The 234031-nt window shown below is 37.7% G+C and overlaps 9 protein-coding genes, 2 non-coding genes and 1 pseudogene across 21 annotated transcripts; 5 read left to right on the top strand and 7 right to left on the bottom strand.

Moving 5' to 3' along the window:
* The first annotated feature begins 1200 nt into the window (after window positions 1-1200).
* LOC139944582 (uncharacterized) lies at window positions 1201-22852 on the top strand. 2 transcript variants are annotated; one of them, XM_071941634.1, is made up of 19 exons: window positions 1201-1310; window positions 1731-1862; window positions 4642-4728; window positions 6073-6324; window positions 7537-7869; window positions 8136-8399; window positions 10277-10414; window positions 10580-10735; window positions 11474-11569; window positions 12459-12500; window positions 12855-12950; window positions 13781-13822; window positions 14608-14919; window positions 15503-15796; window positions 16393-16683; window positions 17360-17668; window positions 19089-19385; window positions 19935-20155; window positions 21221-22852. In XM_071941634.1, exons 1-19 carry the CDS (start codon window positions 1241-1243, stop codon window positions 21242-21244), a joined length of 3456 nt encoding a protein of 1151 aa, XP_071797735.1. In that variant the 5' UTR covers window positions 1201-1240; the 3' UTR covers window positions 21245-22852. The 2 variants fall into 2 exon arrangements, with proteins under 2 accessions (XP_071797735.1, XP_071797734.1); XM_071941633.1 differs by having other exon boundaries at window positions 1212-1310; window positions 1728-1862.
* A 78-nt stretch (window positions 22853-22930) lies between these two features.
* On the bottom strand, window positions 22931-24677 carry LOC139944583 (lectin BRA-3-like; annotated as a pseudogene).
* Window positions 24678-25379: 702 nt separating this feature from the next.
* LOC139943636 (uncharacterized) lies at window positions 25380-35524 on the top strand. The gene is made up of 10 exons (XM_071940352.1): window positions 25380-25762; window positions 26417-26557; window positions 27396-27492; window positions 28472-28615; window positions 29239-29370; window positions 29893-30015; window positions 30670-30819; window positions 31688-31835; window positions 32267-32397; window positions 33466-35524. Exons 1-10 carry the CDS (start codon window positions 25607-25609, stop codon window positions 33945-33947), a joined length of 1704 nt encoding a protein of 567 aa, XP_071796453.1. The 5' UTR covers window positions 25380-25606; the 3' UTR covers window positions 33948-35524.
* On the bottom strand, window positions 34139-72872 carry LOC139943635 (eukaryotic elongation factor 2 kinase-like). 5 transcript variants are annotated; one of them, XM_071940348.1, is made up of 14 exons: window positions 72554-72872; window positions 65164-65687; window positions 63731-63768; window positions 62565-62739; window positions 56479-56628; window positions 54287-54347; window positions 51528-51727; window positions 50851-51171; window positions 49856-49876; window positions 44750-44872; window positions 43882-44070; window positions 42932-43059; window positions 41671-41849; window positions 34139-39783 (listed from the first exon to the last, which is right to left on the bottom strand). In XM_071940348.1, exons 2-14 carry the CDS (start codon window positions 65500-65502, stop codon window positions 39650-39652), a joined length of 2058 nt encoding a protein of 685 aa, XP_071796449.1. In that variant the 5' UTR covers window positions 65503-65687; window positions 72554-72872; the 3' UTR covers window positions 34139-39649. The 5 variants fall into 5 exon arrangements, with proteins under 5 accessions (XP_071796449.1, XP_071796447.1, XP_071796451.1 ...); XM_071940346.1 differs by having other exon boundaries at window positions 72569-72872; XM_071940350.1 differs by having other exon boundaries at window positions 42932-43056; window positions 72569-72872.
* Window positions 72873-73229: 357 nt separating this feature from the next.
* Trnal-uag (transfer RNA leucine (anticodon UAG)) lies at window positions 73230-73311 on the top strand. Its single transcript has one exon. It is a non-coding gene; the product is annotated as a tRNA-Leu (tRNA).
* A 466-nt stretch (window positions 73312-73777) lies between these two features.
* On the bottom strand, window positions 73778-82720 carry LOC139944477 (transmembrane protein 180-like). Of its 3 annotated transcripts, XR_011786966.1 has the most exons (6): window positions 82564-82720; window positions 80707-81655; window positions 79745-79899; window positions 77971-78054; window positions 76072-77657; window positions 73778-74826 (listed from the first exon to the last, which is right to left on the bottom strand). XR_011786966.1 is itself a non-coding variant. In XM_071941501.1 (5 exons), the coding sequence occupies exons 2-5, from the start codon at window positions 81589-81591 to the stop codon at window positions 77363-77365; spliced, it is 1419 nt and encodes a 472-aa protein (XP_071797602.1). In that variant the 5' UTR covers window positions 81592-81655; window positions 82564-82720; the 3' UTR covers window positions 73778-77362. The 3 variants fall into 3 exon arrangements, 2 of the variants coding, with proteins under 2 accessions (XP_071797602.1, XP_071797603.1); XM_071941501.1 differs by having other exon boundaries at window positions 73778-77657; XM_071941502.1 differs by having other exon boundaries at window positions 73778-77657; window positions 82440-82573.
* Window positions 82721-86998: 4278 nt separating this feature from the next.
* Window positions 86999-106275, bottom strand: LOC139944505 (retinol dehydrogenase 8-like). Of its 2 annotated transcripts, none has more exons than XM_071941540.1 (5): window positions 105993-106275; window positions 97717-97885; window positions 96086-96265; window positions 89438-89534; window positions 86999-88977 (listed from the first exon to the last, which is right to left on the bottom strand). In XM_071941540.1, exons 2-5 carry the CDS (start codon window positions 97871-97873, stop codon window positions 88671-88673), a joined length of 741 nt encoding a protein of 246 aa, XP_071797641.1. In that variant the 5' UTR covers window positions 97874-97885; window positions 105993-106275; the 3' UTR covers window positions 86999-88670. The 2 variants fall into 2 exon arrangements, with proteins under 2 accessions (XP_071797641.1, XP_071797640.1); XM_071941539.1 differs by lacking the exon at window positions 105993-106275 and adding an exon at window positions 100046-100234.
* A 4035-nt stretch (window positions 106276-110310) lies between these two features.
* On the bottom strand, window positions 110311-125063 carry LOC139944196 (TGF-beta-activated kinase 1 and MAP3K7-binding protein 1-like). Its single transcript, XM_071941163.1, has 6 exons — window positions 124861-125063; window positions 120868-121004; window positions 120350-120590; window positions 118905-119043; window positions 116479-116701; window positions 110311-115063 (listed from the first exon to the last, which is right to left on the bottom strand). Exons 1-6 carry the CDS (start codon window positions 124924-124926, stop codon window positions 114238-114240), a joined length of 1632 nt encoding a protein of 543 aa, XP_071797264.1. The 5' UTR covers window positions 124927-125063; the 3' UTR covers window positions 110311-114237.
* A 157-nt stretch (window positions 125064-125220) lies between these two features.
* LOC139944525 (LYR motif-containing protein 1-like) lies at window positions 125221-131236 on the top strand. Of its 3 annotated transcripts, none has more exons than XM_071941568.1 (5): window positions 125221-125390; window positions 127013-127213; window positions 127738-127798; window positions 128434-128465; window positions 129187-131236. In XM_071941568.1, exons 2-5 carry the CDS (start codon window positions 127061-127063, stop codon window positions 129298-129300), a joined length of 360 nt encoding a protein of 119 aa, XP_071797669.1. In that variant the 5' UTR covers window positions 125221-125390; window positions 127013-127060; the 3' UTR covers window positions 129301-131236. The 3 variants fall into 3 exon arrangements, with proteins under 3 accessions (XP_071797669.1, XP_071797670.1, XP_071797671.1); XM_071941569.1 differs by having other exon boundaries at window positions 125376-125465; XM_071941570.1 differs by lacking the exon at window positions 125221-125390 and adding an exon at window positions 126547-126567.
* Window positions 131237-132007: 771 nt separating this feature from the next.
* Window positions 132008-199681, top strand: LOC139943972 (dynein axonemal heavy chain 3-like). The gene is made up of 69 exons (XM_071940890.1): window positions 132008-132166; window positions 133107-133178; window positions 133836-133937; window positions 135019-135238; window positions 138224-138323; window positions 139215-139332; window positions 141157-141346; window positions 141743-141938; window positions 142289-142414; window positions 142645-142840; window positions 143486-143665; window positions 144651-144787; window positions 145608-145892; window positions 146888-147072; window positions 147439-147629; window positions 150828-151059; window positions 151538-151749; window positions 152214-152305; window positions 152773-152887; window positions 153294-153410; window positions 153995-154174; window positions 154652-154788; window positions 155323-155524; window positions 155708-155914; window positions 156269-156383; window positions 157110-157308; window positions 157952-158060; window positions 159613-159903; window positions 160475-160768; window positions 164907-165059; window positions 165776-165998; window positions 166576-166706; window positions 167406-167652; window positions 168322-168464; window positions 169315-169476; window positions 170024-170149; window positions 170721-170878; window positions 171778-171858; window positions 172661-172844; window positions 173876-174061; window positions 174604-174836; window positions 175445-175558; window positions 176510-176733; window positions 176874-176998; window positions 177704-177889; window positions 178372-178539; window positions 179028-179164; window positions 179622-179907; window positions 180309-180476; window positions 181254-181471; window positions 182162-182273; window positions 182589-182945; window positions 183765-183966; window positions 184619-184821; window positions 185665-185769; window positions 186551-186817; window positions 188094-188255; window positions 189515-189675; window positions 190358-190515; window positions 190733-191302; window positions 191624-191730; window positions 192152-192295; window positions 192718-192881; window positions 193190-193343; window positions 194621-194749; window positions 196211-196476; window positions 196985-197073; window positions 197667-197788; window positions 198053-199681. The coding sequence occupies exons 2-69, from the start codon at window positions 133164-133166 to the stop codon at window positions 198347-198349; spliced, it is 12165 nt and encodes a 4054-aa protein (XP_071796991.1). The 5' UTR covers window positions 132008-132166; window positions 133107-133163; the 3' UTR covers window positions 198350-199681.
* Trnan-guu (transfer RNA asparagine (anticodon GUU)) lies at window positions 187784-187856 on the bottom strand. The gene has a single exon. It is a non-coding gene; the product is annotated as a tRNA-Asn (tRNA).
* LOC139943973 (beta-1,3-N-acetylglucosaminyltransferase radical fringe-like) lies at window positions 199563-232780 on the bottom strand. The gene is made up of 10 exons (XM_071940892.1): window positions 231656-232780; window positions 227589-227637; window positions 227259-227301; window positions 226044-226103; window positions 225277-225427; window positions 224150-224271; window positions 211072-211142; window positions 210024-210124; window positions 209003-209091; window positions 199563-207389 (listed from the first exon to the last, which is right to left on the bottom strand). Exons 1-10 carry the CDS (start codon window positions 232127-232129, stop codon window positions 207332-207334), a joined length of 1218 nt encoding a protein of 405 aa, XP_071796993.1. The 5' UTR covers window positions 232130-232780; the 3' UTR covers window positions 199563-207331.
* Between the last annotated feature and the right edge of the window lie 1251 nt (window positions 232781-234031).

Below are 234031 nucleotides of genomic sequence, written 5' to 3'. Positions count from 1 at the left end.
CAAATTTAAAACTGATGAGAAACGTTACTGTCAGATACCTTTGTATTCCAATTACGGATTATTCTTCCCGCCTGGGAATAACGTCTGGATTTTCGGAAATATAAAAAATAATGCTTTTACGCTAGATTTTTACGGGTTAGTTCTGCTGTATATAGACTTACATTAATACATGATTAAAACAATAGAACGGTTCCCGAAAACAAAAGGTGTGCAATCCCTTTAAACCCACTGACAGTCAAAAAAGATGGCTTTTCCATTAAAAGGTCAAACCGGTGCCAATGTTTATCTTTACCCTGAAATGACCTTGACAAAATATTGTGTTTAATTTGTGTAAAGAGGCGCACATCATTTCCTGGTTGAGATGCATGGGTAAATGTTTTGTCCCCGATTAACTTTATTGTTTTGTAAACAATTTATTGTTAATTTAGCTCTTTATTATTTATTTATAACTTTTACTTTTGTTAACTAAACTTATGGTTATGATAAAATAAAAACCTTGAAATGACTTGAAAGCCACTGGGTACTGTTGATAATTACTCAAAATAAGTGAAAGTAAACAACATCATGAGAAACGGCTTCTTCTGAATTTTTGAGACAGAGGTAATTTCTCACTCAGATATTCAAATACTTCAGACCTTTTTACGCATCTGAAAGCACACAAATTTGTGCAAACACATTGTGAGAAACGGCTGTTCCTCTGAAGTAACCTAATTTTTGAGACAGAGGTAATTTCTCACCCAAATATTACCATACTTAAGGCTTTTTTATGCATTTGAAAGCACACAAATTTGTGCAACAATGGTGTTTTTTCCCCATTACATATTCTCTTAGCAACTTTGATGACCAATTGAGTCCAAATTTTCGTAGGTTTGTTGTTCTATGCATATGTATACACCAAGTGAGATCGTCATTTGACATTTAAGAAATTACACATTAACACAAGGCAAAGTGAGATTACAAACAAGGTGTCCAGTGCCTTTAAAACTATGACTCGACAAACACTTCTTCAAGGTCCCAGTAATTTTGGGAAACCGTTGTTGATCCGTGCCCAGGGTAGTAAGGTCACATCGGAGTCCCGCTTGTTTGTTTTGTTTACAATCAAAAGTCTTTAATACGTCAAATATATATTTATGATAGTCGTCTACAAACAGGCACATCACGTGACATTATAATAAACCATGTGATTCAAACAGCCCTCATTTTAGTAGGAAAGTTGGAGAGTGCGAGAGTTGGATCGAAAATGTCTGTGGGACACAACTTTGTTGGCTGTCGGCTCTTTATTTCTGCGTTCATACTCTGTTTTCTTCTCGGTAAGTGTTTGTTAACTTCTGGCAAATTGCATCAAAATATGCAAAGTTCATTATAGAGAAAACAACCGTTGACATCTTACTCCAATTTCTTTCAAAAGCAGCTATATTTCAAAAGAAAAACCTAACATTCTCATTAATTTTGACCAAGTCTGCTAATTTGTACATGATACAACGAAAACCTTTTTTGTTTCACAAAAAAACTCTGTCAAAGTAGTACTTTGTATCACAGTCTGATGCGACACCCAAAATGTGAAGAACTGAAGCAAACTCACGGCTCACAAACAAATTGTGCATGGTTCCCTTTTTTTAAGTGCGTTACCAACATGGTGTTTTGAGTGTAAAAATGATTAGATTTCAGAAGTGACTGTCGGTAAAGCTCTTTTGTTGAATGTATCTATTGACTCATACAATTCATAGCAGGCCTTTGCAGGCAAACAGCCGCTCTCAATGTGATTGGTAAAAATGCTTTCCAGTCTTCAACTTCGTGGACAAAGACAGCCAATAAAGCTGTAGACGGGATCACACCTTATAGAGTGTCGTGCTCCTCAACGGGTGAGTACATTGATGTAAAGGAACATTAAAGATGTTTTTGTTTTGCTAACAAAACAGATGCTGGCGGTGTTAGCACTTCATGAAATCCACCATAGACATTAACTGACAAACCTGTTGAAGTTTGAGATCGATTGGACATCTGGGTCACGAGGAAACAGTGCAAAACTGATAACACGTTATTTTAGCACGACATGTATTTAAAAAAAAAAAAAAAAAAAAAAAAATGAATAAAACGCTCACTGGGCGATCAACTCCAAACGGGAAACTAGTTTTATTCATTTCTCATCATAATATATATGAAATTACAGACAGAAATACTTTAAGGGATGTTTTCTTCTCTCATCGACATTACACCGTGTAAGTTTTTTTTTTTACCAACTCTGTAATGTTACTTATCATAATATATATGAAATTACAGACAAAAATATTTTAAGGGATGTTTTCTTCTATCATCGTCATTATACCGTGTAAGTTTTTAAATTTTTGTTTACCAATTCTGTAATGTTCCTTAAAAGGCACTGGGCGCTATTGGTAATTACTATAGCAATAATTGTAAGCATAAAAAAAACCTACTTGGTAAGGAGTAATGGAGAGTTGTTGATAGTATAACACATTGTGAGAAACGGCTCCCCCTAAAGTAACGTAGTTTTTGAGAGAGAGAAAAAAGAAATTGTCCATTCAAGAGTTCAGGCTTTGAGCCCTTCTTATGCATCGGAAAGCACACGTTTATTAATTGTACAATAGTTTTTTTTTTCATAGTCCTCTTGCAACTTCGAAGTCAATTGGGTAACTTTTTTTCTCGGATTTTTCATTTTATGCATATGTTGGGATACACCAAGTGAGAAGACTGGTATTTCACATTACATACTCTGACTGAGTGCCACTTCCATGCACAATTTCCCTTAATTTTCCCAATCTACCCCTTGTTTAATGCTTAAAACGATCTCTATACACGATGACATCACAAGAGCGTTGGTTACGTTTTCTAACAAATGCTAAACTTAAACATTGTTCACTTATTCATATCAAGTAAAAAAATAAAATTAAAAAAACATTCGCGGGCTCTATTTATTATTTGCCACTTTTGTTGGTTAGCAGTTTTTTCTTTGCATTTTGAGATAAAATAATAATTAATAGCCTCTTGAGTTTGTGTTCCCGAGCCATAAAACTGTGCATAACTGCAAGATACAGAAAATGTATTGTTTTTTTAGTGTGTTTTTTTTAATGCCAAGAAAACTACAGGCCGGAATCAGCAAAAGACAAAATCAATTCATCTGCTCAGAACTAGGAGCAATCCAAATGCTATTCTTTATCCCCGGTGCAAATTTAGCATCTATTAAATCAATGCGGTAACCGCTGCTAAAATGTTAGTATTCTAAACTGCCTCTTTCAATATCGGTGGTCTTGTTTGGTAAACACACTGCTCTAGATTGGCAAAGGTCGTGGGCTCTAACCTCACAGGAGTAACTTTTGCCTGTGATTTTGTTCACAGAACTCGGGAAAGTACCAAGTCTAAAGTGTACTTTTTATGTTGCACGACATCGTACCGTTCAGAAATGATTTTTTTGTTAACGCAGAATTCAGTAATTAGGTAAAGTGGAGGTGAAGGTCAAAGATATAAAAATGATTGCGTCTCTCCTATTACTAGACTTGTGGACAAGTCGCTAAAATGTCTGTCGCATTGATAGCGCTTTAAATCTCTCTGTGATTGCCGCGACACTGGCAGTATTCTCGCGAGACTGCTGGCCCCGCGAAACAACTGCTCTCACGACTACGGTTCTACTGTTGGGAGTAGAAGTCGGCAACCAACAGCTTCGCGCGAGAGCACTCAGATCTCACGAGAGCAGTATTCAATCGCGGAAACCTGAATCACGCCGCCACCACGTCTCGACTTTCTCACACCGCGACAGAACACTTAACGACTTGTCCACAAATATACTCTGTTACGGACCTGAAAACTACGCATGCCGAATAAAACTGCTTCGAAATGTTGTCATCCGAAATGAAGGAAGTGGGCTCTTGGCTTGGCGCTTGACCTTAGCAAACTCAACATCCTGCTTCCTTACCAAAAAAACAGCTAGCATAAACAGAGATTCAAAACAAATAGATTTCGTGAAGAGTCACTCAATGGCATATTGAGGACACAATAATAAATCTATTTTCTTTACTGGTTGAATGAACAAATCTGCTTCTTGAACCGGTAACTTCGTTGACCACAACCCAATTTCATATAGAAGAAGTCAAAGTTTGTTATTTTGTCTATCAGCCCTCCACCTGGTCATAAAATCTATCCTCTATCAGATCGTGAAATTCACCAAAAATATTCCTAGCACCGGTACCAATAATTGTTCACATAATTATATTATTCGTGGGGATCGTAAGATAAAGTTTGAAAAATTACTCATTAGGGACACAAGAGGTTCTGCATGCACTGCAATTGGCTGCCTCCAAGTTGTCTGCAAAAAAAAAGGCTAGTGGGACAATGCACTGAGATTGTCAGATATCACCACAGTGATTTGTATTGTGGTATAACTATGCAATGGGAAGTTTTTAAGAAAGAGATTTATCTTTCAAATACTAAAATACTTCAGCTGAAGCTGTTTATTATAAACAAAGTAATGCAACAAGGGTCTTATTTATTTCTCTTGGAACTTTGATGACCGATTGGGTCAAAATTTTCACAGGTTTGTTATTATATAACCCTTCTCGTTAATGTTTTAACCCCCCCCCCCCGGGTTACGGGCCTGGGTTAATCTGTGTGTTTTGATCTCATTCTTAGCGTTGGAAGTCCATCCATGGTGGCGGATGGATCTATCAGGAAGTTTATGTATAGGAGAAATCACCATAGCAAACGTTGGGCCAGATGGTAAGAACATTTCCTTTGAACATGACACAAAAGCAAAACCCTTCTTCTTGACACACTTTCAAAACGGCGTGACCTTCATTTTGAGAAAATAACGACTACAGGTTTTTGTCTGTCACTACGCCGGTGTTTGTCTTCCCAAATACTGAGTATGAACATTCAATTACGATTCTAAATGTTTTCAGAGCTATATGCCAAGTGTCATAAGCCATTTGGTGATGTTGTTAACGCTTTGTGTAACATGTTTATATAAACCAAAACAAAACGAGTGCCCTCGTATTGAGTACACAACATTTAAAAAAGGATAAACCGAGGTCTGCGTGCGTCAAATAGCTATTAGGGAGGTTTGTATAAAAAAGGATGCATGTTACACGCAAATAATATGGAACGTGAACGTGAGACACTTAGAGCTATATTAGACACATAGAGCTATATTGACCCCATGCACCAATGGGTGCGTTCGTTTAGCTTCCCTGGGTCGACCCCGGTGTGTGGAGTATTTTTTTTCTAGGACGAACGTGTGCAGATAATTACCCACGTTCGTCATGGAAAAGAAAACCGCGACACACCGGGGTAGACCAAGGGGAGCTTAACGAACGCACCCTATGACTTAATCACATGATAACACTTGCTTGCGCCATATTGGAAGTCTGGTTCCCTGTGTGTTGTGCACATATGTAAGCGACGCGGATGAAGCTTCACAAGCACCGTACCTTTGCATGTAATTTGACTCTCAAAATGGCAGACCGTGGCAGAGAGAAAGTCGTGTGTGACGTCTGCGCAGGGACCAATACTTTGACGCCAGGTGGCAGGATACAATGATAAACCATACGATGATATATACGTCGATGTTGGATATCATTTTGCATATTATATTTTCTGTGCAAGGAGCTCCTGTTCTGATTTACATAACCAAGGGAAAATTTACCTCGGATATCTGCTGCCAACTAGCGTTCAAAAATCTCTTTCATTATAATTTCAATTATTTAGGGCTCGTCATCAAATGGTGCAGTTTACGAATGCGTCTAAGTTCCGCACAGTGTTTATTGACAATATTAAACAGAGCATAGAGTTATTGAATATGGAGCCTAAGTAGAAGGAAATGACCCTTAAATGCACTGGACACACAGATGCAACCATGGTGGGTTTTTGTTCAGAGTGCAAATTCGATTACCAATTGAGTTCAAAAGTTCACACGTTTAATACTTAATGGGTTCACCAAGTGAGCATACTGGTCCTTGACAAAGTCAAATGCTTTTAAGGAAAGTTACCTCATAATATATCTGCTGCCACCTAGCGTCCCATAGTCTGCTTTACTAAATATTATGTTTCAAAAACTGTTTCAAGTCACTCGCCTGATCGGAGCTGTCGTGCGGGTTGGCGAGAGCTCAATTTTGACTGACAACAGCGTGTGTGGGATAGTGACCGAATCTCTGGCTCAACCACGTGAATGGTTGATGATGACCTGCGAGCCACCTCTCCAAGGTCGATTCATTAGTGTCGATATCGATCACGAAGAATCGGGATCGCCAGTTGGGCTGAAGATCTGTGAAGTGTTTGTGACAGAATCGTTCTCTACCGAATGCCCAAATGTACAAGGTAGGTTATAAATATCCACTTACGTAACTCTCTTTTGCCTTCGCTCGTCCCCAGCGCCTTGCTTTAACCAAAGGCGCTGGGATGGGCAAACGTATCAGGCACTGTCATTGGTTTAATAATGCGCAGTCCCATCATGCATCACACTCACACTGCGCCATATTTCTATGCACTGCATACGTGACGTACTTCCTGAACAAGAATCTGTACAAGCGATTAGCCCATCCCAGCGGTCCTGGATAGACTGGCCGCTGGGGCCGAGCGAAAAATAGGTACGCGCCCAATCATTAGGCGTGGAATGAGGTGCAGGCTGGTCTAGCAACAGCGACCAAGTTTGAACCCTAGATAGACCAGCCTGCAACTCATTCAACAGTTAGCGCTTGCGCAAGCAATGGGTATTTGTGAAAAGGTCAGTGATACCGTTTGTGAAAAGGTCTATGAAAACTTACCTTGTAAAGTCTGCTGCCACCTAGCGTTTTAAAGTCTCCAATTAGTCTGACCTCTACAATTAAGCCGTACTGTATGCGTATTTCATACCATTTTGTTTGTTTCAGCTTATTGGGAAGCGATTTCCTTCTTGTGTTTGAAGGCTATCATTGTAAGCAAAAAAGTGTTGATTTTCCTTCAAATACAAACTATTAAAAGGTCAAAACCACTGTGGAGATTGATAGCAGCCTCTTTTGAATGATCCACCTACAGTCCTAAGCACATTAATTTCCCAGAGGGGGGAGGGGTACAGACTATCCGGCGACAGAATTCCTTGGGACACCGCCATAGTTGTTTAAAGAAACATGTTGCCTTGGATCGGTCGAGTTGGTCTTTGAAAAGGGTTTCTAACCGATTGTTATAAAATGCATATGAATCGAGAGATATTGTTAGAACATAATGATCCACACAAGTTAGTAACACTCGAAATTGCGTGGTTTTCCTTTTACCTCGTCGACAAACACAGTCGGCCATTTATTGGAGTCAAGTTTTTGACTCCCATAAATGGCTGACCGTGTTAGTTCGTAAAGTAAAAGGAAAACCACGCAATTTCGAGGCAAATTTGTGTGCATTTGTGTCCATATGCATTTTATAACAAACGGTTACAAACGCTTTTCAAAGACCAACTCGTCCGATCCAAGGCAACGTGTTCCTTTAATAACTGTTTCATGATTATTTTCTTCATCCCTGATGCTATAAATCCGCCAACTATTTCAACTTCTCACTCAGTTAACAAGACATCCTACCCGGATACAACGTGTTACGCATCATCACCTCTGATAGACCCCGCCGGTGATAATGACTTCTTCATCGGTGCTTACATGGGCAGCCGAGATGCCTCAGCTGACATCTCCTTCGGGAGGAAGTCTGCAACGGGCCACCCAGACAACCCAGGTCTGCCTCTGGGCGCCCATCAGGTGAACCACCCCTCTGGGGATACGTCAGCCACACTATTCTACTTGCCCCAAATTGGGGGCAATACTCGGATAGGTGCCTTCTACTGCCAAGCGGATTTGGACGATGTAGTAACTCAGATAACAACGATCGTCTTGCATAAGAATGGTATGAAACACCTTTCACAACCTCGTCTAATACACTATCATTTTTAAACAAGTCACACCACTAAAAAAGGGCGCAATTTTCACACTCCATTCTTACGTTAGAAAATAATTTTCTTTTCCTAAACTTCCCTAATATACAAGACAAATAATCACCACAAACGTTATGTTTTGGTGATCTTAGGAATTGTGGAGCTGCTCGCCGCCAAAAACTAACGTAATCATTGCAAACAAGATGATTACAAAAAATTTAACTTTTCTTCCCCGCAGAAAATGAAGTTCACATCCGACCGTTGACGTTGACAAAGACCGTGAATGCTGGCGAGTCAGTCACCCTAGAAATGCGGAGTGTGAACCCACCGACTTCTGACCTCAGATGGAGGCACAACGGTGGACTATTTATTGACAGGTCGCAAGGCGGTCTGACACATATCATCTCAAATGCTTGTGTAAGCGATGCCGGAGTGTACGAGTGCCATGTTAACACGTATCGTCCACTTCAACTTCACGGTATTATGAGACTAATAGTGAGAGGTAAGTGTTACTTGTTTGTGCAACAAGGATGTTTTTTCTTCTTTTATTGTTATCTTGCAACTTCGATTAACAATTTTATGGAGTCCAAATTTTCACAGGTTTGTTAATTTAACCATAATTAGGTTGAGATACACCACCAAGTGAGAATATTGTCTTTGACAATTACAAAAGGTTTCCAATGCCTTTAAGTTTTATGTGGGTGATTTTTTAAATATTATATCACATCATATCAACGGCCATTTGTTTCACGAATATTAAATTAGCGAGTGCTTTCTTCCAGTGTTAATTGAGTGTGATAATCATTTAGTGTTTTCAGAAATTAAGCTATTTTGTTGTACTGATAATTGGCCAGTATAGGCTACACACATGTGGCCAGTATAGATTGCACTTCTGCCGGCCAATATAGCTACAACTAGCTGGCCAGTATAGGCTATACACTTGTGGCCAGTATAGATTGCACTTCTGCTGGCCAATATAGCTACAACTAGCTGGCCAGTATAGGCTATACACTTGTGGCCAGTATAGATCGCACTTCTGCTGGCCAATATAGCTACAACTAGCTGGCCAGTATAGGCTACACACTTGTGGCCAGTATAGATTGCACTTCTGCCGGCCAATATAGCTACAACTAGCTGGCCAGTATAGGCTATACACACATGTGGCCAGTATAGATTGCACTTCTGCCGGCCAATATAGCTACAACTAGCTGGCCAGTATAGGCTATACACTTGTGGCCAGTATAGATTGCACTTCTGCTGGCCAATATAGCTACAACTAGCTGGCCAGTATAGGCTACACACATGTGGCCAGTATAGATTGCACTTCTGCGGCCAATATAGCTACAACTAGCTGGCCAGTGTAGGCTACACACATGTGGCCAGTATAGATTGCACTTCTGCGGCCAATATAGCTACAACTAGCTGGCCAGTATAGGCTACACACTTGTGGCCAGTATAGATTGCACTTCTGCTGGCCAGTATAGATTGCACTTCTGCTGGTCAGTATAGATTGCACTTCTGCCGGTCAGTAGACTGTACTTCGCTGGCCAGTATTTGCCGGCCAGTAGATTGAGGTTAATAGCGGAGGTGCGCCATTGGATGGCGCACAATCGTCAACAATTCAGCTGTGGTGCCCCTACGACCATCAACAATGTTAAAGTATACAAGTACAGGGTTTAAGTTCTGCTACCATTCAGTGCACTGTAAATCTGTAGGCTTGTATGTTGTATAATTGCTGTGGTTTCAACCATTTGTACATAATCTGCCTTGTCATTTTGTCAAGTAATCTTTATATTTTTAAATTATTGTATATTGTATATTTCTCTTAAAGGCAGTGGACACTATTGGTAATTACTCAAAATAATTATAAGCGTAAAACCTTTCTTGGTGACGCGTAATGGGGAGAGGTTGACGGTATCAAACATTGTGGGAAACGGCTCCCTCTGAAGTGCCATAGTTTTCGAGAAAGAATTAATTTTCCACGAATTTGATTTCGAGACCTCAAGTTTAGAACTTGAGGTCTCGAAATCAACCATCTAAACGCACACAACTTCGTGTGACAAGGGTGTTTTTTTCTTTCATTATTATCTCGCAAGCTCGTTGACCGATTGAGCTCAAATTTTCACAGGTTTGCTATTTTATGCACATGTAGAGATACACCAACTGTGAAGGCTAGTCTTTGACAAAAACCAATAGTGTCCACTGCCTTTAATATTTTTATTTGGAGCTGGTTTGCTATTGTAATTGCCTGCAAAGGATGATTAAAGTTTTTTGAATTGAATTGAAATGAATGCCTGGTAAGTTGCCTACATCTCTAACAAAACCAATCCAAGCATATACTATTCATAGCAATCCAACGAACGTCAATTCTCTTTGCAGCATGTCCATCTGGAAGGTGGGGGACGGACTATAGCTGCTCTTTCATATGTCCAATTTGCTACAATGGCGGCATTTGCCATGATAAATATGGACAATGCATTTGTGCGCCAGGATTTAAAGGCAACCACTGCGAAGAAGGTAAGCCAATATTTTGTTGAAGTTTTTGACAAAGATTCAAGCGTCATTCGATCATTCGATAACCAATTAATCGATAAGTTCCGCTCTTAAGTGTAGTTTTCAATGCACTTGCTTTATACTGTTTTAAGCATGGATTTAATTATTTGTTTAAACTCTTGTCAAAAGTTCTTGGACGTGATGTCTTTGCTCAAGATGGCAGCCATTACTGCAAGGGTTCAAGAGATCCCCATGGTAACGGTTGCCGAGGAAAACTTTTCTGCCTGCCTGATCCGTATGGATGCTCGTGTGCAGCAGGTTACAAAGGACTTGACTGTATGCAAGGTGAGTCCTTTAAAGGGGCAACGACAAAAAATATAATTATATAATTATAAAGAGAGATTGCGCTCAACTGCTTTTAAAATCACTAAAACAAAAATCATTGAAACAAAAGCAGATACAGGTACTTGCAAAAACAATACCCATATATACAATAAAAACAGGGAGGCAGGGACCACAATTTAAGAACCCAAAACCCAATACCAATGGACTTGAAGGCAGTGGACACTATTGGTAATTGTCAAAATCCAATCTTCTCATTTGGTGTATCTAAACATGTACATAAATTAACAAACCTGTGAAAAATTGAGCTCAATTGGTCGTCGGAGTTGCGAGATAACTATGAAGAAAAAAAAACACCCTTGTCACACGAAGTTGTGTACTTTCAGATGCTTGATTTCGATACCTCAAGTTCTAAACTTGAGGTCTCGAAATTAAATTCGCGGAAACTTGAGGTCTCGAAATCAAATTCGCGGAAAATTACCTCTTTATCGAAAACAACATCACTTCAGAGGGAGCCGTTTCTCACAAGGTTTTATACTATCAACCTCTCCCTATTACTACTTACCAATTAAGGTTTAATGCTAACAATTATTTTGAGTTATTACCAATAGTGTCCACTGCCTTTAAACCCACTAAATCCTAAATCTAAATCCTAAACTCTAAATCCAAAATAAAACTTGTACCAAAGACCATCTCTCCAAACCATGAAGCAGGAATTTAAAAAGTAATCATTATTTTCAGAATGTGAAGAAGGGACCTACGGAGCCGACTGCAAACAAACATGTCACTGCGCCACCAACGTCACATGTTCCAAGGATACAGGGGAGTGTCAGGGAGGTATGTTGTTGTTGTTGTTGATTTGTTTAAATATTATTTTATTTTTTATGTCATTTAAATTTTCGTCAAGTGAAAGCCTAGCTTGTTGTTAATTTGTGTCCATTTTGTGTATTGTCGCAAAGGCTGGTTCATACAAGCTTTGAATCGTCTGCTCAAAACTATAAGGTGTTAATGGCATTGAAATAATCAAACGGTCATTTTTTAATAAATGAAAACTACAAGTAAGCAAAAAATAGTAAAAATAATAATAATTTAAAAACGAACGTTTTTTTTTGCCAAACAGAAATAAATCAACAAACCCCATTTACAAAGTAGTAAAAAAAAGCTCATATAAATTGCATTCAAGGACCTTATATTTCCGAGCAGACGAAATAGATTACTTGCAAATAACCGAAGACATATCGTTGGGTGAGAGTGTTGTGCACGTTTCCATGGTTTGATTTTAGCGATGGAAAACAAATTATCATACGCGCGTCTTGATTCGAATTGACTAAAAAGTTTTAATAGTATTACTTTTTTACGAGTGTGTTTTTTGGTGGAGACCAACGTCTGACGCTGTATCTGTTGACTTTGAAAAAAAATGTATTTTTTTTAAAAATACAAATCTAAAGTGGCTGTGCTGAAATTGGTCGGCAGTGAACGTTTTTTTTTGTCTCGAGATATTTTTGCAGATCCTATATGGGTAGCAGTTTTTTTTATATAGTTTTGTTGCACTTTTATACTCTTATTGACATTAGGGAGTCTTGTTATGTTATTAACCACGTTATATGAGTCATTTGGAAGAAATGAAAAGTATATTCATTGAATTTAATTTAGTATAGTAAGAGAAATGTTTGATATTCTTTGAACCAAGAGTAAACTCACTGTCCTATTTTGTTTTGTTTTTTAGATTGTGCTTTCTCATATTTTGGAGTGAACTGTCAACAAACAGGTAAAATTTAAATCCACTGAAATAAAACCAACCATTATCACAATAATTAGCATAATTAGCACAATTAGCATAATTTGTTCAACTTATAGAATGTTTTGGAAAGTATAAAGTGAACTAGTGTTCATAAACATAAACAAATATTAATCGAATATCCCATTTCTAGTCGCATTTTTTTTTTATAGTTTAAACCGTCCAGCATTCATTCACTTTCACAGAACTCGGGAAAGTACTAAATTTACAATGCTAACTCACATGGTATAATATTGTTAAAACCAAACTGAATATTCTTTATCTCCGATGCAAATTCATATAGTTCATGTATTATTCAAATTTATTGCGATCTCTTGATTTCAGCTTGTCCAGTGGGGAGGTTTGGTGTTAACTGCCAGCAATCATGCCATTGTGCTTCAAGCACTACCTGTCATCAAGACTCGGGAGAGTGCGATGGACGTGAGTAACAATTATTATTAGTGTCAATGTCAATGCCGATTAAAGGTACGGGATACTATTGGTAATTACTCAAAATAGTGTTTAGCATCAAAAAACTTACTTGTCTGCGCAAAACTATAGGGTCATTGACGGGGTTTTCAAAAACGTCATGATCAAAAGGTCCTTATACAGGTTTTCTCGGTCAATTTCGGAAAATGAGCAGCCAATTTTACCACCAGCTTATTCTATTTGGCACGAAATTGAATGCTACTGAAAAGGGTCATTCGATTTCGTTTTAAGACTAGTCAAATGTACTTTTACGTTACTCGATTTAACAAAATAATCATTCATTTTAACAACTCATCAAAGCAGCATTCAAATTCACAGACGCTTCTTGAGGCGTGTGTGCCACGAAAAAGAATGACGATACGCTAAATTGAACAGAGTGCTAAATGAATTTGACTCGACTGAAAACGAAATTGTATGGCTGAATTCTGAATTTGAAACGCAGTAACAAATGCAGAGGCAAAACAGCTTTAATTCGAACGCATGATAATGAAATTGACTGCTCATTTGCTGAATTTGACCGAGATAACCTATAAAAAAAATTAAAAAAACAGTCAAACAAGATTGTTGCTTCTTGCCAAAAAATACTTTGATGATCACTCTTGATCAATAAACCCTATTAGCTTCAAAATATGCAAAAGCAGTTCTACAAAAATAATACCAATTGCACTGAAGACCTAGACCTCATAGTTCTGAGACGATCTCAAAGTAATTCATGTAGACCACTGCGTTGTTATTAAACACATGTTTTTGTTTTCTCCCTCGTTTTTCTTCAAATTATATAGCCTGTGCGGCAACTTACTTTGGACCTGGCTGTCAACAGACAGGTAAATCAAGGGACAAAAGTGTAAACTTATCAATAAAACAACATTAACAGCAACAAACTATTTACATTGATGTATTTATTTATCTATCAATGTCTTGTAAATTTATTTTAAAAACTTTCGTTTTGGCTTGCTGTGGCCCACCCAAGAAATATGCATTGCATTTATATACCAGTAAATGTTTGTAAACGGCTCTTTCTAAACGTATACAGTGCTTAACACACATCGGTGTCAGGGTAAAAACACAAACAGTGTTCTTCATCCCAATGCATATCTAATTTGCTATAAGTACAATTGATTGGAAGCCATTCAGTTCAGTGAGTGTTGATCTGTCAGCTAAGGGACATAAAAAGCATTTTTTATTTATCAACAATAATATGGAATACAATCTACTGACGATGACTAAAGCAAGCGTTGAGACCAATATTAAAAACTCACTCCGTAGTGCAGTTTATGAGGACCATATAAGCTAAAGTAGTAGTCCCAGCCGATTTTCTACCTTCCGCCCGGGAAGTAGTTGAAAAGCTGGACAGTTTTTTTCTTCAGAATATTGAAGTCTCCTAAAAAATTCCGAAAAATCTACTCCGCGGTAGTAGAATATATAGCAAGACAGTTCTCTAAGTGAACGACCTTTACTTGGCAAGTAGACACACACGGCGTTACCGCAAACCACTTGTATATATAATGGATATGGAATCTCATTCAATTCATTCAAACTTACATTTATTTCCATACTTCATGAAAACAGTACAAACAATTTTCCCTTTTCTGTAATTTTTTTAAACAAGATTTCAACGGCGTGAGAGAACTTGTTTTGCATGCGACTGATAACCCAGACGAATTGTTCATCATGTGGAGTAGAGATAGCTCGTCCTTCTACACCATTGCGTATGAGTTGACCAATAGAGGGCAGTGTGAACCAATCGACTCACCAACGCGAGTCTTGGTCCCTGACGTCATCAATGGAGATACCACGTCATTCACGCTGAGTGGTTTGGAACCGGCTTCATTGTACAGAGTGTATGTTCAGTCACACTATGGTGTTGTCAGTATTTTACCAACAGAGGCATTTACAACTGCTTCAACAATCCAAAGATCAGGTAACTCAGAAATCAACAGAATTTTGAACTTCAAATGTTTATCTTTTTAAAAGGAGCAAACACGTGTGCAATCCCGATTGACCAATGAGCATGACCCTACAGCAATGACGTCATGGTCAAGTTTTGTAAGGCATTTCAAAATAAGCCTGTCGGAATACTGTTAATGCCCCCTTTTGGTTTGCTCCCCATATCCATTACATTAGATGGTCACTCATTCAATTTTCATTTCATTATTTTTCGTGTTACCAGTTCTTTACTGTCTTTGACTTAAATAATTGTACTTAATTTGTATTATTAGTCTCTGTCTTTCACCAAAGATGGAAATAGTGTTGATTGAATCATGGATGAAAAATGTATTTGAATTGAATTTAATTGAATTGAATTGACGGCCTGCTGAAAAAACCCATTCGATATTATAGAAATTAACTAAACATAAAGCTTGCGGTCGACACCGGCTCTTTTAAAGAGCTAACACTTGCAAGCTTCCTATTTAATTATAAGTTAATTCTTATTCTTACACACCATGCAAAACCTGAACGATCACCACTTCATTGATAACGACTTCTCACAACTTATTTTTCAGATCCTTTACGAGTTGAGGGTTTAACAGTCACCGTGACACCGGAAGGTTTTACCGTGAGCTGGCAACCAGTGCAATGTGCCGATGAGTATTGCTTAATAGACGACCTCATTAAGATAGGAGAATGTGACACTGCGATACAGCCACGAGAGGGCGTTCACCCCTTGGTAACCAACGAAACATCAGTGACGTTACATCCTGTGGAAGCCTTCTCTACATACAGGGTCGGCGTTCTTGCTATGATTGGCGATTACAACGGGTCAGAGGCCACCGTTGACGTCATTTCATCTTCGGCAGGTGTGAACGAAACGATATATTTTAGGCACAAAACAAATACACTGCAAAAACTGGGGTATTAAAGTTGACTCCACGGGTGCTGTCACATGTTATCGAAGAGAGAATCAAGATTAACATTAGGCTATGGTGTTAAAATAACACCCGGTGTAAATTCTTATCTTTTTGGTATCTACAAGATAAACATCCTTGGTGTCAACTTAACACCCCCAGTTTTACGGTGTACAAACCAGAGTCTCATTTCTTGTACTCATGCACCATTCCACTTGTTACAATTTAGACAAGTTTTAAAATGTTGCAGTACATGCAGACAGAACTGAATATTGATACATTCAAATAGTTTAACTTTGCATGATAAATGTCCGCAAATGAGTCTTTGATTTCTACTTCAACATCACTGTACCTACCCAAAGGTTTACTGTTGAACAGAGAGTGAGCAGAATCATACAAACTTGGCTATTTATACCACTCGGTACGTAATACAAAATGCCAATGCATTCACACCTGTCGTGCGAAAACGAATAGAAATTGTTTATTCAAAATAGTGTGTTTTCCAAGATAAAAGTCCGTAAACGCGTCTTGCATTTCTACTTCAACAGCACCAGACCCACCCGAAGGTTTGTCTATAGCCTCATCTACCGCAGACACGCTCCTATTTACATGGAACGATCTTCAATGCGTGGAGTATCGTGGAGTGTTTGAAGGGTACAGGTACAACATGCATGACGCAGCCACAAACGACATCGTAGCGTCAGGTACAACATTGGTGTCAGAAGTGGGATTCGCCGGGCTTGCTCCCTGTCACGTCTACTCGATGAAAGTTGCTGCGATTTCTTCCGGGGTACAAGGCCCTTATTCCGAACCGTTGGTTATGATGACGGGTGGGAAAGGTATTATTCGTAGGTTTGCATCTGTATTCAATTCACATATATCTTTATTTGTAACTCTGCAGATCGAGTTATAATTGTTGTGAACCGGCGGGATTCGAATCGGTGTCCTATATACGGAAGACAAGCGAATATTTCATAACGCCAAACCCGGCAACCCTTTTACGCCAATCTTTTTTCCGATCCTTTTTCTTTCTCTTTTATAAGTGTGTCCGCCGTCCCGTGGTGGTCCGAGAACTAAAGTCCCTCCAAGCCTCCCTGTCCAAAATTATTGTCGTGAACTCATGCATGTATAACCTTTCGGTGCACGAATGTCGTCAGTCCATCTGGCTTTTGGTCTTCCTCTTCCAGCGGTAACACGTCCTTCCAAGCACTGCTTCTCAAGATTTTCCCCGTCTCTCCTTGTAATATACCAAAAGTAGAACAGAGAAGGTAGTGCTTTCTGCTCCAAACTAACAGCCTGTCTTCTGATGGATGATACCAAAGTATACACCCGCATGGACTGTAAAGGGGGTAACCCTGTTTCAGCCCTAGGAGTATGTGGCAACGGCCCCTGGAAAAATACGTATATTGTAGCCCACACCTTGAAGTGGCCTTTAGACCTTGTGTGTCAGGTGACTTGCATAAAAATGGGACTTAATAATATTAATTTTTCGCTGTTGTATCTTTTATTTTCTAGCACCAGGTCCTGTCTCAGATATAAAGGTCCTCGATTCATCCTCCAACGGATTTACCATATCGTGGCAACCGCCTCTACCAAACGGTTGTGAGGTTAATGAATACGAAATCCAATATGTCACTAACACCCGGAACATCTGCGGGACGGACGCTGAGGAACAACCCGGACACTCAAGCGTTTCGTCGGCTAGAAACTCGACTGTTTTAACCGGCCTGCTAGCTGGTACTCAGTACCAGGTGTACGTAACGGCAACTAATTCAGCTGGTAGTGGGCCACAGCTGGCGGTAATCTTCTCCACTGAGGATTCAGGTGAGTGTTCATTAAATAGACTGTGCAAGTCTCGCGCGCACCGGAGCGAGAAAACACGACAACTGAAGAACTTTTTTTTTTTTTATGAATCAAATCTTTGCTTTAATGTTTTCTTAATGCCGAATCTGAACAACAAAAATACCCATAAGAGCTTGTTTAAATTAGTTTTAGCTTTTTAAACAAATACACAATTATCGGTTAAAGTCTATGTATAGACAAAAGTAAAACTCTGGGACAAGGATGTTTGTTTGATCTTAAATGTTTTGAAACCCCTTTTGTAAATCTACGCCCGAATGTGAAACTACTGAAAGCTGGTTTATACGCGGACGCACGATGGTCGCAAGGGCATTAGATAAACGCGTGACGCATTTTAAAGAGGAAGCCGACGCCTAAGCGACCAATGAAAAGGCTTTCCACCCCGCGCGGCCAAAACAAGCGTCTGCGTAAGTTTCGTGATCGGAGATGGGCACAAATTCTTAACTTTTTACAAGTAACCTGACCTGAGGTCAAGTTCAAATATCGGTTTTTCCTCGTTATTATGTTGCCTTTATTTTTACTTTTATATATGTTGTTAATTAGTATTACATTTTTAACAACATATGTCATTTTTATGGTCATAAACTATATTAAACTAAAGCAATGGACGAAACAAAATCTCCCCAACGTAAAACTCCATAAGGTTGGGACCACAATGATCCCGGAAGTTCAAATCTGCGCGAGACTTGCACAGTCTATTATCTCAAGTGTTTTCGAAGGAAAACATCAAATCTCAAATCAAATCTCAAGTCATGTAAACATCAAATCTCAAATCAAGTTAAGTCTCAAATCATGTTAACATTAAATCTCAAATCAAATCTCAAGTCATGCTAACATGGAATCTCAAGTCAAACCTCAAGTCATGTTAAACATCGAATCTCAAATCAAATCTCAAGTCATGTTAACATCAAATCTCAAATCAAGTCTTACATCATGTTAACATCAAATCTCAAATCAAGTCTCATATCATGTTAACATCAAATATCAAATCAACTCTCAAATCATGTTAACATCAAGTCTCAAATCATGTTAACATCAAATCTCAAATCATGTTAACATCAAACTTTAAATCATGTTAACATCGAATCTCAAATCCAATCTCAAATCATGTTAACATCAAATCTCGTAGTTCATTAGGCGACAAGTCTTTTTGCATAGCCAGCCCCAGGGAGCGGAATAAACTCCATGTTCACATAAGAGATTCTCCTTCCATATACAGAAATTAAAAAAACTTCTTAAAAACCTTCCTCTTTTTATTTTATATCCGTCTAGCTTCTGTTTGGGTTCTAGGTTTCTCGCAAGTCGACCAATCTTTGTAGAGAAAATCTCTTCCTTCATTTTTATAACCTCTGGTAAACTGATTTATGTTTGCTGTCTCAATCAGCTCCAACCGCTCCACCTGAGGATGTTGCCATCTTCTTAACGAGTCAGAGTATTGGGTTCTCCTGGAGTGAACCTCCGTGTAGACATCGTGGAGGACTCATCTCCAAGTACACCTACAGGCTGACTTACAATGACAGCAGCCAACAGGAGATCCTGACGTCATCACAAGAAACAACCAATGAATGGACACTATTAGGAGACCTGCTGCCTGACACGAACTACTGCTTCCGAATTGCAGCTTGGACGAGTGCCGGGAAAGGGCCAGAAAGTACATGCATTCGCGCCAAAACAGACAAAGGTATGAGAAGACATGTAAAAAATACTGTAACTTTCTCTTTAACACGTTCGTAAACAGGTACTTTTACGAATGTGTAACAGGAGCAGTCCAGTGGGAATACTTGAATAGAAACTTTCTATTGGAAGGGGGAGAAAGCACAGTCAGAAAAAGTTTTGAGTAAATAAGGGCAAACGTGGGAAGTGTACAATAACGCACATTGTTTTACTAGCACCAGCACATATTTTGTATCTACACCTTTTTTGGCACATCCATTGAGTTAATTGTTTGCGATTGGCACCTTGAGTTCTTGCTGCAGCGGCTGATAGGTCATTGGCCACCAGCCTTCTTTCTAGTTTAGTCTTCAAGGCTGTAAGAAGGAGCAACCCACTGAAGGCTGGAGACATGATGTAAACCAAACACGAGCACCCGATTTTGACCGAAGACATACTAGCTGTATATAGGATGTATTACCAAAAACAAACACCCGATTTTTTCAACCAGAAAAAGCGTTTATTTCTATTATGTCATGTGTTCTTATTATCATAGTCATCTTTGCTTGTCTTTGCGCAGTAGTGACCCCACCGTCAATTAATGATACCAGACCCATCACTGGACAATTTGTCTCTGCGGTTCCTGCTAGCTTCCCTGCAGCTGCAGTTGTCATTGCACTCGTCTGTCTCGTCCTGGTCATCGTCGTTGTCATCGCTGTCGTGAGGTTTAAGAGGAACGCATCTTTAATGAGTCGAGGTCAAGTTTTGTGGCACGCCAGAGAAGACGGACCGGATACTATGGTTCGTAAACACAATTCTTGTTAAACCTCATGTTATTCAGGCACTGACACTTTGGTGGTTACTCAAAACAATTGTTAACAATGTAAGCAGAAAAAGTTAATTGGTTACGAGCAATGGAGAGCTGTTGAAACTACAAAACAATGCGAGAATCGGCTGTGCGGTACCTAAATGTAGCCCGAGCCCTAAATGTAGCCCCAAACATGTACCTAAATGTAGCCCGGACCTAAATGTAGCCCCAAACATGTACCTAAATGTAGCCCGGACCTAAATGTAGCCCCAAACATGTACCTAAATGTAGCCCGAGCCCTAAATGTAGCCCCAAACATGTACCTAAATGTAGCCCGGCCCTAAATGTAGCCCCAAACATTCACCTAAATGTAGCCCGGACCTAAATGTAGCCCCAAACATGTACCTAAATGTAGCCCGGACCTAAATGTAGCCCCAAACATGTACCTAAATGTAACCCGAACGTAAATGTAGCCCCAAACATGTACCGTGCCGCACAATCGGCTCTCTCTGAAGTAACTCCTTTTGAAACAGAGGCAATTTCTAACTCAATTATCAAAAAAAGACTTTAGATGGCGCCTTTGTATGCATCTGAAAGAACACAAAGTTGTGCAACAAGGTTTTTTCCCTTTTCATTATTCTCTTGCAACTTCGATGACCAATTATTGAGAACCAATTTTCACAGAGTTGTAATATTTAATGCCTATGTTGGGGAACCAACTGAGAATACTGGTCTTACCAAAGGTGTTCAGTCTTTTGTTTTGGGGAGTTCATGAATATTTGTTACATTGAATTTAATTTAATCGGGTTTTGACGATGCCTATAACAGGCCAAAATGTGGGCCCACTGATGAAGCACTAAAAATATCCTAGCACAATGTTGTTTTAACCAGAATAAGATTACCAGCAGCATTAGCAAGTCACATGTACCATTTGTGACTGGTATCCTGCTCATACCTGCTTAGCAGACAATTTTTAAGCGATGTTTTCTGCCTAATGAATTTGGGCCCTGGTCAGCAGAAAAATATATTGATTTGTCTTACTGTTTTTTTTCTTTCAGATCCTGTCAGATGTCAACTCCTAAGTAAACATCATATATTTAGAGCGTTATCATCCGGCCACCACCATGCTCCCTGTATCCACTAACAGTAATGGATCCCATGTACAAAAAGGAACCAGACTAATTTTTCCTTCCAGCCTCGAATTGGTTACATTTATTTGAATGGGAGAAAATTAAGAAGGCTGCATCATGATAATTGTCTCTTGAATCCAGTAATGCAATTAGCCTGAAATGTATATTAATACTAACGTGTACAGAAGTTAGTTTTATAGTAAGCTAATACTGTTAGGAGTATACAATTAAAAGAAATCTAACCGAATTTGTTGTTACCTGTAAAATTTTGAGCTCATTTGGTCGTCGAAGTTGCGTCCAGATGCTTGATTTCTAGACCTCAAACTACTCAACTACTCCACTTTAGCGGGAGCCGTTTCTTACAATGTTTAATACCATCAACCTCTCCCCATTGATTGTTATCAAGTAAGGTTTTATGCTAATAAATATTTTCAGTAATTACCAATAGTGTCCACTGCCTTTAAAGCCATTGGACCCTTTCAGTAAAAAAAAAAAAAAAAGTTCACAGATTTACAAATAACTTACAGAAGGTAGTGGTGAAAGACTTCTCTTGTAATATTATTTCATGAAATGCTTTACTTTTTGAGAAAACAGTAGAACAATATAAATTCTCGATAGCGAGAATTACGGATTTATTTTTAACACATGTCATGACACGGCGAAACGCGCCGATACAAGGGTGGGTTTTCCCGTTATTTTCTCCCGACTCCGATGACCGATTGAGCCTAAATTTTCACAGGTTTGTTATTTGATATAGAAGTTGTGATACACGAAGTGTGGGCCTTGGACAATACTGTTTACCGAAAGGGTCCAACGGCTTTAAGCACTTCGAGGCCTATACAGCATAAAGTGATCGCTTCACGTGAAGCATTCCCGGCTGAGATGTTGAGACCTTCCATCTTATACAAACTTAAACACAGAGTCGCACTATAGGCTTTTAAAGTAACTATTCAGTATTTACTTCAAGTCTTTTATGATAACCTTCGCACAAATTAAAGAAGAAAACACATTTCATGTATTTATTTTATTTTATTTTAATCAGCATCCGAACAGCGCAAGCGCAAGTAACAGGATTGATAATAATATTCAAGAAACAGTAATGTAGGGTAAAGCCTAACTTTATATAAAACCCCAAATAAAGGACATTTTGTTCATATTTTTTTTTGCGTATAAGTACCCTGTCTCCCTTATCAAATGTATTGCCAAACAGTGGATTCCTGATCAAGATGTTGGTCTTTGAGACGTATATAGGAAACCGTATAACGTTTCTAATAAACTCATTTTTTTTTTGGGGGGGGATTTTTTTATTTTATATAACCGTAGTACTAGAAGCCTACTTCGAAGTGAAAGGTTTCTCAAAATGTGTTATACTATCCAAAGAATGCTGTGTACTTATTACTACGTAAGTTTTTATAGCCACTGTTAAGAGTCAGAAACTAAGAGTCATTTGCAAACGTATCACAGTCGCTTTAGATCAACCATCCGATAGAACAGCGTTTTTGAGTATCCTTCAAAACCAGAATTCGCCAATATTAACTTCATTCAGCACCAACAATTATAAGTGTAAATCACTTCATCAATGTTTTTATCGTTATGTCTGTGTGTCCTTTATGTCTCCTTCGTTTTCTACTGACCCTTGTTGCTTTATGGACAAACCATCTGCCCTCCAGCTTGCTTAGGCAGATTGAAACAGTGACATCGGGGGTGTGATCGGCAAGCCTTCCCGCATGATCCGACGCCTTCACCCATGAACTCCTCCATGGTGTGGTGTAGCAGGCACTGAGGATTGAGGCGGCCACCACTGCAAACAGGGAGCTCGCATATAGCAAAGAAGAGTTTTTCACATTTGCGATCGTCCCATTGACCATTGTATTTGTTGACTTGGGCTCCGCAGTCTTCACCACCATAATCATTTGGCTCTTTCTCCGCCCAATTCTCGTAGACGTTGATATCACCCGGTAACGGACAGTGCTGCCAGTTTCCCTCCTCCTCGATGTCATTGCAACCAATCCAAAGATGGTCTGTTGATGTCAGATCAGGTTCTTTTAGGAATAGTTCCCACATGTAATCGTGTTTCGATTTTGAGTTTGGGATGGCCAGGTTTGCTCGTGACTCGGCACAAGTGCGATTTGCTTGGTACCAATCCATTCTTGTCCTTTATAATGAAGTAACATGACTCGCCGTATCGGTGCCAATCAGGAGGGCAGATTTCAGCCACTAGACGACCACAGTAAACGCCAAGAACAAGACTTAGCGCTTGACTTATACGCATCTTGTAGATTCCTCAAAATGCTTGCAACTGATTCGAAAGGAGAAAAGATCTGAATATTTGAACTGTTTTCAGACCCTAACCGTCACCAGACGACGATTGAATTAACGGCAGACAGTCTCATCCAAAATCCAGAACAGAGAGTAAATTTAAAATCTACTTGTCTCGTAATCTTCTAAAGATGATTGAGTTGAAGAACTTCGTAAAACAGATGGATATATTTCAAGATTTGAAATAATCCCCAAACTCCTGTTGGCAGAAGGCTAGTGTTTAAACATCTACCTGACTTGGCTCTTTCCAGTGGTTATTATTATGGTGTTGTTGTCGACCCAAGTGCTAACCAATAATTGATTGATCGGAAGGGCGTTCTTTTAAAATTAATATTATTAAACGCGTGACCGAGTACCCATGGCAAGGCAAAATGATCAATTACCCGTAGTTATAGTTACAACGCAGAACCACATCGTGATATTAAGTTATTATCACAATAGTTTCCATGCCAACACTGTAAACTACCGAGGCGAAATCAATAAATTAGTTGGGCCTAAAGGTCATAGCTAGTCCTATAATTACAACAGCCCCTTGTACACGATTCCAGGGTCAGTAAGTAAAAACACAAACCAAGACAAAATTATCGGTTACAAATACTTTCGAACCAAGCACAACAACTCGATTAAAATCAATGTATCTCCTTAGGCGAAGAAGCAGTTTAAACAATAAACAAGTTTAGAAACCTTAGAAAAATAAACAAAAATAAACAAACAAGCAATATGAATATTAAGTAAATTAAATAAGAATGAAAACTGCTATGTTACTTTTGATCAGCTTACAAGCCATCTTCATTTAATTTAATTTATTTTATGCTCACGCAGAAGCCAAAACTCGCCACATAGCGCTGCTTAGCGGCCGATTTTGTGCTTACTGTGCAATTTCTATTTCAAAGCGCTGCTAACCGTTGGCACTCGAAAAGGCATGCTAACCTTCCGGTGCTTACCGCACGAAAATAAATGACGTCACAACGCAAATCCACGGTAAACACGTTATATGGCCGCCCAATTTTTCTGCTTACCTGTGAAATACGCTTAGGCTTAAGTATTTTTTTCTGCTACAGCAAGCACGCAAATTTGCTTACCATTAAGCAGCGCTATGAAATTGGGCCCAGTACGCTTGCCGTAAGAACAAAATTCCCTGCTCCCGTAAGCGCCGATTCTGTGCTAAGCATAGCCATGAAATTGGGCCCTAGTTGTTTATTTCAAGTTGGTCCTATTTGGTTTGGAAGAGGGGATCGAGACCCGCCCAATTTCATAGAGCTGCTTAACGGTAAGCAAATGTTCGTGCATTCCTGTAGAAGAAAAATGTGCCAAGGTGCTAGCGTAGAGAAAAATTGGACGGCCATATTGCGCGTTTACCATGGATTTGCATTGTGACGTCAATTTAGCATGCCTTTTCGTGTACTTGCTATGAAATGGAAATCGCACAGTAAGCACAAAATTGGCTGCTAAGCAACGAGTCGGTTTGGGAAGTGAATGTCATGCGTATTGCAACTGTCAGACCATTGATCTCCAGTATAATGGAGATCAATGTGTCAAACCCATTCAAATGCGGGATTTTTTGTCTCCTACACGCGTTCAAACAATTTACGTCCGAAGACGCGCGAGACTTGGAGGAAAAACGGGCACGACCCGATTATTGCGTCACAAAATGTCGCAGACGTGACGTTACTGTACTTCGCTAAGGAGTCGTTACCAAGCTGCGCGTTTGTTGCGCGTTATGAAACGCTGCGCCATCGTCAACGCTTACAATTTAACATACATTCTTTAGTTACATGACAACGATAACAAACGTTAGCAAGAAGTCGAGCGAGGAAACATTTTCTGGGCGGCATTTGGTCTACACTTATTTTTTATAGGGGGGTGGGTAGTTTATTCAACAACCAAGTGAACTTGATTGTTTTCCACAACATCAAAACAAGTTCAGTGTTTCAAACTGAATAAAAAACAAAGTTCCATAGGATTTGTTCAGTTACGTTTACTTTGGCAATCAAAATGGCGAACGACCGTATCTTCTACACTGATGAGTCTCTTCATCTGAAGAGGAAAGGAAATGGTGTCTGGATGCCAGAGAAAGGAAAATCCGTTTGGGATTCTCTCCGTCTGGATCTTGTGGATAAAGGGATCATTGGAGAGGGACCTTACTCACAGGTAAGTCGACTACAATGTAATTTAAAGACAGTACTTTTCCACGAATTTGATTTCGAGACCACAGATTTAGAATTTGAGGTCTCGAAATCAACCATCTAAAAGCACACAACTTCGTGTGACAAGAGTTTTTTCTTTTCTTTCATAATATTGTCTCGCAACTTCGACGACCAATTGAGCTCAAGTTTTCACAGGTTTGTTATTTTATGCATATCTTGAGATACACGAAGTGAGAAGACTGGTCTTTGACAATTACCAATAGTGTCCGTGGTCTTTACAGGACCACTCATACAACATTGGTTTTGCTAACTAAACAGTTGCTGGCAATGTAAGCACCTAATCCATCATACACATTACCTGACAAAACATGTAAAAGTTTGAGATCAATCGGTCATAAAAACCGATTACACCTTTTGCATGATATGGATTTGAAGAAAAAAAAGAATAGAACGCTTACTGAGCGATAAACTGTAAATGGTAAATTGGTTTTATTTATTTCTCATCAAATATGACATTTCAGCCAGAAATATTTCAAGGGATGTTTTGTACTACTACCATCCTTAGACCGTGTAAGTTTTATGTAAATCTGTGATCTTAGAGTAGAATAGTTATTTTCTCACTAATTCTAGTATAATGTTCCTTTAAAATGGATAACAGGTGAAGAAAGTATACTCCCGGAAACTCAACAAACTTTTCGCGTTTAAGAAAATCTCCAAACTGCGAGCACCTCGGGAGGTAGTGGATACTTTCTTGCCGAGAGAAGTGACAATCATGCAGCAGCTGGCCCACGAACGACTGGTAAGTTTCATTTTCGGCGGGAAAATGGAAAACCATCTAGTTAATCATTATTCGAGGCTGGGGCAGATTTCACAAACAATACAAATCATCGCATGACATTTGTCAGTATTGCCACAGTGATTTGTATTATGACATCACACTTTACTTTAGCAACTACGATCTGTGAAATCTTTGTGAAATCGGCCCTGAATTCCGTTGCAAACCAAAGGGTCGCATTACAGGGAGTCCAACATGGGACCCAGTTTTTATAATGTTTATATTTCAAGTACCTTGGAACCTCATTAGACAGTAACTTTCATTGGAATTAGAAATACAAAACAGATTTACAATGTATAACAATTAGCTTTCAAACTGCTTTACTTTCTACGCAATATTGTGGACAGTTGATCGTGTTATTCAACCCGTTGCTACTTTTCTGGTCTGGTCTAATACGATATAGTCTAAATAAGAAAAACTAAGGCTGTGGCAGCAGGGTTATATGGGCCAAAAATTAAGGAGCTGCTAAGCACAGACATTTCCTTAGCATGAAATGTTTGCCTTGATAAAAGCAGGATTACCAACCAAATTTCCACGCGATTTTTGTGATTTATAAGCAAACAACAGCTGAATACCAGTAACAAGCAATACGCAACAAGTGAAAATTTGGTTGGTTTGCTGTTTTTATCATGAAGAAATTTCATGCCAATCATCTTTTTGTGCTTAGCAGCTCTATGAAATTGGGCCCTTGTTAAGTGTTCAAGAAATGGAATGTATATTTGATCAAGCTTTATTAGGAAAACTTACTTACAAATTTCCTATGTAGATTTTGACAAAATGACTTTATTATTGACCTTTCTAGATTGATATGGAGTCAGTGTTGGTGACTGACCACTACACCTTTATCCTGATGGAGTTTATGCCGCGTGGAGACCTGACAGGATACATCAACAGACGAGGTTAGAACCTGGGGCCCAAATTCATAGAGCTGCTTAAGCAGAAAAAGTAGCTAAGCACAACAAAAGTATGCTGACCAGAATGAGGTGACCAGCCACACTACCATCATGTCACGTGTACAATTTGTGACTGGTATCCTGCCCATTTCTGCTTAGCAGAAAATAGTTGAGCAATATTTTCTGCTTGAGTATAGCTCTATGAGTCAGCCCTTTCATAGAGCTGCTTAGCCGATTTTGCGCTTACAGCTTACCTGAGTACGCGCACACTGGCTCGGACGAGCAATGCAATATCAAAATATTTTAAGAACCCTCTAAAGCCTTGATCAAGGCTATAAACAATGGTGCAAACTTTTGTAGTGTTATGTGGTTAGAAGTGTACGAACATGAATGTAATTGGTACACGGGTAACCTTTGCGAAAAGGATTTTCTAAAAAGGTTCAAGAGTGCTTTTTCTAAATCACACTTGCGATGCTGACTTTTGTAGTGTTTTGTGACGTTAGAAGTATCTTATGAACCTTATTGCTGACATTATGTACACGGGTCACCTCTAAGAAGAGGAGTCACTGATGCCGTTTTTTAATCACTATGGAAGCCGACTTCTGTAGTGTAGAAGTATCATAAAAATGCTTGCTGACATTTGAACGCAGGTCACCTTTGCGAGGAGGAGTCTCTGATGCTGTTTTTTTAATCACACCAATAATTTATATGGTGGTTTGTGGTGTAGAAGTATCATAACGAACATGCTTGCTGACATGTGCAGGTCACCTTTGCGAGGAGTCTCTGATGATACAGACCTTTCTAGTGTTTTGTGCTTTTGTAGTGTTTTGTGGCATAGAAGTATCATATGAACATGCATTCTGACATGTGCACGCATGTCACCTCTGCATATGAAGAGTCTCTGATGCTGTTTCTTAATCACACTTTTGTAGTGTTTTATGGTGTAGAAGTATCGATGATCATGCTTGTTGACATTTGTACGCAGGTCACCTTTGCGAGGAAGAGGCACGGATGTTGTTCCACCAGCTTCTGGATGCAGTCAGTTACTTACACGCAGTAGACGTTGTACATCGAGATATCAAATGCGATAACATCATGCTGGACGATCAGTATAACATCAAACTTGGAGGTATTCATTTTCAATTTCAAGTAACATTTATTTTAAAGGCACTGCCGTTGATTTTACTAAACTCGTTCTAACTTAGAGTTAACCTTATTAGGACTTAGGACGAGTTCAGTTCCGCAGCCAAAGACGTAAGGCGCATTGAACCCATCCTAAGATAGGACAGGTTACTCGTCCTCCTAACTCGAGATAGGATTAATCCTAGCGTTTCGTGAAATCGGCTGATTGACACCTTTGGTAAAGTGTCAAGACCAGTATCCTCACTTGGTGTATCCCAACATATGCATAAAATTACAAACCTGTGAAAATTTGAGCTCATCAATTGGTCATCGAAATTGCAAGGGAATAATGAAAGAAAAAATATCTTTGTTGCACAACTTTTCGTGCTTTTAAATGCATATTGACGGCTTCAGATGGAAGTCTTTTATTATTTGAGTGAGCAAAATTACTTCTTTCTCAAATACTACGTTACTCCAGAGGTAGCCGTTTCTCACAATGTTTAAACTATCTTAACAGCTCGCCATTGTTCGTTACCAATTACCAAGTACGTGTTTATGCTAACAATCATTTTGAGTTATTACCAATAGTCTCCAGTGCCTTTGAAATAAGTAATTTGTTCATCCGTACAGATTTTGGTTTTGCTGCGATGTGTGAGAGTGGGGAGAAACTGAAGGAGTACTGCGGATCGTACGCCTACACTGCGCCTGAGATTCTAGCCGGGGAACCCTACGATGGCAAGAAAGCTGATGTATGGAGTATGGGTAAGAGTCAGTTAAGAATTCTCATATAGCTGCCGACAAAAAGAAATAGCTATTAAAAAAGGACATTGGAGTAATTATGCTCACTAGAATAAGATACCATGTAAGATACCACCCGGGTCACATGTATAACATGTACCTTGTAGAAAACGTAGTAGTAGAAACCTTGTAGTTTTCATGCAGAAATTTGGTAAGCATAATTCTCAGTAATTTTCTTTTTTCACCAACATAATGTTGCTAAATGGGATTCGAACCCATGACCTGCCTCTAGCTACCAGGCAATATCGGTGGTGTAGTTGGTAAGACCTTGCTCTAGAATCAAGCAAAGGTCGTGGGTTCGAATCCCTCCCGGGGAAGCACCAAGTAATACAGTGTTGTAACACACATCGGTGTACATTATGGATAAAACCAAAACTAATATTCGCTATGATTGAAGTAAATTTCCATCTGTCATAGCTCTCTGCTTTAGTAGCTCTATGGAATTGGACCCAGTACTAAATTACCCCTGACTGTTTTTCTTTCCAGGTGTTGTGTTGTATGCTATGTTGTGTGGCCGGCTACCATACCACGATGAAACGCTGGACATCCTCATGGAAAACATTAACAACCCACACGAAAAGTTACTCTTCCACAAGAAAGTTTCCAGAGGTAGGCTGTATTCAGAAACGATCTAAGTATTCAAATAACATGTTTAGTTTTGATGACACTGTGACTTCTGTCGATAACGAAATGAAACACGGGCAAAATCAAGTGTAATTCGAATTGGCTCATAACTAGCGAACAAAACACCAATAGTTGAGAACACTTTCACGAAATTGGAGCAACAAAATACATCAGTACAAGACGACCAGATTCAAGATTTTATTTCTATCAATAACATTCAATATTTTACTTGGTTTGCACAAATGTTATCATTAAACATAAATCTTTAAAAACAAACTTAAAGAGCGCATTTCAGGTCTTGGAGAACTCTTTAATTAGTGCACTTTACAAACAATGAATAATACGACAATACAACTGTAATCTACAAATAAACTTATCAATTGATGATATAAAAAGATTAAGCAAACAGATAGAATTCGAGTTTTATTTTAAAGAGATCTGGGGCCAATTTCACAAATAACAGGACTAGTCTTATAAATAGGAGATATTAAAAACTTATAGCGAAGTTAGGACGAGTAACTTGTCCTTACTCGAGATAAGACTAGGTACTTTTAGTTTTTTTGTCTAGCTCAAAAACATTGCCGAAAAAATTTGCTTTAGGTATACGTCGTGATGGATCTTCATTTTTCTTCTTTTCAGATTGCCGACATTTCGTACGTTGCATGTTGACTGCTGATCCTCTGTCCAGAGCAAGCATCAATAAACTGAAGCGAATGAACTGGTTGAATAAACCCATCGATATGTCGACAGCTGACTACAAGACTCCCCAGTCCTCTTTCGAATCTATGGGTAAATAATATACCCTCTTAGAATGAGAGACTTTTCGGGACACTATAATGTATTCTCATTTTCCCTGTTCTTGGTTGCCATTCCATTCATTTCTATTCCTTGCTGTTCTTGTCCATACTGTTCCTTCATAAGATCTTATGTCATCCCTCCATCTTCTTCTTCTTTTCCTCTTCTACTTTTCCCTGTACTTGGTCATCTCTATTCCTTGCTGTTCTTGTCCATACTGTTCCTTCATAAGATCTTATGTCATCTCCTCATCTTCTTCTCTGTCACCTCTTTTCCTGTCCCTGTCCTTGGTTGCCATTCCATTCATTTCTATTCCTTGCTGTTCTTGTCCCTACTGTTCCTTCATAAGATCTTATGTCATCTCCTCATCTTCTTCTTTGTCTGCCTCTTCTCCTTTTCCCTGTCCTTGGTTGCCATTCCATTCATTTCTATTCCTTGCTGTTCTTGTCCCTACTGTTCCTTCATAAGATCTTATGTCATCTCCTCATCTTCTTCTTTGTCTGCCTCTTCTCCTTTTCGCTGTCCTTGGTTGCCATTCCATTCATCTCTATTCTTAGCTGTTTTTGTCCATACTGTTCCTGTATAAGATCTTATGTCATCCCTCCATCTTCTTCTTTGTCTGCTTCTTCTCCTTTTCCCTGTCCCTGGGGGGTTCCAATCCATTTGTTTTACTGTCCTTTCTGTGGTCTGCTGCACTTCGGGTTGTGTGTCCAGCCCATCACCATTTAGCCTGTTTTACTAAATTCCTTATGATGTATGTAACTCCTGCTCGTTATTTCTATACATGTGACCCTTGCAGCACAACAATCCTAACATTTAGTTGGTGGTAAACCTCAAATAACTAATTTCTGTTCTGTTCTAGAACCAACCCCTGGCGGCAGGCCTCGACGCGCCTCTCTCGACATGAGTATGGAACATGGATTCTCAGAAAGCCAAAGAGAGATAGTGAACGAAAAACAGCGCCCTCATACTGTCACCGACGTACTCCGTGCAATTGCTGTCCGACGAGCGTAAGTTCCACTTTAAGACATTCATCACTTTCTTTACACTGCAGTTTATTACATCTGTCAAAGATAAATCAGGAGGAAAGTTGTCCTACTTTAAGTTTTTGAGGCTCGCCAAAGGACCGAGCAAGAGGTGATAAGGACAAGTGACGCCGCCGCAGCCCCGCCCATAGCCAGGAAAAAAAAAAAAAAAAAAAAAAACTTGACACACTATAATTGACAGTCGGCTTTAAAGCCGTGTCTGAACTGGCGGCTACAGCTAGGGCTACGGCTAGATGTCCGAGTCAATCATGCGTTGAGGTATAGGGCGCCCTTAGCAACAGCTGTAGCCTTAGCTGTAGACGCCAATTCAGATACAGCCTGTCCATTTGAATAAACAAGGAATAAACCTTCATAAAATTTACCTCATAAGCATATACTGGTTTCTTGATCCAAAGTTTTGGCGAGAGTGCGACCGATATCCACAAGCATGTTGGACTCAAACCAGGGACTCATCTTAAGGCAAACGATGTTGGTTTGACGGGACCGGCTGGTCGCAGGATCAGCATTCAGCTCAGTCATCAAAACTGTAAGTCCATCTTGGTATTAGATGATCTTATATTTCAAACTACACCCACAAAATAAACCTTTAAACAAAAGCAATCGAGTAATGTTATTGTCCATTCTTCCTCCATGGTCCAAATTAAGTGTGTGCAAACTGCTAACTTAAAATCCAACCAGCTCACATAAGACCAGATTTCGACATTTATAGGCATTATTTATTTACATTACACGTCTAACAATCGCCAATAAATTATGGTGAGAGGACCCAAAATTAGGAAAACTCACGCATTCAGGTAGGGCATGTAAACCCAATTCTCATAATAGTACCCGGGGGATTATAACGGGGGTCCTAGAGGTGGAACGGCGAGAAAATAATACAATTTTGAGCCAACCCGACCGTCGTGAAAACAACAATGCAACCGATACAATGCACAAGATCTCAATTTTGTAATTTTGTCTAAATATGAGCTTGCCATTCTTGGCTAGCAGTGGCTCCATTTGGCATGATACGACCTAAACACTACCAACACTCAACATAGGCCCCTTTCGAAACCATGGTTTAGAAAGAACACACGAGTCTTCCTTGTGAGGTTTATATTTGGTGGGAGGAGCCTTAAAGGAACACGTTGCCTTGGATCGGACGAGTTGGTCTATAAAAAAAGCGTTTGAAACCGTTTGTTATGAAATGTATATGGTTGGAAAGATGTTTTAAAAGTAGAATATAATGATCCACACAAGTATTACTCAAAATTGCACGGTTTTCATTTTACGTCGCGAATTAACACGGTCGGCCATTTATGGGAGTCAACCTTTTGACTCCCATAAATGGCCGACCGTGTTAGTCGACGAGGTAAAACAAAAACCACGCAATTTTCAGGCATATTTGTGTAGATCTTGTATTCTACTTTTACAACATCTTTCTAACCATATCAATTTTATAGCAAACGGTTACAAACGCTTTTCAAAGACCAACTCGACCGATCCAAGGCAACGTGTTCCTTTAAGTCTAAGCCCAAGCTCATCCCCTAGTTTCGAAAAGGGCCATAGCTCCATCACTGTGACTATAATCAGAACTTTCTGTTCCATCCCCCAGTACCAATATTTACAGGTATGATGTCACAACCAGTTTCAGCAGCCAAGCAGCAGTCCGCTGGTCGTAACGCCTGCCGTGCCAGCCTCATGCCCGACCGTAAAGACAGTCTCTCAATGCTCACATCAGCAGCGCGTCGTGGCAGCCTCAAGCGCGGCTCGCTGGCTAATTTCCAAGGCACCCTCCGAGCGAGTGGTTCCCAAATCATGATGTCCAATCACGATCTGATGGCATCGGCCATCAGTCTCAATCAGAACAAGATAGACAAGGAGCTCCACGACATGCATTTTTACATGGGGTCCAAAGTGGCCAAAGCTGCCGGGTCCAAGCGCCACAAGTCAGCCGAGTGTACCCGCCGGAATTCGGTCTTCACCGAGGACATCCAACTGCGGACAAACGATCCGAACGCACTGAGTGCGGCTGAGCAACAAACCGTCAATATGTTCAGGTCAAAGTGTGAGAAAATTATATATATGGTTGCTTAAAGCAACTGTTGTAATCAAAACTGAATTATCTTAGAATGAAATATTCTCGGAAGAAACTCTTCGCGATCACACCCAAACCAGGGATTATAGGCCTACTCCAAAAGCAACCCGGCACGTATTACTAGAATTTGCCAATGCATGGGCAGTCAATACAGAACTACTACAATAAAAGATCGATTGCAACAAGAAAGTCTTTTTAATGATTTCGGATTTTTAATTATTTTGCAATATTACATGCCAAAAGGAAGTAATGAACATTTTAAGCTAAAAGCACAAAAGGTACACAAAGTGCAAAAAACATTAACTTCCAAAAGTCTGAATAATCAATTTGTCGCCAATAACACGGTCTGTCACAGTTCATGCATCTACAATCTTTATACAAAACATCATAATCATGCGGCCATCTTTGTTGGGTTTCCTGCTCACACAGTGATAGTGATAGTTCCTATTGTCACAATTTAAAGATACTACTTTTCCCGTATAGTCATAGACTGTGTCTGAATTGGCGGCTAAATCTGCGGCTATGGCTACGGCTACGGCTAGATGTCCGAGTCATCATGTGTTGTAGTATAGAACTTCATCAGAAACACCATAAGCAACAGTCGTAGCCATTGTCTAGCCGCCAATTCGGATGTGGCCTTTGTTTGGTAAAATTAATTGGAAGAATTGCAAACCCCTAAAAAAAAAAAGAGGGGAAAAAAATGGAACACTTTCAAATAAGATGCATAATAGGAAAAAGTGACAGACCTTATGATTTTTACTAAACAATTTCCATTGAAAATATCAGCTTATCAGTCAATTAAATTATTTCAAAAAAAAAAAATTCATTATTATTTTTTTCCACAAAGGCAACCGGATCGAGAAATGAAATAGTAAGAATAATAAACAAAATGCACCGATGGGTTTGTTTTAAAAAATAAAAGTTTTAAAAGAATATCATTTTTTGTTTAAAGGTAGTCAATATTATTTATTAAACTGTTACTTTGTACAAAATATATCTGCGGAATAATGACAATGAATAAACCAGAACAAAATGCTGAAATAAAGTATGTTTGGACAATAAACAATAATTGAAAACTAATTGAATCTCTCCACCGCCCTTTTCTTTCATCTCATTTTCTCAGTTTGCAAACTTAGCAGTTTGTTTGATGAACATGTACACTTATTACTTTATATCTGTGATTGTTTAAAATTAACTAAAGACTTGGCAACGTAATGTACAAGAGAGACACGTTATTATTAATTATTAATTTTCATATAGACCGATCCAAGACACGCAAAACTGCCATGGCAGCGCCACCATTGCTGGGCCGCTGGCAGCGCAATGTGCTGTAAACGATATGGACAAATCCTTATCTTTAGAACCTTTTTAAACCAAGTGTCTTCCTCCTTGATTTAGACACTTTCCCTGACAGGACAGCATGACATAATGATGTATAGAAATCTTACCATAAATATGTACAACCAAACATATCCTGAAATGGGCGCATAAAATAGGCGAGTTAAGTTTGATAGACACGTTAACTGCCATGCAGGGTTTTAAATGTGTTATTCGACAGAATAAGTTTCTGTTTTTTTTTTTTTGTTTTTTTTTATTTTTTATATATTTTTTATTAAGTTATTTCTACATATTTGTCATGCTTTTCTGTCAGGAAAAGTGTATAAATCATGAGTAAGACAACTTGCATAAAAAGTAATGAGACAATAGGTTTTTCATGTCTTTGTGTACACAACAAAAATTGCTTCCAGCGACTCAGCAATGACGGGGCAGCCGTGGCAGCTAGCGCAGCGCGTATGGATCGGTCTATGAGCAGCAAATCCTGCAGCCCAAAGAGTATGTATAAAATAAATGATTTCGGGCACAGCCTAGGGTAATTATACAGCAGTTTAGCACACAGTTTTACTGATAATATACAACAAAATAGAGCAACATTGTTACATGTTTCAGTAATGCCCATAATCTACCCACATGAGTTTCACAAACTTTAGAAATAATAGAAAGGCTAAAACCTGGTTCATACTTCCTGCGAATGCGAAGCGAATTTTGGTGGACGCTCCATTTTCTCACTAAGCATTCTCAGTTAGTATGAACCGCGCTGAAGAAAGAGTTTCACCAATTTTGTTAGTTCTACATCTGCACTTGACCTGATACACAACAACAAACACACCTCAAGGCGCCTCATATGCACGTCTATACCCTTTCCATCATTATGAGAGTCAATACCTCTGTGTATATTTTGCCTCCGAAAATGCCCGACAGGATTGTGAAATATACGTCAATACAATGGAGGTACTAATTGCATAAGAATTCAAAACTGATGCACCCCAACAAACAAACAAACAAACAAACAAACAAACAAACAAACAAACAAACAAACAAACAAACAAAAAACCAAACACCCCAACAAACAAACTAGCAGACACACAAAAGTAAAACAAACAACTTGTAAAAGAAAATCAGTAAGAACCCAACTATCAATTAAATGTCAGCGAACAACTTCATGATATTTGAATATTTACATATTTTAAAAGAAGTTCTTTACCACATTTGCAACTTGGCATATTTTTCCTTAGTGTATAACTAATGGAATACGCACTAATATCCTTTTACAGAACAATTTCAATTAGAGCATGTCAAAGCTTCTAACATAAAATCATGCATCAAGCTCACACTAATACTAATTGAAAATAACAAGAGAAAATAACCACAATTCTCAAAGAAAATAGGTACAAGGTGAATATGGCATTTTTTTTACCCCAAAAGGAATGATGAAGTACAGAATATAAACAAAACTTAAATTGCTGACAACTAAATGTTACCACAGAAGAGCAGCATTTACAGTGTGTTTTAATTGATAGGTATTAACATTCATGTTAAACCGACATGCAACTTTGTAATTTTAAAACAAGTGCAACATAACTTTGTAGTGCTATCACTTTGAAAAGAACTATTATAGAAGGGAAAAACAAACAAAAAAACAACAACAGAGAAATCTGCTGTCTTCGTCAAAACTGTTTATCTGTTTATCAATAATGAAACATAAAATTAAAATTCACAACGAGATGCTTATTCCTTCAATAGCAAATGAAAACAATGAACCACAAAATACCTTGTTTTAAATCTTTTAGATTATATTATTATAATATAATAATATAATATTATAATATAATAATATAATATTATAATATAATATTATAATATAATATTATAATATTATAATATAATATTATAATATAATATTATAATATTATAATATAATAATATAGTGTAAGAAAAACAATTATTATTATATAATAATTGTTTTTCTTACAACACAATCTTGGATTGGGAAGTATACCAACAAGTGAGAGTTACTTGGTTTAAACGGAAATATGGCACAGTAAATTGAACAAAAACCTCCATGCTCTTTACAAAAGACGAAATTACTTGTTTTATCCTAAAAGTGATTCTAACAAAAGTATTCACAATATGTACAAATATCCATGAGTGAAGTAATCCAGTGAATTTTAGGCACAAAAGATCCCTCGGAATAAGGCCAACTGAAAATAAGGAATTGGTTTATAACTGTCCTTTGTAGAAAGAAAGAAAGATTTATTAGTAGTGTTAACCTTTATGAGAAGTTTCATGTATTAACAGCCATATAGACCTTATGCATTGACTTGATTTAGCTACCACTTTAGTGGTAAAACGACGACCATTCAGAACTAATGGAAACGCAGTCAAACCCTTATTCAAAGGTTTCAGAACTTGAGTTCACTGTCGAAGACCGCTTTAACCACAACATGGGGGAATAGAATAGGAGAACAAGTTTGGCAAATGTGATGGGCACACACAGATTTGGCAAATGGGTAAATGAGGTAGGGCGAATGAGTGCTAATCAACCATTGGCAGTGGGTGCACAGTTTTGGCCACTGGGTGCACAGTTTTGGCCACTGGGTGTGCAGTTTTGGCCACTACATGTAGGTGTGCAGTTTTGGCCACTACATGTAGGTGTGCAGTTTTGGCCACTAGGTGTGCAGTTTTGGCCACTGGGTGTGCAGTTTTGGCCACTGGGTGTGCAGTTTTGGCCACTGGGTGTGCAGTTTTGGCCACTACATGTAGGTGTGCAGTTTTGGCCACTAGGTGTGCAGTTTTGGCCACTAGGTGTGCAGTTTTGGCCACTAGGTGTGCAGTTTTGGCCACTAGGTTTGCAGTTTTGGACAATGGTGCAGAGGTTGGGTCAATGGGTGCACAGGTTTGGGCTCGTTTGGACACCCTAGTCCAGTAACGTCCCATGCATAAGGTCTGCTTAAATTACAATCATAAATTTCCCTTTCAACAATTGTTGAAACGGGCAGCAAGTAACTTAAATGTCAATTTCTATTAAGAATAAAGGAGGTAGTGAGGCAGGTTTATTTCTTATATTATTATTGAATTGAAAAAGAATTAATCATGCAAAAATATACACCTGATATTGAGTACTAACGTGACTGGGTACGGTCCTTTAACAATGAGTAACACATGATATACATGTGTGTTTAACTCTACACTCCCAGTAGTCTTAACAATAATAGAGAGTACATGTAACTCAGGCATGCAACTGCCCATTGAAAAAAAAAGAGGAAAATTTTCAAAGGCACAACGCAAGTGCGGAGCGAGGCAGCCGAAACGCCACAGGACACGAGACCCACAATGGTACCCTAGAAAATGTTGAGGTTTATTATGCTCTTAGGTGCATTTTTAGCATGTACTATGCTTATTTTACATGATTGTAGTTGTACACTGTTAATGCAAGGCATATATTAGGCTAAATAAAATAAAAATGAGAAAGAAAAAAAACGAAAAAAAAAACCAAAAAATATTTTTTTTTTTTTTTCACGTAAAAAAACCCCTCCCAAAACGTGGAATTCCGCGGAAACGCGGAAGAGTTGCATGCCGGTAACTACTCTACCATCCACAAATACAAGATTAGTTAAGATTTGTTTGTCTTTTCTTCAATACCCTTCCTCTTTTTATGTCACCTTTACTTGTTTGTAGTAAATGTGACGCTCCATGCCAAAACAAGATATTCCTGAAAAAGAAACAAACCTGGGTTGATTTGCTCATGGAATAGATGGGACTGTAATGTAAGTTTTTCTTAAAATCAACAATATTTAAGGCGTAACATCACAGTGATATCAGGTTGATGTTTTGATTGTCTTCACATTATAGACCTTGCATTGGTGGCCATGGCTGAGGTCAAACAATGGAAACACGTAGGTGTGTACACGCCGCCCACAACTCCCAGCCAATGGTATAATGTAGGTCTTCACTGACCTCAGTTAGGCGCTGTTTGGGCTTGTGATAACCATCAGAAGTGTCTATTTTGGCATGGAGGGAGCGTTACACGTGGAATGCAAATGAGAATGTGATATCTTGATAAGTAACCTGTTTTGTATAAGCAAAATGTTCTTGTTTTTGTTCATCAAATGATTTGGTCTGACCCAAATGACCACACCATAGTTTACACCCTGTAAAACTTTGATTGCTTAAGTTTGCTTTGTACAGTGTACATGTTGTATACAATGAAACAAGTATAACACTCCTCAAAATGCATAAAGTACTTGTTGGCTAGTCTACTTTTGACTTTCGCTGAGTCATGTTCTTCTTCCATTTCTCCATAGCATTCCTAAGCAAGCATGAAGTACTTGTTGGCTAGTCTACCTTTTACTGAGAGTGTAACTTATGCTGAGTCATCTTCTTCTTCATCTTCTTCCATTTCTCCATAGCACTCCTCAGCTAGCATGTAGTACTTGTTGGCTAGTCTACCTTTCAGAGCCTCCATGGCTGCTTCGGCCGCCTCATTGTACAAATCGCCTATGAAGAAATAAATCATTTCCAAAAGCTATTCAATTTGGAAAAAAACGGATAGTGTCATAATGATTTCAAGCTATTAAATCAATTGTTTAACTTGTCATTGTTTAGGCCTATACTTTCATTGTAATTATTAATTTGTGGTAGTAAAACGTAGGGAATTTATTAAGTGTCTAGGCCTGAAGAAAAAACATGTGGAAAGAAGGCAGTGAAGAAATGCTTGATGAGTGAGGCAATTTCAGAAGGGGGAAACACATTAACTGAAGTAAGGATTGAAACAGTCTAAAATATGCCTGGTCTAGGTGGGATTTGAACCAGGGTCAACAGAGAGAGATTGAAACAAAAACATCAGTTCAAATTAAGTTAAAGCGATCCACACAAAGAAAAATGAACACAATCTATAATTTAGGTTCTGGTCTAAGGTTGCATTCGAACCAGGGTCCCAATGAGATTGAAACAAAAACACATATCAAATAAAGCAAAACCCACAAAGAAAAGGTTACCATGGTCAAATATTAACAAAGGCCAAAAGAACAGGCACACTCTGTGAACTGGGCTGTCCATTCCACATGGAAGCATGTTTGTGTAACATAGTTCAGTACTTCATATTAATAATAATAACCTGTTTTATATAGCGCTTTTCACACCCGAAGGGCTTCTAAAAGCGCTTCCAACATTATTACCCCTGGTCACCGGGCCTTAATTAATTCCTTAAACCATCTCAGTTCCCTGGGGAATATGTACAGCCTTGTGTAACAAATAAGCGCTACTCGGCTAAATCACAAGAACCATCTCTGCCCTCACAGGTACCCATTTACACCTGGGTGGAGAGAAGCAATTATAGTTAAAGTATCTTGCTCAGGGACACAAGTGTCGCGACCGGGATTCGAACCCACACTCTGCTGAACAAAAGCACCAGAGCTTGAGTTCAGTGCTCTTATCCGCTCCGCCATGACACCATACAGTCGTACTGATATTTAATTTTATGTATCTAGTGAAGTACATATAGGCTTTTCAAAGAGTTGTAAACCCCATGTTCCCTAGGCCTTTAGCTTTCCTAAAACATTTTAACTCCTTAGGAGTATGCAGCAGCACAACAAAATTGGTGCACAGGTTGCTAATCTTTTATAACACTAAACACATACAATAATAATAAGTTATCTTACAAAATAGCATTCAAGTCGGCTTAAAAAGATGCCAAATGCACTTCACAAACAAACAATTTTAAAAAGTAAGGCCAAACACAATTTATAATATACAAATGTACAGAAAAGTAGTAACCAGGAACAGTGGTCATTCCGAAAACTCACTGATCTCCCAAGAATGCACTGAATATACAAGAATAAAAGGTTACAAAGAAAAACATAACAGTCATTTAAAAAACACTGGATCATTACACTCATAAAAATTACAGACATGCAATTAAAATAGGACAAATCAAAGTATAAGGGAAGAAAATACACATTCATGAAAAAAAAATAAAAAAAAAAGTAGAGAAGAAAACCACAATTGAAAAATACAAATTAAACAACGTCAGTGGAAAATCTACTGAGCTTGGCCCAATTTCATGCTCATGTCATTCATAGCTTGAGCCCGGTTCATACTTCATGTGAATGCGAAGCGAAATTTGACGTGAATATGTCGTCACAACCCTCCTTTCGCAGCGATTTTCGCAAGTGAGTTGGGCAGAGTTGAACTGCTGCGAATTATTTGTTGCGAATTTGTGACGTCAAGATTCGCTTCACATTCGCATTCGCAGGAAGTACGAACCGGGTTTACTGTGCACAAAGCGAATTTTTGTGCTTGCTGTGTAAGGGAAGAAGTGGAGTAGGCACGCGCACAAGCCAAAATTCACAAGCAAGAAAAACAATGAGCAGGTGAGGCACTCACCCGCTTTCTGGGAGTTCTTGTCCAATCCATGTCCTCCCGTTCTATACATATCAGCTTGTTTGACCAATAGCATGTAGTTTGGATCCTCATTCAAGCAATCAAATTCTCCGTCTTCATCCTCATTGGACATTGAAATAGCAGACTGACACCAATGTACAGCCTCAGTCCACATTATCTCCCTGCAAGTACAAATCACATGATCGGAATAATTAGGACAGTTAGTAATAAAAACATTGTTGGAATGATAAGGCACAATTACATTGACCATAACAGAGGGAAATGCTTTGGGTTGTTCGATTCCTTATTTTTTAAAACAAGCATCATCTAATAATAATAATAATATCAGCAAAGTCTCATATAGGGCACATATCTACCAAACAAGGTACTCAAGGCGCTTAGTATATACATTACACACAAAGATTAGTTATTAAAGTTATGAATTCTGAGACCCAATTACCATGATACAGCAGCCACAGCCCGGAACACCGGGGCGACCCCTTCTCTTTTTCAATAAGTGCACTGGGTTCTTTTACATGCATTACAAAACACATGGGCCCAACGGCTTTACGTCCCATCCGAGAGGGCGAAGCAATGGTTAAGAGTCTTGCTTAAGGACACAAGTGTCACGGCTGGGGATTCGAACCCACACTCTGCTGATCAGAAACACCAGAGTTTGAATTTGGTGCTCTAAAGCGCTCGGCCACGACACTTTCAAAATCTAGTTAAGTGTAGGGGCCTAAGAAGACTACAGCAAGCTATAGGAAACTTGTCTGCTTGAATCTGAGAAAGGATTGATGTATAAATCGGTTCTCAAAAAATTGAGGGTTGTGTCCGTTCGTGAATGATGTGACCAGAGATGCAGTTAGTACCGTCTATCCCGTCTGGAAATGTGTATGGATTTTAAGTTTGTATAAGAATACCGTGACAGTTTGTTGCTGTTTTCTGAGGAAGTAAACACTAAACATTTTTTCATTTTTTTTTTATGATTCTGACTATTTTTATCCGTACAAATCAATTTATGATTCTTTTCTTTCTAGCGCTGACAGGTCACTTAATCACTTCAGAAATATAGTTGTACAATGAAGAATAATGATCGCACGACCACACAGTTTTCAGAATAAGAAAGGGGACTCTTTGGGTGCTATGTAACCTGCTTGGTGTTGCCAAAATTGCACAAACATTTACATGTAATGTGTGCATGATCAATTTATCACAAAAATAAATGGTGCATGAAAGGGTTTCAAAGAGTTGCTGAAGTTACCTGTTGGTTCCAAGGTTCAATCCTGTCTGAAAAGCATTGGCCAAGTAAATCATAGCTGCTCTATCACCAGCCTCAGCTGCCTGCTCCATTAAATCCAATCCGTCGTTAATATTCTCTTCATTTTCCTGCTTTCAAATTAAGAACAGTGTTTGTGTTAGGCCTGGTTCATAATTCCTGAGAATGCAAAGTGAACTTTGACGCTGTTTTCGCAGCGAATTAAAAAACTTCAGGCTCTTTAAAGGATTCGGGTATTTTTTCAAAATGTCACAGATTTACATTAAACTACAGGGTTTGAAGATAATGATAGAAGAAAGCTTCCCTTCAAATATTACTTATTTACTGTAGGTGCAGTATCTTTTGAGAAATGAGCAAAACTCGACTCAGTGAGATGAAAATTATTTTAGCATGTAAAAACATAAACCAGTTATGATATTATACCCTGTTTAATACCTGTTTAAATGCTAAAAAAACGAGACGAAAATTATTTTGTGACATTGTTTTTTTCTCATTTCTCAAAAACTACTGCACCTCAGTACGTAACATTTAAAGGGAAGCTTTCTGCTATCAATATCTTCAAACTGTGTAAGTTTAATGGAAATCTGTTAATATTGTGTTTAGTGTTAGAAAAAAAGTACATAGACCCTTTAAACTCTTTTAGGCCTCTGAAAGCACACAAATCTGTGCTAACAATGGTGTCCTTTCTTTCATTATTCTCTTGCAAATGCGCTGACCAATTCACACGATTGAGCCCAAATTTTCACAGGTTTGTTATTTTATGCATATATGTTGAGATACACCAAGTGAGAATACTGGTCTTTGACAATTACAAAATATGTCCAGTAGCTTTAAGAACCACAGGTATCTAAAAAAAAAAAACCATGAGATTTAACAACACGGTGTCACCAATTTGCTTTACGCTGTTATGAGCATCTATTTGCTTGCCTACTTACATCCATGGTGACATTCTCAAGAACTGCATGAGGCAAGTTGAGATAAATCTTAGCCAGTGCCAAGATGGCCTCCATGGTCCCACAATGAGACGCCTGCTCCAGATGATAAAAGGCTGCCCTCATGTTATGATCGTCAGGGTTTTCAACAAAGCGGCCAATGTCGTGGTACTTGGCAAGATCCAAATGCACCTTGGGGAGAAAATAATATGCATTTCATTAATTTCATTTGGTCATAATAAATACTTTCTTTAGAAAATAATAGTAAAATGGCATTTATAAAACGCACTTTCCTGTAAATCATTCAAAGGCGCAGGTTTAGAAGAACTTAAGGAAAAATCATACACTTGCCTGCTTCCAATTTTTTTGGTGATTTTTTATATCTTAAAAAAGACAATCTATTTTGAAATGAACTTTTTATATGTCAAACAATCAAACGGTTCCAAAAACCACAGACTTCGCCTTTAAAGGCACTTTACACAATTGGTAAATTACTCAAACTTGTTGTTAGCAAAAATGTTACTTGGTATTGAGCAATGGGGAGCTGTTGATGGTATAAAACATTGAGAGATACAGCACCCTCTGAAGTGACATAGTTTTTGAGAAAGAAGTAAAATCGCACTCAAATAATAAAACACTTCAGCTGAAGCCTTTGAAGCCTCCTGAAAGCACACAAAGTTGTGCAACAAGGGTGTTTTGATCTTTCCTTATTCTCTTGCAACTTTGATGACCAGTTGGGCCCAAATTTTCAAAGATTTGTTATTTTATGTTGGTAACACCAAGTGAAAATACTAAGTTTGACAACTAAACGTGTCCAGTGCCTTTTCGCAACGCTTACAAGATTGCTTGAAGCTAATAAATAAGATGTTACCTGTCCCAGTACTGATCCTCCCATCTTTCTCTTCATGTCCAATCTCTCCCTCATAGCTACTTCAATATTCACTGAGGATGCCTTGTGTGTCTTATTCATCATCATGGCCTGCCGTTCCTCTTCCTAAAGAGAAAGAAAACGTCGAAAGAAAAACAAAACTATCATTTGCTAATACTTTGTGACAGGAATTTCAATCAAGTGCAACATTCTTGATAAACCATAGGGTGCGTTCAATTAGCTTCCCGGGGTCGACCCTGGTGTGCTCATCCGAGTGGCGTATGTTTTTTTTCCAGGACGAACGAGGGCAAATAATTACCCTACATTCGTCCTGGAAAAGTTGCGTATACTTTGTGACAGGAATTTCCACAAGTACAACATGCTTGATAAACCATAGATTCGGCCTCTACAGATGAAGAAATGTATTGAAGCTATAGATGGATTGCACATGATGTCATTGATCACCATCTTTGATTGTAACACTGGAAACATGCACGCGTGTTTGTGCTGCGCACGAATCTCAGGCAATGAGAGCTCTTCACGCATGCACGTTGCATCAATGATGGCAGTCAATGCAAAGAATTTCAGCAGAGCTTTTAAAAAAACTTTCCCCCCTACACCCTCCTACTCTCTGGTAATAGTCAATTGACAAACCATTTGAATCCATTCAACTGCAAAGGTCTGATGCAAGCTGTCAGTTTATTAAGGTATCAGTGGATGGTATTGAATGGTCAGACAGTAGGAGGGTTGACTGTGTACTGTGTAGATGTATTCACCACATGATATCATATTGCAGGCTGGCATAGTTCACAAAAATAGTTCATCTATCATTCCAAACTGTATAGTGGGTGATATTGAATGGTCAGACAGTAGGAGGGTTGACTGTGTACTGTGTAGATGTATTCACCACATGATATCATATTGCAGGCTGGCATAGTTCACAAAAATAGTTCATCTATCATTCCAAACTGTATAGTGGGTGATATTGAATGGTCAGACAGTAGGAGGGTTGACTGTGTACTGTGTAGATGCATTCACCACATGATATCATATTGCAGGCTGGCATAGTTCACAAAAATAGTTCATCTATCATTCCAAACTGTATAGTGGGTGATATTGAATGGTCATACAGTTAGGAGGGTTGACTGTGTACTGTATACATTGTAGATGTATAATTCACCACACAGTATCATATATCAGACTGGTATAGTTTAAAAGTTAGGAAGGATCACAAATAATTAGCGGATCTACCCCCAACACATTTCTAGATTCATGAGATTAAAGTGACTGAATGCAATTGCAAATCTTTGATCAAATCCTAATTATGATAGTTTAACATCAAACTTATAAATATCAGTTATTTACACACCGCACAGCTTTTCAAATATGCATGCCATTGTTACATCATTTCATTATTTAATCACATTTGAAAATCTTTGATTTCCTATTTTAGGTTTTTTCAGGAGAGGTCAAGTAAACGTAGGGTCATAGATTAGTTTTTGTTGAAATAATGCTGATTTTAGGTAAACTTATCAAGAAAGATAGTGACACTATAACAGCCAAACAGTAATATTTGTCATAATATTTACATGTAACATTAACCAATCTATGACTATCAATTATAACAGTAATACACAGCACACAGTTTGTTTTCAATATGAATGCATTTTTCACAATCTTTTCATTATTAAGCCAAATCTGCAATTTCCCTTGTGCTGTTGTTGAGGAGTAAGCATATCTTAAAGGAACTAAGATAATATAATTGTTTATGAAGCTGACAAGGGGATAGAAACTTAAAGGTGATGTGTGGTTGTGACTGCACATTTAATACAATATGTACACATGACTATTCTAAACGTGCATAAGATGTGGTAAATAAACAAAGCAAAGAGATGTCCACTTGTATAGAAAGTTTCTATATATGTGACTAACATCAACAAACCTGAATACTCCAAATCAAAATTTCTTAGACAATAGAAATACAATAATAAAACCAATGAAAACAAAAATACTTTGGACTCTACCTCAATGAAAATCTCCCTTCCACCTACACAGGGCTGCAATTTGGCGTAAAATTCTAGAAAACTAATTGTAAAGGGTTTGAAGCCCAAAATGTTTTTTACTGGACAAGAATTTATTTTACACGACCAGAATCTTCATAATTAATAGAATTTTCTATAACCACACTCAAGTCAACATTTTAAAATCATTTGTTCTTGTTAAAGATATCACAAAGTGAGGTATTATAATTAAATTAAAAAAAATAGAATTGTTACGCCATGAATTCACTGGCCCGAGGCAGGGGCCTGCGGAGAAGTCCAGTATACACATTTGAGCCCCAATTGCCTAGATGAGCTGCAGTTCCTTAAGAATCACTGTAAGAAGGAACAGTGTTTTTGTGGATTTTCTAAGTTTTTCTACGTAACTACATTTTTTCTACAACAGCCACTTATTTATAGGAAAGAACAGAGAGTTGCATTTTTGTTCCTCAAATTTTTCATCTAAATCTGCCTATCCACTTCACTAGCTAATTTCATGACTGATGCAAACAACTATCGCTGAATTTATGACGATTTTTTATAAAATAGTTTCTACATGTGTGTGAGCTTACGGCAGTGCCCTTGTGGGGTCTTTTACACAACAGAACAGTTGACCACACAAGGGAATTCTTTAGAAAAGGGAATAATAGATCAACAAAAGCAGGACCCCACAATACAGATTGTGTGCAGTGTGCAGAGTAAAGGAACATCCACTGAGGGTATATAACACAGAGCAGGTGTCCATTTCACAAAGAGTTTAGACTAAAGTCTAATCTTGAGTTAGGACAAGTTACTCGTCCTGACTTAGGACTAGCTATAAGTTTTTGTTATCTTCTAGGTAGGACTAGTCCTAACTCTTTGTGAAATTGACCCCAGATGTGCTACACACATGTTCAATTCCATATGGAGACCCCAAAAAAAACCCAGAAAAGAGAACACAAAAGGTCTCCATATGGGAATTCTAAAGACCGGGATGCTCCACGAGTCTATGGGAGGTTCTTAACTACAACGACAAAGGAAAGAACAAAAGACGTTTCTGTCAGTTGGCTTGTTGGTACGTGGAGCTGTTCCCACTTTTTGGAGACATACATTTACAGCACAGGTAATTTGGGTGGGAGAGCACTTTGTAAGAACTATTTTTGTTTCTATTTAGAACTAGTGTGAAAACAGGTGTACATGTACATCTAAAACTCTACAACTTTGATAAAAGTATCTAGTCTACTTGCAATTATTCTATTTATTCAAAAACCGTTGAAACATGTCCATGTATCAAAATACAAGCAGAACAACAATCTTAACCAATCAATTTTTGCATTTGCCCCCAATGGCCTAGCCTGATGGTAGCCTGTACATGTAGACATTGCGGCCTTACACTTTCATATTGTACTACAGTGTTGCCTGGATATCAGGGTCCATTTCTGGGGCGAAAATTTTTCAAAGCTTCATAACGTAAATCTTAACTGCAAGAAACCACTAATTTTCCACAGATTCACATTCCATGGCAGCATATATTTTTCTGCGGTGGGTTTTGATCGTCATACATTCTTCACAAATCCGTAATTTTCATGAAATAATGCAGCTCCCAACGTTAAGAAATTCAAATTTTTGTTCGTACTCTCACAGTCTGCTGTGTGTACGCAAGACGCACAACGCGCAAATCTTGCGTTGCGTTTGCGTGTTAAACGCTGTGCAGTCAAGATACGGTGAGCCAGAATTCATGCGTCTTGCATCTTGCGTCTTGCACGCAAATGTATACGCGTACGCACGGCAGCAGACAACACTGTGAGAAAACGATCAAAACGGGAATTTTTTTAACGTTGGGAGCTGCATTATTTCACAAAAATGACGGATTTGTGAAGAGTATATGACGACCAAAACCCAACGCAGAAAAATGTATGCCGCCATGGAATGTGAATCTGTTGAAATTAGTGGCTTGTTGCAGGTAAGATTTGAGTTACATGTATGAAGCTTTGAAAATTTTCCGCCCCAGAAACGGGCCTTAATAGTTAGGACTCTGTATCTTTGTACAGAGAAAGAGTCCTTTATAGAGCTACCTCATACATGTAGCTTGTACATGGGAATACCCTAGCCCTGGCAGCCTTACACTTTCGTTTTGTACTACAGTGACGTCCTGGACATCAGGGTACATTTCTGGGGCGGAAAATTTTCACAGCTTCATAACTCAAATCTTACCTGCAAGAAAGCACCAATTTCAACAGATTCACATTCCATGGCAGCATATGTTTTTCTGCGGTGGGTTTTGATCGTCATATATTCTTCACAAATCCATAATTTTTATGAAATAATGCAGCTCCCAACGTTAAGGAATTCCCATTTTTGTTCGTACTCTCACAGTCTGCCGTGTGTACGCAAGACGCACGACGCGCAAATTTTGAATTGTGTTGTTAACGCATTGCAGTCAAGATACGGTGAGCAAGAATTCATGCGTCTAAGCTTGCATCATGCGTCTTGCACGCGAATGTATACGCGTACGCACGACAACAGACAACACTGTGAGAAAACGATCAAAACGGGAACTTTTTAACGTTGGAAGCTGCATTATTTCACAAAAATGACGGATTTGTGAGGAAAATATGAGGACCAAAACCCACCGCAGAAAAATGTATGCCGCCATGGAATGTGAATCTGTTGAAATTAGTGGATTGTTGCAGGTAAGATTTAAGTTATGAAGCTGTGAAATTTTTCCGCCCCAGAAACGGTCCTCAATAGTTAGGACTCTGTTCCTGTGTACAGAGAAAGAGTCCTATATAGGGCTAGGGAATACCCCATACACTTTGTAAGGGCACCTTTTAGCAAAGCTCAAGATTTTTTTGAGGATTAGTAACCAAGCAAGTTCAACCTAGTAGTTTAATGGTTATATTGATTAATTCCCCCAAAACCAACCAAAATAACATTTTGTAACAACAGCAAAACCCCCGATGCAAAAAAAGCGCCCCCTAAATGACTTTAGAATAGTTATAAAAAAGAAGAACAAGTAACAGAACATCAGGATGTCAGAAATTGGTGACAAATATTAAGTGTTAAGTAGATAGCACCATGTGTAACTTACTTTGGTTGAAGACCCTGTCTCCTAATGACCCAAATGAAAGACAACATTAAAAAGTGATTACTTTAAGACCTTGAAACTTAGGTATCAAGATTTGTCGCTTGAATTCAGATAGTATTTAAAATTCTCAGAGCAAAGAATTTGGGGCATATTTGTTTCTAAAACAGTTTACTGATCATGGGTATGAGGTTAATGGGCACAAGAATTATGGTGGCAAATGGGTACAGGGTTTGGTAAATGGGTACAGGTTTTCTGGTAAACTGGTAAATGGGTACAATGGGTACAGGGTTTATGGTAAATGGGTACAGGGTTTATGGTAAATGGGTACAGGGTGTATGGTAAATGGGTACAGGTTTTCTGGTAAACTGGTAAATGGGTACACATGGTATAGCATACATGTACATGTAGGGTTTTACGGTAACTGGATACAGGGTTTATAGTAGGTGGGTACAGGGTTTCTGGTAAATGGGTACATAGTTTTTGGTTAATGGGTAGACATAGGTAATGTTGAATGGGTAAGTATAGGTTATGGTAAATGGGTAGAGGGTTTGTGGTAGATGGATACGGGATTTATGGTTAATAGGTACAGGGTTTATGGTAAATGGGTACAGGGTTTATGGTAAATGGGTACAGGGTTTATAGTAAATGGGTACAGGGTTTATGGTAAATGGGTACAGGGTTTATGGTAAATGGGTAAATATAGGTCACAGTTAATGGGAAATTATAGGTTATAGTAAATGGTACAAGACTCGTTAGATAGGGTACAGTGTAAGGTAAATAAGGGTGCAGGATTTATGGTATATGAGCATTGTTTACAGTAAATGTGGACATGGTTAATGGTAGATGGGTGCGTAGGGTTTATGGTAAATGGGTACAGGTTTATGGTAAATGGGTACATAGTTTTTGATAAACCCAAGTTTATGGTGTATGGGCACGGAGGTTTATGGGATTCTTAGGGCAGGGTTTGGGCCAATATACAATGAAGATTCCTGACTTACCCTGGTCATAGTATCGCTATCAGACTCACTCCGAACCCTCGATGAATCCCCTTCAGAGTCGTAACGACGACGACGCGACGGAAAGAAGTGATCTCTCAGAAACATATTATCCTTAGGTGACATGCTGACATCTTCAGGAGATGATGCGATCTCGTGAGACACCGAAGGAGTAATATCTGGTGATAAGGACTCGGCAGAACACTCAGAGATTGACCTCTCCAAGATGACATACTTGGTCACGTCCAAGGGAGAGATGGATGGGCGGTGACGAGGACGTAAGACGTTGTTCTCGGTTCCTCGCACGTGTGTAGAAGATCTCCGCTGGAAGATAGAAACACGTCAAGTCACTTAAACACCAATAGGGATCATATCAATTGTTTACACTTTTCACACAAAGCTCAATGGAGGTGGCCCCAATTTCATAAAGCTGTTAAGTATAAAATACTGCTTGGTGGCAAATTTCTTTACTAAGCAAAAAACGAGTGTGGCACCGGTTGTAATGATGTAGACTTTATGGAATTTTGGCTGGTAACCAGTTTCTGTTAAGCAGGATATTTCTGCACAGTCTGCAGCCAGCAGCTTCGCATGAGAGCAATGATCTCGCAAGAGCAGTGTTCGCTCGCAGAGACCTGAACCATTACGCCATTAACGGCATGTCCACAAGTCTATCAACTTACCTGTCTGATAACCAGACTCTCATGATCAGCTATCTCACTGGGATGAAGGTCAAACGGAGTGAGACTGAGCCCATGGCAGATCTCATTACAGGCGTGTGAAGAAAAGAACAGTGCCATGCCACGAGTCCCAAGATTGCCTTCATTGTACTCTGTGCCAGTAGCTGTGTGGATCTGCGGATCTGTGTACAAGTCTCCAACACCTGGAGAAAACAAATCAAGAGGATTGTTATTGAGGAATGTTTACTTCTACTGTAAATATTTCATCTTTTTGTAATATAAAACAATATGAGTACGTCTGTATTCTACGCAAAACTTAAATAATAAGGAATAATAATAGTACAACGTTTTGTATAGCGCCTCTTAATTAATATTTTTATCTGTCTGTGTATTGTTATACAAATTTGAGTGTTTTTGTCTTTACTTTTAAATCAAGGCCAGTTTTAATTTCCCCAGTATTTTATCTTATCTTATCTTACCACAGGCCAGCCTCTAAGCGCTTTACTATGTTTAACAAGAAAGTTGAAGATACGGACCAGAGTACTGGCAGGGACAACATGCATTAGGATCAGTCCGAGTTTGGATTTGAACCAGTGTCCTCCGAGGTGAACCATACCAGTAAGACAACTTGACTCCCTTTATGATAACCTCCATGACCTTGAAATTGTAAAATCAATAAAAACATATTTCCCTTGATAGTTTCCTTGTCATTGATACTATGTACAGCTAGTACATTGTACATACATATACATATATGAATACAGTATTTTCCTTCCAATTAGGCGCTTTAACTAGTTTGTCTTTGGTGCACGCTTAAACCGTTTACAGTATGGGTCATCCATGGTTTGCCCCATGGACATCAGCAGGGTCGAAGATGCATTATTCCTCAGTAAATTTCATCATAACTAGACAGCGAAGCTGCCATGGCGAGCTGCTGATCGCCAGATAGAACCAATGACTGACAGAAAAACCAATCATTTGATCAACTGATGGTCACAGGGGTGGAGACAGTGACAAGTATGAAGTTAAGACCATTTAAGGTTTTCATCTTTTCATATTATCTACATGTATGCAGCAATATTTGATTGAAGTTTTAAATCTGTACATCATTGCAATAAAGAGTGATGACCATTTAAAGGGAAACGTTGCCTTTTCCAGAAGAATAGTTTCAAGTCAGTACATCGTTGCAATAAGAAGTTATGACCATTTAAGGTTTTCATTGTTTCAGCTCATTCAACTGGAACCATTGATGCACTCTTTGAATTTTATCTTTTCATATGTATCTATACGACAGAAGCAATGTATTAAGTTTCAAGTCAGTACATCGTTGCAATAAGAAGTTTTGACCATTTAAGGTTTTCATTGTTTCAGCTCATTCAACTGGAACCATTGATGCACTCTTTGAATTTTATCTTTTCATATATGTATCTATACGACAGAAGCAATATTTGACTTAAGTTTCAAGTCAGTACATCATTGCAATCAGGAGTTATGATCATTTTATGTTTTTCATTGTTTCAGCTCATTCAACTGGAACCAGTGACAGAGAGATTGATCTTTATTTAAACAAATTATTTCAAAACTTTAAGATTTAAGTTTGAGTTTGTTTCTTTAAAATCCAGATGTCAATGTTTGACTTTGAGCCTGAAAAAAAAACTTTAACATTTTCTTATTCCAAAAACTTCAACATTATTGGAAAACATAGCTAAAAACTACAAAAAATGACTGACAAGTATATATAACAATCTCGCTTGGGCTTGTACATACCAAAAACAACTCAACTCAAAGACTGAAACTTAAACCAAAAAACATTTCCACTGAGTGCGAACGGCCGGCCGGACGGACGGACGGACGGACGGACGGACAAAATCGGTATTACATAGGCTCGCATACTGCTAAAGCAGCTCGCCAAAAACTAAACAATGTGTTAAGTGCTGATTTATTTACACACATGAAAACACATTGGATTACCCTGGACGAAAGAAAGGCTTATTTTACAGTAAAAATGTAAGATTTCACACAGTGATCATCAATTCCACCTTCAAGCAGCACCAGATAAGGTGCACCATTAGATAACAGCAGTGATGTTTTGGTACCTTTGAATTTTAGGATTAAAAAATAGACGTTTCTTATACGCAAGAAAACACAGAAACTACAAAGAATTAGTTTTGTCAAAAACATGTACACCAAAGTCAGAATTATAACATTCATTGTTTTGTTTAAGGGGAGACTTCAAAAATCAATGGCCATAAACACTCACTGGGTAAGAAGCTCTGCGGCTGTTCATAAAAGTATTTGACACTTTGAGAAAGAATTCCGTTCAAAGGAATGTGGTTTTAGAGAGAGGGATTCAACAATGTTTCAATCTCAGAAATGCTTCTGCACGAAACATTTCTCAGATTGTGTATTGTAATTATGGATTATTCCTCCATCGCGGAGATTATTCGCTCCAGTTTTTCACTGATATCTCAAAACCGCTACCACCCTTTGAAATGATATTTTCACAGGTTAGTTTTATTGTATACATTAAGGGTTAAAACAATCGAACGGTTCCATGGTATATTTTCCCTTTACTTTACAATGTACCTGATAGACATCATAAATATCAGCTTTCAATTTGGAACTCAATATAACCTTTGAAATCTAGATCCCAGGGTATCTAGTGTATCTTGGCACCAGGGCTTGCTCGGGCCGAAGGTGGAGTTTTTGTTTTTGTTGTTGTTTTGAATTTGATATAGCAAGATGTAGGTCGGTACACTCACCTTGAATGTCAACGACGATCAACTTATGCCCAGACCTCTCAAAAGTGAAGTGACTGAAAGCCTGTTATGGTAAATCAAGTTAGACATTAACCACATCTACACATCAATCAACATAGCATCTGGCTTGTCCGATAACATTGGACTTTGCATTTGCAGCCAGTTAAATGTGGTAGTCATAATTACAGCGACTGCCTACACTGCTAACCTGTAAGTCTAGGTACACTTCATTGCGAGTAAACATGAAAAGCCTTTTTGCGATATGGCGGACACAATGCTACAACACTACAAGGTTTTGGTAAATTTGTGCGTATTGACCATAGAAATAGAACGTGTGTTATTCGGTGAAGGGCACATTTTGTTAGGCGACGCGGCATTTACACGTAAACCTATTGACCACCTTGTTCATGGTGAGCGTGGCATCAGTCGCCGCGTATGATGCGCGTATCACATCTGCCATACCTCAAAAAGGCTTATACAAGTTTGCCTAGACTAAAAAAAACATAAACAAGAACTAAATAATCATATATTGAAGTATTGTGCACACAGAATTATTTATTGGCCTGATGTTTTGACACTAGCAGAGTTAGCATTGAAGGCTAAATGGCAACAAAAAACAAACCAACCGCTTCCCTGGACCCCCTGTCTGCCTGTCTCCTTATTCATTATTTTAACCCTGGCTTATTACGTGTGCTTTCTGAGGCTCTCTCTATTTATTTCCACTTCACTGCTTCTGTTACACATATATATGTTCATGTTTTTTGTGTTGTCATTTAGCCTTCAAGAAAGACTCTCCTACATGTAGGTTCCAGCAGCCGATTTCACGAAACTTTACGCAACTGCGTAAGTCCACTTGGGCACTGTTTATGGCGCAACTTACGCCATAACGTTGCGCAAGTGGACTTACACGCAGTTGCGTAAAGTTTCGTGAAATCGGCTGCTTGTCATTAACTATTTTTTGCATTTTTTATGCAATAGGTCCTTTTAGCTGGTAAGCAGTTTGCAATCAGCTAATTCAATTTTCTTATGTATTGTGTGCAGATGAAATGCAAAACTGCCAAGTTATAAACGCACTGGTTCAAAGCAACGGTACGTAGGAATAACAAACTAAAATGTAAGGTATTGTAAGGTAAAACAAAAACTAATTATTTTGGTTTCCCCCCCCCCAAAATTGATATAAGCTCAGTATGCTACAAGTTTTCCGAGTCTTGTATGGTAGCAGAGCAATGCTCAAAACCACTACAGAAAAAAATCTGTGCACCAATTAGTAGTGAAAGTCAAGGTCTTTCGTCGACCTTTACAAGCCGGTCGATGCCTAGATATCGCACACGCTGTCCGCCCTCCGCTTTAATTGTGACTTAGGTATTATTAATGATGACATAAAACAGTTACCATGTTAGCAGTAAGACAAGAACAACTAATAATAATAACAATAGTGGCTTCTTTTATAGCGCGCATGTCCGTCACTCAGTGACGCTCCTGGCGCTGTTACATACAGTATTTCCTGCAAGATGTGGGACAATGTTTGAATTATGAGACCTTTACACATGTACTGGATCAAATGACAAGACAAACTCATTCTAAAATGACCAGGTTTGAATCAAAGTATTATAGACCTAACCACTGTGACTCGAAAGCCTTAAACTGGGAAAAGAATCCTAACAAACAAATCTTAATACCATTTAGTGGAAGGACAGGGGAAGGTATGTTTACCAGTGTCAGGAGGCCCAAGCATTTTGGCCTGGATAGAAGGATGATCATAGAGGAAGGAAATTACCTGGATGTGCTTGGACTTAAAAGCTTACATGCTTATTAGGCCCTCTTAACTGGAAAACTGCTACATTGGTGATATGGGCTATATATATTGAAATTGATGGTCGGACCAGTGTTTCTCAAGTCATTATTTTTGGAGTCGGGTAGGGAGTTCCAGCTAATTGATTCATGAATTCCGAACTGAGAAGGTATTTTGTCATCAGATGCATTTTGACATGGAATTTTGCTAATCTTGTCATTTGAATCCAATAGTTTTTGCCTTTCTGCGCCTTGAACACCCAGCAGGGTGGATATTTGTATTACTATTATTTTATAATTTTCTTCTTTGAGTGGCCTCATGTAATAGGTGATACATCCAGGGTGAAAAATTGCTTGTAGATCACCTTGTCGTTTTAGAAACGTCATGATGTTTTTTTACTCACCTGTGGTGTCAGTCTGGTTTTCTCGTCACTCACATAGCCAGAGTTGGAGTTGTATTTGATATAATGTCCTTCAATGAAGTTCTCAAGATGGAAGACAGGAGCCCCCGGGCGATTCTTAAACTCCAATACACACATCTGGACTATATCAACCTGAGAGAGAACAAACACAAAAAGACGACTTTATAATGAGTGTCCGGCTGAGCGTCTAGTGCACCAGACTCAAGTTCTGGATAAGGTTTCCGGTCCCTGTGTCATGGCCAAGAGGATAAGAGCTCTGAACTCAAGATCTGGGCCCAATTTCATAGCGCTGCTTAATGGTAAGCAAATTTTCGTGCTTACTGTAGCAGAAAAATTTGCAAAGGTGCAAGTGTATTTCACAGGTAAAAAAATGACGCACAATATGGCCGCCCAATTTTTCTGCTAACCTGAGGTTAGCAGAAAAATTGGGCGGCCATATTGTGCATCTTTTTTTTTCGTGCAGTAAGCACCAGAAGGTTAGCATGCCTTTACGAGTGCTTACGGTTAGCAGCGCTATGAAATGGAAATCGCACAGTAAGCACAAAAGAGGCCGCGAAGCAGCGCTTTGAAATTGAGCTCTGGTGTTTCTGCTCAGCAGAGTGTGGGTTCAATTCCAGTCACGACATTTGCGTCCCTGTTGAGCAAGACACTTAACTATAATTGCTTCTCTCCACCCAGGGGTAAATGGGTACCTGTGAGGGCAAAGATGGTTCTTGTGATTTATTTAGTTTAGCAGCTCAACTTGCACAGGCTGTACACTCCCCAGGGAGCTGAGATGGTTTAAGGAATGAATTAAATGTCCCAGTGACCAGGGGTAAAAATGTTGAAAGTGCTTTGAGACGCCCCTATGGTGTGAAAAGCGCTATTTTAACACTCAATCCAGAAAGATGAATTGAGATCCGCCATTTTTACGACGATGGGTCTGATCGATGGTTCAGTCATGGCACTTGTGTCCTTGAGCAAGACACTTGATCATAAATGCATTGTCCTTCTGATGGGATGTTAAGCACGTGTTTCGTAAATGAACTGCAGCACAATTATCGTTAAGAGAAGGGTTTGACCCCCCTCTGGTTCGGGCATGGTTGGTTGTTTGTGTTGCATCACTCTGTATAAAAGCCTTACAAGGTGCTATAGTATACAAATAATGAATGTTTATGAGTGCAATGGTGCGAATATGTTCATGAGTTGAAAGATGGAATGTTCTATTCAACGAGGCCGAGCCGAGTTGAATAGAATATTCCATCTTTCAACGAACTAAAATATTCTCACTATTGCACGAATGAAAAACATTCATTAATTGTTTTATATAACATCCAAGTAGATCTTTTTTTCATTTTGATTGGAGGATACAAATTTAAGTTAACACTACTGCATTTACCAAAGGCGCGCACGCAGTGATGTTTTATACTCACCGTGCAATAGTACTTTATGGATGGAACGAAAAATGCACGGTGAGTGACGTAGCGTACAATAGTACTTTTATTTGCCAACACGTGACGGACAATCCTCCAATAAATTGGCAAGGATCTGCTTGGGTGTTATAATAACAAATGGATCGCATCAAACACAAAATAGCCCCAGTACCGTGTAAATTAACAAGTGCTTTGAGACCCCACCACCCAAATAACTAAATGCTATAACAACATAGTGTTTATAAATATAATTTCAGACATTGATAATCATATTAATAATACATGTTTAATCAATGTCGGAAATTTTTGTTTGACTACATAAAAAAACACAGTGTATAAACAATAACTAAAATGTACTGTAAGGAAAAAAAACAGCATTGAAGTAAGAAAAACAAAATCTATACATATGCTGGAAAAAGAAATAAAATGCATTTAGTAAACAAAAAATAAAAAAAATTCTTTAAAGGGTTGTGTTACACATGATTCAGATTGCATTATCTTTAACGATTTAAGCAAATTCATAATTTTCCTGAGAAAATGAAGATCCAACTGCCACATAAATCAAAATGAATAACGGCCAAAACTCAAAATTAATATGTGTGATATTATTTCAGAATGCACTTAAAGTCTATTTAAGTTGGAAATTGGCCGTAAATGATGCGGGCTTCAAATTATTTTACTGATTTATAAACAGAAACATAATACCCACTTCCCACCCACTCGTTAGGTCCTATATTAAAATTAAAACCTCATTGAATTGGATCCTTATTACATTGTAGTAGGGTGTCAAGGAGCTGGCTGTGTACAACACAAAGTGAGGCACCCAACAATGGGACATGACAGTTTAATTGAACACAAGGGAGGTTGCATCTCCACCTGTAAATGTCATATGCAAGCAAGTGTGCATCCATCCCTGGATTATACTCAGCAGTGTACCTGGGAAACACTGACCTGGGCCCAATTTCATAAAGCTGTTTAAAAGCAGCAAATACTGCTTGACCAATGTCTTTCATGGGCAAAATTTGAGTGGGATACCAGGCACAAAAATGTAAACTTAATGTAATTTTAGCTGCATGGTTACCTTTTAATATGTTGAGCAAAACGCTTTTGTGCTTTGGAAGTTTTTGTGCTTACAGGCTTTATGGAATTGAGCCCAGGTGTCCATAAGCCGATTTCCCGCTTTCACTGACCTTATTGTAGAATTTTGTTTTTGACAATAGATTGTCTGTTAGGTACAAACGTAGGATCTAAATTAATGAGTAAACAAACATATCTGTAGAATGGAGGGGAATTTTGTATAAGGATTAAAAAAAAAAAAAGAATTGTTTCATATATCAGTACAAAATTGTGTTTGACAATAAGCTGCTAATAAAAAACATGCAGGAATAGGATTAGTGAAAAAAATACCCATTCAATTAAAATGAATTGAGCCCAGGTGTCCATAAGCCGATTTCCCGCTTTCACTGACCTTATTGTAGAATTTTGTTTTTGACAATAGATTGTCTGTTAGGTACAAACGTAGGATCTAAATTAATGAGTAAACAAACATATCTGTAGAATGGAGGGGAATTTTGTATAAGGATTAAAAAAAAAAAAAAAAATTGTTTCATATATCAGTACAAAATTGTGTTTGACAATAAGCTGCTAATAAAAAACATGCAGGAATAGGATGAGTGAAAAAAATACCCATTCAATTAAAAGGGATTTTTCATTTTGAAAAATGAACCGTGAACAGAAGCTCGATGCAAGAAGGTTGAGAAGAAATAAATAGTTTGCTAATTAGGTAATATACTGTAGAATGATTGTGTACATGAATGGATTTTGACAATAGAAAACAAGAATAACACTAACAGTAACAACAACAACAACAACAACAACAACAACAACAACAACAACAACAACAACAACAACAACAACATCAACAACAGCAAAAGCAACAGCAGGAACAACAATAACAACCACAACAGTGACAACAAAACAAACGAAAAACATACATGTAAAAGCTGATCAATGCTACAAGGTTGTTATTAAATGTACTACTGAAAATAGCATGAAACTTACTTTGTTCAAAATTGGTTGGAAATTGTGCATACTTTTATAGGATTAACATTTTGTGAAATGATCTCAGGTATTACAAAAAGATCAGGTAGTATTATTTTTTTTAAATATTATTTTATTGATTTTTTTAAATTTTAATTTTTGTTATTCTATTATATGTAACTGTTTTCAATTTTTAAAAATACATTATACACACTTTGTTTTCCTATTCGTTTTTACAAAAATAAGTTAAATTGCATTATGTAGTAGATTTTAATTTCATGCACTGACACTTTTCAATCAAATCATTAATCAGAAAAGCCAGGGTATTTACAGACTTTCCAAATCACCTTTCCAATTCACAGCATATATATCTCTCTTTGTTCTTGTGAGTGTTGATATGACAGGTAAATAAATCTGACCTGCGCTTGATGTTATTAAGTTAAAGGCACCGGACATTATTGATAATTACTCAGAATAATTGTTAGCATAAAAATTTGCTTGGTAACAAGCAATGGAGAGCTGTCGATAGTATAAAGCATTGTGGGAAACGGCTCCCTCTAAAGTACATGTAGTGTAGTTTTTGAGAAAGCGTGTACTATGTATATGTAATTTCTGACTCAAATATTGAAAGACTTCAGGCATCTGAAAGCAAATAATTGTTTGTGCAACAAAGGTTCTCTTTCAATATTTTCTTGCAACTGATGACCAGTCAAGTCAAAATTTTCACAAATTTGCTATTTCATGCATGTTGGGATACAGCAAGTGAGAGAGTACTGGTCTTTGACAACTACCAAACGTGTCCAGTGCCTTCAAGTTTAGTAAAGGAAGTAAGTTTTGAAACACAATGGTTTGTTTTGGCCTACATTAGACAGGAAACACATTAAAGTGTACACCACATCAACTGTCATGCTAGCAGATTTGAACGGCTGTAACTTTGAACTACACAAAACCACCCAATTTGGGCTTCAACATGTGAATTGACATTTGGCTTATAAATTGAAAATGATTTATTTCGATAAGATATGCGTTTTTCCATTTGTTTTTGATGGATATTTGAGGGTGGTTAAAAATTAACATCAAATAAATAAACTCAAATGATTTTCAGTTCAAGCCATGTTCATTCAAATGTTGAAACAGTTTTAGGTGGTTTGGTTTCAGTTACTTTTCAACAAGTTACAACTACATGTATTGGACAAACAGCTAATGTGACGGATGCAAAGTGGTGTCCTTGTGTTTCCTGTTTGTCTTCAGGGCCGACAACTGAACCAAACATCACTGCACATGCTACAGGATGATTTCTCTGGTGGGCACATTTAGTAAAAATTAAAAACCGTTATTTCCACTTAGTGTATTCCAACATATGCACAATATTAACAAATCTGTGAAAATTTGTGCTCAATTGGTCATTGAAGTTGCAAGAAAATAAATAAAGAAAAAACACCCTTGTTGCACACATTTGTGTGCTTTCAGATGCCTTGGAAAGGCTTCCGACCTGAAGTCTTTCTCTGATCCAACTATTTTAGTGAGAAGATGCCTCTTTCTCAGAAACTACGTTACTTCAGAGGGAGTCAGTCCTCACAATGTTTTATACTACCAACAGCTCCCCGTTGCCTGTTACCAATAAGCTTGGGCGATATCGATTTATTTTATTCACGATATATCGCCGACAATATATCGCGATATTCGATATAATCGCGATTAATTAAATTTGACATCATCAGTCTTCAAACTCCAAGTGAAAGTTGTAGAAGAGACAGTCATAGCATAAGAGAGGTGTTCTAATGACCTATTCCTCTGGTTTTACTCCAAACCTATGGGGTGCAAGATGTCTCAGCTAGCAAATACATCGCGATATTTAATCGATATCGCGATATATCCGGATTATCGCGATTATTGCGATATATCGCGATATATCGATATTTCGATTAAAACCAAATCCATCCGATATCGAAATCGTTTCCAAATTAATATCGCGATATTCGATAATATCGTGATATCGCCCAAGCTTAGTTACCAAGTACATGTAAGTTTTAAAAATAAGTTAACGCTTTGAGTAATTACCAACAATGTCCAGTGTAAGCTAGGGCGATATCGATTTATTTTATTCACGATATATTGCCGACAATATATCGCGATATTCGATATAATCGCTATTAATTAAATTTGACATCATGAGTCTTCAAACTCCAAGTGAAAGTTGTAGAAGAGACAGTCATAGCATAAGAGAGGTGTTCTAATGACCTATTCCTCTGGTTTTACTCCAAACCTATGGGGTGCAAGATGTCTCAGCTAGCAAATACATCGCGATATTTAATCGATATCGCGATATATCCGGATTATCGCGATTATTGCAATATATCGCGATATATCGCGATATATCGATATTTTGATTAAAACCAAATCCATCCGATATCGAAATCGTTTCCAAATTAATATCGCGATATTCGATAATATCGTGATATCGCCCAAGCTTAGTCCAGTGCCTTTAAAAAAAAGCATGAAAATTCCTTTAGTTGTTGTGTGCATAAAAGAAGGACATAACAAAAAAGTTCAGGAAAAAGATTGAGACTTAAAAGCATTTAATGTGCAAAATACAGTTTGAAGTTCCGTACATACCTTTTTGGGAGGATTGTGTCTGCTGAATTCCTCTCCCCATATCTTGGCATCCATCTGCAGGCGGACATCTTGGAAATAGATCTCACGATCCACCGTCTCCATGTAAGACTTGACAACGAAGTTAGGAGCATATTTCCAGTCAGTGCGATGTCTGCCATAGTGAGACATCTTCTTCCTGCAAAAAGAGAGACATAAACAAAGTCAAAATCAAGCCTGGAATTTTATCTTTGAGAGAGCAAGGCCATTTCAAAGCCATTTTGGGGTATGGTGGACACAGTTCATGGCACTATTAGGTTCATGGGTAAAATTGTCTGTAGACACCAGAACCAAACAGTGCACTCCTATAGTGTCCACCATATCTCAAAAAGGCAAATTTTTATTAATTTTCAAATTGAGCACTTCCATTGGAAAATCTTTAGAACGGGGTCCATGACCAATGACAAGACAATGGCAACAGAGAGGCATGACATCCCTGGCCTTCATGTCATTCCAGGCCTGCAAAATATATCAAATTTGTGCATTTTCATTTTCTGCCAATCCAAAGAAATGTAGACATTAAGTATATTCACACCTTAGCTTCATCAGACTTGCAACCATGCACCTTTTCTTTCTTAGTGAAGAGGGCATTCCAGGCATATTTTTTTACTAGTTTGTCATAACTTTTCTGAAGCTCAGAGCTTGTAATCCCTGCCAAATTTGTTATTTATGACAATGGGTGCTTTCAAACGCCCATGGTGGTCATAAAGCCTTAAACAATATGTAATGGATCAATATTTCTCTCATGACATACTCTGACTGTACTGTGTGCAAAATTCCATGCCTGTATCATCAAAGACACAACTCCCTCAAATATTTCCCCCATCTGCCTCGCTTTTTAGAAAATAACCAACGTATACAATTATTTACAGAATAGGTAAAAACAAATATATAAAATGTTCCCTTTAAAAAAGTCAAATGATAAAAATAATAACATACATGTACAGTAAAATAAGTACCCAGCTTCAAAACTCATTTGAAAACTTATTTTTGTGCTTAGATCTTTGTAACTCGTTGTATAGGCCCACTTGCTTCTGCATCTCTCTTGTGCCAGGAGTGTCTTTTAGACAGACATGGCGCATTATAAATGGCCACTATTTTTGCTATTATTAAGAAGTCAGAATACTTACAAACGGAAACATTCTCGCATGGCTCCACGAGCAAAGGACTGAAACAAAAAATTGAAGCACCAACAGTCACAAATATTGCAAAACTACATTTTCTGTCCAGTGATCCACATTGCTAAAATAAATGCATCAGTTACGAACTGAAAACTTACAAGTACAATTATTTATTAAACATAAGGAAATTTCACTCTAGTAAATGGTCCTGGGCCCAATTTCATAAAGGCTGTCAGCACAAAAACTTGCTAAGCACAGAAAAGTATTGCTTAACAGAAACAACATTACAATAAGTTGACATTGTTGTGACTGGTGCCCCACTCAATGTTTGCTAGCAAATAAAATTATCGAGCAGTGTTTTTTGCTTTTTGTAACAGCTTATCAAATTGGGCGCTGAACCACAACCCAGTCTCACCCCAGGATTTTTAAAAACTGGGGCATTCTATTTCTAAACTCAAAACTTTTGCATTTTAGCCTTTCAAACCCGATCAATCAAGACAAAGTTCAACAACTGTTTTTCACTCTTCAGTGTTTATCTTGAATTTGAAAAGCCCTACTCTGCAATCTGGGGCATTCTATCTAAATGATATGATTTTTGTGAAGTTGGTCTGAAGTCCTTCTCCCCACCCCAACCCAATTCGCGCGTAGGCCTATTGGCCTAACAAGCTAGCTTGTGCATAGAAAGATCTAATGTAGTGCATTAAAAATTATTGGAATAAAATGCTTTCAGAAAATTATCATCTCCAACTTGTTCCCATGTTCTCCTAGTGTCCATAACACCTGCTCATATCCCCCACTCAAGTAAATGGTAACTCAACCCCCGCATGTTTGTTATGATTTTATACATTAGTCCATGGATTTGTTTTTTTCACTTTGCAGAGTAAAGTATCAATGGAAGTCAGACAGAACTTTGGATTTTAAAGGATTTGTGGAATATTGAGGTTTAGGGAAGATTCAGGCACTGAAACCAAAATAATAGGAAAATAAATTTTGTCTGGAAAAAATTACAACTTTTCATCAGCCAGCAAATGCATACAGACAGCAGTACAAACACATTCTCTCATAATTAATACTTAAAGAGTTAATTGGGAGTGGCCCAGTCATTGGTTAAAAATAGAAAATGTTACTACTGCACACAAGCAAAAAATAATAATGGCCTGACGTTTTGACCCTAGCATGGTGCTATCAGAATTAGGTCTCATAATTCAAACATAGTCCCACATCTTGCAGGAAATACTGTATGTTACAGCGCCAGGAGCGTCACTGAGTGACGGACATGTGCGCTATTAGAAGCCACAATTATTATTATTATTATTTCTCTGAAGGCTATATGAAAAGACAACAACCATGAACAGGTGACTACATACGTACGTGTAGCCAGAATACTAAGTACTTCACATAGGCCTAACCCACAAGAGTTTAAAAAGTTGACATTCTCTCACCTCTTTTGCCATCTTGACTTTGACATTATCAATCACCCACTTGTTTGTACCAGCGCTGTACCGATGACGAACGGCGGTCTCAGTCAGGTAGTTCTCAAGATGGAACTCCAGCCAGGGATCTTTCACAGATTGCGCCTTTTTGATGGCATGCTTCCACTTCTTCCTCAGCGGGGGCGTTCTCTTCGTCTTCAACTCCTCCTGCTTAGAGGGAGGTTGCAACTCCCCACCCAGAAGGTAATCATCCACCAACGAGACCAGATGCATTTCTTCGTCATCTTCTGAGTTGTGTACTTCCTCGTTGAGGTTAAGGTTGAGGATTGGTGCAATGATCTCAGACATGCTGGAAAGGTTTGTTTATATACATACGAGCACATAGACATTCATAGATGCAAAGGACGTGTTGATCATTGCTCGGTGTTTACTGTAAGGTCTAGGTAAGTTCACGTTTTAAACCTGACAGCGTACCCTCGCTAGTGTACTGAATGAACCCTGTGAACTTGAAGTCGTTGACTGGTCTTAATCACCTGAAATGACAAAGTAAAACAGTTCATTTTACTAAAATGTTATCAGTGTTTTCTTAATCATGTTTTCTATCAGAAAATTTGATCAATGAACAGTTAAAGACACTGGACACTATTGGTAATTGTAAAAGACTAGCCTTCACAGCTGGTGTATCTCAACATATATACATAAAATAACAAACCTGTGAAAATTTGAGATCAATCGATCGTCGTAGTTCCGAGATAATAATGAAAGATAATGGAACACCCTTGTCACAGGAAGTTGTGTGCTTTCAGATGCTTGATTTCGAGACCTCAAATTCTAAATCTGAGGTCTCAAAATCAAATTTGCGGAAGACTACTTCTTTCTTAAAAACTACATTACTTCAGAGGGAGCCGTTTCTAACAATATTTTATACTATCAACCTCTTCCCATTACTTGTTACTAAGAAGGTTTTATGCTAATAATTATTTTGAGTAATTACCAATAGTGTCCACTGCCTTTAAGGAAACTTCAATTTGGTTTCAGAGCAGTTTGGGTGATTTACTTTAATTTCTGTAGAATTACTAATGTTTCTTGCTCAGAAAACAGAAAAAGCTGTCACAGTGTTTTAAAAAGTAAAACAAATAACAGCTTTTTGTCAAGGAAAGATGGGCTGTGTTGGGAGCGGAACCAGTGATTCAAGCGGGGTACAATTTTAAGGAAGAGACAATGGGCAAATGACTTTAGATACCGGCCTTAAATTAACCCACAGCACCCATGGCAATTGCAGTGGTGCCCTGTGCTTTTGCTGTGGTTCCCTTTGCAGTTTTTTTATATCACACAAATTTACACTTTCCACAGTAGTGCCCCTTTCCAGAGGAAAAAAGGTTGTGCCCCTATCCTTATCCGGATAGGGTCTGTGTTGGTTCGGTAAAATTTCAACACGGATACAAACAGCTTCGCTTTCACACTACATGTAGCTCTGCAGGAAATCAGCTTTTTGGTTACACGTGTAACTTTCAATCCGGATATTGTGGGGCCGTTTCACCGTCCTGCAAAATCTTACACGGATCGAAGCAGGACGCGGCTACTTTTTATCCACGCAGCGCCTTTTGTACACGCTGGACAACTGTAGTGTGCCTAATACTATCTATGTAGTGTGCGCGGATGGCGTCACGCACACTCAACACGGATCGAAAATTAACCCGGAGGTGCTCACACTACGGCTTTCCATCCGTGTTGGAATCTTCGACACGGATAGAGATTTATCAACCCACCTCCCGGGCAGGGTTGGTTTCGACACGGATAATGCGCCATATCCGGATCGACAGCGTGTTGAATGAAAAGTGTAGTGTGAAAAGGTCAGTGAACATTATCCGGATCGTATCCGTGTCCAACACAGAGATTTTTTGTAATGTGAAAAGGCCTATAAACAAGTCATAAAGATGAATATATATCGCCAAATTTGTCAATCCTACAGACTGAAACATCCATGGATCACTGGCTAGAAGCACCCAACAAACAAAGTTGCCATTATCCGATTACATTTTTTAAGAGTAAAATAACACAGTGTACAAAGCACATAAACTACACTGAAGTACTGTATCATAACTGTATGCAATTGCAAACCAGTGTGGAAGGGCTATAAGGGACAGGGGCAACGAAGAGCAGGGGCTATGAGAAGCAATGGCCATGGTAGGGGCTGGGCCCAGACAACCCCACTAACACAACGCTTGTGCCCTGTAATAAAAATGCTCTCATGAACAACAATGTACAGATATTAATCATGTGATATACAGCTCGCCTATTCTGCAGACTTCCAGATGGGTTGTTACCAACTGCATTAATGCACTGATACGTGTAGCTCTTATAAATGCCACCTGACTCATCTATTGTGTACATTATTAATGTTCTACACATTGATTGCAAAAAAATTAAAAATTCTCCCATACAGATTATATTAGCATTTATGAGGATGTCTTTTGCCAATTTTAGTAATCTCAACAAAAGAATTCAAGTCACTTGACCTTAACACTACCGTCCATGCTTTGGATGGACCCCTTGGTGATTGTTCCTTTTTATTGTCTGGCCAGAAAAAGGTGAAATGATACAAAGGTTATGGCATATCAGACACGGCAACATCATGCCTGATACCTGTACCATACTTCACCTGGATGGAGACAAATGGCTTGCTGCCATTTTAAGAGTTTGTGAATGATCTTCCCATCAAGGGAACTCGGCAAACTCCCGCAAGGGATATAAACACCAAGCTGTAAACAGCCAATCTCTCTCACAAACATTGGTTTAACTTATATGATTTCAACACAAAACCTAATTTTCCCCCACTTAGGTGCCCTTGACAAAGGAAACATGCTCGTCACAACAAAAAACTACACACCACCCACGCCAGTGATACCAGTACAAATTTAAAGTACATTAGGGAGGTGCCTAGTTGCTGCAGTTTGTACTGCAGCTAGTAATTAGCCACCACATCTTTCTTTGTTTACATCGACTGTCATAACATAAATTGAATCCCATACAAACCTAAATCCTCACGTACAAATTGAGCAACCAGTCAGTAAAAACCTACTTTTATACCAACGGGGCGTTCCCAACAGCAGAATCCTTGCAAATGGAGAGTTTTGCTATTTGTATACCACACCATATGGAGTCTTTGTTACCACAGCCAGCCAGCACCAGCACATGTGTGCTGTAACTTTCCACCCAGACAGGATCACTGTGTAATGAATGTACTACTAGACTATGCAGTATCAACACAAACACACACAGTGGCATGGCCCAGTTGCTACATTGTCCTGGATTGACCTACCGTCACTGATTGACCCTGACTGACCTTAAACTACTATACCTGGAGTCTATCCATGTGTAATTGATGAATTGAGCCAATCAGTGAGTGCTGACTGGAGCTGTGGTTGGCCAATAACCCTACCAAGTCGGCCATGAACCTATGAACCCAATGTGTAGTTCTTATCAACTGGATTATATTTGTGCGATATATGTGCATATAAGGAATTTCAAATCCCATCATGTAGACCTATTGAGCTTTACTGTACCAATGGTTCATGTACAATGTAGGATACACAGCAATCCGTAACCTGTACAATGAATGTATGATAAACTTCCATAGTTGGTAAACACTCTAGCTTCTACGATAATCCCTTCTTACCAACCGGATTATATCGAGTGCAATGTGCATAATATTAAAAAGGAATTTCAAACACTATAACACTGTACCCTTAGACCCTATTCACAATGCCCAGGGCATAGTATGTATACACACGCCTCTCCTGTCCGCCATTTTGTGTGTCAAAACGTGCACAAAAGGATGGTACACACACATGTTTACGCACTCCGAACAATGCACATCAGCCATTTTTGACTTATTGAAGAGTCCATTCCTTTGTGCACGTTTTGATACACAAAATAGCAGACAGGAGATGTGCATGATGAACGCGCTAAACATTGTGAAAAGGATGAATTGCAATACGCGTGATTAACTGCCATCTTTGATGTATTAACGATGGGAAAGTGCACGCGTTTTCCCTGGTTAATACATCAATGGCGTCCGATGACTCGTATTGCAATCCATCCATGATCTATCCTAGTCCTACCTCCATGTTGTAGGCAAGTTACAAACACAGTGCTTATGAATGTATAACCACATATCCATTAGTCGGTAAACACTCCATAATCACCACCCCCCCAACTCTAACCTTAAAGGGTTTATTTATGGCACATGTTTTTAACAAACACTACAAATACTCAGTATAGGCCTCCGCCTACACATTATATTCATTATTTCCTACAGGATTGTACAAAACCTTCACCATGCATAATGTGCAAACAAACAGCCGAAGACACTAAGGCACAAGGTCACCATGTACATGTATGAAAAAAGAAAACAACTTGTTTGCCGTTCCTTCCACTTTCTACCTTTAAATCCTGACAAGCACACTTGTAAACAAAACTTAAAATCCAGAGTGCCGTTTAACCTACAGTATGAGTCAGTGCATGGAGTAGTCATCTTTTTGACAAACATCAACTTGATTGCATTGAATGGTCTTGACATGTTTTGCTTCCAAAAATTTATTCTATAATTGGGCTCGTTAAAATTATTGTTTATCACAATTCACAATCTCTTTGTGTGTAGTATCATGATTAAAAAGTAGGCCCAAATCAACTTATTAAAAACACATTTAATACTATATCATGGCTTGAGTTTGGAGTGAAATTCAACAAGATCTCAGCAGGTCTTGTAATTACACAAACAAAGGCTGCCCTTCCAGAAAACTTTTAAAATTCACCTTATTTTCGCACAGTTTTAAAAGGCGTTCTGTCATTTTTGTTGTGCCGTATTTTTAAGTTGCTTTAGAGGTGGATTATAACGGCTGCTTTAAAAGTCTTATTGTACGTGATGGATTAAGATGTCTGTGGTTGTAATAATGTACAGGCCTGGAATTACACTGATGCCCTTCCAACTGGCCGTGATGCCCCTCGAAAAAACACCATTTTCACGACCAAAACTGCCGTGCCCTTTTTTCCCGTTGGCCGTCGTGTTATTTTTTTACCCAAGCCCAAGGTTTTATTATTGACACAAACATTTGTTTTCGGCCGACTACTTTACGGCCGACATCCCAACAATATTTATAGCAGTCATGGTATTCAACGTTACAAGCGCAACGGAGATTCCACTCCTGAGTCATCGCACACGTAGTGCTAACCTGCATCGCATATAATCCACATGCTCGTTTATCTGACATCCTGATTTCACAAGGAACCAGTCTTAGAACACAATCCATTGATCGACAGAGGGCGCTGTTGTTAAAATGCCCATATATGGTATCTTCCGTTTGTGAATGGACGAAATATTGTTGGTGAATGAAATGACTCTTGAAAGTGTTTACGAAGGAATTTGCCAAAATAAAGACGCAAAAAGAGCGTTTGGAGGAAGATGTAAAATAAATCATTTGGTTTCTTTATGAATTTAGATGATTTATCAATATCTTGAATAACATACATTTATATCATTTATCAATATCTTATTCGTAAAAAAAACTGTTCCATTGGGTTAACCACCCGTAGGGAAACCTCTAGCCCATTTTTTTATTTACTTGTTTAATAAGGCTCATGACCCTTTCGATAACTTACTGGCCTTCGCGCCTTCTTTATTTTAAAACTTTTGGCCTTGGTGCCCTTTCTACTGGCCTTGGTGCCCTTCAAAATTTGCCTACATGTATATCCAAGCCCAAAGTGGCCTTGCTTTAAAAAAATTCTAATTCCAGGCCTAAATGTATTCCAGTCTTTAACTGCTTTAAGGTACGAATGAGTATAAGCCCAGAATATTGGCTGCAAATAGTAGGCCGCCAGTGATCAGTGCAAGAAAGTGTTTAATCAGAAGTTAGTGCACTACGTGGGATCGGAACACGCTAATTTAAATTTTCTTTTCACAAAATATTTACACCAAAGGAGAAAATTCAACAATTTTAACTAAAGCGAACTTTGAGTTCCAACTACAAGGAACATTTGAGTAAAAGTTCAGACTCCCGAGTTAGGTAGAGATATTTTTAACAGCTTCTTGACCTTTATACGTTGCCTGCAACGGAGGAGTCCAACCTGGGCTAGGACCAGTTGAAGGAAGTCATTGAAGATGTGGTGTGGTGTGCAAATTTTAATGTCCATCGAGTTTTAGTTTATGTTCACGTACTTAATATAAACAAGTGAAGATAGTTAGGGCATCGATTGATATATCACATCATTATTTTTTTCCCGATTCAAAGAAAAAGGCATAATACCGTGAACACTGGTACGAAACAGGTCAACTCGTACCCAAGTCAACTCGTACCCAAGTCAATTCGTACCCAAATTATTATACCCAAGTCAACTCGTACCCAAGTCAACTCGTACCCAAGTCAACTCGTACCCAGGTCAACTCGTACCCAAGTCAACTCGTACCGTATAACGTACGTTGTATGCCGATACGGAGAATCCGTGCGGCGTGATTTTATAAGCGACGGGAAATAAAATTGATGTTCTACTCACTTTTATTAAAAACAATACCTTCTCACGAATTTCATTTTAAATAATGCTAGATGTTCAGCTCTCTTCTGCCTTTTTTTTCTTTTTTTCGGTGTTTGGTGCTTATAAAGACATGTGAGACATAAACAGGGTTAATTTTTTTTTTTAAGGTTCAGGTTCTTCTCTTTTTTGCAAACTCATTCAATATAAAAACATACAATGTATAGTACGCAAATGTTCTGTGTTTTTCTTGTTAAAGGGTTCCCATTAGAAAATTTCATGATAAAAATTCATTCAATTCCATCATCTGCGTATGTTATGATTATCTTTTTTATATGTATCTGCAACATGACAAAAGAAATCATTACAACAATGAATAAAAAATGTATGATTTACATAACAAAAATTAAATAAACCACAATATTTATCTGTACGAGTTGAAACTCCAAAATTTTGTAAAAATTTATTTGGGTACGAGTTGACTCGGGTACGAGTTGACTCGGGTACGAGTTGACTCGGGTACGAGTTGACTCGGGTACGAGTTGACTCGGGTACGAGTTGACTCGGGTACGAGTTGACTCGGGTACGAGTTGACTCGGGTACGAGTTGACTCGGGTACGAGATGACTCGGGTACGAGTTGACTCGGGTACGAGTTGACTCGGGTACGAGTTGACTCGGGTACGAGATGACCCGAATTCCACTGGTAGTAAGAGGAAGATAAAACTCTTTTATTTTATGTTTTACATGTAGTCTTAGTTTCTAGAAGTAGCTTATCTAATCCGAACTAGAACTATGGTATGAGGTTCGTCATGTGGAGACGATGGCGGAACGAACCTCATACTTGTTCATAGTTCCTAGGAGTAGGCTTACCTATGGTTTACCTACCTTCTTCGTCTTGGCCTTTTCGTACAGACAGACGTCCGTGTCTCCTCACTCCAGAGTCCAGGCACGTCGTCTGTTAACTAAAGTCGTTTTATTATCTTGATTTGCCTCCTTCTAAGTTCTATTTTAGGACGGTCTTTGATTGACTTGAGGTATGATGACCAATGAAGTTTCTCGTCTGCACCTGCACGAGAAGTTTGAGAAAACACACGAAGTTGTCCTATGTTTGTCGTCCACCACAAGGAATAATGCATCAAAATGACATCACTCTTTATTTGTGGCTGGCTCTGGATGTTGTTGTTTTGGTTTGCGCGGCCCCTCTCTACTGCATGCGACATGCGCGAGAGCTGCGGATATTTAATTGTCCGGAACCAGACTATTCTTATACAAGTAATTGCCTCGGAAGTGGTACGGAACCAGACTTATTAAAACTGCACGTATTGCATATGATGACGTGTGGTGATTGGCTTTTTTGTGTGGGGGGGGGGGGGGCTAAAAAGATAACCAGAGTGCATGCAGTGTGTTTGGTCTGCCACGCATGTCCACACAGTTTGTTTCCCCAGTGTTACAATTTGTTAACAAAAAAATTGACACAAATCTCATTATTATTCTTTTCTTTTTTGTGTATAGATATAAATCTCATGGAATTTCAACCTCGTTCTGAGGTAGCGTGGCCGAGTGGTCTAAGGCGCTGGTTTTAGGCACCAGTCATTACGATGGCGTGGGTTCGAATCCCACCGCTGCCATCAATTTCTTATTTTCACGTTCAAAACATCAACAGAAAGATAACTCTCTCCCATGTTCTTGTATTCAGCTCCAATTTACAATGCTCCGCTGATCTTCCTTTCCATCACATTACACACTATCCATCTAAACCCTTTCCCAAACCAGAGTAAAACAATAAAAATGTTGAAACACACAAGGCGTGTTTTGTTCAAAATGTACACTCCATTCTTCCTTCAACGCTTGCCACAAAGCTCTACTCTTAGCCAATGATACATCTTCCTTTATCATCAGTGAGGGCGCTGTTCATATTGGGCAAATGAATAGTGATGACCCCAAATCATTCAAAAACATACAAATGAGACACATTTTGTGCGATGAAGCATCTGATTTTGATGACCCAAGTTCTGTTGATATCACCTTGAATGCACATTACTACAAAACAATAATAAACGACTCAATGGAACAAAATATAATCACCAAATTAACATCTTGTTATTGTTCTTTTTTTATTTCCTTGAAATGGAATTTACTGATAGATATAAATAAAGACAATAAGTTTTTGTTTTGATTTTGTTTGGGTTTCTTTGTAAAATCTATGTTTTAAAACAAGGATGGTGGTAGACTTGTCCAAAGTTTTTTCAGCACAAAACCATCATCCCAACACAAACCAAATCAACAAAATTAAGACCACTCTGCATGTCTGTGAGTTATCAAAATACTCCACGAGAGTGGCATTAAAAGCTACACCTCATAAACAAAATATTCCTTTTCAGCTTAAAGGCAGTTGACACTATTGGTAATTGTCAAAGACTATAGCCTTCACAGTTAGTGTATCTCAACATTTGCATATAATAACAAAACTGTGAACATTTTTAGCTCAATTGATCATCAAAGTTGCGAGATAATAATGAAAGAAGAAAACACCCTTGTCATACAAAGTTGTGTGCGTTTAGATGGTTGATTTCAAGACCTCAAGTTCTAAACTTGAAGTCTCTAAATCAAATTCTAGGAAAAATACTTCTTTCCCCAAAACTATGGCACTTCAGAGGGAGTTGTTTCACACAATGTTTTATACCACCAACCTCTCCCCATTACTTGTCACAAGAAAGGTTTTTTTTTTTACTAATAGTGTCCACTGCCTTTAAAGCAGTTTCCCTCACCATTTTTATGTATATAGAAACCAAACATTAAAACATTTAAATATCACCTGACCTATAACTATGAGATATATCCTGTTATAACTTCTATTTTCACATAATGCTGGTGATGAGCAAAATTGTCTACTAAATTGATTTGTTGAGAAACATTTCAAAAGCTTTCACGATATTTTCATAAAAACCAACAGATCCATCCAAGTTTAGAGAGGTTTGAAGGTTGCATTCAAAATCAAATGTACACCATGGAATTACCACAAGTTGTCTGAAGGTGATCTCTTGAAATTCCACTTTTTTAGTTCAGCATACTTTAAAACAACCGATTTCTTATCAGCATGGCACTTCAGATGAAATATGTTTGCAGTATGCTTTTATTACCATCTGTAAAACAAGGATTTCAGATTAACAATTTGAAAATCCTTTAAAAAAAATTGCATTAATCAAAACTTTATCATACAAATTTGTCTTTAACTTAGTTTTACTTTGACAGTCCTTTTAATGTTTATGTTTATTGCTCAGTACCTTGTCAAATATTTTTTTAGCTAAAAGACAGTGGACACTATTGGTAAATTGTCAAAGACTAGTCTTCTCACATGGTGTATTTCAACATACGCATAAAATAACAACCCTGTGAAAATTTGAGCTCAATCGGTCATCGAGGTTGCGAGATATTAATGAAAGAAAAAAACACCCTTGTCGCACCATGGTCACACAAATTTGTGTGCTTTCAGTTGCTTGATTTCGAGACCTCCAATTCTAAACTTGAGGTCTCAAAATCAAAGTCGTGGAAAATTACTTCTTCCTTGAAAACTACCTCACTTCAGAGGGAGCCGTTTCTCACAATGTTTTATACTATCAACCTCTCCCTATTACTCGTTACCAATAAAGGTTTAATGATAATAATTATTTTGAGTAATTACCAATAGTGTCCACTGCCTTTAACTTTTTATAAAACTACTTTGTGTGCAATTTGAATATATCGGTTTGTTCATCTTTTTGTTTTAATTCCTCTGGTAATTGTTTGTGTTTTCGAAAGGTGTTGTACTTGTATTGTAAATCTACTTGCAATTCCACTGGTGCCGTGATTAATATCAAATTCATTTTAAAATAAACTATTTATACAGAATAAATGAATCATAATAAGAGAATAAAATATGTAAATTCTACATCAACTGCATTTGGTTCACCAATAAGTACTGACACCTTGTTCATAACTAATATAAACGATAGCTGGAAGCTGTAATGAAAACAATCTTATTCATTAATTCTCTATCAATAAACATGCCTCTCTTCAGCGACAATCAGCATATCCAATGCTGAACTACTTTTTAGAGAGGGCAGGGGCTCAAAATGATGTCAAATTCAGTTTTGTGATCCAGTCATTTTCCAATAGATCCTAGAGTCCTCATGATAGGTGAAAAAGGAACAATCAGCCTCTAACCTCAAGTTAAAACGATGATACCACTGCATTTAAAACTCTTTCCAGTGCAATACCCGTCAACATTGTGTGATGACGTCACATTTCAATATAGCCTTTCCATTTTGGTACAGAGAATTTTCAGTTCATTCCTGACTATTGAAGAAACTCAAATGGCATTAAACCTTACCTTTGGAATGTACACTCACCTCTTGTTTTTGGTGTCCCAAATCACATTTCAAATGAATTGCTCTGAAAGAGTATCAAATAATGAGAGGCTAAAGAATTTTTCTCCACCTTCCTGCGGACTCTGCCAATTGGAAAAAAACAATGCATAAATAAACTGAAATGACCTCTGAGACACTCTTTAACCTCTTCTATGTATAGACGATGTGACCTATGTTTACATTCAAACCGCCCTCTGTTGACAAAACACTCATGCGTCATGTTTCACCGAGTTGCGCAGTCACAGTAAGATTGCATACACTTTCTAGCTGGCTGCCAAAACACAAATGTTTTGCCCGGCGGTACGTGTGAATCATGTTATGGTTTTCGTGTGACGCCAGAGGTCACATCGTCTATAAAGTGTTTTATTACAAAAAAGATTAATAAGGGAAGGTGTGGTGCACTTAATACATCAATTCCAAATACAAATCTTGTTAATAAAGATGCAGCATGGAAAACCCATAGAGACAGGGTTTTCAAACTTATACACTGTTACAAAGTCAATAGCCCTAGCAAGGATGGAGCTACCATTTTTAAAATAGAAACAGCATTCTGCAGTTCTGGCAAAAGTTTGTGCACATTTTATTATAGGAAACACATGAAAAACAAATTGAAGAGAAATTTTGTTCGAGGTAAATGACACTTGAAGTGAAGTTTGAAGCAATGAAGTTGAAGTAAATTTGCGACCAAAGTTGTACCTTCCCTTAAATGATTTCAGTAGATAAAAAGAAATTCAGCCTGGGCTTTTAAAAAAGTTACTTTTTAACTTGAGGGTTCCTTCTGGATTTCTGCACATCAAAAGGCTGAAATACTTAGAGAACTATTTCTCAAATAATTTTTGGTTGAACAACGCAAATTCACAGTTCAGTGGGACTTGAATCTGCGGCATTCAGGTTCTTGTGTCTATAGCCTCTACCAGCTGAGCTATCTAGCCCTATGTTGGCGGTCTCCCTATTTTGTCAGGATCTTTGTTAGGGGTGCCAATCAGAAGCCATATACATGTAACCAGTAACCGCTGTATATCCAGGGATTACAATGAAGTTACGATATAAACTGGGAAGTGGCAGCCAGGGGATGCAACTTTTTATTTCAACAATCTAGATATTTACTGAATAGAGAGATCGCTGACATAGGGATAGATCAGTTGGTAGAGCGCCAGCACGCTAATTCGGATGTGGCAGGTTTAAATCCTGCTTCAGTAAATTTTGCTTTGTTCAACCCAAACTCACTTTACAAATTAACCCAGTCAGTTTCCTTTGTGGTTTATTACTAGAATTATTGCTCAATATGTTTCGGTGCAATGATATGACTATTGCGAATGGTATATGGATACCACACTAGAATCTGCAGACAGCCAATTAGAACAGGAATAAAACATGCCACAGTAAACATGGCTGACTGAAGATCTGCAAGAGGGCCAGCTATGTCTGCGTTGTTGGCATTTTCCTCCAGTTGTAATGTCTGGTAGCTGTGACGATTCAATATGTTCAGGATGATCATTGGAGCAAAGGAGTTTGCAGCCTTCGTGAACAAGGCATTGTAACCAAACACACTGGATGAAATTGGAGTTCTAGAAAGATATGAATATCAAAATAGTTTGTTTTAAAGAAGACAATTTGAATATTTTGCTTTCTGCAAAGACAGATTAAAGATGCATGGTCTGATTTTTTGCCAAAAGGTAGGAAATCTGCCTTGATTACTACTTTCCCTTATTGAATCAAGGGAACTTCTCATTGTTAAACTTCACTGCTGTGGAGCGAGTTTTTTGTATTAAAATCGGTCTCAACAATTTAGCAAGCTTGCTCTAGTCATCGACAGGAGACTGTTACACAGCAACAAAAAGATAGGCATATAAGCATAAATCGATAAGATTGTTTCTTTACCTTCGACTGTATTTCTCTTTATCATGATCAATAATGTCAGAGAGAGGAAGATTAAAAAAGGAAAACATGGCAGCGGGACCAGACCTGCAACAAAACATATCAATCATAACATTTATACATTATGGGATGATATTTGAGCAATTGTAAATAAGACTTAGCCATCCAAAGATGGGGGAAAGCAAGGACTGACTTTGTTGCCAAGACGGCAAACTTGCATTTTTAAAGACTACGTATGCTAAAAGACATTTTTGACATTAATTGATCACTGATCCCACAATCTTTCTCAAGGACAAAAGTGTCTCAAGACTCAAACCCACACTCTACTAATCAGAAACACCAGAGTTCGAGTCTGGTGCTCTTCAATGAAGTGGATACTATTAGTAATGACTCAAAACAATTATTAGCATAAAACCTCACTTGGTAACGAGTTATGGGGAGAGGTTGATAGTATAAAACATTGTGAGAAATGGCTTCCTACGTGTCCTATAAAGTGGCGTAGTTTTCGAGAAAGAAGTAATTTTCTACAAATTTGATTTCAAGACCTCAGATTTAGAATTTGAGGTCTCAAATCAAACATCTGAATGCACATAACTTCATGTGACAAGGGTGTTTTTTTCTTTTATATTATATAGTTATCTCGCAAGTCGCAACTCAGACAACCATGTAAGCTCAAATTTTCACAGGTTTGTTATTTTATGCAAATGTTGAGATACACATAAAGAAAAGACTGGTCTTTGACAATTACCAATAGTGTCCAGAGGTCGATTGCACAAAAAGTTAGGACTAAGAGATATCAAAAACTAACAGCTAGTCCTAAGTTAGGACTAGTAACTGGTCCTAACTCAAGATGAGACTAGTCCAAACTCTTTGTGAAATCCAGCCATGGTCTTTAAAACTACTCTGCTATGATCAGTAAAAAAATATAGAATAGTGTAAAAGCTGGTGGACTAGTGAAATAACTAGCTGTCTCCTCAATTAAAAAACTTAGGGGTGCACCCCACTGAATAGGGAGAGAACAGAGCATCAAAATACTCGACTATAGACCAATTTGAGAGTGCAAGAAAAGGAACACAGTGTAAACACTTTGCCAATTGTGACCTGGGGGTTGTTGACTTCCAACTTGAGGTATTATGAATGACATAGGCCCTGAAATAAATGGTCCTATTTGCTGAGAGGTGTAGGGACATTTTTCAAGATTAATGCTTGGCGGTTTGGAAAATTACATCGTTTTAGGGGCGTGTTTATTTGGAGGGAGACTAACTCAGCGAGCTTTACTTCCCATATCTAATTGAATAAAGGATAAAGGTTCAAGAGTCAAAGAACAATTTCATTTAAAAAAAAATTGATGTGAGACCTCAAAGTATTTTGTGTATTTTGTGTGTATTTTTTAGTAGGTGCATCCTCAGTGCAATTCCAATGGGAAACTTTGGAACGCTGCGTGGCAACAGATTTACCAAGTATATTTCCATTGTTTACGTAGTTCTGATCATGCGTGCATTACTGAGAACACTACTGAGAACAATGTATTTACCTGGTAAAACCCAGTTCATACATCAAGCGAATGCTAATGTGACGTCATAAACTCGTAATGAATTTTTTGCAGTAGTTAAGCTGTACCCGACTCTTGCGAATATTCGCAGGGGAAAACGAGTTGTGACATCATATTCGCCTCGCAATTGCCGGAAGTATGAACGGGGCTTAAGTCTGCTTCCACCTAGTGTCCATACAAGTCTCCCATTGAACATTTCTGAATAAACCAGTTCCCAATACTCACATGTCAATCAAAAAGAAAATTGTCAGAATCCAGGTGTGAGTTTGTCCAATGGCGTACATGGTCACACCACTAATGACCTTGATAGCGAAGGAATACAATAAGACTTTGTAGTAGCCGAACTTTCCAGCCACTGGACCCAACACAAGAACCAAAACCTGTGAAAGCAAAAAATAAAAACAAAAAGACTTTAAATACAAGTATACTTCTAAATTTTTCTATGTTATACGAACATTTAAGCTAAACGTAGGGTCAAAGATTATTTTCTGCCCAACGCACTAGTCTTGGTTTCAAGGTCACACACAACCAATGTTTCGATCTATGCACGGCAAACTAGTGTACACACTTGTAATGTACACGCTTGTAATAAAATCAGAGAAACAGAGCGCCCGCTACATTCGTTCGTTACAAGCGTGTACATTTTTTGCCGTGCATAGATCGGAACGTTGGTTGTATGTGACAGCGCAACACCAATGGTCTTGGAACCAAGACTACCAACGTATATGAAGTGCTGATCTGTAGGAAAAATTATCAAGAATGATTCACTGGTGAAAGTTTCACCTGCATACAGTGTCTACTTGTTGGAAAAGCAGAATGTGGGTTTGTGTTCCAGTTCAAGACACTTGTTTCCTTGAACAAGATACTTTACCATAACTTTTTACTGCCTTTTACTTCAAATAGCAGTTTTAAAGGAACATGTTGTCTTCAATTGGGCAAGTTCGTAAGTTCCCTCTAAACTGTAGGTCCCAAACACTCGAATTGCCATGCATGTAAAACAATACTGTTCCAGACCAGACTTTTTTGAGAAGTGTGTTTCGGGTTCACAGGGCAAGCACCCTTGTTAACAGGTGTCCTAAGGCTTGCGAGCTACAGTGACGTACCTCAGTGTAACTCAGCTATAATGCATCCTTGGTTGCATTACTGGAAATATATTCCTACAACAAATAATATTCTTTATAAAGTACCTGAGGTAGAATAAATGCCGAGCCGTAAAGCATTCTTCTTGCAAGAGGAGTAATATCAGTGGATGGGATGAGCTGATCAGCGAAGATAGACAAGAAATTGGCCTCATACGTACAGTGAAGTATCTGACAGAAGTTCATCGTCACAAAGCGCAAAAAATTCTTTTCAGTGACGATTTGCTTGAATTGAGTCCACGCTAGTAGCTTTGAAGATGGATGTTTTGATGATTCTTCCTGTTTGAATAACGGCTCCACAAGGTGCCCACCATCGTACATTGTGACCACATTGCAGCCTGTGTAATGCATGGCAAGCCAACTCACCAACGCCAAAAAGACACAGAACATCTGAAAGGCCCTGAAGTTCTCCAAACTTGAGGATATGAACTCAGCACCAAAGACACTCGTTGCGCCAAAAATGGACGCAACCTGGCAATACTTCGTGAGACGCAGTCTGTCCTCGTGAACGCTTGAAATCTCGGCAAACATTGCACAGTGTGCGAGTAAAACAAAAGTTAACAAAGTATCATAGCAACAGAGAGTTATCATTAAATGTATTCCAGCCAGCCAGCCGTAGGTGTCGTAATCACCCCATGGAAACCAGGGCAACAAAAAGCAGAGACTGAAAAGTGGAGCTCCGTATAAGATGGAATGTCTTCGACTACGGAATGCCTTGATTTGAGAATTATCTTGCCAATACGCAAAGAGGGGATCATTGGTGGCGTTCCAGATGAGGTAAACAACCTGAGCTGCTGAAAACCAAGACTCGGAAATGTTATAACGAGTCAAAAACAACTTCACGTAATAGAACTGAAACACAGAGGATGTGAGCTTGTTACCAAACACCGTCAAGGCAAAGGCAACAGAATTCGTATGAAGTCTAAAAACCATGATGAATCCACGTCAATCCTGACTGGCCATAAACTGATTTCAAAAGGCTCCAGATGAAACCAGGCTGCAGGAACAAAATAAAAATATATATTTATCAAATAATAAACTAAAAACACCTGATTTTTAAAGGTGTTAATTATACAGGATTGGTAGAGCTTACAAAATGGTCACAGATGTTTTGTGTGATCAACCATAAAATAACAAAGCTGTAAAAATGTGGCCTTAAATCTGTTTTGTGAGTCGAGAGAAAATGGTGAAAACCCATGCACAATATGAAGCAATTAAAACCAGGCTGTTTTTATGTATTAAAATACAGTTTTTTCAAATATAAGTTAATTTCAAAAAGGAAATAACTATTTCACAAAAATTGTAATGCTAGACTTCAAAATGATGCTTTTTATTCTTATTAGACCTATACAAATTCGACGACCAATCGAGCTCAAATTTTCACAGGTTTGCTATTGTGTGCATATGTTGAGATACACCAATCAATTAAATTATATTGAGATACACCAAAATTTCACAGGTTTTTTATTTTGTGCATAATATGTTGAGATACATCAAATATGCGAGATACACTGCATTTTCACAGGTTTATTATTTTGTGCATATATGTTCTTGTTGAGATACACCAATTACTTTAGGCCTATGTAGTATGTTGAGATATTTTACACCAACATTTTCACAGGTTTGTTGTTTTGTGCATATGTTGAGATACACCAACATTTGCACAGGTTTGATATTTTGGCTGAAATCGGCATAATAAAAAAGTGCTGAGCTATATTCTACGCCATCATGACCATGTGGTTATTTCCGTTACCGCTACACTGCTCACAGTGCTAGCCCACCTTGTTGAGCTAGCTGTTTAATGGCTCCGCTTCATCGGTCTCATATCACTGTCGCCATCAAGGTGGGCTACCGCTTTTGCCTGTTTGCTACTGCACTACATGTATGATTTTCAGCTGGATTTACCTGGTAACCTGAATATTGTAAATGTTCCTTCCTTCCTTTCACTTCCTCTATGTGGATCCTGCTAAGTACTGATGTACGTGTCCCTACCTGAGACTTGGGAGCACACGACAGGACGATAACAATCTCCCAGGGCAGTCGAACTACTGCTGCAGCAGCTGCTGAGGCGACGGACGTGGACAACAAGTACAGCGCCCCCTACGCCCATATCTCTCTACGTACTTTGTATTAGCTCGTCCTCAGCGCCTTATTGTACGTGCGTGTTACACCCCCACCCCCAACCTAACCAAACGGGGCCAATTTCATAGAACTGCTTAAGCAAAAAATTGATTACCGGTGAGTACGAAAATAGCTTGCTTATTTTATACATGGTACTGGCCAAAATTTCATGTCGATGAGTCTTCTTGGCCGGTTATCTGATTTTACTAATATTAAGGATTTTTTTGCAACATTTAGCTCTTTGAAACTGGGCCCAGTAGACACTGTATTCGGGTGAAACTTTCTCGGCATGCTTTTCTTTTGTCTTCAGTTATAAATCAGCATTATGCTGTTAATTAGAACAATTAACTTACCTGAACATGGGCAGTTGTAAACCGTATCGCAATGCTCCCCAGCCACGGGGTCTGCTTTCCGCACTAGTGCGGCTTGGCTTGTGGATATCGATTTGCAAAGAAAAGAAGACAGTCAGTCAGAGGACAATTTTTTCGTTACACTTCTTCCAAGTGAGTTTATTTCAATTCAAGCAATGTGATATAACGTATGATATAGTTGGTATTATAAACAATAAATAAATAAGGAGTATGTTTTCACTTTTTTTTCAATAAAATCCAAAATGGTACTCTTTCCTCCAAAAACAAATTCGCCCAATACAAGGCAAAGTGTCCCTTTACCCAACTTCAAGAATTTTGAAAAAATATAAATATTTCTGCCGTTGATCGACGGCGTGCGTGAAAATGGAAATACTCAGTTGACGTCATGATTGGGAGTTTGCTTTGTTAGAGCTCCATGCTGCAAAGTGGCTATACAAAATGGTGCTCCCACACGATGCAGCATGAGTGATGACGTAACACGTTTTTTTTGTGAGTCTTTCTGAGCACCTGAGACTGGTATTCAAAATGATCGATTTTAGTATACAAAATTAAAATCTGTTTAATCTCATAGCTTATGTGAACTCAATTTCCTCATGGAACAGCATTTGAAATTAATCTCAGGAAAGATCACCTTTTCGTCCTGAGTAGATCTTTAAAGAGAAAACATGCAGCGTCAGGCTCCTTTATAATTTTGTAGACCACAACATCATTAAATTCCTTAGACAAAATTAATTTGAGAGTCAATTAAAGAGGTACACAAGCAAAGATTTTGGTATGTATTGTGTGCAGCCCCCCCCCCCACAACCACTCCACCACCACCAGAAACCAAGCCCTCAAACCCGAAACTAAGAGGGTCCTACAAAAAAATAGCTTCGCTAAAATTCACAACGAACATTTACATTGAAGAATAGCGAAGAAAATATTATTTCAGGGACCAAAAAGGTCCCTTTTCTTTCCACCAGTTAGTCTGTATCATGTGACGCTCTCTCTACGCAGTTAGTAAAGTTATAACAACTTCTAAAATGATTGTTTTTCCCCTAGTAGGCCCAAACTTGTTCTTCAATATCAAAACATCTCATCAATGTACTTATTTGAAAAAGAGGTCAAATCTGAATCTGCATTATTGTGCTAGATCGAACTTCTCTCCAGTTCATTGGGGGACATCGTCTGTAGTTGGATTCTTGAACTTGGCTGCGGCCATCTCCTTGACAAACCCACTGGTCTGCGTGACTTTGCCTAAATAATTATTGCTCTCCGGGCATTCGACCCGACTACTGGCAAATAGCCTTGCTCAAGCAGTCGCATTATTCGCTCCGCAAAGGCGCCGCTGTAAACCCACCCATATACCCTGTTCGTGGTATGGTGCGTGCGATCACACCGCATGACCCACCCGTATACACACTGTCAGATCGTACGAATACTGTTCACACAAGTCATCGCACTCGTACCACTAACCGCATGCGGAGGCCGTCGGTGCGCTGTACGAGGAAAATAGAACGCTCCGGGGATCACCGAGAAAGTCATAGTTTTTAACCATTGCACGAGTAAAAGCAGTCAATATTTGTTTTATAACACCCCAAACATTTCTAAATACTGTACTGTTATTACTAAGTTACAGACCTGAATGCTACAATCCACAGACGACGCGAATACAGATTGCAAACACTTTTACTTTATGTGTTGCATGATGTAGTGTCGTGCAATCCGAAATGGTTACAGACTATTAATTTGTCATCCTCGTACACGCAACGGACGTCTGGGTATTGCACTCCGTGTGCTAGTCTGTCGGACTAGCGCACGGCGCCATGTGCTAGTCTTCGGACTAGCGCATGGCAAACTGACATCACCAGGTCGTCGTCTAGCAAAACTAAGAAATGTCATGTGACGCGCTCTAAACCAATGAGCAGGCAGAATACTTGCAAGGGGTGTTATTAATGTAGATATAGATGTAGGCAAATGTACACAGTACAGACCTTTTCGCAAATTAATACCATTGTTCCTGTTGAATGAGGTACATGCTGCATGGTCTAGCCTAGAGATCAAACTTACACATTGCTAGCTAGACCTTATATATTAAAGTATACATGTACCAGCATGTCTTAAAGTCATTGGACACTTTCGTTTAACAGTATTGTCCAAGGCCCACACTTCGTGTATCACAGCTTTTATATAAAATAACAAACCTGTGACAATTTAGGCTCAATTAGTCATCGGAGTAGGGAGAAAATAACGGGAAAACCCACCCTTGTTTCCGCACGTTCCGCCGCGTCATGACATTGTGTTTAAAATAAATACGTAATTCTCGATGTCGAGAATAGATATTGTTTTAATGTTTTAATAATATTTCAAGAGAAGTCTTTCACCATTACCTTCTGTAAACCCTGTAAGTAATTTGTAAATGTGTGAACTCTTAATTGTTTTTCTGTTCCGAAAGTGTCCAATGGCGGTCCTACTACTTGCCGTCAACTCGCTGACTTGCCGTCAACTCGCCGTCAACTCATTTTCGGGCCGTCAACTCATTAAATTTGTATGAAAAATCCATTAAAAAGGGGCACGGAAGTGTTAATTCTGGGCTAAACTACATATTTCTCATGGTTTTCGGTAAAAATTCATTCACAAAAACGACTTTGTGGTGATAAAAAAAATTGACATTTTGGGCCAAGACTAATCATTGTGAAAAAGCAAGATGGCGGCCGACAGTTTTTCGGCTTCGATAATTTTATTTTCACGAGAAAAAAACTCAATTTTTATTCCGAAATATGACCTTAAACTTACGCGAATTATCTTTGAGCTGATATTTTACAGTTCTATGCTTCTTTTGAGGATTTTAAATGTACAGGGTGTCTCAAAAAAAAGGTAATCCTACTTTAAAGGGTTTTTATGGCCAGACTATTATGTTTACCAGCAGAAAGCATGGCATCATCTTAAAGCTGAAAGGCCAGAATGACAAGGGTTTAAAAGTGAACCAACTGCATTTTTGCACCACATTTTCAAGACAATGGTGCTCGCTGATGCATGACCCTGGAATGTAACCAAATGTATCATTGGAAAGCACAAAGTTTCAGCTTTAAGATGATGCCATACTTTCTGCTGGTAAACATAATAGTCTGGCCATAAAAACCCTTTAAAGTAGGATTACCTTTTTTTTGAGACACCCTGTATATTAGAGGAGTTGACGGCGAGTTGACGGCGCCAGTGAGTTGACGGCGAGTTGACGGCAAGTAGTAGGACCCTCCAATGGCTTTGATTAACTACGCGTGTACTATTTTACAATACATGAGGTATCTTGAATTTTTTTTTTTTTTTTTTTTTTTGGGGGGGGGGGGGGGGTCTAACAAACCACGGTAGCAGTACAAATTCATTTTGTTTTGTTTTCACGTAACAAAACAATGTTTGCATTATTTCTGGACCCTTTACAAATGCATATCGTTGAGATATTTGTCACACTACCACATTCATGTATGGAACCCATACTCCTTGTCGATTAAACATACCTTGGAATCCAGCAAGGCTGGTAACATTGCGACCCAACTGCTGTTCTTTCATCGCTGGCAGCACAGCTCTTTAATATAGTCTTTACATCCATCATAGACTGGCAAACAAATAGCGCCCTTACAAAAATTGTTTGTGTAAGCAGAAATAATAAAAATGTTTGTGTAGCAGAAATAATTTTGTGCATGTCGGCTTGTAAAGAAACGATAAGCAAATAATTACCTTTGAGGCAAACAGGAATAGCGAAATGTATGAGGTATTATGAATATAATATTATGCACACACAAGTAGAAAAAAAATGTTTACGCAAAGGTGATACTTTGACTTGAAACGGTTTTTTATTATTTCACCGATGAAGGTACAATTGGATTGACAAACTGCGAGCATTTACATATAGGGACACGATGCATTGGATTGGGCAATTTGGGTCAGTTTTGTGCTTTAAAAAGTGATTTTTGTAATTAATTTGTAATGAAATATGGTCGGAAATATAATTATTTTGAAAGTAGATTTTAATGGGGCTGGTCATCTCGCCTCTATAGCAAGCTCGCCCCAAACAAAGTCACCCCACAAAGTCGCAGTGATTTATTATTTGGTCCAACTCACAAGGTTCATAAACTAGTGAAATTACTAAAAACAGTTAAAAGAAAGGGAACCAGCAACTGACAAAGACAACTATGACATCCAGCAACTGACAAAGACAACTATGAAATCCAGCAACTGACAAAGGCAACTATGAAATCCAGCAACTGACACTAAAATAATAGAATAGATTAATGTTTTACTGTCACTTGTAAAACAACAAATATTAGTACAGTGAAATTCGTTTTGGTTTTGCGTGTCTAAAAATATCATGTTGTATACAAATTACACTAAAAATAAGCAAACGATTGAAACAATCTATGTACGCTAACAATTGTTAGAGTAATTTATTTCCCAAATCATAGCTTACAAAGGGTAATGATGCATACTCTGTAAATGAACTGAATCATTAATAAAGTAAGAATTCGGCCGAATTTGAGTGAAATTAAAATATTTAAAGAAATACCAAGTTTCGTGCTAAATCAACCCAGGAGTAGATAAGCCATGTTTTTATCACACAGTCAATAGCGCCCTCTTTTGGAGGGTAAACACAGATATTGTTACAGAGATTATGTACCCGGAGATTCTGCCCCCCTACAATGAACTGTGTACAAACTTCATCCAATAGCACCCTCTGTTAAATCCTACTCCTACAGGCCATTATTTTCCTATTGAGACAGAATCTCTTACGGGGATTTCCCTGGGAAACCGGATCGACATAATCCCGGTTAGTTGACCGAGAGTTTGCGACGAAGCATAATTTAGTTGACTAACTAACAGAAATGTACAGAATGCAAATGGTTGTCTCTCCTCCAAGTGCTGAGAATATTTCTGCTGTGAACTCTGAATGCGTAGAGTAAACACAATTGCAAAGTACATAATACGGACCAAATCGTGAGTTTGTACATTTCAGAAAAAAACATTGTTTTTTTTCCCGGCAATGCCGACCAGGTGTATTGCCGCTGAATGCAGAAAAAACACTTTTTGAAATGTACCAATTTGACGTACATGTACTTTGCACGTGTGTTTACTATACGCATTGCAGGCAAAGTCTGCCTCGATTGATGTCACAAAAGGGGTAGGCGGAGTCAGCCCCCAAAACAACTTGATGTATTTTTTAAACATATAAATCGTGACAAACAATGACTAAAAAAAAATTATTTATTGTTCGTAAGCAAATACTCTCATGTTTGAAAAAAAAAAATATATATATATTTCCAGGTGACTTTAAACAAGGTCAAATTGCGTTGATAATTATATTCTTCCTCCTTTTAACCAGTAACAAAAACAGTTGCTAAACTCATTGTTTTTCGCTAGTCCTTATTTTTCAATAACAAAATATCTCAAATTATTAAAATAATCTGAGAAAGAGGTAAATTTTTAATCGTAAGCATTAAAATTTGAGAAACAGTTTTAATCTGAACCTGCACTATTTAAATGCTAGATCTAACTCCGTTTTACTTCATTCAGGACATCATCTGTAGTTGGATCCTTGAACTTGGCTGCGGCGATCTCCTTCACATACTCACTGGTCTGGTACCGCAGATGCGGATTGTCGCTAAGTATTATCTCTAGATGCAACTGTGCTATTTCCTCAGACGTCTGGACGGTATGAGCCAGAGTGCTCAGGTACTTGGCGCGAATGGCGAAGACTTTTTCCATTTCGGCTTCGGACTCTAAGAAAGTTGGCCTGTCATTAGCAACTTTCAATGCGGTCGGCGTCGCCACTGGTCCTGGCTCAACGAGGGAAACTCTGAACAAAATACAAAAACAAAATTAGTAACAAACTTCCACCTCTGATTCCGCTAAGTTTTTTTTTCAGTCACTACCCGATTGCCTTGGCTATAGTGTGATAAAGTTTTCTTTCTGATAAACCTATAGCCTCCAACCGAATCATAATAATAGGAAGAAACTACAAATAAAAAGTAAACTTGCGGGTACAACCATAAAATCTCTTTTGAGAGTGTGTCGGCTCTAAAAAGAGCCGGTTGGGTCTCGGGGTTTCGAACAGTATACTCTGCTCGTCTTCAGGAGAATGCTGGACTTATTCTGGCGGTAGAGCTTCAGTTTAAGCTTTTATTATTTTTTTATAAATAAAAAATCACAATAATTATGGTTGTACCCGCAAGTTTTCTATTTATTTATAGTTTCTTCCTGTGTATCCACACCATGCAAGGCTTCAAACAAAACGAATCATAAATAATTGAGTGTACCTGATATTGTATGCGTCACGCAGAACTGAAGCTATGGATTCGGAGAAGCCCTCAACGGCAAACTTTGAAGATGTGTAGGTGGCATAGAAAGGAAAACCTGTAACAAATAACAACAAAATAACAACGAACTAGCCAAGAATATTTACCAATCACAGGGTGTTCCAATCGGTCGCTACAATATGCATGCAATGCAAAACAAAACAGTACATTTTATTTTTGTGATTTTTGTGTACGGCGTTTGACCTTTTACTTGTCTGGAAAACTTTCAACAGCTTTTTGACTCATGCCTTAATGCGAAAACTTTAATCTTAAACTTTAATCCTAATTTGCTCAACTGTTCTAAACATCAATCCGTGCAGATGACTTTGTCGGTACTAGTTATTCCTATATGGCTTTCGTTCTCTGATTGTTCAATCTACACGCATAACCCAGGAAGCATTCCCATGGGTCCTATAATATGGGCCAAGATATGGGCCTGTCGTGGATTTAACCATATGGACCCCTGCTGATCCTGAACCCGGGATGGGAATCATATGGGTTATAGGCCCAGATAACCCATGGGTTCTAGATGGGTCAACGGACCAATACGGGCCTCTTTTGGGGGTAATCCATATAGGGCCCACTGGACCCTGCACCAACGATTCATATGGGTCCAATATGGGTTGGCCATCATGGGAAAAACAACCTTGGCTATCCCATATGGGTTTTGGCATTCGTATGGGCAATCTTGGGCAATATAAGAGGTCCATATGGGTGGCGCACATAATGAGGTTTATCGCATATAATGGGGCCTTAAGGGCCAGCCCAGCTATAGTGTTGTAATTAATAATTAATTCAGGTACATATTTAATGTTAACGAGAAGTCTAATTATATCATTACATTACATTACATTTCAATACGATACATCACGTCTAACGTACAATACCACGCTAAACAGCAAACTATTAAGTCAGTTATATAATTCATCTCCCAACATAGCATTTGTACTAAATTATGTAATCCAGCAACTGAAGAGTGACTTTACAGTCATGGTTAACAGTTTTGTAATCAAATGTCAATATTTGTTATTTAATACAAAAACAACTTTACAGAGCTATTTTTCACTTATGTGTTATACCTTCTTGATGTGATGTGGCGTTGACCACAAGAAGTTAGCAACACAACGGACAAGATTAAAGGTGGGAAGAGGGAGACGAAGTAATTAATTAGTGAAGGAGGCCAAACTAAAAAGGAGGAAACCTGTGGGGGGGGGGGAAGGCAAAGAAAAAAAGTTGATATTCGTTTCCTTCTTGGATGTTCAGACCATGACCTGTAGATGATCTGGAGGCGCCTTATCCACAGTCCTTCACCTACTCAAACGAACAGTCACTCTGTCAATACCAATAGTTAAAAATACACAGAGTACATGTACTGGTACGAGTATGTATTCACTTCTCAAACGAACAGTCACTCTGTCAATACCAATAGTTAAAAATACACAGAGTACATGTACTGGTACGAGTATGTATTCACTTCTCAAACGAACAGTCACCGTCTCTGTGAACACCAACAGTTAAAAATACACAGATTACATGTACGGTATAGTTGCCTCAAGTGGAGTTATGCAAAGTTCAATGTTCTAGTTATTCAAGAATATTTGTTTTGTAGTTACAAATCACATGTGCATGTACCAGCATGTCTTAACTACTCGTGTACGGCAAAGGTTTCTTGTGATTTTGATTCTAAATAGGTTGTAAAAAAAGGGAATCAATGTGTGGTGAAGAGGTTTTCAACTAGTGGTTTAATCCCAACGAGGCCTGGTTCTTGATAATTTTACCGAAACGAAGTCGAGGTAAATTATCAAGAACCAGGCCTCGTCGGGTTTGAACCACTAGTTGAAAACCGATTCAACACACTTTGATTCCCATTCATAAATACCTTTTCGGTCAAAAAACATCAACAGTTTTGGTCAAAAAGTAAAATAAATGCAAAAATTATAATTGTTTAATGATTTCTTTCAAGAAAGCACCCCTCCAGCTATGAAATGGTAAGGCCCTCCGCCGCCCCTCGGGTAAACAACTCCTTATAAGGGAATGCTGTGCGCGTCGCGTGTATCCCGTGATGTGGCACAACTGTCCCTGCCGCTGCTCTCGACCAATAGGAATGAAGAAACCGTATAATTAGCGCAGGTGCAGGCTCGCGTGTCACGCCCGTGTTTCAACACTTTTTACTGGTCATAAACAAAGGTTTATACACACCCACGTGACGCATTCTCCACCAATAGGAATAGCGAAACTGTCTGAGGTATTCATGAATGCCTTTCAAATCAATGAGGAAATTGATGTTTTTTTTAATGGTGTGTACTTATGAAAAGCTTGTCATGGTGTGAAGAATAAGAAGTAACTGTTAATACTTAATAGTAATAGACGAGCTGAGTATACTGTTCGAAACACTCGAGACCACACCGGCTCTTTTCAGAGCCACACTCCCTCAAAAAGAGATCTTATACATGTTATATTTACTTCTTAGCTGGTTTTTAGTCCCCTTTAAACATGCCCTGAACAAAGTCCAGACAGTGATATGAATATATTTGAGGTTCTTATTGTTTTTGTTCCTCTTTATAGACCTAATGCACATGACGTCATTTCAGTAGGGCGCTCTCACTTAGAGGTCAAAAGGAGGTTGTTCATTGGCCAATCCTGTGCGCTGCGCGTACAAATGTGTGCGTTTCGATTGTTTCGTCACCGTTTTTCCACTAAGATGGCCGCTGGATGGCGTCAATGCATAAGGTCTATATATACCTTATTGAATATGACGTCACGCGGCTCAAATCTGACCTACAAGATGGCGTCTGTGCATGTGCGTGCGTATGTGCGTGCATGTGCGGTAGAAATCCATAGATATAGAAAAGAATAACTAGATCGACCGCGTGACATACGCGGGTTCTGGCATGGGGGCTGCCATTGCCTATCTCCCGTGTACATTTTCGCGCGTCGCCTTGCGAACGTGAAACTTTTACTGCGTCCATGGCGAACAAAAACTGTTTCTACACAGGCAATGGTGCGTATGTACGCGCGGCCGATCTAGTTATTTTAATTCTATATCTATGAGAAATCCATAGATATAGAATAGATTCTATATCTATGTAGAAATCAAACCGGGAATGTTGCGTGCTGCGTGCTTCGATGATGTACGCGTTTGAACGCGCATACGGTTTGCCCTACAAGATGGCGACTTTTCATAGCAAAAAGGGGTTATTCAATACGGTCTATACAATTGTATGATTTTGCCGAAAAAGTTGACTCACCCGCACGAGCTTGTCAGGGATCATGTGATTGGTCTGACCGTAAAAACCATAGAGCTATATATATATTGACTAGAGCGCTAACACCCCGTTATACACGCACTAAGGTTTTGAAGCGAACAGTCACTCTGTCAATACCAATAGTTAAAAATACACAGAGTACATGTACTGGTACGAGTATGTATTCACTTCTCAAACGAACAGTCACCGTCTCTGTGAACACCAACAGTTAAAAATACACAGATTACATGTACGGTATAGTTGCCTCAAGTGGAGTTATGCAAAGTTCAATGTTCTAGTTATTCAAGAATATTTGTTTTGTAGTTACAAATCACATGTGCATGTACCAGCATGTCTTAACTACTCGTGTACGGCAAAGGTTTCTTGTGATTTTGATTCTAAATAGGTTGTAAAAAAAGGGAATCAATGTGTGGTGAAGAGGTTTTCAACTAGTGGTTTAATCCCAACGAGGCCTGGTTCTTGATAATTTTACCGAAACGAAGTCGAGGTAAATTATCAAGAACCAGGCCTCGTCGGGTTTGAACCACTAGTTGAAAACCGATTCAACACACTTTGATTCCCATTCATAAATACCTTTTCGGTAAAAAAACATCAACAGTTTTGGTCAAAAAGTAAAATAAATGCAAAAATTATAATTGTTTAATGATTTCTTTCAAGAAAGCACCCCTCCAGCTATGAAATGGTAAGGCCCTCCGCCGCCCCTCGGGTAAACAACTCCTTATAAGGGAATGCTGTGCGCGTCGCGTGTATCCCGTGATGTGGCACAACTGTCCCTGCCGCTGCTCTCGACCAATAGGAATGAAGAAACCGTATAATTAGCGCAGGTGCAGGCTCGCGTGTCACGCCCGTGTTTCAACACTTTTTACTGGTCATAAACAAAGGTTTATACACACCCACGTGACGCATTCTCCACCAATAGGAATAGCGAAACTGTCTGAGGTATTCATGAATGCCTTTCAAATCAATGAGGAAATTGATGTTTTTTTTAATGGTGTGTACTTATGAAAAGCTTGTCATGGTGTGAAGAATAAGAAGTAACTGTTAATACTTAATAGTAATAGACGAGCTGAGTATACTGTTCGAAACACTCGAGACCACACCGGCTCTTTTCAGAGCCACACTCCCTCAAAAAGAGATCTTATACATGTTATATTTACTTCTTAGCTGGTTTTTAGTCCCCTTTAAACATGCCCTGAACAAAGTCCAGACAGAGTGATATGAATATATTTGAGGTTCTTATTGTTTTTGTTCCTCTTTATAGACCTAATGCACATGACGTCATTTCAGTAGGGCGCTCTCACTTAGAGGTCAAAAGGAGGTTGTTCATTGGCCAATCCTGTGCGCTGCGCGTACAAATGTGTGCGTTTCGATTGTTTCGTCACCGTTTTTCCACTAAGATGGCCGCTGGATGGCGTCAATGCATAAGGTCTATATATACCTTATTGAATATGACGTCACGCGGCTCAAATCTGACCTACAAGATGGCGTCTGTGCATGTGCGTGCGTATGTGCGTGCATGTGCGGTAGAAATCCATAGATATAGAAAAGAATAACTAGATCGACCGCGTGACATACGCGGGTTCTGGCATGGGGGCTGCCATTGCCTATCTCCCGTGTACATTTTCGCGCGTCGCCTTGCGAACGTGAAACTTTTACTGCGTCCATGGCGAACAAAAACTGTTTCTACACAGGCAATGGTGCGTATGTACGCGCGGCCGATCTAGTTATTTTAATTCTATATCTATGAGAAATCCATAGATATAGAATAGATTCTATATCTATGTAGAAATCAAACCGGGAATGTTGCGTGCTGCGTGCTTCGATGATGTACGCGTTTGAACGCGCATACGGTTTGCCCTACAAGATGGCGACTTTTCATAGCAAAAAGGGGTTATTCAATACGGTCTATACAATTGTATGATTTTGCCGAAAAAGTTGACTCACCCGCACGAGCTTGTCAGGGATCATGTGATTGGTCTGACCGTAAAAACCATAGAGCTATATATATATTGACTAGAGCGCTAACACCCCGTTATACACGCACTAAGGTTTTGAAGCCGTGTGGGCGCATCCATGTTTATGTACAAACCAGTACAAAAGCTTGAAATTTTGTACGGCAATTGTACGGCTATTTGCATGATAGTGCGTTTGTTCTTTTTTATGTGCCATCGAAGCAAAAATGCAGTAAATGTGAACGCACAATCTGCTGATCAGCGCACAAACTGCGAGCGTCATGTGCGTCATGAATAAAAGGCGCGTTTACTTTTTTTTAGTACGGCAATCAAGTCGAAGTTACGGTTTTCAAAATTCACGCAACACATCAAACATGTCTGTGCACAGGGTGGCTTCAAAACGCAGAGCAAGTTAGCGCTCTAGTCATAAAAATATAGCTCTATGGTAAAAACTGAGTTCAGCATGACGTGACAATGACCACAAGGCATAACATCACAAGTAATATTAAGTACTCGTACCAGCATGTCTAAACTACTCTCGTGTACGATTTATAAACAATACAAGATACCTGGGTACTTTTGCTTGTTGGTTTAGTCTCATTCTACCTCCATGTTTATACAGAAAGGTCTGAAACCCCCATGACATTGTGCAAGATACGAAAGTATTTATTACAATAATAAATTTTGTATTATTATTATTTGTAAAGCGCCTATTTTATGCAAAAGCCTCTAACTGCATACAGAGAACAATCAAATATACAATGAGTGAAAGATACAACACAAGTAAACATATTATTGCAAACAAACAAATGAGTTCTCAACAGAGACTTAAAACATTGTAAATAATTAACCTGGCGAATATGCGCAGCTAGGAAGAATATTCCAAAGAAATTGTGTGTGGCGTAAGAAAATTATCTTTGACCATGAAAATGGGAAAAGCTCTTGTAATTGTGGTATTAGACAAAAACTGTTGAAATGATCGTATTTGAGTTTTTGATTTGCCTGTTTGTCGGTTTGTCCGTTTGTCTGTTTGTCTGTTTGTATGTTTTTCTGTTTGGCTATTTGTGTGTTTGCCTGTTTGACTGACTGTTTGCCTGTTTGCCTATTTGCCTGTTTCCCTGTTTGACTGTTTATCTGTTTGTCGTATTGCCTGTTTTTGCCTGTTTGCCTTTGTAACTGTTTGTCTGTTTGCCTGTTTGACTATTTGCCTGTTGGCCTTTATGCTGGTTTGTATGACTGTATGTTTGTTTGTTTGTTTGCCTGTTTGCCTGTTTGTCCGTTTGTCGTTTATTTATATAGTGTTGGTTTGTTTTCCATGTTTGGTTGTTGCGGTATTTTTTTATTTATTTTTTTTTTTTTTTTGGGGGGGGGGGGGGGGGTGTTTAACATACCTTGGAATCCAGCAAGGCTGGTAACATTGAGAATGCGACCCGACTTCTGTTTCTTCATCGCTGGCAGCACAGCTCTTACAGTTCTAACAACTCCCCAGTAGTTTACATCCATCATAGACTGGCCAAAGTCCAACGACTTTTTGTCAATCATATCCAAAATGCAGCAGCCAGCATTATTAACTGGAGACAAACAATAATTAAAAGGTTATATCATAATTTGGGCTTGACCTTTATCACGCTGCAACGATCTTGGTCAGTATTCCTCGTACAAAAAAGAACCAGACTATTTTATTTTTGCCTTCCAGCCTCGGTTTGGTTACATTGAGTATGAGTTGAATTTAAGAAAATGAAGATAGCACAGACCATGGTTTAATTCTACTGCTTCTTCACCTGGAAGTGGTATTATGTCAAAATAAATCTTTTGTTACTGAAATATATGTTTTGATGAGTGGAATATGAATTTAAAAAAAATTAGTTTTCATTTTATTTACAAATTTAAAAGTAGGCCCCAGAGGCCCGAGAGGGCGCTGTTCGTGACGTCAATCGAGGCGCGATATTTAAAGAGAAAATGATTAGTCTGGCCCCGTACACTACGTCTGGATACCTGTGCGGATGGTCCACTCGGATTATCCAGCACGGTGAATCGCATGCAGTGTTAACACAAGATAGTGACTATTGGCGCAATCTAAAAACATGCCCTCAAAGTTGAAACAATACCCGACTGTTTCACTTAGGCAAATGCTCCTTTAGGTTCGTCACGTCTTGCAGGTACCTTCTTCAACTTCCCAACTAGCTGGGAAAATTGTTGGGATGGCGTCATGTTTTAGAAAAGAACCTTTCTCTTCATGTCAAAATGTGTAGTGTATTCCGGGTTCTCGAAGCACGACGGCTCGAAGTGTTTGCTACACAGCGCTGGAAAAGACGTCGGACCAATCCACTTTGAAAACTGACCCCATCTTTAGTTATTTTTGCTGCATCCAGCAGCATTACACCTGGTCGACATTGCCGGAAAAATGCAAGAAAAAACCTTTTTCGAAATGTACAAACTCACGACTGGACTTGAATGTACTTGCACGTATGTGTGTTCGATGTTCGATCCAGGCAAAGTCTGCCTCGATTGACGTCACAAAAGGGGTAGGCGGAGTCAACCCCACACAACTTAATTTTTTGTTTAAACATATAAATCGTTAAAATCAATTACTCACAAAATTATTTTATTGTTCAGAAACATATACTCTAATGTTTGAAGAAGAAAACAATATATTTCCAGGTGACTTTAAACAAAATCAGAAGGTGACTTTTCAATTGTTAATGATTGGTACATTTCCCTACGTTGGCCCTTAAGAGACATGAAATATATATGCTTGCGTGAATTATTAACGTAAATGTTCACGGTTTTTGCCCCAACTCGAAAATATTCACGTAAATATTTGTGTCTAAGGCACAACTCGTGAATATTTACATCAATACTCACGATTTGTGCCCTTGTCGTGATGAGGTGGAAAGGTCAAAAGCCAAAACCAACCTACATTTACTCAATGTTCCATGATTTTACTTAGACGGATGCGGCTTGAATAACAATTCAGTTCACAGACTAGAAAGTGTTTGGCAGAGAAAGAACAACTACCAACCAAGAATATCGATAGACCCATTTTCTCGCAAAATCTCGTCAACCACAGATGTGATTGTTGTCTCTTTAGTGACGTCAAGTTCCCGGATGAATAGAGTCTTATTCAGAGTGTCTCCTGCAGCATCCTCCAAGTTGGCTTTGGACTTCAGATTTCGCATCGTTGCATACACCTGTAACAAATATGGAAAGAATGGTAGCTAATTGGAAGGTATACGTTTGTCAATCACTCTTCACGTTTGGTTAGAAGCCTGAAGCAGCTTTCGGTCATGTACAAGGCATTTTGAGAAGTATTTCCCTTCATAGTAAAGGTTACGTAACCATGTTATCAGTTGGTATGCCCTCAGTTGCTATGCCCTTCGACACAATTAAGTACTCAGTGATAGGGGCGAGGGCAACTTACTGTCCTTCTTTTTCAAAAGGTCAAGAAACGTGTACTTTTTCTTGTGACAGACGAGACGTAATTTATTTAATTGAAACACTTTGAACATGAACAGGAGAATTAAAGGAACATTGTGAAATTTGTTAAAGGTTTTACTAATGTTTATCCGGAGTTATTCAACTCTTCAAAACTGCGATCTCGGTTTCAGCCCGGGCCTCAATTACTTCTGCCAGTTTCAAAACACTAGTGTCCCAAAAGAACACATGAACTAAAACAATTGTGGGGATCCCTTAGTCGGGACCCAAGTAGGCAAAGGTGGCACATAATCACCGATTAGGTCAGCTCTCCAAAGTGCAATGACCTGACAGAGTCAAACTCATCGATATCCTAGAATGGACCATTTAACATTACAAGAGGGGGTCAGGAGCAAGTTTTAATTTTTACAGGAATTAAAAAATATATATATATTGGATGATGTTTTTTTTAAGTAAGTGATGACATTGCCATGCCGTTAGATTTTTTCCCCAGAAATATATATCCACTTAGTCTACTAGATAAAGTTAAAGGTCCCAAATAATCTTAGAAGTTTGCGAAATTCATTGGATGCCGTTCAACCCGCTAATAGATGGGATCCTCATTTCGTATGCACATTATTTATCTTTTTTTATATTAATAAAACTGGGTCGCCAATTCAATGGTAACCACTGTAGTCCCATTGGTCCCATCTTTTACAAAGATACAATACGAGTTAAACAGAAACAAACAATACAAACTGCTTAGGCCTACAGATACAAAAAAAAGTTTCGTTAAATTATAGCTACCAAGTTTAGGAAATAATAATCTGGATTTTTAACAAAATTCAATATTCATGACGGGTCTGCGAATTTTTTCACTTGAAGTGTGTTCTGTCCGTCAGTTAGATAATATTGTTTAAACAGTGTAAATAACAGCTTTAACTAAAGATACTGAACACTTGGTAATTGTCAAAGACAATGATAAGAGAGTTCTGGGTGGGTAAACAAATATTGTTGAATCAAAAATAGTGTTGGGTGACAAATAGTGTTGGATGACAGATTAGTCTTTATGGACCCAGTATAAGGTGCACCTAGTAAATCCCAATGTGTGCACAAAAACTCGATCATTTGAAGTGATTCATAAACCAATGTTAGATATTAGATTTAAAGATATTTAATTAAATGGCACAACATTTGAATCTGAGAAGCGTAAGCGCGATAACGCTTCTCATGTTGTATATTCCTTTCATATAATCTCATTTCGGCCATATCTCAAAAACGCGACCACCTTTTAAAAATGTTCACATGCTTGTTTTATTGTATACATCTAAATCGGATTATAAAACGAACATTTCAAAAAAATCAAATGTACACTTTTACCTTTAACAATTGTTTTTGTTTAAAGGTTGAATTTGTCTATTGCGAAAAAGTATTTTGAGAGAACGAACTCTAAAGTCTTGCGTAGAATTGTACCTACCCCCTTGGTTCCGTCCACTATTGATAATTTAATTCAACAGGTTGAAAAAAGTTTGACACTTAAAGTTAGTTTGATATTGGATATTGGACATTACATTATAGTTTGTGCAGCGAATATCGATGTTGCCTTTTAGATATTGAATATTGGAAATATCGATATTTGACATTGGACATTCACATAGGTTTGTAGAGTGAATGTCGATATTGCTTTTTTGATATTGTATATTGAACATTCTCATACGTTTGTACAGTGAATTTATACCGTCTACATACATCGATATTGGATATTAGCCATGACCCGTACGTTTCTATAGTAAATGTCTACACTCTGTACGTCGATATGGACTATTGGACTTTCTCCTAGTTTTGAATGAGTGTTCACAGATTACCAGTAGTCCTTTTTCCAAAGGGCAGAAATTAAGGTACAAAATGCAAGTGTCCAGCTAAATTTAGAAGTTTACCTTAAACTCATGCTGCAACTCTTTTGCTAAGAGTACCGCCGTAGCTAGACCAATTCCAGACGAGCATCCAGTTATTAATACAGTTTTAGGCGCCATTGTTACACCACTGTAGTTTTGTCTACGACTTTCAAAGCTTCGTTTCGCTGGAGAACCTCACCTACGGAGTGGTTAAACCACGCACCAAGCTTCCCTTTTATGTATCGTTGGAGAGGGGTTCAATGGTCAGCTTTGTTATACCCGCAAAAAAAAAGTTAAAGTAAACACGTTTTTTTACGAGTGAACTTTGTGCATTCGTGTTGGAAATTACCCCCCCCCCCCGATGACAAAAAAAGGGCCGCATATAGACCTTTTGGTGTTAATAAAGATTACAAGTTGTAATAATAATTATTAGACAAAATACCGGCAAACCTTTAAATGTAAATATGTTTATTAGCTGTTTCGTAGCGAAGCGCAGCGAAACAGCTCATGTTTTTGTTAAAGTTTTTTTAGCTGTTTCGTAGCGAAGCGCAGCGAAACAGCTTTTGTTTTTGTTAAAGTTTTTTTTTATTAGCTGTTTCGTAGCGAAGCGCAGCGAAACAGCTCTTGTTTTTGTTAAAGTTTTTTTTATTATTATTATTATTATTATTATTTTTTTTATTTGTCATCTTCAGATTGCTGATTTGCAATGTTCCCAAAGAGCAATTGCAATGAAATTTTCAGGGATGAAAGGTATTGGTGCAATGATCATTGCGAAACAAGGATGTCATTATGACATAATCAGAAGTCATGTGACGTCATCTTAAAGGTGTTGTATTTTAAATGTTTGAAAATTTATAACAAATCAGCCACAAGAGACCGTAGGTTTCTGTTTGCGGGATTGGGGAGGGATAAATAAGGTCTTCATTTTGTTTCGTGTGCGTGACCTCACATGACCTCTACATCCGGTCGAAACCGGAAGTGGCCCTCTAATTCAAAATTGGAAAAAGATATGAAGTTGCTTTTAACGATGTTAGTGCGTGGCAAGGGTGGGCAGTTAAAAAAAATACCAATGACGTCACATAATGCAACGGCGCCCTTTAGCGGCAGGTTGAAAACTCGTCAAAATGGACTTTTTGAAGATGTGTGTGGTGAAGTTTTTTGTAATCACTTCAAATTTTACACACACGTTAACAGTCAGGCAGCCATCATATGTGTGAAGTTTCAGATCAATGACGTCATTGGGGTCACGTGACGCGGCCTTAAAGGTGCACTTTTTGAACTAATATAACTCTCTAAGTAATTATGCGATTATGTTGAAACTTGGTAGGTTGTTAGATATTGGCAAGCTCTCGTGAATTGTGAAATGACGTCATAATGACGTCATCACACGATATTTTATGATTTTTTCAATTTTTGCACCTTTAACGAATAAATTGCTATCCGAACATGGTATAATCCAAATTTTTTTTTTTAATAGCCTGGATTAGTCATAACTGCTTTAAAAAAAGAATAAATTTCAAATTCAGTTGACAAAATTTAAATTGTTATTAACGAAACAGCTCTGCATTTGTGCACAAATGCAATCATGTCTAGTTTATTTTTGTTTTATTAACCTTGAATGTCTAAAATAATTTCTACCCATTGTTTTTCTCGATCACCGTGATTAGGTCACGCTAAAATGTATATATAAATATTTATGTCTCTTGTTCTTGTTTGTATGTTATCAATTTAATTTATATGTATTACAACCAGCAGCTCATTTAATCTGTTATATAATAGTAGTATGTATTGGAGCTTGTTGTATTGATGTATGCTGTTGCTGATAATTAATATATATATATAATATATATATATATATAAATATATATATATATATACTGGTATGAAAAAGACCAGATTGAGCCCAGAATCTTTCGAAACTATTTACACTAGAAATAATGCGTTGTGTTTCACTATTAATGATCATGTCAATTTCGATTACTAATTGCCTTTTTCGCCAAAGGCCGTCACCATGTTCCTTTTTATGACCTTTTTGTTTATTTATTTTTGTTTTATTAACCTTTTTTGTCTAAAATAATTTCTACCCATTGTTTTTCTCGAACACCGTGATTAAGTCACGCTAAAATGTATATATAAATATTTATGTCTCTTTAACTTCTTACAGCCCGTAGCTCACTTAATCTGTTATATAATCTGTTATGTATTGGAGCTTGTTGTATTGATGTATGTTGTTGCCGATAATTGTTGTTGAATAAACGGAGTAGTATAACTCCACATCGAGAGAAAAAAAATTGAACTTCTGTGGTTTGTACCTTCATTTTTTTTTACTATAGTTTTATCGGACAGTTTCGGCAAATGAGCAGCCAATTTAACAACTAAGCTATTCTATTTTGCGCGAAATCGAATGCTACTAAAAAGGGTCATTCGATTTCGTTTTATGATAAGTCGAATGTAATGTTGTGTCATTCGATTTAACAAAATAATCATTCAATTTAACAATTCATCAAAGCAGCATTCAAATTCGCAGACGCTTCTTGAGGCGTGTGTGTCACGAAAAAGAATGACGATACGCTAATTTGAGCACAGTGCTAAAGGAATTTGACTTGACTAGAAACGAAATTGAATGGCCGAATTCTGAATTTGAAACGCAGTAACAACTGAAGAGGCAAAACAACTTTAATTCGAACGCATGACAATATTAAAATTGGCTGTTTATTTGCAGAACTTGACCGAGAAAACCTATATTAAATTTTACAGTAATGCAAAAAAAAGTAAAAAATTAAAGCGAAAACAATCGTCGTATATAGGCCTATTCCACATTATTATTTGTTTTGAAAATTTCATTTTGTTTTTAATGTGAAGTTGATTAATTTTAATCAGCAAAATGACGTTTTTGTTTATGTGTTTACACATTTTTGTTTATAAAACAGTTGATTGTTAAATCGAATAATGTTTCTCATTATGCATTTAATGCACAATTTATAGTCCTACTATCCAAAGCTGCTATATCTCTTACCAAGTGTAGTTTTGTATTGACATTTCAGTTATTACCAAACGTGTACTGACCCTTTACATTGAAATGTGGGTCCCCGAGCCAATCAAACATTACATTATATACACAGTGAGTTATTCGAGGGTTTTGGCCATTAACATAATATGCCACTCTCCTCGAGCCCAAGACCAAAGTTCAACTGCAAAGTCACTGACTAAAAGGGCGACCGGATCCAAAAAAAGAATGAACAAAATGGACCCCAGTTGTCCATGCGGTTGGGCTGTATGACTTATAATCACAAGGTTGCGGGTTTGAATTCTACCAAGCTAACCGGTGATATCACAATGACTGAAATAAGTTTAAATTACTGAATCACAATTTCTTGGTTTGTGCTACTCATAGTCATTAGGGCACATCTGGGAGGGCACTTCGCTCTTTGATGACAGTTTTTAAACAGTTTTTGATGACAGTTTTTTGCCTTACCCTGGACGGCCCCTGCCAACAAAAAATTATGTCCGAAGTTTAAAAAAAAAAAAAAAAAAAAAAAATGTTTGTAGCATGAGAGAGATTGGCTGTTGTCAGCTCGTATAGTCCCTTTATGATGTTTGCTGAATTCCCGTCGCGGAGAAGATCGTCTTAAAGACACTGGTAATTATTAGTTATTATCAAAGACCAGTCTACTCACTTGGTTTATCTCAACATATGCATAGAATTATCCCCCTGCTTGTGAAAATTTGAACTAAATTGGTTGTCGGAGTTGCAAGATAATAAGGGGACAAGAAAAAACCTTGTCACACGAAGTGATGTGCTCTATGCTTGATTTCGAGACCTCGCGTGGGGTCTCAACACCAATTCAAATATTTTAGCGAGAAATTACTTCTTTCTCAAAAATTATACGTTACTTCAGAGGGAGCCGTTTCTCACAATGTTTATACTTATCAACAACCATCCAATGCTTGTTACCACGTAAGTTATTATAATATGCTAACAATTATTTCGAGTAATTACCAATAGTGTCCATTGCCTTTAAAGCACGAATGCACAAACTCATAAAACATAACCGGGACTAAACTTTTGCGCGGGTATAATAGCCGTCCATTGAACCTCTGTCCAAAAGAAAAACAGAAAAAAGGGAATCAGTGAGTAAGTATTGTTTGAAGCTTTGCATGGTGTTGAGACACGTCATGCAAGAAACGTGGGTGTGTATATAAATCTTTGTTTATGACCGGTAAAAAGTGTTAATTCATGGGCGTGACACGCGACCTTGCACCAGTTCCTATGGACAGTTTCTTCATTCCTATTGGTCGAGAGCAACGGACGCGCACAGCATTCCCTTATAAGGAGTTGTTTACGCGAGGGCGGCGAAGGGCTCTACCATTTCATAGCTGGAGGGGTGTTGTGTTGAAAGAAATCATTTAACAACTATAATTTTTGCATTTATTTTACTTTTTGACCAAAATGTGATGATGTTTTTGACCGAAAAGGTATTTATGAATGGGAATCAAAGTGTGTTGAATCGGTTTTCAACTAGTGGTTTAAACCCAACGAGGCCTGGTTCTTTGTAATTTACCTCGACTTCGTCTCGGTAAAATGATCAAAAACCAAGCCTCTAAGAAATTAAACCACTAGTTGAAAACCTCTTCACCACACTTTGATTCCCTTAGTAAACTTGCGGATACAACCATGTGTAAATCTCTTAGGGTGAGTGTTTGCTCTGAAAACAGCCGATTGGGAATCAGTGATTGATTTCGCCACTTTATAGGTAAAGGTTTTCCAGCGAAACAAAGATTTGAAAGTCGTTAACAGAATTACAGTAATATAATGTGTTATGTATACAATATCGCTTAAATGCAGTGGACACTATTAGTAATTGTCAAAGACAAGCCTTTACAGTTTGTGTACCTCAACATATGCATAAAATAACAAACATGTGAAAATTTAAGCTCAATCGGTCTTAGAAGTTGCGAGATAATAGTGAAAGAAAAATAAGTCTTGTCACACGAAGTTGTGTGCGTTTAGATGGTTGATTTCAAGACCTCAAGTTCTAAACTTGGGTCTCGAAATCAAATTCGTGGAAAATTACTTCTTTCTCGAAAACTACATCACTTCAGAGGGAGCTGTTTCTCACAATGTTTTATACCATCAACCTCTCCCCATTAACTTGTAATCAAGGAAGGTTTTATGATGATAGTTATTTTGAGAAGTTACCAATAGTGTCCACTGCCTTTAACTGAATAACCACACTAGCATGTTTTTAAATGACGTCAACAAATGTTGTTTTAGTGAATACTTATTTGCCACCAATGTTACCACCTGATAAATACACAAGGATTGTTGTTGCAGTGAACTCTGCCTGGAGTTAATTTATTTCGTACTCTGAATTCAGTCGTTAAACGAAAACGAAAATAAGGGATTTCTCTTTATTTAATTCTATCCTTTATAGTTAATATCTATTCAAAACACTTCCCATCCTGTGATATCCACTCATAAAGAGGTATACCAATTCCAATTATAAATACACTTTGCGACCAATCCGCAAAGGTTCCCAATTCCACACTTTGCGAACGGTAAAATTCTAGATTTTAAGGTTAGCGGTATAGACCCCCGCCCAATTCGCTACAAACAGATATCAATGGATTAAAGGGAGTTGATGGCAAATTCATATGCTGCATGTTATTCACCATCGGTATGCCTCCAGAGCCCGCTGTGCAATTAATGGACCCCAACATGCTACTGCTCCCTACTGTATTTGTGTTGCATCCTCCATTTGAACGTTGGGCACCAACGTTGATGTTCCTCATAACACCTACCACATACCCCATCCCTGTTGGGTATGGAACACCCTGTATATTGACTAGAGTTTGCCAAGTTGTACGTGAACTACTAGGGTTACTTATTTCTGACGGACCTTACTGACCCAAGGTTTTGTTCATAATAAAAGTGGCAAGCTGCCAATTTTTTTTTTATATTTGTTCGACCTTTCTTGTCCTTGTGTACCTTTACTCAAGCTCCATCTTCGCCCCATCATCGGGTATCACTTGAATTTCCTCACGGGGATCCACCTGTGATATCTGATGATGGGTGCCGCCCTGACTGCGGGGTATAGTGTGGACATCTGCTGTGACTGTGACGGTGTTTGCAGAGTTCACCCCAGCGCTGCCCTGGCGTTCGCCTGGGCTCTGGTCCATCCCTCACTGCTGATGCTCATACCCGGCCTCTTTTTGCCTTGGACTCTGTAACTAAGTTTCCGCGGACTCCTTGTCTGCCGCCACGTCCCGTACCCCGCCTTCGATTTCCGCCTTGAGACCGCGCCATTTGACTGGACACTTATAATGGTAGAATATTCAATGACGTTTCCCAGAAAGACGACCACCCTTTCCTGAAATGCCTTGCTTTGGTTGGTTGAAAGGAACAATAGAAACACGTCTGAATACACCATGACAATCACAATAGCTTAGCCCTGACTGTCCATGACTTTGGGTATGTTCAGACAGCGTGCTAACTTAGACCCGAACCGGTCTAACTTTTACGAGCAGCGGGGGGTGGTCGTAAAAATAAAAACCCATTGCGTTCAGACAGCACAGAGTTAAACCCGATCCGGTTTATCTTCGGTTTTAAGAGGTCAAAGTAGACGCGACCCGTTGCTCTAACATCCGGTTTTGTTCATCAGATTCACGCACCGAGTATGCCGAGATACCGAGTGCCCATGCCCTGGATGATCATCAGAGCATAATTTGATACAAATGGCTCAATCGAACGCGGTAACAGTTTTACCGTTAGGAGGGTATGGGCACTTAAAACAAACATGAACACGACTCGAAATTATTTTTTTAAACAAATAAAATATTGATACAAACCGCCGAGAAAACTCACCAAAATATTGTCCATATTCCATGAAACAGAACACGTTTCATTTTTGTGTTTTGTTTTATACCACTGTTTCCGATTTAATAAATACTTTTAGTTTGTACTTCAATCGATTGGAAGTTGCGATCTCTCAAAAGCTGGTGCCGCGATTTTTATTCTGATTCGTTCATAAACACAACTACACACGTGCAAGTTACGTAAATACATGTACTTTGCAGTATTTTCCCAACTTCCCAACAACGTGGTGATATTGCTGGCGTAGGGAATTTCCCCTACACACAGCCTCGCGCCCACTGCAGTTCATTCTCCAAGATTGAAAGTAATAGAAAGGCACATCCACGGGATCGGTGATGGATAACTATGGGATATCAGAGAGTGATCACTATGGGATGGCACCGCTGTACATGTGAGAAGCATTACAAAAATGCTTCTTCGCTGCACTCGTAGTATACGCATGAAAAGCAGTTTCAATTTATTGTAGGACACTCAACAAAAAAAGCTTGGAAAATATAATTTTGTTTCAGAATTTAATAAATCATGGGCGTGGGCCTGTGTTAAACTGCATACACCGATCGAGAGGGTTTCGCCAACTCGGTAAGCGGCAAGAAAGTAATATAAATACTCGGTGCTTTTCAGCATCAGAGGCAACAGAAACCGTATACAAATACTCCGGGTCCCGAGCGTGTGCATTGAACCACACAATGGGTCGTCCGTTGTGAGTTAAAACCGGATGTCATTCTGTCCACACGCAGTGTTAAAAGATAAACCCGAACCGGTTTAGACTTAGACCGCCTCGCTGGATGGTTTAAGTTTTGGGGTTTAAACCCGATCCGGTCTAACTTTATTTGCGTTCACACGCACAAAAGTTGAACCCGAACCGGTCTAAGTGGACTTAGACCAACTTTAGTACGGCGTGTGAACGACCTCTTTGCATATTTCCCGGTGTTAAATCGGTTTACTGCGTTACATAATAAACCCTATTAACAACAGACAAAGGCCTGGTTCTTGATAATTTACCTCGATTTTGTCTCGGTAAAATTATCAAGAACCGGGCCTCGTTGGGTTTAAAGCACTTGTTGAAAACCTCTTCACCACACATTAACTCCCTTATTTAAAAAGTGCAGTTTCAGATTGAGCCTGTTTCTCATATTTTAATGCTTTCGATTAAGATTTTCTCCAAGTGCATTTTAATAATTTGAGATATTTTGCCATTACAGAATAAGTACTAGTGGAAAATACTTAGTTTTATCAACTTTTTTATTGCTGGTTGAGAGAACGAGGAATATTATTATCCACACAATTTTACCTGGAAATTGTGTGGATGTTTGTCTTTTTCTGCCGTGAAATGACACAGTCCCGTCATTTTGTAGAACCACATTATTTTGATTCCACAAAATGGCGAACAGTTTAGTTCACGAAGTGAAAGGAGAACCACACAATTTCGTGGCATAGGTCTATGCAGCTTCGGCTGCATCATTGGTGTTGCTATGGACTGCTATTTTATACAAAATTAATGATAATATCGAATTGTAGCAGTTGCTTTTGCCGCCATCCGGACACATGGTAACTTTTGAAGAAAAAAACCGTTGCGTCCGTTTCAATGCTGCCCTCATCGCCTGAATTGTGTACTGATAAATACAAAATACAGGGAAAGGTGTTGTGTTTTTCATTTGGGTTTTCATTTTTTCTTTGCGAGTACACAGAGTATTCGGCAGCAATTCGACATGTAACTTTTATTGTGGGATCTTTCACGATTTTGCCTAAAAATCGGCATTATGTTAATAATAACCACACGATGACCTTGCCTTGAGGTCGACATCGTATCTTCAAACCTGAAGTGGTAACCTATTATGTTAAAGTACATGTATATCAATGTAAAGTCATTGATTTGCTGTGTTACAAAAGTTCAGCTTGACATAATGATGTGCAAAGAAACGAAGGAAAATAAAAACAAGACAGTCGGCAAAGATAATTTTCATGACACTTTTCCTTGTTAGTTTATTTCGTATTTCAATTCAAGCGATGCATACATAATGTGATATAGTTGGCATTATTACAAGATATAAATAGGGATAATGAATTCACATTGTTCTTACACAATCCATTTGACTTCAAAACAGAATACTCTTTCAAAACATTAAATCATTTTATTTGAAGTGAAGAAATAAAAAAAAACATAAAAAATAATCCTGAAATTAATAGCGATTGTTTTCACGAGTAGAGTTCACAACATAAAGATTTGTAGCACTTGAGGACAGTCAACAATTTACATATTGTACATTTCTTTGAATTGTCAACCAAATTCTGCTTGGTCGCAAACTCAGGGTCAAACTTCTTTTGTTTAAAGTTCTGAGTGGATATTTGCTCTTCAAACGACAGGTTTTCAGAGCTTTGTTTTCAAGTTGCCATTACAGCAGGCCGCCTTTGAAATTGGGCACTCAGAAGCAAAACTTTTTAAAAACTCTCTATAACCTGAATACATGTTAATAGACCTTTTATTTATAGACCTTTTCGCAAATACTTGGTACCACTTGTAAGGCATAAAGTGAGGCCGCATGCTGGTCTAGCTAGCGATCAAGTTTGATCAGTAGCTAGACCAGCATGCATAATGGGTATTTGTGAAAAGGTCTATGACATGACACTACTTACATGACACATGACCCAAACAGCGCACCCACTGAGGTCACTAACGCACAAATACGCGCGTTAGGTGTGAAATTAGGTGCATTGTGGTCTAGCTGGTGATCAAATTTGCTCCTTAGCTGCAACACAATGCACCTCATTCAACAGTTGGCGCTTGCGCAATGGGTATTTGCGAAAAGGTCTATGGAGACGTATCATTGGTTGGAAGTTGTGCACGGCATGTAACATGTACAGTACGCCTGAAGCATAAGCAGGAATTATTGCGTGTGAGTGACCGTTACTTGACTTTCCTCGCTTACACAGCTTGTGCAGAAATTTGACGCTTGCCTTGAAAGTGAAGAATGGTGGTCGCAAGCGCTCAATTTCATATCCAGAATAAGCTTAGCAGCCAAAGTACCATGTAACATGTACAATCTGTGACTGGTACCCTGCTCATTTTTCCCAGCAGAAAGGTGCCAAGCATATTTCTCTGCTTAAACAGCTATATGAAATTGGGCCCTGAGCCCCGACCTCGGTGGTGACAGTCAATGCATAGTCTATTGAATCATTTACAAGACACTCGCTTGAGCATTAAGGTTTATATCTTATTTCTGGTCGTCATGTATATTAGATTAATCTTGATTAGTTCATCTGTTCCTTCGTATAATAAATGAGTTTAGCCTAGCACTCCAGGATACCACTGTTGTATGAAACACATCTGGTGTATTCATTTTGGTTTTACCTATATAATAATAGTAGGTTTTTATATAGCGCTTTATACACCATGTCTCAATGCGTTTCCACATTATACCCCCCCCCCCCCCCCCCCCCCCAACGTAACTGGGCCCTTAAATCATTCCTTAAACCATTTGAGCTCCCTGGGGAGTATCCAGCCTGTGCTGCCAAATATGTAGCGCACTAAGCTAATCAATCACAAGAACCAACTCTGCCCTCAAAGGTACCCATTAACCCCTGGGTGGAGAGAAGCAATTATAGTTAAGTGTCCTGCTCAAAGACACAAGTGTCTTGACCGGGATTCGAGTCCACACTCTGCCAAACAGAAACACCAGAGCTTAAGTTCAGTGCTCTTACATGTCTCCGCTCAGCCACGACACCCCACATACACCATATACACCGTTTACACCAAATACATCGATGATTGTAAGCACTGTATACTCAGCACTTTCCAAAGCTCTGCAATTCTTGAGCAGTGTCATACCAACTATACCACAGAGATTGCCCGTAGCTAGAGACAGTTCAAAACACGCATCCAGTGTACATGTACGTATCTGTAACGGCTTGCATTAACTCTTTCAGTGCCAAGGTTGACATGTACGATTGTTTTTATGTGGTCCAAAAAGCACCATAATTGCACATGTACAATATTTTGTATGTAATATTGAAGTCTTATATAGCGCATGTATATACCAACAAGGTACTGAATGCGCTGAGTATATACAATCTTTCAGAAAGAAAGGTTATTGAAATTATAAATTCTGAGACCCAATAGATCGATCCATTAAGTTCCGCCCCATTGCTAATTGACCAATCACAACGCAACGAAGGTCTGACAAAGGTACGAAATGCGTGCACGTATGCTTGGTGCGCGCGGCAGTTGTGCAGAAAGGCATTGAAGAGCCCCACGTGTGCTTGCTCACACGTGCGTCTTGGGCGGAGCCTACTGGATGGGTCTACTATGTATAGCACCTTTAAAGGGTTTACAAGGTTCTCCGGCACATACAGCAGCCACAGCCAGGATTACCCGGGCGAACCCCTTCTCTATTTGATAAGTGCACTGGGTTCTTTTACAGTTCGAAACACACATCCAGTGTACGTGTGCGTTACACAACACATGGGACCAACTGCTTTACGTCTCAACCGAAGGACGAAGCAATGGTTAAGGACACAAGTTTCACGACTGTGGGAGTTGAACCCACACTCTGCTGATCAGAAATACCAGAGTTTGAATTTGGTGCTCTTAATCGCTCGGCCACGACACTTCCATGTACTCAATCATCACTCACGTATAACCCATGGCGAGAGGGCAACATCACTCAAGAAATTATTATTGACTTTGGGATGTACAAAGACAACACAAACTCAGCAAGATACATTTTGTTTGTTGAGAAATACTACCTTTTTTTCTGATACAGACTTTTAAAAAACCCACTAATAAAGCTGGGCATTTTGGGTTCATGCAAAACGCAAAAGAAGCAGGCACTGAAAGATCTAAAGATTGATGAACAAAATGTGTTTGTTAACAAGAAATGATCCATATGAAGAGGTAGAGGGAGGGGGCAGGGTAGGGGAAGAGGGTAAGGGGTATAGATAAAGTAAAATGAGCACATGGATGTTGCCTTTGACCCTCATTCCAAAAGACCAGGCAAGTCAGGCATGAATTCAACATTTTGTGGGCAGCTTTAGAAACAAATACAGGAAACAAAGTTACACCCTTAAACAGGTCTGCGAGGCTTGCACATTATCTGTAAAGACATTGTTGAAACCTACTACGGATGATGTGTTATAATTATGAAGATTTTACTTGATTAAAATAATAGTTCTTTTAAACAATCGTAAAAAAAGAAAAATACACTTTATAAATGTCATTTTTCAAAAAGTAAAAAGGCTTTAAAGGCAGTTAACACTGTTGGTAATTGCTCAAAATGTTAGTTAGCATAAAACCTTTCTTGATTCTGAGTAATGGGGAGCTGTTGATAGTATAAAACATTGTGATAAACAGCTTCTTTTTAAACTTACGCAGTTTTCGAGAAAGAAATAATTTTTCCACGAGTTTGATTTCAAAACCTCAGATTTAGAATTTGAGTTCTCCAAATCAAGCATCTGAAAGCACACAACTTTGTGTGACAAGGGTGTTTTTAAAATTATTATCTTGCAACTTCGACGATCGATGGAGCTTAAAGTTTCACAGGTTTTGTTATTTTATGTATTTGTTGAGATACACAAACTGTGAAGACTATTACCAATAGTGTCCAGTGTCTTTATGTTCTAAGGCACTTGAAATGTAGTTCAGGCTGCATCTCCACCACATGACTAGATATCTAATAAGTCATTGATTATCAATTACAAATTCATTGATTTTACCGATTAAAATGTCACATTAAAAACAGGGAATTACAACAGAATTGTACGAAAAGGCTCCAATCCATTTCTTACAGAATAAACACTTCATGATCATTAATTAAAGACTATTTTCAATAACTTTTAAAATGTAACCCTCCTACTCTTGGTACCATATTTCAGCTAGTTGAGCAACCCTCTGAAACCACTCAACTGCATTGGATGATACAGAACAGACCCCTTGCATATGGTGTCAATAGTCATCACATCACCACATGATATCAAATAGCAAGATGGCATAGTTTATACATGATCCAAAACCACCGTGAATGTTTGAATGGTCAGACAGTAGGACATTGTAGGAGGGTCGACTGTGTACTGTGTAGATGCATTTACCATATGATATAGCAAGCTGGCATAGTTTACACATGATCCAAAACCACAGTGGATGATATTTAATGGTCAGACAGTAGGAGGGTTGACTGTGTACTGTGTAGATGTTTTCACCACATGTAATAAATTAGTAATCATATTGCAGGCTGGTACAGTGCATCTATCATTCAAAACCACAGTGGATGATATGAAATGGAGAGACAGTAGGAAGGTTAAAAACGAGATGAGTTATGACACACATGCCAAGTTACAGGGCAAAGCTGAGTTATAGGCACCAGTGCCCAACGTGACACGTGCTGTCATTGTGTCCAGGTGACAATGACCAATGACAAGGACACTGACCCATCATTGACCAATCACTGTGACCAAGACTAACCAAAGACTACTCCAGCGTTCTGATTCTCCTTAAGTAGTCTGCTGGCCAAATGCCAGTTAAAACACACACAAGGACCACAAGTCGGATTTCGGTCCAACTAATAATAATAATAATGGCTTCTTATAAGCACGCATGTCAGTCACTCAGTGACGCTCAAGGCACTTTAACAAACAGTATTTCCTGCAAGGTATGTGGGACTACGATTTGAATTATAAGACCTAATCATTTAATAAAGCACCATGTAATGGTTTACAAGATGCTGTGGCGCAATATGCTGGCTAGTTTTGGCTGAAGTCCCTTTGCTTCATGTAAACCATATCATATCACTATCAGTTCTAATTACAAGTCCCAATGGTTGTGTTGAAAGAAAACTTGAAAATTAAATACATATATGGACCGGTGAAAAAAACTAGTGGACTAGTGAAATGATACTCTGACTGGTCCTGCTGGCTAGTCTTTGTTAAAGGGCCAAACCCTGCACCTCACAGCGAGAGTGGTCAATCATCATCTCTGACCAATGACTTTGACTTTGAAAAACCCGTCACAGTAATGGTTCATACTTCCTGCGAATGTGATTGCGGAATTTGGTGACGCCATAATGGGTACGCGCTGTTTTTTTTCTATTGTGACTCAAGAAACTTCCATTAACAAGAAGCACACCCGGAAGTATGAACCGGGCTTAACACTAACCAATCACAAACTGACCGTTAGCAGTTACTCTTGACATTTTTGCTGGCAAAGACCGATTTGCATTATTTTTGTCGATCGCAACAATTTAATTTGACAAATTTTATAAAACAAAGTATATATCATAACTGGAATCAATCAGTTAATGTGACCAAATATTAAATTAATATATACACCATTTGGACACTTTTGCACCAGTTTTAAAATATTACATTTTTCCTACTGAGATAGTTGATGATCACTTATCGCTGCGGCGTACACTTCATGAAACTCGGAGAAATCCACGTACGGCTCAATGTAGCCTTCCTCGTCAGGCTGTCTGGGGCGTGGACTAGCCACATGTAAACGCTGAAACAAAAAGGGTTCCTCTCCACTGTTCTGAGTGTCGCTGTCGTTGGTGTTGCTCCGGGATTCCTGGGTGGTGTTAGGGTCTGTATCGTTGAGATTACTGCATGGCGTAGACACACTGCTACTCGTTGGAGACCCAATGGTACTAGTACGTGATGAGGCTGGCGACATCGGATCCACGTTTATCGATAGAGGCGTCATTTGTTCTAATGAGATTAGGTTCATAGGCTGCGGAGAAGCCTGGCCGGGGAAACCAGGCCTTGGTGGGATAATAAGCATCGGCGGATGTCCGCTTGAAACCTTGCCAGGTTGGTAAGGAACCGTTACTGGATTGTACTGCATAGTGGGGCTATTCACACTAGTCCCTAAAGGATAACCAAAATCCCTCACCAGGAGGGTGATATCCTCTCGTTTCTGACATGCTTTGGCACGAGAACTGTTCCCTAAGTAAGTATCGTGGTGAATGCGAATCACCTTATCCACCACACCTTGAGCGACACCACTGAGCGTAGACTGCACGCTAAACTCCGCCGCTATCATGTGCGCTATATCCACATTGGGTTGGTTTGTTCCCGTCGCATCCACGAGAGATTTTTGAAGTCCATTGGTGAACATTGCTAAAAAGCCACATATTCCATTCAGTTGAAGCCCTCCTATGATCTCTGGTTCAGCTATTACAGGTTCTGTTTTAGCATCACTAGAGCGAAGAAAAATAATCATATACCACAATTTATTTCACACAGTCAACAATTTCTTTGAACTGCTACAGGTTTAGTTTTAGCATCACTAGAGCGAAGAAAATAATGAAATACCACAATTTATTTCACATACTCAACAATTACGTTGAATTATTGCAGATTAAAGCCATTGGACCCTTTCAGTAAACACTATAGTCCAAGGCCCACACTTCGTGTATCACAACTTCTATATCAAATAACAAACCTGTGAAAATTTAGGCTCAATCGGTCATCGGAGTCTGGAGAAAAAAAACGGGAAAACCCACCCATGTATCCGCACGTTTCGCCGTGTCATGACATGTGTTTAAAATAAATCTGTAATTCTCGTTTGAGAATTGATATTGTTTTACTGTTTTTTCAAAAAGTAAAGCATTTCATGGAATATATTTCAAGGGAAGTCTTTCACCACTACCTTCTGTAAACCCTGTAAGTTATTTGGAAATCTGTGAACTTTTTGTTTTTTGTCTGTATCGAAAGGGTCCAATGGCTTTAAGTTTTAGCATCATAAGAAGCAAAAAAAATAATCAAATATATAAATGATTTCATCTAGCAGGTTAACGTCATTAACAATGGCAGTCAATGCAAGAGGTCCCTATGTAACAGAACCAACCCTCTGAAATAGCAAACCATTGGCCCTACACAGGGCAACTGCATGAAGTATGAGAGCATAATAACTTGCTTAGCACACAAACATCTTGCTTAAAGCCATTGGACACTTTTGGAACAGAAACAAAATTAAAAGTTCAAAGATTTACAAAAAACTTAGTGGGTTTACAGAAGGTAATGGTGAAAGACTTCTCTTGAAATATTATTGCATGAAATGCTTTACTTTTCGAGAAAACATTAAAACAATATCAATTCTCGATATCGAGAATACGGATTTATTTTAAACACATGTCATGACACGGCGAAACGTGCGGAAACAAGGGTGGGTTTTCCTGCTCCCGACTCCGATGACCAAATGAGCCTAAATTTTCACAGGTTTGTTATTTCTTATATAAGTTGTGATACATGAAGTGTGGGCCTTGGACAATACTGTTTACCGAAAGTGTCCAATGGCTTTAACAAAAATAGGCTACCATCCATAATACCATAGAAACCACTGCTGTGACTGGTCTCCCACTTATATTTTGCTTAGCAAAGAAATTTGCTTGGCAGAACTTTCTGCTTGACAGCTTTGTGGGCCCAATTTCATAAAGCATGTAAGCGCGACAACTTGCAAAGCACACAAAAAAGGCTACCAGCCAAAAGGCCATTGCTGCGACTGCTACCCCACTCATTTCCTGCTAAGCAAAGAAATTGGCTCAGCAGAATTTTCTGCTTTAACAGCTTTATGAAATTGGGCCTTCGTTACTTGGACTATGAAGATACCAACCTTAGAATGATGTGTTCCTTGTAACCACCCTTCAAGTGATGATCGCCAATTTGTCTCGTCGTGATGGCTTCTGGATGATTTCTTTGGATGAGTGCGGGATCAACGCCTATTTGGGTCAGCCTGAGGACCTCGTCTTCATTTTGTAAGGTGTGATCAATGCTGAGTTGTTTTATCTTTAGACTACCGTCTTGTTCTTTGGAGCAAAGTATCGTTCTTGAATTACCTATGGAAACCATTGTCAGGCATAAACAATTTTTTAACGACTGAAAACTCAATTTGAAATTATCAATAAATCTTTTGTTAAAAACTTAATTTCTTTTTTTTCCCTTAAATCTAGGCCTATCATGTCTATACATATACAAACTTATACAGAAAAAGTCAGAGATGTTTAGTAATAATAATAATACCAAACATGTATATAGCTCTAACTAACCAAGGAAAGTACCACAGCACTTTACAAACAATTAACAAGCAAAGAGAATTAAACAGATTAAGCAAACAAAATCAATTGAACAAGTGAGTATAACAAATAAATTCCAGTCTGGTAATTTAAGAGCGACATAGTGGGCTTTCCCCAGGTGTTGTCTTTAATCCCCTTTAAAAAAATAAAGATTAAAGATTAAAAATGTTTATTGTCATGACAAAAAAAATGAAATTTGTCTTCCCTGTGTAAAGGAGACTTCATACATACAATACAAGAAAGGCATAGCAACAATAGACAACAGGAATCAAAGTTACAGGTTACAGATTAATACAACTATAAAGGTATTGGGGAACATCTAAAAAGCAGAACCAAGTTACCTCGACCATCTACTGTTAAAAAGCTTAATCGCACTAGGCAGAAAGGAATCCTTAAACCTGTTGGTCTTTATACATAGCTGCCAGACCCTGCCTGAGTGATTTTGAATCTTTTCTCAACAAAAAAACCTGTGGGATGCACCCCACAAATGTCAATAAACACTTCAGGTACAGTGACTACCTAAAAAATGACTAACTAAAATTGTCTATCTTGTGAGGGCAAAAAACCAAATCCATTCAGACAAATCGAGGTACAATTCTGACTCAGAGCTCAAATTTGGGGTAAAGACCGCAGAGCCTGCTGCTCAAAGTTATCACAGACTAGGATTTATTTTTTCAAGACTAGAATCTAAATGACAGGAAATAATATTAATAATAATAACATCGAAGTCTTAAATAGCGCAGGTATCTACCAACAAGGTACTCAAGGCGCTGAGTATAGACATTTATACAGAAATATAGGTTATTGAAGTTATGAATTCTGAGACCCAATTATGTGCTACGGCGCATTCAGCAGCCACAGCCAGCAACACCGGGGCGAGCCCCTTCTCTTTTCGATAAGTGCACTGGGTTCTTTTACATGCGTTACACAACACATGGGACCAACGGCTTTACGTCCCATCCGAAGGACGAAGCAATGGTTAATTGCCTTACTTAAGGACACAAGTGTCACTGCTGGGGGATTCGAACCTACACTCTGCTATTCAGAAACATCGGAGTGCTCTAAACCACTCCGCCACGACACTTCCACAGAAAGAAAGAACTTTCTAAAATATTTAACAAGCACAAAGAAAACAATTATCTCATTTTGTCTTCTGATGGGCAAGTACATTTTGATACCCAATAAGAGTTAAGAGGGATTTTTCCTACTTAGTCAACATTTTAAAAAATCGTTAAATTAGTGTTTCACAGTGTTTTATCATTCAATTAAAAAACACAATATAGTGGACTTGCCTCGTTGTGAGTTTACTGCAAATTGCAAGTGGATAATAAAATGAACAAATAAATGCATACTTTTAAAAGTCAAATTTAAGACTTTTTAAGACTTTTTAAAGCCGCTTTGAACAAAAGTAAAGTGAATAAAGCAAGGAGGAAACAGCTTTATGTAGTTTTTTTAAAGGCAGCATATAACTTGGTTGTTTACAAAACAAAATGGGTCTGAATTTTTCATTCCTGTAGATTTACAAAACTAAACATCAAGGACCCAATTTCAGGGCTCTTCTTTCAACTTTGTCACTAGTTGCGACTTATTTTCAACTCCTAAGATGCCTTGCTGCATACTATTTGCCACAGGCGCAATATAGTAAAATTCACGCTGAAAGGATTGAAGGACTGTGTCATGATGTCTGATTGTGTTTCGTAAGTAAATTATGTCGTCGTGAAAAGTCGTGAGCGCCACAATTGTTTCACCATGCAGGTAGTCAAGACTATTTTTGTAATAGTCATGGCGGCACGATTAACCAAGTAGTTGAAAACCAGAAGTCGCGACTCGACTAAGCAATCAATAGATGCTACTTTGCCACTTTTCGCACTAATCACCCAGGCTTACTTGTCATAACCACCAGAGCTACTTCCACAGATTTTTACACACAAGTCTAAGAGGACAGCCATGAAGCCAAAGTACTTACCCACATTGGCGACATACAGCTTCCCTCCCAGTATGAGAGCCACATTAGCAGATGCACCACCACAGATGCCACTATCCAGTTGTTGGAGTTTATCAACCTCACGTGGGTACTGCTGACACAGCTCATAATAACTAAGGTCCTGCAAGAATATGATTGTCAAAACAATAAGCTCTTTGGCTTCATAGATTATTTCAATAAATTTCAACACACAAAATCATCAAAATCATTCAGTAAGAAAGTTATATTTTTATGCATTTCAATACAGATTTAGCCAAAAAAAACAAAATCATGCTAACCAGATTACGGTTACCAGCCAAAATACTGTGTCACATGTACAATTTGTGATTGGTATCCTGCTCAATACTACTAAGCAGGGATTTTTTAAGCTGTATTTTTGAATTTTGGCCCAGATGTAGAGTGTGGTGCAGAAACCCACCACACTTCTCTCTTGTATTATATCAAGTAAGAAACCACAAGGGAAACTGAGTGAGTTCAAATAAATTTTGGGTTGCACAGAGAAAAATTTGACTTGACCAGAATTTGAACCAGTGTCCGCCAGGTTCACGTGCCGGCAATCTACCAACTAAACCATCTAGCCCTAATGTTGGCAGCCTCCTACGGATATCAACTAAGGTGAACCCTCCCCTTTCTCATACCAGGTTGAGCAGCAAAGGTGGGTGCGATCCCTGGTAAGTTGAATGGCTTTTGACTTGGCACCCATAAACAAAGATATTGACACAATAGGGAGACCGCTAACATGAGGGCTTGATGGGTAACTAAGGTGGTTGAGTTCCGGCACATTTACCTGAGGTCACTGGTTGAAATACTGCTCAACTAAATTTGTCTTTGTTCAATCTCAAATTCTTTTTAGGAAGAGTTTTGTTTAGCAGTAGACTACGACCCATTTGTGACCCACTCACTTTGAATGCTACTCGCTGCTCCAAATCTGTTGGCCGAGGAGCCTTTGGTTATGTTGGCCCCAGCCTCTGGAACGATCTTCCCTACAACATCCGGGTATCTACCTCAGCTGCTACTTTAAAGAATCAACTCAACCTGAACTGTATCGATTCAACAGTCTATGTTCCATCTCACACGCGCCTCAATCTAGCACCTAGGATTTATGGCTTTAGACCCATTGCATATGATGTCACATAGTCCAAAGGAGGCAGATCATAGAACAATAGCTGTTCTCTGTGTGTAAAAGCGTGCAATGACCTCAGTGTACCTGTAACGTATCCCGTTATGCAAGGGGGAGCTGTTGATTTCTTAACACAACACAGAACCCGCTTTCAATACGCGTAATTTTGGGAGTTAAGTCTCTTTTGTGCATGTTTGTATACAATTTTGACACCCAAAATGACACACAGGAAACGCACATATGAGTACGCTGCGCGTATTGCAAGGGGTCTATACAAGAACCTTTCATTATAATATTATATATTCACCTCGGGAAGCTGTAGTTTAAGATTAGTTCTCTCTGCCAGCAGACCGTCTATACTCTCGAAGTAGCCTAGATCAACGGTATTAAAAGCCTGCAAGAGTACCTTCTTTACCACATCATCATCTCCAATCTCCATCAACTGACCGAAAAGAAGTTCAGCTGGCAATCGAAGACGTGCAAAGTCCGCAACATGCATTCCGTCATGACCATCAAACACGCCATATAAGTAGTGCTCATCATCAAACCTATATCAAACATTGCATTGTTGGGAACTGTTAAGTATGTAAGACCATGAAGGCTATTTCTATCTCCAAGATATGACAGGTTTTTATATAATTTTGTTGTGAAACGGTACCACCAGACATTCAGAAAAAGAAAAAAAAATCAATTAAAGGCTGAGTAGAGAAATAAATATGATTTGCAGCAAATAATATTTTCTCATGTAAAATCTTCTCTATTATGTTATTATTTATTCAAAGGCAAACCATCCTATTAAGTTAGAAAACTAGTTTGGAAACGTACCTGAAGCGGAAGAAAAGATCCTCACACTCATGTTCCTCCTCTCTCCCTCCATCCGGTCGATAGATCTGATTGGTGGAGAAACCAATTCCAGATAAATGGCACACAGGAAGGTCATCTGTCCAACTTGGAGCTGGTGACTGTGGTCAAGACAAAGTCATTGTAGAAAAACAATATAATAATAATAATAATTTATTTTTAATATAGCGTCTTACATAAAAGAAAATCTCAAAACGCTATAGAAAAAAACAATGTCATAATTTTAAGAATAATAATAATAATAATAATAACAAATTCATAGGGCCAAAAACATCCCTTTTTAATGTTTCTCAGCTCCCTGTGGATTATACAACCCTGAGCTGCCTATAAGACGCTTGTGGCTTTTCATTTCATACACAATATCAACCTCTACCCTCGCAGGTACCCATTTACCCCTGGGTGAAGAGAAGCAGTTATAGTAAAGTGTCTTGCTCTAAAAGGACACAAGTGTCACGACCGGGATTCTAACCACACTCTAGTGACTGCACCAGAACTTGAATTAGATGCTTTTAACCATTCGGCCATGACACTCTTCGAAGAAGAATAAAGTATTTATGTAATTACTGGAGTATCTTATTAGTGTGTTTATTTGATATGTGCCTTTGCTGATGCTATTCTTGGATAAACGGAGTAACATACATGTAACTTCAAGTTCAAAAGATAACAAAAACATTTATCAAAAAAAACATTTAAAAACCGGATTGCTCATGCAATGCCTCATAGCGCAAAAAAACAAAAAACAGCAGAGCCATATTACAGATAAAATATAGAAATTAAAAAAGTTTTGATAAAATCACAAGAGGGGAGAAGTTACCAGCATGATTCACCCTCAGCAAAGATCCACGTATCCACACCATGTATCAATAAGCCATATTGCGTGTTAGATTTGAGTATTGTCTGATAAAACGACATGCTTGATCACAAGTTACACCTTAAATTAGATTTCCTCAGACTATCGAGACAGTTGCTATGCTATGTCACATGATTAGGGGCAAGCTTTTGCCTTATAGTTGCGTAAGAGACAATGAAAAGCCATGAATGGATGTGCATGGCTTAAAGCCATTATACACTTTCGGCAAACAGTATTGTTCAAGTTCCACACTTTGTGTATCACAACAAAATAAACCTGTGAAAATTTAGGCTCAATCGATCATCAGAGTCGGGAGAAAATAATTGGAAAACCCACTTGTGTTTCTGCGCGTTTCGCCGTGTCATGACATGTGTTTAAAATAAATCTGTAATTCTCGCTATCGAGAATTGATATTGTTTTTATGTATTCTCAAAAAGTAAAGCATTTCATGGAACAATATTTCAAGAGAACTCTGTCACCATTACCTTCTGTAAACCCTGTAAATTATTTGTAAATCTGTGAACTTTTTTCTTTTTTTTCTGTACCGAAAGTGTATAATGGCTTTAATGGTACCTCAGGAATTACTCAAATCTAATTCGCAAATGGTTAACTATTATAAAGCAGGTACGGTGCATTACCAATAGCCGAAAAACCTATTGTTATTGTCCCTTTTTTGTCTTCTCCATCTTCTTCATATTGCATACTGGACCCCCGTCGATAATGCACGATAGTGTCAAATGTATTGTACAATGTTACACGTTTGTAGTTTAGTGTGACTTGCTGTTACACTCTCAGTAAATATTAAGGTTCTAAATCAACAATGCCACCAAAAAACATCCCCAACTTTTCTAGAGGTTATCACTACACGGTGTGGGGTTACCGCAAAATTTTACTGAAGCGTATTTCCACCATGCAAAGTTTAAAATCCTACTCAACAAAGCCTGTTGAATTCGGCAATTCAGGATGTTTATCAGGTTTCACTAAAAAAAATCCAAACTGTTAGCATTTACCTGATAACAACGGGTACATGAATGTGAGTAACTATCCATGAAAGAAGAGGAAAAAAGAAAACCGGGCAGGAAAAAGAGGAAAAGATAATATTCCTATACTTTTGTAAACAGAAAGTAGGACAAGCAAAACCGAAAAAGAGGAAATCAGCTTAAAAGAGGAAGTCTCACATGCCTGTAGCAATGTTTAGTATGCATTCAATATGAAACAAAATTTTGAAAAATAGGGTTGACAGTTTCATATGCTTCGACCCCCCTGGAAACAACTTAGGGCCCAGCGCGCTTAATCTTACACATAATTGTTTTGGGATTGCATGCTAGACTCATCTGTACATGTATGTTAGAAACAACTCAATCTTTGCACATAGTTATTTTTGTATACATAATCATATCATTGAATTAAACGATTGTAGGATAATAAAAAGATTGTAAAACAACTTCCATAACTAAATACACGTTTAGCAACAAAATCTAAAAAACCTGCATATCAAACTTTGGTTAAATTAAGTGGAGTTCCCGTTACACTAGTGGAGCAAAGCGTTTGCTTGAGACCTGCTTTGACCTCACTTCCTTTCCAAACCAAAAGTTCAAATAAAATATTATTACACTGTAATCAATATTGAGAATTTCTGTTTTGAGTTTTTTTTGTAAAAATGAGTAAAAAAGTGGTGGTGTCATACGGAAAGTTATTAAACAGTACATTCATGAGATTTATTGCTTTCTTCACTTCAGCCTCAGGTTCAACTATTCAAATCAAAGGGGAAAAAAAGTGTTAAACAATAAAATAAGGGAATAAAAGGGTAGCAAAGAGTTCTTTAACGGCCGTTTAAAACAGGCAGGGTCGTTGCCATGTGATATAGGCCCGAGCCAAAGAGTCACTACTACTCTAGTCCCATTCATCATTTAATAATGCCTTTTTGGTTGAAAGGTGTGATATAGTAAAAAACTAGTAAAATTTTTCCGTTTCCGACTTGCTTTAAGCTCTGCACGCCCGTGTGTTGCATTGTTACGACTGAGACGCCTATTTCCAACAGTTTCCGGATTCGTTCCAGCGCGTATAATCTTGGTGCAAGACGTTCTCGTTTTTCTTTCACACAGAGCGCGGCTAACTCACGCATCACCCGTAACAAGAAACGTCTTGCACTAAGACTAGTGGTTATAAACGGAGCTCCAACTGGTCATTATCAACTGTTTAAACACCCCCACGTGATGCGCTCTCCACCAATAGGAATAGAGCGAAACTGTCTGGTGGGGGAGTTGTTGGACACTTCGTAACCTTTGCCACCTCATACCCTGGACACTTCGTTACTTTGGGACACTTAACCAAATTGTACCGTAACCAAATTGGTCACTTCGTACCATGGGCGGGGTATGAAGTGACCATCAGCTGAGTCACTTTGTACCATTAAAATGTATATTCCTCAATAACTTAATGTTTGTTGAGATAAAAATTAATAATACTTAATGAATTGTAATTTTTGTTTGAATATGTGAAATAAGGACATCTTCCGTCAAAATTTTTTACAAATATTTTAAGTCAAACAATCACGCAATCGTCAAAATGGCTCCTTGGTCCCAACAAAATAGTAATAATTGATTTGATTTGGTTTTATTTCATAATCATCCGATCACAAAGCACAAAATGATCACAAACGATGCAGAAATCCCGAATTAGTACGAAGGTAGGAAGTGTCTCATGAGAATGTACATGTTTGTAAGAAGTGTCTTGTGTAACTGTAAGAAGTACGAAGTCAAGTGTCCAGGGTACGAAGTGGCGAAGGTACGAAGTGTCCTGACACCGGTTTATAAAATTAGGTTTACGGAAATTACGCTTACGACTTACCTTGATTTCTCGGCAGGATCCTTAAAATAAGTGAGGAAGTTACTGTAAGTAATACTAATAATAGGCTACTAGTTAGTACTTGTCTTTTGAATTATTTTAGATAGGCCTAGGCCTAACTTTAATCATAATCAATTTACCATCACCCCATTTATTCTTCATGCCATTCAAATCAATTCATCATCCATATCATCATCATGACATGTCATCCTGTCATGATCATTTCATTTTATTCCTTACCAATTACCAACCATGCTTACCTGTGCGACAGAAGAAGGCGTGGAGATCTGCTTCCGTGTATGGCGTGGGGGCGCCGCCGTGGCCATGACAGCTGCACATTTAAAACCACTTTCTTTCAATTTGGTTCCACTAAACTACACTAGTTTAGTTAGTTTATTCATTGAATTAGAAGAATGGAAATTGTTCAACAGGGCGCAGCCATTTTGTTGTCCCAGCAGATTACATTCCCGGATGGGTGCATGTGATCGCTCGACTCCCACTATTCGATTTTTTAGTGTCACTTTGATTTGTGTAATCGATTATTTGTTCGTAATTGGGCTCACTCCAATCAAAGTTTATCTTTCCCAATTGTAGTTGTGATGATGTAAACTATAATAAAAAGTATAATTGGGCAAATTTCTATAATTTGGCTAGTCCTCAAGTTGGTGAAAACAAAATCGATTAGTTCGTTTTGCATGATGTCAAGACTGCGTTTTTAAGACATGTCATTGTTTGCAGTTTCTGGGAAACAGAAATCGACAGTCAGGAGGTGCAGCAGCGGTGCAGGGAGGTAAGGGTGTTTTGTTTGTAAAGCTCAAGAGCTGGTGCGCTGTCGGTGGATTTTGGGCAACGAAAGAAAGAGCAAGTAGGGAATATTGAGAGTTTTTCCGGACCGTGTTGGTCATCGTATAATTCCAGAGGGCGCTAATCATTCAAGCTATAAAAAATCCACCAATCAGATGCTCGAACAGGAGGGTGTCATGGTATAAAAAGCTACGGGGTAGGCCTACTCCAACGTCCAACCCAGTTTTTATATATTGCAGACTGCGACAAAAATGTATACATTCTAAACTTTGCGCTTAAGGTTTATCGCAATTCAGGGAACCCAATTCAGAACTGCAATGCGTTGTGGGAAGGAATATGGGGCAGTTTCTACGACTCGCGCACACAACGCCTATACCTTTGTGTGGGTTCAACAGCGCCCTTTTCTTGATATTTTGCTATTCACGATAAACTTATAATAAATAGGCTTACATGCTGTTCGTCGGGAAATATTGTTCTGATATTGTAAACTTTGTGTGTCACGTGAGACTGCTAGAAGACGGGAAGATAAATTTGTTATAACATGCGCGCCGCGCTCGTGCATTACGGCGTGTCAATGCATCACACTCCGCATACGGACAGTGCAAAAATAACATTCTAAACTTTGCGCGTGCATGCTGTTTGTCGCAGAATATTGTTTTGAAATTCTAAACTTATCGCGTTGCACGTGAGACTGGAATATGAAATTGTTGTATAACGCGCGCTCGTGGAATACGCAACAAATTTGGCGTGTCTGCATCCCATATCCAACTCGGCCTTCAACCTCGTTGGATATGGGACAAAAAATGGCTATAATATTTTTCCGTATTCCACTTGCGCTAGTGTGATAACAAATATTATTAGTAATAATATTTCCTTCCTCCATTTTTATTTTAATTTAATTGGCGGTACTGGCTATGGGCACTATTTCTAAAATTGTGAATGTTTTCGCTGTAACTAGTGCATTTCTATTAGCTTACAATAAATGTAACATCAGTGGGAAATTTAATAATATCTGTTGTTTTTTAAATTCAAACCAGTTCCAAGCCTCCAGAGAGGTACTTTCCACCCTTGATGAAGCAGCACTGAAATGAAAGCATGCATTCCTCATTTTGTGTGTTTTGGGGCCTGGGCACATTCCGAATTTGCCTGTGTAAAGATTACATGTACGTGTAAACCTTCTCTCCGCCCCCCCCTCCCTCCCCGTTTCTCCTCCCCCTTCCCTCCTCCCTAAGTACCCCTCCAGACTTAACACCTCCCATCCCTTCTCATTTCAACTTCTAGTCCCTTCCACTCCTACCCCGCACCCACTTTAACCCCTCCAACTTCTATAACCTCTCCCACTCCACCTATGTATTACCATGGAGGATTTTCTTCATCCATGGTATTACTACGCAAAGTTTCAATAATTATTTTATTATCTAGGCCTGTTTTCGTGGATGTTTGCATGGGGTCGTTTGAAAAACCTATCGCAAAACCATGATCATTTGAATGAGACATATATCTATCCTGCAAAACATCTGATAAGGGATCAAGATTTGTTCAACTTCCTTCTGGTTGCCATGGCTTTTACCTTATTCGTAACTAATATCTTTCAATCTTTTCTTACAGTTGACGATCCCTCTAGGCGACGTAGTCATGTAATTGCAACAATTTCTCATGGCATTAAGACGGCAGGTTCTTGGCTTATATCGCACACTGCTCCGCACTGCCAAGACGTGGGAAGCAGCCAGTGGTTTAGTTAACGATACTAAAGATGAGCAGCTCTACATCCATAATGAAACATGTACACTATTCAAGAAGAATAAACAGGTAAAATCAACTAAAACAAACCTAGGGCCCAATTTCACAGAGCTGCTTACGCGGAAGATATTGCTTTCTGCTTAGCAGAAATGAGCAGGATACCAGTCACAAGTTGTACGTGTTATTCTGAGCTACTTTTTATGCTTTAGCAGCTCTGTGAAATTGGGTCCAAATTTGAACAAACAAAATCTGTTTTAATGCTGATATGTGGGCAAAAATATCAGGAAAGATACAATAAAATTCACCAGTGAAAATTTCAGATGAACAGAGTGTCTACTCGTTAAGTTCACAACAACAAGCTTTCAATGTGTTTTCATCAAGAACTTTGAAACAATCCAGGTTTAGCGAGGTGGCAGCCCAATGATACAGCCGTATTCTTTGTCAAGTTCCCTTATCGTATTCCCATTCTAATTGTGGATTCTCTTCACCCAAGAACCACAAGAGCACCAGCCTCAATGTTAGTTTCTTCACTAACACGCCATTAAATCATTTCCTTCCTCCATGATCACATATATCTTAAATTTGTTTTAAAGGTGACTGATCCAGAATTGATTAAAGTGTACATTCAGGAGGCAGAGACAAGATTAGCCATGGGTATGTCAATCAGTCAAACTTTTTATGGTAAAAACTTGTGTTTTTCTGTTTTGATTTTTCTCCCCACTCACAAAATTTAGAGGTAAATATCCATTAAATTGTGTTTTAAGCAAGTTGGGGTCTACGATTCAACATCTTGCAAGTCTTGTAGAAATATTTTTCAATTTAGTAACTGTTATTGTCAGTGTGTTTGACCTAGTTACTCCTATCAGAATGTTTGAGCACGAAACCAGTCGTTCTGCTTCTTCTCAATCATACACGCTTGATTTGCTGAGATGTAAAACAATGAGCCATTCCAACAGCTTTATTCCACATTGTGTATTTCTTTGGAACTCCTGACATGGTGCATGTCTCTCTCCATCCTACAATCTAGACTGTTTTTTGAAAAAGGAATATGATTCCTACCCTAAGCCCCTCTTGCTGAGTTATTTTTCACATTTAATAGTTTTGTCTTCTTGAAGCCCCTTATAACAAAAGTGGCTTTTATTAGCCTTGTTTGGGGCACACTTGCATAAACAAAATGTAAAAAAGTTTATTGACAAGTATGACTTTAAAAATAAAAACATACTATTCACCCCTAGATCACCATTTCTTACCAATTATATTCATAATGTTTTCTTTTCTTGTATCTACAGCATTACACTACAGAAGCCCATATCCTCGACCGGTAAGTTAGACAACTACATAGTAAACTTGTTTTGTAAACTATAATTCTTAGTGTACCTAATCATGATTGCATTATAATATGAAACCCTGTTGATACCATCGCATTCACACTTAAAAACAAAAATGATTTAACAAAAGTATATTGTGCTCTAATTTTAAGAAAACAGAAAGAGCTGTGGCAAACTGCTTACCAACCAAAAGAACCTAAATGTTTTTAGGACCTAAATGTATGGCTTTTAGCCTTCGAGACAGACTCTGTTAGGGTCAAAATGTCAGGCCACCAACTATTTATTGCATGCTTGAATTTTGAAAATAAAATATTGATGGCACTACAGGGCTTTGATTATAGTATATGAGCACAAATTTTCAGTGCCAAACTAAAAGCTTAATTCCTCAAAACTGTGCTCAAACCAGTGTGGAAATAACCCCACAAAAATATAAAAACTGGAAGGTTTCATATTCCTGAAAACAGTATTCGTTATACTGTTGCCATTTTATTAGTTACTAGTGAGAAAATAGAATTAGCTGTTGCAAACTGCTTACAAACCAAAAAGACCTATGGTAGCTTTGCAAAACATAGTTAATGGGCTGATGTTTCAACCCTAGTGGAGACTTAATCAAAAGGCTTGAAAAGTCAGATCATGAACTATTTTTTACCAGTGAGTGAGACTGTATTAATAGCTATAAAGTTTTAAAATACTTGATGATTTTTATTTGATCAGGTGAATATCCCACCGATGGGTCTGCCAAAGTCTGTAAGTAAAGGAAAGAAAGCACAAGACAGACTGAGAAAGCAAGCCAAGCCTGTGTATCTACAATCCCATGATGAATACTGAGCGGTGTCATGTTCCCTGTGTACAGCAACAGTTTACAAGCAGCGTTTCTCTTGATCCTAAGATGGACCAGACTGATATTTACATCCAAGCCTCGGTTTGGTTACATTGGTTTGAGTCTGAAGCTCATTGCAGGCCTGGAGTTTTAACTTTGAGAGGCCAAAGCCATTTTTATTTTCGGAGGCTACTTCCATTGGAGAATCTTAAAGTATAATAGGCAACTTTTGAAGGGGCACCAAGGCCAAAACCAGGGACAACACAGACCATGACTTTCATGAAATTCAAGGCCTGTCATTGCCTATCAAACCAATTATCCTAGTACAAGACCCAATTTCATAAAACTGCTAAGCAAAATATGAGTTGGGCACCAGTCACAACAATGTAAACTTAATGTAATTTTATCTGGTAACCTGTTTCTCTTTAGCAATACTTCTATGCTTAGCAAGTTTTTGTGCTTACAGGCTTTATGAGATTTGGCCCTGTTCATCAGCTGCGATAAATGTAATTGCCCTTGATAAATTTTTGTTTTGCCATTTTTTGAATATGTGCACTGCTATTATCTGTGTGCATATTTCGATGCCATATTGTAACATGCAAATAATGTAAAAATTTAAAATGACAAACCATAAAGCTTTGTGCATGTGATGTAACACAAAAAAGGTCTATTTTTAACCTTGGGCAACCCAACTTTTGTGAGAAGTGAAAGTTTTATGATGATGAGTAAAGATTGTGTGTGATTTAAACTTGAGTTACAATTTGACAAAGTAATCATCAGTTTTATGTTACAGGGTAAGTGAGGATAACAACATTGTTTAGTTTTAGTCTGAAAACTTACTGTTTATGAAGTTCATACTAAAACCTGTTTTTATTTTCTTTTATTTTTATATTTCACTCAGAAATGAAATTAACTCTGAAACAATTTCCTTCTCAGCTGATTAAGGCAGTGTGTTTACATGCTGAAAATTGTGCATGGTTTTCCCTGTTTTCTCCTGACATGAACAAAAGATTTAGCCCAAATTTTAATAGTTTTGTTATTTGACGTGTAAGGTAGATCACACAAAACATGAAAACTCTGTGACTATTTCGTCAGCTCTACCAGTCCTGTATTAAACCTTTTAATATATCATCTCTGATGAATTAGCCAAACTATTAGTTTGTTTATAATTGTGTGTTTACTTTATACATTACTAAGATACCTGTAAAGAAATTAATTATTTTGTTTTATTCTTACAATAAACATTGTTAATATAATTAAATACTTTTCTGAACTACACCCACCACATACCACACCCATTATACAGTAACCCCCCCTTAAAGGCACTGTACACATTTGGTAATTGTCAAAGACCAGTCTTCTCACTAATCCTACCTCCATGGTGTATCCCATCATAATGCATAAAATAACAAGCCTGTGAAAAATTGGGCTCAATCGGTCATCGAAGTTGCGAGAAAATGATGAAAGAAGAAACACCCTTGTTGGACGAATTTGTGTGCTTTCAGATTGGAATTAAAGACTTCTAGCTAGAAGTCTTTGTTTTTGAGAAAGAGGTAATTTCTCACTATAACATTAAAATGTTATAGTGAGAAATTACCTCTTTCTCAAAAACGTTACTTCAGAGGGAGTCATTTCCCACTATGTTTTATTCATCAACAGCTCTTCAATGCTCGTTACCAAGTAAGTTTTAAGTTAATATTTGTTTTGAGTAATTACCATACGTGTACCTTCCCTTTAAGAAGTTCTGCCTTTAAAGAGAAGCCTACATTCTAAAGTCCTAAATCTCATTTCTACTCTTGTGTTTTATGTTTGGAAAAGGTTCTGTATCCTGCCACCACTTTTTTCATTTGTTATGAAATAAAATAGTATCCAGTTTTCACCAAAATGAGATACTCATTGAGTGGTGGCAGGGTATGGAAACTTTTCTCTTTTGCTATTTTCTTTTTTAAAATAACGGTTCTGGTTGTCCTTTATTTAAAACAATGGTTCTGTTTTAAAGAGATGATTTAGTAATTAAGATTTATATTTAAGTCCCAGCAATCTGTTTTTTTATTATGATTTTAGTGTTTTATTACAAATCAGAGTGGGGCAACAAATTAATAAAATATTGTACAATTTCTAAATTTCCTCATAAAATTTTGTGAGTCACAATTTATTGAAAATGTCCATCGCCATCGGGAAATGCTGGATTCAGTCAGTGTTGAAAGCTGGCATTGAATAAAAGATAAAAAGAAATAGAATGCTGTTTCAACTCTTCAGTTATTATTAATAAAATACAAAGTTATGTTGCATCTAGAATGATTGGAATGTCAATGTTATTGAGCAAAATCTCATCCAACCTGTGTACCCCCCCCCCCCCCCACTCCCTCAACACACACATCCACTTCCCCCAGGAAGGTACCAAATAAAATTCGGTTTTGTTTTCACTTTCGTTTGGTTTTAAACCGATTAAAATGAAAATCTTTGCTTTCTTTAAGGTGATTTCCATGCCCTTTTTATTTCCCCTCTTTTAAAGGAGACCCGCCCCTCCATACATCCAGGCTTCATTTAATGGTCGAGTACTGTGGAATCGATTTTATTTTGGTCGCATTGGTATCGATACTATCTTGGGTATTGATGAACCGGTACCTGAACGAATGTGAACGTAATAATATGTATCCATTTCACATCTACCAGACTATTTGCCATTCACTGTATGCATAGCAACAAGATTCCCCGGATGTTAAACGAAGAACGCTCGCCATTTTAAGGTAGTGAAATAAACTTTGCACATCGCCACTTTGCGAGTTTGTAAACTTTTCTTATAAATGTCTCCCTGGTGCTGCGATGATATACAAACTACTTCCATGTTAAAGGACGATGTCAGGACTTAATGTAAGGAATTATGGTAGATGTTTTGTAATTTGTTGTGGGGTGAAAACGGGTTGCGAAAGTTTTTTTTCTAGTGTTTACGTTTATTTATTGTCGTTTGACGTTTGATTTGATCGGAGTAACTTATTCAACTTTCAAAAAATAAGCAGTCCAGTAGGCACAAGCGATCTTCAGATAATGTTACAGTTCATTGGCAATGCAGACTGTTTTTGCCATTGTTTATTATTGTTTATTAAAGAAAATGTTTGAGTAGGGGACGGATAGTCGTGTCTAAATGTGCCAGCAGCCACTGAGCCAGGCAGTGTAAATGATGTGCTTTTTTTTGGGGGGGGGGGGGGGGGTAGGGGGCATTTTTTTTTGGGGGGGGGGTAGGTGGTGATTTTTTAGTTAAACAATTTGACCATTTTGTCAGGGAATGTCCCTTGTTTCACTCAATGACTTGTTACAAATTGAATGGTTCAAATGTGTAATCAATTTATCCTACCTACTGAAAGAGTCGTATTCCTAATTAATTTAATTCATTCATCATTCATGCACTGGAATTTCTGTAATGACTTTACAATATAATTGCTTCTAATTCTATTTTTAAATTTTATGATATTACTCTATCAGTTTCATAAATAATCATGCACTGCGTGACAGTAGTAGGTTAAACCTTTGTGGACATGGTCACGGGGGACATTTTATCTCGCATACAAACTTTATTAAAGATTCTAGTTTTTTAAAAGTAAAGTACGGTAGTTGAAATGAGTGTAACTGTAATGTCAGAAAAATCTTTAACTAAGTTTTGTATTTTAAAAAACAAAACTAATTCAAATTGTTGTAATTTTAACAAGTTTGTGAATAAATTGAATCTTTAAAACTTTTTAAAGGACAAGATCTTGACAAAAAATTGTTTCATAATTCATTTGAACTTTCCCCTTTCACTTCTTTTCATCTTCAGAGCTTCCTGTTGCATCACAAGTTCATTCAAAAATTTAGCTAAAATTAGAAAGGCACCATGGATCGAGCAAGGGTAACTATTTTTTGACAATTATCAAATTTCAACATATAAATATTGTGTTTTGTTTTAAAGGTATGGTAATAGAATGGATTTTGAAATTGTTTTATATCCCAAATTATAAAAAAGGTACATAAAAGTCACCTATGGGTGATTGTTTAGGTGAACAGTTTCTATGTCTTCTTGTTGAGAAAACTGTAAAAAAGAATTCCATATTTTCATCAAGAACGTTGCACCCATCCACCTTTAGGGAAGTGACAGCACTTACCAGCAATTTCGCTGGATGCAGCTTTCGTGAAATGATACCACGGATTGAGAAATCTGAGAATAAATTCTATGCATGAGTAATTTCCCAGGTTTAAATGCACTGGACACTACCGGTAATCACTCAAAATAATGCAACAGCATAACACCTTACTTGATAACAAGCAATGGAGAGCTGTTGATAGTATGAAACGTGAGAAATGGTTCCCTCTGATAGAAAAGCATTTTTGAGAAAAAAAGTAATTTTCCATGAATTTGATTTCGAGACCTCAGATTAAAAATTTGAGGTCTCGAAATCTACTTTCTAGCAAGGGTCTTTTTCTTTCATTAATTATCTTGCAACTTCGACGACCAATTGTTTACAGATTTTTAATTGCTATACTTTTTATAAATAAAATTTATACTTAGATAACTGGGACGCCTCTGCTGAGTTGCAGCCAGACTCGAGGTTTACCCGGTCTACCTCCTTTGCCTCAAGATGTGGCTAAGAACCCCTCGGATCTTTACCAGGTAAGTTTTTTTGTTTAGAGTTCTACAATATTACCATATCTCAAAAGAATTGAAGATCAAAGAAGATATGGTGGCATTGCAAGCCTCATGATTCTATTGCCTCTGTGCAAAGTGTAAACAAACATTTTTCTGTTTTTCAAACAAGTTCTTTCAAATGAGTTACAAGAAATTAAAGTTACTTTGAGAAATAGTTCTCTTCAAATGCTCATTCACTATCACATCAGTGACTCGGTAACAGACTTTGTTTTGGACTTCCTTTGTTTGTTAACAAGCTTTTACAAGAATAATGAAGAGTCCTGATGGAAATGGATAAATTCAAAACAAAAAACCAAAAAGTATCTAACCTCACTTTAAAATGTTGTGAAATGCCACTGTGTTTGATACCCTTCAAGTGCAATTTTTGTAAAAATAGAAATGCTTGATAGCGTCATGTTTCAAATATATGGTATTTTCATTTTGGGATAGAATGATGATATTCAATCAAAAGGGCATTCATGAATTTGACCTTGGTTTTTGATGTCCAATGATGTTTAAAATTTCACTCTGAGAGAGTATAAAATAAAATGACAACTTACACCATTTTAACAAGAGGTCACACACTTGTAATAATTTCCCCCACTTTCAAAGGACGCGTATCTATTGGAAAATGATTGCATAAAAAAACTGAATTTGAACTTGGAGAAAGACATTGGACACTATTGGTAATTGTCAAAAACCAGTCTCACTTGCTGTATCTCAACGTGTGCATAAAATATTATACAAACCTGTGAAAGTTTGCGATCAATTGGTCATCAAAGTTGCGAGATAATAATGAAAGAAAAAACACCCTTGTCACACAAAGTTGTGTGCTTTTAGATGCTTGATTTCGAGACCTCAAAATCTAAATCTCGAAAATTACGTTACTTCAGAGGGAGCCATTTCTCACAATGTTTTATACCATCAACAGCTCCCCCATTACTCGTTACCAAGTAAGGTTTTATGCTAATAATTATTTTGAGTAATTACCAATAGTGTCCACTGTTTTAATAATGACAAAGTTGACTAAAGTAAAACAAAATTGTATTATTTTGTTGCGACCCAGATCGTTCTGAAACACAGTGAGCATCCACCCATCATGCAAGGCATGTCATGGACTCTAGCTGCACCATTCAAAGAGCAGAAGTACAGTCGCACTCCCAGCGAGTCCATAGCTAATAACTACACCCCCTCGGCCAACAAGCTGAATATTAGATCACTACCAAGGAGTAACCTAGCTAGATCAATCACACAGCCAAGCATGGCGAGAAAGAGAAGTCATTCACGTATCCTTTGTGTCTTTACAATATTAATTATAACAATAATAGTGGCCCATTAAAATGCGCCATGTCTGTCTAATAGACACTCCCAATGCAGAAGCAAGTGGGCCTATACAATGAGTTGCAAAGATTTAAGCACAAAAACAAGTTTTCAAATGAGTTTTGAAGCTAGTATAAGTAGTAACTTGTCATTGATTTGGGGGGAGTTTATTCCATAGTGATGGGCCAGAGTGTTAGAGGGATCAGGTTCCCCATGATTGGAGTGTACGTGGAATATCAAAACTTAATGTTAGTTTTACATTTTTTTTAATTACTTTTTTTCTCATTATTTATATCTTGGTGATAGAATTTTGTTAAACTTTTGTAAAACCTTCTAAAGTATGTGCACTCAGAAAAGGCAATTAATCATGATTTTGACACCCTCTAATAATTTAAAGTGCCTGCTCATCACTATACATTTGGTAACAGTTTGAAAGAGAAAGAGAACAGAAATAAAAATAAACCTGGCCGAATCCCTTAAAAATCACTCAGAAAATTTGGGATCAGACTTTTGGGGGAGCTGTCTAAAACTTTTGCAAAGTACAGACACTCAGAAATGACCATTACTCGTGATTTTGATACTTTGTATTAAAGTGCCTGTGCCCAATTTCATAGAGTTGCTAAGCATAAAAATTTGCTTAAATCATTGCTTTGATAAAAACGGGGTTATAAACCAAATTTCCATGTGATTTTCAGGATTTAAGCAAACAGAAGCTGAATACCAGTAACAAGCAATATGCAACTGGAAATTTGGTTGGTAATCCTGTTTTTATCAAGGAATTAATTTCATGCTAAGCAATTTTTTGTGCTTAGCATCTCTATGAAATTGGGCCCTGTTCGTCTTTGGTTACTTTCCGTAAATCTTTCTTTCAGGAAAGAGAATAATTCCCCCGAAATGTCCTTCAGAAAGTGTGGGTCAGATATTTTTTTAAACTTCCGTGCGACCTTAGCAAAGTATGCTAATCAAGGTATTATCACTTGCAACATGTAGATTATTGATGTCATATTGAATAGACGCAGCCTTCATTGTGAGCGGAAAGTAAATAGTAATATTGACAGAGTTATGTAATCACTGCTACCTGATTCAACAATAGCTGTACTTCGGGTCTAGTGTAGCACATCAGGATGAAGAGGAATATTTACACAACACTTAAAAACCAGTCTGGTGTTGATTTGATGGATCAATTGTACTCAAACATTAACACAGTAGCATAACTAACACAGTAGCAGAACTAGATATGACCATGGAGGTAAAAATTGTTATGATCAACTGTCCTTACAAATCTATTACTGCCAAATTTGATTTTCGCTGAAGTATAAAAAAATACAATGTATATATATAAAAATTCCCCTAATCAAATTTTTAACAGATGATTTTTTTTTTTTCAATTAAAAACAAAAAAATAGACGAAACTTTATTATACGTCATGGACAGTGCCTAAAATAAACATGCACATTAATTGTACTTAAATAAATGTAGGGATCCTGAGAACAATTGTTGTTTAGTTTTTAATAAACTACAGTACATGTTATCATTGGCAGATTTGTTTTGCACAAGAATTGAAAGCTTATAATTTTTCAGGTCAAATTTACTAATTAATGGACCTACCATCTCTGCCAACAGCCAAAGCTGTTATATAAATTGCCAAATTTAAAATCATTTGTGAATCCTCAATAAGTAACTACTTATACTCAATATACAAAGTGCAGGTCAGCAATTGTACTGAGTATTCTTCATAGTGAGGAATTTAAAAGATGATTTAAAAGATAACATACAATTTGCTACAGACTGTGTCCACTTGCCTCTGTGCTTTGGCAGTACTTTAGCTTTCAACAGATCAATGGCCTCTGTGCTGTTTGCATGGCTGTCTGTAGAGACTGCTTGCTCTCTCTCTAAAAAGCACTGTCCTCATACAAGTCCAACTGGTACTAACCCTCAAAGAAGTGACTTTCAAACACCAACATGCTTATGCTGAAGCACACCAGTGACATACCAATCACATTCCTAAGGGACTACGCCCACAGAACAAAAGAAGGAGACTCTAGTAATGCCTTTGTACTTGATAACAAGTACTGCTGCTGCACAGTAGCACTTGGCCACCTGCCAAAGCTATTTACAACATTGGTAACTGCTGCACAGTAGCACTTGGCCACCTGCCAAAGCTATTTGCAACATTGGTAACTGCTGAACAGTAGCACTTGGTCTCCTGCCAATGCTATTTGCAACATTGGCGTAAACTGCTGCACAGTAGCACTTGGTCACCTGCCAAAGTTATCTACAACAATAGAACCTGTACAGTAGCACTTGGTCTTCTGTCAATGCTATTTGCAACTTGTAACTGCTGCACAGTAGCACTTGACCAAATGCGCAATAGCAAATCCTTGCTCTGGTTTTCTAATAGATGTAATAAAGTAGAATAAATAATAGAAAAATCAACATCCAACAAATAATTACAATTCAATCCAATGAAACAACGAATATATATTGATGAAAGAAAAACAATGAGATTATTTTTGTCTTTTTCGACATTAAAACAAAACAAAACAAGAACAACAACAACGATTATTCAGAATATCAGTAAGACCTTTATCAGTATATATTTTTTAACTGGAAGGAAGTTTTTTGAAAAAAGGCTGAGAAAATAATCCAAAGCATGCCTTGGAATTATGGTCTGAACTTAAAAATAAATGCGGTTTATGTTCTTTTGAGTCATTTGAAGCAAACATTTGTTTTTATCTACTCTATTAGTTTACTGTTTTTCCAGTTAAGAATCTTGTTTTGTCTGCATGTTGGCAATCGTTCGGACAATTTCACAAGTACTTTAATTATTTGATTGTAATCTTTAAATTGCCATCCACAAAAGTTTTTGTTATTTAAATGAAATACTCCTGCTGTGATTTTTTTAAATGGATGGCTAGGAAAACAGTTTCCTTAACTTCACTGTAACTTAGCTCAAAGATCTCCTCGTAGTCCTCGGCCTGGAGATATTCCTCCATTGTCACCAAGAGTCAAGACGTTTGTCGGAAGACGGACCAAGAATCAACTAAATGGGTGAGTCCAAAAAAAAATTACACTGAAGTGTTCAATTTGTGTTTACATTTCAGAGATGTTTGGAAAAAACTTTTGTAGTTTATTCAGTTGGTAGTATTTTAACCTGACCCAACTTCATAGAGCTGCTTTAGAACAGAAAGTAGCTAAACACAACAAAATTCTGCTTACCAGAATAAGGTTACCAGCCAAAACACCATGTCATAGTGCCATTTATGACTGGTATCCTGCTTATTTTTGCTGAGCAGAAAATTGTTAAAGTAGAGTCTAAGAAATTGGGCCCTGCATCAAATTTAGGTAAGCTGTTAAGTAGAAAATACTGCTCAACAAATTTCTTTGTTGAACAAAAATAAAAAGTCGGGCACCAGGTGATCTGTTTTTGCTAAGCAATAATATTCTGTGCTGAGCAAGTTTTTTTGCTCACAGTCTTTATGTAATTTGGCCCTGGACTTTAAATAAAAAGTTTATTGTAATTGGCAAGGGTCAAATTTTGGGGAAAATCCTCAAGACCACGGGGCTTGTAGCTCAAAACCTTTAATGGTCCAGAAAATTTATTACAAGACCATAATCAAAATGAGAACAATATCTACACAGTTTTTAGAACAAGCACTAAGATTAACTTGATCGAATTTGTCTTATTTATTCGTAAATACTTCGTTGAAAGATACTTGTATTCACAGTTTCAATTCAAAATGAAGTGATGTATTGTTATAATAAAAAATATTTTTTTTTTAAAAGACGGCCTGACTTGTATGGTCAAAAGTATACTGGCCCGACGCTAAAATCACTAGCCTTGGGCCTGCGTTTCCAGGGTTAATTTCGAGCCCTGAATTGAATTACATATATGTATTTTCCCAAATGAACCTTGTGTTAATGTTATGTATTCCCTTGCAGACATGCCGTACTACCGTCCAGTCGACCTATGACCCCAATGGAACAGATGAGCATCATGTTAAAGCAAGAAAAAGATGAAGATTCTAACCATGGAGAGCCATCCGAGAGAGATATGGAGGTAAATAATTTACATTGGTTACCAGTTAAGCAGAGAACAATTTTCAAACTCTTGAGTAACGACTTACAAATGCAAACATGGTGTAGCTCCTCAATATCTCAAAGAATTAATCCACGACTATTGCCCTACTAGAAATCTTCGTTCTGGCTCACAAAATCTTCTCACTCCTTTTCCAGCCACTACCAAAGCTTATGGGGGGGAGCGCTTTTCAGGTTGCATCTCCGGAACTCTGGAATTCACTCCCTAGTAGTATAAAAGAAAGCTCCTCTGTAGAACAGTTTAAGTCTAATTTGAAGACACATCTTTTTGTTAAATAACTTGTATATTTCGTTGTATGCATTTTGTAGTTCTTTCTGTATTTTCTGTAATTTTTGTATTAAATAGTTATGGTTTCACTCTTTCTCTTTCCAAAACCGCTTTGAGACTTCATTTTAATTTTGTGCTATTATTTAAAAATCATTCATTATTATTGTTATAAAGTTACAGAATGGCTCTTGCAAAAAATATTCTGTACTTTCAGTCACACAGCCTTGATCCAATTTCATGGAGCTTCTTATAAGCTGAAAATATTGCTTGATAACTTTTTACTTAGCAAAACTTGAGAAGGATACCAGTCACAGATGGTATATGTGATGTGGTAATTTAGCGGTAACATTGTTCTGGTAAGCAAAGTTTAGTTATGCTTAGCTGCTATTTGTGCTTAAGCAGCTCTTTAAAATGGAAACCTGGGCCAAATTTCATAGAGCTGCAAGCACAAAAAGTAGCTCACCACAAATGCAATTTTGCTTACCACAATATGGTTACCAGCCAAGTCGTGATTTCACTAAACTGGTATCATGCTAATTCTTAGCAGACAATTATTAAGCAATAATAAAGAAGTGACTCTATGAAACTGGGTCCTGGTTTTAAAAGAAAACTTGCATTTTGTTAGAAGCTCCTTTCAACTGTCTTCAGAATATTCACAAAATAGTCAAATCAAAACCCAGTCAGATAAATCGAAGACTGTAAAACTAAAAAGAAAATTAATTATGAACTTTGTCTCTTCCTCCTATATATGTCAACAGACTCTTTATGTTGATTTTCTGCCATTTCCTGCAGTTCTGTTTCACCATGGATACATTGGTTGTACTTTCTGTTTTGATGAAACTGAGTGAATACTCTGTTACATTTACTTATTTGTATAGAAAATGAACCTGTGTACAGAGCCACTGCATGAAGGGGGTTTTATTGTTTATTTTTCGGTTGAGACAGGAAGCACAATCAAGTGTACCGTTTTGTAGACACGGTGTTTTTTTTCAAAGTAGGGTCATACTTTGAAAAAAAGTTGTGTAATTTTATAATAATAACAGTACTAATAATAGTAATATAAACCAGTTTGTGTAGAGCTTTTCACACTCAAAGGGCATCTCAAAGCGCTTCCAATATTATTGCCCCTAAGCAATGGGCCTTAACTAATTAATAGCTCCCTGGAGAGTATACGGTCTGTGCGCCAAATATGCACTACTTAGCTAAATCAATCACATGCATACTTTTTCTAAAAGCCTATTTGTTATAAAGATGATAATGGTAGTAAGCATCCAGCGAGTTTATGCATCTGAAGTTCCCTCGTTAATTAGAAGTCAATAAAATTATGTCTTAAACTTTGAATAGCCAAAAATGCCCTATTTTAGAGATTCAAATTTCAGTGGTGTTCGTTTGTGAATACTGCGACTAGAGATAAACTGTCAGAACGATTCAAAAGATTTCAGAATAATCGCCACTGCCATTTCACATCTTCCACCGATGACTCTTGCTGACTCTTAAAACGATTATTCCAACCTACAGAGATATCACTACTACATCAGTAAAGGATTGACCCCAGAGATGCTGGCTTTACCACCTGATAACATGATGGATAACGTCCAGTGCTACGTCCCTCTGTCACTCCTTGAAGACACTGGATTGCAGAAACTGAGAAACCAATTAGAGGAGGAGATATATAGAGATTATGAGTTCAGCTGCAGGAAAACGATCGGTAAATAATCCATCATGTGATTGATCTAGAGTGATGAAACTTCTTACCTTCCTACTTCAACCTGAACCCCTCCACAGGTCTACCATAACAACCCTGGCTCCTTCCCTACAGCCCCACCCCAAGCCCCACCCACAAATCCATTCTCAAACCAGACAACAAAATCATGTTGCCTTACTACAGGCTGTACTAAATCCATCAAAATCAGACAAACAAAGGGAAAATGTTATCATGGAGGGATTAGGGTACAGTCTCTGAAGTCCTGCCACCCCCTCCCCCCTTTCTAGCTTTTGGTTCTCAAAACACTCAAATTCTACGAATCCTTGGTATTAAGAGTCTAATCGCAATGCAGCCCAAAACTGTTGTTTTATAAAGATGGTTTTTTTTTCATTGTTTTAGTTGATTACATCCTGAAAGATCCCGAGGAGAAAGCCCGGCTTCACATCACCTGGATCCCTCGCCCGTTCCCAAGACGGATCATCTGTGCCCCGATGCCTTGGCATAACTCCTACCTCCTCAATAAAGAGACCAATATGCAGCATCTATTCATTACTAATAACATCATGCTGGAGCTACAGAACCTGTGGTATGACAGGTGAGTTGGAGACAGGGTGCCAGACTTAAACAGATGCGCTGCACGTCTGACTTTTAATAAAGACAAGAGCCTAGTGCAAGACCCTCCAAGCACATGCACAAAGACAACAAAAAAATATACAATGAGTGAAAGATACAATACAAGTATAAGCAGGGCTAAGAGAAGCCATTTATGGTTGAGTGTCTTGCTCAAGGACGGAAGTGTCATGACTGTGATTCGGACCAACATTTCAACAAGTATGCTATAAGAACTTCAGTCGGATGCAATAGTTCATGTAGACTGCTCGGTCATGACACACCACTTAAATTACATCTGAATAAGCTTTAAGAATTACTTGTTGTTAATTTCAGGTTTTGCATGTTGCGGTTTGTTCGTCTGGAAGATCTCTTAGCAGCTGAGCTTCCACTTCTGCCCAATGAATTTGAGAGTCTCGTCAAGAAACAATGTGCAGAAGCCAGACAAGTTCTGCAGACGTCGTAAGTATAGAACAGTTTTAAAGTCCTTCTGTAGTCAATTTTGTTGTTCAACCTAAAATTATTTTAAGTTAAACCATCTCTTGATAAAAACTTATTGAATACAAGAAAATATTTACAAGTTTAGTATCTGAGTGTCTGTTAGAACTCTTTGGAAAACTTAATGGTTAAAAAAAAAACACTTCTTCTTAATGTCAATTTTTAAAGTTCTCTCTATTGGTGTCTTCCTGTAGATGGATCCCAACATGCGCAGAAATCTTCATGTCCAAGAAGGAACTTTGGGGCTATTTAGTTCCTCAGAATGACATAGACTCGACTCAGAGAGTACAAGAGTTCTTTGCATGTGTAGCAGCCCTCATGTCAATCCAGCTCAGAAGCATGGTCATTAATTCACTGGCTGACTTCCTAGCGTTCTTCCAGATTCATCAGGTAATGTCCCTTTCTGTGCTGTGGTCGGACATGTTGGACCTATTTTTTGTATTCCGAAATTGTCATTTTATGTACGATCTATTTTATGTACTAAAAAAAGTGTCATAAATTGTACACATAAAACTTAAAATATATCACCCAAGAAATTCTATTGGCTTTGTGATGACCAAGGCAACACATATCAGCAAAATACATTTTTTTTTGGGGGGGGGGTTGCAAAAGAATTATCCTTTTTTTCTAATACAGAATTTCGAAAAAGCTCAAAAAGCTTGCCATTTTGGTTTCAAAACGTAAACAAACAAATCGGGCACAATATATTAATAACATTAATAAAATAACAGTGGCTTCTTTTAAAGCGCTCAAATCTGTTCATGGCACTTCAACATTATTGCCACCGGTCACTGGGTCATTTATTTCATTCCTTAAACCATCTCAGCTCCCCTGTCATTAACACTTCTCAGATTTAAATTTGTTGGAATTTAAAAATTCAAATGTGAATGCCTTTTCTTCTTGGAGATTGCCTGGGTTTGGTTGCCTGTAAATTGCCTTAGTGCTTTGTGAAATCGAGCCAGGACCTGTAAGCCAATTTTCAGGAATGTTCCTGTTTGTCTTATCTTATCTCTGTACTAATTCTTATTTAATCAGAACGGTAATGACTTTGACGATGAGTACGAGGAGCTACAGTACGTGATGGCGCAGATTATGATCGTTAAGCTGAGGGTAGAGGAGCCACGTATCATCTTTGATCCTCCGTTCAGAGAGTGTAGAGACATCATCTTAAGATGCTTCTCTGAGATCATAGCAAGTGCTGACCAGCTACAGAGGGTAAGGATGGCTTCCAATTCCCAGGTCAAAATTCCAGTATAACCTAGTTAATAATGACTGGGTCAACTGGTTTGACTGGATAGTGTCCAATTTCCATTATAAAACCAACTGATTTGAACTGTGTTCAACTAGGTTAACTATTCTTAATGGTATAAAGCAACTGGTTTTGTCCAAATTAAATATTAAACCACCAGCCGTCGATTTCACCAAACTCTTCCAAACTGGGATTAATTTTAGGACTTACGACGAGTCCCAGCCTTGCACTATAGCATGTAAAACTTACGATTAATCCTAAGTGAGATTGAGTTACTCGTCCTAACTCGAGATAAGACGAGTCCTAACTCTTTGTGCAATCGACCCCTGGGCCCAATTTTAACCAATAACCGTAGCTCAAACATGTTTTTGGTTTGGGTCATCAAAACAGCCTCTTGTTTGGTTAATTTTGATATACCTATAAAATAAAACAAAATGTGCTACTATTAAGTGATATGATTTGTGGAAACCATCGCTAACTTTTAGCATCAGCTGCTGAAAAAAACCTTCTCTAGTTTTGTGGCCCCTAGAATTTGGAATAGTCTCCCCCCATCTCTGCGCTCTGATGGTTCACTTCATATTTTCAAGACGTATCTGAAATCCATTTTCCTTTTGCTATAAATCACAAGTGACTGTGATCTTGATGAAATGGCAGTACATTCAACAATCTGAGATTATAAACTTCAGAAATAGAAATGTATAATACAAAAAGGAGAAATTTACCTGTAAAAGGGAAGACAAGTGAAGCACACGCTAAAGGGCTGTCTTCGTATGGAATTATGGATGTATGGGAGCACCCGAAACGTGACGTGGGCTCGATTTACAGTAGAATTAGTTAAAGGGAAAGTTGATTAACCCAAACAAATAGGTGGGCATGTTTTATACCTGTCACATATTGTATTGTATTCCAAAAGCCAAGACTAAATCAGATATTTGTCTGTTATTCCCTCAGGTTGAGTGTGCAATCTTCCCTCAAATGCAGAATCAACGTCTACTTCTGAGATCAGTCAAAGTAGATGAACCACTAGTAGAAGAATTCATTGATAAGGCCATGAAGATATTCAAGCTGAACACAGTCGGACCTACAAGGTGGGCTTTTTAAAGAATTCTAATGATTATAATTTGCAGTTTCCATAAACCGGAGGTCGTTGGTTCAAATCCGGCTGTAGTGAATTTTTCTTTGTGCAACCTCAAATCAGTTTCCATAAATTCACAAAAACTCATTTGTCTGAGCTACTACATGATATATTGAGGTTAGGATGTGGTCATCATATTATTCATCTGAAGATGAATTTTGTATAGGATTTGAGGCATTGCATGTTGAGGTATCAATGTAAACTTGGTTTGTGGTAACACCATGTGTGGTAACACCATGTGTGTATCTACTTGCTGGCTAGATTATGTTCTTTTGAGACATTGTCTTGCTGTATATTTTCTCACCGCAGAGTAGTTTTTCAGAATTTGAGAGAATTCTCAGTTCTTAAAAAACTGTTCTGCTTATTAATTACTACCTGGGCAGAGGGTAGGAAATCAGTTGGGACTTTTACTTTCGCTTTAGTGTATCAAGGGGACTTCACTATCACTATCGCTTCACTATATTTGATATTATTTTTGGATTTTCCAATAATATTTGTTTGAAACTCAGATAACAAAGTGTTAGTAACAGAAAAGTTTGGGGTTTTATTAGTTCTGCTCCATTTTGTTAAAACATTAGCCGCTACGGCTATGGCTACAACTGTTGCTAAGAGTGTTGCTAAGGACATCCAATACATCACTGCATGATGCATAACAAAGTAAAATCACTAGCCTCATATTTAGATTGATTGACGCAAACAAATGTACTGTGAATATTCCTGAGAAATTAATTTTAAATGTTCAAAAAATTTGCTGAATCTGATTGTAAATGCAGGTATCTGAACACCTACAAGAAATACAACGACCTTCTAAACACCAAGGCAGAGGCCGATGTCGTGGCCTTTTTAAAGGAGCGTCACTCCTTACAAGGCTTTGTGAAGAAGATCGCGAGCTATCAGCAGCTTAAGGATGAGATATCCTTATTAAGGATAACGGTACCTCTGAGTATGTTCTGTCTAGACTGTCACATCTTGAACGCCGATCTGTGCTCCCGAGCTCAGAAACTCAAAGAGAAACTCGTCTTGTTTGAAGTTGAAGAGAACCGGATGTTGAATAAAGGGTGAGTTTTTATTGTGTTATGTCTGTTTTTCCACTACTCGGGGTGTGAGACAAAAACGTCTGAATCTAGAAAACAACATGTATGGAGGTACGTTGAAATTTGCATATGAACCTGTTAGTCACCCCATAGATATAGATTCCAGAGAGTTTTTGTGAGGGCTTGGGTGGATTTCACAAAGGTAGTCCTAACTTAGGACTAGTCATAGGCAATGCTAAGAGATAGGACTGGTCCTAAGTTAGGACCAGTAACTCATCCTAACTTAGGACTGGTCCTATCTCTTAGCATTGCCTAGGACTAGTCCTAAGTTAGGACTACCTTTGTGAAATCCACCCCTTGTTCCGCACAAAAGAAAGATCAAAGTACATGATTCATGATAGATGTTAGTTTTGCGTTGGCGATAAAGAATATAATAAGTTTTTTTGTTTAGCCTTACACTGATGGGTATTGAGTACTGTATACTCTATACTTTCCTGAGCTCTGTGAACAAAAAACATCACAGGCAAGACACTCGTGTGGTATTCGAACCTATGCCCTTTGCTTTGCTAGAGCTGATGTGCAGTTAGAATCACATGTGTTATAGCAGCGGGTACCGCAACAATTGATCCTGCATACTGAAGAAAGGAAAACCTACCTTTTCAGGAGGCAGACGGGCACCAATTCGGATGAAAGTCTGAAAATTCACATTCCTGACTTTTTTATCCAGTTAAAAACTTTGTTTGATTCTCAAACATATGGTAATCTAGTGTAAATTTCAGAGATTTTGAAGGTGAAATATAACTTGAAGCAAGGGAGTTCGGCTATGGCGTTAAACAAAGGAAGGAATGCAAAATGTAATAAGTGATAACTCGGGGTTAAACCTTGTGTGACCTCGTTGTGTCCTGGATAACCTTGGCTGACTGCTGCTCAATTCTTCTCTTCACCTTGTCCAGTTGTCTGTGCCGGGTAAATAACAGATTGGCTCTAAAGCTTTGATTGTTTTGTTTATTTCCCATTAGCATTTGTCGCCGCTATGACGAGATTGCTGACCGTCTCGGAGAGATGCCAAGCACCACCGCTGAGATCGTCGCTTTGTCTGACTTCTTGAGAGAGTCGAGTGAAGTGACTGTCTTCAAACTTAAAGATGAGATTGACGAGGCTGCCAATCGTTTGATGTTCCTTCTGGACTATGCAAATTTGCCATGTAAGAAAACTCACACTCTGTCTGATATTACCAATTTTCTGTCGAGACAAATTATTTTTTGCAAATAATGGTTTGTGGGATTTGAGGCATTGCATGGTGAGGTATCAATATACATTTGGTTTGCGGTAACACCATGTTTTTATCTACTTGCCAGGTAGATTTTATTCTTTAGAGAACTGTCTTGCTTTATATTCTACTACCACAAAGTAGTTTTTTCGGAATTCGGGAGACTTCTCAGTTCTTAAAAGAAATGTCCTGCTTTTTAACTTATCTTGGCGAAAGGTTAAAAATCAGCCGGGACTACTACTTTAGCTGTTAGTGGATTGTTATCATAAAATGGTCATCGAAATTATCCGTTCTTTTTAGTTGAAGACATCAAGTTGAACAGCACAGTGTTTCATTGGCCAGAGCACATTCAGACCGTCTTTGAAGTTTGTCGCAATCGCCTCATGACTAGACGAGAGCAAGCTGAAGAGGAGGTCCGTAAGAAAGTTCAGCGCTTCGAAGAGAAACTCAATGAGTTCAACAAAGAGGTGGAATCTTACAGAAAGAAAGAGGTATGGTGTGTATTTTGGTGGTTGAATTGTTATTGAAATTGGCATTTTGGGCCGATTCCTGTCTATTCTCTCTTAAGTTGATTTTTTTTTAAGATAGATAAAACTTCATTATCCCTCACTGGGGAAATTAAAATGGCCTTTACAAAGAACTGTATACGTAAATACAATAAAAACGATCAGTAACTATATACATACAATACTATTTGAGCTCTAAACAATACAAGCTGTTTTAGCTGGGAAGCACAGAATTTTTTTTTTGTGACACTCATTAATAAGGGTTGGTACGCTATTCTGAGGATCGGTTATCTCCTTTATTGCAACATCTGTAAAAGTGAAGACAGTGACAAAGCACTCGCTAGAGCGTTGCCAGTGGGTGCATTCAATTGCTTCCCTGGGTCAACTCCGATCTGCCCCTGGTACATTCGTATAGCTTTGACGTCATTCCAGGGGCTCACCCGGGTCAGCCCCAAGTGCCCTGTTGTGGAACGAGTCACTTGCGGTTGGCCCAAGGTGCCTGCATCACCACGAGAGGGTGAGGTGATCGTTCAATTAGCTCATGGCAGCGGCTCACCGGGATGAGCACACCGGGTAGACCTGGGGAAGCTAATCGAGCGCACCCATTTTTTATTTTCGGCAGAAAGTGTCGGATGCGGGAAGAAAGAGGGAAAGGATTTGGAGGGTTTGAAGTTTTAAGGTCCAAAGAACATGCAGGGAAATGTTATAAAAGCAACTTTTCTCATTCTGTAACCAATAAATGAATTTTTGGAAGTGTACCAGAATTGTAAGGGAATGAATCAGTATTATGGTATAAATTCAGGGGTCAGATGCCGTTCTTCGGTTCTTGACATTATTAAAGTTAATGTTTGATATTTAATATTCCCTTTTGTATCCTTTATTCATTTTATCACTTGTGTAGTTACGCGGCAAGGTAAGTGGTGATACTTACAGAGTGTTTTGTGTGTGTTTTTTTATCCCCATGAATTTTTGCACATAAATCGTCCCCCAGGTTTGATTGAAGCGTAGCACAGTGTCTTTATCACCTCCTTTGCAGTTTTCCCAAAACATTTGCTGTTTTTATCAGCATTATATGCACACAAAGTAGATCTCTAGTCCAGCCGATTTTATTTTTATACAATATGATTCGAGAGTGTGGATAGGCAATGCTACTAACTTTTTACAGACCAAGTGGCTTGTGCTAAAATTGTGGCCACAAATGCCCCCTTTGATTTGACCTACAGAGATTTGACCTACTTCCACATCCACTCAAAAAGGTCAAAGTCCGGGGCTTGTCCCAAATTGGCATTTTCAAATGATTCCTATGAAAATTATTTTTTACATTTCTTAAACAAATTTGTTTTTACCCTTACACCTATGGTTATGAAGCACTGTAAACTCAGTAATTGAGTACACTGTGCTAAGCCTGGTTCATACTTCGTGCAAATGCGATCGGATGTTGATGTCACTAAGCATCAATTGACTTGTGTTCAACTCCTGCAAAACATTCCCTGCGAAAACAAGGCTGTTACGTAAAAGTTTGCTTTGCAATCACATTAGCAGGAAGTACGAACCAGGCTTAATACATATCGTTGTCAGGGTAAAAAAACAAATTATATTCTTAAGTTTAAGTATTATTATTATTATTATCGCCGATTGCAAAGTTAACATCTATTAAAATAACCTTGAGTATCAATAGCACACATGCATGTCCCAATGCGCATGATCAGCGCGCAAAGGATTCAGGGTGAAATTCCTAGTATTCCATGAGCAACACCAGCAAACATGACACGCTGATTTTGAAGCAATTTGGTACACAGCTATACTTAAAACCCGGCATTGTTGCAAGTGAAGCACAACATGGTGTCCATCTTCGCAGCTTGATTTCATTTTTAACTGTACTTGCCGTCCAAAGATGTATGGCAGTATATTTTTAAGATGGCACTTGTGCATATTTTTATGGTCTATTTATTTTACCTGACTGAAAAAGGTTGCTTCCCACACCTGGAAGTGAAATTACACAGGAAAGAATGATCTCTAAAAAGTGTTTTGTTTTTCGTACAACTTTTAGAACACACATCATACAGTCTGAACCATCTAAAAAAGAAGATATTGACATAATAGGCAGGTCCACCAACATTAGGGCTAGATAGCTTAGTTGGTAGAGTGCTGGCACGTTAATTGGGAGGTTGTAGGTTCAACCCCCGCTCTTGATAATTTTACTCTGTTTAACCTAAAATGTTCTACCTTAACACAGAGTATAGAGTATGAGATGTTTGGACGATAGAAGGATAGTTGCTGATAAACAAATGATTTTTTATCAAGTAAGAAAACAACATCCCCTTAAGGTTGGACAGTAGGGAGACTGTCCAACATAGGACTAGAAAACCTAGTTGATAGAGTGCCTGCTCGTTAATTCGGAGGTTACAGGTTCAATTCGGGCTCTAGTAAATTTTTCATTGTTCAACCCCAAATTGTGTTGTAAACATTAGTTTTTCCACAAGTTTACTATTCTGCTGATCATGCCCATCCATTTAAAACTATGCTGTAGTATTTTTTTCCAAGATAATTAAACAAATATGACATTTTGCTGCCACCTTCTGCAAAACAAACCTCTCAAAAAGTCACAAACTTTTCATTCATGGTCAAGTCTGTTTTCATTCACATTTCAATAAATCAGAAAAATTTCTGCCATGCGTGTGAAAACTGCATTCACCACAACACGACATCGTACCATGGGATAGTTCGTTTGTCATGCCTGTGACACATCACATCTTGCATGTGACAAACCATGTGTGTGACACATGATGACACATGACAATAACAAGATGACAAACCATGTGTGTGACACATGATGACACATGACAATAACAAGATGACACAATGACAAATATGGGCAGAAACAGAAATATGGCTTTTGCCATAACTTAAGTGATGATTTGTAAAACAATATATTATGTTTCTAATGATTTGGATTTTTTTTTTTTTTTTTTTTTTTTTGGGGGGGGGGTGGTCATTAAGAATATTATTACAGATGGTTGCCATAATCAGCTTAATCTAAAAGAATACTAAGCAGATTGCGTAGCAGATTTTGCCAAAAAGTCATCTGGAACCAGTAGCAAGTAAAGTGCATCATATTGAGTTTCGGTTGCTATTTCTGCATCGCTACTGATCCTGGTTATGTGCATTTACTTTTTTTCTTAGATGCTTAGCATGGATGAGATGACGACCAACGTAACACGGTTGAATGATCTTCAGCAGCTTCTTGAGGCAGCTCAAGACGAGCTGGATGGACTGAACAAAGAGGAAGAACTGCTGGAATGGGAGGCTAGTGAATTCCCTATCATTACCGCCATGTTTGCGTCAAAGCAGCCGTATGACCAGCTTTGGAATACAGCTCTCAACTTCCACACCAAATATGAGACATGGCTTAATGGTACGTACTCTAGCTAGGGTTTCTTGGCCGAGTGATCTATCACTCAAGTTCTGTAATTTTGAGAATCGTGGGTTCGAATCCTGGCCAGGTCAGTCAAGACACTTGTGTTCTTGAGCTTCTCTCCACCAAGGGGTACAACATGGGTACCGTTGAGAGCTGGGAAGTATGTGGCATCCTGTTCAGGGGGAATAGAAATATCTGTCATTTAATGCCAATAAAACCAGATGCCAATGAAACTGTCTGTCAAAAATACTTTACAATTCATTTAACTGATGACTCACAAACAGTATATGTAACTTTTTTTTTTAACATAATTTTTTTGAGAAAAACGATGCCTTATGTATACTTTCTAAAACAATGCCTCACGATGTCTTTCTAAACAATGCCATCTGTTTTCTTCCTTAAACATTGTCTTCCTAAAACAATGCCATCTTTTGTCCTTCTAAAACAATGCCATACATTGTCTTTCTAATTCAAGGTCCATTCCAAGACTTGAACGCTGAGCAAGTAAACGACGAGGTGGACAGTATGTTTCGTACCATGTACAAACTCAGTCGCTCCTTCGGTGATCAGCCTGGTCCTCAGCGCATCGCAAACAATGTCAAGAGCAAGATTGACAAGTTCAAAGTTCATCTACCTCTATTAGGGGTCATCTGTAATCCTGGTATCAGGGATCGCCATTGGGAACGGGTAAGGTTGCTTTTTATTTGTCCAGCTGTCTATCAAAAGTTAATTAGACAATTACCAGCAATCCTTCTGCTTAAACCTTTTTTAAGTAGCCTACAGGGCTAGTTAATTCTGCATTTTACTTGCCCCAGAAAGTTTTAAGGGCACTGGGTTATAATTACGTAGTTATATAATTATAAAAAGAAGATTGCACTCTAACATGTCCAACGCTATTAAAATCACACAACAGTTAACATTTAAAAAAAAAACAATCAAAAAACAACTCCCATAAAACTCCATAAAAACAGGAGGCAGGGACAAATTAAAAAAAAAAAAAAAAAAGAGGACAAGGTCCCAAATGATCCCCAAAGCCCTGATTGACTTAAAACCCTCTAAAACCAAAATAAAACTTTACTAAAGAACATCTTTAAAAACCATGAAGCAGGAAATAAACAACATAAACAATATATATTTTTTTGTTTTTCTAGATGAGTGAGGTAGTTGGCTTTGAGTTGAAGCCTAAACCAGAGACCTCCATGTATCACATGCTGGAACTAGGACTCACTAAGTGCATTGACAGGTGAGGCTTACTATAATTCATCACACAAGAATATATTTTTCTGTATTCCACGAGCGTGAGTGTGATAACGAATTTATCTTCCAGCCTCATTAAGTCAATGAGGTTAGGTTATGTTTTTGTTTTTGGTTTTGCATGCACTTGGCTTAGAATGTAATTTTTGCACTGACCGTATACGGAGCGAGACACATTGACACTCACAATACGCAGAGTGCAATATAAAAACTGGGAAAAGATGTTGTCGGATATCACACTCCGGTTCGAGCATCTGATTAGAGGATTAGCGGGTACTGGAAGATAAAGTTTACAGACGTCTTTAACATGTTTAACAGTGCTTTTTTACATCTTTGGTAGTACGACTGACGATTTTTTTTTAAGCGAGTACAGCGCCCCAGTTACTGGGTCTAGTGCCACCATATCTCAGAATGGCTAATGATTTTGATTTTGATTTTGATTTTGATTTTGCATAGTTTGGAGGAGATCGGAGCTTCAGCCAGCAAGGAATACTCCCTGGAGAAAGCCATGGAGAAAATGAAGATTGAGTGGGCAGACGTCCACTTTGAATTCATCCCATACAGAGATACAGTAAGTTTCACATCTACCTGGAGAACCTGCTTACCGAAAAATGTTGCTTAATAGTAGTATCTATATCTGAGAAAATAGAATAAGCTGTTGCAAACAACTTGCCAACCAAAAGGATCTATGGTAAAAAAAGGCAAAAAATAGTTAATGGTCTGTGTATTGACCCTAGCAGAGTCTCTCTCGAAGTGAAGACTACACTTAAAAGGACTTGAGCTATCGAACAAAATCAACTGTTACCAGGGGCACGCTACCAGCTACTGAAAACAGGGTTTCTCCCTTCACTGTCCATAAGGATGTAGGCATGGGTGTAATAGAGCAGAATGCAGTACCTTCCCAACTTTTTACGAACAAACAATGTTGGTGATGGTAACTATGGTTGAACTAAACTGAATGCTTGTTTCTATTTCAGGGCGTGTCCATCTTATCCAGCATTGATGAGATTCAGCTTCTTCTAGATGATCACATCGTCAAAGTACAAACTATGAGAGGTTCTCCTTACATCAAACCGTTTGAGAATGAGATGAGGGTAGGTGTACTGTCCAGGATGCAGCCATTTTTGTTAATCAGTGCTAGTCAATGTAAACCAAACTGAGGCTGGGAGGGTAGAAAGTCTGGTTCAAGTTTGTAAAATGCCTTTTACTACCAACCTCGTTTCCGTGGTTGATCTATCATGCCACTCCGTTTTTTTCCCAGCATGCCTTGCTCGCTCATAAACCCCTGGAATTGACAAACTGAAATGTGTTACAATCTAACACATTCTAATTAGGCCTGTGGCTGATCCTCTCTATGCGCATGCTTAAGTATGGCAACGCACTAAAGATGAATCAAGTCAAAGAGTAGCTGGTCCCTCTCTCATTCTTCTTTGATCATGTGATATGTCTTTAACTGTACCCAGTTTAGGGCGACCTTGTAAAAACATGATTCATTTTAAATGGAGTCACATTAATCGCATTTTCACTTGCGCGTAAAGCATCCTACAAGCGCCATACAAGCACTCTAGCGTGTCTAGCGTGCACGCAAAGCAGTCGCCCTTGGGAGCCATTCAGCATTGAAAAGTTTTGAAAAGTCCAGACCATAGCTCAAGTTACCATTTTCATGTTGATGTCTTAGGAATGGGAGGAGAAGCTAGTGACGATGCAGGACATCTTAGATGGATGGCTGAAGTGCCAAGCAACGTGGCTGTATCTGGAGCCCATCTTCAGTTCAGAGGACATCATGGCTCAGATGCCCGAGGAGGGTCGGAAGTTTGGAATCGTCGACAGCTACTGGAAGGACATCATGACTGAATCGGTAAAAAGAATATGATTTCATATCTTTTTAACCCTTTCATGTACAATTTTGTCTTGGTGATAAATTGTTCATTTTGTTGCACAAGGCAACCCCCCCCCCCCTCAAGAAAAAGAAAAAAAAAAAAAAAAAAAAAATTAATCAAGAATTCAGCTGAAACTTTTATTGTATCTTTCGTTATAACTCAGACATATTATTCCTACTTTAGTCTTATTTCTGATTTTTTGTTGCCCTTTGAAAAATCTGAAAAATTGCGATTAAATGACCTGAAGAATAAACTAAACCATACACCATGTGAACAAGTAAGTCAGCCCTGGTGCTCATACATCATGTTCCTACTTTTTTCCAAGCACCAAATATCAAGCCTGATAACTTTGTCTATAAATCAGCATTACGTTAACAAAAACACAATCTGTGTGACCCTACTTTTAAGCATTCAAACCTCTGTTAACGTTTTCCTGTTAATTTTTTGTTGCGTAGATCAAAGACACCAAGGCGCTGATTTGTACTGCTCAGCCAAACATGTTGGGGAGACTTCAAGAATCAAATCAACTTCTTGAAGAGATTCAGAAAGGTCTGAATAACTACCTGGAGAAGAAGAGACTTTACTTCCCTCGGTGAGGAAATGATTCGATAAACCTTCCTTTAAGATCACATCCCAATTTCATAAAGCCTGTAAGCACAAAAATGTCCTAAGCACAGACAAGTTTTGCTTAACAGAAACAGATTAACAGCCAAACTTACATTAAGTTATACATTGATGTGACTGGTAAGTCACAGCAAAGGCCTTTTTTAGCAGTATATTTTGCATAACAGCTTTATGAAGTTGGGTCCAGGGCTTCTGCTTACTAGCGAAATTCTGCGTTTGCAATCACCATTCTTCACTTACAGGGAAAGTGCTGAATTTCTGCGCTAGCTGTGTAAGCGTAGAATGTCCTAGTAAAAGCGTGGAGTATGCATTTGCACAAGCAAAGATTCCCTGTTAACATGTGAAAACGCTTGACATTAGTGGGGAATCCTCTACTTCCCAAAGTTCAGATTCTTTGCTCACAGAAAGCAGAGCCATTCAGCTCACTATTCTCTGAACGCCTTCAGGATAAAGAAATGAAGATTTACCAACAATTAGTCTCAATGTCTCAATGTTTTTTCAGATTCTTCTTCTTGTCCAACGATGAGCTTCTTGAGATTCTGTCGGAAACCAAAGATCCGCTGAGAGTTCAACCTCATCTTAAGAAATGCTTTGAGGGTATCGCCAAGTTGGAATTCACAGATCAACAGGAGATTGTCGGTATGATCAGCGCAGAGAAGGAGACTGTACCATTATCCACCAAGATCTTCCCTGCAAAGGCTAAGGTAATTCCTAAGAAAGGTTGTCTTGAAGACATCCTCTATCCCATTTCATACCAAAAAGGACTGCTACAAATCCTCGCTCATACCATGCAAAATTGCTGTGCTCCTTTCAAGAGCGAAGTTCCAGGGCTGTATTAATTCATCAAAGTATCATGATGACTGATTAATCTTGATTGTTGATTGCAGGGAATGGTAGAGAAATGGCTTCGGCAAGTAGAAGACGTGATGATCACCAGCGTACAGAAGGTCATCCAGGAAGGTGTAGGGGCTTACACCAATCTGCCTCGTAATAAATGGGTGTTAGACTGGGCAGGTCAGGTGGTGCTGTGTGTCACTCAGATCTTCTGGACTGAGGAAGTAGCAAAGGCTATCAAGGAACCTGGTGGTCTCAAGGTAACTAAAAAATCAACTATAGTTCTTAAAGGCACTGGACACTATTGTTAATTGTCAAAGACTAGCCTTCACAGTTGGTGTATCTCAACATATGTATAAAATATCAAACCTGTGAAAATTTGAGCTTGATCGGTCATCAAAGTTCCGAGATAATAATAAAAGAAAAAACACTTATCACTCGAAGTTGTGTGCTTTCAGATGCAGATTACCCATACACCAATGTGTGTTAGCACTGTATACTCGGTACTTCCCCAATTCCTGTGAAAAAAATATAACGGGCATGTTACTCGGATGGGATTCGAACCCACGACCCTTATACTGTTACACACCTAATGAAACATCTTCTTGTTGCAGAAATATCTTGAGCAGAGTAATCGACAGTTATCTGAGATTGTTGACTTGGTACGAGGCAAGCTGGAAGGTGGTTCTCGCGTTACATTAGGAGCTCTGACTGTTATTGATGTACATGGTAAGTAGTGAAGCTATTTTTTTTTTTTTTTGATGAGAGATTGCCTAACATCACAAGGCATCAAGCCACTTCAAGGTGAGGGTTACACTTAACCCAAGTCGACTGCCAACAAGGGCACACAGTGCCACCTACTCATGGGGCTGAAACAGGGTTATCCCCTTTACAGTCCAAAGGATGTAGGCTTGGGTATCATCCACTAGGAGCCTGGCTGGTAGAGCAGAATGTACTAAAAAAGGCTCTTGCAAAATTGAGATACAGCAAGGAGGTTCTCTCATGCAAGACACAATATTTGAGATACGTTTTTGCACATATTCTCTTTTCTACTAGTTTTTTTCGACACATAAGGCCTGAACTTCAAGGTGTGGGCTACAATTTTTGTTCTTCAAGGGGCTGTTGCCACCAACTCCAAGGCCTTAAACAGGGTTACCCCCTTTACAGTCCATACAGATGTAGGCTTGGGTATCATCAATCCGAAGCCTGGCTGGTAGAAAGCACTACCTCCCCAACTTAATAGCAAGTGTCACGACCTGGATTCGAACCCACACTCTGCTGATCAAACACCAGAGCTTGAATCCGGTGCTCTCAACCGCTAGGCCATGACATTTCATGCCAGTTACAGTGTTATTACAACACAAGATACAACATTTTAGTACTAATGCTATGATACAAAAATTTTAGTTTTCTTTCTCGAATACCCTTAACATATTGATTTGTTTGGTTTCCCAGCTCGTGATGTCGTGGCCCAGCTTGGTGATCTCGGCGTAGAGAGTGTGAATGACTTCAATTGGATCAGTCAATTGCGCTATTACTTCAATGGTACACATGTCAATGTTCACATGATCACAACAGACATTGACTATGGGTATGAGTATTTGGGTAACTCAGGTCGGCTGGTTATCACTCCACTGACCGATAGATGCTATAGGTGAGTCACTATCTCAGATATTGAGTATGATTGTGAGTAATTGGGTAACTCAGGTTGGCTGGTTATCACTCCACTGACCGATAGATGCTATAGGTGAGTCACTATCTCAGATATTGAGTATGATTGTGAGTAATTGGGTAACTCAGGTTGGCTGGTTATCACTCCACTGACCTTGATATGCTATAGGTGAGTCACTAACTCAGATATTGAGTATGATTGTGAGTATTTGGGTAACTCAGGTCGGCTGGTTATCACTCCACTGACCGATAGATGCTATAGGTGAGTCACTAACTCAGACATTGAGTATGTGAGTATTTTGGTAACTCAGGTCGGCTGGTTATCACTCCACTGACCGATAGATGCTATAGGTGAGTCACTAACTCAGACATTGAGTATGTGAGTATTTTGGTAACTCAGGTCGGCTGGTTATCACTCCACTGACCGATAGATGCTATAGGTGAGTCACTAACTCAAAACAAAAATAGATGGCCACAGTTTGTAACAATGTCACACAAATATTCATAGTGTTGAAAAATGTTAAATTTGGTCATACACATAGGTTTGAGTGTACCGCTTTATATATTTTATTTTAGTATTGTGAAAGTTTAACTCGTGTTGATCTGTTTCACCCTTACTTGTCCAGAACGTTGATGGGGGCCTTGAAGCTGAATCTAGGGGGAGCTCCCGAAGGTCCTGCTGGCACAGGCAAGACAGAAACCAGTAAAGACTTGGCTAAAGCTGTTGCCAAACAGGTACGAACACGGCGTCATAATTACTGATGTTTGAAAATCACATATTTATGATTTTGCATCGTGGTTATAAAGACTCAAGGCCTGGAATTTACTCACAGGCTCTGTTGCCCTGGTCTTGGCCTTGGTGCGTTTTCAAAAGTTTCACAGAGACTTTGCAAAATGAAACTGCTGCCTTGCCCTCTCAAAAAGGAAATTCCAGGCTTGAACTCTATTTCATTGGAATAAAAAAAAAAAATAAAAAAAAATTGAGGTGTGGTTTATGTAACAAGGCAAGAGCTTTGACTGATTTGGGCGACTGTGGCTGCTGGCTGGCGTTAGCTGTTGGCATTAAGTGGCAACAATGAGGTGTAGGCCACCGCTGTTCAGAGCTCTACATCGAGTGCCAAATAGTTTTGCGCATGCGCGAGATTTTTAGAAAGTCCAACATTAGATAAATTATTCACAGCAGTGACCCCATCGCTGTTTTGTGCATGTTTCTATGACTTTAACGATGAGTTTTGTTGGCGTTTGTGAGTAAAATTGAATTTCCCTGATATTAAAACAATGTTTGTTGAAGAGGAAAATTATTATTCTATAAAATTATTCCGTTTATATAGCAGCAAACCCTCTGGATTAATTAAAATCAGTGGGATTCCACCAATGTTTTTCTGACGCGGCCCACATGTTTCACATACAAACTAAACAAACGCATACAATGCACAATGTTTATTACAGTTTGCACACGTCACAAAAAGCGACAATTGCCCAATGCTTGTGTACATTACTCTTGATAAAAATGCTTCACCAGAACGTCGTCATGTGTTACAAAAATAAACAGGGAATTGTTTTCAAAGGGTTTGCTCTCTCAATTTTGAGTGGAAAACATTAGTTGTTATATATTTCTTACGTGTGAGGTCTACTTCTCAACAAGAAAATTCACATTACGTAGATTTTGAAGGATCAATTCGACTCAAAATCCGACCATCGCAACTAACTTCATTGCATATTCATGATTAGTTTTCCATCTTGGCTTTTAATTGGACAAAAATCGCGATGACCCCAGATCGTTTTCAACGGTTGAAAGGCTATGTTTTGTTTACGATTTTGACTCAAGAGAGCGCTCGTCAACAACTTCGCACATGCGCAAAACTAACTGTCAGCGAGTAAGCAGCGGTGAGGCAGATGCAGTGATTAAGCCATGGCAACAGCCAGAGCCATGGCAATAGCCAAAGACATAGTCATAGCATTGAATGGGCACAGCAATTTTCCTCTGATAAGGGGCTTTTCTACGGGGAAAATATAAGATTGTGCTGGAACTTTGCATAGAGCACCACATCAAAAGCACAGGGAACCATGGCAATTGGTGTGAGTGCCGTTGGTTATTTCAAGACTTGCATAGCCATTGACAGTGTTGTTAAATCCAGCATGTTTATATATATATCACTGTAATTTGAAGGTTATTCTTCAAGAATATTCCACTCTTGCATGAGACATGTCCTATCGTCATTAGCAACTGTAGACCATGTTTTTTTTTTGACAATCCCAAGTTTTCCTTGTTCGGTTTCTAACGCAGTGTGTGGTCTTCAACTGCTCTGATGGTCTCGACTACAAAGCCATGGGTAAATTCTTCAAGGGTCTAGCTCAGGCCGGTTGCTGGGCGTGCTTCGACGAGTTCAACCGTATCGAGCTGGAGGTACTGTCCGTCGTAGCTCAGCAGATCTTGAGTATCCAACGGGCAATTCAGCAACATCAGAAGAAGTTTCTATTTGAAGGCACTGAGTTGACGTTGAATCCAACGTGTACGATGTTTATCACGATGAACCCTGGGTATGCCGGACGCTCTGATCTTCCGGATAACCTTAAGGTGAGATAATGAGTCCAAGCCGAGGTGGTCACCTTCAATGACCAGAGGCTGAGTTTACAAAGAGCTAAGATTGATCTCAACTGCAAATCAATCGTAGTTGCTCAGTAAAGTGTGATGTCACAATACAAATCACCATGGTAATACTGACAATTTGTCTTGCGATGGATTTTATTGCTTTGTAAATTTTACCTGAAAGTTTTGACTTTTTATATGCATTTAGACTTTTAGAATTGCCTGGGCTGAATTTCACAAAGAGTTAAGAGTTGTCTTATCTCAAGTTAGGCCTTAAGTTTTTAAAATCTCCTAGGACTATTTTATTCCTAAGTTCGGACTAGTCCTAACTCTATGTGAAATCGACCCCTGGTCAACAACAATTTTTCTCCTAATAAAACAAGTATGGTATTTGATCTACTTCGTTACTGCTGAGGATACTACTCACAAAAGCTTATTGGGATTCTCAACGGGTTATCAAAAGGTGGAAATGATGGTACCCGACTATATTCTGACCACTGAGTCCAGTTTATTTATACTCAATGTGTTTAAAGCAGGCTCTTTGATTATTCCCACTTAGGTGTTATTCCGCACAGTGGCCATGATGGTCCCCGACTACGGCCTGATCGCTGAGATCAGCTTATACTCCATGGGTTTTGTGGATGCCCGTAGCCTCGCTGGTAAGATTGTAGCGACCTACAAGCTTTGCTCGGAGCTGTTGTCATCCCAACATCATTATGATTACGGTATGCGTGCCGTCAAGTCAGTTCTGACGGCTGCTGGGAATTTGAAGCTGAAATACCCGGATGAGAAGGAAGGTGTGTTGGTTCTCAGAGCCATCAAAGATGTCAACCTTCCAAAGTTCTTATCTCAGGTAGGATGCAAAAACCACGTCTTAAAGAGTTGGGTACTTTTTGTCAAGACACGAAACACAAAAGTCCACAGATTTATGTTAAACTTATCTGGCCTAAAAAAATTGATGAAAGAAAGCTTCCCGTAAATTGCCGAGGTGCTGTTTTTTTTAGGAATGAGTTAACAAATTCACAAAAATTATTTTAGCAAGTACAATAAATTTCTGTGACTCCTGGAAAACTTGCTGTGTGACTTTCACAGATTTTTAAAAAAACTAATAAAGCTGAAAGTTTCCGATATTCAAACAGCTTTATTCCATGTACTGCATCTCTCTGGAACTCAATGGATTAATTCTCTATCTTTTGCAGTTGTAGAGTTTTAGAGCCATACTCATATCATACAAAGGGCAGACTTTATTCCAGCCACTTAGACATTGGGGGCACTGTTGACACGTATCAGCAGGGTCTACCCTTTCAGTCGCTACCATGTCATAGATCCACTATGCCTAAATCTCATACAAGACAAATAATAATAATAATAATAATAATAATAATAATAATAATAATAATAATAATAATAATAATAATAATAATAATAATAATAATAATAATAATAATAATAATAATAATAATAATAATAATAATAATAATAATAATAATAATAATAATAATAATAATAATAATAATAATAATAATAATAATAATAATAATAATAATAATAATAATAATAATAATAATAATAATAATAATAATAATAATAATAATAATAATAATAATAATAATAATAATAATAATAATAATAATAATAATAATAATAATAATAATAATAATAATAATAATAATAATAATAATAATAATAATAATAATAATAATAATAATAATAATAATAATAATAATAATAATAATAATAATAATAATAATAATAATAATAATAATAATAATAATAATAATAATAATAATAATAATAATAATAATAATAATAATAATAATAATAATAATAATAATAATAATAATAATAATAATAATAATAATAATAATAATAATAATAATAATAATAATAATAATAATAATAATAATAATAATAATAATAATAATAATAATAATAATAATAATAATAATAATAATAATAATAATAATAATAATAATAATAATAATAATAATAATAATAATAATAATAATAATAATAATAATAATAATAATAATAATAATAATAATAATAATAATAATAATAATAATAATAATAATAATAATAATAATAATAATAATAATAATAATAATAATAATAATAATAATAATAATAATAATAATAATAATAATAATAATAATAATAATAATAATAATAATAATAATAATAATAATAATAATAATAATAATAATAATAATAATAATAATAATAATAATAATAATAATAATAATAATAATAATAATAATAATAATAATAATAATAATAATAATAATAATAATAATAATAATAATAATAATAATAATAATAATAATAATAATAATAATAATAATAATAATAATAATAATAATAATAATAATAATAATAATAATAATAATAATAATAATAATAATAATAATAATAATAATAATAATAATAATAATAATAATAATAATAATAATAATAATAATAATAATAATAATAATAATAATAATAATAATAATAATAATAATAATAATAATAATAATAATAATAATAATAATAATAATAATAATAATAATAATAATAATAATAATAATAATAATAATAATAATAATAATAATAATAATAATAATAATAATAATAATAATAATAATAATAATAATAATAATAATAATAATAATAATAATAATAATAATAATAATAATAATAATAATAATAATAATAATAATAATAATAATAATAATAATAATAATAATAATAATAATAATAATAATAATAATAATAATAATAATAATAATAATAATAATAATAATAATAATAATAATAATAATAATAATAATAATAATAATAATAATAATAATAATAATAATAATAATAATAATAATAATAATAATAATAATAATAATAATAATAATAATAATAATAATAATAATAATAATAATAATAATAATAATAATAATAATAATAATAATAATAATAATAATAATAATAATAATAATAATAATAATAATAATAATAATAATAATAATAATAATAATAATAATAATAATAATAATAATAATAATAATAATAATAATAATAATAATAATAATAATAATAATAATAATAATAATAATAATAATAATAATAATAATAATAATAATAATAATAATAATAATAATAATAATAATAATAATAATAATAATAATAATAATAATAATAATAATAATAATAATAATAATAATAATAATAATAATAATAATAATAATAATAATAATAATAATAATAATAATAATAATAATAATAATAATAATAATAATAATAATAATAATAATAATAATAATAATAATAATAATAATAATAATAATAATAATAATAATAATAATAATAATAATAATAATAATAATAATAATAATAATAATAATAATAATAATAATAATAATAATAATAATAATAATAATAATAATAATAATAATAATAATAATAATAATAATAATAATAATAATAATAATAATAATAATAATAATAATAATAATAATAATAATAATAATAATAATAATAATAATAATAATAATAATAATAATAATAATAATAATAATAATAATAATAATAATAATAATAATAATAATAATAATAATAATAATAATAATAATAATAATAATAATAATAATAATAATAATAATAATAATAATAATAATAATAATAATAATAATAATAATAATAATAATAATAATAATAATAATAATAATAATAATAATAATAATAATAATAATAATAATAATAATAATAATAATAATAATAATAATAATAATAATAATAATAATAATAATAATAATAATAATAATAATAATAATAATAATAATAATAATAATAATAATAATAATAATAATAATAATAATAATAATAATAATAATAATAATAATAATAATAATAATAATAATAATAATAATAATAATAATAATAATAATAATAATAATAATAATAATAATAATAATAATAATAATAATAATAATAATAATAATAATAATAATAATAATAATAATAATAATAATAATAATAATAATAATAATAATAATAATAATAATAATAATAATAATAATAATAATAATAATAATAATAATAATAATAATAATAATAATAATAATAATAATAATAATAATAATAATAATAATAATAATAATAATAATAATAATAATAATAATAATAATAATAATAATAATAATAATAATAATAATAATAATAATAATAATAATAATAATAATAATAATAATAATAATAATAATAATAATAATAATAATAATAATAATAATAATAATAATAATAATAATAATAATAATAATAATAATAATAATAATAATAATAATAATAATAATAATAATAATAATAATAATAATAATAATAATAATAATAATAATAATAATAATAATAATAATAATAATAATAATAATAATAATAATAATAATAATAATAATAATAATAATAATAATAATAATAATAATAATAATAATAATAATAATAATAATAATAATAATAATAATAATAATAATAATAATAATAATAATAATAATAATAATAATAATAATAATAATAATAATAATAATAATAATAATAATAATAATAATAATAATAATAATAATAATAATAATAATAATAATAATAATAATAATAATAATAATAATAATAATAATAATAATAATAATAATAATAATAATAATAATAATAATAATAATAATAATAATAATAATAATAATAATAATAATAATAATAATAATAATAATAATAATAATAGAGTTAAGAAGTAATAATAATAATAATAAAAAAATAATAATAATAATAATATAATAATAATAATAATAATATAATAATAATAATAATAATAATATAATAAGTAATGTCTTAATGTCACCCTGCTGGTTCAAGATGCGGGGCGCGGCTGAAGAAAAAGACCTGTCACCCCAGTGGGAGTGGGTTCAATGAGGAGAAGCATGGAACTTGAACTGTGGAAACAGTGACTATTTCATGTTTGTATTTATCTACAGGATGTACCGCTGTTTGAAGGCATCATCAGTGATTTATTCCCTGGTACCGTCTTACCGACGCCGGACTACGCTGTCTTCTTGGAGACGCTGAATGAAAACATCAAGAAGCGCAATCTGCAATCCGTGCCGTGGTTCATCGAGAAGATCATCCAGGTACGTATCTTTGGCTGTTTTGGTTTTCGCTTAAGATCCGGAATTTGGTCAAGCAATCATGGCCCAGTTTTTGGGGACTGCTTGGAAGCAGCAAATAGTGTGCAACAAAAATCAGCTGGTCACAGATGGTGCATGTTGGATGGTATTTTGGAATATACCACTAGTCAGTAGTTGGCAATAATTGTTATTTTTAGTTCTGGTGCCTGAGTCATCAGGGTGTGGGTTAGAATCCCTGTCGTGAAACTTGTGTCCTTGAGCAAGACACTTAAGTATAATTACCCCACCTAGGGGTAAATAGGTACCTGTGAGGGCGGTAATAATAATTTATAGTGATTTTATATTGCGCTCTCTCCAGGTCCAGCCTGTTTGAGGGCGCATAACAGTAAAAATGGCAAACGATTAAGAAAGTTACATACACGAAGTAAACAGTTTAAGAAAAGTACACCAGTAAAAAAGATGGTTCTTGTGATTGATTTAGCTTGGTGAATTGAATTATAGTCTACTCCTTGACATAGCAGCATGTAATGGTTTGCGTTAAACAACACACGGGACCAACAGCTTTACGTCCCATCCGAAGGTCTAAGCTATGGTGTCACGACTGGGATTACAAACACCAGAGTTTGATTTCACTGCTCGTAACTGTTCAGCCACGACACTCCCACTTTGTTGTTATAAGAAGCCACTAGCCATTATACTAAGTATGTGTTTTACTCTAGGTGTACGAGATGATGTTGGTTCGTCACGGCTTCATGATCGTTGGTGATCCAATGGGAGGCAAGAGCAGTTCCTACAAGGTTCTCTCAGATTCCTTGGGCGATCTTCACGCCGCTGGATTAATGAACGAATTCCGTGTCATTCTAGAAATCATCAACCCTAAGGCTATAACAATGGGCCAGCTCTATGGTTGCTTTGATCCGGTATCCCATGAATGGACTGACGGTAAGCATTGAAAGATCCTGGTTAGCAGAATCAGGTTACCAACTAAAGTTTTATGTCTTTCACATTGTCGCAGTTGAAGCCCTGGTATTATTTTCCTTAACAGTAAATTCTGCTTAATGGGTTTTTGGAATCAGCCCTTGGCTCGATTTTAAACTTGGAGCAAGTTTGACTGCTGAATAAAAGTTAATTAGCAATTGAAAACTCTCCAAAAGGGAGCAATATGTCAGAATGAGAATAGATGTTAATAAATGGGCTCATAGTTAAGGTGTGGATAGGGAATATTAACACAGCATTCAACTAACTAAACCCAGTTTTATTGTGGATGTATTGTATAACCAATTCTTTCCATGAGCATTCCAAAATACTCAACTAACTAAACCTATTTAATTGTTGTGGATCTATTTATTGGTTTGTCGGGTAGGACTTTTCGTGAGCAAGCATTTTCCCAGACTGAAGATAGAACTGGATTATATTTGACGGACCTGTGGATACTGTGTTGACATCAACTCACAATATTCAACTCAACTCACAAATGTTCAACTAACTGCTATTTCATTGTTGTGGATGTATTGTATAGGTGTATTAGCAAACACTTTCCGTGAGCAAGCATCATCGCAAACTGAAGACAGGAAATGGATTATATTTGATGGACCTGTGGATGCGGTGTGGATCGAGAATATGAACACAGTACTGGACGACAACAAAAAGGTCAGTTACAATCAAAAGAATTATGCTCAGAGGCTGTTCGACCCTGATAATCATAATAAGCATTTTTTTAGTGAAATAAACGTTCTAAGGACCTTGTTTTTAATTCAGCGTGTTTAAAGTTTGCAAATTTGGGTTCAGAATGCCCCACAGTTTTGAAAAAATCATGATTGAAGAACCCTGGACCTATTTATCCACAAGCTCCAGGGGGTGCATCGAAGCTACTACCAGCTCAAATCTGTGTCCCTGTGGCAGCCCACAAACCATTAACAACATCATTCATGACTGCCCTGACTCCAGACCAGCAAAAGGCGAGGGACTCAAAGACCTTGATGAGGATATACTAAACCACCAATTTATTACATCCAATGTTCACCTCGGTCCAAAGATCAAACGGAAGAAGAAGGAGAGGCTGCCATAATTTATATCTTCTTACTTAAAACCTCTTCTTTCTCAACGGTCAGCTGCTGCGGTATATGATTTATATCTTAACCTCTTATAAGCTAATCCTCATCAACTGTGCTTAAGCAGCATCAGAGTCCAGCTTTCTCCAGAAGACGTTTAGAGCATACTGATCGAAACGTTGAGATTAAACCAACGGTTCTTTTCAGAGAACTGCAACTCATTTACCCTATATTATCAATGGTGTTACCACAAACCTTGACTATATTTCTTATTCCCATTATTGATGATTTTTCATAGCTTTGTTTAATGAGTGGTGAGATCATCCAGATGTCGAACAAGCAGAATCTAATCTTTGAGCCGGCCGATCTTGAGCAAGCGTCCCCCGCTACGGTCAGCCGCTGCGGTATGATCTACATGGAGCCTCATCAGCTAGGCTGGAGACCTCTCAAAGAATCCTGGATGGAGAAACTACCGGCGTCACTCACTCAAGAACACCGAGAGCTTGTTAACGATCTGTTCGAGTGGCTTATAGATCCTTGCTTGGGTGAGTTTCAATATGTTGGATTGGTTTAAAATTTTCCTTTGCCTACACGAAAACCTCTTCATGGAATATTTTGAGTTAGACTGTTCCAAGATCCATTAACAGAATTACATTTAAATTAAATTTCTGGGTTGGTTGAACAAAAAAAAAATTACTAGAGCGGGACTTAAATTTGTGACTTAGCCATCCAGCTCTATGTTGGCTGTCTCCATATTTGTCAATATCTTTGTTTGAGTTTGCCAGTCGGAAGCCATAACTGCCTTGTAGCCAGGGATCACACCCAAGTTTGCAACACAACCTGGAAAGCTGCAGCGACCATTTCAATTATCAAGTAATAATCCATAAGACACTTTAACCATTGCTTCATTATTCGTATGGGACGTAAAGCCATTGGTCCCGTGTGTTGTTCATCGCATGTAAAAGAATCCAGTGCACTTATATCTAAAAAGAGAAGGGGTTTGCTCCAGTGTTGCTGCTTTGATTGGCTGCATATTGCGCCACAGCACCTTCTAAACCATTACATGGTGCTGTTAAGGAATAGGTCTCATACTTCAAAATGTAGCTCAAAATACCTTGCAGGAAAGAACACTGTGCGCTTTCATATGCCCCTTAGGGGTGTGATAAAGCGCTATATAAGAACTGAGTATTATTATTATTATTATTGAATTCTAGATTTCATCCGCCATGATTGTAAGCTGTTCATCTACACGTCCAATATCCACCTTGCACACTCCCTGATGAATCTCTACACCTGTTTAATGGACGAGATAAAGATGTCGGGAACGGATGGGCATGACACCATGAGCAACCAACAGGTAAAGTAAACAATAATAACAACAATAACAACAAGCTGTCACTGTGTAGCAATATCACGTTTATGAAACTAGCCACCAGAGTTTCTGAATTTGTAGTTCAAGTTCCCCCCCCCAAAAAAAAAAAAAAAATGCCAAGCTATAATATTTACTAGGAATGAAAAATTTCTGACTTTTTGGTAGTAATAATATGTTTTGAAATGTTTATGTAGCACACATATCCACCAATAAGGTGCTCAAGGGACTTGGATAATGAGGAACCCTTTTGAAGACAGATTTGAAATGAGCTCCATTCATTTAGCACCGTGTAAGGGTTACAAGGTGCTGCCTAGTTATGTCTGCCCGATAAAATAAACAGCTATCCATTTCTTCAGATACAAAGAAATTCTGCTCATTAATCAACTTTTCTAGAGCTGTGGATACTGTTCAAAGAATCTCAGAGAAAACTTGTGTAGTTACTAAAAAAGGTAGAAACTATAACCATACTTCGTTGAATGTTTGCCCTGCTTTCATCTTGCCTGACCCGCAGACTTTAAAGGAACACGTTGCCTTGCATCGGAATATATTGATCCACGGAAGTATCACTCAAAATTGAACTATCACGGTCGCCCATTTATGGGAGTCAAAATTTTAACTCCCATAAATGGCTGACGTGTTAGTGTGTTAGTCGACGAGGTAAAATGAAAACTACGCAATTTCGAGGAATATTTGTGTAGATCATTGTATTCTACTTTTACAATATCTTTCTAACCATGTGCATTTTTCAACAAACGATTACCAACGCTTTTTATAGACCAACTCGTCCGAACCAAGGCAACGTGTTCCTTTAATCCCAACTCCTCTTTCTCGACAGATTACCCTGTGGCTCCAGGGTCTGTTTCTCTTCTGCCTGGTCTGGTCTCTTGGAGGAACAATGAACGGGGACAGCCGCAAGAAGTTTGATCATTTCTTCCGACTGTTAATCAGTGGAACCCATCCCGATCATCCCAAACCAAAGAGCATCAAAATCACAAAGGTATTTATTTCCCCTCCCCTAATCCCCCCACCCTTCCATCCCCCCCAAAAAAAAAAAAAACAAAAAAAAAAAACTTGTAGCTGGACTCCATGTTTTAATTAAAAATATGAAGCAGGGGGTTATACAAATAAACATAAAAAGTTTGCGTTATTTTTATGTGGCAAAGTGAAATAAAAAGTAAACGTTTTCTGTGCAGTTTTTGTCTTCCTATTACCTTCCTATCACATGGGTAATGTTTAACGCATCTTTGAGCTTGTTCTGACAATGACAATTAACCACTGGGCCCTGTTATGTTTTTATTTATGTCATCTTTTATTAGGGTAAACTCCAATCATCGCCCAGCACTGCTTTCCATGAAGACCCTAAGTACAAAAACTGTATATTCAGTAAAAAACATGTTCTAGCTTTCCCACATCCGCGCGACATAGAGCAACCAGGACTCCACCCACACTCTGCTGATCAGAAACACCAGAACTTGAGTCCTGTGCTCCTAACATCCCTCGGCCACGTCACTTAAAATGATCTTGTTCTATTCTTGTTTCTACAGAGTAACTCTTTCCCTGAGCGAGGCACTGTCTTTGATTTTTACTTCCACAAGCAATCCAGCGGTCAGTGGTGTGAATGGATCGACTACTTGGATAAAGCTAAGCTTAAGATCCCAGCAGGAGCTAAAGTAAGTTGGGAATTCAATTCAATGTATATTTGGTTTGCGGTAACACCATGACTGTATCTACTTGCCAGGTAGAGCTTGTTCTTAGAGAACTGTCTACTACCGCGGAGTAGATTTATCGGATGTTCGGAACACTTCTCAATTCTGAAAAGAACTGTCATGCTTTTTTAATTCAATTCACATTTATTTCCATACTGCCAAAACTTAACACAGCATTACAGAATGCATATACAATGTAATGGCGGACTGAGTTTTTACAATTACAGAAAATGAACAGTGTGGAGGCTGATTTGATAAGTAGCGGTTTGTAGTATTCAGCCTGTAGACAGACAGACAAGATAAACGGACAAACAGAGGGCACACGATATGAAAATAATGGAAATAAGTCTAAGTTATGTTTTTGGGGACTATCCTTTGATAATTTTGTGCAATATTTCTCTCTTGTGTCCTATTTTGGTTTATCTTATTTCATTGCCTTTTCTCCTGTTGTTATGTAAGTATTTTTTGGCATGTTCTTGCTCGTTTTTATCCGAATAAATTCAATCAATCAATCAATTGTTTCATTACTTTACAGGTGAGTGATTTAATTATTCAAACCAACGATACGGCTCGTCAGATCTTCTTCTTGGATACCTACCTGATTCACGAGGTTCCTATGTTATTCATTGGTCCAACTGGAACTGGCAAATCAGCCATCACCAACGACTACTTGGTTGGTCTGCCCAAAGAACAGTAAGTGTCTTGAAGGGTTCTTATATCTTTCGTAAATTTTTTGGCCATGGCATGAATCCCTACTCCCTGTGAGTGAAGATGTATGTAATATAGTTTACCTGTAGAAGTTTCAGCTTCATTAGTCTTCAAGTTTTTCAGAAAAAAAAACAGTTAAAATCACAGGGCACTGCTAAAATAGTTCTCGTCTCACTGAAAATGTTTGTTGTGAATCTGTTCTACTCATTTCTCAAAAACGACAGCACCTCAGCAAGTAATATTTTAAGGGAAGCTTTCTACTATCATTATCTTTAAACCGTATAAGTCTAATGTAAATCCGTGGACGTTTGTGTTTTGTGTCGTACAAAAAGTACCCAAACCCTTTTAGGGGTTGCGCCTTATTAGGCATATTAGTGGTGTGGTGTTGTGGAGTGGTTAACATGGTAAGAGCATCGGACTCAAGCTCTGGTGTTTCTGATCAGCAGAGTATGGGTTCGACTTCAGTCTTGAAACTTCTGTCCTTGAGCAAGACACCTTAACCATTACTGCTTTGTTCTTTGGATGGGACTTAAAGCTGTAAAGGTCTCGTGTCCTAGGATTCGTGCACGTAAAAAAACCCTGAACACTTATCACAGAAGATTAGGGGTTAACCCTGGTGCTTCTGACTCACATAGCTAACAATATATGACCAAGTTTTTTTTCATGTCCTTGAGTTTTTCCAATTTTCCAATCGCAAAGATTGTGAATCATATTTTGCCCAATAAACTGGATGTTATTAACTTAATTATTCAAAACTGTAAATGCTTTGCAATATTAAATGGTGTGAACAACGAAACCTATTTAATATTGAAACAAGTTTACACTGTGCAGACAAAGTTTATCCAACGATTGTAAGATAATAATGTTTTTGTTTTCTATTCCAGCTACATACCAAACAACATCAACTTCTCTGCTCGTACATCGGCTAATCAGACCCAAGATATCATCATGTCTAAACTGGACAGGTATGAACTTTATCTTTAGAATAGAGAGAGTTTTACAGATTATTCTGAGTTTTTTTCAGTGCAGAGATGGTACTCAAATTCTTGTTGATGGTTTACAGCAAATATTCATGATATTGTTCTTCACTAAGAAGAACAATAAGTAGTTTAGAGTAAAGAAGTAGTTTACTCACGGATCTGTTTGTCTGTCTATCTGTCTGTCTGTCTAATGATCTTTCCATCAAGGGAACTAGGCAAACTCCCATAAGGGGATATAAACACCAAGCTGGCACTAGCCAATCTCTCTCATACAAACATTGATTTAGTGTCTACCATTTTTAAATGGCACAAATCGAGACATTGTGATTCAGTAACTAGACGACAATACTTATTCTAGTCATTGTGAAATCAGCGGTTAGCTTGGTAGGATTCGAACCTGCAACCGTGTGATTGCAAGTCCTGCAGTCTAACCACTGGACCACGGTGACATATTACTGACAAACCTTCCATTCCTTGTCGATCGTTCTTTCTGAATGACTGACCCCCAAACTTTGGCACACCATTCTCATCATAGTGATTTGTATTGGGACATCACAGTTTGCTTAGCAGTTAAGATTGATTCGCAATTAAGATCAATCTAAGCTCTTTGTCCTGTTTTTGAAATCGATTTCACAAAACGCTAGGATTACTCCTAACCCGTCCTAACTTAGAATGGGTTTAATGCGTCCTAATGTCTTGGATACGCCACTTGACTCATGTGAAATTGAAGGCTGGTATTTTAAGTTTTTGAACCACTGAGATTTTCTTTGTTTGACTGTCTTTCCAGACGTCGTAAAGGCGTGTACGGCCCAGCCATGGGTAAGAAATGCGTGATCTTCGTTGATGATCTCAACATGCCTGGGAAGGAGAAGTATGGTGCCCAACCTCCTATAGAACTACTCAGACAGTGGGTGGATCATGGGCACTGGTACGACAAGAAGGATACGTCCAAACTTGAGATGATTGATGTGGTGAGTAGAAAAATTACTACTCGGAAATTATTCTAACCGGGACCCAATTTCATAGAGCTGCTTTTTATGCAGAAAACATTGATATAGAAGAGTTTGCGGTAACACCATGTAATAACAATCTCTAAATGAGTTGGGGTGGTTCTGAAAAGAACCGTTGGGTTAACTCGACGTTTCGATCAGTATGCTCTGATCGTCTTCTGGAGAATTCAGAACCACCCCAACTCATTTAGAGATTGTTATTACATGGTGTTACCGCAAACTCTTCTATATCTTATTTCCACCATGCAAAGTTTCAAATCCTACAGAAAACATTGCTTAAAATTTTGGTAACACTATTGGTAATTACTCAAAATAATTTTTAGCTTGAAAACCTTGGTAACAAGCAATGGAGAGCTGTTGATAGTATGAAACATTGTGAGAAACGACTCTCTCTGAAGTCATGATTTCTCACTCAGATAACAAAACTTGGAAGACTTCAGCTGCAGCCTTTAATTATGCATCTGACAGCACACAAAGTAATGCAAAAGGGTGTTTTATCACTAGATAAATTCCATTAATAATTTTGTCTATAATAATAATAATATCAAAGTCTTATATAGCGCAGGTATCTACCAAACTAGGTACTCAAGGCGCTGATTATATACAAACATTCAGAAAGATAGGTTATTGCAGTGATGAATTCTGAGACCCAATTATTTAGCACCTTATAAGGGGCTTCAAGGTGCTACGGCGCATACAGCAGCCACAGCCAGCAACACCGGGGCAAACCCCTTCTCTTTTCCATAAGTGCACTGGGTTCTTTTACATGCATTACACAACACATGGGACCAACGGCTTTACGTCCCATCCGAAGGACGAAGCAATGGTTAAGTGTCTTACTAAGAACACAAGTGTGATGGTTAGGGATTGGAACTCATTCTCTGCTGATCAAAAAACACCAGAGTTTGAATTTGGTGCTCTTAACCTGCCACTTCCTGCTACAGTTCACTTCGTATTATGTTACATTGATTTGATGTACTGTTGTTTTGTAGTTGTTAGTTGCCGCTATGGGCCCACCAGGTGGAGGTCGTAATGACATAAGCGGCCGCTTCACTAGACACATGAATATCGTTGCAATCGACTCATTCGACGACGCTACAATGACCATGATCTTCACATCGATCTCGGATTGGCATTTTGGACAGGGATTCGATGCAGCGTTTGTGAGGCTGGGAAAGGTAACGAATCGATCAAGTTTGATCGGAAATGTTTTGTTTTATGTTTAACGAATATACTTTTTTATCCAAGATGCATAGTTAACATCTTGCGGTACCTGCTGTGAAAAAATATAGGATTTGAAACTGCCTATGTTCTATTTTTATTTATTTATTTATTTATTTATTTATGGGAATCACAAGGCCCTAAAGGCCGGTTTATAATTGCGATGGAAGTTTTGACACACAATCACAAAAAAAAAAAAAAAAGTTTATTGGCCTCATGCATGACTATAACTTGTGTACGTTTTTTAGGATCGCGTCAAGTTTTCCATTATGCGACCATCGTGCGACCGACTATAAACCTGCCTCAAAACAGGTCACTTTTAAGGTTGGAAGGCTTAAAAAGGTACAAAAGGGGATAATAAATGACAAAATCAGGTTAAATGTTTTTCAATCTGTGGCTACTGCTTTTCTGTTCCTCATTGCATCATTTCCATTTTCTAGAATTCTACAAAATGTTCCTAAGCAGTCCCTGCTAAATCATTTGATAATTAATTCTTCAGATTATGGTAATGGCAACAATGGGTGTGTACAAAGCAGCCGTGAGTAACTTCCTCCCAACGCCTTCCAAATCTCACTACGTCTTTAACCTGCGTGACTTCTCACGAGTCATTCGAGGCATCTTGCTCATCCCTAACACTAACCTCAAGGAGGATGATAAGGATAAGCTTATCCGGCTCTGGATTCATGAGGTCTATCGAGTCTTCTATGATCGGCTGATAGATGACAAAGACAGGTCAGTTAAAAGTCTTTTTATTTATTCTGGTTGTGAAGCCTAGGACGCTTAGAAAAGTTAACTTTAAAAGTTTGGCCACTTTTTGTACGACAAAAAAACACAATGTCCACAGATTTACATTAAACTTGCACGGTTTAAAGATAATGATGATAGAAAACTTCCACTACTTGCTGAGGTTCTGCAGTTTTTGAGATGAGTAAAACAATGTCACAAAACAATTTTTTCTTAGTGGGACGAGAATTATTTAGCATGCACAAGCGTATTAACCAGTATTGGTATTTAATACATGACAGATTGGCAAGTAGACACACACATGGTGTTACCGCAAACCAAATATATATTGATCCCATATTTTGTATTCTTCCTGCGTGGACGTCACCGCTCAAGATTTTCGCAGATATATCAAAAACACTATCACGTTTTCAAATGGTTAGTTTTGTTGGACACATTTATACAGGTTTAAAAAAATCAAATGCTTCCAAAGACCAAAAGTATAACTCGTTGTGAAATTGGCCCGAGTTAACATCAAAACAGGCGTTACAGCAGGAATTATTCTTTTGTCAAACCTCAGTTAATTTAAAGACATAATTTGTTTTGTTCATCATCAGGTTGACTTTCTTTGACATTGTGAAGGAGATGACTCAATCTCACTTCAAGATGAGTGTGGATAAAGTCTTGAGTCACCTGACGCCCAGTGGAAAACTCATCGATGACAACATCAGGTAAAATCAACATCAATAGTTTCAGTCTCCTGATGATGACTAGAGCACTAGTTGGAACTTTCTGAAGAAACCAACCGTCTCTTTTACAATCAAGTGGACATTGACCGTGTGGATGTAACTGAGCGGCTTTCTTGAGCTGCTTTTTCTGGGTTGGAACTTTTCCACCACAGGAATCGATGCTTACTCTGTGTGGCATGTTATTTATTTCATATTTGTGAAGGCAAGGACCCTCAATCACTAAACTAACTAAGAACCTAATGGAGAGAAAACAATGAAGGAAGTTTCAGTTTTAGGTGTGGGAAGAAAACCCAGGAGAATTATTCCAGGGAATATTCACGTAGTCGGGTAGGGACTGAAAACCCAACCCACATAGTGCCCCCAGTGGGATTCGTATCGGGGCCCAGAGGTGGTAGGCGAGTCAAGACACCACAACGCCAACCTGGCCGCATAGACAGCAATGACGGAAAACATTGGTACTTCATCCTTGCAATTATAACATACAGCACTCTTAAAGTGACACGTTGCCTTCGATTGGACAGTAGGCAATTAGCAGTTAGTAGGGAGTTGGCAGTATTAAAAGCATTTGTAACCATTTGTTATAAAATGCATGTGGTTGGAAAGATGTTTTAAAAGTAGAATACAATGATGCACACAAATTTGCCTCGAAATTGCGTGGTTTTCCTTTTACTGTGCGAACTAACACGGTCGGCCATTTATGGGAGTCAACAAGTCAACAATTTGACTCCCATAAATGGCTGACCGTGTTAGTCGACGTGGTAAAAGGAAAACCACGCAATTTCAAGGCATATTTGTATTCTACTTTTAAAACATCTTTCCAACCATATGCATTTTATATAATAACAAACGGTTACAAACGCTTTTCTAAGACCAACTCGACCGGTCAAAGGCAACGTGATAACTTCTATCAATTATGTGTTCATTCCACTGTAGGAGTTTATTCTTTGGTGACTACACCAACCCAGACAGCGATCAGAAGATCTACGATGAAGTCACTAATCTGAAAGACCTCACAACAACCATGGAGTTCTATCTAGGAGAGTACAATCAGATCAGCAAAGCACCCATGAGTCTTGTCATGTTTAAGTTTGCCATCGAGCATATCTCAAGAGTCAGTCGAGTTCTCAAACAAGACAATGGACACGCCCTCCTGATAGGTAAGTACTGTAAAGCCCGGTTCATCCTTCTTACGAATGTGAAAGCGATATGAATTTTTAAGTCACTAATTCGCAGCGAATAATTCTGTGTACCAAATTTAATTTCAACTTCATTGCAAAATCCATGTTTTCCATCGTAGGTATTGGAGGTAGCGGCCGTCAGAGTGCAGCCAAGCTTTCTACCTTTATGGCTGACTATGAGTTATTCCAGATCGAAATCACCAAGAATTACACCAGCAATGAATGGAGAGAGGATGTCAAAAAGGTAAAATTTGTTCTTGAAGGATTTCCTTTTTTTGTTGAAACCCATCAAAGGATTTTCAAAAGTTGTCACTATGTGAAGGAAGGGGTTGCTCGGATCTCTTGCTTGGATACCTGTGTCGAAGTTGAGTATAAAAACTCTTCAAAATGCACCACCCCAGGGGTATTTATTGGGGTGCAGAGAGTGGACCCAGGCCCACTACCCTTATTCATTGTTAGCTGTGATCTGTAAATCTTCTGAAATACAGGTTTCTTTCTCAAGACTAAGGGAAGACCCAGGCCCACTGCCCTGGTGTTTTATTCCCGGCGATGTAGAGAGACTGTACATTCTTTGTAGTATAACACCCAAAAAGTTCTCTTTGATGATGGGCTCGATCATCGAGACGAAAAAACTACCCTTTCTAATCTACCATTTATAACAGGTATCATGCTCATTTGCACTTGGCAAAAACTTGTTACATACAATCTATGAAATTGGGCCTTGATATTAAGACATTTTGCAAAACACATCTTCATTTTTATCTCTGGCTTAAACTCTGTTATTCAAGAAAATTTGCACTTATGATATGTAGAAATTGGTGCAACTGTTGGTCTTACACTAAAATAAATTCCATTAATATTTTCCGTCTACTTCAGTAACATTCCATAGACATTGGATTATATAACTTTTCTTGATTCTTTCCCTTTTTCCTTCCCTGTTCTTGTGCAGCTCTTACTGAAATCTGGCGCTGAAGGCAAACAGACCGTCTTCCTCTTCAGTGACAATCAAATCAAAGATGAATCCTTCGTTGAGGACATCAATATGATTTTAAACACCGGTGATGTTCCGAACCTCTTCCCGGCAGATGAGAAGGCTGAGGTCATTGAGAAGATGCAGCAGGTCGCTCGAATAGAGGTATGTAGCTTCGGAGTCTTCCCATAAAATATTTCCATGTACACGCCACTCATGGGTGAACCCGGGGCCCAATTTCATGGCTCTGCATACCGCCGAACTATGGGCATACGATCACCATTCTGCACTTACGTGGAAGTGCTGCATTTCTGCGCTAGCTGTGTAAGCACAGAGTGCCTAGTAATGAAGGACGAAGCATTTATGGCAAGTGGCCTTTTTCGATGATGCACATGCCACGACCGGGATTCGAACCCACAATCTGTTGAGGACAACACTAGAATTTAGTCCAGTGAACTTGACCATTTGGCCAGAACACTTCACGCCATGAATTCTAACTTCATTTTAGCTTTTGAATTGTACCCAACACTTACAGTATTGATGATTTTTTGAACAAATTTTGAAAATGCCCGTTAAAATTGTGTATGAAACCATCATGAAAAAAATCCCATTATTACACTGTTACATTATTTGTTTGGATCTAACAGGGAAGAAAGATTGAGGCCACACCCCTAGCCATGTATAATTACTTCATAGAGAAAGTACGTAAGAATCTTCATGTGGTGTTGGCCATGAGTCCCATCGGAGATACGTTCCGTAACCGTCTGAGAATGTTCCCTTCGCTCATCAACTGCTGCACCATCGATTGGTTCCAGGTAAAACAACTAGAGTACTATCAACGCCAAATGTTTAACCTCCAATGTATTAACAGTGCACCCCCCCCCCCCACTTTGTCTTAGGGAAAAGATTCCACTGTTACCTCAGTGGTGAACATTGTTAAAGTGAAACTTTAAGGTCGGTTATAATTCATACATTAGAATAATCTATATATACAAGAAAAGTCAATAGGGGGCCTACGTATCGATTTATAAGAATAATGTACAGAATTGATTTATAAAAACAATCAATGCATATCGACTTGTGAGAATAATCGATACACAGCAATTTATCAGAATAATTCGATACACATTGATTTATAAGAATAATCGATAAATATTGATTTATAAGAATAATCAATACGTATCGATTTAAAGAACATACGATACATAACGATCGAATCATCGATTCAAATAATACTCATCATCTTTGAATCTTTGTTAAAGTCTACTATTATAAATATCTTTGATATTTCCGTCTCGTTAAGGCGTGGCCCGAAGATGCTCTTGAGATGGTTGCCAATACATTCCTGGAGGATATTGAAGATCTTGACGATAACATCAGAAAAGAATGTGTCTTCATGTGTAAACACTTCCACGAGAGTGTAAGACAACTCTCAGAATCGTAAGTCAAGTTTTGCTTTTCGGTCAGAAAAAAACCCACTTGAATAGTTTATGCACTCTCATATTTTTGAGTCTGTGCAAAAACATTGCATCTCCTACAATATAAAGAATAAACTATTAATAAAAACTAACTTGGAAGAAGCTATAAATAAATAGTAAACTCGCGGGTACAACCATGTGTAAATCTCTTTTGTGGTAGTGTTGGCTCTGAGAAGAGCCGGTGTGGTCTCAACTTTTTGATCATTGTACGTCGGGGAAACCGGCCCAACATATTAACAAGAATCAAGGAACACAAAGCCCACGGCAGACTAAGACACCTTGACAAATCAGCCATCATCAAACATTCACACGAACAAGGCACCCTCATCAATTGGAATCAAGCCAGCTCTATGAAACTGGGCCATGCCCTAGTCATCATCAGGAGTTGTTGAACAAGTTTCTTTCTCTAATTGCCACAGATTCCTGGACAGACTCCGTCGACATAACTACGTGACCCCAACCTCCTATCTGGAGCTCATCCTGACCTTTAAGAAGCTCCTGAACCAGAAGAGAGCTGAAATCTTGATGCTGAAGAATCGCTACCTGGGTGGTTTAGAGAAGCTGGCCTTTGCCTCGTCTCAAGTCGCTATCATGCAGGAGGAATTGACCGCCCTGCAGCCGGAGCTGATTAAGACCTCCAAGGAAACGGAGATACTCATGGAGAAGATTGAGCAGGATACGGTGGAAGTTGAAGCTCAGAAAGAGGTAAAGTCACCGTCTGACCTTCTCAGATTTTAATCGATTTCTAAAAAACCTATTTAAATGGTTTCAACTGTGCATTGAACACAGGTGCTGTTGCAAACGGGGCTTGATGTTGAGAGGAAAATTGTTGACAAATATTGCAAAAATCGATACACGCTCAATTTCCTTTTGTGACGCAGAGAAATTTTCATTGCACAAAGCATTCGCTGGAAGTATGAACCAGGCTTTTTAAGAGGCAAAAGACCACCTGACATATACGCTTTCGATGTTACCGGCCCAATGCTTAAAGGTCAGACCTCCGGCCTGTAGTCCAGTGTAAGTTTCATGCACTGGAAAACATGTCCCTTTCTAATGGAGCTGTTATGAACGTTAATGCAATTTATGGATATTTGTTTTAATCTCAGGTTGTATCGGCTGATGAAGCCGTAGCCAATAAAGCAGCCGAAGCCGCCCAGGCCATCAAAGCAGACTGTGAGAGTGACTTGGCTGAGGCTATCCCAGCATTAGAAGCTTCTATCACTGCTCTCAACACACTCAAACCAAGTGATATCTCTATGGTCAAAGCCATGAAGGTAAGTAGGGTTAGCCTGTGTCTACTCAGCCTTTTTTATGATTGGTTTGTTGTATGTGTAGTGTGTCCTTTCCTTTATAGTAGGCCTTTTTTATTGTTAATAACTGAAATTTTTATTCCTTAATTTTTTTGGCGCTTGTTTTGTGGATGCTGTCTAAAATAAACGAATAAATAAAAACAATTAAGTGTTAATGCAGGGCCCACATGTTGCAAACTTAACAGGTCTGTGATTTGGCAAGATTTTTTTTCAGATTTTCTGAAGGACTCCTTTGCCTTTTTATTTTTGTAAACTTACAATAGAATACAAAGTCTTATTAACTCCAAATTTATTTCAAGTTTTTATTTTAAACATTCTGGCAAAATGTATTTTGCATTTAAAACTGTCTGGGTCAAGATAAAAGTTTGAAAAACACTCTTTATAGATGTATTAAGCCAATAAACACTCTACTAACAAGATAAACAAATCTTTGACGTTTTAAAATACCAAAACTTTTACATTGTACAAAAAAACTATTTAAACCAAAATTGACATTTATTGATTGTAACTGATCCATTAATTGATTCATGGATTGATTTAGCCATTGATTATTCTGTTGCTTGATTGATTGATTATTCCATTGATGTATTGTTTTGTTTACACTGTTTCTGTGTCTTGATAATCTCTACAAATGCCTATAAATATTTTTTTTTTAAACTATTGATCGATCAATCATTTAAGCGATTTGATTGATTTAATCCATCTGATCGATTTTATCTGACTGATTTGATTTGATTATAGAATCCACCGAGTGGAGTGAAGTTGGTAATGGAAGCAATCTGCATCATGCGTAACATCAAACCAGAGCGTAAACCAGACCCTTCTGGGTCGGGCAAGATGGTGGAGGATTACTGGGGACCATCTCAGAAGCTTCTTGGAGACATGAAGTTTCTGGATCATCTGAAATCTTACGATAAGGATAACATCCAACCAGCTGTGATCAAGAAGATCAGAGATAGGTGAGTGTAACTAGTGAAGTTTCTGGGTGAAGTAGACTTTGGTCCAAATTTTACAGAATTGGTAAGAAACAAAATTGTGAAATTAACCGATTTACTTAAAACTTCCACGGTCTAATTATGATTGTAGAAAACATCCCTGGAAATAGTTCCTGTAGATGTTGTGATGTAGAATTTGAAATCATGAGAATATTCAATCAGATTCTCACCAAGACGAAGGTACTGTTGACAAAAACAAGGTTTACAGATTTACATAAAACTTACAAGGTCTAATGATGATGATAGTTGAAAACATCCCACACAATATTTTGTCTTAAATGTCATATTTGATGAGAAATAATCTAATTTCACATTTGGAGTTTATCGCTCAGAGAGCGTCTGATTCAATTTTGTTTTTTGCATCGATGTCATGCAAAATGTGTAATCGGTTTTTCACTTTTTTGTCGTTACCCAGATGGGCGATCGATCTCAAACTTCAACCGGTTTGTCAGTTTATGTATATGGTTGATTGCATAAAGTGCTAACACTGCCAGTAACTGTTTTGTTAGCAAAACCAATTCTGTAAAACTACAAGACGTGCCAAGGGGAACGATTTCACCAAGATGAAATGGAGAACATTTGTTTGCTTTTTGAGCCCATAGTTGTATTTTTTATTTATTTGACTCATTGTACAAATGATTTGTTGACTTTTAGGTACATGCCCAATCCAGACTTTGTGCCGTCTGTTATTCGTAACATCTCCACTGCCTGTGAGGGATTGTGTAAATGGGTACGTGCCATGGATGTCTACGACAGAGTGGCCAAGGTGAGTGTCATTTCATTTCATTTATTAATAATATAATAACATCAGAGTCTTTTATAGCGCACGTATCTACCAACAAGGTACTCAAGGCGCTGAGATACAGAAAGATTATTGAAGTTACGAATTCTGAGACCCAATTATTTAGCACCTTTCATGAGGGGTTACCATGTGCTATAGCGCATTCAGCAGCCACAGCCAGGAACACCGGGGTGAACCCCTTTTCTTTTAGACCAGGGCAACAGAGGTACTCTGTGACTCCTGTGCAATTCTAGACACGCCTGCTCCATTTTAACCAGCTTGAAATATTTGTCCTTGTAGGTCGTAGCTCCAAAGAAAGCCAAGCTGGCCGAAGCTGAAGCAGAGCTTGCCGTTCAGATGGACATGCTGAACACAAAACGAGCCCAACTGAAGGCGGTCACAGACAAACTACAAGCCCTTAACGACGAGCTGGATGCCATGGTGGCAAAGAAGAAAGACCTAGAAGCCAACATTGAGCTGTGCTCGCAGAAGCTGATCAGAGCGGAGAAGCTGATTGGTGGTCTGGGAGGAGAGAGGGATCGGTGGGAGGAGGCGGCCAGGGAGTTAGGAGAGAAGTACATTAAGATCGTCGGAGACGTCTTGATCTCATCGGGCGTGGTGGCTTACCTAGGAGCATTCACTGTGGATTTCAGACAGGTGTGTCCTCAGTATTTCTTATTTGTAATTTTTTTAAATTCCTCTCTAATGTTTTTTTTCTTCTCCCTCCCCTCACCTTGCAGAATTTGAATTGAGAAAAACGTAAAAAATTTAATCAAATTCATGAAGTCATTTTAGTTATTTATTTACTTGTTTCTTTTTATTACACATCCAATACCATAATTAGTGCCAATAATAGGATGAAATCGGAAATGAGAAGGTTTACTTTTAGATGTGGGATGAAAACCCCAACTGAGGAAAACCCGCGCAATTAGGGCCCATTTAAAAAAAAAACAGAAAATACTGTAAATTTCTTCGCTTAGCAAAAATTTAGTGTGACACCTGTCAAAACAAAGTAAACTGAATGTAATTTGTTGCTGGTAACCTGTTTCAGCTAAGCAATACTATTCTATGCTTAGCATGTTTTTTTGCTTACAGGCTGTTATAAAATTAGGCCTGGTAGAACACCCAATCCACACTCATGCTCCTGTCCTAGGTGGGATTTAAACCAGGGTCCATAGAGATGAAAGGCAGGGAAAGAAACCTCTGAGCTAGCCTGAACATCTGACGTCACACTTCGAGGCTCGTGAATAACACCAGAGACCTGCCTCCAAAACCGGCGTGTATTTTCACCTTTGACCTCGGTCATTTCAGATAGAGATACGCAGTCAATTCTATTGGGGACGTGACAGCAGTGGCTGTTTGGGCATCTATGTCACTGTATGTTGTATCCAATGGAATCACTGGATCTAGCGGCAGGGACCTGCCTTTATCCTACCTCTGAGCCAGCCTGAACGTTGTTCTTTATTCCCAATACAGCAAGCAACCGAGGAATGGCAGAAGCTGTGTCAGGAGAGAATGATTCCTTGCTCCGATACATTCTCGCTTACCGCTACCCTCGGTGAACCAGTGAAGATTCGTGCATGGAATATTGCCGGGTTACCAGTTGATTCCTTCTCCGTAGATAACGGTATCGTAACGTCCAATTCCAGACGATGGCCACTGATGATAGATCCACAAGGTAGATATACAATATATAATTTGCTAAGCACAACAAAGTCTGCTTATAGCCAGCACTACCATGTATACATCTCTTTGAAGAGATGAATTGAAGACAAGCAGAGTATACTTTGAATTCCTCTGAAGATAAGCAAAGTAGACTGTTCAAAAAGTTCATAACAGTTTTGTCAGAGCCAACACTCCTAGAGTATGGATTGGATGAGTTTTTGTGTCTATTTCTACTCTGTGGAATCCAGATTTTTTATTTCCCTCTGCTTGGCCTCATGACATGTAATGATCCAGATTTCAATTAGCGTGTTGTGATGACCGAGTGGACAAGAACACCAGACTCAAGCTTCGGTGTTTCTAATCAGCAGAGTGTGGTTTTGAGACCAAGTCTTTGTGTCCTTAAGCAAGCACTTAACCAGTGTTGATGCATCCTTTGGATAGGAAGTGACGCCTTAGGTCTTAGGTGTTTTCAGACTTCGATAGTGTAAGGGTAGAATCAAGATCTTCATCCTCGATACAATTATAGCATATATTAAGCTTAAAAAAACTTGGGATTTTGTGCTATCAGTGATTGTCAATCTTTTTCGAATGGTTGGGTCAAGCTAGAGGTAACTGCTATGAGCATTTGTTGATAAGCTGCCTGGGTTGTTCTGTTCTTTTCTCAGGTCAGGCCAACAAGTGGGTCAAGAACATGGAGAAAGCTAACCAGCTCGAGATCATTAAGCTCTCTGACGCTAACTACGTACGCACGCTGGAAAATGCCATCCAGTTTGGCAAACCGGTGCTACTGGAGAACGTCGGCGAGGACTTGGATCCATTACTGGAGCCAATATTACTCAAGCAAACATTCAAACAGCAAGGAGTTGAGGTAAGGTTGTGCTTCAAGTCAAGTCCCAATTTCAGCGAGTACTGGTTTGTTGCTTACCGCATGATTTCTGTTTCATAGACTTGCTAGCCAAAATTTAGGATACAATCAAGTTTAGGAGACAAGTTTGGAAGCGGTAGCAGAGGGATCACCTTCAGGGGATGCTACAACCTGTTTTAGTTTCTCTTTACTTACTTACTTCCGCCAAGCAAAGTTTCAAATCCCACTTAATAAATAAACAACCGTATTTAAATAGAGGCTGACACTCTCAGAAGAAAATCTCTAAGCGCTCGAAAGAAAAAAAAAAAAAAAAAAGATGAAACAAGGTGAATTGAACATAAATGTATTGAGAAGAGTCTTGAAATGTGAGATGGTTGTAGCTTGTTTGATGTGACGAGGGAGAGTGTTCCACAAAATGAGGCCCAGCAAACTGAAAACTACTTTCATCATATACTTCAACTATTGTTTTGACATAAATGACCTACTTTAAAGGAACATTACAGAATTGTTTTTGCTAACATAATAGTTGCTGGCAGTGTACGCACTTTATTTAACCCACCATTTACATAAACTGACAAACCTGTAGAAGTTGGGGATCAACCGCACATTTGGGTCACGAGAGAATAGTGAAAAACTGATTACAAATTTTGCATTGCATCGATGCCAAAACAAAAATAAATAAAAGGCTCACTGATGAGGGATAACTCCAAATGCGAGGTTAGATTATTTATTTCTCATCAAATATGACATTTCAGACAGAAATATTTTGAGGGATGTTTTCAACTGTCATCATCATTAGACCTTGTAAGTTTTATGTAAATCTGTAAACCTTGTTTTTGTCAACAGTACCTTCGTCTTGGTGAGAATCTGATTGAATATTCTCATGATTTCAAATTCTACATCACAACCACACTGAGGAACCCTCACTACCTCCCGGAGATCTCCGTCAAGGTAAGTTATCGGTGTCCTGATGACCCAAACAGCGCCCTCGCTGAGCTCAATAAAGACCAGGCCTCGAACTTTGTTCTTGTAGGGCCACAGCAATTTTATGGAGGAAAATGCCAATGTTGTATTGGAACTTTGCAAAGGGCACCACAGGAAATGCTGTGGGTGCCGTGGGCTATTTGGAGGCTTGAAAATCCTATCATTGGCTGAGAGTTGTGCGCAGCACAGACACGCGTGCAAGTTTCTATTGTGTGAGCTCACTGATGGCAGCCACTGCACCGGTTCTAGTAGAACTTGGGAACGACAGACAAGTTTTTGTGGTTTATTGAAAAACAATAACTTTGGTTGCCAAAGGCAAAACCAAGTTGAAATTTACCACTAAATAATTAGATCAAGGTGCCTTAGAACATTACTTATTATGAGTGCTCATCGGGCATACTCAGACCATTCCTCAAGCTTCCTTACTCCATTTAGCTCTTATAAATTCATGCTGCTGAAAGCACCTACTGTCTCAGCCCTCTCGGATTAACATTCACACACCTGGGTTACAAGAAGCAATTATGGTTAAATGTCTTAATCAAGAAGAAACATGTCACAGATGGGACTCAAACCCACATTCCAATAACAAAGCCATCAGAACTTAGGGTCCTATGCACTAAGCCGCTCTGCCTTGCCACGCCACAATCAATCTTGCACCGTATCCCGCGGGACATTGCTCCGCAACATGCCACACCTTGACTAGTATCAAGGCTCTTCCATAGGAATAATCCTCTGTTGCCTCTCACAGGTTGTGTTGCTGAACTTCATGATCACTCCCCTGGGCCTACAAGATCAGTTGCTTGGTATCGTCGCCGCCAAAGAAAAACCCGAACTAGAAGAGAAGAAGAACCAGTTGATCTTAGAGAGTGCCGCTAATAAGAAACAACTTAAGGAGATTGAGGATAAGATCCTGGAGGTGTTGTCTTCATCCGAGGGTAACATCTTGGAGGATGAGACGGCGATTAAGGTCTTGTCATCATCCAAGACACTGTCAGAAGAAATCTCAGCTAAACAGGTTAAACCCCCTTAATAATAATAATAATAATAATAATAATAATAATAATAATAATTTAAAAAAATAACTGGATTTATATAGCGCCAAATTACCAAAGGATGTAAGGCGCTTATAGAGAAAAGGAAAGACCGAAGTGATAGTGATAAGCAGCTACAGATTGGAGAACAGGTTGGTCTTCAGATCCTTTTTTATACTTACTGCAAATGCAAAGTGCATTCAATTCAATTCAAAATTATATTTATTTCCATACTTCATTAAAAAAGAGTACAGACAATGTTTTTTAAGGAATAACCAATAAACAAAGCTATTTAATGAGGGTGAGAAAAACATAAATAGAGTATGTAGGCATCATATGGAAGCCGAGGCTTATGTAGGGATGCCTGGGGAGAGACAATAAACGGGGACAAGAACAAACGGACAGACAATTCTGATGACGTAGGGCTCTTTTCGCAGCCAATGTTTTCGAAGGTGTTGAGCACATGGTCAACTGATGCAATTACTTGTTGTCAAATTGTGACTTCAAAATTTGCATCGCATTTGCAGGAAGTATGAACCGGTCTAGAGTCAGTTAATTATTAAACCTTTTTGAGACTATTGCAGCCAAGAGCGGCTAGTAGCTGCCGCAAACAGCAAGAAGATTTCTGAATTTGTTTATTCCAAAAGTAAAACGACTTTCCCACAGGCATACACCCACAATTCAGCAAACTTCTAGACATTTTCTGGACCTCGACATTATGACAAACTATACGATAACAATTCTGCAGGAAAGATATGTGTAGGAACGTTTTGACAATCCAACTCAACATTTCGCAATATGTGCGCCCTTTGGGTTTATTAACCGATCCACTGACTAAATGTTTATCGATTTGTTTTTTTAATTTGGCATTTATCTATTGTTAAAACCACCACGGAAAATATCTACTCATAACTCTTTTTATTTTGATTTTTGGGGTTGAACAAAAAAATTGACTAGAGTGGGATTCGAACCAACGACCTCCGGATTAACGAGCCGGCGCTCTACCAACTGAGCTATCTAGCCCTATATTGGCGGTGTCCCTATTTTGTCAATATCTTTGTTCGGGGGTGCCAGTCAGAAGCCATACAACCGTTATCTGCCGTGTAGCCAGGGATCACACCCAAATTACGATACAACCTGGGAAGCGGCAGCCAGGGGATCACCTTAAGGGGATGCGACTTTTTGTTTCAGATATCAATATAAACTACAGGGGAAACTGACTGGGTAAATTTTTGTATTTTGTGTGTTTTATTTTTCCAGGAAATTGCCTCCAAAACGGAGAAAGAGATCGACGAGACGAGGAATGGTTACAAACCAGTTGCTATCCACTCGGCTACGTTATTCTTCTGTATCTCAGATATGGCTAATATTGAACCCATGTACCAATATTCACTCACATGGTTCATTAACTTGTACCTTCAGGTAGGTGCTTATTAAACACACTGGACACTATTGATAATTGTCAAAGACTAGTCTTCACAGTTGGTGTATCTCAAACATATGCATAAAATAACAAACCCATGAAAATTTGAGCTCAATCGGTCGTCGAAGTTGCGAGATAATAATGAAAGAATAAAAAAACCTTGTCACACAGTACGAAGTTGTGTGCTTTCAGATGCTTGATTTCGAGACCTCAAATTCTAAATCTGAGGTCTTGAAATCAAATTTGTGGAAAATTACTTCTTTCTCGAAAACTACATTACTTCAGAGGGAGCCGTTTCTCACAATGTTCTATACTATCAACCTCTCCCTATTACTTGTTAACAAGTAAGGTTTTATGCTAATAAATATTTTGAGTAATTACCAATAGTGTCCACTGCCTTTAATTAATTGCTAAACTGCTTCTGCAACGTCTCTCTATTGATGTGAGTGCATCTCATGAATCTACACTTAAATCTGGATTCGTTACAAATTTACATTCAACTGTAGATTTGCAATTTAAAGTGATAGCTCAATTTCTAAACAAAACATTGTACTCGATAATGTCGCAAGCTTTAATAATAATATTGAAGTCTTATATAGCGCACGTATCTACCAAACAAGGTACTCAAGGCGCTGAGTATATACAAACTTTCAGAAAGATAGGTAATTGCAGTGATGAATTCTGAGACCCAATTATTTAGCACCTTATAAGGGTTTACAAGGTGCTAAGGCGCATTAAGCAGCCACAACCAGGAACATAGGTGGGCGAACCCCTTCTCTTTTCGATAAGTGCACTGGGTTCTTTTACATGCGTTACACAACACATGGGACCAACGGCTTTACGTCCCATCCGAAGGACGAAGCAATGGTTAAGTGTCTTGCTCAAGGACACAGTGTCACGGCTGGGGATTCGAATCCACACTCTGCTGATCAGAAACACCAGAGTTTGAATTCGGTGCTCTTAACCGCTCGGCCAAGACACTTCCACATATATAATCCTTATAAATTCTTCACACTAGCACTGCTTGGATGACAGACTTCCTGGGTAATAGTCTGTGCAAGCCCATCCCAGAGGCCGTGGATAGACCTGGCCGGTTGGGTCGAGCGAACTGTTGCTGCTGCTGTTGGTGCTCTTGCTGGTGCTTTTGAACATTTGCTCTTGAAAAGTTTATGGCTATGCCACATCTTCTTTGCCCCCTAACTAGTTCAGATCTGCTATATCTAACGTCTGTTGATGTTTTTATTATTGGTTGCCACAGTCCATTCAGAACAGCAAGAAGTCCTCAGTCTTAGAAGAGAGAATCGAAAACCTGAACGAACATTTCACAGACAGCATCTACAAGAACGTCTGCCGTTCGCTCTTTGAGAAAGACAAGCTTCTCTTCTCGTTCATCTTGTGCATCGGAATCATGAAGAGCAGGTAGGTTCAGTTGGCTTGAGGATGAGGCTCACTTCATTCAGTGTAATAATAATAATAATATCAAAGTCTTATATAGCGCGCGTATCTACCAACAAGGTACTCAAGGCGCTGAGTATATACAAATTTTCAGAAAGGTAGGTTATTGCAGTGATGAATTCTGAGACCCAATTATGTAGCACCTTAAAGGATTTACAAGGTGCTACGGCGCATACAGTAGACTACTTGCTGACATGGTTCTAGCGGTGCTTTTGTTTGGTCATGATAGAGGTCAAGCTTTGTGATGATACTGAAGATCTGTCTCTACTTTGTTTGAGGGTGGAGTTGGTTGACAGGGATGGGGGGGGGGACGAGAGCTGGAGGAAATTGTACAGTAAGCAAAAATCAGCTGTTAAGCAGCTCTATGCAATGAAGTAATAGACAAAATGAAGGAACATCTTGCCTTTTTTTGTATTGGGCTGATTGGTATTGGTGATGTCACATACGTGATTGAGCATCTACCTAGTGCAGAACTTTATGGTGTTTGCAAACCAATAGCATCTGTCGGTATTCCTGAATGTAATTAGCATATCTCATGGGGAAGGCTAGTTCATTGATGTCTGGAGGTTTTACATGTATACCACTGTGATTTATATTGTATCATTGAAAGACAAAGCTGAAGTGAAATATTGAAATATGTTTTCAGGGGTAACGTTGACGATGAGGAGTGGAGGTTCCTGCTGACTGGTGGAGTAGCTTTGGATAATCCCTACCCTAATCCCTGCTCTGATTGGCTGACGGATAAATCCTGGTCCGAGGTTGTACGAGCTTCCAACTTGACCAACTTGAATGGGCTTAGAGAACGTAAGTATGATAATAAAAATAATAAAAGCATTTATAAAGTGCCATATATCCAATACTTTGCTCAAAGGCCCTGTGTAATTTTAAAAGTAAAGAGGGGGATTATCATGCTTGGCATGGGATTATCTTGGATCAGGAAATCAGTTGATTCACAACAAATACAAAAGTTTAAAATAGCTCATAAATAAAAATAAAAATTCTCTTTTCTTTTTGCTGTTAGATTTTGAACAGAATCATGCAGTGTGGAAGCAGATCTACGATTCAGCCACACCCCATGAACTGAAATATCCAGTTCCGTTCGACACAACGAGCGGCCTCAGCCGCATGATCATCCTCAGAACCCTCCGCCCGGATAAACTCGTTCCCGCCAGCCAGGATTACATCGTAGACAGCATGGGGCGAAGCTACATCGAGCCGCCGACCTTCGACCTCGCCGGTAGCTTTGCCGATTCGCACTGCTGCGCACCGTTGATCTTTGTGCTCTCCCCCGGGGCCGATCCCATGGCTGGTCTCCTGAAGTTCGCCGAGGACAAAGGATTTGGAGGCAGTCGTATTCAAACGATCTCTCTGGGTCAGGGCCAAGGACCTATCGCTACGAAGATGATCGAAGATGCCTTGATTGATGGGACGTGGGTTGTGCTGCAGAATTGTCATCTGGCGTCAAGCTGGATGCCGAAGCTGGAGAAGATCTGTGAAGAGGTGATCGTCCCGGAGGCTACTCATAAGGAATTCCGATTGTGGTTGACTAGTTACGCATCTGATGACTTCCCTGTCTCCATCTTACAGAATGGTAAAGGAATCAATTTAGTCTAGACTCAGATTTATGGATAACGATTCATAAAGAACTGGTGTTTGGATAAGTCAACATTCTAAGCGTCTTCTAATCCTCTTGAAATAGTTTGAAAAGAACCAGTTGTGTCGAAACTCTAATCACAAATCGCAAACTTTACCAGTCATAATTTCACCATGCAAAGTTTAAATTCCTACTTCAGTTTTGCTCAAAGGTATGGATTTTAAAAGAAAAAAAGTTCCGTCTAGCTCCTTGATGAACCAAGTATAACAACTAAGGACCATCTTGAAATAAAATGAGCACATTGTATTATTCTTTCAGGTGTGAAGATGACCAACGAGCCGCCCAAGGGATTACGTGCAAACCTGCTACGGTCGTACCTCAATGATCCCATATCAGATCAAGAATTCTTTGAAAGTTGCAACAAGGTAAACGGAAACGAAAACATAATGTTAATAATAAAAAATGTGCCAAATTTAATCATTTTATTTTCTTATATTTTAACCATCAAAATTCTTAATAATCTATTCTATGGTTTGTAAGAAGTAACTGTAAATAGTAGACTTGCCAGAAACAACCATGTGTAGGTCTCTTTTGGTAGGAGTGAAAAATCTCTTTCTGAAAAGAACTGGGTGGTCTCGACATTTCAAACCGTGTACTCTGCTCGTCTTCGGGTTTTTGATTGATTTGTTGCTATGATATTCTTTATCCCAGTGCAATATTGTAACATGTATTAAAAACATGAGGCAAGACAAATGTACACTCTAGACATTTGAGTGTTGGCTTTTCAAATTTTATTTTACATACCTAATCAATATTGGTGGGTGTTTTTTTGGTGTTTTTTTCCAGCCTGTGATTTGGAGGAAGCTGCTGTTTGGTTTGTGCTTCTTCCACGCCTTGATGCAAGAGAGACGTAAGTTTGGGCCGTTAGGATGGAACATCCCGTATGAGTTCAACGAGTCAGATCTCAGGATCAGCATGAAACAATTACTGGTAAGATTAATATTAAGATCAAGAGCAGGATGAAGATTGAGATCGAGATCAAGATTAAGATCAAGATTAAGATCAAGAATAAGACTGAGATCAAGATTAAGATTGAGATCAAGATTGAGATCAAGAATAAGACTGAGATCAAGATTAAGATTGAGATCAAGATTAAGATAAAGAATAAGACTGAGATTAAGATTGAGATGAAGATTGAGATCAAGCTCAGGATGGAGATCGAGATCAGTATCAAGATAAAGATTAAAAAGGAAACATTTTATGCTACCAATCTTTTTGAGTAACAACCAGTAGTGTCCAGTGCCTTTAAGGTTTGCATGGTTGGTCAACAAACTGGATAATTTTGGAAAGAGTATTGAGCTTTACAATTAATAACCATATAAATGCTATGACTTATATTTGTTATTGAATAGATGTTCTTGAATGACTACGATGATGTGCCCTTTGATGCATTAACCTACTTGACCGGTGAATGTAACTACGGTGGGCGTGTCACCGACGATAAAGACAGACGACTTCTCACATCTCTCTTATCCAAGTTCTACAATGACTTGATACTTGTTGAGGATAAGTTTGCGTAAGTCAACCCTTGACCCAAACATTTTTTATGCTCTGATTATATATTGAAAAAGTCCATCATGGAGTGCAAACAAGTTTTGTTCTTGGGGATTTTTTCTTGATATCATTAAAGAAGCGTCTAAAGGTAAAAAAATTTCTTTCTCGTACAAAATTATTCATGATTGTGCATTGTAATGCATGTGAAGCCTAATGTGATGAGACTGGCTGTAGTGTCATCATGACATTGTGTTTGGCTTCAGAACCAAAATGAAGGCTATTTCGTTCCCAGAGATGATAAGCTAATGGTCTTGATTCTTGTGGTTGCAGGTTTTCAGACAGCGGTGATTACTACTCGCCCACTGACGGCCCGTACCAAACCTACATCGATTACATCCGTAGCCTACCCATCATTCCTCATCCTGAGGTGTTTGGTCTCCATGAGAACGCTGACATCACCAAGGACAACCAAGAAACACAACAGGTAAGAGAGGACTGAAAAAGTGCTTAGAACTAATGTTTGATGCTAAGCAAAAATGCAGAAGGACATGTGTCATTGCTTAGAACTAATGTTTATGCTAAGCAAAAATACAGAAGGACACTTCTTCTTCTTATCGAGGTCTTGAAATCAAATTCGTGGAAAATTACTTCTCAAAAACTACGTTGCTTCAGAGGGAGCCGTTTCTCACAATGTTTTATACCATCAACCTCTCCCCATTACTCGTTACAATAAGGTTTTTTCTAATAATTGTTTTGAGTAATTACCAATAGTGTCCACTGCCTTTAAAACTAATGTTTAGGCTAAGCAAAAATACAGAAGAACACTTGTCATGGCCCATTGACTCCTGGTGGGAAAAACAAAAATTGATATTTCTTATCCCAGGACACTGGACATTGTCAAAGACCAATCTTTTCACTTGGTGGATCTCAACATATGCATAAAATAACAAACCTGTGAAAATTTGAGCTCAATTGGCCGTCGAAGTTGCGAGATAATTGTGGGAAAAAAACACCCTTGTTACACAAAGTCGTGTGCTTTCAGATGCTTGATTTCGAGACCTCAAATTCTAAATCTGAGGTCTCAAAATCAAATTTGGAAAAAAATTTCTTCTTTCTCAAAAACTATGTTACTTCAAAGGGAGCCATTTCTCACAGTGTTTAATACTATCAACAGCTCTCCATTACTTGTAACCAAGTAAGTTTTTATGCTAAAAATCTTTTTGAGTAATTACCAATAGTGTCCACTGCCTTTGAATAGTTAAGTTACCCCCTGCTAAAAAAAAGGGATTTGAACTGCCGGGCAATCTTGGTGGTGTAGTTGGTATGACACCGCTCTCTACAGAGTATACAGTGCTAACACACTTCAGTGTATATGAATAAAACCCAAATTAATATTCTTTATCCCTGATGCAAGTTTAACTAAATTCAGTGAATATTAAACTAAAGTGTTGATTTCATTTCGTATGGTCAGCAGAGTCATGGCTTTGGGTCCAGGGCTTTATTGTGATTAAGATCTATCTTCTGTTCAAAAATTAGCAGGAGGCCAGTTTCAAGACAGTATATGTGGAGTGCTTGTTTGGCTGGTAACCTTATCCTGGTGTATAAAATTGGATTGTGCTTAGCGACTTTCTTGCAGCTCTATGAAATTGGGTCAAAATGTTTAGACCCAGTCTACTCAGGACAGTTATTAAACACTCTACATTGTGTTCTTCAATTCCTGATCTAACATATTTTTATTTTATTGTTTTTTGTTTTGTGTAGTTGTTTGATGGCATTTTGTTGACGTTGCCACGGCAATCTGGAGGCGGAGGGAAGTCACCTCAAGAGATTATTGAAGATTTAGCTTCAGATATTTTGTCCAAACTACCAGCAGACTATAACCTGGAATTTGTAAGTATGATCAGAAAGCAAAAATTGTTGAAAAAGCTTACAAAATACTGCAGCTCGTTTGGTATGTTTTCTTGAGCAGGAATGCTACTTTTCAGCTGATCGGCTGATTTCCTCTATTTCTTTTCAAAACCCTGCCATACAAAACTGAAAAACACTGGACAGAAGTTGAGTGTGATCAGCCATTTTTTATTTTTTTTTACATTTAGAAAGTTGCATGTCTGCTTGAGGAACAAATTATTTACCCCATGACTGGGGCAACTTCACTGGCTACCGATATCGGATTTATTTTAAACTTGCTCTTTTTGATTCTAAAGGCTTGGACAAAACTTCTGTTGTAGATATATTTCCAACTTACTCTCATTAATACCCCCCCCCCTCCACGTTTTCTTCAGTCCACACTTGTTATCACTCACTTTAATGTTCCCCTGGCAATCCAAGTTCTGGGTGAGAAATGACCTTGTTTGAATCAAGCGAACTGTATTTAGAAGTGTGCTCAATATGACCTTTTGTCCAAACTGAGTTATGGATAAAAGTACTGGACTCATGGCTCTGGTGTTTCTCATCAGCAGAGTGTGCGCAAGTGGAACGCACCACAGGATGCAGTTTGCAAGGTGGTGCGGTGCGCGATGTTAGAATGTGTGTATTTGTGTGGGCAAACTTCAGTTCAAAAATTGCGCGCACGCAAATTCCAAGTTGGCTTGCGCGAATTTCAAAACGGGCCTTCTTCAAAGATTGCATCACAATTACAGTTGTTTGAAACGCCACGACTTCGACATACTTTCGGCGCGACCGATGTCGTGGATTTTATGTCACATCACCAAACACAAATAAGGCTCGTCAACGCTTCACCCTTTTCATAAACTTATAGGTAACACTTCACCCAATTATTAAAAAAGAACGTTACGGCTTCACTATAACAACAAATTATTGACCTCAGGCTGCGGCATCGAAACGGCGTCGATATTTTGCGACCTCTGAGGAAGGTCGTTCCACGCTTCAAATTGACGCCTGCATTAAGCAAGACAATTAAAACCATTGCTTCATCCTTCAGATAGGCTAAAAGCTGTTGTTCCTGTGTGTTGTGTAATGAATGTAAAAGAACCCTGTGCACTTATCGTTATTAGAGAAGGGGTTTGCCCCGGTGTTACTGGATTGATCGGCAGCATATTGCACCACAGCACCTTGTAAACTGTTGTTAACGTACATGTAGGTCCACATACCTTGCAGGAAAAAATGACTGAGGGCTTTGATGTGCCCCTAGGGGATGTTATAAAGTGCTATGTAAGAATCTACGGTCGTATTATTATTATTATTATTATTATTATTATTATTATTATTATTATTATTATCATTATTCACTTATGGGAAGAACTTGAAAGTTTTCCTGATAGCTTAAACTCAGCAAACCACTGCAAAAGATTTACTCATCGCTTTTTTTCCCCTATGATCTGTTCTTATCAGGTGATGGAAAAGTACCCAGTCATCTACTCCGAGTCCATGAACACCGTCCTGCGTCAAGAACTTATCCGCTTCAATCGTTTAACGACAGTCGTCCGATCATCTCTTCAGAATATCCAGAAAGCCATTAAGGGACTGGTGGTGATGTCAGCAGAGCTTGAAGATGTGTTTGATAGTATGTTGGTTGGCAAAGTACCAGCGATGTGGGCCGCTAAGTCGTATCCGTCCCTGAAGCCACTGGGAGGGTACATGCTTGATCTCTTAGCGAGGTGAGTTAAGAATTGGGTATTTTAGAGCAGGGCTTGAAATTTACATTGTCCGCCAGTCCGAGACCAGTAATTTTAGCATGGGGTAAGTAAACTCAAAAGTGGACAGGACTGGCGGTCTTGTGTTTTTATATTGAAAAAAAAAAACACCTCATTGTGTTATTACTTTATTATTAATTTTGTTGATGACCTCTCAGGAAAAAGGAATTGTATATTGCTCAGCCAAGTAATAGTAATAATAATAATATAATAATAAAGTATATTTGTATGTCTGTTAAGTTAAAAAAAAAAATTCAATGATCAAAATAATTTGTTTATGGTGTAACATTGAAGCTTTTGCTAAAGTCCGCCGTCATGATGTAAACTGCATTTTGTTTATTTTAAATATAGTTGGCGTGAAATTTGGGGGAGCAATTTGATAGGTTTTTTGTTTTTTCTGAAGTAATTTGATAGATAAAAAAACATTTGCGTACATTTTCATTAATGATATTTCGTTTGGGTTTTGTTCCAGACTGACTTTCTTCCAAGACTGGATAGATCATGGAGTGCCAAAAGCTTTCTGGTTGTCAGGTTTTTACTTCACACAGTCCTTCCTGACTGGTAAGCATCATTTCATAAGGGAATCAGGGTTTCAGAATAGTTTGTCAGTCCTGCATATCCTGGGCCCGATTTCACAAAGTGCTAAGATTGATATTAACTGAGATTCACACTTAATTTCTAAACAAAATATGATGTCACGATACAAACCATTTTGGTATACTAACAACTGAGTTTTGCGGCTTTCTGAAATCTAGCCCAGATTCCGTCAGCTGTACCATCTAATAATAAGACACAGTTATTATAATGGCCCGTCGTGTCATCCCAGCCGAGAGAGTCTTACTAGATACCTTTTTGTTTGTTGTGTTATCATGTAGCCTTCAAAGAAAGACTGTTAGTGTCGAAGCATCATGCCATTATCTTTGTCTTGCATACCATATCTTAATAACAATAATAACAAATTTTTTATACAACGCTTTCCACACCCAAAAGGGTATCTTAAACATTATTACCCCTAGTAACTGGGCCTTAAATCATTCCTAAAACCATCTCAGCTCCCTGAGGAGTATACTTGTAGTTGGTTATCAGTTTGAAACAGCAAATTGTATTTGTTTTCACCTCATTTTAAGATTTTCATTTGTGTGTGAATGCATCAGGTGTGAGTCAGAACTTTGCTCGTAAGTACACCATCCCTATTGATCATCTTGGCTTTGAGTTTGAGATCACGGACCATGAGGAGACGGTGGACAGCAAGGCTGAAGATGGAGCATACGTTTATGTAAGTTCATAAGTTCTCATTAGTAGTGGCTTCTTATATAGCGCGCATATCCTTCACTCAGTGACGCTCAGTGGCACTCTAACATACAGTATTTTTCTGCAATGTAGATGGGACCTTGTTTGAATTACGAGACCTAATCCTTTTAACCCACTAGACATCTTTGCTCATCCGATTCTTCGTTTATAGTCGCCCCCCTAGCACACAATTCTTTGTGGATTAGATTTAATCTGACTGCATGGGTTTCCTACTTCTCATTTTCTCCAGGGTTTATACCTCGAAGGCGCTCGTTGGGATCGTAAACTAAAGAAACTCAACGAGTCTCATCCCAAGATTCTATACGACACGATTCCAGTCACATGGCTCAAACCAGGACGCAAGGCGGACTTTAAGAAAGTGCCCACCTACACGAGCCCTGTCTATAAGACGAGTGCCAGACGAGGTACCCTGTCCACTACTGGACATTCCACTAACTTTGTCATGATGTTAGAGTTACTGTCCGACAAACCGCAAGCCTATTGGATCAATCGGGGTGTCGCTTCACTCTGTCAACTGGACGATTAAGTAGTCATGAAATCCATGTATTCAAGGATTACGCTTTTGTAAATATGAACTTCAATCTTGAGCAAGTTTGAGTGTGCACGATGGTGAACTAAAGGTTGACTACTTTGACTTGAACCCAGGCTGGTCGACTATTGGTTGACTCTGTGGTCGACCATTTAGAACCAGCCTCATGACCATGGTTTCTTCACTGGTCCCAATAGCCTGTTCCATGCTAACATGTTTAAAGCGCAGAGGGGAACCAGTGACACTATAGCTAAAAGGCGGAAGGTAATGGAGTGTCGAATAGCGTGATATAAACCGATGGTTGACTAGACTTCCACACGAGTCGTTCGAGTGAGTGTCGACTAAATATGTGCATTCGAACTTGCTCTTAGTTACCTCTTACTGTGTGGATTTCAGCATTATGTAAAACTTGGTATCATTCCGGAGATTTGCTAAGCCATGAGCTCAAAAAAAGTCAATCAGAATTCAATCTATGTTTTAACAAGGATTTTTTTTTCCAGTCGAAACCTGGAAGAAATATTTGTATATTTGGCTGTAATCAAAATACATAACATAGTTGACTGTAAAGGCATGGTATATTTTTGGTTCTTACTCTATAAGTTAATGACCATAAAACCTTACTTGGTAAAGAGCACTGGACAGCTGTTGATGTTATAAGATATTGCTGGGAACGACCCCCTTTGAAGTTAGTTATTCTTTTCACCCAAAAGTTTGAATCTGAGAAAGGCCTGAAGCCTTTCTGAGGCATCTGAAAGCACAAAATTCTATGCAACGAGGGTGCTTGTTTCTGTCATCATTTTCGTGCAACTTCGATGACCAGTTGAGCCCAAATTTTCACAGGGTTGATATTTTATGCATAAATGTCGGTACACACCAAGTGAGGATACTGGTCTTTGACAATTACCAAAAGTATTCCCTGCCTTTCAACTTTAACCTGCGACATGTTTGCCTACCTAGAACAACTGAAAATATTTTTGTTTTTTTCTAACAAAGGTTTTTTATTTTTAAGAATATGTTTTCCTTGATTGCTTTTATAAAGTTGTGGCTGAACTGAAAATGAGTGATTTTCTTTTGGGAGATTTACTTTTTTTCAAGTTGTGTGGAACTAGTTTGCTTTGATGTCACAAATTTAGTGATAGTTTCTGATGAAGCTTGCCATTTACTTTAAAAGAAAAAAACACCTTTTGGTTTGAAGTAGCATAAGTTCTAAAAAGCTTTAGCAAGTAAAACAACAAATCTGCAGTGTGTGAAATAGTAAGAAAGCATTATGTAAATAGATGTCTGTAAATAAACTGGATTTCAAATTCGATTATCCGTCCACCGTTTTTTTTAAATAAATACCACATGATTCCAGCCAAAAGATTTTCTTTCAATAATAACTATCAAAATGTATTTTTCTTACTGTTGAAATATTTATATATTTTACGATTTCCGCGTTACGAGTTTGTGTTTAATGTTAATTGATTATTGGAGAAAGATTTAAGATTATCTTAAAAAAAAACTAAAACCTTGATTCTTTAAGGCACCGTTCCTTGGTAAAGCCACCTCTGTGAACTGGAACTTTTTAACGTATTTTATTTTCGGATAAAGAGGGGGTTGAACAAAGAGAAACTGACAAGAGCGGGATGTGAACCAAGGACCTCCAGTAACTTGCCAACACTCTTCAAACTGAGCTATCTAGCCATATGTTGGCGGTCTCCCTACTTTGTCAATATCTTTGTTTGAGGTGCCTTAAAAAATTACATTTTCACAATATGCAAGAAAACTTTCTAGAAATGTGTAGGGTTCAAGTTTATGCTGTTAACACCACCTTTTTGTTTTTCTTTTGCGCTCAAGAACACAAGATTATCTAATGACTATTTATGCAATGAAGTTTGTGTTTGGTTACATTTCTTACTTCCATTTTACTACATTTCCTATTATTGTAAATAGAATGTTTGACAAGAGTAAACTAACCTGTATCGATACAAATGGAATGCGATTTATAGTTTGTTATTTATGTTGGCAGAATGTGTTTTTAAATTTAAAGACCTCTTAGGAAGGGTTTATCGCTATTTGATGGCGTCTTTTTTTCACAAAGCGCCCAATTGCACCTACAAGAACCTGAATATTAATAAACTTTGTTACTTTTTACCCCCATCCAATTTTTGCAACGAGTAGTGACCAAATTTAAAAAAAAAATTACCAGACAAATTACTTTCACTTGAAGTATTAATCTTTTTTTTATATAGAGCTTTTCCCCCCGAAGGGCGTCTTGAAGTGCTTCTGACATTGTTACAGGTCACTGGGCCTTAAATCATTCCTTGAACCATCTCAGCTCCCTGGGGAGTATACAGCCTGTGCTGCAAAATATGTAGCGCACTAAGCTAAATCAATCACAAGAACCATCTCTGCCCTCATTTACCCATTCATTTACCCCTGGGTGGAGAGAAGCAATTATAAAGTGTCTTGCTCAATGACACAAGTGTCACAACCAGGGGCCAATTTCAAAGAGCTGCTTAACACATTGCTTCTGACTGGTATTAAGCTGTTGTTTACTTAGCATAACAATTGAGTGGAGTCTTGGCCGGTAATCTGATTTTACTAAGCAAAGTTTTTTTTTGCTTTTAAAAGCAAAATTTTTTGCTTAAGCAGCTCTATGAAATTGGGCACAGCCTGGACTCGAACCCACACTCTGCTGAACAGAATCACCAGAGCTTGAGTTCAGTGCTCTTATCCGTTCGGGCACAACACTCCACTGGCATTAAACTGGGCTACTATAGAAACAAAGACAAAAAACACAGTGTATGGAATCACTTTATAGTCATTTTAATTAATTAATTACGTGTATTTTGATACAACCACCTGCGTAACATTATTTTTCACATGTAACTACCCAGGCGTGTATCACTGTTGTAATTCAAAATAATACAAAATATTCAATATAGGGTAGAAAAAAGAAGAGGCACTGGGTGTTAATCAAATATGACATCAAAAGTCCTCAACAGGAAAAGAGTACAAGGAATGTTAAACTTAGTACACTTTTATTATTACAAATTATAAAATACTTGTATGCAGATTTTACTAAATAGTTCCTACTCAAAATAGAGGGGGGGGGGGGACATAATCGAATTTAGAAAAGGTAAATATTCCAGATCCTCCACCTACATTAAAAGCCTCAAGTATAAAGATTAAAGATAAATAGTTCTGGAGTACATTATTTGAGTAATTTTGCAAATAATATAAAATGCAGGCTTTTAAAGGGCATGTGAATTGATACTATAATTTATCCCAATTTTAAGGGCATGTGGAACATGGAATGATGTAGCGCCTCAGTGCCCCACATGCCACAAGGACGCAGACCAACTGGTAATGTGGGACACAGAAGGGCGAGTGTTCCACGGGCGAGTGGGATAATGAATTTATCGCCAAGAAAACTTGGCATGCCTGACATGAAAGAATACCAGGAGTTTGAACAAGGTAATGATCACGTTAGTTGGATGCTACATGCATGTCGATCTCTTAACCCCTTTAAAGACCATTCAGAGTATACTATTCGAAATGTCAAGACCACACTGGTACTTTGTAGAGCCAACACTCTTACGAAAGAGATTTGACACATGTGTGCCGTAAGTTATCTATTTATAACTCAAGATTATTTTATTTCCACACTGTGCAAAGCTTCATTCAAACACCACTTTTCAACTTATTGTTGCCATGGATCGACCACAGAGAATCGAGGACTCAAGTATGCTTAAAGATAAATAATAATTATAGTTTTAAAGTCATCTAATTTTGTACTCCAAAAATTGTCATATGGTATACATGTTTTGTTAAAAAAAATAGTTACTGCTGGATAATACAAAAAGCGATATAAACGCATGTTTAATCAGTTGAGGGGACATACTCTTGGTATAAAATACAAAACATTGAAAACGGATTAATACAAAATCATACTTTGACCATCCTTTAGACTCTTTTTAAATTGTTGGTATAAAAAATCCAAAATCAGGGTGCAAGACTAGTTTGCCCATTGGGCTTTAAAATGTTTGGACTGAAAATGGCGTCCAGCAACCACGTAACCGAAGAAAATGTTTTCCGCTATGTCGCAACTCTCTCAATAAACAGCTCTGGTATCAATACGTCGGTCAGTAGATAGGTTAGTAAAAGTTCAGTTAAAATTAATTCCAAGATGAGATGAATGATAAAAAAAAAAAAAAAAAATATGTCCTTGACGAAAAATTACTGCAACTAGAGCATATCACTTGATTAATATAGGTTTTCTCATTCAAATTCGGCAAATGAGCAGTCAATTTAATTTTCATACGTTCGAATTACCGCTGTTTTGCCTCTCCAGTTGTTACTGCGTTTCAAATTCAGAATTCGGTCATTCAATTTTGTTTTGAGTCAAGTCAAATTCCTTTAGCACTTTGTTCAATTTTATTTTTTTATAGCATATCGTCATTCTTTTTCATGACACACACGCCTCAAGAAGCGTCTGCGAATTTGAATGCTGCTTTGATAAAATTGTTAAATTGAATGAATATTTTGTTAAATCGAATGACGCAACATTACATTTGACTAATCATAAAACGAAATCGAATGACCCTTTTCAGTAGCATTCGATTTCGCGCAAAATATAATAGCTTGGTGGTTAATTTGGCTGCTCATTTGCCGAAATTTACCGAGAAAACCTATACTGTGGAACAAACATCACTGCAGAGCAAAACCAAAGTTCTAAATTCATATAACCTATTTTACAAAAGTTAAACTGGAAGACTTTAAAGAAACTCTATCTGCGGAGTCTAGGAACAACACTTCAAACAATTATAAAAAATGAAAACAAAAATTGCAGTAATGTGAAATGGAAAAATAATCCCCAAGGAATGGTTTAAATTACTGCTAAGCAAAACGTGAAAATCTACAAATGGAATTTCAAATCAAAACTTTGTTTATAAAAAACCTTGGCATATACATTTTGTACATGTGTTATTCTGTTAAATCTGAGAGTATTATTGTTTATTAGAGTAAACACACTTTAAAATGTCCGTTTCTTTGGAAGAGCTGCTTCACATTTAAAGGCACTGGACACTTTTGGTAACTACTCAAAATAATTGCTAGCATAAAAACTTACTTGGTAACACACAAAAGTTGTTTAGAAGGAAGTAACTTCTCACATAAATAATAAAAGACTTCAGGCCTGAAGCCTTTTATTATGCATCTGAAAGCACACACAACTTTGCAACAAGGGTGTTTTTTCTTTCATTATTTTCTTGCAACTTTGATGACCAATTGAGCCCAAATTTTCAAAGATTTGTTATTTTATGCATGCATGTGTGGATACGCCAAGTGAAAACTGGTCTTTGACATTTACCAAATGTGTCCAGCGCCTTTAACCTTCAAAATACTTTTACTTCATTTATTTCCAACTTTTATACAAGGTGCGTTTCCACAACCTGTAGGTTGGATATATAACACAACCCTTCAGAGACCATACCTACCTGATTACCATCAGAGCCCAATACCATTGCTCTGACAACCGGAAGAAATGAAACCACGCTTACTGAAGCAGGGAATTGTACGCCTACTTCAAGCGTATTTCACAGGTTAGCAGGAAATGTGTTGCTTGTGCGAGTGCGTACTCCACATTACTAGGCTTGGCTTACACAGCTAGCGCAGAAATTCAGCACTTTTTTTTTTTTTTTGCAATGCTCAAGTTTACACATACACGTAACAATACAACATACAAGTACAAATTACAAACCAAGGAAAAACAAAGAGGGGAAAAAACAGACAATCCGGTAACCTGGCATCTTATTTAAAAAAGAAATTCAGCACTTGCACAGAAGTGGAGAATGGAATGCAGAATTCGGCGGTAAGCAAAGCTGTGAAATTGGGTCATGGTCTCCCAAGGGTTAAGTTTTGAGGTAAGGCACTCTACGTACGACCCGTTGAGCAAACCCAAATTTATTCTCACATCATCACACTTCATTTCTATCCACTGTATTATTCACACACTAAATGACTCTGTTAATAATAATTATTATTATATAAAAATATAATCCTTTTTTGTCATTTACAAGATGGTGCATTGCACATAGAACTTAATTGCCATCAAGCTAACTCCACACTGACCTGACTTCTAACTTTCGACCAACCGAAAGACTTATCCAGCAACCAATGAATTCAACCATAACTGTGATCATAAAGCTGCTTAGAATGGAAAACTTGCTCAGCAATAATCAGGCATGGAACTGCAACTTCACTAAAGAAGAGGAAATTACAAAATTCCAATGATTTTGTATAGTATTTTTCAATTTTGAATGGTAAAACTGAGATTAAAAAAAAAAGAAAAAATCAGCTGATACGAGGAAAAGTTGCATGCCTGAGTTTTAGGTAACCAGCATTTAATAATTATGTGCAACTCATGGACAACTGCAACATTTTGCTTAGCTCTATACACAATGTCAAACCAGGCGACTAAGAGGCAAGGCAACTAGGCAATAGCCAAGGGAAAAAAATGGAATTCCAATTTCAATTTTCAAATAGTTGCCTTTAGAAAATCAATGTTGAAGAATAAACTTCCCAGCATTCTCGTTTAACACTGGTCCGCTGGCCAAATACCAGTTAAAACTCTCTCCAAGTGGTCCAATGAAAAGCATCCCTATTTTAAATGAAGTATGGACTAGTGAAAAGGCTGGTTTGGGGTTGAATAAAGAAAATTGACTATTGACCCTGTTCACCTTACGTCATCGTCAGAATAATCTTGGATGCGCCATTTTGGTGGTCAATGTCAACGTGCGTTATTCAGTGAAGTGCGCATTTTAGGCGACGCGGCATATACACGTAAACCTATTGACCACAAGTACAAAAGCTGGCTGACTTGTGAAAGCGAGCCAACAGGCCTCGCTGGCCAGTCACTGGAAAAGTTCTGAGCGAAGCCCTGCTGTGCTGCCAAACTTCTCTTTCTGCCTAAAGAGTACTTTCCAGCTCCCATTCCCAAAAATTACCTCGTGTGACAAAGGAGAAACTGCGCCCACGTATTTTTTTATTTAATGATCGCAGAAACGGCTGAAAACAATCGTTGCTGGATTAGTCTTATCATCACACCCAATATCATCATCTCTCTACGATTCTTGTCGACCAATAAATAATGACCAAACTTCTCCACGTAACAAAAAATACATCACCGTCCCCTGAAAAATTCATCAAAATCTCCATAAGAAACGTCTTCAATAAATAGCTTGTACCTGTAACCATCAACTCCCATCCAACACTCATCCAACACCATCCAAATACAAAAATATTACTAGATTTACTCCCTAGGACCGTTTCCGAATTGGCGGCTAGGGCTACAGCTCTACCTTGGCAATCAAGTATTCCAGTATAGGACATTCTTAGCAACACCCTTAGCAACAGTCATAATGACTGTTGCTAAGGGTATTGCTACTGTCATAGCCGTAGCCGTAGGATATGGCTTTGAGAATTGAAAAAAGAAAACAAAATCAAAGAAAATCAAAAAGATGAAGTAAAAACTACTAACACTACATAACTAGGTCTAAATAAAGCGAAATCCATACAAAAAGTGCAAAAGAAAATCATATTCAAAACTAAAGCCTCCGTTTGTTTTTAAAGCATGTAACAGAGTTACTACAAAAACTTAATACCTATTATTTTAAATTAATTTTTTTCTTTTTAAATACTTATTGGAAGAACATTGACTTGTTGATATTACACCACTTTGCCTCAACTTGCTTATCTTCATTCCCATGGCAACATTTCACTAAAAATTACACTCATCCACAACTTTTGCATGGAAATATTGGGGGTTTTTTCTCGTTTTTCTTCTCTTTGTTAAAATGACGTACACTTTTTATTTTTTGTACATAGATTAATAGAAGCATCTTTAGAAATAAATTTTTAAATCAAATCTTTCAGTTTTATTTGAATACAAACTGGTTTTTTATAATAAAAAAAATCATTGTCATAAAAACAAACATGGAAGTGCTCTGCTCTGAGAGCTCGTAGTTTTAAAACATTCTTGATTACCAAATCAAGTTCATGTCAAGACCAGTGTCGTAGGTGGTAAGACAAGTCTTGGTGTCTACATCAGCCTTAATTGGTCTCAACCCCTCCTGGTCCCCGTGTTTTGATATAAGATTGCTGGGTAAGACCAAACACTGGTCAACTACAACACTGGTCAAGACAATAATGGAATAGTCAAGATTCACTCATAACAACTCCTGGTGATTTTTTTAAATTTATGTTGTTTACTGAAGATGGAAGACAGTTTGATGGAGGGCAACTTGGAAGTCTTTTCCAACTTTCACTTAAAACTGGAGAACGGAAGCACAAATAGAAGATCTTTTCTTGATTCTTCTGTTCTGGAAGCTCATAGAGACGTCTATTCCAACAACGCCCCGAAGAGATGCTAGCTTCATTCGTTACCAAGACATCACCTCCTTGGTTCTTTCCCAAACTTTGCCTTGATATTTTACCAATGCTCTACCTGGGTTCTTGCCAAGACTTTACCTTGGTTTTGCCAGACTTTGCACCAGACTTTGATTTGGTTTTTTATTAAGAATTTTCCTTTATTCTTTACCAAGACTTCACCGAGGCTCTTACCAAGACTTTGCTTAGCTTCTTAACCAAGACCATGCCTTGGTTCTTGCTGAGAATTTGCCTTGATTCCTAACCAAGAATCTGCTTTGGTTCTTGTCAAGACTTTGCTTAGCTTCTTAACCAAGATTTTGCCTTGGTTTTTACAGAGACTTTGTCTTGATTCTGGCTAAGACTTTGCCTTGTTTCCTTTCATAGGGAAACATTATCTGGAACAATTTTGTAGAATCGGTTGACCAGGAAGCATAAAAGAAGTTAATCACAACATTGCTTGATTAACTTAAGATGACAGAAAACGAGAGCACAAGTCTCCAAAGATTCATTTTACACATCAGCAGGAAGTTCAGCCACCTTCTGCAGTGGTACGCCACATACCAGAGGTCATACCTTCGGGCAGATGCTGGCGTTCGGATAAAACTTGCAATGTAATGATTTAAATCTGAAATGGAAAAATAAATGTAAAGTTAAAACACTGAGAGAGGATAATCTTGGGAATTTAAAATTATGTGCTTCCAAAATTCATTACTCTAACAATTCCCCTTTTCCTTTGACTAAAACATCCATCCTCCCCCCCCCCCCCCAAAAAAAAAAAATAGTAATAATAATAATAAAATAATAATAATAATAATAATAGTATTTTATTCTATATCTACTCAATAGGATTATGCAGCCCCGCTAAATTGTACAGGCAGTAAATTAATCTATGGCCTTGCTAAATTACGAGACTCAAGATAGTAAAATAGCCAAAAATTGTACATCCCCAACACCCATCTCCCCCCCCCCCCACACGCACGCCTCCCCCTAAACACAGATAACACAAATAGCTCAAGTCGCTTCAGAAAATTCAAATTCAAAGCCTAAAAACAGTTCTAGAAAATAATTACACTCAAATAAACACAATTATCAGCAGCTACACAATACACAATTAGGATGAAATCACAACCATAAAGGAATAGAACTGTATGATCAAAAGACATATTAATTGTGAATAATTCAAACAGATTCCTAGGAAATACAATTACGACAAAATAACGCAAAATATGTTTAAAGCCACTTCACATTAAAAAGCTAAAAACATGGGTAATATAAATCTTAGAATTACACAATGATAAACCAAACCAGTGTTGGCTCAGCGTTTATAAGGATTATAAAAATATATGATCAGAAAAAGGAAATATATATACAAAATATATAGTCAGGACATTAAATGTTGACTGAAAATACAGTCAGAAAAAAAACATATTTTGAAAATACAATCAGGAAAAGAAATATTAACTGAAATACAGTTACAAATGAAATATTGACTGAAATTACAGTCAGAAAAAAAGGAAACATATTTCGAAAATACAGTCAGGAAATGAAACATTGACTGAAAAACAGTTACAAATATTGACTGAAAATACAGTCAGAAAATTTAATATTTACTGAAATGAAATAACACAATATTAGACATATGATAAATGAATAAATTGTAAACAGAAACAGTGAGTCACAAAAAAAAGACTGAGTAGCATTGGAAATATATAACTCTTCAGGCACTGTTATAGTTAAGTGTGGAACACAAATGCTGAGGGAGACCAGTGCCATGAGCGAGATTTCAACCCAACATCCTTTTGTTTTGAAGGAAGTGCAATTAAAAGTATCAGAACAAAAGTACTGAAGAAGAAAATCTATGAGCGGGATTCAAACTCAAGTTGTTATAATTCAGCCACTAGACATTGAGTTGGGTTAAAGGCACTGGCCATGTTTGGTAAATTATTCAAAATATATATATTAGCACAATATAAACTTACTATGTATCACTAAAATAGTAAAGTACTTCAGCTAATGCCTTTCATTTCTACCCAAAAGCACACTAATTTGCACAACTAGGGTGGTTTTTTTTCTTTCATAATTTTCTTCCAATTATAATCACCAATAAAAGCCCAAATTTTCACAGGTTTGTTATTGAATGCATATGTTGGGGATACACCAAGTGGGAATGTTGCTCTTTGACAATAACAACCTGTGTCCAGTGTCTTTAAGGCCAAGAACCTGGACTGGTAACTTTACCTTGTAGGATCCTGTGTAGTATTAAACACAGCGTCTTTCACATTGACAATAGTTGCTTTCTCATCATGTAACTGATAACTCAGAGTAATCTGTGGTGACAATAAAAAAAAATAAAAAATCAGCTTTTGGAAAATGAAACCCTTTTATAATCTAAAAGAATACCAAACTAGCAGCACATTAAAGGCAGTGGACACTATTGGTAATTACTCAAAATATTTATCATCATAAAACCTTTCTTGATTACGACACTGGGGAGATGTGGATGGTATAAAACATTGTGAGAAACAGCTCCCTCTGAAGTGACGTAGTTTTCAAGAAAGAAGTAATTTTCCACGATTTTGATTTCGAGACCTCAAGTTTAGGTCTCGAAATAAAGCATCAGAAAGCACACAACTTCGTGACACAAGTTTTTGTTCTTTCATTATTATCTCGCAAATTCGACGACCGATTGAGCTCAAATTTTCACAGGTTTGTTATTTTATGCATATGTTGAGATACACCAACTGTAAAGACTAGTCTTTGACAATTGCCAATATTGTCCACTGCCTTCAAAGGTGAAGTATACACGTACATTGTTTTAATCCTATATAAATGTAAATGTACACAATAAAACTAACATCTGACAATTTAATTTCAAAAGGTGGTGACGTTTTTGAGAAATCACCAAAAAGCAGCGATTGATAGTACAAAGCATTTTGAAAAACATTTCACTTCAACGTGATGTGATTATGTAAAAAGATATCAGTTTTTATGACCCTCATTTTTTCATTTGAGAAGCCTCACTGTCAGGAACATTTCTCAGATTGTGTATTCCTAATAGGGATTATTCTTCCAGCAGGGATGTACTCAGTCAGGATTTTCACCGATATCCAAAAAACCTGATATTTTGAAATGAACTGTTTCCATGGTGTACACATCTAAATTTATAAAGGATTAAAACAATTGAACCCTTCCAAAAACCAAAAAGGTGTACTTCGCCTTAAGGGGATTTTTTTTCTTACATCGGCCGGGAAATACTTACAGCTTTAGTAATCTGCTCATCCTTTAAGTTTCTCAAGGACTGGGAGTTAAGATGGGAGTGAAGCTGTGAGATCTTGGTAAGATGAACCCCAAGGAGATCATCTAAGAGATTTAAAACAAAATAATCAACTCTTTAATCAATCAAAAGAAATAAACAGAGTCCGTAAAGGAACAAGGTTTTCATTGTCATGGTTTTGATACCAAAATAACATTTAGTTCTGAAATTGTTATACGAAGGAGAGAAATAATATAATAATTTGTGGGAACGAATTATAGTTTCCAGGTTATTAAATATAAATAAACAAAATATAGATTTCAAGGACATAAAATATTACTTTTAGAGAACAAATAATATTTTGAGGGAACAACTAAAATTACTATTTCGTGTTCATGAGACAGAAATAAATAAGATTTAAAGGGAAAGAAAAAACCTTGTCCCTTTATTGCCGTTCATGTAAATCCAAAACCATTACCCAAAACATTGTAACATAAATTCTCTTAAAGGCAGTGGACACTATTGGTAATTACTCAAAATAATTATTAGCATAAAACCTTACTTGGTAACTAGCTATAGGGAGAGGTTGATAGTATAAAACATTGTGAGAAACAGCTCCCTCTGAAGTGACATAGTTTTCGAAAAAGAAGTAATTTTCCACGAATTTGGTATGTTGAGATGCACCAAGTGAGAAGACTGGTCTTTGACAATTACCAATAGTGTCCAAGGCATTTAAGGATTATTTCCCAATCAACAGCTACTCATTGTACACTGACCACAACAACTGACTTGACTTTTTCTTTTATAAAAAATTATGAGTGAATGACACGAATGTTGACACAAGAAACATCCTTTTCAACTCCAATAAGTAACTCAAGCCCAAAATTGCAGAGAAGTAGCCTCAACAATACAAAGTGACACCACAATACCAAGCTTCAACTCCTACTTTTATAAAATTGTTGTAAAATGACCATTTTAATATTTCTTTGCTGTTTGGGATTTCAGTGGCAAGACTGATCTGTCTAATCATCTTTTAGTAACCATGGCAACATACCTATAACAAATCCAAGCGCCACATCATCAGGTAGACCAATCCGGTTGCAGATTCGTGGAAATTCTTCAGTACTGCAGAATTCAGAAAATAAAATAACATAAAAACATAAGTATCAAAGCAGGACATTGTACCCTGATTTGCAACAATAATTTTTTAGTACCTTGGGTGAAGTTTTCTGAAATTTTGCCTGAAATGTTTGGATCTTGATAAAATTTGTAGGTACTGTGTTACTTTATTGCTAGTAAAAATGGCAAAGCTTGCATGCTACAAATCCTAAGCTTGTTGTGACAAGAAAATATAATGCTAACTGCTTATCAACCAAAAGCACATACAATGTATATCGTAAAAATGCCCCCCCCCCCCCCCAGTTAAAGGCAGTGGACACTATTGGTAATTACTCAAAATAATTATCAGAATACAACCCCACTTGGTAACGAGTAATGGGGAGAGGTTGATGGTATAAAACATTGTGAGAAACGGCTCCCTCTGAAGTGACAAAGTTTTCTAGAAAGAAGTAATTTGATTTCAAGACCTCAAGTTTAGAATTTAAGGTCTCGAAGTCAAGCATATGAAAAAACACAACTTCATGTGACAAGGGTGTTTTTTTTTTCTTTCATAGTTATCTCGCAACTCCGACGACCAATCAAGCTCAAATTTTCACAGGTTTGTTATTTTATGCATTACTATGTTGAGGTACACCAAGTGAGAAGACTGGTCTCTGACAATTACCAATAGTGTCCAGTGTGTTTAATGGCCTGACGTTTTGACAAAGATTTGGGTGGGTTTGTGGGACGAGTAAAAAATCAACATTGGTTTTTCTGAATGGCCAATTAACAAACAGATTCATAAAAAAGTAAACATTGTTTTTTCTGAATGGGTTATTAATTAAATTTATTTTATTTACTTATTAATTAATGTTAGCGCTGTGATTTAATTACCAAGTAGAGCATCAGTAAACGTCAATTATTAAGAGTGTCCAATTTATCTGTAGTAACACTATGGAAATGGGCCGTTAGTGGATTTGAACCCATACCATCCAGCTTGCTTTATTGACCGGCTGACCCGTTTGTAAAAAAAGAGCCGTGGGTTTCAACCCTGCCTGGGTCACCTTAAAGGTACTGGACACTATTGGTAATTACTCAAAATAATTATTTGCATAACAACTCTCTTGGTAACGAGCAATGGAGAGCTCTCTCTCTGAAGTAACATAGTTTTTTTTTTTACAGGGTAATTTCTCACTCAAATATAACAAGACTTCATTCAGCTGAATGAAAATTTATTTGTTAGTCCAAAGGTTTTTAACACCCACACAGGCAAACAAAAATGGTGGTAAAATACACTAAAAACTAATTAAAACCAGTGCTGGAGACACCAAATTGCAACCATCAAAAACTAAAATGCCAGCAAATCTCACATTTGAGTTGGTCCAGCCCTTTGCAAAGAGTACAATATTATACAATTCATCCACACGAACAGTTGCACAAACGCGGCCGTGATTATTGTAAATTTCCGTTTGAACGATATTCCTGAAAGCGACATGGCAAAGTCGTCAAATCTATTCTCCGCGGCACAATGCACATTGTGTAGGGGTGAACAATGGTACAATGGGCTGGAGGCAGTCCAGCTAATACGGGGAGTGTGCGCTTTGATTCACTATGTCCACGCAGGAGGGACTTTCCCACACTCGGGAGAGAGAGTGTACAGACATGGAAAGGATTGGAATATGGGTCGTGGTGATGTCTTGGACTGGGGATGATCGAATCACCCCTTGAATATAGAAGGCTGTTGTTGTTGTGGGTTTTTTTTTTTTTTGGGGGGGGGGGGGGAGAGAGATCCACAAAACTACAGAGGGCTAATATAGTAGCTCAGCAATTTAACTGTACAAGGTTATGTTTTACAAGACCCCCCTACAGCACCCCAAACAGATTTGGTTAGGATGGATGTCTTTCTTGCTTGCAATACACTGTGCCCTCTTCCAAGTTCCAGAAAATATGAGAGGGCAAATGAAAAATAGAAAGGAGGAAAGAAAAAATCACTGGCTTAGAAATGTTGCCAATTTCTAAAGCAAACATTGCAAAACAGGAAACTAAGGCCGACAAAATCAGTTCAAATGAAAGGATGAAAGAAGGAAATGAATGACATTAAACAAATACGAGTACTGGTATTAATGTTATCCAACACTTTGGTAACGAGAGGTTTGGAGAGTCATGTGGCATTATGAATAACAATAAAAGAAGGAAATGGGAACAGGAAAACCGCCATGCACTGCTGGCTCTTTCTAAACAGTTTTATAATTTACACAAAACTGCCAATTTTTTGGCAGCTTGCATTCGGGGAGATTTTGTAGGGAAATATCAAAATTTACATTCAACATAATTGGGAAACAGATTCCATAATCAAGGAGACTTTCTAATTTGTTCATCAGAGCGAATCCGACCAAGCTTAATGCTGATTTAGAACATGATTTATTCATAATCATAGACTTTAGACCAAAGTTTGTAAGAGAGAGATTGGCTGTTGCAACCTTGGTATTTATATCCTCTTGTGGAAGTTGGCCTATAGTTTCCTTGACGGGAAGATCATCTAAAAAAAAAAAAATCATAAAAGATTGGGGGGGGGGGGGGTTTCAGGGAACTTTCCGCAGAGTTAGAAAAAGTTGGCAGCTCCGTCTATATCTCTTCAGGAATTTTTCGCACATTATTTGTTTATCAGAAAAAAAGTGTAAATGCTGCATGTAAATATTTTAATTTCAAGAAAATTTTCAGCTCACAGTATACGCTCTTATTTCCTTGTAAGCGATGTAATTTTTAATCTTTTTTGTTACTCTCTCTGTTTTTGTATATTTTTTTATGCGCCTTGGAATAAGTTTAGTTTGAATTATTATTATTATTATCATTATTATTATTATTGTTATTTATCATCGATGAATTTTTAATCCGTAAACTAAAACACGAGTCATGTTTAGACAAAAGGATTAATCCAATTGTCTAAACACCCACTGATGGAGCAAAGCTGCAATTCCGTACCATAAACAATGGTCCAAGTTTGACAACCCTTTATAAATGTACATCATGTGCCAACCTAGTATGAACAAGTATAGCCAGCGGCTGGCCAAAACACACAAGGATTTGTTATAGATCTGCCCAATGACCCAGCAGGTTAGTTCACTAGTCACTGCATTCTTCCATGATCCATTGCAGTAAAAACACGGAGGACCAGTCAAAATTCAGGGTCAGTGTTGAAAAGCATCCCTATATGCAAAGTATGGACTCATGAAAAATCAGGTAGACTCGTAAATTGACAAGCTTAACATGGTCCTGTTAGTTACTCACTGCTTAAATCGCTATAATCAGTATGGGATTTGAGGCATTGCATGGTGAAAGTATCAATATACATTTGGTTTGTGGAAACACCACGTGTACACCTATTTGCCAGGTAGAGTTTGTTCTTTAGAAAACTGTATTGCTATATTTTACTACCACAGAGTAGATTTTTCTATACATAGACAACAGGATTAATCCAATGTATTGAATGCGTAAATATTGAGACATGTACATGAGAAACATTTATGGGCGACCAAGATTTCACTAGCCTGTGTGCTACGTTACAATAAGCTTATAAGAGCAAGCCTGACAGCCTGAGCATGGAAGTAGTAGAAGTACTACCTCCATGTCCTGAGCAATCTATCTGGTTATCCCCGATGCAAACTTAACATCTATTATATCGTTGCGGTACCCGCTGCCAAAACATAGGATTCGAACTGCCTCTAGCTACCGGGCAACCTCGGTAGTCTAGTTGGTAAGACACTGCTCTAGAATTGCAAGGGTTGTGGGTTCGAATACCACCCGAGTAATATGCCTGTGATCTTTTTTCACAGGATTTGGGGAAATGGGTAAAAAACCAAAATTAATATTCTTTATCCCCGATGCAAACTTAACATCTATTATATCTGGTGATTCTTTGCCTGACTGCCCTGGTGGTTTAACTCTAGGAGACCCACAGCCTTACCATTGCATGGTGGCACTCTACATACATACATGTACATCACTTGAAGAATTAGTGGTACTCTATAAATGTAAAGGAGTGAAAAAGCACTCTTTGAAGGGCCATATGAGGGACAACTCCTTTTGGAGTGGTCTTCCACTCTTTAAGATTGAATTGCATCTTTTTGAGCTAGATTTTCCACTCTGTCCTGGAGTGAAACCCCTCTAAAAGAGTGAAATAACCACCACTCTTTTTAAAGAGCCATATGAGGGACATCTCGAAATGTAATGAGTGGTGTTTTTTACCTCTTACATTTAGAGAGTAGATATGTTTAGTTGGAGTAAAGTGGAGCCTTGCTATTTTTTTTTTTATAAAGGGCAGCATTCTCACCGCCTTACACAATCCACAGGTACACACTGTGAGCAAGGGACACAAGATATGGAGGGCTAATAATACTGAGAGACTGCTCTGTGTGGTGGCACATACCACCCACTGCATAGGTCAGAAGTCACTATTATGGTCACAACCCAGCTATGTTTAGACATGGAGGGAGATTGTAGCCCAAGTTGTGAACTTACAAACCCACCAGCAAACAACAACATATCTGGCCCCCCCCCCACCACCAAAAAATCATTGAAACCAAAACAGGAAGTAAGAAAACATCAAACCACTTACTCTAAAAGGAGCATGAATTCTTCCCTTAAAGGCAGTAGACACTAATGGTAATTACTCAAAATAATTATCATCATAAAACCTTTCTTGATTATGAGTTATGGGGAGAGGTTGATAGTATAAAACATTGTGAGAAACAGCTCCCTCTGAAGTGATGTACTTTTCGGGAAAGAAGTCATTTTCCACGAATTTGATTTTGAGACCTCAAGTTTAGAGTTTGAGGTCTCGAAATCAAGCATCAGAAAGCACACGACTTCGTGTGACAAGGGTGTTTTTACTTTCATTATTATCTCGCAACTGCGACGACCGATTGAGCTCAAATTTTCACAGGTTTGTTATTTCATGCATATGTTGAGATACACCAACTGTGAAGACTGGTCTTTGACAATTACCAATAGTGTCCACTGCCTTTAAGAAAGGGTCAGTTCTTTACGGAAAAAAAACATATATTTCTATAAACTTTACATGGGTAAGTATACACATGTAAAGGTAAACTAACAGTAAGTCACAACCATGCATGTGGGTACATGGCATTAAAGCAAAAGGATCTGAGAAAAATTTCAAATATTTGTCAAAGAGTATTCAACTTGGTAAAGTTTCAGGTTGAAGATTTTGAATTTCCAGTTGTAAATTTGAGTTTCCAGTTGAAAGATTTGAGTTCAGAACCGAATATTTTAGCTACATGTTGTAGTTTTCATGTTTCCAGTTGAAGATTTTGAGGTGTGTTTTTTTAGTTGAATTAGGTGGACTTGAGGTGGACTGAATACAGGACTGTCTGATAGCCATATTCTGCTAAGCATTGGTTTGTTGTCCTTCTTTTTATGCTTAAAGGCAGTGGACACTAATGGTAATAATCAAAGACCAGTCTTCTCACTTGGTGTATCTCAAGTCATCATATGCATAAATAACAAACCTGTGCAAGTTTGAGCTCAATTGGTCGTCGAAGATGCGAGATAATAGTGAAAGAAAAAACACTGTTGTCTCATGAAGTTGTGTGCTTTCAGATGCTTGATTTTGAGACCTCAAATTCTAAATCTGAGGTCTTCAAATCAAACTCTTGGAAAATTACCTCATTCTCGAAAACTACGTCACTTCAGAGGGAGCCGTTTCTCACAATGTTTTATACTATCAACAGCTCCCCATTCTTCGTTACCAAGCAAGGTTTAATGCTTAAAATTATTTTGAGTAATTACCAATAGTGTCCACTGCCTTTAAGCAGCTCTATGGAACAGGGCCCTTTAACTGGACTTTAAACTAAGTGAATCACAGGGACTGCACATAGTGAGTACAACAATGTCCGATTGTCTGATCTGCATGGTTTCTACAGCCATGTTAAGATAACCTTGTAGTCTTTTCAACAGGGGATTTTCACTCCCAGGAAAGTCTACACCACTTAGATCAGGTCTTTTATTGTGCAAAATAGTTTAACTTTACTATCCCAACCCAAGGTAAGGCAACGTCCTTTCGCACTCTGGTGGCAATCATTTGTGGTGGGGCAGACAGTCCATGGATGGAAAGATCTCAACAAATCAAGCCATTTAAATCAATTTTGTAGAAAGTTTAACTCTATTATCCCCCGAGGTAAGACCAGGGTCATTGCTTTATGGGGAAAACCTATATCAGTTCCATGGCAGAGATACTGGGTGTAGTGACAATAATTTACTATAGGCAGCGGCTTCATGGTTAAGTACTAAGCCCACTGAGTGACCACCAACCCCCCCCCCCCCCCCTCCATAAAAAAAAATAAAAAAAAATAAAAACATATAATTGATAACAGATTGCCATTTTCAATCAACTTCATATTAGATAAATATAGCACTCCTGGGTAAAACAGTATAAGCCTACAAATGTAAAGTTTTATTTTTGGTTTGCGGTAACACAATGTGTCATTCTGCTACTTGCCAGGTAGATTTTGTTCTTAGGAGAACTGTCTTGCTATACAAGTGATATTCTACAACCGCGGAGTAGACTTTCGGATTTCATGAGATTTCTCAGTTCTGAAAAGAACTGTCCTGCTTTTTAAGTACTATCTGTGGGTGGAAGTTAGAACAATCAGCTGGGACTACTACTTTAGCTTAAAGGAACACGTTGCCTTGGATCGATCGAGTTGGTCTTTGAAAAGCGTTTGTAATCGTTTGTTATAAAATGAATATGGTTAGAAAGATGTTTTAAAAGTAGAATACAATGATCCAAACACATTTGCCTCGAAATTGCGTGGCTTTCCTTTTACTTTTGCGAACTAACACGGTCGGCCATTTGTTGGAGTCAAAATGGCCGACCGTGTTTGTCAACGAGGTACATGTAAAAGGAAAACTATGCAATTTCGAGTGATACTTGTGTGGATCATTATATTCTACTTTTAAAATATCTTTCAAATCATTTGCATTCTATAACAAAGGGTTACATATACTTTCAAAGACCAACTCGACCGATCCAAGGCAAGGTGTTCCTTTAAAGTGGATGATTATCAACCTCACTACCGCAGAGTGTGCAAATAGTCGTGCTTCAATGGTTAGGACACTCTGCTCTAGCAATGCAAAAATCATAGGTTCTAATCCCAAATAATAATGCCTGTGTTTTTTTTTCTACAGAACTCTGAAAAATCAAGCTGATTAGCTGACAAATTTAATGCCTGGAGGCAAGACTACCAATCTGGCCCAAGTTAATTATGAGGTATATCTCATAACAGGGTGGGTCTAGGAATGTATTGAGTTACTAATGACACAAAGCATACCACCTCCAAGCACATTTGATACAACATTAAAAAAACAACGGATCATATAAATCATCAAATTTCACACTGATGCCTGATAAATGTAATCTACAAATGTGCCACAGTATCGGGATTGTATTTCGAGAAGACATTCAATACAACATATCATGGTTAGCGTCTCAAACCTGGGTCGCAAAAAATATTTGTATGATCGGAAACACCTTTGTTCAATCCGTTAACAACAAAGATGTTTCAATGTTTTCACTGTATGTGAGCATTTGTGAATTACTCATTTTTGTCTAATAAAGATTAATTGAACTGAATTGAAATGAAATCTATTTTTGTTTGATCATCACCAACATGCAGGGTTTTCCACATGTACAAGCTAGCGTATCACACCGAAATGCAAACATTTCGGACAATACGCACAAATTTGTTCCCATTTTTTTTTTTTCTTCTAATTTCACAAAAATCATCAAGATAAAATCGCACATTAGTGCATTTAAAAATCAAGATAAACACCGAGTAGAAATCATCCCAAAGAGCTTGTTTCAATTAAGCGTCTTTTGGCCACATTATCAAACTTTTGGGGTCCAGAATGCCCACCAGTTTTGACAAATCCTTGGGAGAACCCCGACGTGATATTTGTCCATAAGTTGTATTGTTAGTTCAATGCGTTTACTCAAAATATACAACACAAAAACAAACTCCTGTTCAAACTAGCCTGATCTTGATGACACCTGCAACAGGGTAGTCAATAGACCCACGATCGGGGGTGGGGGGGGGGGCGTGTGGGTTTCAGTGGAGTGCCCGGAAATCTTCATTGTGTGGTTGGCCTAAAAGTTTGCAGACCATTGCACTAGAACACAGGCTGTGAAATACAGAACTGGACCACTTTTCAAAGTAGTCAATTGTTATTGAAAGTATGGCGAGTAACCTCACAAAGAAATACTACCACTTTTGATCGACCATGTAATATGTGACATCACATGTTTACAAAAGAGCCACAGAGCCTGGACTTCCTGCATGTACTCAGCTCAACGGAAGAAAACACAAAAGCTATGCAAACATTTCATGGAGGTTACACTTTGATCAACTTCCGATAGGAAAAAAAGACACATCTCAAAACTCTTCCATCTGTTACTTTAAAGGAACATTACAGAATTTTGGGGGTTTTTTTGCTAACAAAACAGTTGCTAGATGTTTAAGCACTTTATAACTTGTAGAAGTTTGAGATCGATCAGCCATCTGGGTCACGAGCAAATTGTGAAAAACCGATTACACATTTTGCATGACACTGATTAAGATCAACATAAATAATACGCTCACTGAGCGATCAACTCCAATCGGAAACCAATTTTATTTACTTATTTTGCAAGTTCTTTTTTTTCCACATTTTCAGCAGCAAAATTTGCAAACACCAATTCTGTAAAAGTACAATTCAAAATTGGGCCATGCAATGCTTTATCTGATTAGTTAAACACTATGGTTGTGGAAAAAACACAAGACTGCACAAAGGTCCAGTTGTAAGTTTACTGTTTATACCCTCAAATAACTGGGCCCTAATAATCTGTCCTTGCCTGATTTCAAGCTCCGCTTCCATGTAGGATAAGAAATACATACAGAGATTTAATTAAAGATGTTTGAGTGACACATTTGATTAATTTCATTTATCCCCTGGTACAAACACCCATTCATAAAAACATAAGCAGGTACCTGCTAATATTATAAATGGATGCATTCATGCTAATTCATACCATTCTTATAATCCTAAAATAACCATGATTGTCTCTAGCTGCAATTTGGTAGTCTAAATAAATGTAAGATAAGAATATTATAGGAACAATTTTCTCAACCATGAAAAGTGATTTTGCCCCTATGTTCCGACAACCCAAGTTCCGGGGGGGGGGGGGGGGGGGGAAACCACATGATTATTTATGGACAGGGTTAGGGTTTGGGTTGGGGTTAGAAAGAAAAAAAAATACACTAAGGGTGTCAGCACACAGGGGTGTCGAAACATAGGGGTGTTGAAAGTGTAAGGTTTAAACAGGTTTTTTTTACTACCAGTCTTGTCCCCTACCCTCAACAGACTGAGGACAAGACCAAAGCACTATTATCTCAACCCCAGTGATTAAAACCAGGGCTCAATTTCATAAAGCGGCCTAAGCACAAAAAGTAGCTAAGCACAACAAAATTATGCTTACCAGAATAAGGTTACCAACCAAACTATCATGTCACATATATGTGAAATTGTGACTGGTATCCTGAGCATTTCTGCTTAGCAGACACTTAGTGAGCAATAATTTCTGCTAAAGCAGCCCTATGAAATTGGGCCCAGGTCAGGGCCCAGGTCAGATCCCTTGGGTAAAACGTTGTCCTTTCTTTTCTAAAGGAATCCTTGTTCGACCAATCAGAACCCTGTTACCAAGGAAGTGGAGGTCACCCGGTTAAACTTTAGGAATGAGTGACTGGAGATTGACAATCAGAGGTTTACTGAATAAATACAATGGACTGGAATCAGTCAAGTTGGAAGATTATCTGATAACTAAACAATAATGTAACCAACTGTGACCTGTTACAAAAGCACCCCCAAAATTAACAAAAACACCCATGAACTGCTGGCCTTGTCATTTCAATTGAGTCTGTCCCTTCTGGGCCATTGAAGGACAGTTCCAATTAAACCAAACCCTTCAAAATCCAACTCCATGTTTTGTTTGATTCCCATCGACTGGGGACTGCACCAGTAAACTGATTATGCTTTACATGGGATCAGGCTTACCACCGTAATCAGAGTCCAACATTTTAGGTATTGAACTAGCACATGGTGTTGAATTTTGTTCAAATTGGACCCAAGTAAATAACCTTTAAAGACAGTGGACACTATTGGTAATTGTCAAAGACCAGTCTTCTCACTCGCTGTATAACAAACCTGTGAAAATTTGAGCTCAATCAGTCATCGAAGTTGCGAGAAAATAATGAAAGAAAAAACAGTTGTGTGCTTTCAGATGCTTGATTTCGAGACCTCAAATTCTAAAATTGAGGTACTGTCTCAAAATCAAATTCATGGAAAAGTACTTCTTTCTCGAAAACTACGTCACTTCAGAGGGAGCCGCTTCTCACAATGTTTTATATTATAACACCCCTTTCAAGTATTCTGCCTGCTCATTGGTTTAGAGCGCGTCACATGACAGTGTCGATTTGCCTTGCACTAGTCCGAAGACTAGCACACGGCATGCAGTACCCAGACGTCCAATGCGTGTACAAGGATGATAAATTAATAGTCTGTAACCATTTTGTATGATTGCACGACACTACATGCAGCACAGTCAAAGTGTTTGCAATTTGTACTCGCGTGGTCCGTGGATTGTAGCATTCAGGTCTGTAACTTAATAATAATAGTACAGTATTTAGAAATGTTTGGGGTGTTATAAAACAAATATTGACTGCTTTTACTCGTGCAATGGTTAAAAACTATGACTAGCTTCGCCTTGGGAAAATAGAACGCTCCCGGGGATCACCTCGGGAGTCATAGTTTTAACCACAGCACTCGAAGCAGTCAATATTTGTAAACTATCAACCTCTCCCCGTTACTCGTTACCAAGTTAGGTTTTATGCTGATAATTATGAAGTAAATACCAATAGTGTCCACTGCCTTTAAGAGTTACATGTAGATATTTAAAAAAAAAAAAAAATTGTTACTACATTTGCTGATATTGTACAAAATTATTTGTACAAAATCAATTGTAATGCAAAATCGATTACAAATTTCCCTGTGCTGCACTAGTCAGCAAATCTCATCTGTAAATCACAATTTCTCTCAGATATTCACAATTATTAACCCAACACCTCCCATCTATTGGCATCCCAATGAATGAACAGATACAGATAGATCATCAAACAATCACAGAATCACAACAAAACTATTGATCAGCGTCCGACAAAACTTCTAGAAGTGTGAAAAGCTCGAGCAGCTGTCCACACAGGGCTACGTGTGCTAGAACTAGAAGGCCTGGTATAGACGACACGTGCACACAATCAACCAAAGATTAAAAAGGATCGTTATGAATAAACAATAAGCACTAATTGTCAGATTGTTTACTCATTGCATAAGGGATGTCAACAACTGATCCAAACCACCTGTGAGAAAACAGGGATTTTGCTCTCTGTTGTTTCAAATTCTGAAATGTTGGTAAAACTGCATTGATGTTAACAAATGGTAAAAATAAATCAATAAACATAGATGCTTAAAGGGACACCTTGCCTTGCCATGGATTGGGCGCTTTTGACTATTAAAGCATTCATTATGCAGTGAATATGATTGGAAAGATAAGTAGAATATCATGATTCACTCAAATATCCAAGCACTAAACTTGGCGGTTTCCTTGTTACTTTATAAAAGAACTAACACCGCCCAAACCAAACTTTTGACTGCTCAAAATTATGGACCGTGTCACAATTTTGTTTTCATTTGTTAAGATACTCGAAGCATAATACAACAAATCAACACTTATCAATTCGCATTTGAAAAAGACTCTGCTATTTTCGAAGAGGACAGCATGAATATTTGTGTTGCATTTTAAGTGCAGGTAATTTTTTTGTATAAGCACTTTGCAATATTCATTCTTGGGTGTGTTTATTAAGGACATAAGGAAGATTTAAGCACGTTTCACACAAACAAGTACAGAATAAAGGTTAAAAATTCAAGAGTTTTGGGGTAAGTTAAAAATCAAATTACAACTTTTACAAATTGAATTTGAAATACCAAAACAAACTAAGATATTTCTCATCAAAGAACAACCACAAACTTTGGTCCTATTTAAAATCACCGATATTTATTTAAAGTTTTGGGGTCATAAAATACTAAGAAATAATCTTAGCAGTAGCCACAGACCCCGAGGAACCTTGAGTTGAGGTCAACCTTGGCCAGTCCCTCTCACCGATTCTAAAGTTTCCACAGAAACCCCAAAGTTGGTACAAAGTTTCCCACGTTAGCTTAACACACTCCACAAAGCAAACTGAAACGGCATGGGGCAAGGGAAATAAAGAAAAGGGCAGTTCACAGGCAAAAGGGAAGTGATTATCAGTCAAGCCTGGAGTGGGTTATTCTCACATTCTCACAGGATATTTACGCGTTTATAATACATGTTTTCTCTTCCATTCTTAAGCCGATAATGAGGTTTATTTTTCGCCTTAAGAAGAGCAGAGTTCATCAATATCAAACTATGTGTCTCATACAGGCTCAAGTCAATACTGTTTCTAAGCAGTTTCAACTATGGGCTCGTTCATTTGTGTCAGGGTGACAACCCCCTAGCCCCACCCCCAAAAGTAGCAGGTAACTAGTTACAAATGAAATACATTACATGGTAATTTGGCTTGTAACCTGTTTCTATTCAGCCAAACAAATCTGTGCTTAGCAATTCCTTTTGCTTACCAGCTTCATGAATTTGGGGCTCAGGTATGGAGTTCAAAAGTGAAAGGGAAAAAGGATATCTCAAAGTACAAGCCTTTGGAACCCTTTTTATAACTTATCCGCTTGGATTTTTGTTTGTTTTTTGTTTGTTTATTAAAAACATTCAAACATTGCAGCCAAAGGTTGAGTTGAGTTTAAAATACAGAGACTTATAAAAGTAGGTAATCTTAAAAATTATGAAACAAACAATTAAGAAATACAATCTTAAAGGATTGCCGAATGGCATTGATTTTGCTTACCTGGCATATGGGCTCATCTTAAGGGCCAGAGATCGACTGATGCACACTCCAGCTCCTCCAGTTCCAAACCAAAACTTTGTCGATCTCCATTTACTTTTTACCGGACCCTTCGTTACCATCCGCTGGAAAAAAACAAACACTCATTGAATAAAACAAAAATGTGAAATGTGCTCTTACAGTCCGCCCAGGCTCGGGCAAGATACGATCTAACAACTTGGCTTCACGTTCTATTTTCCTTTACAAACCACAAAGGGACCAGAAGCAATTTAGAGTCGTACTAAAGTGTATAGTCAAACAGCTCTATAACATAAAAACTCAAAACATTTTACAATCCACAAAATATTGTGTGGCAAAAGCTAGCAGTATTTCCTGTTTTTCAACAATTCTCCACAAATAATACTGAAAAACATTCTGGATATTATTTTAAATAGAAAACCCCAGAATGTTACTTTGGTTTCCACCCTTGGTGCTTTCTGGGTCCTGAAGTGGGGAAAAATCCACAGACTACGTGGATGGGATTTGAACCTACACCCCCACATTCCAGATGTCTCAACCGCTAGAACACTAACAAATAACTGATTGTTAGGTGCTTTTTAAGACAATTTGTGAAGGACCTAATGCAAAAGCCTCTAAGCGCATTTAGGGTAAAACAAAAAGCTTATTTACCAATTCACATATTTATTAAAGGGAACATATAACTTTGGTTTTTGGAGCCTTTGGATCATTTTAATCCTATATAAATGTAGATGTATACGATAAAAATAAATCCTGTGAACATTTTGTTTCAAAAGTTGAGGTTTTTTAGATATCCCCGAAAAAAAACACGATGGAAGAATAATCCTTTAATGGAATATACAATCTGATAATGGTATCAAACAAAACGATTCTCGATTATAATTTTCGGGATAGAAACTGAAATCTTTACCTGCTTCTTGATAACTACATCACTTCAGAGGAAGCCATTTCCCACAATGTTTTATACTACCAACCTCTCCCAATTACTCTTTACCAAGTAAGGTTTTCTGCAAATAATTATTTTGAGGTATTATCGATAGTGTTCACCGCCTTTAAATCAAATAAATATTTTAAAAGTTCCTTGAGGACCATCTTACGAGATCACATCTCACCTTGCTACCATCTCCTTTGTCGTTGGCAACTATCTCCGTTGCTGTGCTCGGTCGTCCAATATAAACATCTTTATCATGACGATATGATCGTAATAAGGAGACTAAATTCTCAACATTTAGGTAGTTATCGTCATCCAATGTACACCACCATCTTCAAGAAAAACAAATCACCAGAAGAAACATTACAAATAAGATTGTAGACCTGATGCTTCGAGGCATTGTCTTCTCCAGGAGAAAAATGTAAAATTTCATTTGGAACATTCAAGGGGCCACTAAGGTAAGACCAAGCCAATTCCTCCATTATAACAATAATAATACAGTATATTACAAGCATCCACCAATAAGGTGCTCCAGGCGCTTAAACAAAGATAGACACTTTTCAAGAGGTTTTTTTCAAGTTTTTATAAATTGTATGGCAAGTTCATGTAGAACCTTAAAAGGGTTTACAAGGTGCTACTGCATACTCAGCAGCCACTGCCAGAAACATTGATGTGAACCCCTTCTCTTAATGATAAGTGTACTGGGTTCTTTAACATGCATTATACAACACACAGGACCAACGGCTTTATAAATCCCATCCTAAGGACGAAGCAATAATGGTCAAGTGTCTTGCTAAAGAACACTAAAGAAGTGCTACAAGCAGGACTGGAACTCACACTCTTCTGACCTTGAGTTCGTTGTTAATGGTCAACTCAAAAAACACTTAATTCGGTCAAATAAAAAAAGCTCAAAATTTGTAAGCCAAACATTTAAATGATAACGATTACCTCTTTTTTGATTTCAAATACATTGAAAACATAGCGCCCATTTTGCAGCATAAACCTTGTCTGAAGAAGAAAAGGGAAACACAATAAAAACAACTGGAAATAAACAGTATTTTTATGATTAGGACCCAATTTTATGGAGCATCTTAAGCAGAAAATATTGCCAATAATATTTCTGCTGAGCAAAAATCAGCAGAATACAAGTCACAGACGGTACATGTGATATGATATTTTGGCTTGTACAGGTTACCTATTCTGTTAAGCAAGATTTTGTGCTTAGCTACTTATTTTGTGCCTAAGCAGTTCTATGAAATTGGGCCCAGAGTTTGAAATTAAGTTCCAAAACCTTACTACAGAGGAAATCAATCCGAAATCATTCTTAGAATTCAGTAACATCAATCCCTACCGGGTCCTAAATCTTTCTTGCCAGGGGCCTCTATCTAGAAAAGAGGAAACTACTTTGTAAGTCATTCTGAATTAAGGACATAAACTTTTTCAACTGATCCACAGTAAAACAAAAAAATTGGGGAGACCGCCAACATTAAAGCCAGATCTATACACAACTCAAATGGTAAAGCACCAGCTCATAAATCCGGAGGTCACAGGTTCAAGTCCTGCTGGAGTCAATTTGTTTTTGTTCAACCCAAAATTAATTTTAATTTTACCCGGTCAGTTTCCTTGATATAATAAATTTCTTTATAGCTATTTTACCAAAACAGGTAAATCACGTCTTTCTTGATTCATAAACATAAATGTCAAATCAGCAGTTAAAAGTATCCAAGTCCAAATCCTTTTTTTTTTTTTTTTTTTTAACCTTACGACTTTCCAAGATTTTATTGAGCCCCTCGATCATCATTCATTTGCCAGATTTGTTTTCACTCAAAAATCTCGACCCAGACGCACAAACAAGTCAACATACCAAACTCAAAATAGCTGAATAAACCAAACCTTAGGAGTCCTGGCACGGGGCATAACAAGTTGTTGTCATATTTCAGTTTTTATAAGGTGCGGAATTTGGCGATTGTGTTCAACAAAGAAGAGCTATAATCTGCAATCTTGAACTATGATTCTACACACAATGCTGAATTGAAGCAGTGAGATTAAACATAAACCATTTTTGTACTCGCACGCAAGATGAAGAAAACAAACAAATAATCATGACTAGTCCGTTTGGTTTCAAATAAAAACTGAAATTCTCTGCAAATCTAAATGTCTTACCTTGTATGCCGGTTGGCACAATGAGTGTTGATAAAGTGTCCATCTTAACACGAAAAGGACACGAGAAAAAAGGTTAGGAACTTAAAAGTAATTATTGTTTGTTTTTTTCAGGTTTTTTTTTCAATTTAATGCTGATTTATAGACACAAATGCAAAGAAAGATACAATAAAATTCACTGACAAAATTCATCATTAGTTCTGAGCACCCTACACAACCTATGAAGTTATGGTTTCAAATGGTGGGTCAAATTACTGAAAAAAACGTTATCAATAGTAGAAAGGTTGCTCTAAGAAATGTAGTTCCTATTAAAATTTGGTCTTTTATACTCACTTGTTTCCTTATAAAATTTGCTATCGTCTGCGTCTGTGAAAATGTAAGTCTGAAAAAGAGAAATAAAACAAGACATCTTCCAGTAACTTCCAAAAACTTTTGACAAAACATGTGGGTATTATCATGAACGCATACATCATGCAAGTAATTTTTCAGAAGGGAGAACTTTTCCTAAAATGTTGCTAACAAAATAATGCAGCTACCAATGTACACGTGCCTTCAAATAAAATCACTAGGTTACTTTATTTTTCTCCTATAGTTTCAGAAGTCTTCATCACATGTAAACGATTCAAGTCTACTTTAGAGACCATGCACTGAAGTTCAAGAAGGCCACAATTTGTGTTGCCCTGGTATTGTCCTTAGTGCCTCTATAATTTGTTACAGCTAAAGCCGTGTTCCCAGTGGGCTTTTTCTTCCGCTGCCATGCGGAACATTACCAGGACTGGCTTTCGTGTCCCAACTAAACTTGTATTCCGGAACGCTTGCATAAAATATGTGTTTTACAGCGCGGTCGCGGTAGGTTTACAGCATGAAGAATAGAATAAAAAAATGTTTTATTGTCACTTGTAAAAAATTATTTGTACAGTGAAATGCGCTTTGGTTTTACGCTCTAAATAATATGTTATATAAAATAAAAAAATAAAATAAATACATCTAAATGTAATATAAACATCTCTGAAAAGTATTACAATATACAGGCGAAATAAGAAAGATAAAAACAGTACAAAAGCAGCCCCCATTGGACTTTTTAGCGGCCCTGTTAAGTTACCGTGGCTGCGCAGAAGTCTCCTGCGACCTCTTTCGGCCTGTTAGTTTAAATTACGGTACTTCAACAACAACAAAACCGATGTAAACAAAACATTAAAGAGGTTTTTGGTAACGCCATGTTTATTGGCAAGTGCCTGTGCAAGAATACTCTTCCAGACTGTCAACTATGAAATGAGGGGGAAAATTAGTGGAGACGAGGTCCTAACTGGCCATTCAAAAAATGGCAGGGCCGTGGCTTAGAGATTAAAGGATCGAGACAAAAAGGTCCTTTTATCTTAAACTTGTATAAGATCACATTTTTTCATAACAGTTACACTCTCTAATGATGATGATAGTAGAAAACATCCTTTGAAACATTTCTGTCTAAAATGTTTTATTTAATGAGAAATAAATGAAACCAATTTCCTGTGTGGAGTTCATCGCTCAGTGAGCGTTTGATTAATTTTGTTTAAATCGATGCCATGCAAAATGTGTTATCAGTTTTTCACTATTTTCTTGTGTTAAAAGTTTCAATCTTAAACTTCAACAGGCTTGTCAGTTAATGTACGTATGTGGTGGATTACATAAAGTGCCTACACTGTCGGCAACTGTTTTGTTGGAAAAAACAATTCTGTAATGTTCCTTTAAATTTTTCCCCTTGATCTGACCTCAGTGAACCGATAGCAACCTCCAGATATTATTGACAAGTATTGTTTGGGATGAGCAACCATAATAATGTTCAATACACACAATCTGTCCTTGCATTGTATGCAAAGTTGACGACAGTGGTTAAAATAACACTTGATGCTCATTTCATTGTTGCTGCAATTTATTGAAAATCATGCATGCCTTCAGATTTATAACTACAGGGGACAATGAATTGGAGACCTTTAAACTGTGAGAGAGTGTGGTATAGAGGGGTCGATAATCAAAATATTGTGATATCTGTAGCCTTTTGCTATTAAGTTTGATGTATAGGAACTGAAAACAAATGTTCACCACCGTAAACAAAATGTAACTAGTGACTGAATCCAGCGCCAAGTCCCATGAATAACTTGTAAAAACCAAAACTTTTGTAAATCAAAACATCTGAAGGTTGTGACCTTTAAAGGTTGTTACAAATTATTATGCCCTGGATTGAGGAATTTCAACATAGGGTGTTTCAGGGTATACTACATGTTGGGCTCTAGAAAACTGCTTGTGTAGGCCTCTAGAAAACTGTTGTATTTTACTCATAGCAAAGGGACCTTTTTGGAACCATGAAGGAATTTAGCCAAGCTACAATATTAAGTTTAACCCTAACCCTTCCAAAGTCCAAAAGTAAGAAATTAAGTTGTGTAAGAAAATATTCTTAATTTTTTTTCAAGAAGCCGGGAGAACCCCTTAAAATTTTTTGAGTAGTTGGAACATTTAGCATCGGAGGCAGACTAGGCGAGGAATTATTGATGTAATGCAGCACACAGATAAAGTCTGGCATTTATCCAAAAGTCGATGATCAGGTGTAACATGATCACCACAAAGACCTTGCATCTAAAGTGCTTTTCACACGACAGCAATTTAACTGGGGTCCCTTGCTTAATTTTAGCATGGTCGTCAAATGTAGCAATTTTGACAAGATTTTGCAAGAGAACTTGGACAGTAGAATGGTTAAGTCCTTTCACACAGGTACATTTTGTAAAATAAAACTACAACCCTGCTACAATTTAGCAATTTAACAATTTTGATACATTGTAAATTGCTCTCAGTGAAAGGGGCTTCAATCAAAAACATGTGACAAATAGTTAGGTTTATCTTATTAACCCCCTCAACCATAACAAAATAATCTGTAAATATTTTGTGAGAATAAAATGTTTTTGTGCCAGTCAAGCACTTTGTTATGATTTGTTAAGGTTTGTTTGGGTTTAAATCAAAACTGTTTTTAGAACAGTTTATCAGTTTTGTTATTTCTTTTACTTCAACAATTTAATTTTCAGCTGAATGCTTGACTGGAAACTATACCTTTCGACAGTTTCAAAAATTGTTGTTCAGCCTTTTCTGTTTCAGGTCTGTGTTTTGGGTTGCAAGTAACCAGTTTTTCTTTAGACACAAATTGAGTTTGCTTTTCTGTAAATCAGTATTAAAGGCAGTGGACACTATTTATAATTACTCAAAATAATTATTACCATTAAACCTTACTTGGTAACGAGTAATGGGAAGAGGTTGATAGTAAAAAAACACTGTGAGAAACGGCTCCCTCTTTAGAATTTTGTGTCAGAAGGGTGTTTTTTCTGTTGTTATTATTATCTCGCAACTTTGACGACCTAATTGAGCTAAAATTTTCACAGGTTTGTTATTTGTGCATATGTTGAGATACACCAAGTGAGAAGACTGGTCTTTGACAGTTACCAATAGTGCCCAGTGTCTTTAAGGTTTTGATACCTTTTTGTAGAAATTGTTTTTGGCCATGGCATAAATCCCTGCTCATTGTGTATAAAGATGTTTGTAATATAAATTACCTGTGGAAGTTTCAGCTTCATTAGTTGTCAAGTTTTTGAGGAGAAAAAAAAAGCGAAAATTACAGAGCAATGTTTTCAGGAGAGTCCCATGAATCAGTTGTAAATGTAAATGCGTAAATGCTAAAAACATTTCTTTTTCAAAATTGTTTTTCTCATTTCTCAAAAACTGCAGCACCTCAGCAGGTATTTTCTTTTTTTGAAGAAAGCTTTTAAACCATGTAAGTTAAATGTAAATCTGGGGACGTTTGTAATTTGTGTTGTTAAAATGTACCCAAACCCTTTAAATGAAGTAGACCAATGAACTTAGCCATCAGTTAACGGGTGAATCAACCAAAAATTAAGGAAACCATCTGGAATATCGGAAAGGGGAGGGGAGGGGACATTAAAGGGAAGGTACACGTTTAGTAAGTACTCAAAACAAATATCAATCTCTCCCCATTACTCCATACCAAAAACTGCAGCACCTCAGCAGGTATTTTCTTTTTTTGAAGAAAGCTTTTAAACCATGTAAGTTAAATGTAAATCTGGGGACGTTTGTAATTTGTGTTGTTAAAATGTACCCAAACCCTTTAAATGAAGCAGACCAATGAACTTAGCCATCAGTTAACGGGTGAATCAACCAAAAATTAAGGAAACCATCTGAAATATCGGAAAGTGGAGGGGAGGGGACATTAAAGGGAAGGTACACGTTTGGTAATTACTCAAAACAAATATCAATCTCTCCCCATTACTCCATACCAAGAGAGGTTTTATGCTAATAATTATTATGAGTAATAATCAATAGTGTCCACTGCCTTTAAAACAATTACATGTAATTGGTCTTACCTGCGCTCGAACATCTGGACGTTCAAGCCATGTCTCGAAAAGAACCAGTAAGCGACTTTCGTGATACTTCTCCGTCGTTTTCAACCCGATAAAAATATCAGAAAGTTCTGTTGGCCTGAAATTGTTTTCTAAAGTACTGGAATCATTTGGAAGTAAAGCGTGTTTCACAAACTTTCTGGAACTGTTTGAAGTGTCGTCAAAGTTTGATTGTTCGGTGTCCGTCTCGTGCATCTGCCCTTCGCTGCTGAAGAAGATGTTACGGGGCCTCGCCCCTTTCTTGAAGAGGCGATGCCAGGAGTTGTCGTGGGCGGATTGAACTTTGGACGGAAGGTCTTCTGAGGAATCACTTGACGGGAAAAGTGACAGCGCAGCAAGAACGCACAGAGTCAAATAGGCTGCTCCGAAGATAACCGCCATTCTTTGTATTTTAGATTTGCACCTCCGAAGGGATGAGCAAATATACATGTCAACCATTCAGCTGCTTTGTGAGTTAAAGTACATGAAGACTTAACTAATTCACAGTTCATATCTTGAGGAGGTTCCTGAAATCTTAAACTCTCTCAAGGAAATGTGCATATTCTTCAAAAGTTCTTCATAAAAACGATCGATTGGGCATAACTTTTTAGATGAGTAAACATTTGCCCATAATATCGCAGACTTATGAGACCATACTGACCGTTGAAACTCGAGCTTCTAACCACCAAAACGCACAAACCATGGAGCAACACCAACCACCACCGCCACTATACCGCCACGACACCGCTCTGCATAGTCTCAGTGCCCGCTGGTCCACGTTATTGATTGATCTACATCACATCAGCAAGCAATGGTGACTCCATTTTCTTCCAAAACGGAACAGCACCCGAAGAAATCTTTTTAGAATTTCAATAAACTACTTGCCAAAACAAACAAGTCAACTACCAAGTTAACACAGTTCATTTCTCAGGTACATGCTGCCAACTGTGGGCAACTTTAAGAATCAAATCTCAGCTCAGAAGTGGGTTTTCTCATAGCCGAGTTGTGTGCTAACTCACGGCCTTTCATCCACTTTTCACAGAACCCAGTGGCTTGACGGACGTTCCACAACAAACTCGACCGACCACCTCCAGCTGAGTTTTTAGGAACCTGTTGCCCACAACAGGTCCAAAATGGTAATTTACATAATTGGTCTGCTAGAGGGGGCTATAACAGGGGTATCGGAAAGTTTTGGATATTTTCAAGAAAAAGTTCTGGATTTACGTGATCATCAGGCCCACAATTGAAACCTGGCTCTAAACAGTGATGAACATCGGTGTAAAAGCGGCAAAGGGGGTAGCGGGGAATTAACAGGTACTGTAAAGTGGTCAAACTTGGCCTTGAAACTTTATAAACTTGTGATAGGGCACATGCACAAACTGGTAGGCCCTACTGAACGTTGATTTGCATTATCTGACTGTTAGAGGGCGCTATAACGGGCACTGGAAAGTTCCCCGTCGATACTTCGCGTCACATAGCCCTCTCAGGGAAATGGATTTAAAATAATTATAATAAATATATTGTTATATTATTTTTATAATATTTTCTTTAGCATTCAAATAGCGCAAGCACCAATAACAGGATGGATAACAATATTTATATTGATAAAACTGTAAATTTTAACCATTAATAGTTTAGGAGCAAAAAATGTTAATACCATCGGTCCTTTCCGTTGGTGAGTTGTTTGCAACAGCTTTTTCTATTTTCTCATTAACTATACGAAATAAACGATACATAAAACACGCAAAAGGCAAGAGGGTAAAATCCTAAAACAAACAAAAAAACAGACAGAAAACACTGTAAAGATTGTGTTTTATATTTATGCACAGTGCGGAAGGGAAGCACTGGTAAACAACGCTGATTGACTACAACAAGTGTGGATATTGCGCACACGCCCTTTAAAGGTACTTAACTGGACACTATAGGTAATTACTCAATGTTGAGCATGAAAACTTGTCGGTAATGAGCAATGGTGAGCTGTTCACACAGCTCCCTCTGCGAAGTAAGGTAGTTTTTGAGAAAGAGTTAATTTCTCCAGGAGCCCTTGTTAGGTATCTGAAAGCACACATGTGGAACAGCATTGTTTTTCATACGTCATTATTTTTTGCAGTTTTGATGACCAATTGAGTCCAAATATTCGAAGGTCGGTTATTTTATGCATATGTTGTGATATACCAAGTGAGAATACTGGTCTTTGACAATTACCAATAGTGGCCAGTGCCATTAAACTGTATGGGTTGGTGCTTTATTCCAATCAGCCTGAAATGCATAAAAACTTGAACGAAAATACGTTCTTTTGCTATATAAAGGTAAACGAGTGTGAACGTCTTTAGGCTTGTGTTTTCAAGTACGTTCATAGGC

The sequence above is a fragment of the Asterias amurensis genome, chromosome 11 (genome assembly GCF_032118995.1).
Source record: "Asterias amurensis chromosome 11, ASM3211899v1".
NCBI classification, from domain to species: Eukaryota; Metazoa; Echinodermata; class Asteroidea; order Forcipulatida; family Asteriidae; genus Asterias; species Asterias amurensis.
This window is presented reverse-complemented; position numbering and strand designations above follow the sequence as displayed.

What these genes read in the sequence shown, in the direction of transcription:
- LOC139944582 (XM_071941633.1), top strand. Translation starts at nt 1,241, where the DNA reads ATGTCTGTGGGACACAACTTTGTTGGCTGTCGGCTCTTTATTTCTGCG. An exon ending in AGGCAACCACTGCGAAGAAG is followed by an intron (nt 10,415 to 10,579) that starts GTAAGCCAATAT and finishes TCTTGTCAAAAG; the next exon opens with TTCTTGGACGTGATGTCTTT. An exon ending in CTTCTCCACTGAGGATTCAG is followed by an intron (nt 17,669 to 19,088) that starts GTGAGTGTTCAT and finishes TGTCTCAATCAG; the next exon opens with CTCCAACCGCTCCACCTGAG.
- LOC139943636 (XM_071940352.1), top strand. Translation starts at nt 25,607, where the DNA reads ATGGCGAACGACCGTATCTTCTACACTGATGAGTCTCTTCATCTGAAG. An exon ending in AGCTGGCCCACGAACGACTG is followed by an intron (nt 26,558 to 27,395) that starts GTAAGTTTCATT and finishes TGACCTTTCTAG; the next exon opens with ATTGATATGGAGTCAGTGTT. An exon ending in TCAGCTCAGTCATCAAAACT is followed by an intron (nt 32,398 to 33,465) that starts GTAAGTCCATCT and finishes TCCATCCCCCAG; the next exon opens with TACCAATATTTACAGGTATG.
- LOC139943635 (XM_071940348.1), bottom strand. Translation starts at nt 65,502, where the DNA reads ATGTCTGAGATCATTGCACCAATCCTCAACCTTAACCTCAACGAGGAA. An exon ending in AGAGTCTGGTTATCAGACAG is followed by an intron (nt 51,172 to 51,527) that starts GTAAGTTGATAG and finishes TCTATCTTCCAG; the next exon opens with CGGAGATCTTCTACACACGT. An exon ending in TTGAACCTTGGAACCAACAG is followed by an intron (nt 41,850 to 42,931) that starts GTAACTTCAGCA and finishes TTGTACTTGCAG; the next exon opens with GGAGATAATGTGGACTGAGG.
- LOC139944477 (XM_071941501.1), bottom strand. Translation starts at nt 81,591, where the DNA reads ATGGTTTTTAGACTTCATACGAATTCTGTTGCCTTTGCCTTGACGGTG. An exon ending in ATTTTCTTTTTGATTGACAT is followed by an intron (nt 78,055 to 79,744) that starts GTGAGTATTGGG and finishes GTTTTGTTGCAG; the next exon opens with GTCTGGTCCCGCTGCCATGT. An exon ending in AAAGAGAAATACAGTCGAAG is followed by an intron (nt 77,658 to 77,970) that starts GTAAAGAAACAA and finishes ATATCTTTCTAG; the next exon opens with AACTCCAATTTCATCCAGTG.
- LOC139944505 (XM_071941539.1), bottom strand. Translation starts at nt 100,141, where the DNA reads ATGGCGCCTAAAACTGTATTAATAACTGGATGCTCGTCTGGAATTGGT. An exon ending in AGTTGCAGCATGAGTTTAAG is followed by an intron (nt 97,886 to 100,045) that starts GTAAACTTCTAA and finishes TATTTGTTACAG; the next exon opens with GTGTATGCAACGATGCGAAA. An exon ending in TGGGTCTATCGATATTCTTG is followed by an intron (nt 96,266 to 97,716) that starts GTTGGTAGTTGT and finishes GTTTGTCTCCAG; the next exon opens with TTAATAATGCTGGCTGCTGC.
- LOC139944196 (XM_071941163.1), bottom strand. Translation starts at nt 124,926, where the DNA reads ATGGCCACGGCGGCGCCCCCACGCCATACACGGAAGCAGATCTCCACG. An exon ending in CGCCTTCTTCTGTCGCACAG is followed by an intron (nt 121,005 to 124,860) that starts GTAAGCATGGTT and finishes TCTTGACCACAG; the next exon opens with TCACCAGCTCCAAGTTGGAC. An exon ending in GATCTTTTCTTCCGCTTCAG is followed by an intron (nt 120,591 to 120,867) that starts GTACGTTTCCAA and finishes TGTTTGATATAG; the next exon opens with GTTTGATGATGAGCACTACT.
- LOC139944525 (XM_071941568.1), top strand. Translation starts at nt 127,061, where the DNA reads ATGGCATTAAGACGGCAGGTTCTTGGCTTATATCGCACACTGCTCCGC. An exon ending in AGAGACAAGATTAGCCATGG is followed by an intron (nt 127,799 to 128,433) that starts GTATGTCAATCA and finishes TTGTATCTACAG; the next exon opens with CATTACACTACAGAAGCCCA. An exon ending in GAAGCCCATATCCTCGACCG is followed by an intron (nt 128,466 to 129,186) that starts GTAAGTTAGACA and finishes TTATTTGATCAG; the next exon opens with GTGAATATCCCACCGATGGG.
- LOC139943972 (XM_071940890.1), top strand. An exon ending in AAGAGACTTTACTTCCCTCG is followed by an intron (nt 154,789 to 155,322) that starts GTGAGGAAATGA and finishes ATGTTTTTTCAG; the next exon opens with ATTCTTCTTCTTGTCCAACG. An exon ending in AGAGCATCAAAATCACAAAG is followed by an intron (nt 169,477 to 170,023) that starts GTATTTATTTCC and finishes TTGTTTCTACAG; the next exon opens with AGTAACTCTTTCCCTGAGCG.
- LOC139943973 (XM_071940892.1), bottom strand. Translation starts at nt 232,129, where the DNA reads ATGGTTGACATGTATATTTGCTCATCCCTTCGGAGGTGCAAATCTAAA. An exon ending in AAGATGAGCCCATATGCCAG is followed by an intron (nt 211,143 to 224,149) that starts GTAAGCAAAATC and finishes TGAATTCTGCAG; the next exon opens with TACTGAAGAATTTCCACGAA. An exon ending in ACTACACAGGATCCTACAAG is followed by an intron (nt 207,390 to 209,002) that starts GTAAAGTTACCA and finishes TTTCCATTTCAG; the next exon opens with ATTTAAATCATTACATTGCA.